General features: G+C 53.6%; 5 protein-coding genes, 3 long non-coding RNA genes and 3 other non-coding genes across 33 annotated transcripts; 5 read left to right on the forward strand and 6 right to left on the reverse strand.

Moving 5' to 3' along the window:
* The first annotated feature begins 28,594 nt into the window (after positions 1 to 28,594).
* Positions 28,595 to 114,438, forward strand: GDPD5 (glycerophosphodiester phosphodiesterase domain containing 5). 11 transcript variants are annotated; one of them, XM_023645700.2, is made up of 19 exons: positions 28,600 to 29,442; positions 62,459 to 62,548; positions 73,194 to 73,370; positions 88,633 to 88,736; positions 91,799 to 91,892; positions 92,545 to 92,604; positions 99,053 to 99,151; positions 99,458 to 99,551; positions 99,956 to 100,101; positions 102,128 to 102,253; positions 103,141 to 103,223; positions 104,355 to 104,505; positions 105,061 to 105,279; positions 105,956 to 106,113; positions 106,414 to 106,561; positions 107,793 to 107,875; positions 108,402 to 108,416; positions 110,637 to 110,749; positions 113,438 to 114,438. In XM_023645700.2, exons 3-19 carry the CDS (start codon positions 73,254 to 73,256, stop codon positions 113,584 to 113,586), a joined length of 1,959 nt encoding a protein of 652 aa, XP_023501468.1. In that variant the 5' UTR covers positions 28,600 to 29,442; positions 62,459 to 62,548; positions 73,194 to 73,253; the 3' UTR covers positions 113,587 to 114,438. The 11 variants fall into 11 exon arrangements, with proteins under 11 accessions (XP_023501476.1, XP_023501468.1, XP_023501472.1 ...); XM_023645704.2 differs by lacking the exon at positions 108,402 to 108,416; XM_023645707.2 differs by lacking the exon at positions 102,128 to 102,253.
* LOC138925035 (uncharacterized) lies at positions 102,036 to 103,367 on the reverse strand. Its single transcript, XR_011440684.1, has 3 exons — positions 103,251 to 103,367; positions 102,610 to 102,663; positions 102,036 to 102,165 (listed from the first exon to the last, which is right to left on the reverse strand). It is a non-coding gene; the product is annotated as an uncharacterized lncRNA (long non-coding RNA).
* Positions 103,536 to 120,973, reverse strand: LOC138925034 (uncharacterized). Its single transcript, XR_011440683.1, has 3 exons — positions 120,834 to 120,973; positions 109,627 to 109,674; positions 103,536 to 104,556 (listed from the first exon to the last, which is right to left on the reverse strand). It is a non-coding gene; the product is annotated as an uncharacterized lncRNA (long non-coding RNA).
* KLHL35 (kelch like family member 35) lies at positions 120,593 to 128,815 on the forward strand. Of its 2 annotated transcripts, XM_070273285.1 has the most exons (7): positions 120,593 to 121,621; positions 122,813 to 122,997; positions 124,787 to 124,905; positions 125,557 to 125,745; positions 127,127 to 127,315; positions 128,265 to 128,449; positions 128,571 to 128,815. In XM_070273285.1, exons 1-7 carry the CDS (start codon positions 120,732 to 120,734, stop codon positions 128,677 to 128,679), a joined length of 1,866 nt encoding a protein of 621 aa, XP_070129386.1. In that variant the 5' UTR covers positions 120,593 to 120,731; the 3' UTR covers positions 128,680 to 128,815. The 2 variants fall into 2 exon arrangements, with proteins under 2 accessions (XP_070129386.1, XP_023501478.1); XM_023645710.2 differs by having other exon boundaries at positions 120,598 to 121,621; positions 128,265 to 128,593.
* A 9,850-nt stretch (positions 128,816 to 138,665) lies between these two features.
* On the reverse strand, positions 138,666 to 144,196 carry RPS3 (ribosomal protein S3). The gene is made up of 7 exons (XM_001494844.7): positions 144,096 to 144,196; positions 142,772 to 142,902; positions 142,421 to 142,514; positions 141,885 to 141,979; positions 139,919 to 140,106; positions 139,262 to 139,458; positions 138,666 to 138,740 (listed from the first exon to the last, which is right to left on the reverse strand). The coding sequence occupies exons 1-6, from the start codon at positions 144,123 to 144,125 to the stop codon at positions 139,265 to 139,267; spliced, it is 732 nt and encodes a 243-aa protein (XP_001494894.3). The 5' UTR covers positions 144,126 to 144,196; the 3' UTR covers positions 138,666 to 138,740; positions 139,262 to 139,264.
* Positions 139,572 to 139,716, reverse strand: LOC111774508 (small nucleolar RNA SNORD15). Its single transcript, XR_002809506.1, has one exon. It is a non-coding gene; the product is annotated as a small nucleolar RNA SNORD15 (small nucleolar RNA).
* On the reverse strand, positions 143,063 to 143,212 carry LOC111774509 (small nucleolar RNA SNORD15). Its single transcript, XR_002809507.1, has one exon. It is a non-coding gene; the product is annotated as a small nucleolar RNA SNORD15 (small nucleolar RNA).
* A 38,848-nt stretch (positions 144,197 to 183,044) lies between the features above and the next one.
* Positions 183,045 to 259,362, forward strand: ARRB1 (arrestin beta 1). Of its 12 annotated transcripts, none has more exons than XM_023645714.2 (16): positions 183,045 to 183,241; positions 232,036 to 232,066; positions 233,913 to 233,973; positions 237,067 to 237,111; positions 237,924 to 238,120; positions 239,391 to 239,450; positions 240,320 to 240,387; positions 242,465 to 242,600; positions 243,318 to 243,402; positions 243,851 to 243,923; positions 245,770 to 245,907; positions 247,091 to 247,174; positions 248,401 to 248,424; positions 250,928 to 250,998; positions 251,765 to 251,816; positions 251,968 to 259,362. In XM_023645714.2, exons 1-16 carry the CDS (start codon positions 183,222 to 183,224, stop codon positions 251,987 to 251,989), a joined length of 1,167 nt encoding a protein of 388 aa, XP_023501482.1. In that variant the 5' UTR covers positions 183,045 to 183,221; the 3' UTR covers positions 251,990 to 259,362. The 12 variants fall into 12 exon arrangements, with proteins under 12 accessions (XP_023501482.1, XP_070129388.1, XP_023501479.1 ...); XM_023645711.2 differs by having other exon boundaries at positions 183,058 to 183,241; positions 253,068 to 259,362; XM_014741798.3 differs by lacking the exon at positions 183,045 to 183,241 and adding an exon at positions 218,610 to 218,784 and having other exon boundaries at positions 253,068 to 259,362.
* Positions 194,291 to 196,508, forward strand: LOC138925036 (uncharacterized). The gene is made up of 2 exons (XR_011440685.1): positions 194,291 to 194,681; positions 195,136 to 196,508. It is a non-coding gene; the product is annotated as an uncharacterized lncRNA (long non-coding RNA).
* MIR326 (microRNA mir-326) lies at positions 198,001 to 198,095 on the forward strand. Its single transcript, NR_032869.1, has one exon. It is a non-coding gene; the product is annotated as a microRNA mir-326 (primary transcript).
* Positions 259,363 to 269,737: 10,375 nt separating the features above from the next.
* On the reverse strand, positions 269,738 to 272,750 carry TPBGL (trophoblast glycoprotein like). The gene has a single exon (XM_070273294.1). It carries the CDS (start codon positions 272,476 to 272,478, stop codon positions 271,306 to 271,308), a length of 1,173 nt encoding a protein of 390 aa, XP_070129395.1. The 5' UTR covers positions 272,479 to 272,750; the 3' UTR covers positions 269,738 to 271,305.
* Positions 272,751 to 279,912: the final 7,162 nt, after the last annotated feature.

Genomic DNA, 279,912 nt, shown 5'->3' on the forward strand with positions numbered 1-279,912 from the left:
GAAGCAAGAAGGCAACGGCTCCTTTAAATCTCCGAGATCAGCAAAAAATGTTAAGAGCCTTTGCCACTTTATTCTTAGCTCTGAGCCCAGCCTGGCCCTGCTGACCAAGGCCCTTCCCCCCAACTCCCTGGCTGTACTTCCTGAAAAAAGCACTCCTGAGAGGGGAAAGAGTCTGAAATGCAGAGAAACTCCCCAGCATTTCGGGTCCCCATTCCGCCAATGCCTTTGGCTTCTTGCAGGAGCTGTTCCTGCCCCCCACCCAGCCTCCCAAGGGGGCTCAGCTGGAAATCACTAGGTCCCAAGAGGTGTGGGCAGCAGGAAAATCATGGAGTTAGGGGCCAGCCCGGTGGAGCAGCGCTTACGTGCACACGTTCTGCTTCGGTGGCCCAGGGTTCACTGGTTCAGATTCCAGGTGCGGACATGGCACCACTTGGCAAGCCATGCTGTGGTAGGCATCCCACATATAAAGCAGAGGAAGATGAGCACGGATGTGGGCTCAGGGCCAGTCTTCCTCAGCAAAAAAGGGAAGGATTGGCAGCAGATGTTAGCTCAGGGCTAATCTTCCTCAAAAAAAAAAAAAAAAAAAAGAAGCAAAAAAACAAAAACAAAAACAAAAGAATATCATATAGTCCAGCTGCACCCATACTCTACAGAGAAGAAAACTGAGGCCCAGAGAGGGGCAGGAATTTGCCCAGGGTCACACAGCAAGTCAAAGGTGAAGCTAGGCCAGAGCCCACACCCTGGACCCCTAGCCCTCTCTCCCCTAAACCATCTTCTAACCGATGCAGCCAGGTAGCAGGCCCGGGTCTGCCCGGCATTGCAGAAACAGCTTTCTTTGGCCTCAGTGGCTAGACTCATTCAGTCCTCGCCCTGTTGACTCCTAGGACAAAAACTCACATGTTATTTAAGTGCCCACCACATTCATATTATCATATTTAATACTTTCAGGTTAAGTAAGAATGTCCCCATTATAAGCATGAGGAAAGGGAGGCTCAGGGCGGCTAGGTGGCGTGCTCAAGGGCACACACAGCAAGCTGCCATCAGAACTGGGATTTGAATTAGGTCTGTTCGTCCCTGAGAAGGGGAGTGAGGAGAGGGAAGTGACATTTAGGGGACACTCTGCTGTGGCCAGGCCCTGTGCTGGGTGCCCTGAACAGTGTCTCACTTTTAGTTACAGGCGTTAATTGGAAGGAAGTGCAGTCCTTTTCCCCTTTTTACACAGGGGGGTAAAACTGGGGCCCAGGAAGGCTCAGATAACTGGTTCGTGGCTGGCCCTCTCCCCCGCGAGCCAGGGCCACCACAGGCCGGTCTTCCTTGAGATACTGTCCAGGAGCCAAGAATGTGCTCGCAGCCTGAAGCATGAGTCAGGGAAACGCAATTTCTGCAATCTCCGATTCTCTCTCTTGGAGTGTGGAGCTTGGCCTTCTGACGGAAAGGGCTGTCCTGCCAACTGCCACGTCGTTGTCATCGTCCTCGTTGTCATTGTCCGGAGGGTGGGCCAGAGGGTGGGTGGGCTCCCGACTCCTCCCCTTCTCCTCCCAGTGCAGGCCCGCCCCACCCCACCCCCTGCAGTCCTGCTGGTGCCGAGGGAAGTCACTCAGGAACTCCAGTGCCCTCGCCCACACGCGTGTCCCAGTGCCCGGGAGACACACGACACTGCGGACACACGTGTCCACACGCCCTCGGCTACCCCTTCGTGCAAGCCACGTCCACACATGTCTGTGTAACTCTCTAGCAACACACCACATGTGCCCCACACATGGCACGCATGCGTGATGGGTACCTGTACGCAGGCACAGCCCGGAAGTCGGGTATTCCACCCTCATCTCTTCACCCCTTACTAGCTACGAAGCCTTGAGGAAGTCACTTCCATGTCTGGGCTTCAGTTTCATGTGTAAAATGAGAGGCTGTGACTTCTCCTTGCCACCCCCTCCCTGCCCAGTTGACATTCCGCCCATCTTCACCTCCAAACCTGCAGGCTTTTCTTGAGCGTCTACCTCAGGTAGGGGGCCACAAACTGCACAAGGCAAAGATATAGTTCCCACTGGGAAATGAAGTGAGCCAGGTGCAGAACACAGGGACAGGGGCCCTGACCCCAGCCCCGGGCTTGTTGATTGCACCAGCTCAAGACCCTCCTGTGGCTCCCAGAGAGGAAGTCCAAGCCCTTTCGTTGCCCTCATCGCCTTGCATGGGGCAGGCCAGTTTGTCAGTGCAGGTCCTTGGTGTCCCGGGGCGGAGACTGTCTGCCTTCTGAGGGCCCGAACAAGGGAGGATGCTCTTAAGAAAGTTCAGCTTCTTGGAGTGGGGCGCACAATTTTTAGGGGTGGACTGGGAGCTCCCTTTCTTCTCCCAGCCTCCCCCTCCCAACTTTCTCTTGGCAGCCCGTGGAAATGGCTCCAGCGACCTGCAAGGCCAGGCCTGGAGGGCTGCTGAGGGTAGGATGGTTGTTAAATACTGCCTTGCCCTTCCTCTTGTGCCACTGCCTCTCCTCCCACCCCTCACCCAGCGCCCAGCTCTTCTCTCCCCCAGGTGACACCGACAGCTGTAATAATAGTGAGGCCCTTCCTGTCTCAGTGTCTCTGACACTCAGAAAAGGGACCCCTGAGCTCTGACCCCCCACCACCCCTCCAGCCCTAATCTGCTTCAGCCCAGTGCAGCCTCCCCAGGGTTATAAAGTGCAAGAAGCCCTGGTCTGGGGGTCAGGAGCCCTGGGATGCTGTCCTGGCTCTCTCCCGTTTTAGCTTCGTGCCCAGGATGTAGCTCCCCCCTCTGTAAATATGAATGATATCTCGAGGATGATGAGAAGCACAGACGAGACACGGAATTGGAGAGCACTTTGAGCACTCTAAATGATATTAGGATCTCTGCCCCGCTCTGCTCATCTCTTCATCACCTGGGCAAACCCCACCCAACCTTAAGAAGCCACCTCTGACCATCCTGCTGTGTCCTCTGAGCACCGTCCTGTCGGTCCCACTCACACCTGGCCGCGCACATACACATGAGGACAGCAAAGGGCTGTGACTGGAGTGGGGACTTCCCTGGGGAGGCACAGGCAGAGGATGGCAGCCTGGCAAAGCGGGACGAACCCAGCCTGGGAGTCAGGAAGCCTGGGCACAGCCACTCATTGAGTGACCTTGGAAAGTCACTGCCCCTCTCTGTGCCTCAGTTTCCTCATCTGTAACGTGGGGATATGAGCAGGATCAGGAAGGATCTGAGGGATTTCATTTTAAACAGGAAGAAGTGTTTGTCCACACTGCTGGCAGGAGGAGAAATGGGCACACCCTTTCTAGAAGGCCGTTTGCCCGGCAGCTTTAAAGATATGTTACTGAATAGGTCCCGGAAACATTGTTTGTAATAGCAAAAATTGGAAACAAAGTGTCCATCGTTGGTGGGGGGGAATGCCAAGAAGCTGGGAAACACACAAAGTGAGGAAATTCTTTCTGTCCTGATTTTGACTGGCTCTTAGAGAGGAAGAACAGTGAAGGGGCGTGTGGACAGCGTGCCGCCCTTGCTCGTACAGGCACAGACCATCCCTGGAGCCCGGGTGTCAAGGTCGGGGAGAAGCAGGAGAAGAACTGGTTGGGAGGGAGAGGAGGAGGAGTGAGACATCTTCCATCCCTCATGACCTTTTGGACTGTATGAATCCATCACCTATTCACAAATGTCTTAAATTTTAAAATTTTTGTGTTCTTTTTGGAAAAAATCCAGTTTTAGGAATTTAGCCTAAGAAATTGATTTTTGAAAATACGAGCATAGATACATGTACAAGGATGTTCATTACAGCCTTGTTTGCAAGGGCCAAAGATTGCAAACAAGGTCAGGAAGGGACGGACCACTGGCAGCATCATAAAGGGGGGATGCCGTTTTCATCCTCAGGCAGAGAGAGAGAGTTCAATGGGTTGGTGGATAAAAGATAAAATGTAAAACAGCATGTTTATGAAAACTCTCTATGCAGAGGCACAGGTACGTGGAAGAATGTTCACATTTCACCAAAAAGTCAATGCTTGCTATTAGGTGATTTCCACTTAATTTTTAAAATATTTCTGCTGTTTGGAGGTTGTTGTTTTTTTTAAATCAATGAATGTGTATTCATAAAAAAATATAGATAGATAGATATAATATTCATAGAAAAAGGCTACAAGGAAATACTCTCAAATGGATTAATACTGTTGATCTTTAGAGATGGAAATACAAGTTACTCTGTTGTCTCCTCTCTGCTTCTCTGAAATTTTTCAATAGCATACATTACCTTTATAATCAGTTTCAAGAAAATCAATAAAGTGAATAGGAAAGAGACAGCAGCTGTGGGGAGGCTGGGAAGCTAGGCTGGAGCCCCTCTAGCCTGGCAGGGTATTTCCCACCACCACAGGCCTGCAGGCTTCAGGCCTCAGGCTAAATTGCGCTGGATCCTGAGGACTTCCTGGGGAGCGGCCAGGGCAGGGCAGGGCAGGGAAGAGTGCTGACAAAGGTCACCATGCGAGGGGGCAGGAGTGCGTGTGGGTAAATCTGCAGAAGAGGGGTCTCGAAGGAGCTGGGGGCCTGGGCAGCTTGGAGCTTCCTCCTGGAGGCAGTTTAGCTTGGAGGCGACAAGGCCACAAGGCCACGTTGATGTTTTTAAAGTTCTCAGACAGGGGAATGTCACAATAACCCAGAGCAAGATGCTGGTGCCTGGCCCGGGGCAGGAGCTGTAGGGCCGAGAGGGCCGGGCAAGGGACTGAGCACAGAGGCCCCGGGAGGAGAAGGAAGGAAGACCTGGGCGTCCGGCCTAAGTGAACAGGTGGCAAATGGCCCCCTTCCTGGGATGGAGACTCCGGGAAGATGGTAAGCTCTGTTGTCTGTAGACTGGAGACATCCAGGAGGCTGTTGCATCTGTGAGTCTGGCACTCAGGAGAGAAGGCCAGGCTGGAGGGGACGGTTTGGGAGTCATGGCACAAGAGAGTAGTGGACAGCACGGGATGGAAGGTGTGGGCGAGAGCAGGTCCAGAGCACGGAAAGAACAGAGGCTGGGGAGAAACAGACCTTGTCAGGCAGAGGAGGGACCTCTGCCCCATCCAGGAAGGAGAATTGAGGTGGAGCTGGCAGGGCCACTGGTGGGGCCAGGGGCAGAGGGAGGAAGGCCATGTGAGATGCAATGGAACAACGGAGCCCAGTGCCCCTCCTCCCTCGCTGAGAATGCTGAGGGAGGACCGGCTGCGCTGCGGCGTGGTGGTTCCGTGTAGGGTGGGGTGGGCCAGAGCCGGGATCTGTACACTCGGCCAGGCCCCATTGGCTGGCGGGTGGGAGCCGGCGCACAGACAGGCTGAGCTGATGCAACGTGGGCCTATCCTGACAGGCCCTGCTGAGGGGATGCAGCTGTGCTGGCCACTGCCCAGATGTTCCAGCAGGGAGGGGGGGACCGGCTCTCAGGGCAGGCTGGAGCTCTGGGACTGCAGCCCAGCCAGGCCCCAAAGCTATCTATTCTGGGTCTGTTGTGACTCAGGAGGGAAGCACGCCTTTCATGGAAGCGCCCAGAGCCCTCAGCACTGTGTGCGTGTGCATGTGCGCATGGGGGAGGGGCCCACAGCTGATGCTGCACGCACAGCTGTCCCTCTCAGGCTCAGCATTCCCAAGCCCAGATGGGGAAACTGGAGGGGAGGAGCTGGGCACCTGCAGAGCCCAGGCTGAGTCAGGTCCTGGTGGCAGTCTGTGCTCAGCCTCTGACTCTGTATGTGACTTTCGGCAAGTCCCTGGTCCCTCTGAGCCTCAGTTTCCCCATCTCTTCAGCTGGGACAGAGAGTTGTGAAAAAGAACTCAGAGATTGGGGGCTAGAGCAGTAAGGGGGTCACCAAGGGCATGGCTGATCAATCTGGGCACCAAACCAGGCACAGGAGAAAGGGAACCAGCATTTATTGATGCCCACTGGGTGCCAGGAGCTCTCACCCTCTCTGTGAACTCCCTGCTGCGAGGTAGGCATTGGAATTCTCAATTTGTAGACGAGCACCCTGCTTGGGGTCCAGGGTTCTGTCCACTGCAGCCAGCTGGCCATACCTGAGGGCGTTGGGAGGCCCACGCTGGCTCCCCGATGCCCAGGACTCAGAGTTCCCCAAATCTTGAGCACTGTCTACAAGTCAATTCTTTGTTAACCCTGCCCAGGCCCCCGTGTTAGGGCGATGAAGAGAGGAAGCCAGGTCTTACAGAGTCGCAGGATACAGTTGGGGATCTAAAGGGATCAGCATAAGCTGAGGCTCAAGGATCCATGGGCAGCCTCCCTGACACAAAATCCCAGCCCTGGAAGATGGGCAAGGGTGGGGCTGAGGGCCAGAAAGGGTCTCAGATGCAAACCTAGACACAAAGGCCTGGTCCCAGGAGGCCTGGCTATTGGAGCCAAACTGTGAGTCCCTGAGACCAGGAGCACGCAGCAGGGGGCGTGGCCCAGACAGAGAGCACAGCATGGTTAGTGCAGTTAGCGGCTCAGCAACAGGCCATGGGCAGGGGCAGAACAGCCCGGAGATGAGGCTGCCTTGATATCAGAGTCCCGACAGTGTGCCTACTCTGCCTCCATCCATGTCCAGAGCACCGGCCCTTGCCGCATCCTGCCAGAGGTCTCCCCCGCCACTTGGAGTGGGGCTGGGTCTGACATGGTGTCCCAGGGGCGGGGTGGGGGACAAGCAGATGCCCACAGAGCTGCCTCCGCTGCCACTGGACATTTTCAGAGATGGACTCTTGCTAACGGGTTACCCCGTAGAGGTTTTACCAAGGACCTCCTGGAGACAGAAGGACTTGACCGGAAGGCATCGTGTTGACGCAGAATTCCAAACACTGGTGGGCCACTCCATTTTCACTCAAAACCAACTTTTCCTGAACAGCTATGTCAAGTCAGGCCCGGTGCTGGGAACACGGAAACAAACCACATCCGCTCCCAGTCCTTAAGTGACAGGGCTCACACAGGTTGCTCCGGGGGATGACAAAAGGGAGAAGGCAGAGGGCTAGAAAGCGCCTGAGCCACACAGGGATGGGGCAGGGAAGACCTGGAGGAGGCTGCCTGGGGCTGGGAAGAAGCTTGCCGGGCAGAGAAGGGGGAGGGGCAGGAAGTGAGGCGCTCTCCTGGGGCGCACAACTCGTGGGAGCACCAAAGCCACAGCAATCAAGAGTGGCAATATTTTCATATAATCTTTAAAAACCAAAATCCATGCAAAAAAATCCAGGATGAACACAATATCAAAATGTTAAATGAAGACGGGATCAGGGCGACTTCACGGGTGAACGACCTGCGCAGCCTCCCAGGGCCCCACACGTAGTCAAATGTGCTGCTGTCACCATTTGAAATTCTGAATGATTTGTGAAGAAGGGGCCCCACACGTCATATATTTAGACCCAGACAAGATCAATAACACAGTACTGGGTCAAGCCGTATTGCAGCCTGAGCCAAAAGAGAAAAAAAGGGCTCATTTAAAATGTTGAGGGGCCGGCCCAGTGCAGCGGTTAAGTGCGCACGTTCCACTTCGCTGGCCTGGGGTTTGGATCCCACGTGCGGACATGGCCCCACTTGGCAAAAGTCATGCTGTGGTAGGCGTCCCACATATAAAGTAGAGGAAGATGGGCACGGATGTTACCTTAGGGCCAGTCTTCCTCAGCAAAAAGAGGAGGATTGGCGGCAGATGTTAGCTCAGGGCTAATCTCCCTGAAAAAAAGAAAAATGTTGATATTTTATCAAGGATTTTTTTTGCATTAGCTTTGATTTTTAAAAAGATTGCATGAAAATGTTATTTCTCTTGATGACTGACGTTTTGGTGCCCCTTTTAATTTGCACGCGGGCTGGATGCCTCACTTGCCTCACCCTCGTCCCGGCGAGGTTTCAGGTGACTCCCAGATCCCCCTGTGTCCTTGCCTGTCACCTGGATGGCCCCCCACTCTCAAGTCACCCTCCAGAGCCTCAGTGCCCTGTCTGCAAAGTGAGAGCTGTGGTTCCTTTCAACAGCCTGTCTTCCAGGTTGTTCTGAGGGACAAAAGGAAAAAAAACGGTGCTGAGTTTGAAAATGGAAAGTCCTGTAAACTGGAAAGTGCAGGCCCAAGTTGTGTGTTAGATGCCCCCCAGCTCCCACGGGCATGCACACGATTGTCTCCCCGACCCCTCCAGGCCTCCCTGGCCAGCCAAACCCCTCCCTTCCCTTGCCCTCAGGGTGCACGTGAGAGAGATCATATGAGGTCCTTCGTTTATTCCTTCATTCTTTCTTTATGCAACAAATATTTGTTGAGAACCCGCTATATGCCAGGCACTGTTCTAGATGTCGGAACATAAGAGGGGGCAAGACAAGGCCTTCGATCTCCAGGAGCCTCACATGTGGGCTAGGGGAGACGGGCCATAAAGAAGAAATAGATACGATAATGTCCGATAATGATAAAGGCCACGAAGAAAGGAAAACAGGTGGTGGAGAAGGGGGGACAACCACTTCACGCAGCCTGGCCTGAGCCTGAGTGATAAGAAGCTGCCCTTGTTTCTCATCACTGCCGGAACAAATGGCTGTCAACTTAGTGGATTAAAACAATATAAGTTGGGGCTGGCCCCGTGGCCGAGTGGTTAAGTTTGCGCGCTCCGCTGCAGGCGGCCCAGTGCTTCGTTAGTCCGAATCCTGGGCGCGGACATGGCACTGCTCATCAGGCCACGCTGAGGCAGCGTCCCACATGCCACAACTAGAAGGACCCACAACGAAGAATACACAACTATGTACCGGGGGGCTTTGGGGAGAAAAAGGAAAAAATAAAATCTTTAAAAAAAACAAAAAACGAAAAAAAAACAATATAAGTTTACTCTTACAGTTCTGACGTCAGAAAACTAAGGGGGTGGGCAGGGCTGCGCTCCTTCCAGAGGCTCCAGGGGCGATCTGCTTCTTCCTCCTCTTCAGTTTCCAGAGGCCGCCTGCACTCCCTGACTCGTGGCCCCTTCCTCCATCTTCAAAACCAGCTGCGTAGCATCTTCAAATCTCCCCCTCTCTCTAACCTCCGCTTCTGTTACCGTATCTCTTTCTCCGACTCTGAACCCCACTCCTGCCTCCCTCTTATAAGGACCCTGGTAATTACACTGGGCCACCAGGTAATTTCCGTGTCTCAAGATCCATAATTTAGTCACATCTGCAAAGTCCCCTCTACCATGTAAGTTGACGTATCCAGGAATTAGGACGTCGACATTCCTTGGGGGGCCATCATTCTGTCTACAACAGAAGCCAACCCTGCGAAGGCCTTGGAGTGGAGGAGAGCATCCAAGCAGAGGGAACGACATGTGCAAAGGCCCCAAGGCTAGAATGCACCAGGCGAGTTCTCAGATGCGATGTGCTCCAGGAACCCTGAGCATCCAGGACAACCCCTACAGCATTGGCGCTCAAGGTCATCTCCTCCATCCCCCTGCTTCTAGCTGGCCGACCCTTCACACACTTAGAAGGGGAGCTCTGGTATTTGAAGAAGGTGCCTGCCTGGCGCTCACCTGGAGCTGGGGGCCAGACTGACTCTGGTCGAGGAGTGGACGCAGCCCCTGGTACCTGCATAGCATCGTGCTCTTTCTTCCCTGTTGAAGGCCAGGATTGTGTGGCCGAGGGAGAGTGGGGGCAGGAAAGGCTGGGCCTTGTGCAGTGGCAGCAGCCTTCAATGGCCATATTGTCAGTTCTGGGCTGCGGTGGGGAGGGCGCCAGGGTCTGGCTGAATGAGGCGTCTGTGCTCGCTGGGTCAGGATGCCCAGGTCAGGGGCTCTCCTGGGAGATGCCTCCCACCCCCACCTCTGCCCATACCCTGTCATTTGGCTTCCTTATCATCTCTTGTCCTGGTCCCTTAGGGACCACAGCCATCACTGGCTGATTCACTGTGCCATTGGCTGTTGGATGGTGGCCTTTCCCGTTGGAATGTAAGGTGTACAAGAAGGCCAGGAACTGACTGTCTTGATCACCACCAAGTCCCAGAATCCAGCCCAGGCTTGGCTAGGAGAAGTTGTTTCATGAATGTGTGCAATGAATGGATGAGTGGATGAGTGGATGAATGAGAGATTGCTGCCACCCTTGCTTTGTCTGGTCACCTCGTCTCTCGAACATTGCCCCAGCCTCCTCACTAGCTTCCCCGCCTCTGGTCTCTCCTCCTCATGCCGTTGCTGGGGGATCAATCTAACACACCATCCAGTTAAAACCCACCTGGGGCTCCCTGAGACCCTCAGATCCAGCCACGCCCCTGTCAGCCCCAGCAGGTACTCATGCTGCCCAAGTCCTTGAGCACACCTGACACTTCCCAGCCTGTGTGCCCTGCACCTGTGGGTTCCAGTGGTCAGAATGCCCTCCCTGCTCTTCTCCCCATCTGGGTGCCTCCTCCTGGTGGTTCAGGTGACGCACTCCTCCGGGAAGCCTGCCTGACTACCCCCACCCTCCTCTGGGCTCCTACAGCCTCACCACCCCATCCCACTCCGTGTTTCCCTCTGCCTCAGCACCAACTGTAATTGCCAGTTAACACTTCCGTCTCCCTCTCCAGACTCTGAGCTTCTCAAGGGCAGGTAATGAGCCTGACCCATGTTTTTGTCGTGGCCAGGGCCGGGGACACTGTCAGGCACAGAGCAATGCTGAGTAAAAGTATAAGATGTTCCAAGACTGTGGGCGGGACCTCGGGCCTGACTAGTGGTCGCTTCTGCCCTCTGGTGGCCATGTTGGGTCACTGCATGTGTCTGTGTCTCACTGACCGGCTTCACCAGGGTAATGAACCCCTTGGACTGTGGGTGCCAGAATGTGGCCCCGGGACGAACAGCATCAGCATCACCATGGAACGTGTGAGAACTGAAAATTCTTGGGCTCCACCCAAGACCTGTGAATCAGAAACTCTGAGGCTGGGGCCCAGCAATCTGTGTCTTAACAAGCCCTGCAGGTGCTTCTGATGTGGGCTGAAGTTTGAGAAGCCTTCTCCCAGGAGCCCCAGGTCACGGAGGAGACTGCAGGACCCACCTGGGAGGGTCACCAGCTAAAATACAGGACTCCCGGTTAAAGTTGAGTTTCAGATAAACATCAAAATACTTTTATTGCAAATATTGCACCAGACACATTTCTACTAAAAAATTATTCGTTGTTTACCTGAAGTTCAACTTTAACTGAGTGTCCAATTTTTTTTTCCTTCTACATCTGGTAGCCCCAAGCAAAGAACTCTGCTCTTGGTTTAATGCTCTGGTGTCACCATCTTGAAATTCTTAATGAGTTTTGGACACGGAGCCCTGCATTTTCATCTGACACAGATAGTTGGTCCTAGGAAGGACCCTTACAAAGCTTCATCCGGAACACTCAGGACCCCGAGCTCAAAGGCGGGAGGGGCCGGGCCTCCAGCAGCTGAGCTGTGCCTCTTTTCCCAGATTCCCCGTCTTCGGCATCCCCCATTGCTCCCTTCCCAGATGGGTCAAAGCTTCATCCGTTCTCCCCAGGTTTTGGTACCTGTCTCCTCACCGTCCTGCTGCCTCTGTTCTCACCCCTTCTGTTCCCCCTTCCACACAGGGAAGTCCCCAAAATGTCTGCTCATGTCACCCTCCTGCTCAAAACTTTTCTCTGGGTGTCTCTTCACCACTGCTTTTATTGTAACGGCCATCTGCCATTGCAGAGCACTGAGCTGGGCACTTGACCTCATCATCTCCTGTGTTCTGTGCAGTAATCCTGCCTCTGGCAGATGCCCGGGGTGGGCGTGCTGTGGGCAGGACCTGGGTGGAGAGCTGGGTGTCAGCTCCAGCTGATGCCCAACAGGGCAAGAGCTGCCGGCTGGGATGGCAGCGGAGGAGGAGGTGGGGGAGAGGCCCCAGAAGGATTAACTAGCACCTACTGTGCGCCCGGCACTGGGCTGAGTGAGGACACAATGATGGGAGAAGCAGGTATGGACGCCTCCTTCAGTGGAACGACTCAGCGGGCCTTTCCTGCTTTGATCTCAGGTTTACGCCCTAAACTTAGTGCCCTAATCAAACAGAGCCTGCTGGCTTTTTATCTTTAATTTTTCAGAGGCAAGCAAGAAGCTGGTCTGTTCTTTCTCAGATTTGATTCAAAAATTACATGGAGGGAGTGGGTGGGGGCACAGATGAAACAAGACTGGCGTGACCTGATTGTTGTTGAAGGTAAACAACAGGCAGGTATGTGGGGTTCTTCATACTAGTCTCTAACATCGTGTATGTTGGAAATCGCCCACACATTCAGTTTTTAAAAACACCGTTCAAAGTTAATATTAAAACTCCCAAATCTCTCCACTCTAGAATGAGACACCTTCTTTGAGGCTGGGCTTGCCCTCAGAAACAGGAAACCTGGAGCGAGCGCTGACGACCTCCTTGCTCTCCCTCCCTCACCATCTCTGGCTGCTGCTTGTGGCCCCTCTGGGGTGGCGTGCAGAGTGGGGGAGAGAGCAGGGAAAGCCCTCCTTGCCTGACACAGGAGTGACCTGGCCCAGGGACCCTCTGGCCATGGTAGATGTCCAGGGTTGACTCCTTAGCTCGTGGGGTGCTCCTGAGCTGTTTCAGGGAACCCCTCCTTCGGGGATTGCTTGCCTCGGTTTCCGCTGACAGAAGTGGGGCTTCCTCTGGTTTGCAACTTCTTCATGCATTTGCAGTAGATTCCCCTCTGCTGGGGTGTCCTCATCTCCCCCCAAGTGGCCCTCAGAACACCGGTGTAGGCAGGCAGGCCCCCATCTGGTCTACCGGCAGCAAGCCATTCCCAGTGGAGCCCTGGCCCTCCCCATTCTGCCCCGACTCGCAGCCCCTCACTGTTAGACTCTGCAACGTGTGAGAACAATTATGGTGCCCATGTCCCCAAAGTCTAGGCACACACGTCCAGCTCTCTGAACAGTTGTCTTGAAGCTGTCCTCACCTGGCTTAAAGGAGGGAGGGGAAGCAGAGCAGAATGACGACTTTCTCCAAAAAACCCCTTCTGACCCTGGTGGGCAATGGGCAGACTGGCGGGACTGGAGGGGTCTGGGAGCATGCCCTCTGCTGGTCCTGCAGTGTGGTCTGACACTCCATTTAGGATGTGGGATGCTTGGATCCTCTTGTCTGCAGTTTCTGGAACCCTTGCTGACATGCCAGGCAGCAGGAGGAACCTCTTTCCCACCCCACCCCCATCACATGACTTGAGAACCCTAGACTTAGAGAGTTGCAAGAGGCTCCCTCATCCCCTGGATCTGCCTGGCAAAAATCCGCTCCTCTGCCAGCCTTCATTCAAGCGCTGCCTCCTCCAGGATGACCTCCCTAATTGCCCCATGGAGCATATTAAAATGCTCCTCCCCATTGGTGCTCCCACCACACCTTGTTCACTCCTCCACCAGAACAATCATTTTATTTTAAAAATTGTCTTGTGTCACATTTCCCCATTAGACTGTGAGTTCCTTAAGGAGTCCCTGGTTGGCTTCTGGTTTATCACTATCCCTGGCTCCCTGGTATCCACCACAAGGGCTGCCTGGCATAGAGGAGTGACAGTATAGTAGCAGAAACAAGGACAACCTTTACTGAGTGTTCACTGTGTGCCAGGCCCTGGGCCAAGCCTCACAGTGCATGATCTCACTAATCTCTCCTATAGCCTTGGGAGGTAATTATTACTGTCCTTGTTTTACAGATGAGAAAACTGAGGCTCAAAAGGCGAAATCTCCTGGCTGAGGTCACACGGGTAGCGGGAGGAGAGCCAGGATTTGACCCAAGCCCTTCTGGGTGAAGAGTCCCTCATGCTATATATATATGGAGTTGGGGCTCAGCCACACTCGATGGGGGCCTGGATGGAGGCAGGGATGGGGGGGCACCCTCAGGTCAGCCCAACTGCCTCAGCCCCCAGCAGACTGGGACTCTGTGCTTTGCTGGGGGTCACAGGACGGGCAGAGGCAGGGGAGAAGGAGGAGTCAAGACGAGACGGGTGTGGGGGCTGCTGTCTTCTGAGGCCAGCGCAAGGTCAAGTCAAGATGTAATTTGGGCTGTTCCTTCTTGCCAGCACTGACCCCTGCCCCGGCCCCCAAGCAGACCCCAGAGGCCCACAGCCGAGGCCCCAGCTCTGGAGGCTGCCAGGGCTCCGGGCACGGGGAGGGAATGAATGCCTGGATGTTGGCAGGTTGTGGTGGCTCAGGGTCTGGGCGCCCACGGGGCAGAGATGGGTCCTGGCTGGACTGCAGCTCTAGCGTGACCACCTGTCCAGGTTTGCTCAGGACTGAGGCATGTGGCACTTCCGGAGCAAACCGGGGCAGTTGTCACCCCGCAACAGACCTGCAGTGGTTCCTCCTGCTCAGATGCTTCTGGGCCCTAGATGAGGCCTCCCGGGAAGATGAGCCGGTGTTAGTCACTCCAGGCCCATGTGCACAGGCAGGTCAGCCTGGGTGTGGCCCCAAGGGCAGGTGGAAAGAAGCAGGCCCAGGAGGTGGAGTGACCCAGGCTTGAGCCCACTTCACTTGCACAGCCTCCTTTCCTCTGCTCTGAAATGAGGTGAGTGGCATCCACTGGACAGGGCTGCCGTGAGGATGCAAATGAGATAACTCAGGAAGAGAGTGGCATCATCATAGGATTAGGTCTAACTGTGAGTAACAGAACCTCAGAATTGTTCTGGCTTAAAGGAGAGAGCTTGTTTCTCTCCAAGGTCGAAGTCTGGAACTAGACGGTCCAGGGTGGAGTGCAACTCTGCTTTGAGTCTTCAGGCTCCTTCCAGCTCACGGCTCCTCCATCCCTAGGGTCTAACCCTTGTCTTCAAAGACCAAGGCGGCAGCTAGAGCCCCAGCCATCACATCCAAATTCCAGGCAGCAGATAGAAGAAGGACCAAACAAGTACATGCACCTCCATTTAGGGGCGCTTCCCCGAAGTCGTACACAGCAATTCTGCTTACATTCCACTGGTTGTAACTTCAGTCCCAGGGCCCAGATAGCTGCGAGAGAGTCTGTGAAATGTAATTTTCATTCCAAGGGGCCATGAGCCCAGGTAAAAGTAAGGAGTGCTACTATATGAAAGAAGGAGGGCACAGATCATGGGGAACTAGCAGAGGGGCTGGCCACCTGTGCCGAGCACAGCACCTGCCGTACATCAGAAGAGTTTGCACATGGGAGCTCCTTCTGCCCAGCCTGTGGAAGGCGATGGTTCCGGCCCTGGAGCCAGCACAGGGCCTCCTGGTGCTTTGCTGGGACCTGGGGGTGGGAAGAGAAGGGAGCTGGGGCTGGCTGGGAAGGAAGCAGAGGGACATCCCTGGACAGGCCTGGCCAGCTGGTCATAACACCCCAAGGCTCAGCATGTGCCACCCCAAATCTGAAGACCAGTACCCCAGGAACTCAGCAATGGGGCTCTGGGGGCCAAGGAGTCCTCAGGAGCCAGGCCAGGAGCGGGAGGCAGGAAAGGATCCAGTGCCCTGGGGTCAGAGTGGGAGACACCAGGCAGGGCCCCTGACAGCCAGCCTTTACCGACGACTGACACAGAGAAAAAGAAAACACCAGAGTCGAACGTGTCTGGTTTCATCTTAGAAGCAAGCGAACAGATGTTAAGTAATCTAGGAAAAGCAGCTTCTGCCGAAACACGGCCATAAAAGTACAAGGATGATGAAACAGACCGGGCAGCCCGACACAGCTCTTGTCGGGGAGACGGGGTTCCGGTTCCTGATGACATGATGGCTGCAGCATCTGCCTGATGGTCACATTAGGGTCCCGGGCATAGGGGTATTGTAAGACCACCCCAAAGGGGTGCTGCTAAGCGCCCCCTCCACACCCACACTGTTTGAAAACGGACCAGGGAGGGGGTGGCTTTGCCTCAACGTGTACATCCAGTCCTGGAAGTTTGGCCTCCCTAGGCTGGTCCTTCTCCCAGACCCCGGTCTGCAGCGTGTGTACTGAGTCTCGGAGTTGCCCATCCACATGGCCTTGCCTGGCCCGCTAACCTGAATGGAAGAAACCGTGCTCCGGGGAAGGGCCTGCGGGGGTGACCCTCCAGGCTGCCTGTGGCTTGATCCGCGTCCTCCATCCCCAGGTGCCTGCAGTTTTCTGCGCAGCCGTGTCAGATCCCCCGTCCTGCCCTCCTAGGCAACTGTGCACGGCTTCTCCTCTGCCCTCTCGTCTCCAAGACCCCCTCCCCACCCTCGTCCCAGCTGATGGTCTTGCCTCCTGATTCAACGAAAATAGAAGATGGAAAAGATCCCCGCCGGCTCCCACCTCAGCATCACCGACCCGCCTGCGCCTGCACACCAGTGGTCAGCCTCCTCTCCTGCTCCCGTGGGTCAAACTGTCCTTGCTCCCAGCTCGCGCCAGCCCTCCTCCTGCGTGCTAGACCCCACCCTCACCTGCTCAGGATGGTGCTCGGCAGCGGCCCCGCCTGCTCCTTCAGTTCTCTCGCATCTCCATTGTTCCCGTCAGCATGCACACATTCTACCCTCTGTTTTTCTCTGCCTCCCTTTTCTGTCCTTTCTTTTACCTGGAAACTCCTCAGAAAGGGTCTGTGTATCCAGTTCCTTCCTGCTACTCTGTCTTGTACCTGCTCTAACCAGTGTTTCGCCTCCATCACTCTGCCGCGTCTGTTCTTTCCAAGGTCGCCGCGACCTCCCTGGTGCTAACCCCAGGGGTTGATTCCAGCCCCCTTCACTTGCCCAGCAGCAAGCCACTCCTCCTTGGGGGGCACTTTCCTCCCTTGACTTCCAGGACCCCACACCCCCTGGGGCTCCTCCTGCCTCCCCGGACGCTCCTTCTCTGCCTCTGCTGCTCTTCCCACTCTTCCTTGGATGCAGGAGCCCCCGAGCTCAGTCTGTGCTCTGCTCTTCTCCAGCAGCCACCATTTCCTCGTCAATCTCATTGAGTCGGAAGGCTTTCAACGCCTCCTCCGGGCCCGCAGCTCCCAGGGCTCTGGACCTCTCCCAGACTCCAGACTAGTACACCAACTGTGTGCCTGACAGCTCTGCCTGGATGTCTAAGAGACACCGCAAGATTAGCACGTCCAAACCCGAATTCTGATCTGCCCCCAAACCTACTCCTCCTGTCATCTCCCTGGTGTCAGATCCTGGTAACGCCATCCTTCTAGGTGCTCAGGCCAAAAACTTGGGGTCGTCCTTGCCTCCCCTCTTTCTCTTACAATCTCCATTCAGTTCATCTGAGAATGCTGGGGCTCTACCTCCCAAAGGCATCCCAGAATCTGATTCCTTCTCCACCACCCCTGCTGTAGCCCCGAGCTGCGCCACCCTCACCTCCTGTCTGACTGCTGCTTTCTGCTCTCCCTGCTTCTCCCCATCCCCCCCGGCCTATTTAACTCATAAGGCAAATGATGATTCCCCCCTCTGCTTAGAACTCTGCAGCGCCTTCCCATTTTGATGGGAGTAAAAGTCTAATTCTTGGCTGTGGGCTCTAGGCCCTCCATGATCTGATGTCTGTGACCTTGTAGACCAGCTTTTACCTCCTCCCATCCCATTACTGCCTCCATTCCAGCCACGGTGGCCTCCTGGCTTAAACATGCCAGGTACACCCACCTCAGGGCCCTTGCACCTGTCATCTGCTTCAGGTTTTTACTCAAATGCCACCTTCCTTGACTACGCTATTTAAAATGATGACTCCCTTGTTGACACTCCCCACTCTCCTCTGTCTAAGCTGCTCTTTCTTTTCTTCATAGCATGGATCTCATCTAATATACATTCTTTTATTTGTTTGTTTATTGTCTACCTCCCTCTACTAGAGAGCAAATTTCATGAAGGCAGGGATTTTCCCTGCTGCATCCCCAGCATCAGAACAATGCTGAGCACAGAGTCATCACTCGATATACATTTATTTAAGGAATGAAGAAAGGAAGGAACCAATGAATGAGTGAAGAATGCTCTCCCTGCCCAGGAGGGTTGGGCTGCCCAGAGAGGGCAGTAGAACAGGGAGCAACAATGCCCACTGTCATGTGTACCATGATGTAGCAGGCCCTGGGCCCGGTGCTGGGGTGTGGCCTGGTGGGAGTAGACACATGAGCTGACGGCTGGTAAGGGTGTGGGCAGAGGGAAGCGCAGGGGCCTGTGGGAGCCCGGCTGCGAGCTGAGCATCCGGCCTGAAGTCACGTCTCCCCACTCTGCCTACCATCCTCTGTCTGGCGGAGACTTTGAAGTGGCAGTGAGATGAAGGGCACAGATGTGGGGTCAGAACGACCTGGGTTTGCACACTGGTCCACCAGCTGGGTGACTTTGGGCAAATCACTTCCCCTCACCAAGTCTCCGTTTTCTCCTATGAAAAAGGTGCCAGTTGCTGGCCTAGAGCTTCTCTCCAAGTCCTTCCCCCTTTAGGCCTCGATCAGGCCCTGGAGGCCTGTGGCTCAGATCTCCTTTCGAGAGGGAGCTCGCAGCCAGGAGTGTGCTTAGCAACAGCCTTCAGCTGCAGCCCCTTTGGGAACAAGGTCACGTCCCCCCTGGCAGGTCTAGTCAGTGACAGCACAGTGGGAGAACGAGGGTTGGGCCATTTCTTCCCTGTAGTGATCCTCTAAGAGGCAGTCTGTGCCCTCGGGTGCCCCCTGTGCTGGCGAGACCCGCAGAGCCGCACCACGGTCTGACGATCTTCCCACCTAATTCCTCCTTCCCTCTCTCCTTTCACGGGTGGCAGACCTCCCTCAGAGAATGAGGGAGTCTCTCTAGAGGAGGAGAAACTGGAGCTGGGTGGTCCAGGCTGGCCGAGGAAAGAGGCATCTCCATAGAGGGTCCAGCATGTGCTGCTGGGGGCCCAGAAATGAGGAGCCGCTGAAGAGTTGTCCTCAAGGGGCTGGTGTGGTCAGCTCTGAGTTAGAAGGAGGGGGAGGTGGGCTGGAGGGGGCAAGAGAAGAAGTAGGGGGAGTGGTGAGGAGGCTGAGATGATGGGGCCCAGCCTGGGGAGGTGATTACGGGAGCTGCAGGGTAGGGGAGAGGTCGGAAAGACGTTTAGATGTTTGAGAGACAGAAACTCCAGTGTTGGAAGCACGGGAATCCCAGGAGTTCTCGAATTCCCGGCTCTGAGTCTCCATGACTGACTGGCTTTGGAGAGTGACATCTAGGATGACCGCAGGCTCTGGCCTGGGTGACCAGGTGGACGTTAGGGCTTGTCGCAGAGATGGAGAATGCAGGAGGAGGAGGGGCTTTGGGGAGGAAGCAGTGAGTTCAGTTTTGGACATGGTAAGTTTGAGAGGCCTGTGGACCATCCAGAAGGAAGCTGGAAACGTGGGTCTGGAGTCAGGAGGGAGGAAGAGTCAAGTCATAGCAGTGGAGGACAGCACCCATGAGACCAAATGACCATCCACGAATTTTGATGTTTACGGTTGAAGATAGTGTCGTAGGCTATACCATTTGCTCTCGATTCTTCCTTCTACCATTGCCATGGTCCACTGAGGGCAGAGTGTACTGCCTTTCTCTATTGAGATTGGGCTTGGTCTTGTGACACACTTTGGCTAGTGGAACGTGGGCAGAAGAGACTGTGTGACTGCTCGGAGCCGAGGCCTTAAGAAGGACCATGTGTTTCCACTCGCCCCCCTTGAGTTCCTTCCACCCACCATGAGAAAGCATGCCCTGGGTAGCCACTGGTTTCAGAATGAGACACATCTGGAGCAGACCTGAGCCGTGAAAACACAGACTGAAGCAGAGCCTTCTCTGCCACTCCAGCCCACCTGCAGACCCTGAGCACAAAGAAGAAATATTGTTTATAAGCCACCAAGATTTTGAGTTGCTCATTACGCAGCATTATTATGCAATAGCTGACCAATGCACCAAGGGAAGAGAAGCGATCACAAAAGGTCACATGAGTCCATAACTGTGTGAACCTTGCCGTTGCTATACATGTGAAATCATGTTTAGTGAAACAAGTAAAGTCCACAATGTCACAAACAAACCTCATTATGACCATACAAAAGACGTGTTTGTGCACTGATTAGTCCAGAGACACTGAGCAGATTGTCCACCAAGCACCTTTATTCCAAGAATTGCTTCTATCCCCTCCATCCATGTTTGCAAACGCAGGTACCACATTCCTTCACTCTTAACCTCCATGAGGAGGAGTGAGGACCAGAGGCAATCTGGGCCAACCATCTTCTCTCCAAGCATTTCAGAACTAGGACAGGCACAGAAAACTAAGTTCCTCTGGGTGGGTGGACCATGATAATATTAATCTCGGGCCTGTTTGAGGGCTCCTTTTTTCCTCTTCCTGAGGTCTGACTGTACCCGTCCTTAGAGCTGCAGGTACTCCCCCTAATCCCTTCACTGAATTCCCCTTTATGCTGAAACTAGTTCACTCAGGTTTCTATTTACAGAAGCAGAATCAGAAGAGAACTCTGTGGGAAGCGGTAGATGGCATTTTGAGTTCATGAAATACCCTTTGGTGAGGTTACCATGATGTGGCACATCCGGGTCCCCCCACTAACTGAACACTCTCCTCAAGGGCAGAGGATGGGGTCTGGTTGCATTTTGCATCTCTAGTTGCATTTCGCATCTCTAGTGCCAGCCTCAGGTCTGGTGTGGACCGGGTGTTCAGCAAAGATGCCCTGAATTATTATAGGCAGCCACGGTTGCTATCACCTTGCCTGTGGTGAGGGCTGGTTGGAGAACTTCTTTTTTTTTTTTTTTTTGAGGAAGATTATCCCTGAGCTAACTACTGCCAATCCTCCTCTTTTCACTCAGGAAGACTGGCCCTGACCTAACATCCATGCCCATCTTCCTCTCCTTTATATGTGGGACACCTACCACAGCATGGCTTGTCAAGTGGTGCCATGTCTGCACCCAGGATCCGAACCGGTGAACCCTGGGCCGCCAAAGGGGAATGTGCGCACTTAACCACTGTGCCAGTGGGCTGGCCCCCGGAGTATTTCTAATTTTCTGCCCTGAAGAACAGTGCTGTGAGTGCCTCTTAAGCACATGACATTAGAGACAAGATGTCTCTCCTCAACTCTCCTCTTCCTTTCCCTTCCCCTGCTGCTCCTGGAATTAAAGGATGCCCCCCTGTTCTTGGGGAAAATGGCATAGTGAAAAAGAACGCCAGATATCTGAGTCCCGGATCGACCACTTCCTAGCTGTGTGACTTTGGGCAAACAGCTTAAGCTCTGTGCCTGTTTCCGTGTCTATAAGTGGGAATAATAATGGTGCTGACTTCACAGGGCCGTGATGAGGTTTAACAGTAAAATGCTTGTCAACAAGGACAACAAAAACCGAACGACCTGATTCAAAAATGGGCAAAGAACTTGAATCGACGTTTCTTCAAAGAAGATATACAGATGACCAATAAGCACATGAAAAGATGCTCACCATCACTAATCATTAGAGAAATGCAAATCAAACCACAATGAGTTTCCCATCCATTAAAACGGCAGTTATCAAAAAACATAAGATAACAAGTGTTGGTGAGGGTGTGGAGAAATTGGAACGCTTCTGCATTGTGGGTGGGAATGTAAAATGGTGCAGCTGCTGTGGAAAACAGTATGGTGATCCCTCAAAAGATTAAAAATAGAACTACCGTATGATCCAGCAATTCCACTTCCGGGTATATATCCAAAACAATTAAAAGCAAGGATTCAAATAGATACTTTTACGCCCAAGTTCACAGCAGCATCATTCACTATAGTCAAGGGATGGAAGCAACTCAAGTGGCCATGAACAGATGAGTGGATAAACAAAATGTGGTATATTCATGCAATGGAACATTATTAAGCCTTAAAAAGGAAGGAAATTCTGACACATGCTACAACATGGATGAACCTTGAGGACATTACGTTAAGTGAGATAAGCCTGTATGGTCCCACCCATATGAGGTGCCTAGAGCAGTCAAATTCATACAGACAGAAAGTAGAGTGGTGGCTGCCGGGGGCTGGGGGAGGAGGGCATGGAGAATTATTGTCTAATGGGCACAGAATTTCAGTTTTACAAGATGAAAAAAGTTCTGGAGAGGGATGGTGGTGATGGTTGCACAACAATGTGAAAGTACTGAATGCCACTGAACTGTACACTTAAAAATGGTGAGAATGTCAATTTTATGTTATGTACATTTTGCCACACATTATTTTAAAAGGAGTGAAATGCTTGGACCAGTGCCTAGGACACAATACACGCTCCAGGGCAGACAGCAGACCCTTTCAGGGAGTCTGCAAGGTCCAAACTCCTTTCACCACAATACTAAGGCGACAGTGGCCTTTTCCACTGGAGTGACGTTTCATAGATGGTGCAAAAGCAAAGGTGGTACAACTTCTGGTGCCTCACCATGAACCAGAGCAGCGGCCCCAGATTGTACTAGAAGTCACTGTATTTTTTGCTGCCATGCCTTCACAATAAAACACTGCCAATATCTCTCAAGAAAGTCTTTGATGAAGCAATAAAAATTATTCAGTTCATTATATATTGACCCTCGAATGCACATCTTTTAATATTCTGTGTGACAGTAGGAAGTATCATAAAGCATGCCAGCTGTGGACCAAAGCACGACCCTTGTCTCCAGGAAAAATATTTGTGCAATTGGTTGAATTGTGAGCTGAACTAGCCACTTTTTTCACGGAACACCATTTTTACTTGAAAGCAATATTTACAGATAAATTACGGTTACACAGACTTGAGTATCTGGCTGGCAGTTCCTCAAAAATGAATAAAAAAGTGAGTCTGTCATTTCAAGGTAAACTGACGGCATTTGTGGCTAATGATAAAATTCAAGCTTTCAAGTGAAAATTAGAATTTTAGGAAATTTGTGTTCACCACTGTGAGCTTGACAGCCTCCCAATACTTACAGACTTTTCTGATGAGATTGGTGGTGATATTAATGAATTTGATTTTTCTATATTATATACTGAAATTTATTGATATTTGAAAGATCTGCATAAGTTGGTAAGCCATTTTTTTCCCAAATGGCAAATACATGCTGCTACAAAACCATGCATGGGTAAAAGATACGTGCAAAGTGCAAAAGCCACTAATGGGTTTTAATGCAACTGAGTACGAAAATTTCACTGATATGGTTTCAGACTCTAATAGCAATTAACCTTCAAGAAATTTGTCAAGTTCAGATTAGTGTTAAAGAAGAATAGCCACAATTACGTGAAAAGGCTATTAGAACACCCCTCCCCTTTCTAACTAAACATCAGTGTTAGCCCTCATTTTCTTGGTAAACTTCAACCAAAACAACACATTGCATCTGATTGAATGCAGAAGCAGACAGGAGAATCCAGCTGTTTTTTTTATTAAGCCAATCATTAAAAAAGTTTGTAAACATATAAAACAATGCCACGGGGCCGCCCCATGGCCTAGTGGTTAAGTTCACACGCTCTGCTTCCGTGGCCCAGGGTTTGACCGGTCTGGATCCTGGGCGTGGACAGGGCACCACTCATCAGGCGGTGTCCCACATGCCACAACTAGAAGGACCCACAACTAAAAATACACAACTATGTACTGGGGGGGTTTGGGGAGAAAAAGCAGGAAAAAAAAAAAGAAGATTGGCAACAGTTGTTAGCTCAGGTGCCAATATTTAAAAAAGAAAACAACCATGCCACTCTTCTCACTAATTTTTTGTTTTGGAACATATATTTTTCATAAAAATATGTTAATATTTAATTTAGTAAGATTGTTACTATTTTAGCTATTTAAATGTTTTTAAATGCCTCCGTTTTAATTTCTAATACTGTAAATACCGGTAAAAACCACATAAACAGAAGTTCTTTGGGATCCTCAATAATTTTTAGGTGTGGAAAAGGGTCCTGAGTCCAAAAAGGTTGAGAACCAGCGCTCTCGCGTTAGTGCTGTCATCATTCTGCACCGACCAGTACTAGGCAGCAGGGGGCAGCAGAGGCAGTCAAATGACCTGGTTTATCCGCGCCACCTTTGAGGGGCCACTATTTTCATCTCCATTTTACTCAGCAGGCAGCTGAGGCATAAAGAGGGGAGACGACTGGGCCAAGATGTGCATCCGGCTCCGAAGCCCACAGCATCACGCCCACAGTGTCCTACATCCAACTTTGCCTCCAGTCTGGACAAGTGACTGCCCCACCCCCACCCCGCCTCGCCATTCTCCTATCCATTCCTCACTCAACGCATTCTTATCCGGTCTCGCCATCCTTTAAGCTCAGCCAGGGTTTGGATGTTCACCCTGCCCTGGTGCCTTGGACCCCTCGGGGTCTGCCCGTGACCTCCTTTGATAATAAATTGGGCCATAAAGTTTCCCCGGGTGTGCCGGGGTGGATGGAGCCCCAGCCCCCACAGTTCCACATACGTCAATCGTCAATCGAGGTCACAGGGCCACCGGCGGCACCGGAAGGCCAGGGACGGGGGAGAGGCAGGCAGGGCTGTGAGCGAGCAGGAGGCCCTCTGGATGGTGGTGAGTGGGGAGGAGCGAGGCTGGATCCAAGCCCAGCCCCCTCCCCCTCTTCACCCCTCCCCCTCGTTAAGGCTGCGAGCCCTCCAGATAAAGTCCAAACTCAAAGCCCCACCTGATACGGCCTCCACCTGCCTGCCCCTCGAGCTCCATCTTGTTTATCAGACACTCACATAGCAGCTTACCATGTCCCAACACTACCCTAAGCTCTTACAAAAATTAACTCACTTCATCCTTAGAAACACCCTGTGAGGCAGGTACTAGGATCATCCTCACTTTACAGTTGAGGAGACTGAGGCACAGAGCAGTGACAGAGCCAGGATTTCAACCCAGGCCGTGTGGGTCCAGAGTCTATGCTCTAACTGCTCCCATGTGCGCGCTCAATTTCTCCCTTCCCACATCGTTCTTGTTCTCCCAGACACACCAAACTTCTCAACTGTCACCTGCTGTTCCCACTGTCGTCACTTTTGCTCAATGTCCCCCTCCCCTGCCCAGAATAGAAGAGTCTTCCCTCCTTATCCTGACAAGCTGTGCTCATCCTTAGAGGGCCAGCCGACTGTCACCTTCCCTGTGAGGTGGCCTTTGAGCTGCCCTGCCCTCCTTTGCAACAGGCAGCCTCCTGTGTTGACAGTTCCACTGCAGACAGCCCTGGCACGGGGGGCTCCTGGTGATCAGGGAGGGCGGCTCCTCCCTGACTGTCCCATCCCTGGGTGCACAATGTCTGGTCTGGGACTTTGTCCAGCTCAGGAAGTGCTGGTGAGTGCCGATGAGCGGGGGGCATAGAGAGAGACCAGACTCCATCCCTTGCCCTCTAGTGGGAAAACTGACCCACAAACAGCCCAAGATCCAAGGGGATCAGAGTCCCAAGAGAGACACAAAGAGCCTGCAGTGTCACAGGCTCCAGTGGATGATGCCCTGCTTCCCACTGGTGGAGTCAGGCTTCTCAGAGGGCTAAGCTTGTGCACTGGGCCTTGAAGGATGGAGAAAATGCCAGTGGCCGGGTGGGGCTGGGAAAGGATTCCAGGCTGGTGGAGGAGGCTGAGGCAGGGAGGCAGGATGTGCTGTGAGGGCCAATGAGTCCAGCTGAGCTCTCGACCCCGCCAGACAGCGGCTGCAGGAGCGCAGGGTCACCTCTGCTCGATGCTCCGTGGTGTGCCCTCCAGCACCTAGCACAGTGCCTGACATGGTGGGTGTGCTATAAAGATTTGCTGGAAGCAGATGTCGTGGGCTGTGAAGTCATACAATTCGGGGGCCCTATTTAAGAAAAAGAACGTGAAATTCTTAATATGGGTGTAGGTGCAACAGCGACCGTGTATCAGCAACGAGAGCGGGAAGGAGCCGGACGACAGAGCTGAAGCTGCAGCAACCTTGCTGTTAATCCTCGTCTGGTGGAAGAATCCAGGAGGGTGGAAGGTTCCTGGAGCAGGGGCACAGGCTGACAAGGCTAGCCTTTTCTGTCAGCCCAAGCGAGGCCCAGGTTCAGAACCGGCCTCCGAGCCCTCAGTCACCCTCCCAGACAAGCTCCTGTGACCAGGCCTCTGTCACGCTTCCTGGGCCTCTCCGCCACAAAAAGGCCCGATTCTCCCAGGTCAGGAGACTTCCTCCCCTGGGAGGGTGGCCTGGGGGAGAATGTGGGCGTCTGAGTACCGTTTGTTGGTCACCTCCTGGTGACCTTGGGCATTCCCCTCCTGGGCCCCGGGGGTCAGGAGGGTCTGTTCTGAAAGCCGCTTTTTCATCCTGGCATTCTGCCCTGCGGGCCTGCCTCACTGCAGGGGCGGCCGGAGAGGGCTCTCTGAGGGCCTCATTCATCTCCCAATGCTGAGGTCTTCCGAGGGCGGCCTGGTGCTGTGCTGGGTGGCGGTAGGTGGGGGGGTGCATGGCCACGGAGGTGCCCCTGGCCCAGCGGGCCAACTAGACAGGAAGTACATAACTACAGAGCCTTCCAGCCAAGAGGTCCCAGGCCAAAGGCAGACTCCCTGGGGGAGTCCAGGCAGGCTTCTCAGAGGAGGAGACACCTGATTTGAGAGATGGAGCATTCATTCAATGATGATGTGCCAAGCACCTACTCTGTGCAGGCTCTGAGGGTACAGCGGCAAAAAGGACAGATGGGCGTTTGCCCCAAAGTTCCTTCCCTTCCATCCAGCAGGGAAGTAGGAATTAACTCAGGAAAGAAGGGGAACATGGCCCCCCAGACAAGGGGACCAGCAGGAGCAGCCACATGGAGGAGAGAGACTGCATCCAGCTTGTGGATGGAGCCGAGAGGTTTGGTGTGAGGGGAGAGGGAAGTGGTTGGGAGATGATGCTGGTGGGGTTGGCAGAGAACAATAATGGAGGGGCTGGAACACCAGGCTAGGGTCTTAAGACTTGATCATGCTGGCAACTGGGAGCTACGGAAGGTTCTGAGCAGAGGGAGAAGTCACAAGGTTTCTTAGCACCATTACCATGCTCGACACATAAAGCAAAATAACCTCCCACCAGCCCTCCAGCCACAGGCACCCAGAGCCAACTTCTCACCCCTAACCCCTGGGCCTGGCTAAGAGAGCCCCCTCCCCGACGTGGACTTGAGCCTGCAGCTCTCCCTCCTTCTTGTTGTTCCAACCAGACTAAGCTGGTGCACTCTAAGGAGGGGATGAAGCAGAGCCTCTGGGTCCAGGCCTCCAACCCTTCACTGTGAACGCCCCACACCATTTGCCTCTTGTGGGCTTTAAATGTTTTCATGCTATCCAGTTCCCTACAAAGCTCCGTCTTTCCCATACCGATGCTTGGCTTCGAAACCTCCCGGGCGCCCCTCTGACAACCCGTGAGTCCAGACTCTGAGTCTTCAAGGCTGGGGCCTCAGCATAACCCTGCTGAGTTCAAGATCATGAGCAAGACCCCAACAGAGTTCTCAGCCCTTAAAGTCTGGACTCCCTCCTGTCTGGTCCCCCCTGCCTCTCCACACTTTTCTCTTCCCACTGGTTCCGCTGTCCTTTCCCTGGGAACTCCAGCCACCCCAAACTTATCTGGGTTCTTCAACAAAGCAACGCTCTCCCTCGCCTCCAGGGCTTTGCCCAGGCCGGCCTCTCTGCCCAGAGCACCGTCCATTCCCCGAGGTGCCCCCTAACCTAGCTAACCCCTACTTCTAGCCCGAGGCTGCCTGTCACTCAGCCTCAGGGAAGACTCTCCTAATCGCCCCAGAATAGGCCAGGGGTCTTCAGAAGTGTTCTTTCAGACTCCATGCCTTTGCACATGCTGTTTCCTCTGCCAGGAATACCCTTCCCTCCACCCTCGGAAGCCCTGCACCTGCCCAGTCCCTGCCAAGTAGCAGCATCTTTATCTCCCTTTTACTGATAAGGAACCAGAGGCTCAGAGAGGTCACATCTGTTCAAAGCCACACAGCTTTGCCCTAGGATGCTACAGTGATGAGTGAATAGAATCCTGTAACAGCCACATGGTCTTGGGACATCACCTGGCCTCTCTGTGCTTTGGTGAAATGGGGTACCTACTGCCTGCATAAGGTTGGTGTGAGGTTCACAGAAAAGCTGTACTGTGTGGCCTCCATTCCTTCACCCCCCAGGCCAATTAGTGGCTTTCACATGACCCCTGCAGCACATTCAACACTCGGTTCATTCATACATCAGAACCCTCCGCCGCCTGCTCTGTGCCCTGCCCTGTGCGGGGTGCTGGGGACTCGAGATAAATCTGGCACAGCTCCCCGCCCCCAGGCGCTGGGGGAGGGGGGGCGGGAGCCTAAGGGAGGGACCTCACGACTCGAGGTGTGTGTGCGCTGTCCTCACATACCTCTGCTCCCGACTTCGTATTTGTAAAAGTGACAACGACGCACCTCCCCGCAATGGGCGCTGGAACAGGGGAAATGTCGAAGAAAATCCGCTCTTTATTTTCAAAAACTTATTTTCACCGCGTCCTGAAATCTGAATATCTGACAGCAACCACCGCTCATCTCGTGCTGAGCTCTAGAAGCTGGGGAGTGGGGGGCGCACTGCGAGGGCGGTGCCCCACCACTCCTGAAGGCTCCGCCACCCCGATAACTCACCTCCACCCTGCTGCCTTCCCTACCCAGACCCCTGTTCCTACCCCATGACACCCCCTCGCCCCCGACAAACCAGTCCTCCTCACCTCTCCCTCCCTCGGGGTCCCCGGGTAACCCGGCCCCCCGCCGCTCTTTAAAAGCCCCCACCCCTCCATTGTCCTCGCTCCCCGCAGCTCTGCACGGCCGGCCCCGCCCCTCCGAGGTGGAGTACCCGTCCCGCCGGGCCCCGCCCTATTCCCGCTCTCCGATTGGCTCCCGCTGCCCGACGGCGGGGGCCGGGGGCGGGGACCTGGGCAGGCCCCACCCCTCGCCTTCAGCCCGGGCGGGGGCGGGGCCTCGGGCTGACTCCGCCCCGCTCGGGCGGGGCCGCGCTGGCCGGCGCTCGGGCGCTGGGCGGCGCTGCCTCGGCTCGGCTCGGCTCGGCTCGGGCTGCGGCTCCTGTGGGGGTGGGCGGCTGGGATGACAGCGGCGGCGTCCGCGGCTGTGGCGCGGGGCTGAGCGGGCGGCGAGCGAGCGGGGAGAAGAGGAGGAAGTGGAGCCGCGGTCGCGAGCGCCGGAGTCAGCCGGCGCGCCAAGGGCCGCCCAGTTTTGCAGAGCGAGCAGAGTCCGGACCCGGGAAGACTTCACGTCGGGCGCCGGCCGCCGCGGCTCCGCGCCCCGCCTGCCCAGCCTGCCCCAGGCCGGCTCCGCGTCGGGACGCTCCCCGCCCCGCGGTCCGGGGCGTCGTGGCCGGGACGCCGCGAGCCCCAAGCCTGAACCGTGCACCGGCGCGGGACGCTCCTGGGCCCCACGGGGCCATGGCTGCGGGCTCGTTCCCAGCCTCTCGGTAGTGTGCGTTGGAGCGCCCAGCACTCCGCCAGGGGTTAACTCAGGGCGCCCCCAGCCTCCCGACTGAGTGCGGAGGAGCCGGCGCGCCCCCAGCCTCCGGTTCCCGAGACCCGAGCCTTCCGCTGCCTCCGACCCCGTGCTTCGGACTTGGGACCGTGCGAGCGCCCAGGAAGCCCCGGTCCGGGTCCAGCGCCCCGCGAGGGGTCCCCGGCGGGCTGGACAGTCGTACTGAACCGGTCTGGGCTGGTGCTGCGAGCCGAAGCGGCCACCTTCCTGCCGCCCCAGGCGAGGGGCTGGGCGCTCGCTCCGCGGAGAACACAGGTGGCCCCTCTGCCCCTGCAGAGACCGAGAGCTGCAGGTGAGGGCGGCGCGGATGCCGGGCAGGGGCGGCCTGGACCCACCCCACGCGGCGCCGGGCCGGCTGCTGGCGCGTGCGGGGCGCTAACTGAGGCCGGAACTGGCTGGGAGGGGGCGCGGGGAAGGGAGAACATCAGCACTTCTTGAGCGCCCATTGTGTGTGGGGCCGCGCCCCGCCCTTGCGCAAATGGTCCCTCATTTAAGGCTCGCTACTATTCCGTGAGATAAAAGGTGTTGTGTATCGTTATGGGCGCTTACAGATAGGGAAACTGAGGCTCCACGGGGTTGATTGACCCTACTCTTTTCACTCTGAGGATGAGACTGGGGAAGAAGGTTAGGGTGGAGAGGGAAAGAAGCAGAGAATGAAGAGAAAAAGAAAGGAAGTGGATAGCTGCCTGGCAGGAGAGGGTAGTGGGGAACTGGTCAATGTGGGGCCGCTGGAGCATTCAAAAGCTGATCTGAGGCTGGGGAGGTGGCTTCTCCTGGCCTCCTTCTCCCACTCCGTGGCCATGTCACCTCCCAGGAAAGGTGACCCAGAGTTGAGAGCAGAGGTGGGAAGCTTCCTATTTCCCCAGCTGTTCTCTCCATGGGCCCAGGACCGGAGAGCAGTGGCACCTGGCACCTGCGTGCCACACTCCAGAGTCTCTAAGACACCCTGGAGGTCCTGAGTCACCGCTTATCTGTTGGGGAAACTCCGTGTAGACGTTCCCAAGTCAGAGCCCATGAGAACTGAAGGAGATGGGGTCCCTCAGCACTCAGCCAGCTCACATCTTTCAGATTACTAACAGGGACACTGAGGCTTGGGGGCCGTGGGGGAGGAGGGGTGAGGCTGAGCCAGAAGCACACAGAAAACCTTCTGAAACACCCTTCAAGGTATCCCCTCTCCCACCCCAGTTAGCATCTTCTGGGTGGATGGCTGGGGTTTTCCTCACACCTGATGTGAGGTCAAGATGACCACCTGTGAGGCTCTAGTGAGAGCCTGTGTGGTTAGCGCTGGGGTCTGAGACATGCGGGCGGCCATAACCTTTGGCTCAGAGCCTCTCCTGGACCCAGGAACTTGCAAGACACCTCTGGTCCAGGAGGGGAGGGGCTTGCTCGAAGTCTCAAGGCTGGGGCTGCCAGGGCGGGGGCATAGTCCCAGGTGTCTGGATTCCTAGGCAAGGCCTCGGGCTGCTGCCCCTGGGGCTGTGCAGGGAGAGGGGTGTCGTGAAAGAGTCTTTGGCATGAACTCTGGGCTCTTGTTCTGGGGGGCGTGGGGGCGGGGGGTTGTGGTGGACATGGCCTTGGTCTGAGCCCTGTGGTTGCCTGGGACTAGTTAACCCGTGCTGTGCCTAGCTTCCTGGAGTCAATAGGAAACCACTTTGGAAAGCCCCGGGGAGGTGGAGGAGGCTGGAGAGTTCAGCTGAAGGCTGGAAGCTCAGTCGCTAGGCGGGGAGGGGTTGGGACAACTGGAAGGGAAGGTGACTGAGGGGCTTGGGGTTCTCCCCCATCTGTGGGATTTCAAATTCTCCTAATACTCCATGATCTAAACAAAGCTCCTCTCCGATGAGATCATTTCACACCTGTGATCTCATGTCATGGTATGGTGGAAAGAACCTGGAGTGAGGTAGAATAGAGTTGGGGAGCCACCTGGGACCTCTCGGGTGCATCGATGGCTCCAAGCCTCACATGTAAAATGGGGCCAAGGCAGGCTGTGCGTTACCTGCTCAGATAATGGGGCCATCACATCCAGTGAAGTGTCAAGTGCTAAAGAGTTTTTTGTGTTTGCCAAGACTGGGCTTGAAACTAATGGCACCTTGTGTGGAAAACTGAGGCTCAGGGAGGTGGAACCACTTGCCCAGGCCCTTTGGGTTAGCTGCGGAAACTGAGTGCTGACTGCCTACCAGGTGCCCTGGGAGTTACCCTGGTGGAAAAGGAGTGGACTGACTAGCTCACAATTGGGTGAGCTAAGCGGCAGGCTAAAATGAACGCACAGACAGCAGTAAGTCAGACAGAGCGGGCGGGCGTGAATCTGCTCTGCCTCCCACTGGCCAGATGGTACTGGGCAAATAAATCGCTTTCACTCCTCAGAGCCCCAGCTTCTCTGTAAATTAGGATTCCTCCTTTACAAGGTTGTTGTGAGGATTAATGAGATATAAATATACAGTGCTTGGCCAAATATCTCTTTCCTTTCCTATAAGGAAAACAGGCTTGAATTTGGACCAGGAAATCTTGGAAAATTCTCAGACTTGCCTTGGATGAAAATGCGGAGTACTGTTGCATGCTTATAGTCCTAGGTGTGCTCAGCTGGGGCTCCTGTATGGGTCGGGCTCCCCTGTGCCTCCTCTCTGGTCCCACAGCCCTCTAGAATCTGCTTGGGGACCCTGGGCAAGAGGCTCTGGATTCTGACCCCCTACCCCAGGACTGTTGGCTTCCTCTGGTTGTGGGGGAGCTGGTGTGCATTCCCTCTGGCCCATTGTCTGGCCTCCCTAGGCACAGAGGTGCAGTGAATAATTTATGACTCCCCTCGCCCTATGAGGCGGGCTCAGGGAAATTGCTCTGGGCTCCACTGAGCTTCTGAACCCTGCTAGAGGAAGTGAGTGGTTCCAGTCAGTGCTTTTAAGTCTTGGGTATGGGGAGGAGGGAGGGCAGGACAAGATGAAAGTGGTCTATGATCAGACCTGGCTCTCTCCTCTTTGGGGGCAAGGTGGACCCACAGGACACAATGGAAACCAAGCTAGATAGCTAGGATCAAGCCATGGACCTCTGATTCCAAGTGAGTGGTGAGGGGTAGCAGCAAGGGGCCCTTGAGGACTGGAGTGCCTTGGAAGGCTTCATCAAGGAGGGTGACTGGGCTGGAGCTGGAGGCACCTAGCTGTAGAGAGTGGGGCTCCTGACATCGGTTCAAGGTGGAAAACTAGTTATGCCACATACTCACCCTGAGACAGTGGGCAAGACACCTGACCCTGCCAGGCCTCTGTTTGCTCCTCTGTAAAACAGGGTAGTTATGGGTGACCCTGAGGTCACATATGTAAAGTACATGATATGATAGGTACCTAGAGAAAGGCTGCTTCACTGTGAACATGAACCATGGGTGGGCTAACCTTGGAGGAAGCGGGACAGTGTAGTAAGCAGAGAGGTGGGGAGACTCTGGGGTGGTGATGCTGGGGTTTATGGGGTCAGTGAGTGGTGTGGAGAAGAGGAGTGAGTGACCAGATGGTAGACGGCCTTGAGTGTCAGACAGAATTCACATTTCAGAAAGCATCATGGAGTCCCCATTCAGAACCCTCTGTGGCTCCTTGCTGCCTGTAGGATGAAGACCAGCCCCCTTTGTTGTGCGTTCAAGGCCTTGCCCACCATAGCCACTGCCTGGATGCCTGGCTCATGGCTCGTCACGGTCTCCTGAACACACCATTTGTGGCCCCGTTGCTGCGCCTTTGCTTGTGGGGTTTCTGCTGTCAGAACCGTCGTCCCTGCCTCTTCTCTGCTCACCTCTCCATCTGTTGAGGCCCAACTCAGGTTATAAATTCACCTAGAAATGTTCCTGGATTACCCAACCCTCTGATCACACCCCCTCTGAATCTTAACACTTCACAGTAATAGTAATAAATAATACCTACCATTATATCACATTTTACAGTTTGTAGAGTACATCCACATAGTCATTAATAATATCATGATGTGGGGCCGGCCCTGTAGCTGAGTGGTTAAGTTTGTGTGCTCCGCTTCAGCGCTCCAGGGTTTCGTTGGTTCGGATCCTGGGCGCGGACATGGCACCGCTCATCAAGCCACACTGTGGCGGCGGCCCACATGCCACAACTAGACCTACAGCTAAAAAAAATACACAACTGTGTACCAGGGGGCTTTGGGGAGAGAAAGGAAAAATTAAAAAATCTTAAAAAGAAAATATCATGATGTGATATTAACAGTAGCTAAAGCTTTGTGTTCTTATTATGCTAAGCGCTTTATAGACACTCTCATTCACAACTCTGGGTGATAACTACTGTTATTCTCCAGAAACTGGGGCTCAGAGAACTGCATTGTCTTGCTCAAGGTCACACAGCTAGACAATGGGGAGTGAGGAGTCAAGCCTGTGCTTCTATCTGCGACTGAACAGACAGCTCGACAGCTTTTAGAAGATGTCCTGTCTCTTCAGCTCCTCCCGAGTACCTCGAGAGCATCCTTCGCATGTAAAAAGCCTGGAAATGAGCCTTCTTCTCAAGGCTGAGGAAGGGCAGTGCTGAGGAGCATGGGACCCAGGAAGGACCCCTTGGCCAGGCATCTAAGGCCCTGGGCCCTGCGCTGGCTGGCTGTGTGGCTCGGGGTGAATCAGCCCCTCTCTGTGGTCCTGTTTTCCCGTGTCTATGGTGAGTGGGATGGTGTTCGAGCTCCCGCTTTCTGCAGTGTCCTTCGTGACCCTGGAAGGTGGAGGAGACCACAGCGTCAGGGCCAGAGGATGTGGTGTGGCGGGCGGTTGTGATTTTTGGCCTGGCTGCTGTCTGGGCCAGCAGGCTCTGTAGTTAGCTGCTGCCTCCCCCGAAGGAGGGTGGTGGCCTGGGCTGCTGGCAGCCTGGTCATTAGCTGGGCAGAGAAGACCCTATGATTGGGAGCCGGCTGGGCCAGGCCAGGTTGGCAGGGCTGGAGGCAGACTGGCTCCGCCACAGTGGGGTCATTGGCAGGGCAGCTGGCAGGGCAGCCGCTTCTCCTCCCTTTGCAGCCTCCAGGGCGGTGGCAAGCACCCCCAGCAGCAGAGCTCTGTCGGCCGTGGCTTGCCCTTCCTCCCGCTGTGGTGGTGGTGGAAGGGGAGCAGCAGGGATCCTAGCCAGGCCTGAGGTGCCTCCGGCTAGGAGCTCCCAGACTCCCCCAAGCAGGTGGATTGCTGCCTTCCTCCTGTGCAGATCCACAGCCCTTGCTCCCTCACTGTGGTCTGTGGAGTCGGGTTCCATGGCTCTGCTTCCCTTGCCAGCCCGTCAGAACTAGATTCTCTTCACCCCAGTCCTCCGCTTCTTACAGAGTGCCTGGCACAAGGTGGCAGCCACCCCCGGCAGGGGAGACAGTGCGAGCAGCCCCTTGGGCATGTCGCTCAACCTTTGTACCTCTGTTTCCTTCCCTGTAAAATAGGGCTGACAATAACAGTTGAGGAGGTTAAGTGAGATGACAGGAGTGAGGTGCCTGGCCAGGCCTGGCATGCAGGCGGGTGCTTCTTCAGCCTGAGTCCACTTGCCCGTCCCCTTGGCAGCCTCATGACCGAGTGGCTCAGTAGGAAGCTGATTGATTAGTTAAGCCCATGCTGCCAGGAGGGAGGGTGTGCCTGGTGGCAGGGAGGGCTCCCTAGGGGAGGACACTTTGCTGCCTGGGGGGCGCTCTGTGTCAGAGGGGACTTGTGGAGCTGCGAGTCCCACTGCCTTCCCGGTGAGCAGGCAGCTGTTGGCCGTGGAGGCCCCCAGCTAAGCTCAGGGCAGGGAGCAGGACTGGGGTGTCCAGGGGCCGGTTCTTCTCAGGCCGTGGCAGCAGGAACGGCCCAGTTGGGAGGAGCCGTTGGGGTTCCAGGGAGCTGATGTGGGGCAGAGAGTGTCCTTCCTGAAAGAGAAGCAGCGTTGGTCTCCCTCTCACACACGCCTTCAGAACGTAACAGGATTAGAGATTTTGGTCTGTGGGGGCAACACATTCAACAGGTAGGCACGTAGATACAAAACTTTCAGGGGCCAGCCTGGTGGCGCAGCGGTTAAGCACGCACGTTCCGCTTCGGTGGCCTGGGATTTGCCGGTTCGGATCCCAGGTGTGGACATGGCACGGCTTGACACGGCATGCTGTGGTAGGCATCCCACGTATAAAGTGGAGGAAGATGGGCACGGATGTTAGCTCTCAGGGCCAGTCTTCCTCAGCAAAAAGAGGAGGATTGGCAGCAGTTAGCTCAGGGCTGATGTTCCTCAAAAAAAAAAAAAAAAAAAAGATACAAAACTTCCAGATTGTGGACAGTGAGCTCCTGCGGCGGGGGCTGGTCCCCTCCTGGTCTGTGGATGGTGGTATAGGGTGATGCTCAGGTCCCAGCCATGTGCACACGCTCACTAGCCGTGTGACTTGGGCAAGTGATTGAACCTCTCTGGGCCTCAGTTTCCCCATCTGTAAAATGGGGACAATTATAGCACCTGCTTCACAAGGTTGTAGTGAGGATTAAATGAATTGTACATGTAAAGCACTCAGAAAAATGCCCAGCACGTAATAAGCCCTCAGTGCAGGTTAGCTGTTATTAGCTGTGTCTCCAGCGCCTAGCAGAGCGTCTGAAAGAGGACAGGTGGTCGGGAATGGAGTATGGAATGAATCCCAAGCAAAGGGCAGCTGCCCTGTGCCATCAGTGAATGAACGGGCTGGCCTCCTAGGGAGGGGAGGATGCAGAAGCAATGATGAGACGGAATGTGACAGAATGTAGCAGAGAAGGCCAGGGGTTGGTGTTGTCCAGTGCTGGGTGGGGAGGAAGTCAGGAAAGGCTTCCAGGAGGTGGTGTTCCCAGAGCTGAGTTTGAAGGTGTCATTTAACGCACACGCACACATGTGTACATGCACACGCGCCAGCACACTGCTGTGAGGTCAGCACCAGGAATGAGTTCAGAAGGGAGTGGCTCCTGTCCCAGGGCAGCTGGCCAGGGGTAGAGCTTGGGCAGACCCCGGGTCTGCTGGACTCCACACACCTCCCTCTTCCCACCGCCCCTCGCCGCTGTCTTGCCTTCTATGACATTCTGCTTTGAAGGCACAAGGAAGGCGAGAAGGCAGGTGGGGAGGAAGTATGGGCCGAGGTCTGAGAATCCCAGCTCTCCCCAGGGCTGGGACCAAATCTCCTGTGAGAAGAATAAACAGGCCTCGCTAGGAGTTCTTTTATCTTCTTGCTCCCAAGGCACACCCACTGGAGAGGTGGTGTTCCAGCGCTAATCCTGCAGCTGTTAGCTTTTGAATGAATGGACTCTAGAAAAAAATACCATGAAGAATTCCTCCTACCCTCCCACCCAGGAGGCTCAAAGGGAAAGTTTTCTTCCGCTGACAAGGGAGCCAGGACCCCCCAAGTGTCTTAAAGGAGTTCACCGCACAGGCACCCTGAAGTCATGGTCCCTTCCGCTGCCTGCACTGGTGGCTGGCTGTGGGGCCATGTTGAGGACATGACCTCGTCCCTTATATTTTGCCCATTTTTTACCCCTCTTGTAAAATGGCGTCAGAGTAACAAAGCCCTTCTCTCCCTCCAGAGATGGAGGGTGGGGAGCTTGCAAGGTGGGTGAGGCGTTAGTGGGCGTCTGGGCCCATGGCTCTCAAACTTTGCTGCACACATTAGAACCATTTAGGAGGCTTAAAAGTCCTGCCTGGGCCCCACCCCACAAGCTGGGGCTGAACCAGGCATCAGTAGTTTTTAAAGCTCCCTAGGTGATGTCAATGTGTGGCCAAGATCCAGGACTACCTGGCCGCCCCCTGCAGTGTGCCCCTGCCAGCAACCCCAGGACGAAACCTGCACATCCCTGTGACGAGGAGTCATTGCTTCCAGGCTGCTCCCTCTGTGCTCCTGCTCTGCCTGGGACCACCCTGCCTGGAGAAACCGGGCAGTGGAAAGACTTTGCAATCCGATAAACCTGGATTCCAGCACTCCTCTGCTCCCTGCTTGTGTGTCTTCTCTGAGCCTTGGTATCTTCACCTGAAAATAGGAATAAGAATAATCTCTCTGAAGGGGCTGTAGAGACCAAACGAGGCCATGCATGGAAAGCATCAGCCGGTGCCTGCCACGTCAGCAGTCAACAGAGTGGCAGAGCCAGGCTGCACTCAGACCCTGGACTCCCCCATAGTGCTCTTCCTGCTGCCCCAGCCACCTGAGGCTGGGTCTCTGAAATGGGGGCTGGTGGGGGAGGGATCAACACCCAGTCTTGGGGCCCTTCCCTGTCCCCCTTGTCTCTGACAGATAAGACGAGGCGGCAAGCATTTTGTTTTGCTTGGTTTTGTTTGGATGACCACAGCATCAGGCTCTCCTTAACAATGAAGCCTTGTCTGAATCTGCTTGTTTTTCCAACCCGGACACCCAACTGCACCGCCTGCTCGGGGCCCCGTCCCACCTGGGAGGACTGAAGAATGTCAGCGGTGTTTTTTTCATTTAGGGGAGTGTCCTGGGGAGGCATTGGAGGCCTCCATCTGGCCCTCACCAACGATTGACCCCACTTAAGTCACTTGCTTCTACTGGAAGCCAGTGCAATAAAATTATTTCAAGGTAGCTGTCAGGATGGGTTTTGGAGGCAGAAAAACTTGCATTTGAGTCCTGGCTTTGTCACTTACAGGCAGTACGGCCCTGGGGAGTCATTTCAGCTCTTCGAGCACCAGTATTCTGAAAGATGCATAAGTGGGATGTGCTTCCTTGGGTTGTTCTGAGAAGCACATAAAGAGCTGGGTGTGTGGAGCTCAGTGCCGACCATATCCTGAGCACTCGGAAACTGTCCGGGGTTGTCCTCTGCCCCAGCTTGCTCCGTGTGCCGGGCCAGCCCAGGCTGAGACATGGAGGCCTGCATACTTAGTAACGAAAGAAGGCAAACTGCTCTTCTGTAATCATTTGTTCCAAGGCTTTGGGGAGTCTCTGAGGGCTGCTCAGGGGAAGACTGAAAAAAGGAGGTCACTGGTGGCAGTGCTCGGTCTCCTCTGCTCTGGCCCAGCCAGAGAGGGTGTATTGGCCCGGGTGGACTGCCCAGACAATAGGGGTGTGGCACCCCAACAAAGCAGAGTGCAGCATCGGGGCTGGCAGCCCCTGGGAGCAGCGACCGCCCGGGGCTGAAGTTGCAAGGGGAGAAAGTGGTCAGCTATATGAATGGGCTGCGGCCTGTGTAGTCAACCCAGGAGACCTGGGAGTCCTTCCTCCATCTCCGCTGGGGCTTTCCACTGGGTGAACCTCCCCAGAAGCCAGCAGCACGAAGCCCAATGCAGCCCAGTGAGATCAGCCTCCTGGGCCCCACGCAGGGTGGAGAGGGGGCCTGGAGAGGCACATGGACGGCGTTCCTCACCCCATCGGTTGAAAGCTGTGGAGTCCACTGGACTCACTCTCCTTGGGATGCGGTTTAAGGATCCTTTGTTGTTATTTGAGGATACCCCTTAGGAAGGGGGTCTCAGCCCCCACCCCAAAGACGAACCAAAGCTTCCCAGCTGCCACTCAGGCGGAGGTGTTCCAGGGGTGCCCGTCTGTCTATGTCTGCCTCACCAGAGGTGCCTTAGCACCTGTTTGAGATTGGTGCCCAGGCCCCTGCCCACCATGCCCACCACTTTGTCCAGCTCCACCCCACTTCTCCTCAGAGGACCTGGCTCTGAGTTTTCTCCAGCCTGATCACCTGAGCAACCTTCAATGTGCCTTTGTCCCTCTTTGTCAGGCAGTGTGGAGCAGTGGTTGGAACACAGGCTCTGAAGCCAGCCTTTCTCCTGAAATCCTGACTCCACCTTAGCATGGCTGGGGGACTCAACAGCGTGCCTCTTAATCTCTCTGTGCTGTGGTTCTGCGTCTTTGAAATGGGGTAACAGAGTGTCCCTGAGAGGGTTGTTGTGAAGACAGAATCATTGTGTAGTGCTCAGGACGGTGCCTGGTGGGCAGGAAGTGCCCAGTAAATGACAGCCTCTACCATCATCATCCCAAATAATACGGCGTGGCCCGACCATTAGTGCAAGGACAGGCAGTGTCACCGCCCTCAGTCTAGACTCTGCCCCGCTGACGAGGCGATGACAGTCTCCCGCAGCCTGGCCACATTGTGGACGTTCACCTATCAGCTATCCGCCCCCCTCCCCCAGCCCTCTCTTCTGAGAATTGGCTTCTCATTCCATCAAGCCTCAGTTTCCCCCTCTGTGAAGGAAAGCAGTTGACTAGATGTCCCCAAGTTCTGGCCCTGGAGAAGGCGCCGGGAGCTGGAGGAAGAGGACTCGGGTTGTCCCCGCCCTGGAGGAGCCCTCGAGGCTGGGGTGGACAGGCGCAGTCCAGTTCTGCTCCTTGCGGGGCGGCGGTGAGCAGGGACCAGTGAGAACAGGAACCCAGAGGAGGATGAGAGGAATCAAGGAGCCTCCGTGGAGAAGGGGCATTTGAAATGAGTCTAGAAGGTGGGCTAGGACCTCAGCTGGTCCACCCTGGAGGGGAAAGGTGTCCTCAGAAGGGGGGAGGGTAAGCATCAGGTGAGGAGGCGTGGCCCTGGGGCTGCAGCAGGCGTGGGCGTGCAGCGAGCAGAGCAGAGCGCAGCGGGGCCTCACAGGTGGAGGGACATGTAGGGAGAACATTCGGATTCTGGGATCAGGCAGACGCGGGTTTCAATACTGGCCCAGTTTCTTGTTGGTTCTTTGTGGGCAAGTGGCTTGGCTTCTCTGACCCTGTCTCCCCATCTGTGGAATGGGGGCAAGCCCTTCCAGGGCTGGGCAGTGATGTGCAGTGCTGAGTGTGGCTGAGGAGCCAGGCTGCCCCTTGACCCTGTGGCTGCAGAGAAATCAGGGATCCAAGGGGCCTGCCTGGGTCCATGCCTCCTCCCCCAAATCAGGCTACAGGTGGCTTCCAGGGGCCTTGCTAGGGACAACCTTATCTCCGGAGTGGGGCAAAGGTCACAGGTAGGCTGGTGTCAGGTGAGCTCAGGTGCACCAAGCAGTGGCCCCAGCCCAGAGATAGCCCTGGTGCAGCCACCTGACCAGCTCTCATTAGAGCTGACAGCCATCGGTGGCTCCAGGAGGTAGCTCTGGGCCCCCATCAGCCTCTGACCCGCAGAAGGGGCCCTGCTTCCCTAAGCCCAAGTGGCCCCCTGGAACCTGTGAAGACCGGGTAAGGGGAGTGTGGGGCCGGGCAGGCCTGGGATAGGCTGTGCAGGGGTACTGGCCAACGCTACAGGGCCTGTGCTGGAGTGCCTGGGTGTGGGATATGGGGAGAGCATGGGGTTCCTGCCAGGCAGGGAGCCAGAGGTACGGTCAGACGGAAGGTGTGTTGGGGTACATTGCCTGGAAGGCACCTGTGAGGCCCCCAGGGCATGGTGGCTTGGGGGCAGCTGGGCAGGCCTAGAATGCAGTGCCCTTTCCTTTTTTTTTTGAGGAACATTAGCCTGAGCTAACTGCTGCCAATCCTCCTTTTTTTGCTGAGGAAGACTGGCCGTGAGCTAACATCCATGCCCATCTTCCTCTACTTTATATATAGGACGCCTACCGCAGCATGGCTTGACAAGCGGTGCCATGTCTGCACCTGGGATCTGAACCAGCGAACCCTGGGCTGCCGAGAAGCAGAACATGCAAACTTAACCGCTGCACAACTAGGCCGGCCCTTGCAGGGCCCTTTCCTTATAGCCGGCCACCACGGAGCACCTCCTCTCCTCCCTGATGGGAGTGCTTGTGGCATCTCCAGCACTTGCCCATTGGCGGCTGAGGAGGAGCCTGGAGATGCCCCTGGGGGTGTGGTAGTGCCTGCTCCTCACAGGCCTTCCTGAGAAGGGAGGTACCCCGGCTTCTGAGTCAGTCCTGACTTTGAAGCTCAGTGCTACCTCTTTGAGCAAAGCTTTAAAGACATTGGGCAAGTCACTTAACCTCTCTGAGCCTCAGTCATTCACCTATAACATGAAGGTGGTGACCCTACCTTCCAGGTCTGTTTTGAAGCTAAAATGACGTGGTGGATGAGATAGCATCTTGTATCTGAGAGGAGACTCCATCATGACCACCCTCATCCCGCTCCCTTTCTCTGCATGCTGTCCATTTTTAATGCTGCCTCAGGAGGTTCCTTCCTCTGTCTGACTTAAATCCATTCTGCTGCAACTGGACCCTCCTTTGTCTTGTTGAGGGCTCTGCAGAGGCAGACTGAGCCCCTCCTCTACACAAGTGTGCCCCGTCAGTACCTGCAGTGAGCAAGGCAGCCAATGGAGCAACTGGGTGCTGGCTTTCACCTTGCGGCTTGGGGGCCCAGCTGTCAATGGCCTGCGCCTCCTGACCAGCGTGGAATGCGGGCGGGTGCGTCATCATGACTGTTCACACTGTGCTTGATCCATGCTCCAAAAGGGACAATTCTGAGGCAGTGGAGAAAGCCTTAGCCTGGGCTTAGAAGGCCCGGATTCTGGCACCCACTTGACCCCTGTCTTGCTGTGTGGCTTCCAGCCAGTTAGCAACCTCTCTGGGTCACAGTAGGCCTGGAAGATGGCCGTGCGCTAGGCCCAGGTGTCTCCAGTGACGATATAGATGATTCTGCCTGAAGATTCTTTTCCTACGTCTCCCCACCTGGGCCCCAGGCACCCTGGGAGGTCTGCAGAGTAGGGTGCTGCCGGTGGCTGGTGGTGGAAGGAGCTGACTCTCATCTCTCAGACCAGGGCTCCCAAGGGTAGGCCGTGAGTTCAAGGTCAGCTGGGGGATTCCTGGTGGGTGGGGTAGCGCCTTCCTCCTCAGAGCAGGGATTTTGAGAGCCCGGATCTCCTCTTACCCCCTCAGCTGAACTCATCCATCCAAAGGTCATGACGTTTGAGTCTCTCCTTGGAGTAGATCCTTTCCCACGGGAGGGCTGCTATAATCCCTCGTCCTGTGGGTGGGAACCTGCAGCTCAGAGAGATGAAGCACTGGCCTCAGGACCCACAGCCTGTCAGCGGGGCGTGGCGAGGGACCTGGAGCCCTGGATTCCGCACAGCCACATGGCACCCGGGCCGGGCCTGGCCCTCTAGGTCCTCAGCACGGGACTAGGGGTGGAGCACAGGAGAGCCAGGTGGTTTGTGGTGTGGGAAGGGCCCCATGGGCTTGCGGGGGGGTGCTCCTGGAACTGCTGCGTCCCTTTCCCTGGGAGGAAGTTGGCCAAGGAACGCAGTGGGTGGAGGGGTCGGGGACCCAGGAGTTCGGGGCTGCGGCTGGTTCTCAGTGCCCCTGTGGACTTCACTGTTTGGTTTCGTGGAGGAATCGGGACATGTCTTGTTGGCTTTGGACGCATTGTAGTTTACCTTTACAGAGCGCTGTGGTATCTGTGATGTCACCGGGTCCTCACTGCGGTCGTGTGTGGCTCGCTCTGGAGGGCAGGACAGGGCGAGCTCTGGAATCAGGAGACTGGCTTTCTATTCCGGTCCCCCCACCTCGTTCTCCCCAGCACTCGAGTACCAGCTGAGCGTCAGTGTACCCCCTCTGCGAAAGGGCCCCTCGTTCCCCCAGCAAGGAACTGGCGCCTGGCTGGCTGGCTGCGCACATTCGGCAAGACGGGGTCTGGACCCCTGGGCCAGTGCCTGCTGCCATGCAGTAGTTTTCGTGGTTTGTATCATCCGGCCCACTTTCTGGACGGGAAGATGGAGGCTCAGCGAGGGAAGGTGACTTGCCTGAGGTTGTGTGGTGATTGGCTTGGTCCTCTGGACATCCTGTCGGTGGCTTTTTTCTCTAACACTTCCCTCTCTGTCCTCAAGAGACCTGATACTTCCTTTATCCACACTCCTCAGTGTGGGACGCTGTCTGATGAGGCCTGTGTACCCCGCCCCTGCAGTGCCTAACAGCACCTGCCTGGCACACAGTGAGCACTTTAAATGTTTGCCCTATGTGTGACTGTCTTGACGAGTTAGTATAAAATGTGTGTTTCCAGGCCACTAAGGTCTGTGTTCCTGACGCTTCCTTCTGCTCCTGTCCCATTTGAAAACAGCCCTTTCATAGGTTGGGTTGGAAACCTGGGTGAAAAGGGTTGATCCCTTCCTCCAAGCACAGGGCCCACAGGAATGACCTCTGCGGGGCGGGCCCCGCCTTGCTGGGTGTGGAGACCGCTGGCCGGCCCGGTGCCCTGCACTGGTGCACCAGCACGGGCTTCTGCCTTTGCGGGTTTCAGGCTCCTCTCTTCCTGACCTTTCCGCTGCCCGCAGACCTCCCTCCAGCAGCCCTGCCCTTCTTCTCCCCTTTTGCTTCTGTGTGTGCATGTGCATGCATGTGTGTGTGTGTCCTTCCTAATTTGCTTCTGCTTGTTGGGGACTGAGAAATGGGGCAGCTGAGCTTGTTAGAATCAGTTCATTCATATCCATTCAACTAGCCATTCTTGACCCTGGGCCTTGCTGGGGATTCCTTCCATCCATCCATCCATCCTGATTGAGGATTTCTGCAGTGGCGTGTGATCATTCGAGATGTGACCACACCTTCCTGGCAGGGCACGCGGGGGAATGAGGATCTCCATGGCAGATGCCGGTACAGGAGTACAGTGCTAACCCGTCTCTGCTTGCGTTACCCACTGCAGCTTCACATAAGCCCTGAGAACAGCGTTATCCCGGTTTTGCAGACGACAAAAGTAAAGCTCAGCAGGATGCGGTCCCCTGCCCAGTGGCCAGCAGCGAGCACAGAATTGCGCTTGGAACTCAGGTCTCCAGCCGGGCCCGTTGCCTGTTCCCTCTTCTGTGCTCCATTTGCAGGCTGTATGATGCCCGTGCAGTTTTTGCTTCTGTCATAAATTATTGTTGTTGGTGGCTTAGGTCAGCCTTGGGTAAAATAGTCAGCACCAGAAAGTGTGGCCTTGGCTGGGGGCCAGCCGCAAGCGCACGTACCTCATCCTGCAGTGGGCCTGAGCCCTCATTCACACTTCCCAAAATGTGCTCTGCGGAGCCCTGGTTCCCTGCGATGGTAACGGATCCCTGGAGGCCTGGGCCTACAAAATCAGGAAATGCTGGGTCGCGTAAGTCAGAACAGGACTTCTCAGGACCTTTAGTGTGTTGATGTGAATAAAGGATCCCCCACAGGTGGCATGGGTGCAGCCAGCCTTTACAGGCTTGTTTCAACATGCAAGTCCTTTGTCACTGAGCAGGGTCTGGGGCTGAGTCTGGAGAAAGCACTTTGGGAAGAGCTGGTTGGCAAACCCTCACTTGCGCGTTTTGCACGTGAAAGCCTTTAGCTAGAGCTTGTTTCTTGCCCTGGGCTGTTTTCCTCTTGAGAGAGGATCACAGGGAGCGTTTTTTTTTAGCCCGAGGAAAGAATTGGTAATAATGGTGGCGTTTCAGGCATCAGGGGAAGTGGAAGGTGGAGATGTTTTTCTTCTTTCATCCACCGAGCGAAGCATCTCAGACATGGACTGTGTGCCAGGCGCTGAGCCAGCTTTTGGAAATGCCAAGACGTGTCTCACTAAGAAGCTTCCATTTCATTTCCCGTGCCCACTAAAGGTTTTTAAAGAAAGGCAAGTACAAGCCTTAAAAGGAAGAAGTGATTTGTAAATTGTTCTGGGTCTTCGTGGTGGGTGGGTGTGTGACACATTTAGTCAATTCAGGCGAGCCTGAGTCCCCCGTCCTGAGGGATGTGAATGAGCCTGTCCAGCAACAGTCACCTGGGCAGAGTGCAGATGCCATAAGGGAGGTCGGGAGTGTGGGGAAGCCCAGGGGAGGGAGCCTGGGCTGGAGGCGGGGGAACTTGAGGAGGCTCTGAGGATGAGCAGAGGTTACTATGGGGACGGGCAGGCTCTGGCCAGCTGGGGAGGGCTTTCTTGGAAGTGCAACAACAGCAGCAAAGGTGTAGGGGTGGCAACAGGTGGGTTCCCTCTAAGGAGCCCGGGGTGAGGGGGGCAGAGGGAGGAAAGAGAGGAGGGGGTGTCGTTGGGGATGGGGCTGGAGGAGCTGGCTGGGGCAGTCACCAGGGTCCCGACACCAGCTGAGTGGGTGCCCACCTGACTGGGAGACCTTGAGGGCCAGACCATAACACATTCATCCCAGTATCCCAGCACCTGGCTGGTGCCCCGGAGGTTTGTGGACTGACCAGACTCTTCCACCGCGAGACCTTGGACAAGTCCTTTCCCTCCCTGGACCTCGAGTTGCTCATGCTGATGGTCAGGCAAGGTCACCTGGCACGTCCCTTCTAGCTCGAAAGGGCTCTCAGGAGTTCTTGGCAGACATGCAGGGAAAGAGGCTCCCTGGGTGGGGGGCAGCCCATCCACTGGGGTGGAGGCGGGGCTGGCTCTGCTGATGGAGTTCGCTCCTTGTTCTCTCTTCCCTCAGCAGCTGGCTGCTGAGCTCAGAAGTACCCTGGTGTCTAAAGTTACTAAACCTCTGGGCCTCAATATCCTCATCTGTAAAATGGGAACAGTAGTTACTCCCACCATGGACCTTTGTGAAGATTCAATGAGGTCAAGTTTGTGAAAGCGTATAGTAAACTGACTTACTCCACAGACATGTAATCCGTTCTTGTTGTTAATAACGTTTATTTGTCCAGTTTCCATAATCCCCCAGGCCTCTGGCCCGCTCACCTCTTCCAGGAAGTGCTCCCTGGTGGCCGCTCCCCATTCTCAGGGCAGGCTTCTCCTCTGGGTACACTTTATCCAGGCCGAAGCTGTAGGAGCCCATGAATTATGTACAGGTTGCACACGCAGGCTGGGCCCGTCCTGTCTGCTGGGACCTGGGACCAGATGCTGCCTGCTCCCCAGCTGCATCCCGGAGGCCTGCAGAGTGTTGGGGCCTGGCCTCTGGCAAGGGTGGGAAGCACATGTCAGGAGCTCCCCCTCCCCAGCTTATCAGTCCGGCTCCCAGGCTGCGCCCAACAGGGCCTGCCCACCTACAGGGGACTCCAGCCTGTGTCCCTGGGAAGCTGTGGGGATTAGGGCTGCTGGGCAGAACAAGACAGTCACCCCTCCAGCCCCTCCACTTCCCAGCTGGTGCCAGGAGGTGTCAGTCTGGGAAACTCAGATCTCTGGTGTGGATGTGCTTTATTTCAGCAGGACCTGGGGCATCTGCTCTGGCGGTCCCACAGCCTGTCCCACAGAGTGCTTGGTCAAAGCCACCCTGCCCAGGTTCGGGGGTACGGAGACAGGGCTGCGCTATGGCCAGCATCCCTTCCTGCAGAGTTCTGAGGGTTCCTCTCAATGCCCTTGTTCCTGAGTGGCACCCAGATGGCATCCTGGCCTGGACAGGGCTGGGGTCGGGGCATACAGCTGGGCTCAGCTGGCACCCAGAGGCATCACAGATGCTCCCTCTGCTTAGGCTGGCGTGGGGGCAGGGTGGGGGGAGAAGGATATAGTGGAGCAGGAACATAAACATAAGCAGTTTATTGAAAAAAGAGCTGGTAAATATAAACATCCATTCTCCCCTGTCTTAAAAAGGCCTGACACACTTGGCTTCCTGTCCCGGCTCTACCCCAGGCCTGTGCAACCTGGGATTTGTGACTTGGCCTCATCTGTAAAATGCTAATAAAAAGGCCAGCTTCACAAAGCTAGTGTGAGGTGAAATCAAACCAGCAGGTGGGACGCCCAGTAGGTTGCCAGGCACATGGTAGGCCACCAATTTGCAGAGAGGATCTTGTTCCAGCCCAGAGCAAAGAAAGTGGGATTTTAGGTACTTGATCCTCTCTAAGCAGGAAAGACACAATTTCCGTTCAGCTGCTTGAGATGGTCAGTGCAGCCCAGACATGGTCTCACACCTGTCACCCAGCAGAGGAGCCTCTGAGTCACCTGGGTTTGGGGCACTTCCCTCCAGGACCAGGCAAGACCAGGCAGCCCTGGGTGTGAGGCCTGACTGCACATCTGCCAGTGGCCTAGGCTGAGTCCCCAGTCTCTCTGTCCCTGTGAAAGGAGGTCATGGATACCCAACTCTCAGGGCATGAGATTCAGATGAGCCATTGTCTGCGAAACTCTCCTGGAAAGAAGGAATCACAACTGATACATAGTGGGCACTTGAGGGGGTCTGGGGGAGGGTGGCCCGGGGTGCAGCCCAGTGGCTCAGGAAGGCGAGGCTGGGTTCTCCGTTCTGGTCACCAGCAGGCTGTGATGGCCAGCCGAGTGGAGCCTCATTTGCTTTCCCTAACAAGACAGCTGGTTCATTACTCCTGATGGGTGCCCCTGTGAACACCCCAACTCGAGTCAGGGCCAGCCTTCTTTAGATCACATGTGTGCTCAGCTGGCCAGCCTTGGGTGTGAGGCTGTGACCCACTGCCCCATCCTCTGACTCTCGGCTCATTCCTCTGGTGACCCCGTGGAGCAGCTACTGTGCGGGGACAGAGGGAGCGGGAGGCAGCCCTGCCCCAGGAGCTGTGGTTCCAGATGGGCAGAAAGGAGGAATTCAAGAAGGATCAATGGGGGGACCTAGCCAGGGGCTGGGGGCAGTCAGTGCCCCCCAGCCTGGGAACAGTTCTGCCTGGCTCTGCCACCAATCCCCGGTCACCTTGAGCACCTGACCTTTCTCTCTCTGGGCCTCAGTTTTCCATCTCAGAGAGGACGTTGGGAGAGGTGGTCCCAGGAAGCTGTGACCTAAAGCAAAGCAGTGTGAGGCAAGGGATGATCCCTGAAGCCAGCCAGGCCTGGGCTTCTCACCCCGGCTTCTCCTTGTCCCAGCCATGACCTTGGGCAGGTCGCCAGCCTCTCCAAGCCTGTCTGACAGGGATATGCTGGCCCTGCTGGCACAGACCAGACACTGACTGTGGGCACCCTGACCAGCAGTGGCTGGTGTTGGTGGGCCTCAGGGCAGCCTCGGCCTGTGCCCATTCGTTCCCTATTTTTCCTGCAGTGCCCACAAGTTCCCTAGGAGCTCTGGTCCCCAGGAGATCTGGGCCCGGGGGAGTATTGCTGACCTCAGGGGTGAGTCCTACCACTCGTACCAGGGACCCCAGGGTCAGGATGGAGCTGGCCATCCTCTGCCCCTTAAGGGAAGGGGAGGGACACACACTAGACCGCAGCCTTGGGTCCTTGTCGGCATCTTGGAACCTTGATCCTCTAGAACCATGGAATCTTTCTATTCCCAAATCTTGGAAGCATTGGATCATGGAACCTTAGAATCTTGGTCTATGAAATCAAGGCTTTGGGAACCAGACTGGACTTGGAAATGACCTTAGGGGGTCATCTGATCCAGACCTCCATTCAGCCCACACAGCCCCTCTGCAGACCGTGTGGCACTCCAGTGTCTGGGGGCTCACTCTGCAGCCCCTTCATCTGGGCCTCATGCTTTGGTCAGGTCACAAGGCCACCCACCCCATCCTTGTGGGGCTGGTTGTGCTGATGGGCATCTGGGGAGGAACCTGGCCCCCGCTCAGCTAAGAATAGAAGGCTTTGTGCGATTTAAGTAGCAGCCTAATCGTATCAGGCCTCCCAGCCAGGCCCCAGGGAGCTTATTAAGCAGGATCTGGGGCTGCTGTGGGTCCTCCTGGATGGAGGGAGAGGCGGGTGGAAGGTGATGGGGCAGCCTCGGGCTTCCTCTTGTTTCCAGGCAGTGTTGATTTTACTTGTTCCATCAACTTGGGCTCACCTTCCCCTCCCTGCTCCGCCCTGGGGCTGGCTGGGGAGCATCAGCCAGTGTTCCTGGGGGAAATCTCTGGGAATAGTTCAAACAAACAAGCGAGAGGAACAAACAGATCAATGCAAATGGCTTTGTCTTCAAGGGGAGAGCTGATGATGGTGGCCATTTATTGAGTGCCTACTGTATGCCAGACCCTGGGCTCAACATTCTGTGCCCTTGCCTCATCTAATCCTCACTAGGGCGCTGTGTGGAGGTGTCCTTATCCCTACCATGCAGACGAGGATGCTGAGGCCCAGCTAGTACTTGGCAGAGCTGGGACTGGGACAAGGACTGTCTCACCACGTTCCTTCTGGGGGGCAGAGGATCCTGAGTTAGGGGAGAGGTGAGAGTCAGAATTCTTGGGGAGAGCTCTGGGTGTAAAGGACTTTCTCGCTCAGTATGACAGATCATGCTTTGCCTTGGGTAGAGTCTGTCCCCTTTTGGCAGCCTGGAGACGGAGAAACAGTCCTGAGCTGGGAGGAGTTACGATCCCAGATACAGGCACCTGTGTGTTGAGTGTCAGGAAGCCAAGCCCCCTTGGGTCTCAGATCCCCCGTCTGGCAGTTGGGCAGAGGCTGCCTGGGGCAGGACCACGAGACCGCAGCTCCAGGTCCCTGGTCTTTTCACTAGGGAGTGTCCTGGTCCCCTTCTCTGCAGGTCCCTGATCCTGCCACCTCCCCTGCCCCTCAGAGATTATTCCCAGTGTGAGATCTGGAAGGAATCCTGGGTCACCCTCTGTTTATACAGATGGGAAGACTGAGCCCAGGAAGGACAGGGACTGGCCGGAGGTCACAGTAAGTAGGCCTGGGGGCACCTAGTAGGTGGTCAAGAAATCCCTTCTTCCTTCCTTCCTTCTGCCTCCCTCTGGGCACTGCTTTTGTGTGAAGACCTGCAGGGCCCGGGTGGGTGGGGGCGTGGAGTCAGCTGGGTCCCAGGAGGGAGGGAGGCAGGCAGGCAGGGCCAAGGCCGGAGCCACTCTCTAGTGCTCCAGACTCATCTATACTCGCCCAAATTCTGCCCCACTCAGATGCCCCCTCTTCTGTGAAGCCTTCCTGGACTTCCCTCACTATCCCCCCAATCCCCCTCTCTACCCCAGGCATCGGAATTGTTTTTCACTGTGGTAAAAAACATACAACCTAGATTTGCCATCTTAATCATTTTTAAGTGTACAGTTCAGTAGTTTTAACTATGTTCACGTAACTGTATATTAACTGTATAACTATGTTGCACAACAGATTCCAGAACTTTTTCATCTTGCAAAACCGAAATTCTATACCCTTTGAACAACAACTTCCCATCCCCCCACCTCCCCGCCCCAGCTCCTGGCAACCACCCTTCGACTTTCTGTTTCTGTGAATTCGACTACTTTAGATATCTTACATACGTGAAATCACGCAGTCTTTGTCTTTCTGTGACTGGCTTATTTCATTTAGCACCATGTCCTCCGGGTTCATCCATGTTGTAGCGTGTGGCAAGATTTCCTTCTTTTTTTAAGGTTGAGTAATACTCCATTGTATGTGTAGACCACATTTTATTTATCCATTTGTTTGTCCATGGATACTTGAGTTGCTTTATATCTGCTCTTGTAAAGAAAGTGGGGTTTTGAATGGGCCTGGGTTGGATCCTGGCTTGCAGCATCACTTAAGCTCCAAGTCTGAGTCCTTTGTCACTTGCTCCTGTGCCCAATGGAGTTGCTGCAGGGATTAGAAATTGTTCGTGTAAAAACGCCTGGTGCACTGGGGCTGGGCTCGGTGGTGTAGTGGTTAAGTTCGCACGCTCTGATTCAGTGGCCCGGGGTTCACCAGTTCGGATCCCGGGCACAGACCTACACACCAGTTATTGAGCCACGCTGTGGCAGGCGTCCCACATATAAAGTAGAGGAAGATGGGCACGGATGTTAGCTTGGGGCCCGTCTTCCTGAAAAATAAAAATAAAAATGCCTGGCACATAGCAAGCTCCCAGTGAGTAGGAGGTGGGATTCATTCTCATTTTCCACATCCTTCTAGGGGCAGATCCCTTTTGGGGTTTATAGGACTGAGGATTATGGGATCCACATACCCAAGCTCACCTCCACCCTGTCCACGAGGCCAGCTCAGCATCTGGTGAGTCTCAGAACAGTGGAGCTGGAGAGCACCTGGGCCCAGAGAGGGGCGGGGATTGGCCCAAGTTCACACAGCCAGTCAATGGCCAGGATTAAACCCAGGTCTCCAGCCTGGGGACCTTCCTGCTGCAGTCCCCAGGATCCACAGGGCTTGTCTTTAGAAGGGACTGGCTTTCCAGGGGCCTGGGTACAACCCTGCAGCATGCGGGGCTGGAGGAGGCAGGAGCAGGGAGAGGAGCATCTCAGAAGAATCCCTGTGCAGGGCAGAGGCAGGCAGCGTCTGCCAGGCTCTCTGATCACCTTCTCCTCCCGGGGCTGTGGACAGTGGAGCCGCCCCAGCAACCAGGGGCCCGTGTCAGGCTCGTTTGCAGGTGCAGGCTTGCCTGAGGTCCTTGCCCGGCACCCGGGCTCACTCTCTGCTTTCACTCACTCTCATTCAGCTCTTCATTTGCTTATTCCTCCCCTCAGTCATTTATTCAGCAGTCGCTCCCTACGGCCTGCTGAGGGCCTGGAGACCAATGAGACCTTAGAGGCAGTTAGCATTGCACAGTGAATAGTATGGATTCTGGGGCTAAACTGCTTGGGTTCAAATCCCGGCTGTGCCAGTTACTAGCCCTGTGACCCTGGACAAGTTGCTTAACCTCTCTGTGCCTGAGTTTCCTCTTCTCTAAAGGGGGGATAATGATGTTCCAGTTACTATTATTACATAACAAATCACCCTGAAACTAAGTGACTTTATATAAGTGACTTTATTATTTTGGTTTCTATAGGTCAGGAATTTAAGATAGGCTTGGCTGATTGGTTCTGGTTCAGGATCTTTCAGCCTGTGGTCACTGTCAGGTGGTGCTAGAAGGGCGAGGAGCTGGAGCCGCTGGAGGCTGGCCGGGCCTCCTGTAGTCTCAGGGCTTTGTGTCTCTCTGTGGGCTCGGCGGGCTCCCCCACCACTGCAGCCTCAGAGCAGTCAGATTGTCTACGTGGTGGCCCAGTGCTCCAGCAGGGGTGTTCCAGCCGAGGCAGAAGCTGCATCACATTTGATGACCCGGCCTTGGAAGTCTTGTAGTTTCACTTCAGCCATTAGTCCCAAGTCCTCCCAGATTCCAGTGGGGGTGACATAGACCCTACCTTTCCTTGGAAGAGGATCAGAGTTACATTGTAAGAACAGCACGTGGGATGAAAGATACTGCTGCAGATGTCTTTGAGGTACAGTCTGCCACAGTTGGGAGGGTTAGATGAGTCAGAACATGGCAACTGTCTAGAACAGTGCCTAGGCATTATATATAAGTGGCAGCTATATATAGTCAAGGGTGGTTTTGACCATATGCACTTTACTCCTGCTGTGCTGACTTTGGGACCTGACTCTCACTACAGAAGCCAATTCACTGAACAGCAGCATTTCTCATTTGGGTACGGAGGGATCTATAGGAGTTCACCAAGCAAGGGCAAGTGGGCAGGCATCCCATGCAGAGGGAACCAGCTCTGTAAAGGTATGGAGCTGGAGAGTGCAGCCCTGGGGCAGGACTTCTGGGACCCCCCCTGAGGGGAGGAGGGGGAGGCCAGGAAGGTGAATTGAGGCCAGGTGAGAAAAGCTTTGTGTATGGGGTTTGTATGCTCCTGTAGGTCCCAAGGAGTCCTCGGCTGTTTCTCAGGCAGAGATATTAGGGGCTGGCGTGCCCTGATGGGGAGCCATTTCTGAGGTGGAATCAGCAGGACTTGCGGGGTCTGGGGCGAGGTCCAGGTCTGGGATGATGGGGCTCACACACAGGCGTTTGCTGGTGCATTTGCATCAGTTTTGCATGTGATGTGCATACCCACCCTGGCCCGCTTCCCTCCCCTCCCTGTGTAGTGGGTACCTGAGATTTTTCTCTGCTCAGATTGGCTCTACTGCAGGGGAAGGTAGAAGTGGGGAGAGGGAGGTGCCTGCCATGGCAGAGGGGTCTAGAGGAGCCTGGCAGCCAACCCTGGGGCAGCTGGCAGGACCGGAGAACACCCAGTGGCCTCCTCCACTGCCTCTAGCCTGTCTGCGGCCCCCGCACCCCTCATGGTCTCCCCGTGCAAAACCGCCCCCCACTCTGATTATAGCCTCATAGGGTCCAAATGGAACAGGGTTGTGCACCCAGCCCCCCTCACGTCATAGATGGGGAAACTGAGGCCCAGTGACTTGTTCCAAATCCCACGGCGAGTCAGTAAAGGAGCGAGCCAGGGCCCTTCACGTGGCTGCAGCCAGGTGCAGTAGCTGTCAGGGCTGCCTCCTCCAACTGGTACTCTTCAGGTGCAGAGCTCCTCTCTGCCGGACCCTCCACCCACCCTCTGAAGCCCCTGTTCCTCCTGAGGGAGCTCGTGGCTGGGAACATGATTTTAAGGGAAGGAAAGAAGGGCTTAGCAGCTGTGTGGCCCTGGGAAAGTCACCTGGTCTCTCTGAGCCTGATTTTCTCCTCTGCAGAAGGAGTGTGAGAACACCAAGCCCTGCATTGTCCTGAGCGTGAGATGAACTCACCAGGGCCGAGTTCTTATCGCTGCTGCTGCTGCTGCATCTGGGAAAGGGAACCGCCAAGGATTACTGGAAGGGACATTTGAGCCATGATTTGGAGGCAGGGCAGGCCTAGGGCCAGGGCAGGGGAGGATCTTGATCCTTAAGGCTCTGAGCTGTGACTGGGCTGGTGCAGCCCTCCCTCGCATGTGAGAAGGGACCGACAGGAAAGATTGCGGTGGGGTCCAGGCAGGATCCCCTCTGCGTGCAGCCTTCTCCCCCAGCACTGAGAGGGAGGGTGTGATGAGGGAGGGCTTCCTGGAGGAAGGATTTGTAGCAACTGAGAGAGAAGGAAGGGCTGGGGCAGGCAAGGGTCCTCCAGGGCCTGGCATTCCCTGAGGGCCTGCGCTGTAGCCATGAGAGTTGGCCCTGAGCCCTGGCCAAGCTGACCTTGACTCCTGGAGCCCATGACGCCCAGGGAGGCTCGTGCCCCAAGGGAGCAGTGGCCCAAGTCCATGCTGCTTCCAGGATGCTCTGTCCCCATGGGTCTGTCTGCAGATCTGCGTGTACCTCTGTGGTCTTGGACCGTGTGCCCATGTGTGTTTGCTGGGTCTGTCTGTATTTTTGTATGTCTGCGCATATGCATTTGCAGGCCCTGTGTCCATATCTCCTTGTAAATGGCAGACGGGTTAGAATGTCTCTAAACGGGAACTAAGTGCTCATGTGTTGTAAGCCCTAACAAGGGCATAGCAGAAACAGCCCTTGCCCTGGGAACTTGTGGGTGGGGGGAGATCCAGACCTCACCCCTAGGGCAAATTCAGCAGAAAGAGGAGTTCCCAGATTTGGGAAAACTCTCTGGGGCCCCCATGCACTGAGCTCGGGCTGGGTCAGATCAGACCTGGCCCTTCTCTTCTGGAGCCTGCACTTCTGAGCAGTGAGATGCGCAGCTGGACCCCAGCATGGCTGCTGAGCTGAGGGCTGCACTGGGCCCCTGAAAACAGGAACGGCATGCCTGAGTCTGCTGGGAGAGTCAAGGAAGGCTTCCTGCAAGAGGCGTTCGAGCAGAGGGAGACTTAAGGGATGTTTGGTGGGAGCTGAGGGGAGGGGGTGGAGAACAGAGCAGGGCTGGTGCTAGATGGGATTTGGGGGTCCGAGGAAGGGGAAGGTAGGGAAAGGGATTCTCAGGCCTGGAAGACTGCGAGAACAAGGTGCCTTGAGATGGGAAGAATGGGAAGGAGCAGGTTCAGGGGAATGTGATGAATTCCCATTTGGCCACTGTGGGTGTGAGGTTCCTGTGGGATGTCCAGGGCGGAATGATCAGGGGGTCATTGCATACTCGGGCCTTGAGCTTGGTCCAGGCAGAGACAGACAGGGGTGGTGGGGTGGTGGATGATGTTGACCAAGGAGAGTGTGAAGGGCAAGGGAGGAAAAAGGGCTTAGGATCAAGGGCAGCAGCCTGTGGCCTGGGCAGAGAGAAGAGCCAGCCGGAGCTGGGGCGCGGGCCCAAGAGGGAGGAGGGAAACCGGAGCAGTTGGTGTCCTGGAAGCCAGGGAGGGAGGATGTTTCCAGAGTGAGGGCGAGGTCCACAGTGTCAGGGAGGACTGAAGACTGTCCAGGGGGCTTACTCACGTGGAGGTCAGGGTTGAACTTGGTGGCAACAGAGGGCCGTGGTTCAGCAGCGGGTGGGAGGGAGGAAGTAGAGACGTGAGTGTAGACAACTCTTTCAGGAGTTTGGGTGAGAAGGAAGGAAAGAAAGGGCATGCCAGCTGGAAAGGGGCGGAGGGGGACAAACTGGGTGAGACTCAGGCCTGTTGATTTCCTCCCGGAAGGAGCCTGCCAAGAGGAGACACGGGGCGGAGGAGCCAGACGCTCATCTGTGAACACCTGCTGTAGTCCTCCACTGCGACTGCCCGGGGAGGGCCCTGAGGGGATGGGTGTGGAGAGCGGGGGCAGAGGAGGTAGCATGGGGGCAGCCCTCAGTCCTGCCCTGAGCTCTGCCAGGCTCCAGGGCCTCCGTCCATGCTGGGTGTGGGGAGGATCGGGGGCCCTCGCCTGCGGAGACTTTTGACCTCCTAGGAGGCAGAAGCCCCACAAACTCCGAGCATCCTCATAAACCAGGTTCTGGGTCAGTGGTTGAAGCTCAGGGCTGGGTGGGGGTGGCTTCATAGACGCATCAAACAAGAAAGGCCTGGGAAGGTCAGGATGTGGATTCACTGCTTCCAAGGAGGCCCCGCCCAACCCCATCCTTGGGTCCAGCTCCCAGTTGGTGGGAAGTTCTTTCTCTGGGTCTAGCCTGAGTCTTTCCTGCTGTATGTTCCCTTCTGGTGAACTCGTTGTACCCCGCTTTGTGGAGGCAAGCCGATCAGCCGGCCACTTTGAGTGGCGGCCAATGTTTTTACAACTTGTTTTCATGAAGTTGGTTTGAAGTCTCCCTGCCTTCCTGGAATGTTAGACCCACCCTGATTCACAAGGATTGACCGAAACAGGGTCTGAGCCAACGAGAGGAATCCAAGGACTTAGTCATGCCCCTTGGATCCTCCACAGCTTCTCCTGCTTTCCTTCCAGTAAATGAAAAGAAAGAAAGAACGTTCGCCGATGGCTGGGAGGAGACAGCGTCCGGGGATGTGAGCAGGCTCTGATGAGCTGGTGGGGACAGAGGGGTCAGTGCGCAGGCTTGGCATCAGGCCGATCTTGGTTCGAGTCCCTGCTCCGCTGCCTGCCGCGTGGGGGTCGGCAACAACTCTAAGGCTCTGAGCCTCAGTTTCCTTCTCTCTGAAATGGGAAATGAATGACACCACCTCGTAGGTTGGGTATCTAGAAGCAGACCCTGAGACAGAGATTCCTGTCAGAGGAAGTTCTCCAGAAAAAAATCTAAGGGAATAGGGCAAGTAGAACCAGAAGCAGAAGGAGGAGGGCGACTTGAAGCCAAGCCCCTTGGTCTGCAGAGGCGCTCTGGGGACGCGGGGCTGGAGCGGACTGTGGGGGCAGGGCTGCTGGAGAGGTTACACCTCTGCCCAGCAGGTCGCTGGCAGAGGGGTCCTGGGGGACGGCTGTGCCCACAGGCAAAGGGATTTGGCAGCCTGAGGGTACTCGCCCCGCACCTGCACAGGTGTTGGCTGGGACCACACAACCCTGTATGCCCCGGAATGGGAAGGGTCCAGAGGATGTGGGTGGAGCACGACAGAGGCCTGGTCCTGAGGATTAGCGTGCAGATTAGAGGGTAAAGCGCACACGTGCAGATTATGCAGAGCCTGTGCAGGGAGCACCGATAAGTGACAGCTCTTCTCCCTGTTAGAAAGGGAGGTGCAGAATGGGTGCCCTTGGATGGTGTGGTCAGCAAGAGGCAGGACCTTCTGGGAGCTGTCCTGTGCCCCCAGCCCAGGTGCTGGCTCACTCTCAGCCCCCGGAGGCAGCATCCTGAAGAGCTCCCCAGCCCCCAGGCTTCTCCCACACCTCTTGGCTTCTGGAAACCTCTCCAACCCCTGTATCAGCTCTGCTCTGGCCCCCAGCCCCCGCTGATTCGGAACCTGAACTAACCTCCCAGTGGGCAGGATGAACTGAGCCGGGTACCAGAGTCGTCAGTCACTGCCATTTAGTCATTAGCTCAGCTGGCAACCATTATTAAGCACCTACTGTGTAAGGGGCTCTGAGCTTAGACCGGCAGGGTCCTGCTCTCACTGGGCTTCATGCCTGGTGCACTGCAAGGCCACACCCCATCCCGAGCCCTGGGGAACCCGCAGACTCATGGGTGAAGGTAGACATAGGGTGGTGGCCCCAGAGGGGAAAATGGTCTGAAATGTATAGGGCCTGCCCTGCCCAGGAGCAGGTGGGGAGCTGCCACCCTGGGGGGTGGGTGCAGGGAAACAAACTTGCTCGCTCCCAGGTGTTGCTGCCTGCGGTGGGTCCGGCACTGGGCTAGGCTGGGAGACGGCTTTGATCCACAAACAAGGCCCTCCCTCGGCTCCTGCCTCCTTTGTTCACATGCACTGGTGGTGTCTGTCTACACCCTTAGACCATGGGCTCTTCCAGCAGGAGCCCCATCTGTCTGCCGGGGCCTTGGGACCTCTCCTGGCACACAGGAGAGCTCAGAAAATGTGTGTTGGTAACTGGATTTATGAGTGTCTAGACTGGCTTGGGAGTCAGATGAGTATGAATCCTGGTTCTGCCATTTTGGCTAGCTGTGCCCTTGAGCAAGGGACCCAAACCCCCTTGAGCCTCTGTTCTGCCATCTGTAGAATGTACTGCAGTGGTAGCTAAAGGAGTGAGTGGAAGAACAGACAGAGAATGTTGGCTTCATATGGGGCTATGGCCAGCCCTCGGGAAATGGTGGGCAGCACCATAGTGGATGGACTCGGCATGCACCAGGTGGAGTAGGAAACACAAGAGAGGTAGGGTTAGGCCCCCCTCACATCATTCAGCACTTTACAGTTTACAAAGCCCTGTCATGTCCTGCTCACTGGATTCTCCCAGTCATCCCACGAGGCAGTCTGAGCTGGTTGCAGTGTCCCCATCTGGCACCTGAGGACGCTGACTTGCCTTTTAAGCCAGGGCCGGGACTCGATCTCCTGGCCCTCGGTCTCGTGCTCTCCTCGACGCTCCTGTGCTCTGGCAGCTCTGTGAAAGATGCTAGGAAGGGCGGTGGGCAGGGAATGTGAGGATTGGTCACATGTCTGGTGGCCTTAGCCCAAAGGGGGTCACTGTGACCAGCAGGCTCAGAGTGAGGGGGCAGGGGGCATGGGTAGAGGTGGACTGAGTAGGGGTGCAGAGGAGGAGGAAACCAGTTGTAGGAGCCACAGGTCATTAGGTCCATTCACTCAGCCTAATGGCTGGGGGCTGCCAGCCTCCTGGGTCAGAGGCTGCTGGGCCCTCCCATCCAGGTCCCCTCAGAGATGCTGCTGGGGTACAAGGGACTCCAAGAGCACCGGGTCTGTGGGGGTCTGTGGGAGTCAAGTCGTGGTCACTGCCCTTGAGGGCATTCAAGCCGGCTCTGGAAATCAGGCCCACAGCTAAGCTTCAGTGTAGAACACTTTCTAAAAGGCAGCCTCTGGGGAAGCCAGAGGGCCTGGCAGCCCTGCTGATGCTCAGTGAGGTGAAGTGACCAGCACAGGTGGCCGGCGCCCCACAAAAGTGAGAGCTGGTGGGCAGGGAGTGGACAGGCAGGCCCCGCCTCAAATTTGCAGGGCCCAGGACAGAAATACAAATAGAGGCCTTTTATCTTTGTCAGATATCTGAAGATTATAACACAAACACAGAAACTATTAAGTAAAATGGTTTGCTTTTCCCATCTTGACAAATGTATCTTTATAATGTAAATTGAAATATACATGTAAAGTTACGGTTTTATATGAATGAAAGTGACAAGATATCAAGGAAGACAATTTAATTATTATGACACATCTGTTTTCTTGGTGTTTTCTTCTTGGGCTGGTGATGTTCAGATGAGTAGTAAGACTTATTCATACATTATTGTTTATTTTATAAAATATTTTATTGTCTTCATTTCAGCAAGATCATTATAATTATATTGTTATAGTCAAGATTTCCACATCATCTGAAAATTGTGTATTGATGGTAATAATCTAAAGGATCAAACTAAGATGCCATTGTATTTAAAGTGCATAGAATTTGAATATATTTCCATCAAAATTGTAAATTAAATGTGTGGAAAAGAAAATTTATATTTTCAAAAATTGTTTTTATTCCTTGAAATTATCTGTGGGAGTTGAAACTATACACATCATAATTAATGAATATCAGATTTTTAAAATAAAATTATTTCAATAGAGATGAAATATTCAAATTTTTGGAGACTGTATAAAAATGAAACTATTCACAGTTCCAGTATTTAATGTACATCCAGCTCCAGTATCAAGAATTAATATCACACTTCATGCTACATTAGTTTGAATAATGTGAATTATTAAATACTGTAGGATGTTCCTGAGCCGCCGTGTGCATTTATTGTGAATACCACGCTAATTCATGAGGAGTACTTTTAGAACCACAGATTGGAACAGGGAGAAAAGCCAAGAAAAAGAGGATGCTCAGCATTACTGGGAAGCGGATACTTGGTTATGCAAGAAGCTGTTGCGTGTTGCACTCTGAAAGGATTTGATGAGTTTAATTTGTCTGCCCCCTCCCCCCGCAAACGTTCTCGCCCACCGCCCCTCCCCCCCCAGTAGCGTCGCCCCCCCCCCCCCCCCCCCCCCCCCCCCCCCCCCCCGCCTCCCCAACTCCGGACAGAATCACCTTTTGTTCTTCAAGCCCAAGAAATGGAGAAGAGTTTCGCTGGGGCCTGAGTGGTGTTAGGGGAGCAGCATTAGGCTTGCAGGTCCCCTGGATGTCGTGGGACAGGGGCTCCTGTAGGTTCTCTGATAGGTGTATTGTGAGCGTGTGTTGTGATGTGTGGGGCTCAGAGCAGGGGCGCTGCTTCCCTGCACCTAAGGGTGATTCAGGGGTGGGTCTTCTTGCCAATGAGATCTCTGTCGTACCGCTAACAACAGATGGATGATGGAGCTTCTGCTGTGGCTGGAGTTTAAATCTGGGATCTGCATTCACTCATTCACTCCATTCGTATGTACATTTGTTCATTTATTTAGAACCTGTATTCACTTCCTCCAGTCCCTCATTTTATTGTAGAATGTGCGGCCATAGCAGTCTTGTAGTGCAGCCCCATGATCTTACAGATGAGAGAGTTGAGGCTCAGAGAAGGGCACTCATGTGCCTGAGATCACACAGCAGAGAAACCCGCTGGCCGGTTCACAGTGCAGAGGATGGGTGTCATGACTGAGTTTCAGGTAAAATCTGAAGAGGTGTTGCTGTGTCCCAATCAGCTTCCCTTCCTTCCTCAGACTCTGCTGCCCCAGGCACCTGCCATAGGGCTCTGGGGAGATCCTGCAGGGGTTTCTGCTCGAACAGCCACTTCCTGTTTGGGGCCAAGCACTTCCTTCAAGTGACTCACAGGCTCCCACTGGCCGCGTGCTGGGAAGCCAAGGTGGGGGTTGAGACGGGCCTGGGCCCTGTCACCTTCTGCCTGCGACCCCAGCTGGGTGACCTTGAGACGGAGCAGTGCCACAGACTGGAGGTAGGAGAGGGAGATGGAAGGAGGATGCTGGACTGTCCTCACCCAGCCTGATGGGCGGGGCTCTGCGAGAGCTGGGACCCCGGCCAGGTGGCCACGGGGGCCTCCACATCCAGCCATTCCCACATCCGCTTTCCAGGGTGGCTGCTGCCGAGATGGGGCCGACAGCAGAGCTGGGACCCCTCAGGGAGAATTTGTGATACTTTCTTTTCCTTAGAGAAGGACAGTGAGGTGTGATGGAAAGAGCATTAGGCTGGGAGTCATGAACTTGGATTTCTGACACCAACTTTCTCATGAACTGGTCAGCTCTCCACCCCTTTCTGGGCCTCAATATTCGTGCCCAGAGCAGGGCTTTCTGGCTGTGACATTTTGGGGCAGCTTTGGGATCGAAGGATTTACATTAGGAGATTTGGGTTTAAGTCCTGGCTCTACCATCTTGCTGGATGTGTCCACCTCTCAGAGCCTCCATTTTTAAATTTGAAATAGTAATAATGGGCGGCCGACCCCGTGGCTGAGTGGTTAATTCTCGCACCCCGCTTCAGTGGCCCAGGGTTTTGCCGGTTTGGATCCTGGGCGCAGACATGGCACTGCTCATCGTGTCACAACTAGAAGGACCCACAACTAAAAGCTTATACAACTATGTGCCTGGGGGCTTTGGGGAGAAAAAGAAAAAATTAAATCTTTAGGAAAAAAAGGTTAAAAAAAAGATATAATAATAATCACTTCAAGCGTTTTACATAATGTAATCTTCACATCAACCATGTAGGGCAGGTTGTATTATTATTATTATTATTATTTTATATATAAAGAGCTTGAGGCACAGAGAGGTTAAGTAACTTGTCCAAGGTCACACAGTAAGAGCCAAGATTCTAACTTGGGCACTTTGACTCCAGCACCCATGCTGTTAACAGCTATGTTTTTGCTGCTCAAATTGTGGTCCTTAGACCTGCAGCATCAGCATCAACTGAGAGCTTGTCAGAAACAGAGGATCTCAGGCCCTAGCCTAGACCTACCGAGTGAGACTGCACTTTAACCAGACCTCCAGTTGATTGGTTTGCACACTGAAGCTGGAGAAGCCCTGCTCTGTTTATCTTCCCTCTCTCACTGAGGCCCCAGGATCACTGTGGGAGGTGAAAGAAGTAAGGTTTTTTGTAAGCTGTAAAGTGCAGTGTATTCAGGGCGCTATGAGAAACCCGGGGACTGCAGGTGGAGGGAGGCAGGGCTTGGGGTGCCCTAGGGATCCATCGCTCAGTAACGGGATGTCATTTCCAAGCTGTCTCTGAGCCCAGCCCCGTCCGCCTCCAGTGAGGCTGAGTCTTGGCTCTGTGTTTCTGGCTGGTGTGTGGCTCCAGGGCCCACTGGGTTGGAGAGAGTTCTCGTGTTGGCATGGGCTTGGGCTGGGCACCAGGGCTGAGCCACTGCTGCCCTGGGTCTGCAGGGTACCAGGGGGCCTGGGTCCCAGCCCTGGCTCTGCCTCTAACTCTCTGGCCCCTGACCCCGCCAGCCTCAGTGTCCCCTAGAAGGCAATGTGGCAGCATCCTCTGAAGCCTGCAGTGCTGACCCAGAGCCCCTCCCCTCCTCCCCTCTCCCCGTGGCCTGTGGTGCCATCTCTCCCCCCAGTTCCAGGGCAGGAGGGCTGCCCTGCTGGCTATAGGAGCTGGTGATGGGGGAGGCGGTGCATGAGTCAGAAGTCAGCCATATAATTGCGGTGCCCCAGATCCCGCCTCCAGCCCACCGGCCCTCCCTCTGCGGCTGCTTTGGAAGAACAGCTGGTTTGGCGGCTACCTCCAGAGAAGCAGGTCCCTGGACAGCACGAAGGGGCCTCTGCCCCCCAGGAGCCAGGCGCAGCCCCAGGTTTCACCCCAGGGGGGCTAGGCCTTGGGTCACGTTTCTGTGGGTCCTGGAGGGGACAAGAATGGTTCAGGGAGCAGGTCATACTGGTTTGGGATGGGGCTGTTTGTGGGCAGCGTATGTGGAGGTGGGATTGCGTGTGCGGGGTCTCATGGCCCACCGCTGGATCACCTGTGTCGGCTTGGCTTGCCCGCCAGCTTGGTAGCTTCTCCAGGGCTGAGACTAGGTGTGAGCCAGCCCTGGGCCCACACCCAGCACGGGGTGGGCACTCACTAAGGGTCAGGTGGGAGGTGAGAAGGCAGGTGAACTGATGAGTGATCTGACTGGGTTTGTCCCCTTCTCCCCTCAGCTGGCCCAGTGAAGTGACATCACCACCTCCGTGGACCCCTGGGAGCCCAGCTCACAGCCACTGGTACCTTCTTCCAGATAAAGAAAAAAGGTAGGAAGTCGGGGGAGAAAGAAGTTAGAGACAAGCTACAGAGAGCAGCCCACTGGGTTCTAAAACAGTGTCTGCCTCTCCCATGGGGGCAGCACTCCACAGTTTACCAAGAAAGGCGGGAGGAACAGGGATTATTGGCCCATTTTATAGGCAAGAACAAACTGAGGCTCTGCGTGGGGGGTCTCTGGCTTATTCCAGTGCACCTGACACCTGTCCGAGCCCTTGGCACGTATTCACTCACATAATCCTCACGACATGAGCTCAGGGCCGTCACCACTCACTTTATAGATCAGGCCACTAAGGTCTAGAGGCGTTGAGGAACCTGCTCGGTTAGTAGGTGGTTAACCTGCTCAGTTAGTAGGTGGTTGATCTGGGTTCCAAACCCGGGCAGTCTGGCTCTCATTGCCCATTCTCATCCCTCTGATTTACTGCCTCTTAGAGCCAAGTATTAAACTAAGTTTCCTTGACTTCCAATTGGGGGTTCAATAGGCCCCCATTTCCAGGGGAGATGGGTATTTTAAAAGAGAATCCTAGAGAAAGTGATGCTTTAGCCAAAGGAATGAACAGCAAAGAGTGGAATGGGAGGCCTTGAAGCACGGAATTGGCATGAACCTTCAAGATGTGCTGGGCCAGCCAACTCCTGGGACTTCCTTCCTCAGCATTCCAGCAAGGCTGGTTTTCTTTGGTTACCAAAGGGAAACCTGGAAATTTGGAAGAGGGGAAGAAGAGCTCTGGCCCCGGGCTCTCAGCCTTGCCTGGAAGGAGAGCGGCTGGCTGCCTGGAACACTGTGGTGAAGGGAGCTGTAACTGATGGAGGAAATCAGCATTCTGTGCTAGATCTGAGGTCGTCTGCGGCTAGACCTGGAACAGAAGGGTGCAAAGATATCAGAGGTTTAAGAAAAAATTGTGGGAGAAAATACTTCATTGAGACTTTTTTCAGTAGCTTAATTTTTCCCGTAAATAGGGAAAAAGCTCATTATTATTCAGAGGCAGAACTGGGACCAGGCTGTGAAGTGACTCTCCAGTCGTGTGGTTTCCGAGGCTCTGATCGGTTCCTTCTTGCCTTCCTTTGTACACTTAACCAGCTTTTCTGAGTGACAGATAAATGGGCCTCTCCTTGGTGCTGGCCCGGGGCAGGGACGCAGGTCCCTTGCACGGTGACTCCTCTAGTGGGACGGGGCCAGGGGTGTCTCGTGTCCCCCTCACCCAGTGCAGGGCCCCGGACGCTGGCTCTTCAGCAAAGCTTGGCAGAATGGATCAGACGTCTCCGCCTGGGGAAGCGCTCAGCCTGGTGGCAAGACAGCCGCGGAAGCGGGTAATTACCGTGCACAGAGGCCTATGATCATGCCTCGAGAGCTCCGCCAGATGCTGTGAGCACAAAGGGAGGAGGCAGTGGGCTTCTGTAGGGGTCAGAACGAGCTTCGCACAGGGTCCATTTGTTCAGACGGATGGGGTTTGGATGGGGGTGGGGTGGGGCTTCCCTGGCAGAGGGCCCGGCAGGGGCAAAGGCGTTGAGGGGGGACGTGTGTGGAGCACAGCAGTGTAAGGAGGGGCAGGGGGAGGCGAGGCCAGGCAGGTAGGTCTGAGTGGAGGGGAGCAAGAGAAACATTCCCTAAATGGTAGGACTTGCTCTCTTCCCACCCTCGGGGCCTGCTTGGGAAGACTGTTTGTATAATAACTCCGCTATTTTACATAAATAAATAAAATAAATCATTGCTTCCATTCCCTCAGGGGGCAGAAACTGGGCAGAGACAAGTTTGCTCAATGCAAGTCTCTGCCAGACTCGGCTTCCTCCTTCTCCTCCTCCCGTTCAGGCGGCCCCCCTTCCCTGGAACGCAGGCAGAGGCATTGGAAAAAGCCAGCTTGGTCCCTGGGACTGAATCACTGGGCTCCTGGGAGGAGCTGGGGCGTCACCCGAGGGTGAGAAGATGGTGAAAGTGCCCCCCTCGCCAGGCCCCAGGGCTGGTGCTTGAGGCCCAGCCAGAGGCCCCTGGGGACATTTGCTCACTCTGCCTGCTCCAGGGAGAACCTGTCCGTTCCAGTCGGGGAGAGGGTGGCAGAGGAAAGGCCACTCCTTTCAGGAGGGCCCTCCTACAGTCCTGGCTTAAAGAGGGAACCACTTGGCTTTCCAGGGAAGGAGGGGCCCGTCACAGGGAGTATGCAAGCCTATGCAGGCTGCTCTGCTGAGGAACCACCACTAGGAGCTGTGCAGGAAGGGAGGCCGGATGGAATGGCTTCAGGTCTTTCCTGGTGCTGACAGTTGATGACTGGGGATAGTTGTAAGATCCAGGGGTAGTTCTAAGGTCCCTGCTGGATGGCGTCAGGATTCCACGATTGTATGCGTCTTGGGTGAGGTGCTTGGGGAGGGTGAACCAAGCTCTGGTTCAGTGTGCAGCTGGAGGTCTTGAGTTTTGAGATGCTCTGCTCTCTGGACAAGGCCAGGGCACGCCTGGTGACTCCTCTGCCCAAGCTCGTAGCCCTGACTTGGGGAAGAGAGGTCCTTTCTGTGTCAAGAGAACCCAGGGCTCCTGGGCAGAGTCCTAAGCCTGGCTCCTGTCCAGTCTTTAGCCCCAAACTCGTCCAAACAGGCGAGTCTGTCCCCTGAGACCCTTAACCAAGCATGCGCCTTTGCAGACCTATCCTGACCACCGCCGGCCTCGCCCCCCTGTCCGTCCATGAAATGGGGCTCTGCTGCTCACCTGCGGAGCTGGCCAGACGCCCCAGTGAGCCGACGTGGGGAGGGTCCTGTACACTGCAAAGCACCGTGTGTGTTATCATTGTAATTGTAGCTGCTGTGGCTGTGATAAAGTTGTCTCCTTGAAAGCAAAGACCGTGTCTGATTCTCTGTGGCTCTCTCGGCTCCCAGCAGTGCCTGGCACATAGTGGAGCCTTCGTGAACATTTACCGAAAGAGCTCAAGGGCCTATGCTATGGGACAGATGGCACCAGAGGCCACAGTGTGGAGGAAGCCTCCCTTCCCTGGGGAGAAGCAGGGAGCACTTCCTACGGGAGGGCAGCGGGGAGGGGCAGAACTGGTGGAGCGAGCCCGCGGGCGATGTGGCCTGCTCCCCAGAGGAAGGGCAATCAGAGGTCTCTCGGGACAGAAGTGTTGGGTAAACAGGAGGCCCCGGCATCACCATGGAAAGAGATTAATGACCCTGATTATGGCATGATTGATTCTTTGAGGGCTCCTGCTGAGCCCCAGCCTCAGCCATGAATGATTCTGTTCCCCAAAGAATGAGCAGGCACGACAGGGGGATGGCGGAGGCTGGCCACTTTGTCTTTTTACCTCCAAGCCCTCCCTCCTGGCATCTTCTCCCCCAGCCTCTCCCCGCTGGCAGCTGCCTCAGTGACAGACTTCCTTCCTGTCCTGCGTCTGCCTACCTATGCTCATTGCATTCGAATCTAGGGTTTTCTCTGAGGCCCAGAGAAGTGGAGTGACTGGCTCAGGGTCACACAGTGGGATGATGGGGGCCCAGATCTCTCAGTTCAAGCCATCTGATGAGGCCCGTGCCTCAGGAAATGTGGTAAATCCGAGCATCCTCAACAGCTAAGTGCAGGAGGCTGTGCTGGAGGGCGGCGGGGCGGGCCTTGGGATTAGGTAGTCCTGGGAGTGGGAAGTCCCGTTATCAGCCCTGTGGTGTGTCCGTCTGTGTGTCCTCCCCCCAGGTTGGCTTTTTGGGGAAACAGCTCAGCCCTGGGAGAGGCCCTGCTCACGCCTCCGGCCACCAGGCTTTCCCTGTGCTGTCCCCTCCCCTAGAACCCCCTTGTTTCTGCCTGGTGTGCTACAAATCCTCCCTTATTTCAGAGTGCCGCTCAGATCCCGCCCTGTCTGAAAGCTGCCACGCAGTCATCAGTGCTGGGACCCCAGGAAGCACAGGAGCTGTGGGACCTGGAGGAGACCGTGGCCCGGGCAGGGAGGGCTTGCTGGAGGAGGGGCTGCTGCAAGGAGGTGGGGGGGGTGGGGGGAGGGGTTTCCAGGCTCAAGCAGGGGCAGAGGCCCGAGGGGCACGGGCGCACCCACACTGGGAGCAGGGGATGGCAAGGCCGTGAGGAAGGACCACAGGGCGGCCCTGGTCTCACTCCAAGGCCGTGTTCTCCGAGCACTGTGGGGAGGCGTCCTTGTGGCCCTCTGCCTTTGACGCTTTGGGGTTTGTTCTGAGTCTGGAATCATCACTGTGAGTTATCCAGGCCGTGACTCCCAGTACCTTGGTCCCTGTCAAAGATGGTGGAGGCTGCTGGGTAGGGACAGAGCCCTGGCCCAGGGCTCAGGTGACCAGGCCTCTAACCTTGTCCAGGCCTTCCGGCAGCTTTCGTCCTGGTTCTGCTGCTCCAGCCAGCAGCAGGCTCGGGGCTCCTGGCCATTAGTCCTGGGAATGGAGGGGCTGTTCCCCTGAGACCAGGCAAGACTCTAGGATCTGTCCTTCTGTCCTCCCTGAGCAGCGCCCTCTCTGCTTTCCTGCTCAGATGAGGAGGGAGCAGGTGGTTAAAGGGTTTTAGAAGCTGAGTGCTAGAAAGGCCCTTGGAGATCCTACAGTGGTGTTCAGACCCTCCCACCATACGGACAGGAATGCCAGGACCAGAGGCTGTGGCTGTCCCCTCGCCTGCTGGGGGCTGGGCTGGGCTGGGCTGGAGGCCCAGAGAGGGCAGCCATGGCAAAGGAGAAGGGGAGCCGTTCCTCCTCCACATGGTGCCCTGTCTCCTTCCCAGGGGCCCTGGCAGGTCAGGTCCCCGCCCCCCAGCCCTGCACCCATTGGGCTTTCCCTTTTCCTCCTGGGTTCCTGGCTCCACTAACTGCCCATGCACCTCTAGTGCCAACCAAAATATTGAGCTTGGCCCTTTGAGGAGCAGTTTGCAGTGACACAGATGCTGTGGCTGGCATAGACAGGGAAGGCGGCTCTCCCTCTGGGGCTGGTCCCTCACAAAGGCCGGGCATTAGGTTCACAGCCCTGGGTTCAAATCCTCCCTCTTCCACTATTAGCTCTTTGGCCTTGGGCGAATCACTTATCTAACCGTGTACCTATCTATCCATCAATATAGATATTTAAATACATGTATTTAATTCATAGACTTTATGTTTTTTTGGAATAGTTTTAGGTTTACAGCAAAATTGATGAGAAAGTACAGCATTCCTACATCCTCTCCCTCCCCGACCCCATATTGCCTACCATTAACGTCTTACATTAGGGCTGTACACTTGATACAGTTGATGAGCTAACCTTGATACGACATTATTAACTTAAGTCCATAGTTTAATTGGGGTTTACTCTTTGTGTTGGGTAGTCTGTGGGTTTAGGCAAATATATAATGACATGTGTCCGTCATTACAGTGTCATGCAGAATGGTTTCACTGCCCTAGAAATCGCCCGTGCTCCCCCGCAACCCTGGCAACTACTGATCTTACTGCGTCCAGGGTTTTGCCTTTCCCCGAATGTCGTGTGGCTGGAATCATGCAGTACGCTGCCTTTTCAGAGTGGCTTCTGTCACGTAGCAGTACACTTCCAAGGTTCCTCCACATCATTTTGTGGCTTGATAGCTCATTTCTTTTTATCGCTGAGTAATTTTCCGTTGTCTGGATGGACCATGGTTTGTTCATCTGTTCACCTGGGGCCCATATTCTACACTGTAAAAGAAGCCCGTGGAGCTCTCCTTTGGAAGGCTGTCATGAGGAGATGACACAGATGCATTGCTCCACATGGTGCCTGGCAGGCCCCCATACCACCGTCTATAACTGGCTTCTTTCACTTAGCATAGAGTTTTCAAGACTCATTCATGTTGTAGCATGTTTCAATGTCTTATTCCTTTTTATTGCAGACTTGGGCCCTTTTATGAGTCACCTCATCTAGTCCCCATTTCTCAGATGGATAAAAGTAAGGCTCAGAGAGAGCTATTGACCTGTCCAAGGTCACACAGCAAGTCAGGCTGAAACCTAGGCACTGACACCTGTCGGAAACTCCTACTCTCAGTAAAGAGAGTGGGCTAGGGGTCAGAGGCAGTGGGGTCTGGGGACAGTGAGAGCCTGGCAGTCATGAGAGGGAGGAGGAGCAGACAGGTGGGCCAGGCATGTTCCCAGGATGTCGGGATAGGAGCAGATCCTGGAGGTGAGGGCTCACCCATCATCCTGCTCCTGCTCCCTAGTGGACCCTTGCTCCATCCCAGGCCTGCCTCCTGGAAGGCCCTTCCCTGTGCCAACAGGAGGCTGTGGACGTTCAGGGCAGGGACCACGGATTCAGATGGAAAATGGGACTTTGGGCTCAGGGGCACCCTCGAGCATCAGGCTCAGAGGCGAGGGCTTTCTCTTGTCCCAGGGCCAGCAGTGGCTCTGGGCAGGGGATTTCTTGGGAACTTGGCTGATATCAGCAGCCCTGGGAGGTGGCTGGGAGGAACCTATAGGTCCTAAGTAATGCCGTTAGCCCTGGCAGGAAGGAGGGGTGGGCGGGGAGGGCGGGGGCGTCTGGTCTCTGGGAGCTTGTCTGACAGCTTGGTGTCTGAGCAGCACATCTCTGTTAGCAGGACGTCCAGGCCTCCTCAGAAGTATAGTCCAGGGAGCCCCTGGGGGCTGCCTCCTCTTGCTGTGCTGTGCTGGCCACTGGGGACATGGGAATAACTCAGGTCATCCCATGGGGGAGATGGGCATGTCAACGGTGCTCACACTGGGTGCCCAGGAAGAATCAGGGATGCTCAGGGATCTGGGAAGCTGGGGAGCCCTCTAACAAACCTGGGGCTCCTTGGAGGAAGTAACATCTGAACTGAGACTCCAAGGATCAGGAGGTGTTAACAGGATGAAGGGACTGCAAGTTCTGGAAGGTGAGGCTGGAGGAGCCGGAGACCGGATCCTGATCATTTACCTGTTAGGAAGCTCACTCTGGCTGCAGGTGAGAGCTTGGATTGCTGGGTGTAGCCCACATAGGGAGGCCAGAATATTGCCCATCCAGGGGAGAGATGAGACCTGGGCCAGGGCGGTGGCCAAGGGGATGGTGAGAAATGGGCTTTGAGGGGTGTTAGAAGCAGGCTGGGGGTGGTGAAGAGGTCAGTGTGGCCGTGCCAGGTCTGTAGGGCCTGGGCGACAACCCCCAGGGACAGCCAGGAGCTGCTGGCTATCTCAGTTGAGAGGCAGAGACTGGGGGGGCCTCGGCTGCGCCTGGTGACCGAAGCCGTGGGGGTGGTGGATGAGGTGGCCCCAGGAGAACACACAGAGGAAAGAGAAGAGCTTTCCTCCCGGAGATGCTCCTGCAGTTATAAAGTATGTGAAAACTCACCTGGGAGAGGTGAATCCCAGGCCATGATCCGCTGAGCCTGGGCTGACGCCTGGTGCAGGTAGTTCCACTTCCTTGTTTCCAGATTTGAAGTGGAAATGCCATTCCTTGGTGGCTGTAATGCTCAGTTGTGGCAGGGTGGGGGTGTGGGGGCACGAGGGAAGGCAGAGGACATGTGAGAATCAGTCCAGGGTCGGGGGGTCCTGGGAAAGGAATGTGAGGGAGGGCAGGGAACCTGGGTGTGGGCTCCTGCTCGCAGAATGTCCACCTGCTGTACCTCAGTCATAGCATCCATGTGCCCTCCTGGCCCCCCATCATCTGGTCTCATATAGAAGTCAAGGCAAAAGCTGTTACCCCATTTTACAGATTCAGAAACCAAGGCTCAGGTGGGGACAGAGCCTGGCAGTCATGGGAGAAGCCCCAGTCACAGAGCAAGTCAGTGACCGAGGTAAAATGATGCCAGGCCTCTTTCTACATATCAGCGGCCTCCTGCCTTCCTGCGGAAGTGGAGGCAGATGTGATCATCGACCTGACAGTAGAGTCCCTAATCTCAGGGTGCCCAGGATGAGAGCTGGCTCCCTGGCTGTGGCCTCTGGCCTTTACCTCTCTGGAAGGCTGTGCATGTGGGAGCACATCGGTGAGCACACACTTCTTCCGGAGTGGAGTGGAGTGAAGCTGAGAGCATCCCCCACCCGCCCCCCAGCCTTCCCCAACCCCATGGGAACTAAGCCGACTGCGGCAGCATCCCCGGTGCTGTCCCCTGAGCCTGGGCTCAGCTCAGCTCAGAGAACCCCCAGCAGCTGCACCGTGTTCCCCATGCCTCTCTAGGGAGCCACAGACACAAAGACTGCACCAGACAATTCCCAGCAATTGGGAGGCTCCCGGTCAGTTGATATTCCCAGAAGCCCCTAATGCATGTCTGCCCCCTCAGCCTGGAGGCTGTAATCCCTGTGCTGAGGTTAGAATTTGCTGGGGGAGGCAGGTGGCATAGCTGGGTAGGCAGAGGCTCTGAATGAGGCCCAGAGGTGGAAGTCGTGGGTGGGCCTGAAGCCCAGCGTGCCCCTGTGGCACAGGCCCTGGGGTGGGCATTTAGATAGTGGCGTCTGAGGAGCTCGTCTCCCAGGCCTCCAGGAAGCGGCCATGACCCCCCTGCACCGTGTTAAGTGCCCACAGCCTCCTTTGTCTCCACTGTACGCTGCATTTGTCATACCGGCTCCTGAGCCGTTATAGCCGGTGGTTGCAGAGTCAGCCAGCTTTCCCTGCATGGTCCAGGCAGTAAGTATTTTAGGCTTTGTGGGCCATACGTCCCTGTTGTAACTACTCAGCTCTGCACTTACAGTGAAAGCAGCCATAAACAACACGTAAATGAATGAGCATGGCTGTGTCCAATAAAACTTTATTTATGGACACTGAAATTTACTCCCATATTATTTTCATGTGTCACAAAATATTCTTGTTTTGATTATTTGAAAATGGAAAAACCGTTCTTAGCTAAACAAACATAGGTGGCTGGTCAGATTTTGCCTGTGAGTTACCGTTTGCCAACCCCTGGGTTAGAGCAAGTCCCCTGAAGCCTGACCGCCTGGCTCTGCTGTGTGACCTTCGGCAACTGGCTAAACATTTCTGTGCTTCAGATTTCTGATCTGTAAAATGGGGATGATATCGTTAATACTTTGTGAATGTAAAATGGTGCAGCCACGTTGGAAATTATGTTAAGGGAAAGAAGCTAGACACAAAAGGCCATGTATCATATGATTCCATTTATATGAAATGTCCAGATCTATAGAGACAGAAAGTAGATTAGTGGTTGCCAGGGGCTGGGGTGGGCTGGGGCGAACCAGGGAGTGACTGCTGATGGGTGTGGGGTTTTTGTTGGGATGATGAAAATGCTTTGGAACTAGATAGTGGTGATGGTTGCACACTTTGTGACTATACTAAAAACTGAATATGCTAAAGACTGAATCATACACTTTCAGAGGGTGGATTTTATGGTGTGTGAACTCTATCTGGATAAAAACATACTGATAACACTCAGCTCAGTGTTGCTGTTAGAGTTCGTGCATGCCAGCACTTGGAACGGGGCCTGGTGCATAGTAAGTGCCAGGTTGTGCCCCTCGCTGGTCCTGTGAGGGCCCGAGGGGTCACGGTGTCTGTCCTGTTCACACTGTCTCAGGGCCTAGGACCCTGCCTGGTACAGAACATATGGTTTTGAGTTTCTGGAGTCCCACAGACCAGAGAGTGAGTCTTGACTCTTTCGGCAAGTCGTTTTGCTGCTCTGAGCCCCCGGCTCCTCATCTGTAAAATGGGACAATAATAACAGTGGCATTGAAAATCAAATGATGCCTGAAATCAGGGTGTGGGAGGTGCCCAAGCCAATGGCCATCTGGCCACACTTGGCCAACACTGGCCCCAAGACACTGAGCCCTCAGCAGGTACCTCCAGGGCACCAAGCAGGGCTGGGGCAGTTGCTCCTGGTGGCAGCAGCTCAACCCACAAGATGCCTCCCGTTGTGCCAGCAGCGGCCCGCAGGCCCCACCGGGCTGGGCTCCCTGAGCCTGAAGGAATGAACACCGGGGCACCAGAGCAGATTCCCTGATTGACCACAGCCAGCCATGTGACCGCAGGCCAGGCACTGCCTCTTTCTCTCTCTGAGCCTCAGTTTGTTCAACTGTCTAATGGATTTAGGACACAGTACCTACCACTTCGGGTGGTTGTGACAATGAGCTGGGACAATGAATGCAGAGTGTTCACACAGTGCCTGGTGTACTTTAACTGCTCGATACATGTCAGCTTTTATGATGGTTTATTTCAAAAAAGTTATTTTGAAAGTCTTTGTGCTAGGCACTCTTCTAGTTTCTGGGGCTACAGCAGAGAATAAAACAGACAAAATCCTTGCCTTACATTATCCATAACTTACATTATGGTGGTGTAGGCAGACAAGAAACAAAATAAATAAATTAGATTTGAGAAGATGATCGAGAAAACAAGCTAAGAATGACCGAGGGAATGTGGGAAGGGGTTGCAGTTTTACAGAAGGTGACCTGGGAAAGTCTGCTTGTGAAAAGGACATTTGAGCAAAGACCTGAGGAGAGGAGGGGAAGGAGGGAGCCACTCAGGGTTCTAGGGGAAGAGCATTCCAGGCAAAGGAAGCAGCAGCAGTGTGCTGGGCAAGTGTGGCTGGAGGCGGGGGGTGATTAGCTCAGGGGTGGGTGGCAGGGGACTGTCCTGGGGACTTGCACGTGGGGGCCTCTGACTCTGAGTGACACTGGGACCCACTGCAGGGCTCTGTGCAGAGGCTGACCAGCCCTGACCTAGGCTGCAATGACTTTGCTGTGTCTGGGACCGACTCCTCGCCCCTCCCCTGCCTCACAGCTCTGTTTCCTCCCACAGGACCAGCTGGTGGCCTCCATGGGCGCCTGAGGGCCTGGCGCCAGGACCCGGGGCACGAGCATGGTGAGACACCAGCCCCTGCAGTATTATGAGCCACAGCTGTGCCTGTCCTGCCTCACGGGCATCTACGGCTGCCGCTGGAAACGCTACCAGCGCTCCCACGATGACACGACACCGGTGAGCTATGCTGGGGTGGGGGCAGAAGCCCCCAGGGAGCCCCAGGGTTGGGGGGAGGGGCTCAATTCTGTCACTGTGCTGTGTGGCTCTGGACAGGCCAGGGCCCCTTCTGGGTTTCAGTTTCTCCCTCTGTAAGATGGGCCCCTGGTAATTCCTGCGTCCACCCAGCTAGGCGGGCAAGGAAGTAGCTGTCCTGTTGTGGATGTAGCCAGCTGTTAACTCTCCTCCGACAGCGTGGGGGCTGGGCTGCTCCCACGGTCTGGGCAGGGAGAGATGCTCGAGGAAGGGGTTGCCCCAAGGTGAGCAGAAGATCTCAGCTTCCTGGAGATCCAGATGGACAGGCAAGCAAGTGGGTGGCTGGTAGGGAGGGTGAGGAGGTGGGCCAGGCCATCCTGGAGCCTGGGAGCTGGCAGGGCCATGGCCTGGTACCAGGGCCCAGTCACCTGAGCCACAGGCCTGCCAAAGCTGGCAGCAGGTGCTCAGCCGGATGAAGAAAGCCTCCTTCAGTGTCCAGCTCCCCAGGCCAGACCCCGAGCCGCGCTTCCGTCCCTGGGGCGCTATCAGCAGGTGGATCCAGTTTCTTCTCTGAAGGAACTCAATTCCTTCAGGAGAGAATGGAGAGAGAGATAAATGGTGTTTATCTAAAAGCTTTGCTGCCTGGAAAACAACTTTTCTCCTCCCTCCTCCTTGTCTGAACAAAGAAGCCAGCCTCCAAATTCAGCCAGCCCCAGAACAGGCTAGCGTGGCCGAGGGCGGGGCGGAACCAAGGTCAGAGGCCCAGCATCTCCGGGCTACCTGGATGGGGAGGTTGGGGAAACTTGTCTGCCTCTCTGTGCTCCTTCTCTGCCTGTGCTGGTGAGGGACAGAGCGCTAGACTGAGTCAGGAGCCTAGGTTCAGGACATCCAAATGGTGAGAAGCAGGTCCTGCCTGATGGGCACCTGTCCTGATTCGTTGCCACGGCCCCGTTCCCAACACAGAGGAGGAAGGCAAGAGAGGGAAGGGGCTGCCCGAGGCCACCGAGCAGGTCCCTGCGGGGCTGGGACAGCAGCCCCAGTCTCTCTACCCCAGCCCTGCCTGGGACAGCCTTTCCCTCTCACATGGCCGTAGGATCTGCCCCACAGTGCTGCAGGCCCTGAAGGGGGAGTCAGGCAGACCTCAAGTTCAAATTGTGCTGCTTCTATTTGTACCTACTTGACATTGAACTTTCTCACCTGTGAAATAACACACACTCCTCTCAAGGAGCTGCTGGGCGGATGCATAACGATGAGAAGTGACCAGCACAGTGCTAGCTATGACCAGGCAGTAAGACAAGTCATTTCCCACTCCGTGGTCTCTCCATCTCTGAAATGGACGAGAGGTTGGGTTAAGACACCAGAATTCCTTGGCCACTCTGCTGTGCTCCGAGCTCCATTCTCCCCAGCGACTGGGGGTCGGCAGCCGGGCCACCCTGTGCTGGGAAAGTCAGAGGCACTGCAGTCAGCTGGCACCCCGCCTGTCTGGGCCAGGCGCTGTGCTGAGCACTCACACAGCCACTGTGCTTCTCCCAACAAGCCCGGGAGCTAGATGTCCTTGCCACTGTTTCACCTGGAGAAAGAAGCCAGCATGGCAGTGACTGGGCCTCTGTCACACAGCCAGTGAGGAGCAGAGCTCCAATCTGGCCTTGGGCAGTGTGGGTGGGGGTGGGAGGATGGCTGAGGCTGAGGCAGGGAGGGGAGGGGTGCTGACTCCCAAGCAGAAAGCCCCTTGCCTGTCGGGGTTGACACACTGGAGGAAGGCGGGTCTCCCAGGTCATCTCGCACCGCTTGGTGCGCTGTGGAGCCAGGAAGTGGTGGGTCTTGGCTGTGGGCAACGCAGGGCCCGGGGTGGAGGAAGTGGTGAGCTGAGGCCAGCTTCAAGCTCCCTGGGAGCCCTCGTGGCGCAGGCTCTGCAAATGCCAGGTCTGGGGGGCCTGGTCGGGGGGGCCAGGAGGCCCCATGCCAGCTTGGCTGGGGGAGGGGACAGGGTTTGTGGCAGCTCTGGTGGAGGGCCTCTGCAGACAGTGCTGAGTTCACCTCGGGCGACCCTGAGACTCCCAGCCGAGGACGAGGACGAGCCAGCATCCTCCCCCTTCCCTGTCACTCATCTCACTCCCCCTCCCAATTCCTGGGTCCCAGCCTCAGCCTGCTCACCCTGTCTCTCACTCCCTCTCCTCTCTTCTCCTTTCTCTCCCTGGTCCCTCCCCAGACAGCTGGGCAGGGACCATGATGGGGGCTGGGCTCTCTGGCCTGACACAGCGAAAGGGGCAGTGACCTGGTGTCTCAGAGTCAGGGCTGGCGCAGAGAAGGTGCTCTGTCAGTGGAGTGAGCCCTGCAAGCACAGGTTGGGAGGGAAAGGAGAGCCTCTCAGCTCAGGCCTGGGGGTGGAGGAGAGGCCTCAGCAAGGGGACGCGGGGCCACTTTGGGCCTGAGCCTCTCCTCGTCACGCCTTCCCCTCCTCTTTTGGGGACTTCCTGCCCTTCCCCCCGCCCAGGCACAGCCTCCCCTCAGGTCCTCCTGAGGGAGGCCCCCTGCACCTACCAACTCAGAGAAGCCTGGGGTCAGGTAACCTCTCTGGGCCTCACCTGTGAAATGGGGTGACAGGCAGGTGTGAGCCACAGACCATTTCACTCTTGACCTTGGCTGGGAAGTGAAGTGTAAGAGTCGATAATTATTGAGTACCTACTGTATTCAGGGAGCAAGTGTTTACATGCATTGGCCTGTTAATTGTTTCATTGTTATGGGTTGGGAAATCCAGGCTTGGGGCAACGTCACACCTAGAGTCTGGGAGGCCGGAGTCGGGAGGACGCGTGTGTTTTAAATGAGAGTTTGCAGGAAGAAGAAAAGAGGGGCGGGGAGGAGGACTTGGGGAGTTGCCTGATGGAGGAGAAAGAGCGCTGGAACAGGAACATTTGGGACAGGATAGGGAGTGGCTTGACTGCGCAACTGGGAACCCTCTGTGTTCCAGACCCTGCGGTGCTGGAGGATCCTGGGGGGCAGGAGAGTGGGCCCAGAAGTGGGGAAGAGGCCCCTCCTCTCCAGAGGCCCCTCATCCACATCCCAGCTGGCCTCCTGCCTTCTTGCCCACCAGCCAACACATTCCTACCACCTCCAAGGGCAGGCTGTCCCCTCCCCCCAGGACACACACTTGACAAATAAGGAAACAGGAAACTGAGGACCCAGAGGTGAAACGACCTATTCTCCTGCCCCCAGTGCAGAGGGAGTGGGGGAGCCTGGCAGCAGGAGGCCGGCTCACTCTACAGCCAGTGAAGTGGATGGGAAGTGAAGCTTTTTATAACTGGAGATAATTAATTGGTTGTTGTCTGTGACTCATTACTCTAATACTGCCAATTAAGGACTTGGTAGGACAGAAGACAGTTCTCAGGCCGTCCCCACAGGCCCCCTGAAGACTGCATCTCTGGGAGGCAGCACAGTCTCAAAACCAGCTTCTCTATAGCAAGAGGGATGTAAGTCAGACGCCTGGAGGAACTTCCCAGCCCGAGACACTGAAGGAGACCAACAGTGAAAGTCAACTCTCCTGCACTTCTATAGTATGCTTGCCTTTTGAAGGCTGTTTTGAGCTTGTTTGATCCCTCCATCTTATGAGTGGGGCTCCAGGAAGAGTAAGTGATTTATCTGAGCCGAAGAGTTGAAGGCACAGCCTCCAGTGTCCTGCTTGCACCCCCAGTCCTGTGCTCTCTCCCCTGTTCCACACCGAACAGTCTTGTCTGGGGTGCACTGGTTGCTTATTCAGTCAACAAACTTGTCCTGGTACCTGCTCTGGGCCTGGGGGTCACGAGTGCATCAGACCTGCTTCCCCCCTCTCTTGACGGGCTCCTAAGGTGGGTAGGGGAGCAGACAAGAGCTGACACACCCAGAACCCCCAGGGTGATCAGTGGCCCAGGGGAAGCCCAGGCAGGAAAGCTTGCCTGAGCTGGTGTCTGAGAGAGTCAGCCCCATCACACCAGTGTGGGGAAATGTGCAAGGTAGGGGAGCTGCGTGCACAAGAGCATCTTGTGTTTGGGAACTGAAAGCAGTTCGGCCCAGTGTGGCTCCCATGTGAGGATGGGAAGAGTGTTGCCAAGGGGCCTGAGCCTGAGGCTGTGCTGGGGAGCGATCACGCTGGTCAAATCACAGAGAATGCGCTGAGGGGCCTTGGCAGGGAGCCGGATGAGAAAGGCAGAGGGGGATGTGGGATGTAGCAAAGGGAGGAATTCTAGAGACACCAGGAGGGTGCAGTCAACACACTGGCTGTAGAAGAGATTTTTAAAAAAATTTTTATATATGAATATTTTTAATTGAGATTCATAATAGTTTACATCATTGTGAAATTTCAGTTGTACGTTATTCTTGTCTGTCACCACATGGTGCTCCCCTTCACCCCCTGTGCCCATCCTCTACCTCCCTTCCCCTGGTACCCACTGAACTGTTATCTTTGTCCATGTGTTTGTTTATATTTATGGAAGAGATTTTTGATGATGCTTCCCCACCTCCCGTCATCCCACGGTTTCCAGGCTAGCTGGATGGGGCCATTCCTGGAGATGGGAAACCATGCAGTGCCAGGGGGTGAGTGGTCTGAGTAGAGCCCAGAAATAGCATGAGGCGGGGGCGGGGGGGGGGGGCAGGGGTGGAACGCGGACAAAATAAATCTCCCCATCCCCGATTACTCGCCTCCTGTGATGGGAGCCCCTCCTGCCACAGCAGGAAGACACCTGGGGGGGGAACACATGAGCAACCCACCCCCCATCTCCACTGCAGCCTGCCCAGGATAACCTCACCCTTTCACCCGCCCTGCCTTCCTCAGGCGGCCCCCTGCCTGGAAGGCCCTTTCTCTCTTGTCTCTGCCTCTCAAGGCTCCTGGCAAGTGCCCTTCCTTCAAACAAAGAGTCAGGCCTTCTCTGCTGCCTCCCTCTGTCCCGGGGCTCCCGCAGCACCTCCCTCGGCCTGGGCTGCCCACGTGGGTTGTGACTTGTGTTTCTCCCCTGGTCTCTGAGTGTTTTGAGGGCAGGAGAGGCTCAGGCAAGGGGCTCGGGCAAGGGCTGGCAGGACGACTGAGCAGGTGAGGAAGCCTGTTAGGGAAGGCGCCTGCCTGTGCTGATGGCGTGTGGAGAGGCAGGATCCCTGTGGGCTATCCATGTTGGGTGGTCTGGAGAGGGCACCTGCATGCTGCATTCCCAAGCCCCTGGCTGTGGCTGCTTGGGGAGGCTGCTGACTCAGCCGTGGGACCTCCCGGGCCACCCTTGGAGCTGGGGTTGGGCTCTGCCAGTGGGCAGGATGAGGGGGTGGGTTTCCCAGCTGGCTCCCCACCTCTCTGTCCTGTCAACACCATGTGGGCCTGCAACAGGGCTGTGGGGCAGGAAGGTGTGTCTCTTGCCTGAATCAAGGCAGGTTCCCTGGATGCAGCAGCCTTTGGGGTGGGCTCCAGGGTGTGATTGGAGTTAGCCAGAAGCACCCGGTCATTCCTGGCCGAGGGAGCTGCCCCTGAGCTCACCCTGCCTCCCGCAGCGACTGAGCGTGTGAGCTTAGGCAAGGCCAGGTCATCTCTGGGCCTCAGCTGGCTTGTGGGCTAGAGGGAGGTACAAAACCGTGTCCAAGGGTCCAGTTAGTCGATGGATACGAGTGTGCCTCGTGTCCTGTGCGGGAGAGAGCACTGTTCCAGCCGTGGGGAAAATATGTCGTCCCTCCAGACTCTCAAAGGGATGGCTTCCCTTCCCCGATGCTTGGGGGCAATAGGGCCCAGCAGGCCAGAGAGGAGCCCTCGGAGCTTCAGTTTTCCCATTTCTAAGATGGGGGTGACAAGACCCCATTTTGTCCTTTAAACCTTGCGAGGTTGCCATGAGGACAAGAACATGGGCGATGATACTGTTGCATCCACGAGAGAGAGAGGAGAGGCAGGCAGAGCCCTGGTCGTTGCAGCACAGGCAGCTGAGGATTTATTGCTGCAATAAAGCTGTGCTGTCTCTGGCCTTCGGGAACCCCCACATGACACCTAGCTCCTCTCTGAACGTTGCTGAGAGTGCCTGGCGTGGCCATGCCATGCTCCATGGGAAGCAGCTAAGCTCTTGTTCATGACACTCCGTGACCACCTCAGGCATCTGCTTAGGGAGCGGGGAGTGGGCAGGAGATGACGGGGCATCAGCAGGGGTCTGTGGCCACCCACTGCCCTGTGGCCTTGGTAGGGCCCTCTGAGGGGCTCTGGGTAACCCCTCCGGAGGGCCTCAGCTCTTCTGTTTGTGTCAACCCATCGGATGGGCGGGGAGAGCCCAGGGTTCCAGGCTGGGCCTGGTTTCCTTCTGCCTAATGAGCCACTCTGAGTGACCCCGGCAGAAGCAAGGGCAGACAGAGGCCTAATTGCCCAGCTCTCTGTAGTCCAGAAAAATAAATCTAGCCTCTTAGGCTGTCAGGAGCTGGCTCGGGGTGAGGATTCTAATCCCTTCCCTGCTTGGCCCTGATGCTGCAATATATTTTAACCTTCCCCAGGCGGCCCCCTCCCCCAAATCTCCTGGGTCAGGGCCGGAGTAATCCTCCCAGGACCTGCCTGTCTCTCCCTTCCCAGAGCTCCCCACACCCTTCCCAGCTGACATTTCCCAAGCTTCCCTTTGCATCAGTCCCCCCATTTGGAACTTGGCGAGGCTGAAACAGGCTGATGATTGGAGGAGCTGGCGCCCGCGTGAGCTCTTGCCTGCAGGTGGGCAGGTCAGTGGGTAGGCACCCTCCGTCCCTCTCCAGCCTCTGCAGGGCTGTGTGGTACTGAGGGCACAGCTGGACTCTGGGACCTCAAAGCAGAGCTGGGACCACAGGGGTGGCACAGGGAGCAGAGCTCAGCCATGCGGAGGGAGCCGTGTCAGGCAGAGCCAGCACTGGGGCCAAGGCTGCCTCGGGACAAACTGGAGAACCTAGAAACAGTGCAGGCGCGTCTGAGAATGTGCTGTGTGGCGGAGGAACGTGGCTGTGATTGCAAGTACCACACGTGGTAGAGGACAGCTGGAGTGTCCGCTGGGTGAAAGTGAAATCAGATCCCCGCCTCTCACCTCAAACCAAAATAAATTCCAGATGGATTAAAATGGGTTTTTTTTTCTATTTTTAAACTCCCTTTTTCTATTTAGGAAGTGCACATTTGTTGAGAAAATTCAAACAACTTGGAAAGATGTAAAGTAAAAGGAATTCTAATCTTAATGCTTTAGAGGAAAGGCTTTCCAAGCTCTCTCCATACGCGTGACATCCGCCTGGAGCTGTGGATAGATGGGTGAATCACAGATTAAATGTAAATAAGGAAGCTGAGAAATTATCTGTATAAAATAGGAGGTAAATATATCATCTTGGGCTACCTTCCTTAACCCCGGCACCAAAGACAAAACCTATAAAGGAAAAGTGGGATAGATTTGACTGCTTAAAAATTTAAATTTTTATACAAAAATCATGAAAACAAATTTAAAGTCAAATGATAAAATAAGAAAAAAATAGGCAAAAAAAATACTCTTACATAAAGAAAGCTTTTATAAGCCCATAGGAAAAGAAGCCAGTCCCCCAAACAAAACCTGCTGTGCTCTGTGCCTTTGCACCCTCCCTGCCCTCCCTCTGCCTGAATCCCTAACCTTGTCATCCTGACAAGTCCCTTCCTTCCAGCTGTACTGCAGACATCCCCTCCTCCAGGAAGCCCTCCAGACCACCCCCACCCCTCCCATAACTGACAGTGTGTTCTTAAGCAGCCCAGGCTTGCCCAGTTCACCCCACTCATTCCTAGGATGAGAGCTACCCACTGGCTGCTCAATCACCTGTGCTAGTTGCTCAGAGTGGAGTCCAGGCCTGATTTATCTCCCGGGGTCCAGGGCTCAGCATGTGTGTGTAGAATGACTGGAAGAGGGTGGTGGTGAGGAAATGGAAGGGAGATGGTGGAATTTAGTTTAGTATGGGGTGTGAGGTAGGAGTCTAATTGTATTTTTTACCCAATGGCTGTCCAGATGTCCCCACACCATCTGTTGAATTCGCCATCCTTTCTGCGCTAATTTACCATTTATCAACCCTGTGCCCATGCTTCCAGGCCATTCCCCTTCTTTGGGTCTCAGTTTCTCCATTTCTTAACTGGACCTGCAGAGGATGAGACGAGAGGATCTCTGAAATCTTCTCTGACTCTGAGATGCCAGGGTCCCGCCCTGGCACTGCCTGTGTGACCTTGGGCAAGGCCTTGCCCCTCTGAGCCAATTTCCTCCTTGGTCAGACAAGGATAATCGCGTGTCTTGCTTCTTGTTGCTTTGGGACACTTGGGGTGCTGCAGGCATCAGACCTGGGTGTGAATTCTGGCTCCGCCATGACAAAGGGCAAACCCTTTGTGGCCTTGGGCAAGTCACCTCCCCTCTCTGGGCCCGGGTTTCCTCTGACTCTACCGCCTGCTTGCAGAGCTGTGGAGAGGAGAAGATGAGATGAAGAAGTAGAGGACTCTTAGGAGTCCCTCCGCCTCAACTCTGCGAGGGGCTCAGGGCTCTGTCCTCTGGAGCCGGCGATGCGGGGGCTGTGAGGCGGGATGGGGTGGCCGCTGTGCCAGGGTCGTCGTCCTCCATCTGTGCCAGCCCCTGGACTGCAGCCTGCAGAGCTGGGCCTGACCTCGGCGTCCCGCTGACCAGGGCACCCACCCTGGGCTAGGGTCGGGCGATCCACTGGCTGTCCTCAGCAGCCGGATAAACTTGGTGCAGAGCAGAGGGCGGGGGAAGACTTGATCACTGTCTTCACATAATTAAAGGGCTGTCGACGCAAAATGATAATTATAGGAACGGTGGTGGGTTTGGCGACTTAGAGCTTACATCTGTAATCGCAGTGGGGCCTGGCAGCCGCCCCGTGAGATAGAGGTGATGTCATCCCGTGAGCAGAGGGAGAAGCTGAGGCTCGAGGTCCTGAGTGATTGGCCCACAGTCGTGTAGCTCGTGGGTCCAAGGGCCGGGAATTCAAATCCAGCTCCTGATTATATTCCCCACTCCTGGTCATTTGACCCCAATTTTTCTTGCCCTTTTGCTGGACTTGTTCTGGGTGGTATCACAGAACCAGCTGCAGGCTGGCGGTCCAGGAGGGAGATTCCAGCTGCCGCTCATGGAGGGACCGAAGGAAGGGAAATAACTCTGACCGCCCTCCTGTTACCACCCTGCACATCCTCCTGATCTGTGCAGCATGCCGACACTGCTGTCCCCATTTTACAGAGCAGGGGTCTGGCACTCAGGGAGGATAAATAAATGTCTTCACCAACGTCCCCCATTCAGCAGGTGGCCAGTCTTGGATTCAGACTCAGTGTTTCTGGACTCTCAAATGCTGTCTTAGAAGGAAGAACTTTGGGTCCAGACGAGGACCAGGCAGCATCCAGCAGGAGGGTGTCCATCCTGGAAGTACGGGAGCAGAGCAGGGTGAGCTCCTGTCCTGTAGGTGCAGAGGCAGTCTCTGCCCCGGGGGTGACAGGTAGGGATCGACGGTCCAGCAAAATAGCTCTGGCCTGGCGACTCTGTGACTCTGGAGTCTGTGATGGGGTCAATGCCGTGGAGTTGACTCCTGCTTATGTGCTGTCCCAATGCAGAGTTCAGGTTCCAGGTCCTATTTGGGGACCCAGGAGAGGTCCTCCAGACCCTGCAGGGTCCCCAGCAGTGAGAGCAGTGTCTGTGTGCATGTCGGCCTGGGGCCGAGGTCCAGGGCCACAAACAGCAGCGGCAGGGCCGGCGCCCACACTTACTGTGTAGGGCTGGGGTTTGTGGCTGCAACCCATCCTCTGTGACTGACTGTGTGAGCCCCAGCCACTAATAAGCTCGTTCTGCATGTGTTTTCTCTGGATGCAGAGGCTCTGGGGTGGGCGGTGAGGAGGAGACGTGCCAGTCAGCAGGAGACATTGAGGAGGAGCAGCGGCTTCAGGGAAGTTGGCAGTGTTGCTCCAGTGGATACAGGGTCTCATCTTCCTGGAGGGTGGGGACAAGGATGGGAGGAGATAAGGCAGGGAGCGAGGGGCTGAATATCTGTAGCCTCTGTGCTAAGGCCTCTGGGATTCTCATCACAGACACCCCTGGGAGCAGGGATGGAACATCTTCCCCCTCCATAGCCGGGCCCATCCCCTCCCCCAGCTGCTCTCAGCCGTCTCCTTGTCCCAGCTGCTGCGGCCGGCCAGCTCAGGAGCTCTCTGACCTTTGTCCTGCTCCCAGGCAGCTGCACGGCTCTGAGAGCAAGGAGGCTGGGGTGCCACAGGAGCTCCTTCACTTGGTTCCCTGAGGCCCCTGGGATAAGGATCAGTCTGGGGTGGATGACAGCCTTATTCTGGTGGCCCTGACACCTCCCTGTGTGACAGTCACGTTCACACCTTCTATTCCTCACACCATATCTGAACACCACCTTGTGCCCTGCAGGACGTGGGCCCAGGGCACACACAGATTTCTTGAGCATGCCTGTCCTGAAGGAGTCCACAGTCCCAGTGAACTATCCTTTATTATGCACCTACTGTGTGCCACCTGATATATATCACCTCATTTAACATCAGCCCGCCCGGGTAGGGGCTATTATTCCCTTTTTACAGGTGAGAAAACCAAGGCTCCAAGGGGTTAAATAACTTGCCCAAGCGGCAGAGCCCGGGCTGCCCACCTCTTGAGTCTGGGCTCTTTCTGTGTCCACAGTTCAGAATGTGACTGAGGGTCAAGCGGTTGGTGGGTACCAAGAGTCCGTGCGGAAGCGGTCAGGGAAGGAGGCCTTGAGGGGCGGGAGGGGTGGGAAGGCTCCCTGAAGAACGAGGTTTGGCCTGGAGGTGACCCCAGAGAGAGGAGAGAGGAATCCTAGAGGGCCAAGCTGGGCCTGGGATGGCCGTACTGGTCGTAGGAGGCAAGGCGGGTTCTGGGGAGAGCTGTTGGGGGCTGGCTCCCGAGGGGGCCTGCAGGGGCCTCCTGTCAGGCCACCTGGTCCAGTCCCCCCTCCACTCCTTCCCCACTCCGTGACCTTAGGTACACTGCTCAACCTGTAACTCACCTCCACTCACCCATATTGGGCCTTTGTGCAAATTAGCAAGAGGCACCCCTTCCCCAGGACCCTTGACCAGCATCTGCTGGCAAATTGGTGTGACACATCTGCACATGGATAGTGACCACTGTGAGCAGCACCTGCTCAGCCGGATTTGGTGGCCCTGCTCTGAGGCTCAGTGTCTTCATTTGCTCTCGGATGGGGATAAATACGCACGAGTGAATAACCCCAGGCATCGTGCAGACTGAGAGGTGACAGTGCCAGTGGACCCACTGTCCTGCCCAGCGTGGCAGCGGCCTTGCAACCTGCATCTCCTGGGAGCAGGGCCAGGCTAGCTTGTTAAGGGGTGAAACAGGCTCTCTTCTGTAAGGCCCCCGACAAGGACAATTAGTGCCATTTGGAGCCTCTGTCAGTGAGCTGCTCCCCACCACTTCCTCCCACTATTCCTGGCCTTCCGCTCCCCTTTCTTCCAGCCCGTGCCCTTCAGGTTTTTCCTCTGATTGTTCTGAGCGCCGTTTCCCTCCCCGCTGCAGTGGGGCCTCTTCACCCCCGTCTACAGGTCCCCGTGGCCCTGGGGCCCCTGGCTGCCCGCTCCCAGGACTTTCATCCCTGGGTGGCCCCCATCCAAGCTCCTGCCCAGTTCTGATAATGGGGTTCCTAGGTCCTTGTTGCTTAGGCCCTGCCCCCATCCCTGCTGCGCCCTGGCTGGCTCACCCACCTGCCGGCTCTTATCTTGTCACCCTGGCTGGTTTGCAGGGTGGGGCTGGACAGCCCTTATCCTTGCCCTGTCCTCCCTGCTCCACTGTCAGGATCTGGCCAAGTGAGGACAATATACGAGACCCCTGGGTGCCGTGGGCTGTCCTGATCCCTGCTGTCTTCCTGGCCACCTGTCAGCATTGCCCTTGGGTCCTGTATCTCAGCTCGCCACAGGACATCTCCTCAGCATCTTTGTCATTGTCCCTGCAGCTAGCTCCTGGTCCCACCACCTATCGACCTCCAGGCTGCTTGCCTGCAACAGGGCACACCGTAGGCTGAGGCTCCCCCGTCGCTGGGCCTGTCTCAGAACCTGTCTGCTGGTCAGAGGTGCAGTGGCCTCACGCCTGCTGAGGTAGAGCCATCTCTGTGGACAGATGGCCACTCACCACCACCAGCTCGGGGTCCACAGAAGACTAAAGGCTCCTCTGTCAGGGTGGGGTAGGAAGCCCCCAGTGAACTCCATCTTGGGTGGGTCCACTCATGTCGGAGTAGAGAAGGGTGTTTCCTCACCTACTATTTCTTTCTTTCCTTTTTTTTTTTTTTTTTGAGGAAGATTAGCCCTGAGCTAACATCTGCTGCCAATCCTCTTTGTGCTGAGGAAGACTGGCCCTGAGCTAACATCCGTGCCTATCTTCCTCTACTTTATACATGGGACACCTGCCACAGCATGGGTTGACAAGCGGTGTGTAGGTCCGCACCCAGAATCTGAACTGGCAAACCCCAGGCTGCCAAAGCAGAACATATGCACTTAACCGCTACACCACTGGGCCAGCCCCTCCTCACCTGCCATTTCACTGTTAAATCTCTTAAGTTCCTACCCCACCTGGCAATACGAAGACCACCCAGATCTTCAAGGCGCTCACAGTATAATAGGGGAGACCAACACACAGAGAGACAGTTGTGGAACTGTGGGCTCTGTGCTGTGTAACAGACACCCGGGCAAGGGTTGTGGGAGCTCTGAGAAGACCGGAGGCTCCCTGCTGGGACAGGAAAGGCCCCGGAGGGGGAGGAGTTGCCCCCTGGACTAGGTTGCTTTCTAGATGGAGGGTCTGGCTTGTGCAAAGGCACTGGGCCTGAGAGAGCCTGTTTGAGGAAGTGTGGGTGATTTCCTGCATGGCATGTAAAGCGCATGTGTGGGGCAGAGGCGGGGACTGGGGACACAGAGCTTGGAGAGTGACATGACCGCAGGGGCATCAGTGCTGGGAGACCCAGATGTTTTAGCTGGCCTGGGACCCAGCAGCTGCTCTCTGCAGGAGATGGGGCAAATAAATTCTTATTCGTGAGCAAGTAAGAATTGGAGGCAGCAAGGGGGACCCTTAGAAGGACTGGGGGGGTGGGGGATGCTGGGGGTGCTGGCTCAGATGTGGCAGTGTGGGCCAGCCGCTCTGGGGCCCAGGACCCAGCCACAGGAAGCAGCACTGAACTGTGGCCCTTCTCTGCTCTTCCAGACAGTCCCAGCTGTTCTTTGGCCAGTGGCTACCCGGGTTCCATTGCTCCTGGAGGGCAATGGCTCGCCCCGCTCCCAACCGGGGTTTCCCGGTTCCTGTGTGAGGTTGAGCCCCGCCGGGCCTGGAGCTGGGGCTGCGCCACCCGTGTCTGAGTGGGGCCTGCCCTCGGAGAAGCCACCCTTCCGCCTGCTGCAAAGCGGCTTCAGGGACCCCCCACATCTCTGCACAAAGTGGGGCCGGGCAGCCTGGCTCTGCACATGACAGTGTGTGGTGGGGCTGCTTTGGCTGTCACCCAGGCTCGAGCCCTCCTGCCTGGCAAGGCCCGCAGCGGGTGCCCGATGGCGCGGTTGTGGCTTGGGCCTGAGGACCTGTCCCCGTGCTGCAGACAGGAAGGCGCACATGCGCTGACCGAGCACTGCTGCCTGCCAGCCGTGGTCCCCGCACTCGACTTGTGTTATCTCATTTAATTCTCACATCAATCCCGTGGTGTAAGTGCTGTTATCGTCCTCGTTTCACAGAGGAGGAAACTGAGGCACAGAACGGTTCCGTCAGCTTTTGGTGTCCGAGGTCATGTAGCATCTAAGTGAAGGGCAGGGAGTCCTCTGGCTGCAGACACTATGCGGGACCACTCCACTGCAGGTCTCTTGGGGGCCCAGGGTGGAGGTACCCTGGGCAGCAAGGGAACATTCCCTCCTCTTCTGACAGTCATAACCACCAAGGGAGTGGAGGCAGGCCCCGTCCCTGTCCTTGCAGAACCCCCGGGGACACAGTTGTCTTCTGGGAGACACAGTCACATGAGCAGGTCACCGTGCACAGAGTACAAGTTTAAGGGCAGGGACACTGATGGTGGGCCCCCCCCCCCCCAGGAGGGAGCATGGTGGCAGGGGCGGAGTCCAGGGAGGCTTCACAGAGGAGGTGATAATTTGAGCTGATTGGAAAGGCGAATGTGAATGTTTGGTGCGCAAGCCCAGGGGACAGTGGCCCTTCCATGGTGAGGGAACTGGTCGGGGGATGGAGCTAGAGAGGTCCAGGGGACACGCCCAGAGGGGCCTCCCTGCTTGGCTTAGCAGTGAGGAGCCATCAAGAGGTAAGCTGGGGTTAGAGCCACCCCTGGGGCTGGCTGTCCTGTGCCGGGGTGAGCTGCAGGGAGCCTGGCCCGGGGCCTGGGCAGTGCCAGGCGGGAGCTGCCCCGACTCCTCCAGCCCTCCAGCCCTCCAGGGGCGAGTGGTCTTGGTTCTCTCCTGCACTGTCTTCCCCTCAATGGCTGTGGCTTTGTTCTGATGACCTCAGCAGTTTCCAGAGGGCAGGATGTTCTGAGCTTGTTGTGCTTCTGAGATAAGGGGATGGATGAAAGCAGGGATAGACCTGGGCGCCTGGCCGGAAGCGCCTGTGGACCTCTGAGCCAGCCGCTGGGAAGCAGCAGGGGCGGTCAGCAGCCCCCACCACCCCACCCCCATCCCTGCAGCAGACAGAGGGGCGGCCTCCCCAGTCCGGAGGGGCCAGCGCCTGGGGGAGGCGGCTGAACACTTCCTCAAGTCCGGAGGGGAGGGGGCAGCTGGTCTTTAACCCTCTGCTAACTTGCTCTGTGACTTGGGCAAGTTGCTTTGCCTGTCTGGGCCTCAGTGTTTTTATGGGTAGCATAGGGCAGAGGTGCGGAAGAACAGCACCTGTTTTGTAGGCCTATGTGAGGAGGGAAGGAGGTGAGGGATGTGACCACCAGGCCAGTGCAAAAGCTTAGGGCCCACACTGCCTTTGCTTCCGGGGGCCATCGCCAGAATAGGGTAACCTCACACGCTGGAAAGGCCTCGGGCTACAGCAAAACGGGCCCAGCTCTGGGGTGGACCCCTGATCCTGTTCCTAGCTCCCCACTATTTTGCAACTTCTGGTTCTGTGATGTTGGACAGGTCACTTCCCTTCTCTGAGCCTAAGGTCCCCACCAGTGTGAAGAGGGTAGTAATTCCTACCTGGCAGGTTTGGCTACTAAGGGGGAAGAGGAGGGAGCATTTGGTGGGAGGCGGCTTGCAGGGCCAGCCCTGACCCCACTTGACCCCTTTCCTCGGCTGCTCTTCCAGTGGGAGCGCCTGTGGTTCCTGCTCCTCACCTTCACCTTCGGCCTCACACTCATCTGGCTCTACTTCTGGTGGGAAGCGCACAATGACTACGACGAATTCAACTGGTGAGTGGGTGGGAGGGACGAGGGCCTGGGCCTCCGGGGGCTGGGACGGGGCTGGTGGTGGGGCTTGGGTTTGAGCCTCTCCCAGGCTGGTCCTCAGAGTTCTGCCACCAGCTCTGTGTGGCCTTGGGGGCAGGGTCCTCTGGGAAGAACAAAGGCTTAGCGGGAGCCAAGACCAGCTGGGGAGAACAGGGAACTCCTTCCTTGCGCTGCCATCATGGAAAATAGGAATGTAAGGCTGCGGCGGGGCTCAGTGCTGGGCTGGGGCCCTGGGCCCCTTTGTAGACAAGAACTCCAAGGCCTGGAGAGACCCAGGCCTCAGCAGAGGAGGTGGCCCCAGCCCCTAGGCCTCGGAACTCCCTGAGCAGGGCCTTGGGCAGCAGGCAGGCAGATGGTTTGGTTCTGAGACAGCTCAGCTTCTTTGTGAGCACCAGCCTCAGGTCCAAGGGCAAGGCTGAGGCTGCTGCCTGGGTACAGGAGGGCACCTGTTTCTTCCTCGCTCCTGCCTCTATTTCCTGCCTTTGTCAATTGGTGAAAGGCCGTGGGAGGAGGGGAAGGAACCCTGGGTTCTAGTGGGAACTCCTCCATTGACAGGTGTGGAAACTGAGGCCCAACGTCACACAGCCAGGTGGGGGCAAGCTGATGCTTGGAAGCCAGCCCTGCTCACTCCCCTTCCTGTGTTGTCAGAAGTTCAGCTCAGTGTGACTGTGAGCAAGTCTTTGGTCCTCTCTGAGCCTCAGTGTCCTCTTCTGTAAAATGGGGACCTCATCAGGCCTTTCTGAGGATGAAATGAGATAGTGAACTTGACAGGGCTCAAAGCTCCACCTAAACCTGAGGGCTGCTCCCTGGGAAGCTGAATCTGCAGCTGGAAGGTGGTCATGGTGTTAGGATTTGGGATTTCTAGGACTCTGGGCTTGTGGTGGGCCGTGGTTCTAGGAGTCTGTGATGATCCTAAGATTCCGTTCCTAGGGTCTGAGCATCCACTCTCCTCTGCACGGCGCTAGGCTGTGTCTCTGTTATTAATGAGCCCAATAAAGGACGCGCTGCTGTCCCGCTGCAGCCTGGTGAGATGAGCCGGAGCCCCAGCTGAGCCCCAGGGGTGGCCTCTGGCCTTTATTAAATACCATAAATCAATTATTCATCCTCGCAAGTATCCGAAGCACAGCACTGTTGCGGATAAATGGGACCTTCCCTGGTGGCCCTCGACTGCAGACTGGGCAGTTCTGCTGACCCGGCGGTCTGCTGCCTGGGAGATCATTGGGTCCGCCCCTCTCATGTACAGATGGAGAAACTAAGGCCCAGAGAGGGGCAGGACTCACCCACGGCCACATAACCAGTTACTGCCAGAAACACATATTGAGGACAGTCTGAGGAGACTGAGGCTCAGAGAAGTTAAGTAGCCTTTCCAAAGTCACACAGCGAGATGCAGACAGATCTGGGACGGGGACTTGAGCCTGACTGACTGTATCATGCTGTCTATGGAGCTACGCCACTCTGCTCAGAGGGTGAGCTCCCTGTCACTGGGCGGCTCAAGCGGAGGATGGGTGCCCGCCCTCTCTGGGAGGCTGCACACGGAAGGCCTAACCTGGGACTTAGGGATGGCCTGAAACCTGCAGCGCCCTCAGCCTGTCACCTCCAGTGCTGGGAGTCGCTGCTGGGGTTCAGGAGACCCTGACGCTCATGGTCCCCAGAGGCTCTGGGATCGTTCCTGCAGGGAGAGCAAGACCTGTGAGTAAGACCTGGCGGGTCAGCGCTGCCCGAGGAGAGCAGGGAGGGCCGTCCGGGCTGCTGTGGAGGGCTGTCTGCCAAAAGTGAGAGACAAGTGGAACCAAACATCTTTCAGGAGTGGCTGCCAGGAGCAGGGCCACCCCTCTTTGGGCCTCAGTTTCCCCAACTGCACAGTAAGAAGAGTGTGCTCAGTGATCTTCCAGGCAGTAGGTTTCCCCCGGAATCTGAGGCTGAGAGCCAGGGAAGGGTGCAGGGGCTGGCAGATGCCTGCACCGTCCTCTTGGTGTCCCCTCCCAGCCCGCTGCCAAGGCCCAAGACGGCAGCAGGCCTGAAACTGCCTGGCGCCGGCTCACATTCTCTGACCACCCTGAACAAGTTGCTGCCTTCTCTGAGCCTCAGTTTCCCCGGTTGTACAGGGAGGATGTGGGTGGTTCAGCCTTTCTGGAGAGCAGCTAAGCAGTATCCATCAGGAGCCTTAAAAAGTTCATTCCCTTTGGCCCTATCTATAATTGTATTCATAGAAGTTTATCCTAAAGAAATACTTACTAATACAGAAAGATACATGCAAAATTTTCATTTTTGTGTTACTTTGTAACAGTGAATAATTGGAAGCTATTAATGGCCACTGGGAGGAGGTTGGCTACATAGGGTACATTAATTCAATAGAAGACCACATGGCTATTGAAAAATCCCATTTCTCTGGATTTATACCGATGTCAGTAAATGCTGAGTTAATAAGGAGATAGTTGGCTGAGCACTCACCCCGCGGCTCGCCTCACGTCCTCCTCAGGAGGCCCAGGAAGTGCATTACTTATCCCGACATCCTTACAGGAGGAAACTAAGGCTAGAGAAGTCAGGTGCTACAGTTTGTCAGTTCTGAGACCCCGTATTTTCACAATTCAACATTGAAATTGAGATGAATGTCACAAATGATGGCATCTTAGAATCAGCGAGGCTTGTCACCTCCACAGGGTCCTACAAGCCAGTAAGAGGCGGAGTGGGGATTTTAACCCACACGTGCCTCCCTCCAAAGCCCACACCCTGGCCGCTGTGCTGTGTGCAGTGGGGCCCGGCCTGGCTGGTGTCAACAAACCCTTGGTAATGGTTCCTTCTGGGCAGTAGAACTACGAGGAATTGTTTTCTTCTTTATGCTTTGTGGCATGCCCAGGTGTCCGCTGTGAGCCCTTGACAGGCCTGATGATGGTCAGGGAGTGATGCCATCGTTACTGAATGGGCAGGGCCTGGCACTGAGCCCAGCTGCACAAGAGTCGGCCGGCCCACGGGAGCATCCTTGTTCCCTGGTGGAGGCCTGACCCCTGCCCCTCTCCGCCTGGCAGGTACCTCTACAACCGCATGGGCTACTGGAGCGACTGGTCAGTGCCCATCCTCATGACCACAGCTGCCGCCTTCACTTACATCGCAGGCCTCCTGGTATGTGGGGCCATCTCAGAGGGCAGGTGGCCCTGCTCCTGGGGGAAGGGAGACTTAGCCAGTGCTGAGCTGTTGGAGGGACCTGCCCTGGTCTAAAGAGGGCAACTGGCTTTTCCCTGGGCCTCTTGGGCTGCTGCAGCTCTGGGGCTTGGTTCCCTCGAGGTGGGAGGTCATCTTGGTCTTGCCCTTTCCTGGAGTGTGTCCCCTAGACTCGGTGACAGCCATCCCACTCTGTGGGCCCACTGCAGACTCCCTCTTACAGGAACTTCTGCTTTGGTTCCTGCTCCCAGTTCGCCACTCGCTCAGACTCAGGTCATTCCCCAGGCTGCACTCGGGGCTCCTTGGGGACAAGACTCAGGTCTGCCTCAGAATCCTGGAACTCCTGAAATGTTGACTGGGCAGTCCCACTGCAGCAGGGCCCAGGGACCTCTTGAGGGAGAAATCCTAGAGGAGGAGGAGCCTGGAGGCCTGGAATAATCTGGGGGGAGGCCAGGCTCGGGCTGGGCTGCGCTGGGCATTCCCGCTGCCTGCGGGGAGGGTTTGCTGACTGCTTGGAGCAGCAGTGGGAGACGGGCGCCTGGGGACCTGGAGAAGGAGGAAGCCTTCAAGTCACGCCTGGTGCCTGACCGCCGCCCTGTGGGTCCCCCCTCAGGTCCTGGCGCTATGTCACATCGCTGTGGGGCAGCAGATGAACCTGCACTGGCTGCACAAGGTAAGGGCTGCCTCCACGGGCTGGGAGAGGGGAGGGGAGGCTAGAGGCCGTCGCAGCAGAGGCAGAGCTGGACACGTCATCCCTCCCTGGACCATGACTGTACTTGTTCTAGTAGCCAACACCGAGTGCTCCCCGTGTGCCCAGCACTGTCCTCACGGCCCGGCCTATGCTAACTCACTTAACCCTCTCCCCAGCCTGTGATGTAGGTGCTGTTATCATCCCAGTTCGCAGTTGGGAGAACTGAGGTACAAAGAGGTTAAGTGACATGCCCAAGGTCTCCCACTTAGTAAGTGCGATTTGCCAGGCCAGGTCCCGGCTCCGCCCTCTGGCTGCCTCTGCCTCAGGCTCACCCTCTCCTCTTCATCCTTCAGCGAGCTCATTTTACCTCTGATCCCGTGACGTAATTCCTCAACTTAAAGCCCTTTCCGCCACTCCCCTTGCTCCCGGGATGATCCAACCCCCAACCCTCTGCCCCCCACCCCCGCCTCTAGCATTAAGGCCCTTAGATGGCTCCCAGCTGCTGTCACGGGACAGTCACCCTCAGCCTCTGCCGCATGAGACATCTCAGTCCTCCCAGCGTGTCTGGCCCTTCCCTGCTTTACCTCTCCACTCTTGCCTCCCTTCTCCCTCTTCTGGACCCTTCTTGGCCCTCCTCCCCCACCTACACAGGCGCTTGGCTCCCCCAGCCCGGGCAGGCTCCTCTGCCACAGTCTGAGCATCTGTGTCGTCCATCTCTGTCTGCCTCTCTGACCCTAACCCTCCCCAGTCTGGGAGCTCCTTGCAGGCCAGAATTAGCTTCACCCATCTCCATGTCCCCAGTGCCCCACTCAGGGCGGGGCCCAGAGCAGGGAGAGGTCATCCATCCCCAGCCTCAACTCTCTCATCACCATTCATTGCATGCATGGTGCTGAATGTGTGTGGCTGATGCCTGCTTTTCTTGGGGCCCCAGTGGGCACAGGGGTGGCACAGAGATGACCAAGAGAGAGCCCCTGTGCTTTGGAGGGAGGGCTGGGCCATCTCTCCTTTCCCAGTGCCTGGCTCAGAGGGGCACACCATTTAGGAAGGGGCAGAAATGTCCAGAAGTAACCATGAGTCCATGAGGTGGGTCAAGTGACTGTGAGGGGAGGGGCTCACTTCCAGCCTGGAGGACATGGAGCAGGGAGCAGAAGGAGGACGTGGTGAGCTCCAGTTGGGCTGTGTGGAGTGGGAGGTGCCTGTGGGCATCTGGGGGCCCTCCATGCTCTGGAGCTGGGCGGTCAGAACCAGGTGACTACAGTCCTGGACGGGCGAAGAGCAGGCAGCAGCCCCAGGTCCCCTCCCACCTTCCTCCGCTTGTCACTCTATCCCGAGGTCTCCTCTGGGCTTCTCAAGTCTGCTCTGTGAGGCGCTGTCTTCTCCCGGCTGCAAAGCTGACACTTGAAGGAACTGCAGCAGCTGGCAGCCCGGGTGGGGCTGTTCACCCTGCGGTCCCCTCCTCTGCCAGGCCTGGCTCTCAGCAGGCCTGCTCACACCTGCTTGATCCTGCTGGAGGGGCCCCTGGAGGCACGAGCCAGCCAGAGTGGCAGATCAGTGCAGGGAATCTTCTCCTGGGGGCAGGAGGATCAGATCCCTTTATCTGCACTGGGGCCAGCTCCCGGGGTGCCAGCCCGCCTTCCTCTCCCCTCTGCCCACTCCCACGAGATCTCAGCACGAGGAAGGGCCTTCCGGGCTGAGCTGGTCCATAGCTGGACCCACTGCCCCAGGAGGGAGGGCTCAGAGTATTCAAGTAGAGGCTGGAAATTCTATTGTTTCCAAGATTCTATCGTTTGATTCTAAGATTCTAAGGAATCCGTATTCTTTTTCTTTGTTTTAAACAATTTTTGATTATCTAATACATTGACATGGGTCGGAATTTAAAAGGTACAAAAAAGTACACTGTGTAAATGCCCCTACTATCTTTCCAGGGATATTTTAAGAACATACAAATAGACAAATACATTTCCTTTCTCCTTTTTCTGTAAACACAAGTCGTAGCTCACTATCCCTTCTCTTCTGCACCTTAACAAAATCTTTGGAGCACCTTCCCCTTCGGTACATTAAGAGCATTCCCATTGGTGTCCATCCTTTGCTCCTGTCCCACCGTCTAATCCCGAGTTCCCTGGCCAGTCCCCTGTTGACGGGCCTGATGGCCATCCCAGTTGCTTTCAGTTCATTGCCAGGACGATGTGGCAGTGACCTGGGTGGGGAATTGCTGGGTAAAGAGTGTGCACTTCTGTCATTGTGAGAATTGTCGCCGAATTGCCTCCTTGCCAGATACCACCAATTCATGCTCCTCAGCCCCGTATGACTGTGCCTAGGAAAACCCCTTTGCCCAGAACTGTGCGCACATTTCTTGACCTTTGCCTATCCGATGGGTGAAAATGGAACCTCAGTGTAGTTTTCCTTTGCATCTCCCTTATGTTGAGTTAGAATTGGCAACTTTCATCTGCTGGAGTCATTTGCATTTCCTTTTCTGTATGTCTCCTCATATCTTTTGCTCTTTATGCTGTGAGATTTGCTTTTTGCTTATTAATTTGCGGAGCTCTTTATAAATTCCTAAAATTAGCCCTTTGGCTGATGAACTACAAATAATTCTTCCTAGTTTGTCATCCATCTTTTGACTTGCTTTTTGTAATTCTGCCGTAGGTATTTTTTATTCTTAAGAATCTGTCATCTCTTTGATGGCTCCTGGGTTTTGTGTCAGACTTAGAAAAGTCTTTCCAACTCAAAGATTATACAAAAGTTCTTTGTGGTATCATTTGGTAATTATATGTTTCTCCTTTTTCTCAACATTTAAATTTTTTTATCTTGTTGGAAGTTATTTTGGGGTACAGGGTGATCATACTTTGTTCTTTCCAGATGGCTCCCCAGTGTCCGTGACCCTCTTGACTTATCCATCTTTCTACTAATTCGAGATGCCACTTTCTATCATATGCTAAATTTTTTTAATGTATTTAGGTTGTTTCTGAGCTTTTTACTTACTTTCATTTATCTCTCTGGTCTTAGACCAGTATCATACTGCTTTAAATACTACAGTTTTATATTGTTTCGATCATGACCTTTATTTTGAGAGTCTCTGGTCCCCTCTGAGTCCCAAGTAGGGGGAGGGCCGGAGCACAGAGGTGCCCAAGATGGCGTGGGGAGGGAGCCATTTGGGGCAGGCTGGGGGCTGTGAGGGGATCCGAGTGTCCACGTGGGGACCTTCCCCTCCTCCCCAGTCCTCCCATAGCTCCTGTTTCCCAGAAGCTGCTCCCAGGTGAGCCTCCAGGAGAAGTCCAGGGCCAGGAGGTGAGGAAGAAGCTGAAGTGGGCTGGGGGCTTCACAGGAAACAGGAGGCCTTTTCCCTGAGATGCCCCCCTTCTCCCAACCCCTTACCCCAGAATGAGCTCAGATGCCACTGCCATGAGGGGCTTTTATCACAGCCCCCACCTAACCATGCTGTCCCCTGTCCTAGCACTGGTCATTCCATGCTGCTCCTGTCCGTGTCCTCACCTGACTTCCCTCCGTAGGGGCAGCAGCCCCCAGCCCAGGCCCCATCAGCACCTCTGCTTGCATCTCTCCACATTCTCTTCATCAGCATCCCTCCAAACAACCGGCCCAGGCTCCACAGTTCTTGGTGTCTAGCCTGTGTCCCTCCAGCTGCGGTGTGGGAAGGCACATTCTTGGAGAGCATGTCCTGCATGTCTGGCTCTCTGCTCGTCATAACAGCCATGGCCATCATTTACTGGGCACTTACTCTACGTGTCAGGCGCTTTCCACACAGTATATCACTTACCCTTGTAATAATCCTGTTCACTTGATATTATGCCCACTTTTTAAAATTATACCGCTGGGGCTGGCCCTGTGATATAGCAGCTAAGTTCACGTGCTCTGCTTCGGTAGCCCGGGGTTCACGAGTTTGGATCCCAGGCACAGACCTAGCACTGCTTGTGAAGCCATGCTGTGGTGGCATCCCACATAAAATAGAGGAAGACTGGCACAAATGTTAACTGAGCAACAATCTTGCTCAAGCAAAAAGAGGAAGATTGGCAACAGATGTTAGCTCAGGGCCAATCTTCCTCACAAAAAAATAAAAACTAAAATTATACGCCTAACATTTAGTAAGCATTTCCTGTTTTGGTGCCAGGCACTCCCCTTGCATTTTCTCATTTCTCGTCCCAAACACCTTTTAGGTGGGCACTCACTCTCCCTATTGCACAGCCCAGGGAACACACTTTGAGAGGTTAGCGTCTCCCATTAGGCAGACTCACCGAGGGATGTGACTCAAGTGTGGCCCTGTACCCTGTGCCAGCCATCTGCCATTTGGACCACAGAACCCAGGTTCCACCTGCCCCCAGGAGGTCAACCTGCCACACCTCTGCATGGCTGGGCTCCAGCTCCTCACATCCCGGCACCCCGGCGAGGCTCCCTGAAGGAACGGATGTCCCTCCTGTCTCCTCCACCCCTCCCCCTGTCATCACGAGCCACAGTCCCACCACATAGAAAACCAAGGACCGATTTCTCAGTGGAGAACACTGGACTGTCGCTGGGCCTCCGGGGCGGGACTGATCCTTTCCAGTAGGTTTAAGGAATGGTGGCACATTGTTGGGAGTCAGTGCTGGTCCTGTGGCTTAAGGACACAGTGTGTGGGGGGAATCCCACAGACACTGAACATTTTAATAATGCTGCTGAGCATAATGGTTGCCACTGCAAAACTCAGAGAGAATAAATTCCTTAATTGCGTTAGGATTATGGGGAATCAGTTTTATTGCCAGTATTTCCACTAGTGGTTAGTAACATATTGTAATAAGATGCTCTCAGAAGCCAGCCTTCCCAGAGGCGCGCTGGGCCCTGGGCCGGCCTGGAGGGAGCAGCAGGGGGCAGGGAGCCTGCATGTTGAGGGGGAGTTCTCAGGGATGGTTAGGACACTCCTTGGGCTCCAGTGTCACTGCCGCATGACGTCCCAGGAGGAGTGTGACCTCTGAGACAGGCGGAATGGGGTTTGGTTCTGGATCCGCCCCCTGAAAGCTGCGTGGCAGGCAGACTCTTGTGCTGTCCAAGCCCCGTTGTCCTCTGTGTGAAACAAACATGGTAACACCTCACCTGGGACAGGACGGGAATAAACATGAGGAAGTTGGGCCAGGCACACTTGGGCCCTCATGCCCCTGCATTCCTCCCCTCCCCGTGTTCCCCGGGCTGGCCCGTCACAGTCCATAAAGGCCCCAACCCATCTGAGCCTTATTACTGTTTCTTATTGGAACATTCATTTCCAGGCTGATGGGCTGGGATGACAAACCTCCCAAGGAAAACTCAATCCTAGGCAAGAATGAACCTTCCCTGTCTGGCAGGGAACCAGATAGATCAGCCGCTGTCTCTGCCTTCACCACCTAGAAACTCAATTTAGAGCTGGGGCAGTCGTTGGCGGTTTCTCAGAATGGGGCTGCCTCTAGGAAAGGTGGTGCGGGCAGAGGAGGGCGCGGGCCCTGCCGGCAGGGAGATGCGCTGGAGGCGGTGGTGGGCAGGCTGTGGGGGCCTGGGTGGCCTGTTATGGAGCGTGGGGGCCATGAACAAAGGCCTTGGGGTAGAGGTGGGACCTGGGCTTAGGAGGCAGGCCCTGTAATGCAGGGAAGGTGGGTACAGTGAGAGCCAGGACTCAAGGGGTAACATGGGGGCTGAGCAGCCAGAAACCAGGCTTTACTTAGTTTCAGGGACCATCTTGCAGTGCATGAGGTGTTTCAGATCCCACCCGTCCCGAGATCCCTGTCCTGTCAAGGTTCCATCTCGCCCTCCATCAGCTGTGCTCCTTGCTTCTCTTGGTGAGAGGGCAGCCCCATAACACATTCAAAGCTGGAAGCTCAGAGGCTGGGGCAGGACCTGCCTCACCACTCGCCCCAGCCTGAAGTGCGGCTGAGCCCAGCCAGGGGCGCGAGGATGGGTCCAGGCATCAGGCTCCTGCCCCGAGACCAGGGCCAGTCATGGTTCTCAGTGGGGCCTCAGTTTCCTCATCTGTCATGCTGAATGAAAGGTTGTTGGGGGGACTGGGTGAGGCTGTGGACGACCTTCTGGGCCCAGGGGAGGCCCCCCATTTGCAGAGAGTCTTCCCTCCTCACCAGCAGTGAAGCCGATTCCCGGAGCTGCCTCTCCGTCACCCTACCCCAGCTCTGTCCCACCTGTCTCCTCTCCATCCTCCTCTAGTTCTCGCTCAGTCCCTCCTCCTTCGCTGGGTCTGCCTGTGTCTCACCGTCATCTCTGTCTGGCTGTCTCTGGCTTTCTTTCAGTCCATGCCTGTCTCTTTCCTGCTTTCCCTCTTCCCTGCCAGGCCTTCTTGCTCTGTCCATTTCTCCTGTCTGTCTCTCAGTCTCTCCCTCTCTCAGATACACTGGGGACCTTCGGGCTGTCCAGGCTCTGACCCTGCTCTGATCCTCTGTCTGGTGGCTCTTCCCCCTTCCAGATAGGGCTGGTGGTCATCCTGGTGTCCACAGTGGTGGCCATGTCGGCCGTGGCCCAGCTGTGGGAGGACGAGTGGGAGGTGCTGCTCATCTCCCTGCAGGTGAGTGGGGTGGGGGGTAGGGCGGCTGCTTCCCCACGACCCTCAAACCTGGCAGCACCTTTTTCTCATTCCTGTTTCTCCAGACCAAGGCCCAGAGGGGCCTGGGAGGGGTCCAGGTCACATAGCAAGTCAGAGGCAGGGAGGGTGCTACACCCCAGGGTCCCTGGATCCCCATTTCCTCCATTGGAAAATGGAGACAGAGTTGCCTGCCCCATGGATCAAGAGAGGCCGTCAGGAAATTGGTGACCAGAGGGTCTGGGCATGGCTGGGAACCAATGGTCCCTCTTGCTCCCTCCCACACACAAGGGCACAGCACCATTCCTGCATGTGGGGGCCCTGGCTGCCATCACTGCGCTCTCCTGGATCGTGGCAGGACAGTTTGCCCGCGCAGAGCGGTCCTGTAAGTACAGCTGGGCAGGACCTGACCACCCCCCCCCCGTGCCCTCCAAGTACCAAGGCCAGCTTTCCTGCCCTCACCTGGGTGATGTGGGGTCCTCACCCTCAGCATGGGGGGTTCTGGTTGAGTGGCCCAAGGTTCCGCGGAGGGTTGCAGCCTCAGTCGGCTTGTGTTTCCTCCTCTGCGTCTCTCTGTCTGTGTGTCTGTGTATGAATTGAGAGGCCAGGTTCACCCTCCCAGCAAGAATGGGGGCTGCCCTTGGTGCAGGGTCCCCTCAGAGCACCTGGGGCCTGATAGCTGGAGGGAGGAGGGGCCCAGCATCCCTACCCCAACCTGCCCAGGCTCATGATTGGGCCTGGCGGGAGCCCGGCAGCCCCCGAGGCGGCGCTCACGCCCCATGTCTGCAGCCTCCCAGATGGCCATTCTCTGTACCTTCTTCGCGGTGGTGTTCGCCCTCTACCTGGCCCCTCTCTCCATCTCCTCTCCCTGCATCATGGAGAAAAAGGACCTGGGCCCCAAGCCCGCCCTCATCGGCCACCGCGGGGCCCCCATGGTGAGTGCCCTCTGAGGGTCCTAACAGACCAGGGTGTGGGGGGTAGCTGCCATTCTAGGGGAGATGGGCAAAGACCCCAGGGGGTAGACCTTGAGGAAATGGATGTAACACATGTAATAGCAGAAACAACTTTTACCCCTTTTGAGGGGTGTATGGGAAGCATCCGTGAAAAGGCCGGTGAGCTTGGACAGACCAAATCCTGAACAGTCCTGAACACACCTTGCCAAACCGACTGGACTTTTACCCCGAGAGCCCGGGAAAGACGCAGGCGGGTGCTAGGCCTGGCAGACCCCGGCGTTATGCGTTAGGACGGCCCAGGAGAGAGATGCCGGGTGTGGGGTGGAGGCGGGGCCGACGGCCGGCCCAGGCTGGCCCGGGTGAGGCAGTGGGAGAAGCTGCTGGGGTGTGGGGGCAGGGAAGCTGGGTGCAGCTCGGGGGCCACCGCTGCGGCGGCCGGACAGGGGAACCGGGTTGAATTGGAGAGAGGAGGAGTCAGAGTCAGCACCGGCCACTCCACTGACGCCGCAACCCCACACAGACCCTCCCTTGAGAGGGGGCCCCAGGGCCAGGCTTCCCCAGCCCCTGGGCTGCTGTGGGAGCCCGGACTAATTCCCATCTCCTCTGTGCCTGGTGTCATGCTGTGCCCTGGGATAGCGAGAGGGCCTGCACCGGGGCCGGGAAGCAGGAGTTCGCCCGTTGAAGGGCCAGCCGTGAGCCTGGCGCGCAGAGCAAGAGGCAGCCGCTCCTGTTACCTTGGCAGGCCCCCCTCCTCTGGACAAATGTTTCCTCTCCCACTGCCCCACCTCCGCCCTTGGTTCTCAGCTGCGGCAGTACCACTCCCCACCCCCCAGGGGGCGCTTGGGGACTCCGTGGGAGCTGTCCTCGGTGGTCTCAAGGACTGGGAGTTCCACGGTGCCCTTGAATTTCAGGGTAGTCAAGGGCGTCCCTCCAAGTAACTGCTCGAAAAGGAGGAGTTGAGTCTGCTGGGGCTGCGAATCACCCTGAAGCCCACCTTCCCCACCCCCCGCCCCCCGCGTGTGGTGGGCCTTGTTGTGCCCACTTTCCACATAAGGCTCAGAGGCCCCTGCCCCTGAGCTGGCCCCGGGGCCCTCCCACCACACCCCATGCTGGTCCCGGGGCCTCCTGGAGGCAGCCAGCTGGAACGGCCATGGCTTTGGATTCGGAGGGACTGGATTTGGGGTCTAGGTCCGCCACATGCTTCCTGTGTTTCTGGGGGTTGCTGGTCCCCTCTGAGCCTCACGCTGCTGGTGTATGTGAGGATGAATTAGAAGCGCAGCCTTCCCACTGGCGGGGCCCCAGATTGTAGCTCCTCTTCCCTGCACCAGCCTGATTACCCACCTGCCTGCTCTAGAGGCCAGGGGAGAGAGGGTGTGCTGACCTGAGGCGGGGGGAGGGGTGAGGGGGAGGAGCAAGGTGGCCCCAGTATGGATTGTTTTGTTAGTAGAAAATATTTAATTTCTAATTATTATCTGATATTGAATTCATGTTCCATTTTCCTTTCTCATCTCAAAAATATCTTTTTACAGTTGAGTTGTTAAAAATTAAGATCCACATAGGGCCGGGTTTCCACGCCTCTTTCCCAGGAGGCCAGCACCAAACCCGGGGAGACCTGAGCTGAGACAGACTCTGCCCCCTACGGTCTCCGCAGCGCCTGCTGCGTACGCTCCTTCTGTCTGCCCACAGTGCACCTGCTGCGCCCCCACCGCGAGGGAGGGAGCACCAGTAGCTCTTGAGTGGTCACTCATGGGAGGCCTGGCCACAGGACATTTACAGTGAAGGTGGGCGGGACTCCACCACTGGACTGGGAGACAGGAGGTCCCCCAAGGCTGCTGTGTCCCAGGGAAAGGGGAAGAAAGGAGCTCACCTTAGAGACTGCTGGGGTCTGTTAGCTCACCTACGACTTGACAGCATTAGCCCATTTTATAGCCAAAGAGCCTGAGGTTCCCAAAGGAGAGGTGATGGCTCAGGGCAGTGATGGGAAGTGGAGCCGCTCCTTCTCTGTCAGCTCCAAAGCCCTTGCCATCGCCGGCTCTCCGGACCAGCCTGCCTCCCAGAGGAAGAAGTGTGTTACACGCTGGGGAACAGCATGGCCAGAGGGAGAGAGAATGGGCACGGGCAAGTCTTGATGGGGGTGAGCCCGGCCCTGCGGACCCTTTCTACCCCACCCCTTCTGCCCTTTCTTCTGTCCCGGCACTGCACCTGGGCCCAGCCCAATCCTTGGTGTGGTGCTGACCCCCAGTGGCAGCGACGGGTATGACAGGGTCCTCAGACCAGACATAACTAGGGGAAGGAGACTCTGCCAACTGGAAGGACGCTCAGAGAACGTGAATATATGTCCTGAAGGGGCAAGTGGGGAAACTGAGGTCCATAGGAGAAAGAGAGGTACCCGAGGTCACAAAGCTAGTTAATGGCAGAGTCAGGGCTAGAACCAGGATCGTTTGATGTATGTGCTGTAGGGTTAACAATTGTCATTTATTAAGCACTTACTGTATACCAGGCAACTGCTAGGGGCATTTAATCCATAACAGTCCAGGCGATGGTCTGTAAAGATGAAGTAACTGGTCACCCCCACTGAAACTCTGCCACGCTATCTACTCTCCTCTCCCCCTGGGCTCTCCACCTGGACTCGGGGAGGAAACCTGGCATTCAGCCCCAGCCCAAGACTGCCGTAGGCGGAGGACTGGTACAAAAGCCCTCCCACCCCAGTGTCTAGCTCAGTGCCTGGCATACAACAACGATAATGTAGCGATCATGGCTACTGCTTAAGTGCTCGGTATATGTCAAGCATTTATATAGATCAGCTCTAACTGCCCCTGCCTTCCCCTCCTCTCGAGAAACCCTGCGAGGCAGCGAGACTTAACAGGTGAGGAAACTGAGCCTCAGAGCAGCTGCGGGTGCCCAGAGTCACACAGCTACTGCTTGGAAGGGTCCACCCCAGCCTCCCGACATGGAAGATTTTCCGCTGGCTGGGGAGGGGCACCGCAGCTAAATCTCCTCCCTCCCCCATTTCCTCCCCAGCTGGCCCCGGAGCACACGCTCATGTCCTTCCGGAAGGCCCTGGAGCAGAAGCTGTATGGACTCCAGGCTGACGTCACCATCAGGTAGGGGGTGGGGTCAAAGGATGGCACCTCCTCTGTCCCACCGCATCCACATCAAGGTCTCTGCCGGAGGAGCCGTGGAGGGGGAGTGGGGAGGCTGGGATTATCCACTGCAGGGCAGGCCCCCATTCATGCAAATAAATCTTGTGCTAAACCCTAGGATATAATAGAGAGAAAAGAACAGACGCTCTTGGGTCAAGCAGGGGTGGAGCCTGGGGACCTGGAGTCCTGCCACAGATCCACTTGAAGAAAGACTAGATCTACATGGCTCAGCAAGATGGAGCTCAAGCACTCTAAGAAATAAGCAGACTGCAGTGCGATACATTCACTGTGATGTCAGTTATGTTTTAAAAGGCCACACAAAAGTGACTTATACGTTTTCTACATATAGATATATGAGTATGTATTAGTATAAAGGGCAAGAAGAACCCACACCAATCTCATAACAGATTGTCTCCAAGAAGGGGAGAGGGGCAGGGTTGCCACATATAGTTGCGCAGGTTTTGTACTGAACGAGGGCACCACATATATGAGGATAGTGTTTCCAGTGTAGACATCATAGAATTGTGTATTTATCAAAACTTTCTAGCAGATGGTGATAAAATGCCTTGAGGAAGGGGGACCCAGATACCTTTTACCATTTCACACCATATGGGCTATTGGCAGCCTGGGTGGGGGAAACCAGGATGGTGTGGGGTGGAATTTGTCAAAGGGGCCTGCATTTGCACTGTTCTCATTATGCATCACATGGACAGAGTTCTAAGTCAGGTTCCACCACTTACTGGCTTGTGGGCCTTGAGCTAGGTACTGCCCTCTCCCAGCTTCAGTTTCCCTTAGCAAACGCGGTAGCGCCTATATTGCAAGGTTGCCAAGAGAATAGGCCCAGCCCTCCTTCCTCGGCAGTCCCCATGCCCATCTGACCCTCAGAGAGAGTCAGAGGGTCGCTTACCAGCCCACTGTCCTCCCTGTGCACTTGGGGAACCTGAGGCCCAGACAGGGGCAGAGCCTGCGCGGATCCCACAGTGGGTTGGTGTAGGTAGGTGGGGAGGGATGTGTGTGGGGCGGAGCCTGATCATCGGTGGGCGGGCGAGGGACCTGGGTGGGCAGTGACTTGGTGGCTCCACCCTCCCGCAGCCTGGACGGCGTGCCCTTCCTCATGCATGACGCCACCCTGCGGCGCACCACCAACGTGGAGGAGTTGTTCCCGGAGCTCGCCCGCAGGCCTGCCGCCATGCTCAACTGGACTGTCCTGCAGAGGCTCAATGCCGGCCAGTGGTTCCTGAAGGTCTGGCTGCGCTTCTCCCAGTCCTAGGCGCGGAAGGCACAGGCGGGGACCCTACGGAGCGAGGGGGCAGGGACGGCTATCAGCTCAGGTGACCCCCACTCCCGAGCCCCCCCGACTCACAGTCAGGCTGGTTAGCGACCGCCTGGGCTTCTGCCACTGCAGCCCGGATGTCATGGTTGTCACTGCCTCATCAGAAGCTTCTGTTTCCCCCAGCAGAGAAGGTTGATGGTGATGATAATGGTTAATAGTTAAAATTGTTTACTCTCAAACTCTAGAGGGAGGCTGGTTGTCTGGTCTGAAATGCTGGTAAAGGAAAAATGTGCTGGGGTAATTTGTGATCAATTACCAAGTGATTCTTTGGTAAACAGGGCGGGAAAGAGAGGTTAGGACTGGGGACTCCTAGAGGCCCCACAGGGCCACAGCCATCAATTTGCCTGACATGCACACACCAGCAAACACTGGCGGCTCAGGGGTCTCCGCTCTCGGTTGCCAGGAAGGCACGTGGGTGCCCCAAGGCGCTGGTGACGCAGCCATGTGTGTCCCTGTCTCTGCCAGACGGACCCCTTCTGGACTGCCAGCTCCCTGTCGCCCTCCGACCACAGGGAGGCCCAGAACCAGTCCATCTGCAGCCTAGCTGAGCTCCTGGAGCTGGTCAAGGGCAATGCCACGCTGTTGCTCAACCTGCGTGACCCGCCGCGGGAGCACCCCTACCGCGGCACCTTCCTCAACTTCACGCTGGAGGCTCTGCTGCGCTCAGGCATCCCCCAGCACCAGGCGAGGCCCGGCGTCCCAGCTCCGCCTCCGCACCCCCCAAGAAGCTCCGCCCTTCCCAGCCCCCTGGAGGAGCCCCACCCCCTGGAGGAGACCCGTACTGCCCCACCCTCGCGGAGACCTGGCATGGCTGGAGTCCTCCTCCAGCGTAAACTCCCTATGACCCTTCTCCAGACGTCAAGTTCCACATTTGTAAAATGGGGGTAGCATGCCCCTTGCCTCCCTGACAGGGTGCTCATGGGGACAAGAGGGGAACAAGAAAGTCCTTTAAAATGTAGAAAGCGCAGGAGTGGGTCCAGGTTCTCCGGAACACTGTTACTTCATCGAAGCCTTGCCCACATTCTTGTGGTGTAATATTTGGGGCTCAGAGGAATCCGACCCCAGCTTATAACAGCAGAGCAGACGCTGGTGGCCACGTGCAGAGTAATTGACATTTGAGTTATCAGTCTCGTGGTGACAACGATCCAGAGGGGAAACTGCCTGAGTTCTTGTCAGAGCAATTTTCAGCCTTGCTGGGCCCCTCATGACGATGTGGTCCCTGATGATGATGATGATTACACGTGAGCTTTCACTATGTGCCAGTCTGTCGTTTTTAACCCTTCCAGGGGCTCTAGGAGGGGTAGACACCCTAACCACATTTTACAGGACAGCAGTCTGAGCCCACCCCTCCTGCCTGCAGGTCATGTGGCTGCCTAACAGGCAGAGGCCCCTGGTGCGGAAGGTGGCTCCTGGCTTCCAGCAGACATCGGGCTCCAAGGAGGCGGCTGCCAGCCTGCGGAGAGGCCACATCCAGTGGCTGAACCTGCGCTACACGCAGGTGTCCCACCAGGAGCTCAGGTGCCAGCCCCAGGCTCACCCAGGGGAGGGGGAGACAGTCTGCCCTACTCCTGTCACCCTCACACATCTGGGCACAGGGCTGGATGCACAGGGGCTCCTGCTTCAGAGCAGAGAGGTTGTGAGCATCGGGCAGACCTGGGTTGGTACCTGAGCCTGGCCCTCTGGAGCAGAGGTCCTTCCTCCAGGGACAGTTGTGGGGATGGCATGAGGTTGTGAAGGGGACAGGCTTTACAGACTCCCCATGCTGGGCCCCGAGGCCCAGATCCGAGGGCCGACCAGCCTGTGTCCCCTGGCCTGCAGGGACTATGCGTCCTGGAACCTGAGCGTAAACCTCTACACGGTCAACGCGCCGTGGCTCTTCTCGCTGCTCTGGTGCGCGGGGGTCCCGTCTGTAACCTCTGACAACTCCCACACCCTGTCCCAGGTGTCTTCCCCCCTCTGGATCATGGTGAGTTGGGGGATTGTTGGGGGCAGAGAGCTGCTGTGGCCTGTCCCAGCCACACCACAAGCACCACGCTCGGTCAGGTCTCAGGCGGGGGGAGCGCAGGGTGGGGGTACAGGCTTCAGCATCCAGAGAGTTTGCACGGCCTCTGGGGGCTGCACGAAGGTGCTGGTTGGTGGGGCGAACCTGGGCCTGACCCACAGGGAGGAAAACATCACTTATGGGCCCTGGAGAAGTTAACAGCTACTTGGGTCCTTTGGATTGGGGTTGTTTCTTATGTCTTGTCGTAAAGGAAGGGAAGTCTGTGGAAACAGGGTAACAGGACAAGAATGGGGAACGTGAAAATCTGCTCAGAGAATACAGGAATACAACCATTTTGCATTGGTTTACTGAGCCACTGCGGGGCTTGGGGAGCCCTTAACCTCCCTCCTGTGCTGCCACTGTCACCTCCCTGTTGTGACATGGCAGATGGAGGCTCTCATTATGGCTAGGACAGTGCCAGGGTCAGTGAATCGGATGTAGGCTATGGATGTTTATGCCATCCACCTGCCCATTGTCCTTAAAAACCTCCGAAGGCTCAGCTCAGAAGGAGATGAAATAACTGACCGACTGTGGCAGCCATAGCTACGAGCACACTCGAATTTTCAGGCCCCAAGACAAGAGTTGACCAGCAGTAAGAAGTCGGCCCCCCCACCCCCACCCCACGGTTAACCTGAGATCCAGGAGGGTCGGGGCCTGGCTGCACTGGAGGCCTTGCCCTCCCTGGTCCTCCTGTGGTACCTGGAGGGGAAGCCCCCATGCTCTACTCCCTGCAGTGACACATGGACTCTTACACCGACAGGGGTGCCACATGCCTCTTCAGACACACACCTGCACACCTGCCAGTCATGCCACAACCTCGAAGTCATCTATTTGTCTTTGATTATTCGGCCCCTGCTTTGAGCCTCCTGAAGCACACAAACCCTCCAGGCTTAACACACACCACTTCTACCCTGAACACCGTGCAGATCTCTTTATCCTGTGTACACACACACACACACACACACACTCCAGGTCCCAGGCCCACAGTGCCAGATCCCACTCCTGCAAATTATCATCTCAAGCCCAAGCCCCTCCAGATCCTCCCTTGCCCCTCCCTGATGGTGACGTGGGGTCCCCCTGCCCATGGACCCTCAGTCTGGAGCCCCCGTGCAGACCAGCCGTGACTGGAAGCTGGCCGCCGGCCGTCTGTCCACAGCCCCCGGACGAGTACTGTCTCATGTGGGTCACCGCCGACCTGGTCTCCTTCACCCTCATCGTGGGCATCTTCGTGCTCCAGAAGTGAGTAGGCTGTGACCACCTTCCGGGGTCTTCCCTGCCCTGCCACAGGCCCAGCCCCTGCCCCAGCCGGGGGAAACTCCTTCTTAGACGGCAGCCAGGAGAAGGCCTGGCCAAGCGGCCCTGTTCAGGGGAGAGGGAAGACTCACAGTGGCCCCCCGCCCATGCCCCTCAGCCAGAGCTGGGTGGCTTCTACCATGGGCACCTAGCCTGGATCCAGAGCCAAGCTCTGCTGAGATTTGCTTTGTGGACTGTGGCGAATTTCGGTGCCTCTCCAGCTTGTCTCCTCACCCATGGGTTCCCGCTGGCGCTGGGTTGTGCCGTGCTGGAGACCTGCCCCACCTCTGGAGCACAGCTGGGACGGTGGTTGCAGTGGGGAGGTGCGGTTGGTCCAGGGGAGGGCTTCGGGCCAGGCTGGGCCCCAGTTTATTCTTGACCAACATTCTCTCTGCCCCACACTGCTCTGATCTGGCGCATGTCCCTCCTCTCTCTCCCTCCCCTCTCTCTGCTGCACTCTGGCATCTCACAGCTATCACTTGATCAGGTAATTCTGGTGTGGTCTTCCTCCTCCTGTTCCTCTTTCTGCCCCCTCCTTGCCACCCCCTTTTCCAGTTCCCTCTGAAGACCTGCCGCGCACCAAGCCCAGTGCCCGGGTCAGGGTCCCACCGGTCACCCTCCTGGACACCCCTCCTCGCCTGAAGCCTGCCCCTCCCCTGCTCTCCTCCTCTCCCCTAGTCCTCCCTTCTCTCTTCCCATCTTGCCGTGTGTGTCCCCCTGCTCTCTGTTCCTGCTGCTGTTTCTGCAGATGGGGAACCAGCTCTTCCTTGCAGGTTGCTCACCTGGCATCTCCCTCTGGCCAGGGGGCTCTTCCTGAACCCCTCCCTGTCTGCCTCTCCCATCGCTCACTCTGTCTCTTTACCTGTCACTGTGTCTCCCTCTTATCTTTCCATCTCTTTTTTACTTCCTGTCTCTCACTCCCGCCCCACCCCTCTTCCCCCATCCACACAGCTTTCCTCTGTCCTCACCCTCCCCGCTTTCCCCTGGGGAGGACCCCACGGTGGTTGAGCCTCCTGTCCTAGGTGTGCTGGCTGCAGAGATCTTGGCCTGACACTTTCCTTCTGGGTTTCATGTTCATTTCCAAGATGACACATAGGTCTTGGGGATCCAGGTCCTCCTCAGGGCAGCGCCTTGGGCCCTCCTGGGTCAGGCAGCTTCACTGACCAGCTTCTAGGAGGAGAAACTGTGCTCGCTGGCTGTGGGACCGAGCCCAGCAAAGGCACATTTACCTAATCCTTCCTCGATTCTCTCGGTCAGCAGACATCCACACGTGCTGGCTGGTGCCAGGGTTGGGCCTGCAGCAAGGAGCCAGGCCTTTGGGCTCGGAGCCCCCAGTGCGCTGGGGAGGCTGGGCCGTGATGGTCCAGGGGCTGGGATGGACACACTGGGCCTGCTCGACATACAGTCAGAGTGGTATCATGGTCTTCCTGGGGGTCCGGAGAGGCCTTATGGAGGAGGGGACCCTGGGGGAAAAGATTATTTCCCTGTGGGCCTCATTCTGCCATTCATTCACTCAACAAATACTTATGGGCACTTGCCACACAGCAGGCATTACGGTTGGTGCTGGGGACACAGCAATAAATAAGAGACCCAGTTGCTGCCCTCAAGGACGTGTGGGGTGGCCAGCCCAGCCAGAGCACAGGCTGCCTCCCCCTCTGCCTTGCGCTTTCCCCTTGTCTGTCTACTCCTTCACTTACCCGTCTGCCTGTCCATCTGTCTGTCCATTTCTGCCGCGCTGACCCCATCTGGAAATAAATGATTTCTTGTGGAGTCTGGGCTCCCTCCCCCCCAGACCAGCAGGGCTCAGTGCCCTGGGCAGTTGGGTCCTTGTTTCCAAGCTGACCCCAGCTCCTCTTGGTGGGAGTGGGGGTGGGGGGGTCAGGGAATCCTTCCGTCTGGGTCTCAGGAAGAGTCTAAGTTCTGAGGCCAGGGGTTTGGGGCTAGTTTGGAGGAACCACAACAGCAAAAGCGTGCCCTGGGTGGGGCGCAGGGACCCAAGTCCTCCTGGCTCTGCCTGGCCCCTGCACGTCCTGTGCAGCCGCCTCCCAGTCCACCCGCTCCTGCCTCAGCCATCAGAGGGATTAACACTCCAGCCTGTCCTTTCCCCTCAGAGAATGGACAGCCCACTCTTCAGGATTGTTGGAACAGAACAGCAGCGGCCCCGCCCCGAGTCACTCTAACACCCTTGCCTGTGAAGACAAGCCCCCTTCCCCACCGTCTCCCTCACTCCCCTGCTTTCCTTCACCTCCCCTCTGGGGTTTCTCCACTGGCTCCACTCAGTCTGGTCCTTATAGTGGAGCTGTAGGAGACATCAGCTGGGACTCCCCAAGATTGGTGTGTACCCCAGGGTGGGTCATCAGTTAAGGTCCCCCTCCCCCCCATTTGTCCCATCCAAAGAGAGCCAGGTGTATGACTGGGGGCACCTGAGACAGAACTAACCAACCTCCACCCGTCTTCCTGTTCAAGGGGAGCTGACCTGGGTTCTCGAGGTAAGAGGGAGGCAGGAGTGCCCTGGCTGAGAGTCAGCAGACCCTGATTCAAGCCCCAGCTCTGCCCATCTCTGGGCCTCAGTTTCCCCATCTGTACAGTCAGACAAGAGTCCTGCTGGTCTCTGAGGCCAAATGCAGAGAGGCTCTGGAAGTGGGCAGGATCCCTGCTCCAAGGCGGGCGGGGGAAGGACCTGATGCCCACGGGGCCATCTCTGCAGGTGGCGCCTGGGTGGCATACGGAGCTACAACCCCGAGCAGATCATGCTGAGTGCCGCGGTGCGCCGGACCAGCCGGGACGTCAGCATCATGAAGGAGAAGCTCATCTTCTCAGGTGTGTGGCCCCGCAGACAGGCTCAGACGGGCACTGGCTCCGTCCTCGGCATCCCACATGTGCACTCAGGTGTGCGTGCACACACACTCACATGCAGCACATAGGGGTAGGGACACGGCCTGGACACACGTACACCCACGCAGCTTCACGCCCACATGCAAGTGGAGGCCCATGTACACATAGAGAAACACACACCCATCCACATGCAATGACCAACGCCAGGTCCTGTGGCTCAGTTTCACCCACATGGGTGGTGGGCAAGGGTGACATGCAGGGGTGGAGGTGGGAGGAGTCTGCTTTGAAGGCCCATCCCCCTTCGCCTGGATCATACACGGACCCCACAAATACTGATTTCACCCCTGCTTGCTGCCAACCCCTGCTGACATTCCCAGTCTGGTGGAGAGGCAGCTGTATAAACACACACGTGGAAAATTGGGTTTCATTAGCTCTCTAACAGATGGGGTACTGAGGCACAGTGGGGTGCCCAGGAGGAGAGAGCGGTCAGAGCTCCCTGGGGCAGGGAGGAAGGTTTGGGGGCCCACTCTGCAAGAAGGTGACCCAGCTGAAATGGGAGGGGTGGGTAGGAGGGCCTGGGTGATGGGTGTGAGGAGAGGGCCAGGTGAGCAGTGGGAAGGAAGGCCATTCCAGGCGCAGGAACAGCTTGCGTTCAGAGGCAGTGAGGGAGCTCTGCGTGCCGGGGCACCAAGAACTAAGTCTGACTCCGTGTGGCTCGAGGGAGGGGCCTCTGGCTGGCTCAGCCCGCGATGGGCCTGGGAAGGCATGCGGTCCTCGAGTGTGCCAGCGGGAGCTCGGGCTTCATTCTGAAAGCAGGGGAGGGTCGTGGGTGGATTTGCATTTGTTACGATGGGGCTGTGACAAAGCACCACAAGGCGGGTGGCTTACACGACGGAAATGTGTCGTCTCACAGTGCTGGAGGCTGGAAGGCCAGGATGGAAGCGTGGGCAGGCTCGGTGCGCTCTGAGGGCCGTGCGGGAGGATCCAGTCGAGGCCTCCCTCCTGGCCTTGTAGACGGTCACCTTCGTATTCACACGGCGTTCTCCCAGTACAATCTCTGTGTCTAAATTTCCCCTCTTGTTAGGACACCAGCCGTGTTGGATTCAGGCCCACCTTAACGACCTCATCTTAACCAATTACATCTGCAACGACCTTATTTTCAAATAAGGTCACATGCTGAGGTGCTGGGGGTTAGGCCTTCAACATATGAATTTTGGGGGACACAATTCAACCCATAACGAGTGTGGAGGGTGGATTAGAGGGGGAAGCTGGAGGCAAGGAGACCAAGAATTCAGGCAAGAGATGTGGGCATGGGAACAGAGGGAGGGCATGAGAGAGTGAGTTAGGAGCCAGATGGACCTGGATTCAAATCCCAGCTCTACCCCAGCTAGCTGTGTGAACCGGGCACATAGGTCTGCCTCCCTCAGCGTCAGCCGCCTCGTCTGTTAAGTGGGCTAGCGCCTGCTCCCACACCTGGCCCGAGGGGTGCACGGTCAACACTGCTTGAATGAACAGGAGCCCCGTGGGGGTGACCGTGGGTTTAGGGCTGGCTCCAAGGCTCGTGTGCACACCCACTCATTTATTCCCTTCTTTTTTATTCATTCCTTCAACAGATGAATGCCAGGCCCTGTTTTAGGAGAGTCTATGCCTATGTACTTACAGGGACTGTCAGTACAGTCCTCCTAACTTCTCTCAAAAAGCCTCCTTCTCCTAGGAGCCTTCGCTGAGCACTGAGGCTGAGTTAGATCGCCTCCCCTGGGGTCCCACAGCCCTCTGGCCACACTGGGAAGCTCTTGGAAGGAAGGGCCAGTCCAGGGCACCTGGCGTCCCCAGGCTCCTGCACTGTGCCTGCAAGAGAAGTCAGAAGGGGCAGGCAGAATGCATGGAAGGCAGGAGGCCAGCCCCTAGGCCTGGCAGGTTCTGCCTCTCCAGACCCTCTCCCTCCTGTGGTGTCAAAGGCCTTTCACAGAGCACCTCCTGAGCAAGGAGGGGGCCAGAGCCCTCACCCCCTGCCCACTCCAGGTTGAGAGGTCCTCGCCAGAGACCCTCAGCCCCACCAAGGTACCCTGAGTCCCCTCGGGGTGGGCTCATCTCCACTCAGCAGACCCTTCCTGAGCCCCTGCTGTGTGTCCAGTGCTGTGCTAGGCACTGGGGACACAGATGCCCAGACTTCACTTGTCCTTGAAGCACTCCAGTCAGTGGGGGCCACAGACATGACAGTACAGCGGAAGCAGGGGCTAGAGTGGCCATGAGGAGACCCCAGCCCAACCTGGGGGGCTCAGGGGAGAATCTCAGGGGGTTGCAATGACAGAGATGAGAAGAATTGGGCCAGATTTTGAGAAAAGGAGGAGTTGATGGAGAGGTCACTCCCAGGAGAGGGGCCAGTGTGTGCAAAGGAGAGTAAGCACATGGGTGCCAAGCTCAGGAGGGTACAGATGGTTTTCTGTGGCTGAAAGGCAGAGTTCCAGGGAGAGTAGCCTGAGGGTGTTTGCAGAGTTTAAGGGGGGCCTTGAATGCCAAGCTCAATACCAAACCTGAACCCAGTGGTTTCACCAGCCTCCTGGTGCCTGACCAGGAGTTGGTACAGGCCGTCCTTCCCACCGCATCTGCCAGCCATCCTTGTCGATCCTTCCCCTCCCCCCACTCACATGCTGCCTCCCTCTGGCCCAACAGAGATCAGCGATGGCATGGAGGTCTCCGATGAGCTCTCTGTATGTTCAGACAACAGTTATGACACATACGCCAACAGCACCACCACCCCTGTGGACCCCCGAGGGAGTGGCAGCCGCGCCAAGACCTTCACAGATAGGGGTGGGCGTTAGCTGAAGACCTGTCTGTCCCCGCCTGTACCAAACGTGAGACGGGGGAACCCAGGAGAGCTGGCAGGAGCGGATCTGGACCTGGAGTGCTCTGGGAGCTGGCTCCACGGCCTCCTCGTTGGCTCCAGCCCTTTGTCAGCCATGGCCTTTCTTGGAGGGGGCACCTCTCTCCCCTGAGGCCCAGCTGGGCCAGGACTCCAGCCTCTCAGATGCCCCTGCAGGCCTGGGGCTCCTTCTGGGAAGTTTGGGGCCTGGGGCCTGGTCCTCCCTGAGGCCCCCCCTTGCATCGTGACCTGGAAGCTTTGATGGGTCACTGGGCTGTGCCATGCCCCACTGTGGATGGAAGATGTAGATGCCCATGTGTGTCCATCCTCCTGTCCATGCTGTGAGGCAACCCACTTCTCCATGTTTCTCCTGCCTCGAGGGCCTAGGCTGGGCCTCTGCCGCCAGCAGCTCTCCTCCTCATGTGCGCCCATCCGTCTCAAAGCACAAGGAGGGTCAGCCCATGGGGAGAGCCTGCCACAGCGGTGCAGACACTCCTCCTCCGAGCCTCCCTCTGGGCTGGCCCTGCCCGGGAGAGGGCCTGAGCCATGCCCCCGGGAGCAGCTGGAGACGCCAAAGGGCAGGCTCAGAGCTGCTGTCCTGTGCCCAAGAGCCCATTAGGCCTCTGGGGCAGAGTGGCCCGGAGGCCCAGGAGATCCACAGACTGACACGACCTCACATCAGTGGCCACAGGGCAGGGGCCATCTGGGAAGAGTGTTCTGGGCATGGTCAAGGGTGGGCATGTGGCCAAGGAGGCCTGCAGTGGAGGGAGCCAGAGGGCTCTGGCCAAGATGATTAAAGCTGCCGTCTTGACATGTGTCCTCTCTGATTTATCCATGGGAGGGTGGGGACAGAGCTTGCTGGGTTTGGGATTCAGTTTGGGCCCCATGACTTGAGGAGGAACCATTCTCAGAAATGAATGGGAGAGTGGTGGGGTGGTTGAGCCCTACCCTGCATCACTGGCACCAGGGGTTCCTCACCAGCCCTGGGGTTGGGGACCAGTATCCCCATATTGTGGCGGGGGAGATGGCCTTAGAGAGGTAAAGAGACCATTGTGGGCCACACAACTTAGAACGGGCACAGGACCAGCCCCAGTGGCCTGGTGGTTAAGTTCAGCACACTTCGTTTCAGTGGCCTGGGTTTGGTTCCCAGGCATGGACCTATCACGCTCGTCTGTCAGTGGCCATGCTGTGGTGGCGGCCCAGATACAAAAAGAGGAAGATTGGCAACAGATGTTAGCTCAGGGCAAATCTTCCTCAGCAAAACAAAAACAACAAAAACAGGCAGAGCCAGAATCCCACCCAGGCCCTGGCCCCAGAGTGTACACGTGCCTTCTGCAACCAGCGGGAACGGTGCAGCAGGTGGGGAAGTTTCCTGGGTCCGATGCAGGGCTGGGCAGTGGGACTAGCAGGTTGCCTCCTGGCCACATGGAGGCCTTCTGAGCCCCTGGCCTATGGAGGGACAGGCCCTCTACCAGCAGATGCCTCTCCCCCATGGTGGAGGTTTGGCTTTGACTTCTCAGGGCTTTGGACCTGACCGAAGAGGGCCCACCCCCATTCCTGGCACAGTGGGGCACCTGGGCTGAAAGCTAAAACACGGCCCTGAGACCACAGATGTCCCTTCCTGTCTTTCAGTCCTTGGACCTCTGCCCTCCGTCCCCTGTGGGAAGGGGTCCGCGGTGGAGTCAGGGCGGGTCTGTAACTCCCATCTTTGTCCTGAGAGTCTGTGTGGTCTTCTGTGTGTCCTAAGGGGGAGAGAGGCTGGACCCCAGCTCCAGCCTGCATAAGGTGCCTCCTGAGAGCAAAGGGATGTGTCTCTTCTCCAAACAGGGGTTTTCTGGAAAGAATTCTTGGGGTCTGAGTGATTCTGACACCTTGGAGGAAAGGAAAAGAAATCCCTTCCAAATGTTGGAACCCACCCTGCCCCCCGCCCCATTAACCTCTAGGACTGCCCCTCCTTTCCCCTACTGAACATCTGGCAAGTGCTTCCCTTCCTGGGGCAGAGGTCAGCTCCTGCCCCATCCTGGGCACAGGGAGTATGAGTGAAATCCAGAATGGCTGCATCAGGAGTGGGCTACACTGCCCTACCCGAAATGCCCCAACAACTTCCTCTTCACCCTCTGGCAGGCCCACCTAGGAAAGAGGATTTGAGCTTTCATGCCGGCCCCTCCCTGCCCAGTCAGTGCCCCTGGCCAGGATGTCCCAGGCTCCTGGCCACACTTGGGCAACTTGAGACATCCTGGAATCTTCAAGGGGGGGGGGGGGGGTGCTGGGAGTTCTGAGTGAAACAGCTAGTCAGCATCCCACTCTCCCCAGGGCCCTACACGGTGCCCCCCCCCCCAACTCCCCAGTGCAGCTGCCTCCCCTCACCCCGAACAATGGGGAGAGGAGGGAGGCCAGCCCCCAGCTGGGCAGATGGCCGGGTCTTCTGCAACCTCAGCTGAGCCCACAGCCTGTGATCAACCCTGGCTCCTGTCCCTTGACCTGCAGGGATACTGAGAACCCCACCTTGCTGATGCCCACCCCGCCCCGCCGTGTCCTCCCCAGCCTGACTGCCCATTCACAGGGAAACGGGTCCCCTCCCCTCTGCCACCCGCAGACCCACTCCTTCCTTCCTCCCCCAGGCTGAGCCGGCCCTCCACCTCCTCCAGGGCTCTCTGAACCCACAGCCCCTCCTTCCTGAGTGCAGATACAAAGGTGCCCGACTCTCTCACATCCTTTAACAAACAGCAACACATACCATTCTTTCTCAGGGAGAAGCGGGGCATGCCGCTCCCTGGAGCAGGGGCCGTGGGGCAGACTGTCCTGCCAGGCCTCAGGACACACTTGGCCAGCATCACAGTGACCCCTCCCATCAGGCTCCGTCCACGAACTCTCCTGCCTGAGCCTGGCCAGGGGGCCCCTGCAGCACCCGGGCCTCACTGACTCCACATGGCACGCGGCTTTCACTCACAAACCCTCTCTAAGTGTCACAGCAACCCAATACAATGGCAGAGCCGGAATCACGATTATCCCTCCTGACAAGATGGGCGAGGGCCAAGGGGCGGGCAGTGGTCTGCCAAGGGCTGCATGGCACCTGAGCACCAGGACCAGGCCCCAGGTGCCCGGGCCCATCCAGATTCTCAAGGCAACCTCCTCCCAAATCACTGTCCTCTTCCAAGAAGCCAACCCCTCACCCACCCCATGGACACCAGGCCCTGCGGTCCTTTGTAGAGACAGCAAAGGATCCAGCACCAGCCTATGGAGTCGCTTCCCCCTGGCTCCAGGAGGCCAAGCTGGCCCAGAGCTGCCTGGCTCTCTCCTCCACCCCAAGAGGCCTTCCCAGTTCCACCACGCCCTGCCCCACCCGGCCCCCTCCAAGGCAGGTGCGTTGTTGAGTGAAAACCACCTTGACTCATGCCATACCACAGACAGAGGACCACACACTGTCCATACAGATCACATAGTCCACGGGGACGCAGACCCCGTCACACACAGACATGAACAATCACGTAGACACAGAGAGATGGGACATCAAGGCCCACAGTGACATGTCTGCTGTTGAGCAGGAACACAGACACGGCACGGATAGCACAGAGGCAGGAGGGAAACCGAGACCCCTAAGCAGTGTGGTGACATTCTCACACACCCACCCCAATGCTCCGCAGTCACCGCGTCCCACACACTCCCACATGCCACACAGGTACCTGGAACGCCTGCACACTCACAACTACCAGATTACACCCCATCTCCCTGGGCTCCCACACACACGCCACCCTCACACCTGTGCATCATTCAAGCACACGGCCAGCCCAGGTCACCCTCAATCCAGGCCCACGGATCCCGGAGCTGCACACAGTTGATTCCATGCTTACTCCTGCGTCCTCCCTCTTTCCCTCCCTCCCAGGGCTGGTCCAAGAGTGGAACAAAAGCCCAGCGTCCCCTCCTCCCCTTCCCCGCTGCTCTCCCTCCCCTCCCCCCTGGCGTCCAGCCCCTTTGTCCTCCTGCAGCTGAGCCTGAGCGCGAGTCCAGGCAGAGCGGCAGGGACACTGGAGCTGTGGCTGCCAGGGGTACAGGCTGCAGGAGACACAGGAGTGGTCCCGGTGAGAGCAGCAGCTGCGGGGCACCAGGGAGAGGGCGCCACCAGGTAAGTGCCAGGAACATCCGGGGCGGGACTTAGGCCACAGGGCAGCCCCGGCTGTGTGGTGTCTACATGTCTGAGCATGTGTTGGTGTGAGTGGGTGTAGGTGTGAAAAAGAGACAGGGTGGCACGTGAACTTCTAGGGGCTGGGTCCCTCAGTGTGTGTCAGGACCCAAGGCTTGGGGCGCCCAGACTCTTAGCTGGGATGGGAGAATGCTGAACGGAGCCCTGCCTAGGAATCGCCACCTTCCCTGTTCCAACTGGGCATCCTCCAGCCCCCGGACTGGGAATCCCAGGGTGGAAACAGGGTCCGATCTCCCTGTGTGTCCACAGTGCCCAGAGCAGTAGACGGCAGTGGAATGAATGAAAAAGTGCTTGTGCATTTCCCAGGCGGGGACTCCCTCTCCCTGGACAGCCCCTCGGGGGTCATCTCTGCAGGGAGAAGCCCCTCCTGGTGCTGAGTCCTGCCTCTGGGATCTCAGTTCAGAGTGCAGCTGCTTCCTTGGCCAGGGGAGAAGAGAAGGGGGCCCTCGTGCTTGGTGACCTCTCTCACCTCCCTTCCCTGGTCCTGGGCTGCTCCTTGGGACATGCCCCCACACTAGCAAGTGTGACTGAGCTGCCAGGCATGCAGGGTCTGGAGCCAGGTGGGTTCAGGGCCCAGCCCTTCTACTTGGGCAAAAGTTAACTTCCCGGGACCTTGCCCACCAGGGAGCTCACGTCCTGTGATTCTGAGGCATGAGATCCACAACCCAGGACTACCCAGGCATGATCAGTGAAAGCCAGGCTGACACTGGGCAAGATCTGACCTCCTGGGCAGAGCGGTCTCAGCGGAGGCAGAGCAGCTCGCATCAGGCGCATGGAGGGAGAGGCAAGGGGCAGGGGCCAGAGCTGTGTGCCCCACACCCTGGGAGTAAGGTGCCACATAAAGGAGTGAGCCCCCTGTCCCTGGAGGTGTGCGAGCAGAGGCTGTCTGTTCACAGTGGTCAGATCACAACCAGCAGGGTAGAGCCCTTGGTTCTGTCGCGTGCTTTCACACACACCCCTCCTTCGATCCTCACAGCACCTCCGAAGGGCAGATTCTCTGCGTGCTTGTTTCCTCACGACAAACTTAAAACAGAAGGGCGATGGGCTCTAAAGACACTTCTCAGGGTTGTAGGGATCCAATGAAACCGTGCACGAAACAGCACCTGGCACACGTGGCAGGCTCCCTTCCTGTCAGTGAAAGCAACGTCAGACACATTTGTTGAGTTTGTAGTATGTGCCCAGCACTTTTCCTACATTCCACTGAACAGTCATGGCAGCCCCGTGAGGTAGGCGTTAGGAGCCCATTTCAGGTCAGGAACTGAAGGGGAGTGCCTTGTGTGGCTCACATGGCAAGTCAGTGGTAGAGGTGGATTGGAACCCGGATCTGTCCTTAGAGCCAGCTCTCTCCCCTTCCCCACAGTGCTTCCTTGAGAACACAGAACTCACTAGAGGGCCAACTGCCCTCTCAGCCTGGGATATAACCTCATGCCCTCCTTGCCTCTGGGCCTTTGCACAGGCTGTTCTCTTAGCTGCAGACTTCCTCTCTCCACTCCCTTCCCTTCACCTGGCTAGTCCTTCTCAGTCTGAAGGCCCTCTCGACAGGGACACCTTCCCTGGCTCCCCTCCCACTGGATTTAATGCCTCTCCTATGAGCTCTCCTAATACTCTGTCTGGGGGTCCAGTGGTTAAGATTCGGCACTCTCACCACCATGATCCAGCTTTGTTTCCCAGTCAGGGAACCACACCACCTGTCTGTGCGTTGTCACACTGTGGTGGCTGTGTGTTGCTGTGATGCTGAAAGCTACGCCACCAGTATTTCAAATACCAGCAGGGTCACCCATGGTGGACAGGTTTCAGCAGAGCTTCCAGACTAGACAGACCAGGAAAAAAGACCTGGCCACCCACTCCGAAAAAACTGGCCATGAAAATTCTATGAATAGCAGTGGAGCACTGTCTGAGACGGCACTGAAAGATGAGAGGACGGCGCCAAAAAACCGGGCAGGGTTCCACTCTGCTGCCCACAGGGTCGCTAGGAGTCGTATTCCAGGCCACAGCACCACCACCAATACTCTGTACTTCCCCACGGGACCCCCGCCAGGCTGTAAGCTGCATGAGGGGAGCGACCCCGACTGTCTTGCTCACTGCCTGGCACAGAAAAAGCTCTCAATAAATACTGTTTAATATATTCGCCCGACCTTGAACAGGTCTTGAGCACCTGTGATGAGCCAGATCCTGCGCTGCTGGGGGAGAGGCGGCTATTACACAGAATGATCAGGGTTAGGTCAATCGGGCAGCCCCTCCAGGAGACCCGCAGGAGGCGCCCGGGTGAGGCGAGTGAGGCAGAGCCACACGCCCCCACGCACCGGATCTCCGGGGGGTAGCCTGAATATCTTGACCAAAGGCTACAGCTCCCGTCAGGGGCCTCCCTCTACAGCTATTTTGAGCAGGTCCCAGTAACCCCCCAGCCTCCGCCTTTCAGGCCTCGGAGAGGTAAAATCTCCCTGCTGTGGGTTAGGCACGTGGCACTGCTCTATCCCTTGGGGGAGTCCCCAAACACTGTCTACGCTTTTGTAAATCGTTCCTTTATTAGACTCTCCTCAAATTACCCCATTTGAGAGCGTGCCATCTGTCTCCTGCTGACACTGATAGGAAAAAGCTGAGCGAGTCCGAAGAACAGCAAAGGCAATATGGCTGAGCGGGGAAGCGAGGGAGGTGGCGGCACAGCTCAGGCAGGGCCTCGCCCTTCAGGTAGGCAGGGACTAGATGCCTGCAGCGTCAGGAGCCCGGGTGGGTGCAGGGGAGGAAGAGCAGCTGATGAATGAAAGCACCCTCGCTGCGTTCATGCATGCCTGCACGAGGCAACCGGGGAACCAGCGGGGAAGGCGTGCACGCGGGCGCCTGCCCTCCTCTCCGGCCCCAGCCGCCGGGAGCTCCGACGCTGTTTCTGTTCTCTCCCCAGCAGGATGCGGGAGGGCCCCGGGCCGGAGGAGTCGGAGCCGGGCTCCGAGGCGCCGTGCGCGGGCTCCTGCCACGCGCAGCGCGTCCTGCAGACCCTCAACGCTTACCGGCGGAGCGGCACCCTCACCGACGTGGTGCTGCGCGCCGGCGGCCGCGACTTCCCGTGCCACCGCGCCGCGCTCAGCGCGGGCAGCGCCTACTTCCGCAGCCTGTTCGCGGCCGGCCGGCCAGAGCGCGGCCCGGCCCTGGGGCCCGCGGTGCCCGTCGTGCCGGTGGCGCCCGATGCGCCCGGCGCGGGCCCGGCCGCGGCGGCGGCGGCGCTGGCCGTGGTGCTCGACTACGTGTACGGCGCGGGCGTGCGGCTGCGCGCCGAGGACGAGGCGGCCGCCGTGCTGGCGCTGGCCGAGCGGCTGGGCGTGGCGGGCCTGCGCGAGGCCTGCGCGCGCTTCCTCGAGGGCCGCCTGCGCGCCACCAACAGCCTGGCGCTGCGCCGCGTGGCCGCCGCCTTCTCGCTCACGTCGCTGGCCGAGCGCTGCGGCCGCGTGCTGCGCCAGGCCTTCGCCGAGGTGGCGCGCCACGCGGACTTCCTGGAGCTGGGGCCCGACGAGGTGGCGGCGCTGCTGGCCGACCCGGCGCTGGGCGTGGCGCGCGAGGAGGCCGTGTTCGAGGCGGCCATGCGCTGGGTGCGCCACGACGCGCCGGGCCGCCGCGGTCAGCTGCGGCGCCTGCTGGAGCACGTGCGCCTGCCGCTGCTGGCGCCCGCCTACTTCCTGGAGAAGGTGGAGGCGGACGAGCTGCTGCAGGCCTGCGGCGAGTGCCGCCCGCTGCTGCTCGAGGCCCGCGCCTGCTTCATCCTGGGCCGCGAGGCCGGCGCGCTGCGGGCCCGGCCGCGGAGGTACGGCCCCCGCCCCCTTGCCTCCTGCCCTCCGTTGTTGCGGCGTTCTTCAACCGCTCACTCATTCCACCGTCATCCTTTGATTCGGTCACTGATGGTGTCTGTTAAATGAGATTCATTTATTCATTCGGCAAACATTTCATAGATATGGTGCTGGGAATTCTGCCCTTGAAGAGTTAACAGCCCAGTGAGGGAGATGCAGAGATCTCATCCCTTGCGCACATTCTTTCTCTTGCCCATCTATCCATTATTCTGAATGCTCCCTCTGTGCAGGTCTTTTGCTGGGTGCCTGGGACTCGGGAGTGATTTGGAAACACCCTTTATGCTCTGGGAGCTCAGACTAGTAAGGGATGTAAATAAGCAGGGCCTGGAAAAAAGAAAAATGACAGAGGATTACTCCCCCTAGAACGTCATGCCGGCAGACTTTGGGTGGAGTAGTCTAAGATGGTCTGTCACCCTCCCAGGCATAGAAGACAGGGATGCCTCTGTCTCACTCACCACTGTATCTCCAACACTAAGCTCAGGGGCTCGTACAAAGAAGGTGCTCAATATTTATCAAAGGAATTAGGTAGGAAACCACGGGCTAAAGGATTTGGAAAATCTAGTGGGGTCAAAAGACTGAAAGGTCCGTGGGAGGGGAGAATGCTTTGCTGAAAGGGTGTGTAGCCTGGTTCGATGGAATTAGTGATTAGAGTATGGGTTTAGGAGATGGTTATAGGGGGAGAAAGGCTTTGGAATTAGTGTAGTCGGAGATGGAAGTCAGAAAAGAGTGAAGAGAATAGGCTAGTGTCAAAGCTAGGGTTGAATTCCAGCTCCGTCACTTAGTGGCTACATTACTCTGGGCAAGCCAAAGTCTGTGAGCCTCTTTCCTCCTCTGTAAGAGTAATAGTCACCGCCTAAGAGAACTGTCATTAAGATAAACCAGGTGATTTTTCTAGGGAAGGGTAAGGACTCTGTAAAGATTCTTTTCCTGTAACTTGGAGGTCAGCAGAATGGGGGAAGGATTAGTGACTCTTCCCATCAATAGCCAGAGGGGAGGCTGGAAGTGGCAAGAGTCCAGCATGGGTGGGGGAGGCAGGCGCCAAAGGGCATGGAAGGGCAGCAGGACCGCACAGACTGATCAGCGAGAGGGTGAGAGAGGGCTACTACCTAGGTGCGGGTCAACGGGCATTGGGCTTATCCCCACGCCAGATTCATGGACCTTGCTGAGGTGATCGTGGTCATCGGCGGTTGCGACCGCAAGGGGCTCCTGAAGCTGCCCTTCGCCGACGCCTACCACCCAGAAAGCAGGCGCTGGACCCCACTGCCCAGCCTGCCCGGCTACACGCGCTCGGAGTTCGCCGCCTGTGCTCTCCGCAATGACGTCTATGTCTCCGGTGAGGGCGGGGCCGCAATGGGAGCCCCACGGGATTGGCTCATCGAATCCAGGGGACCGCCCCCTCTTTTTTCCCGGGGGGGGGGGTTGCGCTGGGGGGGCGTGGTTTTTCATGATACCCTACAGTTATTGGCTGAAATGGGGAGCCTGCAGAGCCAATCACTGGTGCGACTCAGCCCTTATTCAGCAATATCCGCTTCAATTCGTGTTAGTATTGATCACTTCTCTTTATCGAGCCTACTATGTGCTTGGCATTATGCTAAGCAGCTTACATTAGTTATCATTTAATTCCCCCCAAACCCCATTTTACAAAAGAGAAAACAGGCTCAGAGAGGTTAAGAATTTCCCCATTGTGATAAAAATCGCAAAAGCTAGGAGGAACACAGATCTGTTTGATACTAAGGGACTGTGCTCTCCTTGAGATTCAGGCCCTAGAGCCTGAGAGAGTAAACACAGTCCCTGCTCCCCTGGAGGGCCCTGGAGAGCGGGAGACAGACTTCACTTCACCGCTAGGCAGAATTTGATGGGAACTCTCAGAGTCTCCCGATGGTCCGGAATCCCACTCAGGGAATCTGGCCCAAGTTCATGCAAGGGATGAGTGTTCAGCTGGACCTTGAAAGCCGGAGGCAGCAGCATAGACCAAAGCATGGAGGCAGGAATGTGCAGAGAAACCCGGGGTACTCGGGCTTTGAAGTGCAGGTTGAGTGTATCTGGGAGAGTAGGGGAAGCTACTGGAGATGAGGCACGAAAGGGAGTCTGGAACCAGACCCGGGAGGCTTTTCTCCAGGCCAGTGTAGACTGCACTTGAAGCCGTAGGGAGCTGTGGGTGCCTGGGAAGGATAAGGGGCCAAAGAATGAGCCAGGAAGGCCTTAGAGACTATCCAGGCCACATTTTATTACTGGACAACTTATCCAAGCCCACTGATGGCCTCTGAGCAACAGGTGGGGCCTCTGCTGGGAATACACTGAGGCGAGGGCTACAAAACAGGGATGTGACTTGGGTCACAGGCTCAGGCTGAGGGCTGCAGTCGGGGTTGTCCCTGGGGAGGCTACTCCTGAGAGGTGAGTCCCTTGTCAGGAAGCCCAGGGCTGCCAGGCATGGGGAGGGAGAGTCACAGCCTGCGTCCCCAGTGCCTGGCCCCACAGGACATCCCAGTGTTGAGCTTGGGGCACTGGAAGCTCTGGTTCTGGTCATCGCTCTGGCTGTGAAAGGCCTTGTGGCCTTCAGCACGTCATTCCTGGTCTCTAAGCCTCGTCTGAGTTTCCCATCTGTAAACTGGGTACCATAATCCCAGCACCTCAAGGGGGATGAGAAGAGACGTGAAATCATGGTGGTGAAGGCAGCAGTGAGCAGGCCCATTGGGTCACCTCTCCCTGTCCCCCGCCCAGTGCAGGGCTCTGCTTTCCCTCGGCCCCAGCATGTTCCTGATGCTTGTCTTGGGCACCCTTTGCACTCCTACCTTCGATGGAGTCCTAAGTGCCCCCCTCTTTGCTTCCCTGAGCACAGAGCCTGGGGCACCACCACAAGGCACCCAGTAAAGACGAGTTCCTTCTGCCCGAATCTCTCAGGGCTCTCCCTGCCTGTTGTCCCACCTCAGGCCTTCCCACCACTCATTCAAAGCACACTGTCTGGGTCACACGCCCAGAGTCTCACACCAGCCCAGGGGAAAGTCCTTCCTGCTGTCGGCCCTGAACCCTGCCTTTGGACCTGGGGCCCTTGTTTCTAGCTCTTTGGGGGTGCTGGGGATAGCAAGAGGGCCTGGGGGCAACAGCTGCTTCTCTCTCCCCAGGAGGCCACATCAACAGCCGTGATGTGTGGATGTTTAGCTCCCATCTACACACCTGGATCAAGGTGGCCTCGCTGCACAAGGGCAGGTGGAGGCACAAGATGGCAGTCCTGCAGGGCCAGGTAGGGACAAGCAGCAGCCACCGCCCTCGGGCCCAAGGTACAGATTTACCAACGTCTTGGAGGAAGGCCCTCTGAGACCCTCTCTTTGTAACAAGAGATCTGAGGCCCCAAAAAGTAAAAGGACTTGCCCAAGGTCACATAATAATGCTAGTGCTAATAATAACAGTAATTACTGTAGTAGTGTAGCCTAGTGGTCAAGGGTGTGGGCTTTGGGGCCAAACAGCCTAGGACTGAATCTTGAGTCTACTGCTTAAGACCAAAAAAAATCTCCCAGTTATCTTTATAAGCTATATCTCGAATTCAGAAATACAAATAAAAGTGCTTCTTAGAATCATTTAAGGGAGGCGGCAAACCCTTAATAAATTACTAGCCATTATTATTATGCATCAGCTTGGTGCAGGTATTTTACAGATCTAATTCGCATTCAGTACCCATCGTTGAGACCCATCTCATTATCCCCGGGTGATAGAGGAAACCTGCTGAGGGATGCTCAGTAACCGGGTGGACGCCCCCCGCCAGGCCATGGCAGCGCGGGTCGGCCTGGTCCTTAGGCTGGGGAGGGATAGTCTCCCGCACACAAGCCAGAGGCGGTGGGGCGGAGACGCAGACAGCCCTGGACTGCGCGGCCCCAGCCCTTGTCCTCACCCGCAGCTGTTCGCGTTGGGCGGCTTCGACGGCCTGCGGCGCCTGCGCAGCGTGGAGCGCTACGACCCGTTCTCCAACACCTGGGCGGCCGCGGCGCCCCTCCCGGAGGCCGTGAGCTCGGCCGCGGTGGCGCCCTGCGCCGGCCAGCTCTACGTGATCGGGGGCGCGGGGCAGGACGGCGTCAGCACGGACAAGGTGGGCGCGGAGAGGGCGTCGGAGGCCTGCTGTGTGCCAGGCGCAGAGCTGGCGCCTTCCTGTCCTCCTCCATTTTCTCACTTAATCCCATCAACAGCCCTGAAGAGTCACCTCGTGTTTCAGGCAAGGCAGTGAGTTCAGAGAGGTGACCCCAAGGTCACCCAGCTGGTCAGCGGCACAGCTGGACCCAAATGTTTGGGCTGGTGCCATATGGTTTCATAGATTTTAAAAATTAAGTGAGGGCAAGGGTGGAATTAATTAAAATGCTCTTCATTCATTCAAAAAATACACTCATTATTGAAAATTTAGAAAACACAGAAATAGAAAAAAAAATCACCCATAATCCCACCATCTAAGGGTAACTACTATTAATATTAATATTTTGGTGCAGTGCCTTCCAGGCTTCCTCTGAACTGACTTCTGCTTTTCTGATTCAGTTTTGTGTTCTTATTATCAGTAAAATTTTGCCTTCTGCTGTCCATTCTTCTAAGTAGAAGCAGTTTCCACATGCTTAGCAACACTTCACAACCAGCATTTCAGTGTCTGTGTAACAGGCCACTGTGTGGATGAACCATAGTCTACTGATCTAATTTTCTGTTGTTGGACATTCAGACTTTTTGCGGATAAAAATGGATCTTCATCGTGACAGCTGCCTCCCTCTCCTGATGGCCTCATAGGCCTGTGGCCCTGGGATCTGACTCTCCCAAACCGGGATCCCTCACCCCTCCTTATTCCCTGATCCCATTCCCCCAGCACACCTTCCTGAGGGAACTGCCTCAGTTAGCACCCTCTCCTGCAACACTGATTTGTTGTAGGCCATTCTGGAGGTCCCCAAGGAAAGAACTGAAACAGGGACTAATGGTGGGCAGGCAGGTATGGGTATGAGCCCTCAGAAGTTGTGAAAGGCATCATAAACACCCGTGGGCCTGGGAGGCCTATGGCGGGCTGTAGGAATGGGAGCTGCAGGACAGCCCAACTGCAATCTTGCCATGACCTCAGAGCACCAGGAAGAAGGGAAGGGGCTAACAATGGATGCAGCCAGGAATGCATCTCCATGGGGGACCTGCTGAGGACCCTCTAGCACTAATGCAGATGGTACTTCCATCTCCTGGGACGCAGACCTCTCCCTGGACCTTGAAGGATGAGACTTCTGACAAAGGGAGTCCAGGGGTGGGAGCTAGAGCAGGGAACCAGGCCGAGTACACTTGAGGGCAGGGACGACAGGTCTCTCTATCCTCCTAGACGCTAGCTCAGGGCAGGGGGACATAGGCAAATGTTGTTGTGTGGAATGAGTCCCCCTCGACAGAGAGAGGTGGCAGGGCGCGGGCAGCAGGGCATTTGGGGGTGGGGCTTCACCACTGCTGCTCCTCCCACCCCTCAGGTGCAGTGCTTTGACCCCAAGGAGGACCGGTGGAGCCTGCGGGCCCCAGCGCCCTTCTCGCAGCGGTGTCTTGAGGCTGTCTCCCTCGAGGACACCATCTATGTGGTGGGGGGCCTCATGAGCAGGATCTTCACCTATGACCCTAGCACAGACGTCTGGGGGGAGGCAGCTGTCCTCCCCAGCCCCGTGGTAAGTGGGTGCTCCTGGGCATGGGCCCTGGCACTGGTTCCATTCAGGACAGTGGAGACCCGCTTCTTAGGATCTGGATCCTGGAGGTAGTGAGTCTTGTGTCTGACTCCCAGCTAGGCCGTTTTACATAGTTTCCCAGCTTTGTTCTCAATGATCATCAGCCTTGTGTTTCGCAGATGAGGGGACTGGCCTTAGAGAGGTTGAGGCCCCAGCCCAAGGCCACCAGTTAGGCCACGTTAAAGCAGAGCCTGGAATCCCAGTGCCAAGTGCTGTAGCACTGAATGGGAGCTTGGTCTAAATGGTCTTGCAGTCTCTACTGCCGTGAAGGCCACCAGCTGGTAGCTGACTGTGGGGAGATGGGGGTGAACGGACTGCCCGGTTGCCCTGTTGCAGTGATGTCAAAGGGAGGCCCAGGCCCTGGATGCTCTGGCCCCTGCATTCCTTGCCTCCCCCACCCGTAGTCTCCCCCCGGAAACTCCAGATAGGCTATAAGGGGTGTGGTCGGCCTGGTAGTCCCTGCCAGTTCTGACCTTCCGTGATCCTAAGAGCCTGAGATTTCTGGTTCTCTGAGCCTGAGATCCTCAGTGGTGGGGTGGGAATTACTGTTATCGTTACTGAGGTGCTTACTATATTCCAGGCACTATGTAAAATGCTTTATATGCTTAACCCCATTCACTGTTAAGGGAACCTTATGAAGAAGGTACTGCTGTTCTCACTTTGCAGATAAGGAGACTGAGGCCCAGAGAGGTTAAGTGACTAAGGCTCTTCATTTAGTAAGGGTCAAGTCAGAGCCTGAACTCAGGCCCTCCGATTTTCTGCCTCTCTGCCATCCAGACTGCCTGCTCATCTTCTATGGGTCAAAGTTTTGTTGTCTGGCCTGGCCAGCTAGGGACAGAGGGAGCCCCAGGCTGGACCCAGGAGCTGACCGTCTTTCTGTTTGTCCACCCAGGAGAGCTGTGGCGTGACTGTGTGTGACGGGAAGGTCCACGTCGTTGGCGGGAGGGATGACCACGGGGAAAGCACCGACAGGGTCTTCACCTTCGACCCCAGCAGTGGGCAGGTGGAGGCCCAGCCGTCCCTGCAGCGCTGCACCAGCTCCCATGGCTGCGTCACCATTGTCCAGAGCCTGGGCAGGTGACTCAGACGTGGCCGGCCTGAGCCAGGGGGCGGAGAGGGAAGGGAGAAAGGCTCGCGACCGTGCTCCCCTCCTGGCCTCCATGTAAATAGCTTAACTTATTGCCCCCTTTTCTTGTAGAAATAAAACCTCATTCAAATGTTGCGTCTGTGTTCCGGCTCGAGCCTGCTTTGCCTGGAGAAGCAATGCCCATATCTTCTCCCCGCTTCCCCATTTACCTTGCAAATAGCAGTGTGGACTTTTTAAATTATGAAATATTCCATGCTTAAAAGAATATATATATATATATATTTTGTACAGTTTAAGAGTAATAATAAAATAAATACTTACGTTCTCACCACCTAACTTAAGAAATAGGTGGTTACAAATGCCTTTGTAGGACTGTGTCTAGTTCCAAACCCACCGGTTCCCACACTCGTCCCATAGGTAATCGCTGTCCTTCAATTTCAGATTATGAGCATCTTTTTTTATTTTTAGGCAGCTGGTTATTGTTACCAGTATTTTACAGAGAAGGAACTGCCTTAAAATGATGAGAAATCGCCCAAGGCCACACACTTAGCATGTGGCAGAGCCTGTGCCTCCTAAGGTTTCATGAAGCTCCAGAATCAGTGAGGCCCTCCTGGTCAGGAGGGTTCTCTCTAAGCCACCCTCTGCAATTCAGACACCCAGGCATGACAGAGAAAACGCAAAGCCGGAGGCAGAGCTTGTAGGGAGCAAACATGTCCGAGGACCAGAAACAGAACTGCAGAACTGTGAGGAAGGCAGATGCTTGCGCCCTGGGGTTCAGACCCTAGGATGAAGGCCTTGGAAAGGGGATTCCAAACCGGCCCACTGCTGGAAGCCAGGGCCGAGGTGGGGCTCCCCGCACATGAAGGAAGCTGAAACAAAACACACAAACCTAAGCAGCCTTGGGGTGGAGGCTCGCAGCAAACTGCAGGCCCAGGGTGGCGGGGGCCGGAGCCACGAGCCTGAGAACCCAGCCAGCCCGGCTCTGCACCTGGACCTGCGAGGTCCCCGATCAACACGGGGCACAAACCCCTGATGCCATTAGAAGCACCCAGGTTGGCCTCTGGCTCTAGGGACAGAATCTAACTGCTGGGTTAGGAGAGGGGAGCTCAGAGGAGAGAGAGGGAACAAGACGCCAGACAGAGACAGAGTCTGCGAGGCAGAGGCCCAGCGGTTCAGGTTCTGTGCCTGTGTGTCAGAGGCCTGAGGAGCTGGCCAGACCCCATCTGGGCTCCCCCTCATTTGTACTCAGATTGCCTTTTGAAGAGCTATCATCCACGCCAGGCATCCCCTCCAGCACAGGGCCAGCCCCAGCCCCTGCCATCTTCCAAAGCCCCAGGGCCCTGGGTACAGGGTCTCTCCAGCTGGGGCTGGCCTACCACAGCCCAGCACAAAGGCCGGGGTCCCAGCTGAGCTCCTACCCTCCGATTATCCCAGATTAGGGAGCCTGTGACCATCTGGACACAGCTGATAATGGCAGAAGGGGGAGGGGTGGAGGGTGGAGGCCTAGCCCCTCAGAGCCTGTCTGCCCCCCGCCCCCACGGATAACACCCAGGACAAAGCCTGGAAGGTGCCATATTGCTTGTTTACCCTGGCAAGAGCCTGAGTAGAAAAGCAGGGGCGAATCCAGGGCAAGCTCCCCTAAGGACATGGCTGCCTCACCTGGGCTGGGCACTTCCTGTGTGCCAAGCAGACTGCCCCATTTCCCTCATGATGATCATTTGTGCCCTCAATGCTCTTTCATGCAGTGCCGATGCCCTTCCCTCACCTGCCCGAGGCCAGCCTGACAGCCTCCACCCCAGAGCTGACCACTCTCCTGTGACCCTTCCTTATCTGCCGCTCTTCCATCGCCTGACATATGGCCAGGCCTTCACACGTGATGTCTCTGGTCTCTCCTGACACACCCACAGGATGTCCTTTGAGGCAGGAAAGGTGTCAGCGTCATCTCCGTGTCCCCCAGTGCCTACAATAAGGCCTCCCACAGAACATGCTAAATCAAAGTTTCCTGGATTTCTATCTCATAATACCTGCGAGGTAGGTATTATTTCCCCCCTCCCCCCCCATAAATGAGCAGAGACTCAGAGTTGTGAAGTGACTTGCTTACTAAGGTCACCGGGCTGTTGAGTGATGGCAGAGCCAGGATTCCAAAGTGGGTCCAGCAATCTCCAAAGCTGCCCTCCCCACGTGGCCTCGCCCAGGCTCTGCTAATCTGAGAAGAGCATTGCGTGCAGCCCAGCTGTTGCTCAGAGGTAGGAGATGTATCATTTCCACCACGGGAAATCCAGCCCAGTGGGATACTGTCCCTGCCCTTCGGGGTCTCCACCTGGAAGAGTGGAGACATGGTTCATGTCCCTGGTGTGTGAGGCTCACAGGAACACAAGCAAAAGGTGGCACCCCAAGTGTCCTGATTTCCTAGGACTACTGGTTAGATGGAGAGACCATACATATATGGAGGGTCTCCCTGGCTCCTAGTCTTCTGCTCTCCCCCCCCGCCCCACCTCACCCCTAGGCTGCCTGCTGAATGGGAGGGACTGTTACCGTTCAGTGAGAGACCAGACCCCAAGTCCTGAGCACTAAGCCCTTAGCCACACAGGTTTGCCATCCTCTCTCCAGCTGAGAACAGAGACTTAAGTCTTGGTATACCATCACAAGCCACTGGACTCAAATTTAGTTTCTGAGTTTCTTTGAGGAGGTCTAATTATTTGTAAGGACTGTTATTCTTTCTAGTGGGCTTCAAGAACAATGAGAAAATTGACTTATTTTTTAAAAAATAGAATGAAACATTCTGTCTTGCAATCACCATATGGACTTTATAAACCCAAAATACATTATGAGATCTTGATGAACTTATTTTTCCTATATCTTGAAAAACTTTGCTGTTTTAGCCTAAAAATTATTTCACAGTACTCATCAATTATTCCCAACTATACCAAACAAGACTAAGATGGTAAGAAAATGGAAGAATGATGGTATTGCCTAGAAGGAAGACGCAACAGTGAAAAGAACCACTACTATTTACATCATCCTTCAGTTTCCATATTGCACTTCCCAAAGTACTGTATATCATCTTTCAAAAAGGTATGAGAGAAGTCTATAGAGACATTGGTTGAGAATTAAGGGGTTTTTCTTTCTCCGCTCGTAATGACAGAAGAGAAGACACCTGACAGACGTCTCACACTTCTTAGACAAATAGGAAAATGAATGCAGACACAGCAGCACTCTAGTCTCTAAAGATGATGGGGAAACTGGTCACACAAGCAGTCTTTCCTAGATGAATTTTCTCAAACTCAAGAGTGGGCGAGTGAACGATATTCTTTCTTTTTTTTTTAAAGATTGACACCTGAGCTAACATCTGTTGCCAAACTTTTTTCCCCCACCTTCTTTTCCCCAAAGTCCCCCAGTACATAGTTGTATATTCTAGTTGTAGGTCCTTCTGGCTGTGCTACGTGGGAACCTCAGCGTGGCCTGATGAGCAGTGCCAAGTCCGCACCAAGGATCCGAACTGGCAAAACCCTGGACTGCCAAAGTGGAGCATGGGAATTTAACCACCAGACCACAGGGCTGGCCTGTGAACGATATATTTCTAAAAGCAAAAAGGAAATATGGTATTTTAAGTCATTATTCAGTTAAGTCATTCAACAGGAAGGATTTCATCACACTATATATATATATTCTTTTCTTTTTTTTTATCAGATTCCTTTTTTTGGTGAGGAAGATTGGCCCTGAGCTAACATCTGTGCCAATCTTCTATTTTGTATGTGGGACACCACCACAGCATGGCATGATGAGCAGTGTGTAGGTCCATGCTGGCGATCCAAACTCATGAATCCCAGGCCGCTGAGGCGAAGCATGCGAACTTAACCGCTATGCCACTGGGCTGCCCTGTCACACAATATTTTAAGACAAAAACCTGGACTATCCTACCTGGAGGGAATTATGCTAAGTGAAATAAGCCAGACTGAGAAAGACAAACACCAGATGATTTCACTCATATGTGGAATATAAACAAACACATGGACAAAGAAAACAGTTCAGTGGTTACCAGGGGAAGGGGGGTGGGGGGTGGGCACAGGGGGTGAAGGGAGCACTTATGTGGTGACAGGCAAGAAATAACGTACAACTGAAGTCTCACATTGATGTAAACTATTATGAACTCCAAAAAAAAAACCAGTTCAAGGAAAAACAAAAAAATGCCAAGAAACCTGGACCATCCTGTTTTGCTAAAAGGTGATGTGACGATATTTATCTTTTATGATTCCTATGCCCCAAAATTTACTTGATAGTTTGTTACAGCTCATTAAGTGGAAACATGCTGAAGGCACTTGTGTACAGAGGTGATTGGAGGGAAATAGATACTGCAGAAACTTTTAAAAAGTCATTGATTTGGTCATTTGAATTGATCTTTACAAATCTAAAGATGAAAATGTTTTAAAATTATGGAGCAAAGTGCCTGTACTCTCTCCAACAAAACTATGAGCCATCAAAAAATTTAAAAAATACTGCTGTTGACAATGCAAGTGCAAAAGAAAACAAACAAAAATCCCAGAAGCAATGATAAGCTAGAGCCTATCAGAGACGTATTTGAAATGCAGAATCAGTAGTTACAATGAATACGTTTCAGCTTCATACACGGCAGTTGAAGAGCATCATTGCATTCAAGGGACATCGCTCATTTTGGCTATATATACCTTCAAGGAAAATATGAAATTGATTGCTTTAATTCACATATGTGTGTGTGTAGATATCCACATATACATGTATTTTTGAAGAGTACAACTCAATGGTTTTTAGTATATTATGTTGTGCTGTTAGTATGTGTTAAAGTTTATAAAACTGTTTTTCACTCTCCCTTTCTTACTTCTGTGAATTATTTGTAATATGACCTAAAATATAAAAGGTGAGGTATCTATTGGACCCAGACAGTAAATGGTGATGACTGTTTTTCCTGGTATATTGAGGGTAATTCTCTCTGGTCCACCTGCCCGGGGAGGAAAGCGGCCCTCTTGCTGTGCCTATGCTCTCCCTCCCCCTCCCTCTAAAAGCAAAAATATATTTTTTTTCTTTTGAGTAAGATTAGCCCTGAGCTAACTGCTGCCAATCCTCCTCTTTTTGATGAGGAAGGCTGGCCCTGAGCTAACATCCACGCCCATCTTCCTCTACTTTACATGTGGGACGCCTACCACAGCATGGCTTGCCAAGCGGTGCCATGTCCGCACCCGGGATCCGAACTGGCGAACCCTGGACCACCAAAGCAGAACGTGCAAACTTAACCGCTGCACCACCGGGCTGGCCCCACAAAAATACTCTTGAAGCCAGTGGAACCCTGCCCTCTCTAAGGCAATGTAAGATTCAAGGACTCCAGCTCCTCTGGCTCACTGCATAAAGGGCTGCCCAGCACAGGCTGGTCGTGGGGGCAGGTGGCCCACTAGTGAGGGCGAGAAGAATCCATCACAGCAGCACTCCCGCTCGGTGGACAAAGGCCCAGGTGCACCCGGCCAGCTGAGCTGTTAGTACAATACAGGACTGAGCAGCAGAGGAATGGTTTCATTTGAATTTCAGAACTGCTGGGGCTCCATGTTATTTGTAAAAATGAGGATTTGGGATCAGATAAGTTCTTCCCAACCTAGGGTCTCATGTTACTTGTTCTCAAATCAGAAGTGGGGATCTCAAGATATTCTAAATATTGTCCAAAGCCTAAGAGAAATCACATATTCTCCTAAGATGTATTGTTTGGGTTGATTAAAACTGCTGTAAAATTAGTTCAGTAGTGTAATGGAATCTGCCCATTACAGGCATGTGGAAAATTACATGAGATGTTCACAGCAGGCTAGGGGCATGTAACAATTACCTTCCAACTGCAGTCATGCTGCTTATCCAGTTACAAATATAGCTTTGATTAATGACAAATAGGGAAATGGTTTGTTTCATAGATAAACTATCAAAATCTCACCTCCTCGAGGAAGAAAACAGTAAGAAAAACTATCTTTTGAGGTTGAAAATGTTGACTCTCAATGATACCTAAATGTTTTCCTGATGTGGGCAGAACTATGACATACCACAGCTGCATTTATACATAGCAACACTGGAGCTCAGAAACAATCGCTTGGATGGAGCATGGCACAGAAAAAGGCCAAATTCACCCCCTGGAAAATGGGGCTAACGATACCTGCCCTGCTATGCCCACTTCCCAGCACAAGCAGAAAGCAGGGCCCCTTTAGGGCCCTTACAGTGAGGAGGGGGAGACTCCATTACCATGAAGTTAAGTTCTCAGTGACTTACTTCCAAGAGGATATGCTGAAGGTAGTAATAGCTGGCCTTTACGGAGCACTTGCTATGGGTCAGGCGCTGTGCAAAGAACTCCTCATGCAGATGTGCAAACGGAGGCAGGGAGGTGTAATTGACGTGCCCATGCTCACACTGCTATATTGTGGACTTGATTCTGAATCCAGTCTGGCTTGAAGGGCTGGGCTCTTTAACTGTTATGTCTCCTAATATACTAAATAATAAAAACTAAAGAAATGTATTGATATTTAGATTTCCGTTAACTCCCACAATAGCCCTGTGAGACAACTAAGGATGAGAAAGGTCCCAAGTCACCCTGGACGCATCAGTGGTGGTGTCAGGATTTGAACTCAGGAGTCTAACTGCAAAGCTCAGCTTCTCCCCAACCACCTCCTCTTTGAAAAGTGCTCCGCAGAGAAGGGTATCTACGCTCCCACAGGGCGTGCGTCCTCAGAGCCTTTGCCTCATTGCCCAGCCAGCAGTGGGGAGGATCGCCTGGCTGGAGGCAGGGAGCAGGCTCCATGGATGACCACTTTGAGTGGGCTCCAGCAGCTTCTGCAAGAGTGGTTTGCAAGCCCAGATTCTGCCTGGTGGCAGAACCCCCTCAAAATAACCTTTACCCATTGTCCTGACCCCACCAGTTTGTTTCTCCTGGCTCTCCAGACTAACAGTGATGTCCTCTTGCCCCCAACCCCTCCTTGCCTTCTGGGCCTATTCCCAAGTTCTCACACTCCAGCAGGGGCTCTTTCCTTGCCTGGTGGGTGGGCTGGTCAGTCAGCTCCCAGCTCCTGTTTGAGGTCCGTCACTGGCTGCTAAGAATGCTAACCATCAGAACCTAACTTTTCAGAGCCTAACAGCCTTTTGGTGTAAAGTCCATGAAAGGCCATGGCACTTGCTTCCATGTTGCCAATAGCCTTATTTCCAGGGTTCCAAGGGCCATTTCACAAGCTTTGGTTATCCAGCATCACCACCTTGCCTTGAGGGAAAGGGGGCATTGTGAATCTGTACATGAGGCTGGGCCCCACCTCCACTGTGGAAGCCAAAAGGGCTAGCTATCTTTCTCCCTACCTCCAGACACTGGGCTTGGCCAGTCAGATGTTCACACCTGGAATCTTGAACCTTAGGCAGAGTGACAAAGGACAGCTGAGGGGGCCAGCCCCGTGGCCAAGTGGTTCAAGTTCCGCATGCTCTGCTTCAGCGGCCCGGGTTCACAGGTTCAGATCCTGGGTACGGACCTACTCCACTCATCAGCCATGCTGTGGAGGCATCCCACATAAAAGCAGAGGAAGATTGGCACAGATGTTAGCTCAGGGCTAATCTTCCTCACAAAAAAAGGACAGCTGAGATACCATTCACTGGGAGAGTCTGGGGGGGGTGGTGATGGCTTCCTCTAGGGTTCTTGCATTTCTCGATGGGCTGTGGTTCAAGTGCTCACTGACGATCTACATTTATCTTATGTGGTTTTCAGAAGTAAAAAGATTTTTAAAAATCCCACCCTTGGGGGCCAGCCCCATGGAAGAGTGTTTAAGTTCACACGCTCTGCTTTGGCGGCCCAGGGTTTTGCCAGTTCGAATCCTAGGTGCGGACATGGCACTGCTCATCAAGCCATGCTGAGGCGGCACCCCACATGCCACAACTATGTACCGGGGAGCTTTGGGAGAAAAAGGAAAAATAAAATCTTAAAAAAAAAAAAAAATCCCACTATCTCCCTTTCTTTATCTGAATAATGGCTATACAAAGATGTTCATTTATAATTCAAGCTGTATACTTGTACACTAATAACTGGTACTTTTCCGTGTCCTACTTCCATGAGTTGCTTTTTCCTGCCCAAGCTGCTGCTTTGCTGCACAGCTGCTGTTACAGCACCACCTCGTGGGCAGTTAACAGCACTACTGAATCCCACAGACAGGACTTCCAGATTTAAGTGGACCAAGGTTGGTAGACAACTCATTAGGAAGGTAAGGAATTCAAAAGATCGCCTAATTAAACACAGCACTGTTACTGGCTATGGCAGTACTAGATGCTAAGATTCTAGATGACCAGGACTGTCTTCACCTGTTTCCAGCACCCAGTACTCTGGATGCTCAAGTTAGTTGTAGTTTCACTACCAATCTCCTCACAAGTGAACTACATCATGAGTCCAGGAATAAAGCAGTTGAGCTCAGTTTCAACACTAACTTTCAGTAAAACTGCAAACTGCCAAGAATTTTACCCACAAGGGATAAATAAAACCCTATCAATTTGCCGGGGCTGGCCTGGTGGCACAGTGGTTAAGTGCACACATTCTGCTTCGGTGGCCCAGGGTTCGCTGGTTTGGATCCTGGGTGTGGACATGGCACCACGTAGCAAGCCATGCTGTGGTAGGCGTCCCACATACAAAGCAGAGGATGATGGGCACGGATGTTAGCTCAGGGCCAGTCTTCCTCAGCAAAAAGAGGAGGATTGGCAGCAGATGTTAGCTCAGGGCTAATCTTCCTCAAAGAAAACAAAAAACCTTATCAATTTGCCCAGTTCCCATGGCAGCCAAATAGCACAAGAGCTGCCTATATAAAATTAGATTTGGGGGGTGGGCACACATTTATTCAAAGGAACCTCAATCTCACTTTACCCACGTGCATTGTTACTGAAGAGACCCAATACCAGCCAGTCTGCTCAAAACCACCTCTCAACCCTTCCTAGCAAACTTCCCTTGGCTTAAGAGCTCATTCCTGGAAATGCGGCAGACCAGAGTGAAGGGAAGCATGGGCAAATGAAACCTTTTTGTATTCAGGATCTGGTTCTTGGCCATGAGATAATACAAATACACGAACCCACTCCCTGGAACACAGTAAATGGTCATTAACACATTAGCAATGCCAGTGGTTACAGAATAATCTAGAGACTATCTCTACTAATGAGACTGTCACTGACAAAAACAGTGAGAAGTTACTGTCTAGGCAGTACAGCCATGGGTCGCTTAACGACAGGGACATGTTCTGAGAAATGCGCTGTTAGGTGATTTTGTCACTGTGTGAACATCAGTGTACTCACACAAACCTAGATGGTACAGCCTACCACACACCCAGACTATATGAATACTTATCTTATGGGACCACTACGGTATACGTGTACAGCGTTGACTGAAACATTGTGATGCATGACTACAGACATCAAAGTTTCTATTAAAAAGAGGCACACACACAGAGATACATTTGTCAGTGTGCTCCCAACATAATTCATTAATTCACTCTAATTAGTCTTGTAGGATTTTGTAGCCTGCCCCTCACTAGTTTCACCTGAATAAACTAAGAGCACCCAATCTCTTAAAAGACATGAGTAGAAAACACTTCAAATTGACAGATGAAACTGTAGACAATTAAACATTCTTTATACTTTTCTAGAGTATAACGACTAAGAGAACAGGACATGGAAATGTGAATTCTAACCACAGCTCTACACTGCTTAGGGAAATTGACTTCTGAGCTTCAGGTTCTTCACCAACGGCACAAATTCGCTTTATGCTTTAGAGACATTGAGGGTTAAATGAGAAAGCATTTAAAGCACGCCACCTAGAGCACAGTATGACCCAAAATGTAACAGCTATTGTATTTATTTTCTATGTGCAATACAGAAAATCATTTTAAGTATATAATACCTCTTCCACACCTGTAACCCTGAAGCACAGGTGAGCTAATCAAGGTGCCTTCTGTTAGCAATCCGCCTTCTCCATCACCAGATTTACTCCCCCCAACAGGATACTTCCCTGGTTAACTCTGCTTGGGTCCTCCTGTCTTGGCCCTTGCCTCACAAGTTCAGCTGAAACGGAGGATTTCTGGGAAAGCACAGACATCGTGAGCCAGGCAGCCCTAAGAATCAATGAAGTAATGCTCCCATGTGGCGACAAGACCCTCAGTCTGAACACCGGACGTACAGTCTGGTCAGGCCATGTATCTTTTAAAAACATTTTATTAAAGGTCTTTATAGAGCAACATCCAGACTCCAGATCCAGCTGCCAAGGAGACCCTGAAACCAAATAAAGCACAACAGTAAGAAGAGAAACTCCATCTGAGTATCAGGTTCTTTCAATTACCGAATGGGGATACATTCCCACTTACGGTTTGCATGAAGATTAATAAACACACAGAAAAGACCCAGAAACAGAAAAGCAGAGCTGCCTGGCCTAGGAGAGGCCTGATGTTACGGTTCTCCGGGGGGGAGGCGGGGGGAGGTTCTGAAACAGACAGCTAACTAATAGCAAGAGGGCCTTAAAATTTTTGAGCAACGGTGGACGATAAAGGGAAACTCTTATTTCAAACAGTGGTACATGCAGGAACTTCGTAAATAAGGAGACCAAAGGCAAACATCCCTCCCAAGAGAATCCCAGGTTAAATGGGCTCAGCTCCAACCTGTGTTCTCCCATGTAGGGCACAAGCGTAATCCAATTTTTATACACCAAGTGCTTACCACAGTGTAGGATCCAAGTATTAACAGGGAGACAAATGAATAGGGTTCTATCCCACCCCAAGGGGCCCCTACAGACATACCTGTTATGCCGTGGGTACTGGCTGGGGCATGGCAGGCGGCTCTGGCTTCCCACCCTTCTGTTCTGAGATGGGGGTGGTGGGCAGTATCTCATCTTTGGGTTCCACAATGCTCACGTGGTCAGGCAGCGGCTTCTTAGGGCCAATCTTACCACTTGGGTCCCAAGGCAGCATGATCTTCACTTTGATGCCCAGCACACCTAGAGGACACCATAGTTAGGACCTAACTGTGGTTTGACCAGTTCCCACTACACAACAGAATAGGGCAGAGGGAAGAGAAGAGTAAGTTACTCAAGCACCCTTGGGTCTGGTCCCTTCTCAGACAAATGCCTCTAATCAATCAATGAACAGGACACTTTTGCCAAAGGAACCCATGCACAGCACCACAGAACGTGGCACTGACAAGGACCAAGAGCAGGATGTGACCTTTCTGACTCGTCATCGTGTCATCACTGAAGGGTACACAGGTGGCTGAGATAAGGAGAAACCAACTCTCAGATCTGACCGATCTCAGCAATTCACCGCAGCTGATCAACAAACCCAGGGAGTATAAACACGCTCCACTACTCCCAGGGTGAATTCCCCAAACGCTGAGGTGTGCGTGGAAGACCACATCCATCCGCTAAGGACCTTTACCCGCAAGCACTCCCAGGCGCTTACCCTGTCTGAGCAGCACATGGCGCACAGCAGTGTCCACATAGTAGTTGACAGGGTCCCCACTGTGGATCATCAGGCCGTCCACAAACTTCATGGATTTAGCCCTCTGTCCTCGGAGTTTCCCAGACACCACGACCTCGCAGCCCTTGGCCCCGCTCTCCATGATGAAGCGCAGCACGCCATAGCAGGCCCTTTGGGGAGTAAGAGACAGACAGGCCGTCACGTTGTCCCAAAGACAGGACTGCTCAACCCTACGCAGCCCCACGGTGTCATAAAACAAAGCAGTAAGACTCATTAATCTGCACTTCTTCAACGTTCCTTTCTCTTCCACTCCCATCACACCTAACTTTAGGCTAATTCCTGGGGAATGCACGCCAAGTTCTTTCTAACCAAGTGCTTTCCAACCTAGGCTGCTCGTTAGAGTCAACTCAAGAAAGTTAAAATTAAAAAACACAAAACAAAAAAACTCCAGAAGCCTAGGCCAAGCCAATTAAGTTAGCAAGGAAATGGTGGGGGTGGTAAAGGTTAGGCATACATATTTAAAAATACTCCCCAGGAGATTCTAATGTGCAACCAAGGCTGACCACTGCACTCTTAAACTCACAATCATCAAGGGCCCCCTCCGCCCCCCCGGCTCCATTCTGGAGCAGGCCGTTCCAGTCTAGTCCATCTTCGCAAACTCAGGATTTCTGAACAAGGCAAGTTATCAGTAGGAGCCCAGAAGTATCCCTGACACCGAGTGGCCCCTTTATGGATTACTGAACCATTCTTCACCCTCCAAACTCATGTTCATTAAGGAACCCTAACTACTAACTTAGGCTCCTTGACTAGAGTGCTGGGCGAAAACACTACTAGGTCTATAAAACGGCCAAACCTTAAAATACCCCGCTCCCCAACTCATTCATCAGTTCACACCCTGGGAGCTACTAACTGGAGAGTTGGCTGCACTTTCAACAGGGAAAGGAAGGACTAAATCCCACCACCATGCCCCAGGCCCTTTCCTAGCTCCTCATTTAACCCCCACAAGAAGGAGGTGGTATGCTGATCCCCATTTAGAGAGGAGATCCAAGGGTCAGAGAAGTGCAGTAACTTGCTCAGGTCTCAGAACTTCAGAGTCAAACTTCAGTGTGTGCAAAAGCCACCTGGAGGACTCGTTAAGACAGACGGCTGGCTACACCCTCACTGTTTCAGTGGGTCCGGGGCGGAGATTTAGAATTTCTATTTCTCACAAGTCCTCAGATGATGGCAGTCACGCTGGCCCAGGGCCCAACCTTTCGAGAATCACCGTTCAAAGTGGTATTGCTGCCATTTAAACCAGGTGAGCAGTCTTTCCCACACGGCCTTGCCCACAGCACAGCTGTCATTTCCTTCCTCTGCTGAAAACGCTCCCAGGGCTCTGCATGAAGCACTGACTAAATTCCACAGGCCCGGCAAGGCATTCCAATTACTTCGAATAGTCAAGCTGCACCAAGAACTGCCTGCTGAACCCTTTTCCAGCAGGCCCAGCTCCAGGGCCAATCTAACCACCTCACATCCTTTATAGTCCATGGCTCCTCCCTACACAAAGCCTACAGAAATAAGTGACTGATTTTAAGCTCTCTCTCATCAGGACTACGTATTATCTCTTTATAGTTCCCAGAGGAGTTAACATAATGGATCTGAATGACTCCAACGGGGGGCCTAACCTACCCTACCTAGAGAACTCTATTTCTGTTCTGCTCCCAAAGCACCCAGAACTTCTTTATTGTAGCACAGACCACTCTTTAAAAACTTGCTTTTTTACTAGTCTTCCTTGCTGGACTGTCAGTTCAGCAAGAACACGGACTGGCAAAATCTTACTGTTAAAAACCTCAGAGACTAGCAGAACCTGCCATGTAGAAACAGTTCATTTGCTGAATTAACAAAATGTCAGACACACCGCATTCTGATCCATGAAAAGGGCACGACCATTAAGTCTCAGGACACTTACCTCCGCACAGCAAGGCCTCCCAGGAGTTTGTAGCGCAGAGACTCTGCCTGGGCAATGGCACACAGACCCCTCGTGGCCACCTTTTCAGCATACAGCTTTCAGAAGGAAACAAGGCACATCCTGAAACCTGTTACCATCACCACTGTACGCATCACTCACATCTCAAGGACTAAAGCGCCTCTACCAGCCACACCTAGCACATCCCCAGTGACTGAGGCTGCACCATTCCTCACTGCCCTCCATGCCTACCTCTTCCTATAGCCACACCAGACACCGAGGGGGTGGCCAAACCTTTATGTGTCTCATTACTATACCCAAGTTGAATGCACAATCCCTGAACCAAGAAGTGAGCAGAACAGTCCTGTAACATTACGCCCACTGCTTATCAAGAAAACTTCAACAAGATACCAACCCATTCACGACACTCATTAATCATGAATAAACAAGGCCTTCAGAGTAAGGGTTTCTAGAAGTACCACCCTAAAGAACCATTTCCAGGTCCACAGTTATCTCTGACATAAGCCAGGACCACTCACCTCTACACTGCCCTCAGGGAAGCCAAATCTCTTCTGAACCACAGCGGTCAACTCCCGGATCCGCCGGCCCTTCTCACCAAGAACATTCTGCGTCCTGGAGAAAATAAACAGTGACAACTCACAGCTCTCACAAAATTCCAGACGTCCCTTTAAATCTTGCATATATTCGGTAGTAAACTCACAATCATCTGACAAGTATAAACTTTGGATGACCAGAACTGGAGTGAGATAAAAAATGCAGTTTTAAAAAACCCACATTCGCTAAGGCCAAATTCCTTAGCTGTCCCCTTAAGTTTACAGAATAAACTATCTTAATATAGACAACACCCAGCCAGGAAAATGAGCGTCTACCTGGTGGCCAAGATGATGATTTCCGTCCTGGTGGGTGTAACCCGGACCTCAACTCCAGAGTAGCCATCTTCAGCCAGCTCCCGAGTGAGGAACTCATTCAGTTCAGCTTTGAAGATGCCATCAGCGACAAACTAAGGAAAAAGGAAAATCCAAAATTAGGACAGGGGTGCAGGCTCACTTTCTCCTGCCTGGTCTTTCAGCCACCGCAACCCTCATCAAAATGCAACACTTCCAACAAACGATCCATCACCATCCATCCTATTACCCTCGTTCCAACAGTAAGGTAGCAACCCTTCTCAGACAAATGCCTCTAGGTCATCTTTTGGAAGTTACTTTGACCCAGGACCCTTACACCTGCGCCACAGAACGCAGCACAGAGCAGGGGCCTCCTGGACAAAGATGACACCTCCAGTCAGACTCGTCATCATCTCTTCACTGAAGGGTTTTTAAGACTGGCACTTAGATGTACACAGGTTAAACAAAAAGCTGCTCTAAAATGGTACATTTACAACTGATTCCTTCGGCACCGCAGGGATACTACGCTTGAGACTAGAGAAAAGGACAGACGGTAACTGAAGGCAAGCAGTGTCCCTTGTAGACGCAACCTGGACCATCCGAAGAACCGCAGCCACGTTACCCCGCCTCACTTCACGTACCCGTGTCTGAGCTGGCAAACCCTAACTCACAAAAGCGTGTGGATTTAATCTCAACAGCCATATGCGTACACCCCAAATGGCAAACCGCGCGTTTCTAAAGCAAACGGACTCTGCACATTTCTTCCCCACGCGAAGGCGCAAAGTTACACTTGAGAAAGTGTCCTCCCCAGGTCCCCTCCCTCAGTTCGCCCACGCCTTTTCCTCGGGTCCCAGATGGAGGGAGAAATTGTCAGCAGCCTTGCAATCGCGGTCTTTGGGGTCAGAAGGCCGCACCCAGACACGACTAGTAAGAAGGCAGGAATGGGGTCACTGCTACCGGCCTTCCCAAAGCCACGGCGCCCTCGGAATACAACCCCTTTACTAATTTTACTTGTTGACCAGTAAATGCTCACAAACGCCTTCTCCGGGGCAGTGGGGGCGCCGGGTGCACATCCCTGCTCTCCGCCCGGAACCGGCAGAAATCTCTCTCCCCTTCCCCCGCCACACTGTGCTCGCCCGGCTCAGGCCCTGCGCTCAATCCACCACCATCCGCGGCCCTCGGGAACCCCACGCGGGCCAAGCCGCTTGCCAGGGCAGGGCACGGAGCTGCGGATCTCGCGGCGGCACCTCGAAAACCCCATAAAGCGCACAGGGCTGCAATCCCATGGACCTGGGCCCCAGCATCTCACCTTCCTCTTCTTCGAAATTTGCACCGCCATCTTGCCGCCGCGCGCCGCCGAAAGGAAAGGAAGTAGCTCGGGGGCGGAAGTAGGTATAAAGGACGCTGAGCGACGACAAAGAACTGCGCGACGTCGACTCCTGTGGGCGCTCATGGGAAATGTAGTTTTTACATTAGGAAGGCGTTAAAGGAAAGAGAAGAAAGGTAATGGAGACACCTATAGCGGAAACAGGAAAGGTAGCAGATCAATGAGAACTTTGGAACAGCCAGGGAGCTTAGAATCCAAAACTAATTAGTGTAAAAATGAGCAACGTGAGGCGCAGAGATGGAAATTACAGGCATTTACAGGCATAAGCTCACAGAGCAACAGTTTATCAACCGTGGAACCCTGGTCCCTACACTGTACACTGTAATGAAAATTCACCGAAAGCCCTCGATGAAATTCATTGAGATGCCCAGCTCTTCCAATCTGTGTCCATTTCCTTCGTTCCAAATGATAATATCCAATATTTATTAATATTCTAGGGACTGTTCCACGCCCTTTATATTATTAACTCGTTTACCCCACCCCACTTTCATAAAGTCCGTTACAACTTGTAAAGAAGTCACAAAGTAGTGGCTCATGGGCTCACAATTCTTTTTCAATTAAAAAAATTTTTCCCCACTTTTTATTATGAAGCTTGTCAAGCGTACAGAAAAGTTGAAAGAACTGTGCAGTGCACAGCCATCTTGCACATCACCGAGTTGCTACAATGAACATTTCTGCTATTTGCTTTGTTACATGCCTATCCATCCCTCCACCCAACCACCAGTGCATCTTTTGATGTATTTCAAAGTCGTCAGAACACTGCACTAAACACTTCAACAACAATTTTACTTTGAATAGTTTGCTTGCATTTAAAAATAAGGAAATTTCTCTATAAAACTATTTTAGTTTTTTTTTTTTTTTTTAAAGATTGGCACCTGGGCTAACAACTCTTGCCAATCTTTTTTTTTTTCTTTCTGCTTTATCTCCCCAACCCCCCAGTTGTATATCTTAGTTGCAGGTCCTTCTAGTTGTCGGACGTGGGATGCCGCCTCAACATGGCCTGACGAGCAGATGCCATGTCCGCGCCCAGGATCTGAACCCTGGGCTGCGGCAGCGGAGTGCACGAACTTAACCACTCCGCCACGGAGCCGGCCCCCTAGATTATTCTTAAAATATAGAAATCTCTAGCAAAACATCAGGCCCACATTTCCTCATGACACTGCTCTCCTTCCCTGGTAAATGGAAAAGGCCTTTTCAATGTGCCACGGTCTCTGGCAGCTTCACCCATTTGTTGTCTGGTCCTAGAAGCCGTTTGAGCTTTTCCCCAGCAATAAAATAACTCTGATGCAAAGATCTGCCCTATAATCACGGACAGAGTTCTGGGGGGAGCTGAGCAGAGGGACCAGGGAAGAAGTGGATGAACCAAAGAGATGGATAAGCTGTGGACCCGATGTATCCCGATGATGGATTGAGGTTGAGGGGGAACTTGGGAGCGATGCTCCAGTTTCTGACTCCTGTGGTAGCGGCTTGGTGACAGTTCTCACTGCGATGAGGAACCCATGAACAGACTTTTTCTCCCTGTGTCATCTCCTTCTGCTCTTCACTCCCCTCCTCATCGAGATCTACGGTCTGTTAATTCAGTGGTGCCAGGCTGCTAAAATCTTACCCCTGATGTATCTGCCTGCCTGACCTCTCTATGCCCTCACTCTGGAGGCAGGTGCTGTGAGAGGGCATCCAGGATACATGCTCGGGCCAGAATACTTCCTGATTCAGAGATGCCCTTCATTCTCCCACAGTGCTTATTATAATCTTTGTCAAATCAGAGCCTCCCCCTCACTCTCAGTAGTCAACCTCCCTCCTAACCTCTTGCCCCCCAAGTAGATTGTACAGACAAGAACTGCCTCTCATTTAGCCTCTAATTGTATGTATCCTTGATCATCCTTCCCTTCTCCCTCCCTGCTCAGCAGGGAGACCCTCTTCTTGCCCATAGTCAACCTCTCCTGGGTGTTCAGGTTCAACTTTAGTTCTGCTCCTTTGAGACTTGCTCCAGCAATCGTACCCTCCCTTTCCTGTGATATTCTTCCTCACTGGCTCTTTCCTTCCCCACCCTCATGTTAAATATGTAACTTTCTCCAGGGTTGAGCCTCTCTTAGTTGCTCCCCCATAACACTCATTTCATTGGGTTGAAACAGCTTGTTTATGTATTTCTCCCACTGGAGGACCATAAGCTCCGTGAGAGCCAAGACCAAGCCGGTTTTGTTCATTAGATCCTGAGCCAAAGATATGATCTGGCTCAGGCTCTGTGTCAATACAAGTTTGATAAACAAATGGCTGCATGGATTCTGGTTTTAGATCAGTTCTTGGTAGCATGGTTCATACAATTTGCTTGCAAAGGCCATAGCTTACCTGGGATGCTCACGAAACCAAAGCTGAGGAAACTCAAAGCTGAGGATCAGATGATGGCAGGTTCTCTGAGGCAACCCCACCCCTGGAGGCTCCCTGGCAGCTCATCTGCTGTCCCTCTCCAGGGACCCCGGGAGGCCGCCTGCCTGGATATTGTCCTCTGGTCGCAGGAGGAAGCCCACGAAGGAAGCCTTTGTCTTTATCATAACGCCTTTCATTTTATCTAAGACCATTATAAGAAGAAGACATTATATTGCTCAAAATAATGCTGTAAAAAGCGTGGTTGCAATACACTGAATTCTAATTAAGAGCGGGGACTGTGAGAGCCTTACCCTCTGCCTGGGGATCCAAAATGTAAACAAGGTCTAATCTGTTTAGCCCACCTGCCACCGAAGTGTCCCTGGAACTCTGACGAGATGGTCAAGTCTCTGAGAACATGTATGGTCTTGTGGCGCCCCCTCCCCGGGACATGCCTGGGCCCTATGAGTGTCACACAGGTCCTGTCCTAGAATTCCTAAAAATTGAAGGTGTGACTTGCCCTAGTTGAACGAATATAGACCACAGTTTTGGAGAATAGCTTAGTCACTTTGAGATTAGTGCAGTAGAATCTCATAGAAAGCATCTAACTTGCCTGGATGCAACTAGAGGAGCTCAGACAAAAAGAAGACAGAATTTAAACAGTGTGAGTGAGGGTGGCTGCGCCTGCCTCCCGCCCTAGGAGCGCACGGCTCAGAGTGAGCTGGGAAGATGGAGGGGCCCTCTGCTCTCCCAGGCAGGCTGGGTCTCCCTTCCCTGAGGACCTTCTCCAAGCATCTAGCTGGGCTGAGTGTTCAAAGATTTATGTTCTTTCTTACAAGACCCCCCATATAAGCTAACAACTTATCTACTGTCCAACCAAAGAACCGGGGGGCTGTGCCAGTGCAGAGGGAAACTAGGTTCACAGAGAGAGAGAGTCCATCCCTCTCCACCAGGGTGCCTCTTAAGGGATAATATCCACGATATTTGGTTGTCACTTACTTTAGATAATGACATCTCCAGTGAGACATGATGATGTCATCATAGTCTCATTGATTTGATTAAAATTGATTAATGACTCACTCTGGGCCTGGAATTGAGTCTCTGGATATGAATAGAAGAATAACATAGAATAAATTTCAAAATAATTTTTTTTATTGCTTTTGTATCATTGCTAAGAGACTCATGTTTCTGATACCACTACTTACAATAAAAATAAGATCCAGGGGCCGGCCTGGTGGCACAGTGGTTAAGTGCGCACATCCCACTTTGGTGGCCCAGGATTTGCCAGTTGGGATCTCGGGTGTGGACATGGTACCACTTGGCACACCACGCTGTGGTAGGCGTCCCACATATAAAGTAGAGGAAGATGGGCACAATGTTAGCTCAGGGCCAGCCTTCCTCAGCAAAAAGAGGAGGATTGGCAGTAGTTAACTCAGGGCTAATCTTCCTCAAAAAGATAAAATAAAAATAAAATAAGATCCAGTGCATGGAAGGGTGTGAGAAAATGAGCATCCTCATACTGTAGGTGGGGTGTGAACTGGGCTTCCTTTTTGGGTGCAACTGGACAGTACCTATTATAATTTAAGATGTAGATTCCCTTTGGCCCAGAAAATACACTCCTTTTTATCTACTCCAGAAAAACACTCACACATATATAAATGGAAGTGGGTGCAAGAAGTAAATTAAAAACAACCCAAAAGCCCTCAGTAGGGAATATGATGTAGTGATTAAAAAGACTGAGGTGGATCTGTGTATGCACATGAAAAGAGCACCAAGAAATATTGCTACAACACCAAGCTGCAGAACAACATGGACTGTATAATATTTATGTACAACAAAATAAAATATATATGCATATAAATGCCTAGAAGGATCTAGACTCAGCTGATGGATAAGCTTACTTCTGGGAATGGAGCAGTATTGGGGTGGTTAATAGGCAATTTATTTTATTGCTTGACTTTTCTTATAATAAAAATACAATCACATATTACTTGTGAAATTAAAAACAAAAATAGAAAAATGCAGGGGGCACATCCTCTATGGATTTCTGATCATGTGGCCATTTGTGAAGCGTGTGAATGTTCCAGCCCCCAACACCAAATCCTGTAATCCTTTCTTCTGAAAGCTCAGGGTAAAGAAAAGTTTATTCTCTTTATCAGGCTGTAAAGTCACACTCTCCCCTATGGTGGCCACTGGCCTCCTGGGGCTATTGGGCACTTGAAATGTGGCTGGTCTGGAAAAGTGCTATAAGTGTAAAATACACACCAAATTTTGAAGAATAAAAAAAGAACATCTCTGGGCCAGCCCTGATGGCCTGGTGGTTAAAGTTTGGCACACTTCACTTTGGCAGCCTGGGTTCAGTTCCCAGGCACCAACCCACACCACTCGTCTGTCAGCAGCCATGCTGTGGTCGTGGCTCACGTGGAAGAACCAGAATGACTTATGGCTAGAATATACAAGTATGTACTGGGGCTTTGGGGAGGGAAAAAAAAGAGAGAGCAAATTGGCAACAGATGTTAGCTCAGAGCAAACCTTTCCCAGCGAAAGAAAGAAAGGAAGGAAGGAAGAAAGAGAACATCTCATTAATAGTTTCGCCTGTTTCTTTTGCCTTTTCTTTTCATGTGGCTATTAGAAAATTTAGAATTACATATGGCGGCTCCCATATTTCTGTTGGACAGCGCTGCTGTTGCCCTTTCAACCACAGACATCAGTGATGTCTCATGTCTCTGTTTCCATGCGGTTGGGTACAGTGATTGGCAGAGAGTGGGCACCTAGTAAATGTCACAGGTTTCAGGGAGAAGAGGAAGCATGTGGAGTATTACACACCAATCTTGTTTCCCTGTTTGCCTGGGGCCCTAGGAAACGCAGAGCTAAATTTCACGCTCAGTTGAGTTCCTGGGACACCACCCTGGCCCAGATCAGCTCTAGACAGTGAAGGAGACTGATCAAGCAGAATTCAGGATTGTTCCTGGAGCCAGGAAAGTGAGACCACACAGCCCCCTCTTCCACAAATATGCTCTTTCTCTCTATAAACTGAGACCCAAGTGGTCCACGAATGAGTAGAGGTGAACTCAGTGAGAGCAGCCCTTTAACCTTATTCAGGTTTTTCTGAGCAAACTGCTCATGTGGCCGCTGGGTGCACACAGTGGGCTGGGGCGTGGATTTAAATCTCTGCGTAGGGCCGGCCACAACATCTTTCAGACTGAATGATACTTTGGGGAAACTCTCACTTTTTTCATTCAGCAAAGCTTTGCCAAGCATCTGTTCAGTGTGGTATAGTGTTTAAGGTCACAGACTTGAGCCACACAGCCTGGGTTCACATTCCGGGTCTGGTTGTTTACTAGCTACGTTATCTCAGTTGAGTTATCTCTGCATAAGTTTCCTCATCTGTAAAATAGAATGAAGATAAGAAACCCACCCCATGGGATGGTTGTGAGATTAAATGAATTAATATAAGCAGAGTGCTTAGCACAGAGTAAAGCACGTGAACACAGTAAGTGCTCAATTAGCATCTGTTATCATTGCTTGGATCCACTGCCTGTGCCAGGTCCTGGGGACACTGATGAATCTGACTCAGCTCTGGCCCTGCAGCTCAGAGCTGGGACTGGGGATACAGATAAAGAAATCAGTGTGGTAAGCATCATAAGTATTTTTCAGACCAATGGGCACATCAAGCAGAATGAATGGGAGCAAAAGAAGGACTTCCCCCCCGTTATGAAATAGTTTTCTGATTCACAAAATAAAATACAAGCGCAACCAGAAGGACCTACAACTAGAATATACAACTATGTACTGGGGTGGGGGTTTTGGGAAGAAGAAGAAGAAGAAGAAGAAGAAAAGGAAGATTGGCAACAGATATTAGCTCAGGTGCTGATGTTTAAGAAAAAGATTTAAAAAAAAATACATTCTAGGGGCCGGCCCAGTGGTGCATCAGTTAAGTGTGCACGTTCCGCTTTGGCGGCCTGGAGTTCGCCAGTTCGGATCCCGGGTGCAGATATGGCACTGCTTGGCAAGCCATGCTGTGGTAGGCATCCCACATATAAAGTAGGGGAAGATGGGCATGGATGTTAGCTCAGGGCCAGTCTTCCTCAGCAAAAAGAGAAGAATTCGCAGCAGATGTTAGCTCAGGGCTGATCTTCCTCAAAAAAAAAAAATTCTAAGTTGGGTACCTGAGGGTTACTGTAAATATTCAATAAGATTACCTTTCGACCTTATTCCCAACACATAGAGGAAAAGAAAGTTAATCTTGTCAATTTGCTGTTTTCTTATTTAACCTAAGGGGAGACTCAAGGGTCCTGAGGATTTCTGAGCTTGTTTTGCAGAAGAATGAGAATGCCTTCAAGGATCACCAGATAACCAGCCCCCAGCTGCCACTGACACCCAGAAGCCAGACTGCCCAGGGGCTTATCAGGTGTGAAAGAAACAGAGGTCACCCCTCTGTTTCTCTGAAACTCCTGCCAAGCCCCTTAGCTCTGTAAAATTCTCTTTCTTCTCTTGTTAAGGTGGATTTGAGAGAACCTATCCTCCCGCCTCCTCATTTTGGCCAATTCAAATAAACCTTTCTCCATCTCCAAGGACCAATGTCTTAGGGATTGGCTTCCTGCTCCTCAGTACACAAACTTGAGATTAAGAGATTCGATCACATTCATAAAAAATGTTGAAAAAGATAAAGAAATAAATAAAAACGACACTGTTCTGGTTAAGCAGTGTAAACATTTTGGGACACATTTCCAGATCTCTCTCTAGGCTGCAAGATACACAGCAACAAATAGATATATAAATGGGGTCACCACCATCACGGGTGCCATGAAGGATGCTGGTGCCATGCCAGGAGGGACCTGAGGGAGGGGACAGCTTGGCAGAGGCAGGGAAGTGGGGGAATAATGTTTCATCTGTTTCATATCCCAGTGCTGCCACTTACAAGCTCTGTGATCTCGGGCAAGTCACATAACCTTTCTGAGTCTCCAATTACTTCCTCTGGAAAGTGGAGAAATGATCATCAACCTCATAGGATTTCTATGGTTGAATTAAACGGTATCTTTAAAGCACTTGGTATAGTGCCCAGCACGTGGAAAGTGTTCATTAAATGGGACAAATTATCATTGCTTTTAGTGAAAATAAACAACTGGTCATTTAGGTTAGTCATCAATGTTTTTGGTTAGAGCAAGTCACTTTGCCAGGTACCACCCAACACTAACACGGGCTCACATGTCTGCTCGTTGCAGATGGCCATGACACACCAGTACTTTCATTCCCCCCAAGACCAGGCACTATTAGACTACAGGTGAAGGGTCATACCACTATAATATATAGGGCAGAGAAATCTCCTTAAGGGAAAGATATGGGAAAAATTGGGCCAGAGATCAGATCACTGAAGCAGAAAGACATGGTCAAGGGAGAGAAAAAGGCCAAGGAGGTCCCAACCATCAGGCTTCTCCCAAGGGTTTGGGATCAGCATCTGGTCTGGAGAGGTGAGACGGCTGTAACAGGGGCGTGTCCAGGGCCAGTGAGGGCTAGGAGTGGGAGGGCAGGGGTGTGGGGGCAGGAAGGTAAGAAAGACTAGCTGGAGCCTTCCTGAGGGGGTGTTCCCGACCCAGATGGAGGAGGGTAACGCAGCTGGAGTACCCAGACACAGTTTGTTTGCCCAGTCTAGTTTTAGAACGCGGAGATTCCGTCTTTCCTAAACTGGCTCTCCCAATGCTCTATATACTTCGCCCTCTGGCGGCCACAACCGGCAACTACAGAACCTTGGTCACGCGCCCAGGGCTGGTGAGTTGCTGTTCTCCCCCAAGCTCCTTACTCCTTCAACTGGTCAGCCAGCCAAGCGGGCTCCTTGGGAATTCCTTTCAAGAGGGTGAGAATGTGGGACGGTACAGGGTTACATTGGTGAGTGTGCTTCGCAGAAACAAGAGGCAGGAGGCTGGCTTCCCAGGATTTGACTAGTGAAGCCCACTCATAGGGGACTGAGTTCACTGTGACGCCACTGAGATCACCTGAGGACAGGAACAAGATGGTCACAAGCCAGTGCTCCCAATAGCCCAGCTTCCTCCCCAGAGCAAGGCCGTGTGAACAGGCAGCTGGTTAGCTCAGAGACAAAGGGAGAGGGCAAGAGCCAAGGGCTGGCATGCAGCCAGTGCTGCCCAGGGACAGAAGCCAGGCCAGGGGGGATGACGGCCAGCAGCGAGCAGACAGGGCTCTTTCTTAGAGATGAGTGCTTTGGGCTTTTGAGAGAGAAGCCATTAGAACCATCTAATGGAGTTCTCCAGACCCTGATTCCAGTGGCTCCAAAGGCCTGGAGTTCTGGCTCCAAGTAACCTCTGCTTAGCCTTGCACTTCCCCAGAGAGACAATGGAAACGTCTGCCCCGTGACTGTCGCAGACCTCTCCACAGTCATCCCGTGTTGGGGAGGGTTCCAGGCAACGGAACTCGCCTCCACTGCTGGGCCGATGTAAATTAGCACAGCTGCTTTGGGAAGTTTGGCATCCTTGAGGAATGTTGGTTGTGTGTCCCCACAACCCAGCAATTCCGCTCCTGGGTATACAGCCTGGGGCCTGGTCTTCAAAATTTTGTGCTCACATTCTCCCTACAAGAACATGAAGGATGCGGTTTTCCTTTGTGTGTTCTAAGTTATGTAGAAGTTTAACACAGGTAGAACTTTTCACCGTAAGTTTAAATAAACTTGCAAAGACTATAATTTCCAGCACTATCGTAATGTCAACACTAAAAAACTAGTCACTCTTTAAATGTATCCGTAGGAATATAAACGCCACAGTGATTTGATACCCACAGTTATCCACTTTAAAAATACAAAACCAAGTCTTTCTCGAACAGTTGCACATTTTGTATTGTTTCATCTTTTCCTTGAACTTATATTTCCATTCTGCACAATGCTGGGAATGTCTTCATGCATCCTGGAAAATCCAGAATTCCCATGGAGTGAGTCCATGACCTCTTCTTTGTCCACTCTCCTTGCCCTGGTTGGCTGAGGTAACTTGGGTTTGGTTTGGTTGGTGATTTTCCAGGCAGATCCTGAACCAGTTGGGTGTTTTCCCAGCTCGGTGACCCGCTGAAATTTAGTTCCTTGCCATTATCCTCTGTTTGCTCATCAAGAAGGGTCCTAGCATGCAGGGGCACGAGTGTCTCTACCCACAACACTCTTAAAAGATCACTGCTTATGTAAACAACAAGGAATTTCACATCCTAATAGCCACATATATTGAGACTCATAAGGCACCAGGCACTGCGGTCAGGACCTTGTACACATCATTGCCTCGTAACCCTCACCATGCTGTTTGACCTATTTACCATCCTATTAACCCATTTTACCCATAAAAGGAAACTCCCTTCTAAGACCCAAAATCCAGCCCCTAAATAAAATTACTTACTAACATCCAAGAATTTAAAGGGTTAGGCAGTATCGTTTTCCAGATGTGACTGATAATTTTCCACCCACCCGGAGCCACCGTTGGGGAGGAGATCCCTGAGACATCTTCAGGGTATGGAGACCTGCTGAGAAGATAGTAACTAGGGACCAGGACGATTCTTTAAATTCTTTCTGTAAAGCGACTTTGAGTTAACTAAATCAACATAAATGTTTGGAAACACGAAGTATTTCAGGATACCCGTCCAGTTGGGTCCCATCGCGAAGATTCGACGCCTCTGAAGAGCCAGACCGCTTGGAGAAGGAGCCGCCAGAGGGCGGCAGAGCACGGCGGACCCGGCCGGGGCTGGGAATCCAGGCCGAGGGCCTGTGGTCCGGAGAACCAGGGGAAGAGCCCGGCGGAGACCACGTCTGCCGGCCAGCTCCGCACCGAGCCCACGGCTTCTCGCCACGGGGGCGGGAGGCGCGTGCCTGGAGGAAGGTTATGGGCCTGCGCTGTCTAATAGAAAGATAATGTGAGCCACATACATAATTTCCAGTTTTCTAGTAGCCACCTAAAAAAAAGAACAGGTGACATCAATTTTACTATTTTTCAATTACTCCCATATATCTAAAGTCATTATCATTTCAACTTATAATGAATATAAAAATTACTGTGCCAGCCTTGTGGCCTAGTGGTTAAGTTCAGCGTGCTCTGTTTAGGCAGCCCAGGTTCAGTTCCCTGGTGCAGACCCACACCACTGGTTGCAGCCATGCTGTAGGGGTGACCCACATACAAAATAGTGGAAGATTGGCACAGATGCTAGCTCAAGGCTAATCTTCCTCAGCAAAAAGAGGAAGATTGGCAACAGACGTTAGCTCAGGGCCAATCTTCCTCAACAACAACAACAACAACAAAAATATATATATATATATATAAATTATTGAAATATCTTACTTTTTTAAAAGTCTTTGAAATCCCATGTGTATTTTCTTTTTACAGCCCTTCTTAATTTGCACCAGCCGCATTTCAAGGGTTCAATAGGCACTTGCGACTATAGACATGTAATTTCCATCAAGTGGGGCCGGCCCAGTGGTGCAGTGGTTAAGTTTGAGTGCTTCACCAGCATGGGGTTCGCCAGTTTGTATCCCAGGTGCAGACCTGCACACCACTCATCAAGCTGTGCTGTGGCAGCATCCCACATATAAAAAAAAAATAGAGGAAGATGGGCATAGGTGTTAGCTCAGGGCCAATCTTCCTCAGCAATAAAAAGAGGAGGATTGGCAGTGGATATTAGCTCAGGGCTAATCTTCCTTAAAAAAAAAAAAATTTCCATCAGGTAAGTACCTCCTGCCGGACAAGGGCCTTATGAGGATTCCAGTAGCTTCCCAGGGAGAAGGTCAGGCCAAGGACCTCTGCTGGCCCTGCCTCCAGCCTTGACCCACCGACCCCTCACCCCGCCTCAGCCCCAACACCTCCTGCAGGTATCTCTGCCAGGGCACTGCTCTCCCCCTTCCGCCACACCACAGCTGCTTTCCAAAATGCAGCTCAGCCTGTCAGGCCCCAGATTGGGACCCTTTCGTGGCTCCCCCGTCCCCTCTGTTCCCCTCTGGTCTGAGACTGGAGGAGTCTGGTCTGCTCAGGCTAGAGGAGGTTCTAGAGTTTCGATGGCTCCACCTCAGAAGAGCACAGTGACTGGGAAGACAACAACCACTTGGTTCTAGGTCCCGTTTCCCACCGAGAGAGGCGGGTCCTCAAGGGGGTGAGAGCAGGCGCTGGTCTAACCCAGCCTGGTGTGGATCCCGGCCGCGGTGGCCTGGGCCAGATGGCCTGAAGCTCTCTCAGTGCCTCAGTTTCCTCATGTGTAAAATGTGGATAATAATAGTACTTATCCAATAGGCTTGTTGTGTGGATTAAATGAGATAATTATAAAAGTATTTGACACACAGTAAGAACTAAATAAACGCTAACTCTTAAAATTCTCTATTTGCGAAACTGCATTTCAACACGTTTGCACAATTATTATTTGGCAAAATATATAAACTGCTGAGAACTGTTTCGGCTGCTGTGCCGCCAGATGGGCCTGGCGCTGCTCTGACCACACCCTTGTCTGTGGTCCCTGGATCGGGCTGTTATGACATCACCTCCCGCCACCTTCAGCCAAATGGATCCTGTCATGACTAGTCTGCCAACTAATATTTTCAAGCAATATAAAGAAAAAGTTTACCAATTAAAAGACCTTTAAAAACAATTTCGTTATTCACTGATAAACGGCTAATGCTTACTGGATGCTTGCAAAGTGTAGGTGATTTTTTTATTTTGAACGTGCTTTAATGCACTTAATTTCCACACCAACTTTATGAGTTAGATTCTCTATTTTACAGATGAGGAGACAGGTCACACAGCTAGGGAGTGGCAGAAGGAAGGTTCAAATCCAGACTGTCCGGCTGCAGAGTCCCAGCCCAGCCCACCCTCTTCTCCTTTTCACTAGCAAAATCTATTCCTTCAACCCTTAGGCCTCACCCTAAAAGCTCTCCTTTCAGTGACGCCCTTTCAGCCATCCTGGCCCCACGCTCACCCGCCGTGTGCTCCCGGGCCTGCATTCCCAGGCACTTGGTTCAGGCCTCCTGTCACCTGTCACGTGATGTCGCTGTGAGTTATGCTGGAATCCGGTTCCTCATACCAGGGTGTCAGCCTCCTGCCTGGTGACAAGCCCCAGGCCCGAGCCCAGGGCAGGGAGCCGCACAGGCCGAGGGTAGATTTTCGCCTCTTCCACCTCTGTCGGGGGCCCCTTAAACAAAGGCTTATTCGCTGTACCTCCAAGGTGTGATGAGTGCTTTGGGCAGGATGTGCAAAGTTCCTGACACGTAGTAGATGTTTTATAAATCATGGTTTCTTATCAGCAAAGGCAACGACTGCTATATTTTTCTCTGAATTAAAAAATAAGATAGTTTATTTACTCTCATGAAATGACAGTCAGTAAATTGATGTGGAAGGCAATTTGGTTATAGCCTAAAACGCTTTACACAGCCTTGCTCTTTGACCCAGCTATTCCACTTCTAGGGAATTACCTACAAATACATTCCCGTATGTAGAAGTTATATGTGCACAAGGTGTTCTTTGTAGCAAAAGATTGGAAGCCACCAAAATGCCCGGCGCTGGGAACTGTTTAAACAAATTGTAACAGACGGGATACAGTGAAAGCCTGAGCCATGTGCCTCCATGCACAGCGGGGTGAACCACTTTCTAAGGTTTGTAAAAAAAGAGCAAAGCACAGAAGAGAGTGGAAAATGTTATGAATTGTGTAAAAACTAAAAAGAAAGGCTATATGTGTAAGTGCTTGTATGCGCATTGAATATCTCCGGAAGGAAATGCCAGAAACTCTTCTGGACGTGGTCTCTGGAAGGGGGCTGACTTTTCACTGACTACCCTTTTTGAATGTTGTATGGTGTGCATGTATATCAACTTTTTAATTCATTAAAAATAAAAAATGAACACCTGGAGATACTCGTCTTAGTCATAACATTTTTCCAAAGATGATATACAAATGGCCAACAGATATATGAAAAGATGCTCAATGTCTCTTATCAAAACTATAATGCAAATCAAAACCACAATGAGATGTCACTTCACCCCTGTCAGAATGGCTATCATCAAAAAGGCGAGAGATAACCAGTGTTCGTGAGGACGGGGAGAAAGGGAACCCTTGTGCCCTGTTGATAGGAATGCAAACTGGTGCAGCCACTATGGAAAACAGTATGGAGATTCCTCAAAAAACTAAAAAATAGAAATACTATACGATCCAGAAACTCCACTTCTGGGTATTTATCTGAAGGAAATGAAAACACTACCTTGAAGAGATATCTGTACCCTCATGTTCACTGCAGCATTATTCACAATAGCCAAGACATGGAAGCAACCTAAGGGTCCATTGATAGATAATGAATAAAGAAAACGTGGTGTAGGGCCAGCCCTGTGGCTGAGTGGTTAAGTTTGCACACTCTGCGTCGGGAGCCAGTGGTTCGTTGGTTGGGATCCTGGGCACCGACCTACACACCGCTCACCTAGCCATGCTGTGGTGGCGTCCCACATAGTAGACCTAGAATGACCTACAAGTAGGATATATAACTATGTACTGGGGCTTTGGGGAGGAAAAAAACAAAGTGGAAGATTGGCAACAGATGTTAGCTCAGGGCCAATTTTCCTCAAAGAAAGAAAGAAAGAAAGAAAGAAAAGACAATGTGGTGTGGAATGGAATATTATTCAGCCATAAAAAAGAAGGAAATTCTGCCATTTGGAAAAAACATGAATGAACTTTGAGGGCATTATGGTAAGTGACATAAGTTAGACAGAGAAAGACCAATATTGTGTGATCTTATTTATATGTGCAATCTAAAATAAAACCCTGAACTCATAGAAACGGAGAGTAGATTGATGGTTGCCAAAGGCTGAGGGGTGGGGGGGATGAGAGACGGTGGTCAAAGGGTACAGACTTCCAGTTGGCTATGAGGTGAATAAGTCCTGGGAATGTAACGTGCAGCGTGGGGACCACAGTTAACAATTCTGTATTGTATTCTTGCAAGTTGCTAAGAGAGCGGATCTTAAAAGTTCTCCCCACATACTCACAAATGTAGCGATGTGAAGTGATGATGTGTTAACTAATCTTACTGTGGCAACCACTTTACAGTCTATGCATATACCAAGTCGTCACGTTGAATACCTCAAACTCATACAATGTTCTGTTTCACTTATATCCCCAAAAGCTGGAAGTCTAAGTCTCCCCAAGAAGCACCCGTGGAGTCTGGGAGAGCTTTGAGGGCTGGCTCCCGGGGCCTCCCCAACTCGGGGCTCGGGGAGGTGGGGCCAGGGGTGGGGGGCCCACTGGGCTGGCAGGGGTCTCTGGGAGAGGGGAGCAGATTCAGAAGCTGGAGGCAGCGGATGAGACTGTCCAGTCGTTTGGTAAAGTTTCCTTACGGAGCTCTCACTGGGTGCCAGGCGCTGTGCTAGGTGCTGGGGAGGCATCAGCCATGAGGCGGGGCTGGTTCCATACCTGCTCAGGGGGGCAGGGGTGGAAGGTGCAGGCAGGGAGCGTGGTCAGCGCATCTGGGAGAGGGCATGCAGAGGACCAGCCTGACTGGCCTGGGGGCAGAGGGTGATCAGCGGGCGGTGAGTCCAGCTCTGGACCTATGAGGAGTCCAAGGTGCCTGAGACATTCAGGGCAGATGGCCAGGGGGCAGAAGGACTGTGGGTCTGGGTTCGGGAGAGAAATGTGGGCAGGAGCCCTGGAGGAGGGCAGGAGGGTGAGAGTTGGTGAGAGAGAGAGAAGAGGGCGAGAACAGAGCCTGGGAGCCCCCGTGTTTAGGGACAGTGAGGGACACTTAGAAGCAATGGTCAGAGAGGCAGGTAGGGGTTGCCGTTGGGAGGGCCAGTGGAGAAGAGCGTTCCCGGGAGGAGGCGGTGGGCAGCAACCAGCACTGCTGAGAGGCGGGCAGGCTGGAGAGGGCACTGGAAGGCATTGAGGACCCCAGCCAGCGCAGTTCTGGGCATCACTCTTTAGGACGAACATTCACGGGCAGAGAAGATCCAGGGGAGGACCAGGTGTCATTTGGGGAAATGTTTGAAAGAACTGGGGATGCCAGAATGAGAAGGGAGTCTCCCAGGGCCATGAGGCCCCCATAGCTGCAGCCCCTAAGACTTAGAGTGCCTGGGGTGGAACACCTTCTGCTCCCGCCCCACTCTGCTCCAACCCAGCTGGAGTCCTTGCTGTCCCTTGGACGGCCAGGGGCTCCCACCTCAGGGCCTTTGCACCTGCTGTTCCCTCTGCCTGGAACACTCCTCCAGTACATCCTCACCTCCTTCAGGTCTTTCCTCAAATGTTATCTTCTCCCTTAGGCCTTCCCTGAAAATCAATTTAAAATAGCAACACCCCCTCCCAGTATTACCCAGTCCCCTCCCTTACTTTATTTTTCTCCATAACACATTTATCATCATCTAATAAAACCTATATTAAGTTTAAAAATTTTTTTGTTTTGATTTGAATGGATCGTATGTTCACATGGTTCAAGATTCCAGGTTGTGTGTTTGCTGTTACAAATAGTGCTGCAGTCAATAACCTGAGCCTCCATCCTTTCTCACTGTGCCGATGAAGCCCTAGGCAAAGGTCCAGCCATCCCAGAAGTGGGGGTGCTGGGTCAAGGGGGAAATGCATTTATAATCTCATCTTGTTAATTTTTTCCCTGCTCTGCTGACTAGAATGTAAGCTCCATGACAGGGCAGGAATTTTTAAACTTTTATTCATAGCTGTATCCTTAGTGTTTCAAACAAGGGGACACAGTAGGTGATCAATAAGTACATGCTGAACGAATGAATGAATGAATGAAGCCGTTCCTGGAAGCCTGAAGATGTGCTCCTGATGGCCATCCCAAAGTCGGCCTCCTTCCCAGCCTCAGGGCTCTGGATCCCTAGAGATGCTTGAACGCAGCACGTGGTCTCCGCCGGCCCCACAGTCCCTTGGGAGACGGAAAGCCTTTCTCTCAGCAGACACAGGGGTGTTGTTCTAAGGCTAGAGTTCTCTCCCTTTGCTTCCCTTACTTTCCCCAGGAAAGCATTTAAAGAAATTTGTCTGCTGGGGCCGGCCTGGTGGCACAGCGGTTAAGTGCGCATGTTCTGCTTTGGCGGCCCAGGGTTCCCTGGTTTGGATCCCAGGTGCGGACATGGCACCGCTTGGCATGCCATGCTGTGGTAGATGTCCCACATATAAAGTAGAGGAAGATGGGCACGGTTGTTAGCTCAGGGCCAGTCTTCCCCAGCAAAAAGAGGAGGATTGGCAGCAGATGTTAGCTCAGGGCTAATCTTCCTCAAAAAAAAAAAATTTGTCTGCTAAGCAGCACGGGTCATTTCACCTCTAAATTCCCTTCCCTGACTACAGTTTTCTCTTTTCTAATAATTTACAAAATCACTAAATAATTGAAGAACTATCGGGTGGCAGAGAGAGGGGACTAATTTTCAAGATGGAAATTCATTCACGGACTGTTTCCTTTGTGCCTCGCCTTGTGCTGGCAAGGAGAACAGATGATGAAACACGATGAAAATCGTCCTGCCATCAGGGGTTCGTCACTCACAGGGAGAGAGCGCCCAGCAAGTTTCCTTAAGGGCAGGGACTCAGGGTCTGGCATATTCAATATATCCCTCCCTCCCCACCCCAAAATTAGCTGGTAAAGGTTTGAGTCCCCCAGGCCTCTAAGGCAACAGTGAAGGGGTTGACTTGACTAGTTCTCTGATTTTCCCTCACCTGTCAAAAGGACCATTTCTGTTGGTTGGTTGGTAGACTTTTGGTTTCATGTTTCTGGGAGTGTCTGTTGATATTTGTCTGAGTCAACTGTTTAACTGCAGGAAACTTGGCTGTTCTGATTCCCGTTGGGGCCCTCGGGGAACACCCAGGTCACATTAGGACTTCTCCCTTGGCTCCCAGCTCCCATGGGAGTAGGGAGGAAGAGAAGGGAGGAACATATGGAGCCAGACTGCCCTGAGTTCAAACTCTGGCCTGACGACTTGTTGGCTGCCAGGTCTTGGGCAGCTAAGATCAAAGCTCCCTCCATCTTGTGTTTCAGCCCCGCCTGTCCTATAACCAGCCACTAGATAAAGAGGGGGGAAGGGGTAATAAAGTCCAGAACCAATGACCCAGGGCGGGGCCAGAGGAAGAAAACTCCATGATGGCGATTGGTGCGCCCCAGGCCAGGCCGCCTCGTTCATCTTCACCGTCAGGGTCAGGTGGGCTCTTTATAACAAAACCCCGGGATCCATGGCTGCAGAGCCTTCCTGAGGGTCTTTTGTGGCTGCAGCTCCAAACACCTTTTAGCTCCTAAGCTAAACTTTCTGGATTTTCTGAGAAGTTCACATATAAATCACAGCCTTGTCTGGATGTCTTTAATTCCATCTGGCTCTCAAGGATCCACAGCTTGTGTAACCAGGGGCGCTCTTTTATTATTTTTCAGTTTCTTTTTTTTGAGTTCATAATAGTTTATATCATTGTGAAATTTCACTTATGCATTGTTTCTTGTCTGTCACCACATAAGTGCTCCCTTCACCCCCTGTGCCCACCCCCCACCCCACTTCCCCTGGTAGCCACTGAACTGTTTTCTTTGTCTATGTGTTTGTTTATATTCCACATATGAGTGAAATCATCTGGTGTTTGTCTTTCTCAGTCTGGCTTATTTCGCTTAGCATAATTCCCTCCAGGTCCGTTCATGTTGTTGCAAATGGGATGATTTTGTCTTTTTTATGGCTGAGTAGTATTCCTTTGTGTGTGTATATATATATATATGTGGTGTATATATATATATATATATATATATATACACCACATCTTCTTTATCCAATCATCGGTCCATGTTTCCATCAATCAGTTGGATTGTTTCCATGTCGTGGCCATTGTGAACAGTGCTGCAATGACCATAGGGGTACACATGCTACTTTGGATTGTTGATTTCAGGGTTTTTGGGTAGATACCCAGTAGTGGGATAGCTGGGTCATATGGTAGTTCTACTTTTAGTGGTTTTTTTTTTTTGAGGAAGATTAACTCTGAGCTAACAGCTGCTGCCAATCTTCCTCTTTTTGCTAAGGAAGACTGGCCCTGAGCTAACATCCACACCCACCTTCCTCTACTTTATATGTGGGACATCTACCACAGCATGGCGTGCCAAGCGGTGCCGTGTCCAGACGCAGGATCCAAACCGAGGAACCCCAGGCCGCCGAAGCGGAACGTGCGCACTTAACCGCTGCGCCACCGGGCCGGCCCCCTATTTTTAGTTGTGTGGTTTTTTTTTTGAGGAATCTCCATACTGTTTTCCATAGTGGCTGCACCAGTTTGCATTCCCACCAGCAGTGTCTGAGGGTTCCCTTCTCTGCACACCCTCTCCAACATATGTTATTTTTAGTCTTAGTGATCATAGCCATTTTAACAGGTGTAAAGTGGTGTCTTAGTGTAGTTTTGATTTGCATTTCCCTGATGATTAGTGCTGTTGAACATCTTTTCTTGTGTTTATTGGCCATCTGTATATCTTCTTTGGAAAAATGTCTGTTCATATCCTCTGCCTGTTTTTTGATCGGGCTGTTTTGTTATTTTGTTGTTCAGTTGTGTGAGTTCCTTATATACTATGGAGATTAACCCTTTATTGGATAAATCGTTTGCAAATATTTTCTCCCAATTGGTGGGTTGTCTTTTTGTGTTGATCCTAGTTTCTTTTGCCTTGCAGAAGTTCATTAGTCTGATGAACTCTCACTTGTTTATTTTTTCTTTTGTTTCCTTGTCTGAGAAGACATGGTATTCAAAAAGATCCTTTTAAGTTTGATGTCAAAGAACGTACTACCTATAGTATCTTCCAGGAGTGTTATGGTTTCAGGACTTCAAGTCTTTGATCTATTTTGAGTTTATTTTTGTGTATGGCATAAGATAACGGTCTATGTTCATTCTTTTGCAAGAGGCTGTCCAGATTTCATAACACCATCTATTGAAGAGACTATCTTTTCTCTCTTGTATGTCCTTGGCACCTTTGTTGAAGATTGGTTGTCTGTAGATGTGCGGTTTTATTTCTGGGCTATCAGTTCTGTTTCATTGATGTGTGTGTCTGTTTTTGTACCAATACCATGCTGTTTTAATCACTGTGGCTTTGTAGTACATTTTGAAGTCAGGGATTGTGATGCCTCCAGCTTTGTTCTTTTTTCTCAGGATTGCTTTAGCAATTTGGGGTCTTTGCCCCAAATGAATTTTAGCATTCTTTGTTCTATTTCTGTGAAGAATTTCCTTGGGATTCTGATAGGGATTGCATTGAATCTGCAGATTGCTTTGGGTAGTATGGACATTTTAACTGTGTTTATTCTTCTGATCCATGTGCATGGAATCTCTTTCCATCTCTTTATGTCATTATCTATTCAGGGGCGCTCTTAAACTTTGGTAAACAGAAAAGTTCAGAAGATTTCTGGACATTGGACACCTGCTTCAGCGTTTATGCTCGAATGAGCGACTCCGAATTTCTATATAGACTGGACCATCAAGAAAAGGTCCTTTAAGACCAAAAGACGTTGGAGATTCTTTTTTTCTTTTTTTAAGATTGGCACCTCAGCTAACAACTGTTGCCAATCTTCTTCTTCTGCTTTTTTTTTCCTGCTTTTTCTCCCGAAATCCTCCAAGTACATAGTTGTATATTTTAGTTGCGGGTCCTTCTAGTTGTGGCACGTGGGACGCTGCCTCAACGTGGCCTAATGAGCAGTGCCATGTCTGCACCCAGGATACAAACCAGTGAAACCCTGGGCCCCCGAAGCAGAGCGCCCGAACTTAACCACTTGGCCACGGGGCCGGCCCCATTCTTATAACTCTAAAGAAACTGAAGATTTGGGAGAGCTTGAAGAACACTGAACTCGAAGACTGCCCAGTGGTTATTTCAGGGGACAATAGTGATTAAGACAAGGGATTCGGCCTTAAAGCAGGAACAAAACAATCTCTCAAGATTTTAGAGGGTGACTGGATCAGCAGAGAAAGAAAGGTCGTTATAAGTTGCTAAAAGGCTCCTCTGTAGCCTGGGGGAGGCTTAGGAGACACAGCAACTAGATGCAGTCTGTGCACCTTGTCTGGATCCGGGTTCAAACAAACCGACTGTGAAAAGGGAAAAAAAACACGAGACATTTAGGAAAACTTGAAAACTGACTAGAGATTTGAGATTGAGCAGATCTTGATAACCATCGAAGCTGAGTGATGGGTACATGGGGCTCATTTTGCTGTTCTTCCTTCCTCTGCAAATGTTTAATTTTTCCATAATAAAAATAGAATATTTCTCATGTTAAGATTAAATACTTCTCGGGGCCGGCCCAGTGGCACAGTGGTTAAATTTGCACGTTCCTCTTCTCGGCGGCCCAGGGTTCCCTGGTTTGGATCCCGGGTACAGACATGGCACCTGCTTGGCACGCCATGCTGTGGCAGGCGTCCCACGTATAAAGTAGAGGAAGATGGTTACGGATGTTAGCTCAGGGCCAGTCTTCCTCAGCAAAAAGAGGAGGATTGGCAGCAGATGTTAGCTCAGGCCTAATCGTCCTCAAAAAAAAAATTAAAAAAAAGATTAAATACTTCTCTTTCCTTAGATGTCATCAATTACTTAAAATCGTGCCACATTTTAGTTTACTTTATATTTGAATCACAATTTTCTGGTACAGTTTTGCATTTTTCCTGAAGTTTCTTGGCACTTTTTCTTTTCCTTCCTGAGAGAAGAAACATATGCCTTCTTTACCATATGACTAAGAGCTTCTAGCTTAATTGTTCTATCTATTGCCTGGAATCCACTTTATTCTTGAAGACATTTTTAAGACATTGCTATCAGATCCTTCTGTTTTCCTGTTCTAATTTGAACCAAATACTTCTAGGCAAAGCGTTAGCACCTGGGATTTCTTTTCAATATGTGTCTGGCTTAGTTCTATTGTTTCTTGGACACTATGTGTCTTAGGTCTGGCTCCCCAGAAGCAGAGCCTGAGACAAAGATTCTGGTGACTTGAGACCACTCCCTCAGTTAATCTCTGTCACCAGGATAGAGCAGGGGAAGAAAGCTAAGCGAAGAGGTCTTCTTGGCTGGAGACTAACTTCAGCCTCGTCCCACGGAGACTCTGGAGTTTGTCCCCACCTGGGACAGGAGGGCATTTTGTGCAGCAGCTCACAGCTGCAGGGTGATGGCTACACCAGACTGGCGAAGGGGACTTGGGAGCACCATCCACGGCCCCAATTAATTCTCAAACTTGTTAAAACACAGATCACTGGGCCTCATCCCCAGAGTTTCTGATTTAATAGGTTAGGGATGGGGCCTGAGCATTTGCATTTCTAACACATTGCCAGATGCTACTACTGGAACTATGCTTTGAGAGTCAAAGCACTACATTATAAAAGAATAACCAACATTAGAGGGGATGTAGAGCTAAGAGAACCCTCATACACTGCTGGGGGGAATGCAAACTGGTGCAGCCACTATGGAAAACAGTATGGAGATTTCTCAAAAAATTAAAAATAAAAATACCATACGATCCAGCTACCCCACTACTGGGTATTTATCCAAAGAACATGAAATCAACAATTCAGAGACTTCTGCACCCCTATGTTCATTACAGCACTATTCACAATAGCCAGGATGAGGAAGCACCCAAGTGCCCATTGACTGATGATTGGATAAAGAACATATGGTGTATATATATATATATACACAACGGAATACTACTCAGCCACAAAAAAGACAAAATCGTCCTATTTGCAACAACATGGATGGACCTTGAAGGTATTATGTTAAGCAAAATAAGCCAGACAGAGAAAGACAAACACTGCATGATTTCACTCACATGTGGAAGATAAATAAGTACGCAGATAAACAGAACAGATTAGTGGTTACAGGGGTGGGGAGTGAAAGAGGTAAAGGGGCACATATATGCGGTGATGGATAAAAATTGGAAGATTGGTGGTGAGCACGACGCAGTCTATACAGAAACTGATAAATAATAATGTACACCTGAAATTACACAATGTTGTAAACCATTATGACCTCAATAAAATAATTGGAAAAAAAAAGAAAGAAATGAAAACAAACTATATACAATAAAAGCATAACATAAAAGCCTGATTTTGTGGTGTTTATTGATGAAGTGAAATTTTTTCTGAATTAGCCAATTTTAATGTTACCAAGAATGTCTCACATGACTTAGATGAAAGTAATTTGCACTCAGAAGTATGTATACAGGGCCCACCCAGTGGCACAGTGGTTACATTTGCACACTCTGGGTCGGCAGCCTGGGTTTGCCAGTTCTGATCCCGGGCATGGACCTATATACCGCTTATCAAGCCACACTGCGGTAGACATCCCACACATAAAGTAGAGGAAGATGGGCACAGATGGTAGCTCAGGGCTAATCTTCCCTGGAAAAAAAAAGGGAAGTATGTATACAAACAATAAAACAATTTTTAAAAAGCACCCCATTATATCTTTCCTTTTGTGTTTTCCTGGAGCAGAAGCTCAAGTAATTCTTTTCAGCAAGAGTGCATGGGAACTGAACTTTATTCATCCTCACAAGTCGACTTTGCCCCTACACTTGTTTTTGAGTTTGGCTGCTTCAAGAACATTTTCCTTCAGAACTTTGCAGGCCCTTATTTCATAGTTTCTATCTTCAGAGAAGCCCTATGCTAATTTGATCTTTATTCCCTTATTGATAATCTGTTTATTTGCTTTCAGTTTCCAGAAGCTTTAGGCTTTCTGAAACCTCACGAGGCCCGAGGCAGGCACGTTCTTTTCTTTGATTCTGCCCAGCATTCAATGGGCACTTTTAATCCAAAGACTCATCTCTTTTTTTTTGGGTTGCTGTTCAGAAATATTTTTCTATTTCTTCTCCGATTATTTTCTTGCCTCTCTTTTCCCTCTTCTCTCCGGAATTCTCATCACACAGATAACAGGCCTCTTGAATTGATCCTTTATGACTCAACTTTTGTCCCATTCATTTAAATAAATTCTTTTTTGTCTCTGTATTCTTGGAGAATTCCATGACTTTTGCTTCTAGACATTTTTTAAGTAAATTTTTTATTTTGAATAATTTTAGATTTATAGAGAAGTTGCAAAGATACTGCAGACAGTTCCCATATGCCCTTCACCCAGTTTCCTCTCACATTAGCATCCTACGTAACCATAGTACCTCCCAATGAAGAAACGAACATTCATATATTACCGTTACCGAAACTTCAGATTTGATCAGAATTTCAACAGTTTTTCCACTAACATCTTTTTTCTGTTCCAGGACCCAATCCAGTGTACCACATTGTACTTAGTCATAATATCTCCTGTGTCTACAATGTGACAGTTTCTCATTCTTTCCTTGTTTTTTGTCTTTTTTTTTTTTTTTTTAAATCATTGTCAGTTTTGAAGAGTACTACTCAAGTATTTTGTAGAACATCCCTCAGTTTGGATTTTTTCTCATGATTAGACTGGGATGAGGTGTTTTGGGGGAGAACACCATAAAAGTGAAGTGCCCCTCTCATCGCATGACATCAGCTGGTGACAGTGCCCTTGATCACTGATCACAGCCTTTGTCTGATTGTTCCACTGTAAAGTTGCTATTTTTTCCCTTTCCATTCTCTATTCTTTAGACGTGAGTCACCGAGTCCAGCACACGTTCACGGGGGGAGAGCCAAGTAAGCTCCATCTGGAGGGCAGAGTAGCTACATATGTTATCTCGAATTCTCTGTAAGGAAGATTTGTTCCTTCTCGCAGTGTATTTATTTATTCAGTCGTTTATTTAGATTGGCATGGACTCATGTATATTTATCTTATACTTTGGGTTTATACTTCAGTACTCCACTATTTATTTTGTTGCTCAAATTGTCCCAGCTTTGGCTCCTGAGAGCTCTTTCAGGCAGGTTCTTGTGTCCCTTTGACATACCCCATCCTGATTTATCTAAGCGCTTCCTTACTTTCTAGCATTAGCTTCCAGACTTTCACATGATATTTTTTTATTTCGGCAATCGTATTTTTCATTTCCCAGAACTCTTTCATGTTTTCTGATTAATTCTATTTTATTAGGAGCCCTTTTTTGTTTTGTGGACCCAATAGAATCTCAAGTTAGAATTTATTTCTAATCATAATGTTGTAAATTTATTGGATTTACATGCTCAGAATTACTTTCTAGATTCAGCACCAAAGACTTAATTACAGGTACAGAACATTTGTAAATGTGATAACTCTTGGCACCGTAAAAGTAGTAGTGTAAGTGTCAGAGTGGGCAGGCTGGGGTGGGGGAGGGGTGAACTGGGGCACGGGCGCTGAGCTCTTCATCTTACGTAGTAGAAACCATGAGAAGAGCTAAAGCGGACGCACTGGAAACAAGGGCTTTAAATGGTTATTGAGCTTGAAGGAGCAACCAATAGAAGAATAAACTAACACAAAGTGGAAGAAATTGGAAGATGAGCAGCAGTGTAAGTGAGCAGATTTCTTCATTTTTTCATGAGGGGAGTCAAGAAATATTAATCCAGTTGCTAAACCAGGAAATGGAAGTATATGCATGTTAGTCAGATTTGGGGTGAAAGCCACCACTTCTCAAAGCAGAAAAGGTGACTGGTTTCCTTTAGAGAGGGGATGTAGGGCCGGGTGGGCTGGGCTGGGCTGGAGCAAGTCTGAGTTTTCCCTTAGTAATGTTCTGTATCGAGCGTTTCAAAAAACCAAAGTATTACTTTTATAAAAGTTGCATTTTAGGGGCTGGCCCGGTGGCGCAGCGGTTAAGTTCGCACGTTCTGCTTCTTGGTGGCCCGGGGTTCGCTGGTTCGGATCCCGGGTGCGGCCATGGCACTGCTTGGCAGCCATGCTGTGGTAGGCGTCCCACGTATAAACTAGAGGAAGATGGGCACGGATGTTAGCTCAGAGCCAGGCTTCCTCAGCAAAAAGAGGAGGACTGGCAGTAGTTAGCTCAGGGCTAATCTTCCTCAAAAAAAAAAAAAAAAAAGTTGCATTTTATAGAAATAATTTAAATGTATGTAAATGTCGAATACAGAAACATGATGGTTGGTGGTTGATAGAAGGTGCGGGGTGGGAGGGAACATGACGGGCCTGGATGAGGTGCGTGTGTGCAGGGTTGTGGCTGCAGAAAACGGCCCACCTCGGGCGTAGGGGTGTTCCCAGAGGCCCGGCCGCTTTGCTCCTTCAGCACGTTCATTCATCCAGCAATTTGCCTTGCACTTGCTGAGCTCCAGACCCTGTTTTGGGGCTGAGGATGTGGATATCTATTTGCCTATCCTTACACCAGTCCCATTCTGTCTTCATGATTGTAGATTGATATTAACTTTTGAAATCACGTAGTATGGGTCTTCCAACTTGTCTTTTTTTTTCCCTCCCAAGATTGATTTAGCTATTTCCATATAAATTTTTCATATAAATGTCTGCTAAGAAGAAAAGCTTATTGGGATTTTGATTGGGATTGTATTGAATTTATAGATTGATTTTGGGAAAATAACAGCCCAGTATTGAGTCTTTCACACCCTGAACTTGGTATATTTCTTCATTTATTTGGATCTCCTTTGATTTCTCTCAACAATGTTTTATAATTTTCAGTGTAAAGGTCTCGCGTGTCTTGTTAAATTTATTCTTAAGTATTTTATGTTTTTTGATGCTCTTGTAAATAGAATTCTTAATTTCATTTTCAGTTCTTTCCTGCTAGTATATAGAAACACAACTGATTTTTTATATGTTGACTTCACTTATTAATGCTAGTAGTTGTTTGTACATTCCTTAGTATTTTCCATGTTAACACTCATGTCATCTGCAAATATAGACAGTTCTACTTATTTCTTTCCAATCTTTGTGCATTTTATTTCTTTTTATTCCTTATTGCAATGACTAGGATCTCTGGGATCATGTTAAATAGAAGTGGTGAGAACTGAGGTCCTTTCCTTATTCCTGATCTTAAGGGGAAAGTGTTCAATATTTCAGCTTTAAGTATCACGTTAGTTGTAGGCTTTTCGTAGTTTCCCCTTGTTAAGCTCAGGAAGCGTCCTTTTATTGCTAACTTGCTGAGTGAGAGTTTTTCTTATCATGAATGAGTATTGAATTTTGACAAATGCTTTTTTCTGCATCTATTGGCAAAGTCATCTGGCTCTTCTCCTTTAATCTATTAAGGCAGTAAATTACACTGATTTTAGAATGGGAAGACAACCTTATATCCCGAGATAAATCCCACTTGGTCATAACATATTGTGTCTTTCATCTATGGCTGGATTCAATTTGCTGATACTTCGTTTCGGATTTTTTTTACATCTAGGTTCAAGTGGAATACTATTTATTTATAGTTTTTGTTTTTTTCTTGTAATGTCTTTTGGAGGTGTTGGCATCAGGATTATTCTGGCCATAGAAAACAAGTTGGGAAGTGTCCCTTCCTTTATTTTCTGAGCACGTTTGTGTAAGATTGGTATTACTTCTTCCTTAAATCTTTTTTATAATTCAGCTTTGAAATCCTTTAGACGTGGAGTTTCTTTGTGACGAGGTTTTTGATAATGAAATCAGATTTGATTATGAATTCAGATTTTCTATTCTTTTTGTATCCATTTTGGTAATTTGTGTCTTTCAAGGAATTTACTATTTCATCTAAGTTGTTGAATTTATTGGCATAAAGTTGTTCATAATTTCCCTTATCATCCATATTATGTCTGTAGAATCTGCATGATAATCTCATTTTCATTCTTGATGTTAGTAACTTGTACTTACTTAAAAAAATCAGATTTATAGGGATTTAATAATCTTATTATTTTGTTTTTTACAGTACTGCTTTTTGGCTTTGTTGATGTTCTCTATCTTTTTATTTCATTGACTTATAGTTTATCTTATTTCCTTTCTTCCACTTTCTTTGGATTTAATCTGCTCTTTGTTGTCTTGATTCTGAAGGTAGAAATTTAGATGATTGATCTAAACCTTCTGTCCTTTCTACTATAAACATAGAAAATGCACATTTCCCACAAAGCACTGCTTCACTACATCTCACAAATGTTTATATGTTGCATTTTCGTTTTTTTTTAAAGAAACAAAGGAACTTATTTTATTTATTTGTTTATCTTTGTGAAGAAGGCTCCCCCCGAGCTAATATCTGTGCCGGTCTTGCTCTGTGTTGTATGTGGGATGCCTCCACAGCGTGGCCAATGAGTGTAGCAGGTCCACGCCTGGAATCCGAACCAGCAAACCCGGGCCGCCAGAGCCGAGCGAGCAGAGCTTTAACCACTGGGCCACAGGGCCGGGTGGCCCCCTATTGTTGCATTTTCTTTACCATTCATTTAAAAATAATTTCTAATTTTCCTTATGATTCCTTCTCTGACCAATAGGCAATTTATAAGTCTGCTTTTAAATTTCTAAATATGTAAAGTCCTAGATCTCTTAATTTTAATGATTTCTAACTGAATTATGCTGTATTCAGAGAATGTACTCTGTAAGAATTCTCTCTTTTGACATTTATTTCGTTTTTTTTTAACGGCTCAGCATTCAATTCATCTTGGTGCATATTCTATGTGTACTTTAAAAGCATGTGTATTCTGCAATTGTTGGTTGTATAATTCTATGATTGTCAGTTGGGTGAAGATGGTTGACAGTATTGTTCAAATCTTTTGGAATTTTATTTATGCTTATCTAAATGTTCTTTTTTTTTTTTATGATTTTATTTTTCCTTTTTCTCCCAAAGCCCCCTGGTACATAGTTGTACATCTTTAGTTTGGGTCCTTCTAGTTCTGCTATGTGGGACGTCGCCTCAGCGTGGCCTGACGAGCAGGGCCATGTCCGCACGCAGGATCCAAACTGGCGAAACCCTGGGCCACCGAACCCAAGGGCACGAACTTAACCACTCAGCCCTGGGGCCAGCTCCTAAATGTTCTGATTTACTGAAAGAGGGATGAATCTCCAACATAACTGTGAGTTTGCCTATTTCTCTGTTTAGTTCTGTCAGTTGTTCCTTCACGTATTTTGCAGCTCTTTTATTAAGTGCATACCCATTTAGGGTTGTTATATCTTCCAGATCAATTGATCCTTTTATCATTATGGAATGACCTTCTTTATTCAGATAATAATCTTATCTTGAAGTGTACTTTCTCTGACGTTAATATAACTAAATTAGCTTTCTTATGCTCACAGTTTTCATCGTATATCTTTTCTGAGCCCTCTATTTTCTATACATCTGTGTTTTTATATTTAAAGTGTATCTCTTGAAGGCAGCGTATAGTTGGATCTTACTTTTTTATTCTTTTAATTGGAATGTTTATTCCATTTATATTTTATTTATTTATTCATTTATTTTTAGGAAGATCAGCCCTGAGCTAACATCCACCACTAATCCTCCTCTTTTTTGCTGAGGAAGACTGGCCCTGAGCTAACATCCATGCCCATCTTCCTCTACTTTATATGTGGGACGCCTGCCATAGCATGGCTTGACAAGCGCCGTGTACGTCCAGACCCGGGATCTGAACCTGCGAACCCCGAGCCACCAAAGCAGAACATACAAACTTAACCGCTGAGTCACCTAGCTGACCCCCTTTATATTTAATATAATTTTTTTATATGTCAGGATTTAGGTCTACCATTTTGCTATTTGTTTTCTTCTTTTGTCCCATCTCTTTTTTGTTCTTCTGTTTCTCCTTTCCTGTCTTCTTTTGGGTTAATCAAATATTTTTAATACTTCATTTTAATTTATTTACTTTTTTTTCTCAGTGAGTGTTTATTGACTGAATAAACACAACCACAGCCAGATCTAGATGTAGGATGTGTCCCCAACCCCAGAAGGATTTCTTGGGCCCCTTGCAGTCAATATCGCCCCCCAAGGAATTACTTTGCTTCTGCCCTATCCCCGTGGTTTCTGCCTGCTTTTGAACTGTGTGTACAAGAGCCATACTGTGTGCACTCCATGGGGGGAGTCTGTTGGTCCTCCAAGAAGCAGATGCTGATACTGAGTTAGAACTGTAAAAGGTGTCTTGGGGGTGACGACAGAAGGATCAAAGTGGAGGGACGGGATGGGCAGGGAAAGCATCCAGAACATAATGAACTACCACAGCCTATTTATCACGGCACAAGGGGCCCCCTTCAAAACGAGTGTCCAATCGGGGGAGGCGGAAGTAGTGGCTGAAGTCTCAGAGGCCCCAGGGCTAATTGATTTCCTTTCAATTTGTAAGTGGTTGCCCTAGGGATTCCAATATGCATCCTTATTACAGTCTACTTAGAATACAGTATACGCACCCTGAGACAACAGAATTTCATTACCCCCGTCCTCTGTGTCCTACTGTTGTTCTATCGTTGTCACAGATTTCACTTCTACATGCATTAAAACCCTGTAAGAAAATGCTGTTATGTTTGTGTTTAACAGCCAGTTAAAAGGAAAGAATGCATTCTGTTTGTCCATATATTTACCATTTCCCGTGGTCTTCATTCTTTTCTCAAGATCTAACTTTCCACTGGTGTCATTTTCTGTCAGCATGAAGAACTTTAGCATTTCTTGTACTGCAGCTCTGCTGGTGATGAATACTCTCTGCTTTCATTTATTTATTTATTTATTTTTTGAGGAAGATTAACCCTGAACTAACATCTGCTGCCAATCCTCCTCTTTTTGCTGAGGAAGACTGGCCCTGAGCTAACATCCATGCCCATCTTCCTCTACTTTATATGTGGGATGCCTACCACAGCATGGCTTGATGAGCGGTGCCATGTCCGTACCCGGGATCCAAACCAGTGAACCCCGGGTCCCTGAAGTGGAATGTGCGCACTTAACCGCTACGCCACCAGGCCAGCCTCATCTGCTTGCATTTACCTGAAAACATCTTTATTTCATTTTCATTTTTTGAACGATATTTTTGCCAGATATAGAATTCTGGGTTGACTGTCTGTTTGTTTTTCCCTTTCAGCACTTTAAAGATGTTATTCCATTGTCTTCTGGCCTCTGTTATTTTAGATAAATCAACTCTCATTTGTTCTGCTTCTCTGCATATAGTCCTGTTTGTAACGTGTCTTTTGTTCTCTGGCCTCTTTCAAGATTTCTCTTCGTCTTTAGTTTTCTGCAGTTTGACTATGATGCACTTAGATGTTGTTTCTTTGTGTTTATCCTCCTTGGATTTTGATGAGCTCTTTGGATCTATAAGTTGATGTTTTTCATCAAATTTGTGAAATTCTCAGTCATTATTTACTCAAATTTTTTCTGCTCCATTCTCACTTCTTCGAAAAAAATTGTTTTTAACATTTTATTAGAGCAATTTTAGGTTCACAGCAAAATTGAAAGGAAGGCACAGACATTTCCTTTTAGCCCCTACCCCTACACACGCGTGGCCTCCCCTACTATCAATATCCCCCACCAGAGGAGTATATTTGTTACAATTGATGAACATACATTGCCATATCATAATCACCCACAGTCTATACATACAGAGTATTTTCACTGCTCTAAAAATCATCTGTGCTCACCTATCCATCCTCCCCGGGCCCTCAATGCTTAGCAACCACCAGTCTTTTTACTGTCTCCATTGTTTTGCCTTTTCCAGAATGCCATATAGTATGGAATTATATGTATGTAGCCTTTTCAGATTTGCTTCTTTCGCTTTGTAATATGCATTTAAGGTTCCTCCATGTCTTTTCCTGTCTTAGTAGCTTATTTGTTTTTAACACTGAATAATATTCCACTGTCTGGATGTACCACAGCTTATTTATCCATTCGTGTACTGCAAGACATCTTGGTTATTTCCAAGTTTTGGCAATTATGAATAAAGTTGCTATAAACCTTTGGGTGCAGGTTCTTGCATGGATTTAAGTTTTCAAAACATTTGGGTGAATACCAAGAAGCACAATTGCTGGATCATCTGGTAAAAGTATGTTTAGTTTTGTAAGAAATCATCAAACTGTCTTCCAAATGGCTATACGATTTTCCATTCTTACCGGTTATGAATAAGAGTCCCTGTTTCTCCACATCCTCATCAGCATTTGGTGTCGTCAGTGTTTCAGATTTTGTCCCTTTTAATAGATGTGCAGTAGTATCTCATTGCTGCTGTAATTGGCATTTCCCTGATGACAAACGCTGTGAAGTATATTTTCATATACTTACTTGCCATCTGTATATCGTCTTTGGTGACGTGTCACTTCTTTTTCTGGGACTGAAACTACATGATTTTGTCCACGAGTGAATGAGGCAATCTTTTTTTCTCTTTATTCTTCAAATTGGATGATTTACACCTATCTTCAAGGTCATTCACTCTTTCTTTCCCTACCACCAATCATAAGTAAGCCCAATCAGTGGATTTTTTGTTTCAAATATTGTAGTTTGAGCTCTAAATTTTCCAGTTGGTTCTTTTTTATTTTTTCCCTTTTCTGTGCTGAAATTTACCCATCTGTTCACTCATTAGGAACATATTTTCCTTTAAGCCCTTGAACATATTTATAATAGCTGGCTTAAAATTCTTGTTTGATAATTCCAACATCTGGGTTATCTTGGATTCTGTTTCTCTTCACTGCTTTTTTCCTTGACTATGGGTTATATTTTTCTGTTTTGTTTTTTGTTTTTTCTTCACGTCTGGTAATTTTTATTTTTATACTCGATGTTATAGATGACATGCTGTGAAGACTCTAGACTTTGCCATCTTCATATGGAGGGTATTGATTTTTGTTCTAGAAGATAGTTAAGTTACTGGCTGATTGACTTGAACTGTGGAAGCTTGATTTTATGCTTTGTTAAGGCAGATCTGTTTCACTTTTTATTAATTTTTTATCATTAATAGTTTAGAAAAGTTTCTTTGACCTTTAACATCTGTTACTGGTAATGTCACATAACATTTCAAGGTTGTTGTCAAATTTGGTACAAAAATTTAATGTTTCTTTCATATATGAGCTATAAGAAGATTTCAGACCTTTTTAAAAAATATTTTTTTTATATGGTGACTAATCAAATACTCTTTTATTCTTTAATTAGGTTGTCATTGAGGACCTCTCTGTAATGTCCTGTCATGAGTTTTATGTTATCTTCATCAATGTCAGTATTTTATGTCCAATCAGGAAAATATTTTAAAAAGTTTCAATGTGTTAGCTTGATAATTCAAACTACTCATTAATTTAATTCCTCCTATTCATTAGGAATAATTGAATAACTCCTATTCATTGATTGAACTGTTGAGAAATCTAAGAGAACATACATCACTTCTATTTGAAATTTATCTCTTCCTCTTAATTAACTACCCTTTTGGGGATGATCTGAAAAAAAAAAGTTACAATTCATGGTTTGATGTTTAAATAGTTACTGTTGATTTTATCACTTAGTTTTAAAAAATATACCTTTATTGAGGTATCTTTTACATATAGGCATATCATATAATTCATAATTTCAAGTGTACAATTCAATGATTCTTTTTAACAAATTTACCAAGTTTTAGAACATTTCCTTCACTCCAATAAGATCTCTCGTGACCATTTACTCTCAATCTCCATTTCTTCCCTTCTCATCCCTGTCCCAGGCAGCTATTAATCTACTTTCTATCTCTATATATTTACCTTTTCTGGACATTTCCCATAAATGGAATCATACGAAATATGGTCTCTTGTGCTTGGCTTTTTTCACATAGCATGTTTTTGAAGATCATCATGTCATAACATGTACCAGTTTTAGTAACCATTTAGTTTCTTTTAATTGTTGAATGGCTGTCCTCTGTTTGGATATACTGCATTTTGTCTACCATATTTAGATTGTTTCCATTGTTGGCTATTTTGTCTATTTTACCTTTAATCTTGGGCCCAAATCCTTAGTCTTGGGATACAGTCTTTATTGTTAAGGTATGGCACTTCTGAGATTTCAGTGGAAAGCCCGAGGTGTCTGCTAAGTCACTATGACTTGGGGAGACCTAAACTTACCTCTCTTGTGGTGGAAAACATCTGAAATCTCTGCTTAGTTCTTTTGGCTTTCTGACTACTGCTTTCCACCGGGAGTCAGCCCTGTGTAAGTACAGTCAGGGGCCAGCCAAGGACCCAAGGACAGGCTATATGCAGATTTAAAGTCTTAACCCCTCTATGGCTCCCTCCTTCCCAGGATCCCTCCTTCAATTTCTAGCCATTCTAGCAGCCCCCAAATACCTTCTCCTAATACCTCAAGCAGCTTTCTTCTCCCTCAAGGTTTACGCTTGAGTTCCAGCTTCCCTACACTGCCCAGACTGAGGAGGGCCCTTAGGGGAAAAGCATATAAAAGTAGATTTCATCCAGTGTGGTTCCCATCTTTTGAGAGTGAAATCCCGTCCAGTTTTGAACTCTTTTTGTTTGCTCTCAAGTGCCTTCAAATCCCTGTTTTTATATTTTGTCCAAAGTTTATATTGCTATCTGCAGGAGGGTTAGTCCGATACAAAATATTTCACCATTACTAGAATCAGAACCACTGTCTCTCTTTTCTAGAAAGCTAACCATACTAAGACAACCTGGCAAAGGCCTCTGTTAGTAAGGGTATCTGTCCCTTCCCATCATCCCCTGGCTCTGAGCGGTTACTGTAACTCAGCTGCATTTCACAGTAAAGTAGATATTTGTATTTTTTGGCTACTCAGCCTATAACTCCCTTCTTAGTTTGGGAAATCCTCCACCCTATGAGTCTTGAAGTCGGTTAAAGCCTGCCTCCCAGTATGGAAGTCACAAACACCAACAACACAGTTTCTCAGTGTCCTTGCAGCAAGGGAAGGTCACATGACACGGGCAAGGGCACATGACTAGGCTCAGAGAATCAGATGCATAGATTCAAAGATGTTGGGTCAGCAAAGAATCCATTCTGGTGACAGAGGTGGCAGTGGCCATATCCAGTGTCTGGGGCAGCAACAGGGCTGGGTTTGGTGCCAGCAATGGTAGGTATATGAGTTGTGATGGTCGTTATTCAGCAGTAGCAGCTACCTGAATATCCTGCCAATCAATTCTTTGTATGTTATTCTAAGTCAATCAGAATTGGTTACCTGATTACAATGAGAACCTTGAATTGTCCACCTAGTGAGAGTTGAACACCAATAATGCCACCATAGGGGTCGACCCGGTGGTGCAGTGGTTAAGTACACACATTCCACTTTGGTGGCCTGGGGTTTGCCAGTTCGGATCCTGGGTGCGGACATGGCACGGCTTGTCAAGCCATGCTGTGGTAGGCGTCCCACATATAAAGTGGAGGAAGACAGGTATGGATGTGAGCTCAGGGCCAGTCTTCCTTGGCAAAAAGAGGAGGATTGGCAGCAGATGTTAGCTCAGGGCTAATCTTCCTCAAAAAAAAAAAAAATTAAATCCCACCATAATGAAATCTTGTTAGGCAAACTGGAGACCTTGTTAGACAAACCTAAAACAGCTCCTGCCATCCTGGGGGGCTGACCCATCTGTAAGCCTGCTTCCTCAGGATATGGTCTCCATCCGTCTTTCTAGCCCTCCCCTGCCCGCTCTGTGCTTTGGCCACAGATCCAACTGAATTCTTCCAAAGTGTCGTGCCCTTTCCGTCCTCCCTGGCTGTGCAGCTGTTGAATGTCCTCTTCCTGGAATGCAATTATCATCCCTCGCCTAAACTGCCACACTGCCTCCTAATTGGCCGCCCCTCTTCACCCCTCAGGCCCATGTCCAGTCCATTCTTCACACAACAGCCAGAGCCATTGTCTCGAAATGCATGTGTGAGCGTGTCACTGCTCTGCTTAAAATCTCTTAAAGCTTCTTCATGGATCTTTGGATAAAGACCAAATTCGTTAACATGACCCTCCAGGCTCAGCATGGTCTGGCTCCTGCCTACCTCTCCAGCTTTACTGGGAGACACTTAGGAAGTAGATGTTTTGGACTGGCTTGATTTGGATTGAGGGGGACGAAGGAGGAGGCAAGGACTACCCCCAGATTTCTGGTTGGGGCCCAGGCAGGGAAGCTCCTTAGTCTGTTATCCCTTAACATCTCAAAGGCAGGCATCAGTCAGCCTCACATCCTTTGTTGAACAGGGAGCTGAAGACTCATCGCCCCCACCCACCAGCCACCCACTGCCTCGCGCTTCAGTCTGACATGCAGCTACCCCACCAGCGAGGGGAGACTTCAGGTTTGAGCTGCAGCTGTACGTTTGATTTGCTGTGTCCTTGGCTTAGCTGCTTTCCCTCTTAGAGCCTTTGTTTTCTCATCTATAAAGCAAGAATAATACTTTCTTTCTCTCTCTCCCTTTTTTGATAAGGAATTATTATTGTGAGCGGTACATTTCCAGCATGGGACTGGCCTCAGCTGGGCCATAGTTGGGGATAACCATCTCCTACGAGCCTCCCTAGTAGAATCGATTTGCTTTTTAGAAGAATCACTCTGGTTTGCAGGTGGAGGATGTATTACAAGTGGTTCGAGACAGGAAGGAGGGAGCCTCCTGTCCTCTCATCCATCAGTGCCCTTGGAGAAATGCGTGGGGAGGTGGCCTGCCTGGAGGGTGCCCCAAACCTCAGAGTAACCCTAGATCCTTCACTGCCCACAGTCTGTCCCTCAGCAGGTGCTGTTGGCTCTTTCTTATATATCTACGGACCCCCTTACTTCTCATTTCATGCCACCACCCTAGTCCAAACCACCATCTGCTCTCTTGCCTGCCGCGACAATGGGATGCTCTGCCTCTAATCTCGTCCCGTTCCAAGACATCTCCATCCAACAGCCAGCGTGACCTTTAAAAATGGAAAGCAGGTACGGCTACTCATCTCCTAAATCCTCCAGGGCCTCCCGAAACTCCTCAGCCCTGACCACAAGCCCTGCATTATCTGCACCATGCCTTCCCTGTTCACGCAAACCCAGGCACCCTGTCCTCGTTCCTGGGCTTCAGAAAGGCCCAGCTTCTGCCCTCGCTGCTCCCTCCACCTGGGCAGCTCTGCCCACACACCAACATCGTTGGGTCCTCACCTGCAGGTCTCAGCCCCGAGGTCATCTCCTCGAAGAGCCTTTTTCTGAGTATACTTGCCCCATTATTCTTTGCTTCATCACTGTTTTATTTCCCTCATAACGATTATTACTGCCTGCAATTAGATTGTTTATATTATAAAAGTCTCCTCAACATGACTACTTTTACATTTTTATTAATTTTTTTTTGCTGAGGAAGATTAGCCCTGAGCTAACATTTGTTCCCAATCTTCCTCTTTTTTTTTTTGCTTGAAGAAGATTAGCCCTGAGCTAACATCTGTGCCAATCTTCCTCTACTTTATAGGTGGGTTGCCACCACAGCATGGCCAACAAGTGGCCTAGGTCTGTGCCTGGAATCGGAACCCATGAACCCAGGCTGCCAAAGTGGAGCAAGCCAAACTTAACCACTACACCACAGGGCTGGCCTCCATTTTTATTAATTTTAATTATACTAGCACTACATAACTATGTTGTCTGAAGAGCCTGACAAGTAAAGCAAAAATATCCCCTTACCTCCTCTTCCCCCATCCTAGGTCCCTCACTGGAATGACAGTTCTGCTTGTCCTATTGATCACTTATATTGGTAAGTTCCTGGCACCATGTATTGGGACATTCAATAAAACAGTTATTGAATGGAGAGTGAATCAATGGCCAAGTCCTGGCTCTACTACGTATTAGCTTCCCTTTGGGGAGGGCCTGAGGAGGGGCGGGCAGAGGCCAGGGTCCAGAGGAGGGAGTGAATTTGGGCACACTACTTAGCTTCTCTGACTATAAGTTTGCTCATTTATAAAAAAGGGAAAAGAGCGTTTATCTCACAGAATTGTGAGCGTCAAGCAGTGCCGGCACACCACACACCCCTTGTGAAGTTTATAGGCCAGTGGGACATACTTGACATCCTGCGTGTTGACTCCACAGCCTGCCAACCTGCTCAGTGTCTCTAGAATGTCAGGGCCCTGCTCTCCACGCTGGGCTGGGAAGAGCCGTGTGGGGCCAGCGGTGACCTGAAGCCATCTGATGCATCTTGCTAGACTGCTTGTGTCACTTGGAAGTCATTTAAAACATTCTATTTTATAGTAAACTAACCACAGATACTTATTGAATCAAATGATGACTTTGCCTGAAGTTTTAAATCCATGTGGTTTGGGCATCATGAGGAGAGCCCCTGGAGATCGTGTGGTTGGGTTGAACCCATGTCTGGTGCAGAAAGCGGTGGGACCTGGCCTCTCCACCCTGGTTAGGGTCCTCCCCGGTTCACACAGTGAGCCTCCTGTCAACATGCAGGACTCTGGTGTGCTCCTCCCAAGATCCCTGACCTCAGCAGAAACAGCAGGTGGCTTCTTCTTCCCCTGTGGGAATGAGGGTGAAGCCGAGAGGCCAAGGCCAGGAGGAAGGTTCTGGTTCCTAATCCACATTCTCCTAATTCCCAACATTGCCCAGACCCTGGACTACCCCGCCTGCCAATCAGCACCTCTCCTCCTCCACTACCCGCCCATCTGGACATAATTAGGTAATTATACTGGGACATCATTACCCAACTACATATAACCAGCATAGGTAACTGCTTCTGAGCATAATTACAGGAGATGTTTACAGACCCACAATCACATCAGAGTAAATGATAGCTTCCTTTCCTCCCATTAATACACCAATATTAGGGACCTATCAGGGCCAATTAACCAAATCCCAGCAGTGAGGGGGCGGAAAGACCTCACGCTCTCCCACTACCGGCAGGGCAGGAAGGGACCTCAGACAAAGCGGAGTTCCAGCCAGGATTTTGAGGACACCAAGAAGCCTGCAGAGGCATGGGCTAACATCTACTGGGCCCCCGCCATGTGTCAGGCACTCAGGGGAGGCCAGCAAACACATAGAAACAATTCTGCAAGTTGGTGTTAGTATCGCACTTTGCATGTGGAGATTGATTCCGAGAGGGCTGGTGTCCAGGGTCACCCACAGCGGGCGGTGGAGCTGGGTGCGCACGCCTTCCGTTATGCTACCCTGCCAGGCCACACTCCCAGGCCGCAGGAGGCCAGCTCTATGCCCCCTTCCTTATCTCTTCTCACTGCTTCCTCTTCCCGGCAGCCACCGCTGCCGCTGCTGCCTCCGGTCCGCCTCCCACCCCCATCGCTCCCCAGCGTTGGAGCTGCCTTCTCCTGCCCCCTCCGCCCCTTCTTCCTGTCCCTGTTGGGTTGTTGGGTGTTTTCTCTCCAGAAGGGCGATGAGGGGGGTGGGGGAAGGTGGCTAATAGGGCGAAGGCCATGCCAGACACCCGCCGTCTCCCACCGACCCCTACCCCCACGCCACCAAGGGCGCCACCAGGAGCTCGGCCTTGGGTGGGCAGACCGCGGGCTTCCGCCCTCCCTCACACACAAAGGAGCACGCTTGCACACACGCCCAACTGCACAAAGACGTGCACACCGCTCATCCACACAAATACACTTTTTAATTGGATCGCACACACCCGTGTACATGCACCCGCATCGGCACACTCTCGCGTGCAAACACGAGCACGTTCACCTTCCCCAGCGTGCGCCCTCACGTACACCACACACACACACACACACACACACACACACACAGCTGGGCACGCACGCGTGTGGACCCCCAAACGCCGGCCTCCAGGCCCTGACGCGCCCCGCCGTCCTGCCCTCGCGGCTCGCTGGGCGGCGCGCACCCAGACTCGCGCGCACACGGACTCGCGCGCACAGACACGCGCACACTCCCCGCCCGGCTCCACGCCCCTGGCCGCGGCCTGGGTGCTGTGCGGCGCGGCGGGCGGGGACGCGGCGGGGGCGGGGGCGGCGGCGGCCGGTCGCGCGGAGGAGGCGGAGCAGGGAGCCAGGAGCCGACGGCCCGCGCTCCTCCTGCCGGCCGGGGATTTTCCAGCCGGGGAGCTGACGCCGCGCACCTCCCTGCGGCCGCCGCGGACCATGGGCGACAAAGGGACACGGTGAGTGCGGGCGGCGGCCGGGCCCGCTGCGTGGGGGCGACCTGGGCGAGGGCGCGGGCGGGGATTCGAGGCTACGTCCTGGCTCTGCGATCGCTGTCCCCCAGGACCGCCGACGCCTGGCGCCCCGGCACTCAGCTCTCCTGTCCCCGAGGTCTCCACTGTGGTCGCTGGCGGGGCCGTGGTGGGGGTTCCGAGAGGAGAGGACCGGGCCACCCCATCTGGCTTGCGGCTCGTGGCTGCTGCCGAGACACACTCACACACGCACGCTGACACCCAGCACTGGCCAGCGGGCGCGGAGACACACGGAGGCAGGTTGACAGATACACTCGCTCATGTGGACACACGGGCACACTCATTCATAGCAACGCTCATGCTGGCACATACCCTGTTATACACTGCCACACGTTCGTCACATACAGTGACACACGGTTGCACACTCACTAGTACACCCATTCTTGCTGACAGTCATGTTGGCATATGCAGGTCACACTCCAACAGACACCAACTCTAACACACCTTCACGCCAGCACACACATATTGGCCTACACTGACACACACGTACGCTGTCACTTGCACTCCCTGTAACAAACACTGATACTGGCACACACACGTTGTTGCCCTTACTGTCATGAACGCTTGTGCTAGCACATACCTCACCAACACAGTGTCCACAAGACCGTACCAACGCGGACCCCCCAGACACACATCAGGCTAATGCCCATGCAGCCTGGCACCCCATGGTCAGGAGCTAACAGACCCTGGGGCTGTTGACACACTGACTGCAGTTCCCACATAGTGAGAAGTGGAAACACACACACACATCACACAGGGTGGGAGGTCCCCCCTGGAGCCTGGGAAAAATGCATCCCATCCACTCTGTTTCCTTTTCCTCTGACCTCCAAGGCCTGGGGGGGGGGGGGGGGTGGTGGTGAGGGGTGGCCAGGATCTCTTTGGAGCTGGGGGTGGAGAGAGGGGCTCCAGTCTTCTTAGGGGTCTGCCCTGCCTCAGAGAGGGAGAGGCTGTGCCTCTGAAATGGGAAACTGGGACAAAAGGGGGAGGGGGCTGGGGCCCAAGACAAGCCCTGGCCAGGCGCTCAGCCTGGTCACCTGGTTCTGCCCCTCTTCTCTGCCCACTTCCTGAGTTCTGATAGAAGCGTGTCCCTCAGTCTCCTCCTCTTACTCTTTCTGCAACCCCGCTTTTTCATCTTTTTCTTCCTTGACCCTCTTCTCTCATTGTGCGCCACTCCTCCTCTCTTCCCTCTCTCCACCCTTCCTCTCTCTCTCCTTGCTTCCAATAACTATTTATTGAGCACCTGCTGTGTACTAGGCATAGTGTGGAGATCAAGAATGTGCAAGACCCGCTCCCTCCCTGGTGGAGCTAACAGCCCTGTGGTCATCACGTTTCAGGACCACTGACAAAGCGATTTCACACCCACTGCCATCTGACACTCTCTCTCAACAGCAGGAGAAAGGTCCTTCAGAGATTATTTCCATTTTCCAGAAGAAGAAATTGAGGCTCAGAGATAACTTGAGCTTCTAAGGTTTAGAAACTGTTTCCCAGCCATCCTCCTGACAGTTCTTCAAGGAGGTGAATTTTCCTCTTCCCGTTTTCCGGAAGAGGAACCAGAGCTCAGAGAGGTTACCCGACTTGCTGAAGGTCAAGAGGGGTCAGAGGCAGGGGAGAGGTTGGAGCCCACCCGGGCCGTTTCTCCATGGCTCACCCTCAGGCGCTGCCTCCCTGCCCTGTGCGTGGAGGCCCAGGCAGGTGGGGGAGGCTGCGGAAGATCACGAGGCGTCTGCATTCACCTTGATGGCTAGTCCCCATTGCAGCCGGCTGGGCAGCACCGTGACCCAGGTCTGTGTCCTCAGCAGGAGGAGGTGTGACTCTCTCCTCCACCATGTCCGTGTGCCCCAAAGCCAAGATCCTCCTGCCCAGTGAGGTTGGACTTTTCTCCCTGCAGGGAGTCGAGAGTCTTTGTCCTTCTCCTTCCTTCTCCTGTGCTGCTTCGCCATCAGGGTGACTCAGCTCCTCTTGGGCCTTGGTTTGCCTCCCCGTGACTTGGGGAGGAGTGTCACTGCTCCCCTGCTGGAATCAGCCGTCAGCAGGTTGGGGACACCATGAGCAGCCAGGCACCTGTTGGAGACCCTGTGTTTGGGACCAGGGCCTTTTCCGTTACTCCGCCTGGTCTGCCTCTAACTCACCGGGGGAACTTCGGGACCTTGGGCATTGTCTTCACCTTTCTGGACCTTAGTTTTCCCACCTGTATATTGGAGCTATCAACACTACTTAAAATTTTCAGGGCTCTCCTTGTGTTTACTGGATTCATTGGGCAGGGCGGGAGGTGCTGGCTGAAGCCTGGAGCCCAGGCCTGGCTCAGCTCCACCCAATGGTGGCCCTACTCTCCCTCTCAATCTCCCTTGTAGCCCCAAGAGGCCTCCCTCTCCCTTCCAGACAGGTTTCCTGAGTAATTTGGAATCGAAGGGCAAGATCAATAATGGGCTGTACCTTGCGTTGTTCCATCAGCCGTGGGGTTCTACTTTGTCTCTGACTTAGAGGAGGAGACCGCACATCGCGATACTCTGAGGATCCGGAGTCATCGCAAACATCCCTGGGCCTGGACTTGCACCGCCCCTATCAAAGTGACAGTGAGAATGTCAGAAACTGGCACTGCCCTGTAGGAGCTCCCAGAGTCAAGAGGGTAGAGGGGATGAGACAAAGCCCCCGATAGGCCTAGTTACATGGCACGGAGCATGATGAGTGCTCCCACGAGGTGCTCTGGGAGCAGCCCCAAATTCAGTCAACAAATGCAGCCTGAGCGCCAGGGGATGGGGCTCAGAGATGAATGGCTTTACTCTGTCCCCAGAGGATTTGGAACAGAGCAGATGACTATAATGCAGGGTAACATGTGCTGTGGGAGGCCTAAGGAGGAGTCCTCAACCCAGTCCCAGCGGGGGGCATGGTGAGGGAAGCTTTCCTGGGAAAGAGGTGGCATTGGAGCGGCTGCACTTCATCTAGAAGGATGAAGAAGCCAAGGGGGTGGGATTGGGGACGTCATCCCTGGCTGAGGGGGCAGAACGTCCAAAGGCTTGGAGGCATGAAGCAACACGTGCAGCCTGCGGCTTGGGATGGGGCCGAGGGGTGAAACTTAGAGGGTGAACCCGGGCCAGTCATCAGACAGCCTGGAATGTCAAGCTCAGGAGAGGATTCTGTCCTGAAGCGATGGTGATTCAGAGAGCAGTGTGGGGAGGGGAGGGATGGAGCCGATTTTCGTTTCAGAGGGAGCCTTTGGCAGTGGCAAGGAGGGTGGATGGGACGAGCCAGCTTGGAAGCAGGGAGACCAGCGAGGAGGCTGAGGAGGAGCCCGAGAGAAGGCGAGATCTGAACTAAGGCTGTGGAGAAGATGGAGCTGAGAAACAGGAATACGGAGGTGGAGTCCGGCAGCCTGACTGGCTGGGCATCTGGAATGTGTCGGAGGTTTACGTGCGCGATCTCACTTGGTTTTCCCAATGATCCTGTTAAGGGAGGGTGTGTTGTTCCCATTTTACAGATGGGAAAGCAGACTAGGAGAGATTCAGTAATTTGTCCATTGCCATTCAGCCCATGAGCTTCTGAACCCAAGCCTGTCCGCCCACAAAGCCCTTCTGCTGCTCCACACTTTCCCCCGGAAGGCGGGGACTTGTCTGCCTCACAGTTGGCCTCCCCAACATCCCTGGTGGCCCCATTCTCAAGTTGTACATCCCTTCTGGTTCTTGCTGTTCCCTCTAACTTAATTGGCAACAGGAAGGATCAGAGTTAGACGACAGGAGGGACTTCCTGAGAGGCAGTGGGATGGAATGGAATTTCCTTTCCTACAGCTGTTTATGAACTCTTCTTTTTGGCAGGGAGGAGTGGGTGTGTGATGGGGACACGTAATCACCAGCTCTCTGTGAACCTTGGCTGTTGTCTTTCTTGGTGGTTAAGCTCTGTATGACCCATCTTGGCTGGAACATGGGGAAGTCGTGTGGCTTTGGCCAGGGCTGCTTGTGGGGCTGCTGGGAGCGGAAGTGTTGAGCCTGACCCACCATCTCTTATCTTTGATTCTAGGGTGGCCTCTGAGCTTCAGACTTCTTTGCAGCTCTTTTCCTTCCAAGTCTGGGCCCCCTTTCCTGAGGCTGAAGCCTCCTATTGACATGGGTTCATGGGTTCTGAGTGGTGGGCTTGCCACACCTTGGGGCTGCTGCAATGGAAGAACAACAGGCCAGGAGTCAGCATGCCCTGCATGGCCTCCTGGCCTCTGCCAGGCCATCCTCCACTGCTGCCAGAGTGACCACGCTGACCATCTCACCGAGGCCTGCAGGGGGGCGCAGCTTGGCAGGGAGCCAGACTAGTGGTTAAGGAAAATGTAGGGAGGCTGCTGCATAGATGGGTCTGGATCTTGGGGCGGGGATGGAGATGGTGGGTGTGGATTTCGGGGTAGGGATGGAGGTGGGGCGTCTGCATCTCAGGGTAGGGAGGGAGGAGGGAGGCAGGGATTTGAAAGCCTTTGGTTTAGAGATAGTAGTTGACTTGGGGAATGTGGATAACATGGTGCAGGGAGAAGGTATGGCTGTGGAGAGAGGATGGTTAGGGACAGCTGGGGTCTTGGAAAGCACCAATGCCTGAGGGTAGAGACAGGAGGGAGGAAACAGGGGAGGCTGTGTCCTGGGGGCCAAAGAAGCAGGGAAGGACCAACAGAGGACGAGCTTGGGAAAGATCCCTGGGATTTCGCCAGAAGGCAGTGGCTGGTGACCCAGTGAGAGGGGTTTTAGTGGAGTGATCAGGGCAAAGCAGGAGGACCTGCTTTTCTCCATGTCTGGAGCTGGGGTGAGCCTCTGGGAGGATGGGTGTGAGGCCCTGGGCTGGGGCTGGTGGGGGCTGTGGGTTCGGGAACCTGGTGGGTCAGGCTCAGCTGGGGGGTAGGAAGGACATGGTGGAAATGTGACCTGGTCACAGGGGAGGCATGTGTGTGTTGGCACCTGCAAGAGGGGCATCTGACTCAGGCTGGGTCTTGGGGAAGGCTTCCTGGATGAGGTGCCCCTGAGCTGGGTCTGGGGGCATGAGGAAGGCTTAGGTGTTCTAGACGGAAGGAAGACCCTGTGCCAAGGTGCAGATGGTAGGTACAGGTGCGGGAGAGTGAGGGGTTGAGGCTGCAGAGGAAGATGGCGCCGTGGCGAGCAGGCCTTGGGTGCTGGGGTGGGTGGGCTTCATGGTACTGTCTCCCTCATTTACTCATGCTCCAGGTGCCTTTGTTCCCAGATGGGTGAGCTCCCAGTGGTTTGGGGCTATTTCTGTTTCCTGTTTGCTGGCCCGCTCTCCACCTCTGGGTCTGGTTCATGGGAGTTGCCCGGCAGGGATTTATCGACTGGACTGAGCTGCTTCCTCCTTTCTTGCCTCTGCTCTCAGCTCAGGGGCTCCCTCCATGCTGAAACTAGGTCTTTCCCATCAGGGAATTCTAAGGATGGGAGCCACGTTTCCCCTGTTAGACTCCGTGCTGTGGTCTCCTCCATCAGGTCGGGAAGCGCTGCGGGAGGGGGATGGACCACCCCTATCAGAAGGGCGTTCACGCAGACGAAGCCTGCTTCTCCCCCAGCAGATGGGCTCCTGCAGGTGAGAGCCATGTCCTACATCAGCCTGGGGGCGTCCGAGGCGAGGATGGCTCCCCTGTTCTCTTGTCTCCAGTACGAACCCTGGGACTAGAACAGGTGTCCTCTCTACTGGTTCCTGGGCAGCCTCCCTCCCTCCTGTGTCCAGGATGGGTCCTGCCCCAGGGGTGGCCTGAGTCCTAGTAGAGGGTGTAGAAGAGAGGAGGTGGGGCAGGATGGGGTGGCTACTTTTGAGAGAGGAACAAAGGACTCTTGTCCCAGCCCCCTCTCTCCCTCCCCAAGGGGCCCTGGCAGGGTCGTCTCTCTGGAGACACGCCTCCTCCTTCCTGGGACTGGCCCCATCTTTAGTCCTGCTTCAGAAGAACTGCTTGTTCCTTCCCAGGAGACCTTGTGGCAGATGAGGCCCCCAGGAGGCCAGGCCCCAGGGACCGGACCAGACAAGTCCCTGGAGTTCTGTGTGACTGAAGTCACCACAGCCACTGTGCAACTTTCCCTCTGCCTGGGGCTGGGCTGGCCCAGCCAAGACCACAGCTGGCCTGGTGGGCCCTCCTGTACCTGGAGAGGGATCTCTCTGTTGGTCTAAAGAGTCTGGAGCAAGGCCAGGTGCTGTGGCCGATGTCAGGCCAGCAGGAGGCAGGACTCCTCCCTCAAGGTCTGAGTCTGTCTCTCCAGGGTGCACCCAGAGCCCAGAAAGAGAGCAAGTGTGAGCCAGGATGAGCAGGAGCTGCCTCCCACACTGGCCCCACAACTCATCCTCCTGGTCCTTTTGCAGCTTCATCCCCTTCCCCTGGCCTATGCGGTCAATAGGTGTGGATGCGTTTTGACAGAGGGCCAGGGGAGGGAGTGAGGCATGGACTGCTGGGATGTGCCATCTCAGGAGGGTCTCAGAGACGTGCTCTCTGCTTACTCATTGCTGTGTGACCTCCGGCACGACAGTCACCCTCTCTCGATCTTGGTGTCCCCGTGGAAGTCAAATCAGCCAGCATGTGAAAGGCCCTTCTCCCTGAGCCCCCTCTTTCCTGTATTCTGCTAGCAGGTTTGGGGCTGACCTTTCTTCTGGGGGGGCAAGAAGTGGGGGATTGGGCAGCTCAGGCCTCTGCCACAGACCAGTGGGACTGAGACTGCTGGGGAGCTGGGCCTGGCGGGTGTGGGTTGCGCCCACAGGCTCTGATCCTCGCTCCAGCAGCCTCCCACCTCACAAAGCACCTGCAGTCCCCAGCAGGTCCTGTGAGGGTTCATTCTCTCTGCCCCGGCTGTTCCCTCCTCCTGGACACCCTCCTCTTAAGGCCCACAGTCTCCTCTGTGGTCTGATCCGCATAGACTAGATGCTGATGAACATGTGAGTAGGTTCTAGGAAGAACCAGATTTCCTGGTTTCAAATGCCAGCTCTGCCACTTCCCAGCTGGGTGACCTCCCCACAATTATTTAACCCCTTCTACGCTGCAGCTCCCTCGTCTGTGAAATGGGGTAGTAGCAGTGTCTGCACCACAGGTTGTTGTGAGGATTAAATGAGTTAAAATAGATACAGCTTGGAGACTGGCACAGGGCACTGGTATGTGAAGTCGCTCTTAGGTGACCTCTTACTGGGTCTGCCCCCTCACCAGGCTGTGAGCTACCCCAGGAGGGGACCCTATTTGACTCACTTGTGAGGCCCCAAAGGACTCAGCACAAGCTTGTTTTATCGTTGGCCCTTAGTACACAGGTGGCAGGCTGACCTACAAATGCCCTTCCTGTCCTTCAAGGACCAGATCACACGTGGCCTCCTCCTCCAGGAAGCCCTCACCGACCTCCAAGTGCCTTGTGACCTTTTTCTGCCATCTTCTCTCTCTCTTTTTTTCTCTCTCTCTGCATTCATCCCTCCCTCTCTACGTGGGTCCTGGTTATTTGCACATTTATGATGTCTTGTGTGAGGCCAAGGGCACCTGGCCTGGGTCTGTTGTCCTTAGCACCTGTGCAGACCTGGCATGGTACTGAGCTCCATAAATATTTGTTCAGCAAAGGAAGCTGAATGTAGGTGTTTCACTGTGAAAAGATATACTTGGGGAGTGAGCAAAGTGGTTGGTGAGGACAGTAGGAATCATTGCTGATTTTGAAGTATCTAAAAGTGGCCCAGAGCCACAGGCGTAAGATTATTCTTTGTGACCCAAAGGGCAGAGGTCACTGGATGATCGCTTTAGCTTGCTGTAAACCAGAGCTGCCTGGCAAGGGGACTGGTGGCTCATTCTAGTGTCTAGGCCTTTGCTTCTGCTGCTCCCCCATCTAGAGTGCCATCCTCACTTGTCCAAATCCTACTTTGCAAATAAGTGTCCCAGCCCTGGAGCCATCCCTTCCTGGCCCCTAGAAGGTCGCTTGCATTCATCATCCTCAGACATTTACTGAGCCTTTCCTGGGTCTGGGCAGTGGCCTGGGAGAGTAGGGAGCCCCCCTTTAGGGTGGACATCTGGACCTGGCTACAGCATATCCAGTGTGGTTTGACCTGGCCTGAGGAGAGGACCATGGCTTCCGATGACCCACCCGTGATCAAGGAGCTCTTTATGCAGCTGGAGAGCCCTCCCTCGGCCGGATGGCAGAACACAGAACTCCCCATCAGTTTCCCGTTGGGCAAGTACTCAGAACCCACCTAATTAGTGGGGACAGGGTTCTGGGCACTGGATCCAGCAGGCTGCGGTCATAAGCAGCTAATTAAACCACCCAAGAATTACTCCTTGGCTCAGAGGAGTGGAGGGAAGGGGGTGGTGAGGCCGAGAAGAGATGTGAGGAGGAGAGATGCTATCCAGGGAGGGTTCAGACCTTGGGCCCACTGAAAAAGGGAGCAGGAAGTGGGGAAAGAGGGTAAGGGAGAAGAGAGAGACACGGGCAGGCAGACAGATGAGAGAGGGTGCTATCTGGGGACAGCACCCAAGTGAGATGAATCCAGGGCAGGGCCTCTGGTCTGGGAGATAGGGACCCCACTTGTTCACTGTCCCTGTGATAGCATGGACGAGCTGTCTTTCTCTTTGGGCCTCAGTTTCTCCATGTGTCAAGCAGGAAGTAGGAGAGGCATTGGCCTATAAGGTCTCTAGAACACTTCCCTTCCCGCTTCTACAGCTGGAAGGGGAGAGGGCGAACACAGCAGGCTGTGTTCTCTGCCCGATAGTTTGGCCTCGCAGCCCTGTCTTCGGGCAGCGGCAGGTGTGTGCGGGTCTGATCCAGCTGCAGATTGAGTTGCTGGAGGTGAATCAGAAGGGAAGGCAGTTGGAGGCAGCAGGTGAGCCCTCGGCCTCTGTCCTGCTTTATCCCTGCCCTGTCCTCATGACTGTCCCCTGGGTCCCAAACTAGTGTCCTCGGCGAGTGACCATTTAAGGCTGAGCAGTGTCTTTTCCATCAGTCTAGGAATTTCCCAAGTGGCACCCGGAGGTGAGGCTCTTGGAGGGTAGAGTCACGAAGTTTGGAGTGTGGATTTCAGAGTCAGATAGACTAGGCTTTGCCATCCAGCAATGTTGCTCACTATGTCCCTGACCTTGGGCGAGGGTCTTTGGGCGTCAGTTTTCTCGTTTGTGAAATAGGTATAATAATGTCACTACTGCATGAGGTTGCAGTGGGCAGAGAGGGTAAGGACTTGATAAAAAGTCATTGTTACTGTTCAAGACCCAATGTGGATCCCAGCTTTTCTGTCTGCCTCTGCCCACATTCCCTTCCTCCTCCCGGCCTGTCCAGGACTGTGCGCACAGCTGGGTGTATGGGGTGCATAGTGGGCCCGAGGAGAAGCTCAGATGATGGCAGGAAAAGGAAGTGAGATTGCCCAGGCCAGGGAGGGGTGGAGCAGTGTGGTGTTGGGGCACCCCGGGCCCCTTCCCTTTTGGCCCCTCACCCATGGCAGATTCTCTAGGAGGAAGTGGGAAGAACTTGGGGGACAGGAAGCTGGGGGTGGGGACGGGCTTTGAGGAGGGCCCCTGGCCTCTCTCCCTTAGCCCCCACCCCCAGGTGCCGGGTGCAGAGCCCAGAGCCTGGTTTTCGGCCAGAGAAGCGAGCAGGCCACTATTTCACGCACTCGGACAGCAACAGCCCTTCCTGGTTCCCAGCCCCTAGTGGGAGGTGCCTGCTTGGAGCTGGGGCACTTGGAAAGCAGTGCTCGCCATGGAGGTCTCCGAGGTCTGGAGGACAGGCAGCGAAGGAGAAGAGAGCCCCCTCCCCTCCCCAGCCTCTCCCTGCAGCGCCGGGCTGAGACATGCCAGGGCCTCTGACTCCAAGGAAGCTGGTTACATAACTCAGCACAACTCCCTGCTTCCTTCTTCCATTCCTCCTGGAGGGGCAGAGGAGGAGACGCCGCTTGGCTCAAGATTCCTGGGCCCCAGAGGTCATTGTGACCATTCCCTCCCTGGGTAGTGGTACATACTGCCCATGCCATTCTGGGAGGAGAGCTGCGTGTGCTGCCTTACTGCAGGCCACTGGTGTTGGCTCTGCGCACTGCCCCCTTCCCACACTCCTGGGAGCAGAGCTACAAAGCGGAGAATTCTCATTAGGCGAAACAGGCCATGTCCTGAGATACTTTGTCTGCAAAGTGCCCCCAGAGCGGAGCTGGCCTCTCTGCAGCCAGAGAAACAAACAGCCAGCATTTTTCAGCTTATTCCACTCAATTTCACAAACATGTCTTGTGCACTTCCTGGGTGCCAGGCCCAGACCTCCCTTCAAGCCACGTCCCCTGAAGCTGTTTGGCCCAACCCAGTGGCCTGTCTCTCCACTAGTGGGAAGCTGCTTTAAGGAGTGGCTCGGTTCCTGTCTCCCACCTAAGACCATGCCATTGCTGGGGCCTGGCCCTCCTGGGTTCTGGGGTGGCAGGGGACATTATGACGAGGATGCCACCCCCTGGGGGCCTCTGGACTAGGCATTTCCAGGGTTGGCTTATACTCTTTCTGTTCGGCCACCCCTGTGCTTCTGAGGAGGTTCCCGTGAACGAATACTTCTGTGAGTATCTGCCACGTTGTAGGCCCTGTGCTGGGTGCCTGAGGATGAAGAGGAAGCGGACAAGTCTTGGCCCTGTGCTGCTCATGTCTTTTAGGGGAGAGGGGATAGATCCTCACACCATGCTCTCAGACGTGGTAATGGCGATTGTTTACACTGGGGGCAGAGCAAGCCCAGCGGTTAGGGGTCAGAGGCAGCTCCTTAGAAGGGGGAACATGTGGGGCCAGCCCCGTGGCCAAGTGGTTAAGTTCGTGCGCTCCACTTCCGCGGCCCAGGGTTTCGCCGGTTCAGATCCCGGGCGCGGACATGGCACCGCTCATCAGGTCATCTGAGGCGGCGTCCCACATAGCAGAGCTAGAAGGATCTGCAACTAGAATATACAACTATGTACTGGGGAGCTTTGGGGAGAAGAAGAAGAAGAAGAAGAAGGAAAAAAGAGATTGGCAACAGATGTTAACTCAGCTGCCAATCTTTTTTTTTTTTAAAGGGGGGGCCATGGAGCAGCCTTTGGAAGGGGAGTTTGAGGTGAGCCAGAGGTGATGCTCGTCTTGGCGGTCTCTGTGACAGACATTTTCAGCTGGGACTGACTGCCTTCATCCGAGACTTGAGAACTCACCGTGTGCCAGGCACAGTCTCAGGCCTTCACTTCACCTGCAGTCAGTAAGGGGCGCCCTGGGACTGTAGAGTGAGAACAAAAAACTCTAGGGGGACAAGTGGAAGTTCTGCCCTGAGGCATCACAGGGAGTGTTTGGGGGCCCAGACAGAGGAAACCAGCAAGTATGTGAGGAGACACGGGGCTCAGCAAACAGACCCTGGGAAACCAGGGTCTCCTGCACCCAGAGCAAAGGCTTCCCTCAGGCCCAGAAGACCCTACAGAGGTAGGACAACTGTTCCATTTCAATGGACGTGGAATAGTTGGGAAACTATGTCTTAGGAGAAAGGCTCTCGGCTTTGGGGCTGTGCGGGGTTTCCGGGGGGCATGTGGGCTGTCTCTGCAGCTCTGAGGGCCGGGAGTGGGATGGGGCCCTCACCTCACCTCTACTGGTAGCTTTGTGTCTCTGGGCAAGTTTTTCAGCCTCTGGGCATAACGTTTCCATCCTCTCTCTGTGGTATCTGTGCTAATGAAAACAGCCAGCACAGCGAATGGGTGATTTTCTTATGGGTCTGCATGGCCCCAAGGCAGTGGAAGAAGCCTGGAAGCCTCTTTCAACTCAGTAAGGAGAACTTTTTTTTTGCAACGGATTTTTTTTCAATACCCTAAAAATGACAAAGATGATCATATGGCATAATCGAGTGGTTAATATGCACATATTCATTTCTCCTATTATTTAGAGTGCTGACTTCAGCAGCAGCAACGCAGGATGCATACTTGAAACAATCCAGCCATCTCTGATGTTCACCGTTTTGCAGAGTCAACTTTGGGGGAAAAAAAAAAAGATTAAAGTTTTTTAGTAGGAAGAACTTTGAAACAAAGAACTGTGACCCAGTCCCAGACGGAGCCCTGAGTCAGCCCTGGCTCCTTCGAGTGTAGAGCGGGGGTCAGGGTGCACTGAGCTCCATGGAGAAGAGAACCCTAACCCTCCGGGCACCCAGCCTGGTGGTGGTGGATGCATGTCCCCGTCACCAAAGTGCTTTTCTTCTTCCCCTTCCACTGCCACCAGCTCAGTCCAAGCCCCACTTCTGGCCTGGACTGTTGCAGTAGTCTTCTGGCTGCTGTTCCTCTGCTCAGTCTAACCCCCCCCAAACCCTCCTCTTGCTCTGAAATTCACATCTGACCCTGTCCTTACAGCTTAAAAACCCATCAGTTGCTCCTCGTTTCCTAACGGGCAGTCCACATTCTTCACTGGAGGCCCTTTGTGGTCTGGCCAAACTTCCTCCCCACGCGTCTTTCCTAACTCTCCCCACTACAAAGCCAATACTCTGGCTTCGATGACTTTTTTGGATGTTCCTCCTTTGTACTTCCACACTTCTGTGCGTTTGTTCAAGCCGGTCTCTTTGTCTGGAACGCCTTCCTCCTCTGACTGGTGAAAGCTTCCTTGTATTTTAAGGTTGAAACTAACCTTAATGCAGTTCAATGGAATACGTTGCACTGGGCACCTGCTGCGTGCTTGGGCGTGAAGCCTCTGTGCTCTCTGCCCAGACAATCAGTGCCCTCCTCCATGCTGCCTTAGCACCTTGCAGGCTTCCAGGACAGCACGTTGTATCGTAGTTGGCTGCTGACCAGTCAGTTTCCTGTGCTAGAGGGCTGACGTGTGTCTGGTTATCTCTCGGACCTCCAGTTCCCGATAGGGGCTGGCACAGCTGGGCGAGGTCCAGGTTTGCAGAAGTGCATTGAAGCTGCAATACAAGCACCACACACACACAGGCCTGTTAGGCTCCAAATGCCAGAATTGGGTGGGCAATGAGTCAGGGAAGATTTCCTGGAGGAAGTGAGGCCTGAGCTGCTGGCCCAAAGGAGAAGCACTCTTTCCCTCTTCTCACTTCCTTCCTGGCCCTGCTGCTGAAAGAAAACAGCTGAAACTGACTTTGAAAAGGGAAATGTATGCATTTTAGATCAGGGGTCAGGATCTTCTATCCTGGAGATCATTAAAGCATGGCCCTCCCTCCCTCCCTCCCTTCCTTCCTTCCACACACATTTTCTGAACCTCTAGGATATGCCAGATGTTGGTGCTACAAAAATGAATTAAATAAAACATGTCTTTATATTTTTGTATCTTCTTAATGTTCATGCTGGAACCTGCTCTTTCCTTTTTCTGGGTTTCATTGGATGTGAGTTCAGGTCTTGGCATGTCACTTAGAGCTCTGTGACTCTGGGAAGGTCATGTCACCTTTCTGAGCCTTAGTTTTCTTATGTGCCCCACGCAGGTAATAATACCCTCCTCGTAGGTTGCGGTTGATGATGTGTGTGAGGTGCCAAGCCGGTGCTTTGACAGTGGTTCCTCATTAAGCGGGAGCCATTCTCAGACTGGAAGCTTCCTGAGGGTAGTGGCCCTGTCCACTGTGTCCTCAGTGCCCAGCGCAGGCCAGGCACACAGTGTGTTGGGGTGATCAATCATTCCCGTTTTCCTGGGACTATCTCAGTATCTTGGGAGACCCCTCAGTCCTGAGTGAATGGGGACGGTTGGTCACCCTAGGCTGCGTTCTCCATAAGGATTTGCAGAATGGATATATGAATGAATGAATCATGAGGAAGGACAGAGGTGGTTCTTGGACAAGCAAGAGCAAGTGCTGGGCGCCTGGCTTATGGGGTGAGAAGTGGTCTTCTGAAGGGCCTGGAAGGCCCAGCAGGTGGAAGGTGGGAGGTGGATATGGGACCCTCAGCAGGGTGTGGGAAGATATAAGGCCCTGAGTCTGTAAGGCTATTGCCTTCAAGCAGATTTCAGACTTCCAGGGTCCATGCGTGCTTCCTCTGACGCATCCAGGGAGAATGAAGTCATTGATTTCCACTTTTTCCAGGAAGGCCTATAATGAGCCCCGAGCTGCTCCTCTGCCTCGGAAGCTGGAGAGAGGCCTATTGCTTCTCGACCCGCTCTGTTCCAGTGTGTCTGCCCACTGCCTTCTGAGCTGTCCACTCCACACTGAGACAAGACTGGGCAGAGGCCTGGACTGGGAGGTGGAAGAGCAGGGCTGCAGCCCAATTCTCAGGTCCAGGCCCAGAGACTGAATGGAGCCTCAGTTTCTCTACCTGTTCCAAGGGGATACAGCCCTTCCTGCCAGGGTGTCTGTTACTTGTGGAAGGCCCCTTGGCATGCCTAATTCATAGTAGGTGCACACTGAGTGTCATTTGTTGTTCCCTTCTGTAACTGGGGACAATAAAACTGACTCTGCATACCTCCCAGGGCTGTTGTGTGGGCCAAATGGGATGTGGGATGTGGGAACTGTGTCATACCCTTCAAATATTTGGGGACGGGATTCTCAGTAAGACCCCTGCTGCCGGCCCAGGGTTCCAGGCACAGGTCGGGACTGACCCTGCAGGCCCAGACGTGGAAGGATCCTCCTGGGAATGCGCTCCAGCATCATAAAGAAACCCAGCGGTCCTGTGCATGTGAGCACACGTACACTGCAGGCATGTCCTGCGCTCAGATGAGCTCTGCTTCTCCTGAAATGATGGCACGAGAGAGACAGACTTGGACCAACTGCAGGGAGGGCTTCGTAGCTGCAGGACGTGTGACAAGAAGAAGGAATGTTCTCCGGAGCCTCGTCTGTCTGTTGGGCTGGAGGCAGGGCCTTTGTGAAGGCGAGTTGTGCTGGGATCGCCTCTGGGCCCTTCCTCCAGCCCAGAGGCGGATTCATCATGAGGCTGGTGCAGCTTCCGCTCCAGGCCCTTCACGCTCCAGGGCCCTTTCCACGCACTCAGGGATTTTGTGAGCTGTGCAAAAGGAAGATATTTTTGTACTCTCTCTCTTTTTTTAAAGAGGGCTTCCAAACTCTATGAGCTTCAGGCTGGTTCAAGCCTTTAAGGCCGAGTGGTCCTTAATGCTGGGATATTGGTGCCATGTGGGCTGCGTGTCCTCAGGGAGGTCTCATCCCACCCTGTGGACGTGGTCATTAGTTAGAGCCCTCCCTGCTGATGCAGGATCTAAAAGGCATCTGGGGGAGCCACTTCTGGGCCAGGCCAACCCTGCAGCTCCTTCTTGCTGTGTAAGTAAGAGACTGGAAAGGCCTCTCTGCCCTCAAGCTTACTCGTCTGCAAAAGGGACATAACACTTACCTGAAAAGGTTGTAGAAAGGTTTAAATAATGCACCATAGATGAAGCTGCCTGGCACAGCCCTAGGCTTGTCATGGGAGCTCAGTAAATGTTGGTGGAAGCTGGATGGAGATGGCTCGGGGAAGCCCACCCCTTCCATTGAGATGGAGCCAGGTCTGCTGTCTGTCAAATTCACCTGCACTGTGCTGTGCCTGGTGCCGGGCGCTGGGGATGCAGGCTGCTTGGTGTCGGGGTGGGGGTCAGGTGAGCTAGGAGGGTGAAAGTGTTTATAAGCTGTGGAGTACAGCTCCCTGGGAGGGGGTGTTGTAAACTGAGTGGCCCTTATGTGGGGAAGGGGCTGGGTGGAAGTCTGCACTGAACTTTCTTGCTCCTGGAGGGGGATGGAGGGTGGGGGAGTGAGGAGCCTGACCGGTTTTGTGTCTGAGAGAAGCTGCCCGGGCAGGCTGTGCTGACCTTTCCTGCTCAGGAAGGAAGCCAGGCCGGCCAGCAGGGTGTGCTGCCTCCCGCTGCAGAGATGGGGAAGGGTAGCTTAGTGGTGGTTGCCTCCTATCTCTTCTAGCTTCTGTGCCTCCTTCAGGGAGGGGAGGGAAGAGGAGACTGGGCGGGCTATGAGGAAAGAGCATGAGCTTTGGTGTTAGGCCAGGTTTCAAATCCCACCCCAACTACTTGTTCAGTCTATGACCTTGAGATAGTTACGTAATCTTTCTGAACCTCAGTTTTCTCATCTTTAAAATGGGAATGATGATATCCCCCCCTCCCCCCAGGGTTATGGTAAGGCTTAAACAAGATAATGTAGGGCTTAGCACAGTGTCTGGCACATGGTGGGTGCTCAATAAATGCTGATTGTCCCTCTCTTCTGCCCCATGACCCTCATTAGCTTGTGTTGCACTCTCCCCATTTACCCATTTGTCTGCACCCCCAGTTGGACTGTGGGCTCCCTGGGACCCACAGGGGCTGTGTTTTGTTTGTCTATCATTACATCCCAGGCCTGGCACAGTACCTTTGAGACACCTTGAATTGGGGCCAAGAAGCTACACAGGCCCAAATAAAAGAGCCTTAAGTTTTAGCCAGAAACTCACTGTGAACCTACCATGTGCTCCTGCTGGAGGCCGGCTCTGTGCTCTCTGCCCTGCAGAGCACAAACGGCCACTTGTGACTTATTGTGACTCTCTGAACCCCCGACTTTGTTTTCTTTTCTTCCGAGCGCTGGGCACCCCTGTAATCAAATCGTTATCTAGTCGGCATTTAAGATCTGCCTCTCCCCACTGGAATGCAAGGGCCACAAGAGCTGTGTCCCTGGATCCCCGTGCCTGGCACAGAGGGCATGTGTACATTTTTGTTGAATGAATGGCTGTTCTTTTTTCCCTCCTCTGAAGTCAGGCCTGGTGCCCCTCCCCCCGGCCCAGCTGCTTTCTAGGTGGGGCAAGTCGCCCTGCCTCTTTCAGCTTCAGTTTCCTCCTTAATATGGGGGGAATGGCCATCCCAGATAAGTCAAGTGCTCAGCTCTGCCTGGAACAAGGTAAGCGCCCAGTAATGTCAGCTGCTAGTTTTCAAAGGATCTCCAAGCGTCCTCCCAGTTCTGATCTTCGGTGACCTCTGGCCTCTGGCTGGGAGGAGACTGGGGAGAACATTCCATTCCTCGCAGACCCCCTCCCCTGGCCTCACAATGGATTCGGAGCTCAGTGCACACTGTTTATGTTTCCACGCAGAGTTTATTACCCAGCCCGGCCTTCTGCAATTAATTACCAGCAGAGCAAATAGCTTGTCCCTGGGAGGCTGGGCTTGGCATAAACATTTACATCCAGCCAGGGGCCGGCCCAGGGGCTGGGCTCTTCCCTCTAGCCTTTGGAACACAGAGGGATTAGAGGGTTAGGGCTGGGAGAGTTGGGGTGGGGTAGGGTGCCGAAGAGAAACAGTTTTCCTGGACTCCGCCTCAGCCCTGGAGGTGCCGGGCATGTGCTTTCTCTTTGACCTTCCTAATTACCCCAGAAGTAGAGGCCGTGTGTGCAGATGATGAAATCGAGGCTCCGCTGAATTAAGCAGTTTGCACAAGGCCACACAGCTTGCAGGGGCGGCAGCATTTAAAGGTTCGTGTGGCAGCTGCAGAGAAAATAGACTAGATAAAGAGAGGCTGGAAGTTGGGAAATCACTGAGGGATTGTTGGTTCATTCATTCATCCCGGATCTGTGGGGCCCCTGTGTGAAGTGGGCCTGAGGAGGCAGTGGTGACTTGGTGACTGGGCTGTTTGCCCCCACACTGAATGCCAGAAACTCCTCCGGGATGGTCCCGATAACAGGCTGATGAGTGGCAGAGGGTGGCATCTCGGAGGGCCAGGAAGGGGGTGGCCTCCGTGGTCTCCAGTAGGCATAGCCTCGCCATCTTACACAGAGATGTGGCCTCGGAGGATCTTCAACAGGAAGGGCCCTGAGGTCAACCCACTGCTCCCAGCCTAGCGTCTGGGTGTCTAGATCCTCAAGCTCCTTCTCTGGGCAGAGACGTCCCAGAGTCTCAGAGAAGGCTTGACTCAAGGTTACCCAGCAGGAAGGCACAGCGGAGGCTCCTGCCAAGGGCTTTTCTGGTGCATTTATGTCTGAGCGGTGAAATGACTGATTGGCGGGGCTCATCACTGGCTGTCCCAATCCCGTGCCTCCTCCCCACTCCAGGGCCGTCACCGCTGTGTTTTCTGAAGACCCTTTCAGCTCAGAGATCCTCCTCCCCTCGACAGTCTTGCTGTGCAGATCTCTGGAGCCTCCTGCTGGAGGCCATTGTCCCTCTTTGCAGGGAGTCAGACTGAGAGCAGGGAGGACAAGGAGCAGGGCACTCCTGCCTCTGGACTCGTTTTGGACATGGTGTGCTGCCTGGATCCTGGAAGCCCTGGGCTGGGCAGGAGCCCATCCCTGCAGGTTCAGGCCATGGTGGAGACGGGCACTCAGCCTGAGCCGTCCACTCTGTGTCACCGGCACCCGGCCCAGAGCCTGGCACGTGGTAACTGATGCCCAGGAAAGGTGCGACTTGCAGGGTGAGTGAATGGCTGGCGGAAGATGAGGCCGTAGGGAAGGACACTCTAGTTTGGGAGACAGGGCCTTCAGTCCAAGTCTCTACCACCAATGAACCTCAATGTCACCTTCTGGGAGATGAGACAGAATAACAGTCCTCACTCACAGGGCCGTGGTGAGGGTCAGAAGGCCACAGTGACTATTCGCAATAGCCAAAAAGTGGGAACAAATGGCCCGAATGTCCATCAGTGGATGAATGGACAAACAAATTGTGCTCTATCCATACTGTAGATATTATTCAGCCTTAAAAAGGAATGAAATAGTGATATATGTTATGACACGGATGGACTTTGAAAACGTCATGCTAGGTGAAAGAAGCCAGACGCAAAGACCACATCTTGTATGATCCCATTTATATGAAATGTCCAGAATAGATGCATCCATAGACACAGCCGACGTTGCTGGTTGCCAGGGGCTAGGGGTTGGGGTGGGTAGGAGAAGAAACTACTTATGGGGGAGGGATTTTACTGCGGAGTGATGGAAATGTTTTGGAACTAGACAGAGCTGGTGGTTTTGCACAACATTGCGAACATAATGCCTCTAATTGTTTAACTTTAAAATGGTAAATTTTACGTTATGTGAATTTCACCTCAATAAATTATTTTTAAAAGTTGCTAATCAAAAAAAAGTAAGGCAGGGGCTGGCCTGGTGGTGTAGTGGTTGAATTCGTGCACTCTGCTTTGGTGGCCCGGGATCCACAGGTTTGGATCCTGGGTGCAAACCTAGCACCACTCGTCAAGCCACGCTGTGGCAGCGTCCCACATAAAATAGAGGAAGATGGGCACAGATGTTAGCTCAGTGACAGTCTTCCTCAAGCAAAAAGAGGAAGATTGGCAATAGATGTTAGCACAGGGCCAATCTTCTTCACCAAAACAAAAGAGGGGGTGCAGCATCTGTTACAGGAAATACTGGACATGGACATGGGTGTTGGGGTGAGGCTACTGCAGAAAAGATGGTGAGGGAGTGAGCAGCCGTGACAGGGTAAAGGTGTCAAGTGGAGGCCCTTTGGCAGGCTGGTTAAGGCCTGGGGTTCTGGAACAAGCCTGCCTGGGTTCAAAGTTATATGGCCTTGGGCAAGTTAATTAGGCCCTGTTTGTTTCAGTTTCCCCATCTATAAAATGGGAATAATAAAGTTTTTACTATGGGAATCTTCATCATTTATTATGGAATTCTTAAGGTGTGCATGAGGATTAAGTGGGTTAATATTTGTGAAGTGTTTAGTGCTTGGCACAAAGTAGGAACCGTATAAGTATTGGCTATCGGCATTATCACTCATTCACGTTTTTATTTATCTATTCACTTGCTGAGACCCCCGCTGGGCCAGGCCCTGGGCTGCCTGGTGGGGACATCGCTGTGCATGACTCCAGCCTGTGCTCAGGGGCTCCCGCACAGCCTGGTGAGGAGTCAGGCCCGCGGCGCCCTCCTCCGCGTGGCAGCTTCCGATCTTAGTGAACAGTGTTTGTCACCTCCTGCTTCTCCAGTGCCGCCTGAGCAGGCACCGTCTCCCCGGGCCTCGTGGCCTCCTTCATGGTGTTTGAATCCGCTCTGGGCCTTGGGGCCTGTGCCTTGGGCTTGTGGGGACCTTAGCAAGTCCCCGGGCCTTAGTTTCCCTGCCTGTCACGGGAGAGGTCAGGCTGCTGCGCTCTGGGGTTCTTCTCAGCGTTCTCTGACCCCCAGACCTCTGAGCCGCATGGTTCACTTGCCTGTGTTTGGGATGGGCCTGAGGTGTCACGTCGTGGGATTTAATTTATAGAAACGTGGACAGTCTTTCTTGGGCTGGCATTCTAGGCAGCCAGCATAGGGGTAGGGGTGAGGGTCAGGGGGTCTTGCCTGAGCTCCAGCCTTCTGCCTCCCTTTGGCTGAGGCCAGTCTCTGCTGGCCTCCCCCACCCCTCCACGGTCATTCAGCCTCAGAGTCTGACCGCAGTCCTCCTGGACTGAAACAATCTGATTCCGGCTGCTCCCCTCCCTGCTCTGCTCTGTCAGCCCCTCCATGCTGGCACCTCTCCCACTGCCATTCTCAATCTGTCAGCCCAGCAAGGTCATAGACCACCCCCTCCTCATGTGACAGCTAACACACTGTCACCTAGCCACTTTCATCCCCATTCCCTCTCAGCTCTTGTACCCCCTCCCCCCCAGCGCTGTCCTCTCTGACACCTGCACCCCCACCTCACACACCAACGGCCTGCCCTCCCCGCGTCCCCCAAGAGTCCGTGTCCACCTGCTGGCTTCCCTCCCACATGTTTGTCCCAGGGCAGAGGGGGTTATTCAGCCCTTCATTCATCCACCGGCCTTTGCTTGGTGCCAGGCCCTGTGCTGAAGCCTGGGGACAAAGAATGGAGCCAGGCCTCATCCCTGCCTGAGGGCTGATGGGAGAGGCTGCTGTGACTCAGATGGATGAAGTACACTCTGTATGAGAGCCACGCACTCATTCATGCATTTGCTCGTTCAGTGAATGCCCCCTGAGTGCCGACTATGAGCCAGGCTCCGTTCTACCATCAGGGCACCAGCTGTGCACAAAACAGAATCCTTACTCTCACAGGGCTAACGTTCTGGTGTGTGTTATCCTAGAAACAGGAGTGACCGAGTGCTGAGTGACATTTAAAAGAACTAACATGTATCTTTCCATAATTATTTTTTAAAAACACAAAAACCTTCACATTTGGACAAGGAGAAGATAGCAATCATCCGTAACCTCATCACTTAGAAGGAACATTAAAGAATTTTTTGGTGTTTGCGTTCCTTGCTGTGTACGTCTGTGTACGTGTGTGCGTGCGCGTGCCTGTGTACTCAAACAGTTGTGCTTCAAGCATCTATGACGTTTGGGTTACTGCTTTTTTTCCCTCAGCATTTCCCATGCCATCAACTCACATTTGTTAATGACACATGAGCGTTCCTCCTGTGAATGCTCCACAGTTGATTGAACCATCCCCTCATTTGGTATTTACATTATTTCCAGTTTGATGCTATTGTAAATAATGCTGAAACGATTAGCTCTGAGGCCATCTGATTGCTTCCTGAGGGCAGAATCCTGGTAGTTGCAGAGGCCCCAAGCTCGGTGGCCGCCCCCCCCCACCCCCCCCACCCCCCCCCCCCACCCCCCGCCTCTCCGCCCTGCACACCTTTCTTGCTCCGGGTGCAGCTTCCTGCCTGTGGGGGGAGAGGAGGATCCCTCCAGGGAAATCTCAATAGGAGTTGTTCCATTTATCTTTTTCTGCATGACTGATCTCTCACTAACTTAGTAGCTCAAAACGACCTTCATCGCCTTATCTCGTCTGGTTTCTGTGGGTCAGGAATGTGGGAAGAGCTCCACTGGGCAGCTCTGGCTTGGGGTCTCTCCTGCAGCTGCCGCCGGCGTGGGGGCTGGAGCAGCTGGGGGCTTGCACCAGGACTGGTGATGCTTTCCCTGGAATCTGGCCACGTCCTGTGCCCTTGCTCTCACTGCTGCCTCTCTAAGCTGGGCCACCTTCGTTTCCCACCTGGATGAATCGTATCAGCTAAACACACGGCACTCTCTGTGGGCCAGGTGTTGTTGTCCCAAGTTCTTTACGTACATGAAGTTGCTCATTTAATCCTCACCACAACCCAAGGAGGCAAGTGCTGTTGTGGTCTCTATTCCAGTCAATCAATGGCAGATGCTGGGTTTGAACCCAGAGCAGCCTTGTTGTTCATCCTGCCCGCTAACTGGTCTCCTTGTGTCCGCTCCAGCCTCTCTGCCCTTCCATTCTCCACCCAGCGACCCAAGGGAGCCTCGTAAAGTATAACTACCTCGTGTCCGTTCCCTGCTGAAACCCTGCTGTCATCTCGTCTTGGTGACAGTAAAATCCTGACTCCTGCCCGAGGCTGCCTGCTGACAGGCCCCGCTGCCCTGCCTGCCAGCCTCGCCTGCCATCTTCCTCCTTCCTCCAGTGAGTCTCGCTGGTTCGCTGAGAGCCTTCCCACTGCAGAATGTGTTTCGTTTGGCCTCAGAGCCGCATCCCCATCCCCTGCCCCTTTCAGGGTTACTCCTGCTTCTTCTTCAGCTCCTAGCTCAGACGCCACTCCCTGGGAAGATTTCTCGGGTTCTCCAGCGGGTCAGCCACCCATCCTGTGCTCTTTGAGCCCCTCACTCAACACCACTCACCCTAAGAGTCACACATACTGCTTATTTGATGTCTGTCTTGCAGACCATTGTGTTGCACCCTTGCAGGGGGCGCCGTTGGCATTGTGGTGTGTGCTGTGGCGCCCTCTAGAGTTGTGCAGTGCGGGGCCCTGCTGTCCTTCCTTCCAGGAAGGAAGTTTTGTGTAACAGCATCCATTGCGTGAAGCTGCCCCCTTCGCCATATGTCCCTGATGGTCGACAGCGTCTGACACCCAAAAGGTGCTCCATAAATATTTGTTGAGTATTGTTAATAATAATAAGAGCTAACGTGTATTACTAGGTGCCGGGCACTACTCTCATTTAATCCTTAAAACGACCCTGTGTGGTAGGCCCCATGTCGTCCTCCCTTTTTAGATGAGGAAACAGGCTGAGGGAGGGGGAGTCACGTGACTGATGTGCCCTAGCAAACAGCGGTTTCAACCAAGGCAGACTGGTTCACTATGATAAAAAAGGGAACGACAGAAAGAGCCCTAAATTCCAGCAGTTTAGAGCCAGTCAGATGAGGAAAAGCCCAGACTCAAGTCATCGCAATAAAGCCTCTCAAATGGCAGTGAGGACGGTGTGGGGAGGGTAGTTTTCTACCACTGGGCGGAGAAAAGGTCCCTGGACAGGGAGTGGATTTACTTTGGGGCCACTCTCCTCCTTGGTTGCCAGGCCTGGCTGCCTGCTCTCCTGACCACAGCCTCCATCTCCCAGGCTCGCTGGACCGCAAGGGAAGCCTGAGGGAAGAGGGTCCCGGCCGGGGCAGGGATGGTGTGCAAGTGGGAGTAGGGGTAGGATTCTCTCCCAGGTGCTGAAGTCATCCCAGAGCTTTCAGTTCTTGCCTCCTTGGAGGCCTGTCCTTCATCTTGTGCCTCCCCTGAGAGGAAGGGGAGACAGGAGAGCCCCCATTGCACAGGTGAGGGAATGGAGAGAGCTGGAGAGGTCAAGGGCTTTGTCCAGGTTCCAGAGCCAGGACTAGGATGCAGGTCCCTGGAAGCCCCTCAGCCCCCAGCACTGAGTGTGTGTGTGTGTGTGTGTGTGTGTGTATGTAGCGGGGGTGGCGGCCAAGGATGATGCCTCCCTCTGCCTCAGTCCCACGGTTCCTCCTGGCTCCTTATCCCAGCAGTGTGTCCTTCCAGAGGAAAGGGCCTCCACTGAGGCTGTGTGGACCGGCCCGAAGTGCCTGCCAGTCCCTGATTGTCGGGGAGTTCAGAGCCGCCTTGGTGCCTGTGCTCCCTCCTTTCAGTTCCCTGGGTTTCCCCCCAGACTGTGGGCTTTCTAAGGTCCAGGCCTCGGCTCCCCCATCGGATCAGTTTCACTGCACAGTATTTTCTGAGTTTGTGCTAACTCCTATGCTGGAGCCCAGCCCAGCCCAGAGGTTGGGTCTGGGGGCTTTGGGGAAAGTTGGTACCTGAGTGGGTCTTGAAGGAGCAGTAGGAGCGACCAGGTCCACGTCTCCTTCCTCCCTGAGCCTCGGCCCCTGTGGGTAAGGCTGGGTGGGCTCTGATGACTGACGGGGCCTCCCCACACCCCCCCATCCCTGGTAGTGCTGGTCAGCCCCTGAAGCTTCCAGAGGCTCCAGCCCTGGGTGCCTTCCCAGCCACCCCCTCCTCTGAGGCCCAGCTTCTTTCCCAGTCTCCTTCCTTGCAGGTCTCAGTCTGCTGGGGATTCTGTTTTGGTTGGAAAGAGGAGGCGGAGGTGTTTGCGTGTCTGGCTCTTTCCTCCTTTTTCATTCCTCCTCCCTTCCTCCCCCTTGCCTCTCAAGATGTTTCCTCTGCCAGCCTGGCTCCACTCCAGCCTCTCTCCTCCTTGGCCTGGCCCTGGGGCTTCTGTGGGCTGTGGCTTTCCAGAGTGCGCCCTTAAACCCTTCTGCCCCAGAGGAGGGGTCCCCAGGGCCCTCCTTCAGAGTGGGAGCACATTGCCTCCTCCTTCCTCCGCTGTTTAAAACCCACATCTCCTGGGAGAGGAGGCTGCCAGCCCACTCCAGGGCTGTCTCCTGCTCTGGGTGGGGGGGACTTTGGGCTTATCCCTTTCCCACTCCGGGCCTCAGTTTCCTGGGGAGCCCACGGCCAGCATGGCCCTTGGCACTGAGGTGCATAGCTTGCCTCGTGTTCATTTGGTAACGCTTGTGCGCTGCTTCACCAAGGATCGTTACTCCAGGTGTGGGGCGTGGGAGCTGTTCCCCACAACTTGGCAGTGACCTGGAATGTAGAATTTGTACTACTTCTCTCTCCCGCCCCCCTGCTTTTTCAAATCTCCAGCTGAGGTCCCATCACTCCCTGGGGACCCTCCCCAGCCCCCTTTCTGGCAGAGGTTCACAGGGGAAAGCAGACTCATACCCTGGCCTGACGGAGCTCAGTCTGGGCCTCACATCCTCAGCACTGTGCCTGGAGCAGGGCAGATGTTCACCACGTATTTGTAGAATGGATGGTTGGAGGAGCAACCAGGGAAGCAGAGTGGCATGATGGAGTGGAGAGGATGGACAGGTGCCAAGGGAGCACTTCCCAGAGGAGGTAGAGCTCACCTGGGGTTTTGAAGGATGGGTAAGAGTTGGACAGAGAGGTACAATGCGAAGGGCATTCCAGGCAGAAGGAACAGAAGGAACAGCCAGTGCAAACTCTAAAACAGATGGTGTGTGATCTGGGGCTTAGGGTATGTGTGAGAAAGTGGCCAGAGGGGAGGCTGGAGAGAAGAACCTGGATGTAGGAGGAACTTCCAATCTGGGGGTGGGCACCCTGGCCTGCTGGCATTGGCCCCTCCCATCAGCTGGGTCCCAGGTCTTTGTGCCACAGGCCTGGGCTTGGAGGGTAGGCAGGAGGGGGAGGGGGAGGACCCTGGGGGCTTGCCAGGGCCTGGGACCGTTGAATCCAACCCACGGCTACTGGCTCTGCTCCCCTGTGCTGAGCACGTCGTGGGATTAGACCCCGTCAGGGCCAGCTGGTTGAAGCAGCCTTTGTTGACAACACGTAAAACAGAACCAGGTTCGGTTGTGGTTTCCATAATTTCCTGGCTGTGACCCCGGGCTAATGATTGACTTCTGCTGCAGTTTCCTCTACAACAAAAATAATGGGAGCTACTGCTCAAGACTGTTACAAAAGTTAAACAAAGTAACTTGTGTAAAGTTTTCCTTTTTCCTCCCCTCTTCTCCCCTTCCTGCCCCCCACTCTTCCCCTTCTTAGCAGGGCTGGCCCTTTGGACTGAGGCCTGAGTACGATTTGAAGGACACTGGACATCCTCACCCCTGATAGCTCTCTCCTTCCATGAGGCCCTGGACTCAGAATGGCCCTGCTAAATAAGCCTTCCTTAGGGCGGGGGTTCTCAGTGCCTCAGAGCCCCAGCATCAGCATCTCCTTTAGAAAAGCAAATCCCCAGGCCCACCTCACACCTACCTGATGGGAACTCTGGGGGCGGGGCCACCAGCCTCAAAGCGGATTCTGACCTGTACACAAGTGTGAGAACCACTGCCTTAGCGGACCCATGCCCAAGGGCCTCCGTAGGTGGAGCTTGGCTTTGGCCCTGGAGTCAGATCACGTGGGTGCCCAGGGGTCCAGCTTCAGGAGCGTGGGACCTGTGCTGTCACACAAGGCCCAGAGCTCAGAAGGACCTCTCTATTGGTTTAATGCTGGTCTGTCTTGGTCTTGAAGTCTGAACAAGGGGCCCTGCATTTTCACTTTGCACTGGGCCCAAAAGCTATGTAGCTGGTCCTGGGGGCTGGTCCCAGCCGTGTTCCAGGTTAGCTGGGGATCCTTGGGGAGGTCACTTCCTCTCTCCGAGTCCCACTGTCCTCATCTGTCCAGGGGTGATGCTCCCCACCTCCTAGAGTAACCGTGAGGGTTAAAGTGATGCTGGGTTCAGCAGTTGGCACGGTGCCTGGCCCAGGCAAGTGCAGAGTGCCTTCCTGAGGCCGCGTGCCAGTGCTGGGCACACCTCTGGGGATACTACAGCAGCAAACAGACATCCTTGGCTTAATGGGCCCTCTGGTCTGGAGCAGGAGACAGAGTACAGGAGTGCACAATGCGAGAAGCGCTCTAAGTGCCTAATGGGGGGATCTGACCTGGTTGGGGGTCACTGAAGGTTTTTTGAGGAAGTGCCAAGTGAGCAAGAATCTGAGATGAAGCGGATGTGAACTTGGCGTGGGGGTGGACAGCACTGTCCGGATGGAGGCAGCAGCATTACGAGGTGTTATTTTCATAGTTATTACTAAGATTTCTGGAGGAGAGGTGAGACGGCTGGAGGGAGGGTACCGGCCACAGGGTCCGCAGGCGGGTCAGGAGGCTGCCCGGGGGCCTCATCACCCCGGCTGGGTTCCTTCCCTTCAAATAGGCCCTAAACCGCAATGCCTTAGAATGGGAACAGGCCCTTGCCCGTAGGCCTCCCGGAGCAGTGTAGGCATGTGGCTGTGCTAGCTGGTGCTGCAGACGAGTTATTTACTCCCCGGAAACCTCAGCTTCCTCGTCAGCGAAATGGGCCTCCCCGTCGCCTCTCGGTGGGCTGGGGCGAGGTCTGGGAGAAAGTATGTGCAGGAGCCCCGGCACAGCGCCACCTGCAGGACGTGCTCGGTCCTCGCGGATTCCTCTTTCCCTCCGTCAGGGTGGAAGTCAGGGGGAGCCAGGTTTTGATCAGGAGCGCCTCAAGTCCAGGCCTCCTCGCTTGGGGGAGTCCTTTCTTTCACTGTAAGGAGAATGAGGCTGATAAACCCTTTCCTAGACACAATAAGCTGAGATTAAAGATGAACCAGCTTTGGGGGCCCAGAAGCAGTGGCTTTGGAGATGCTGAGTGCCCAGCTCTCTGGGTGTCCTCCCCCTCCGGGTCCGTTCTGGGGATTAAATTAAGCCCACCAGCTATATCACGGGGAAGAGATGAGCCCCCTGAATGCGGCGTCCCGAGTCCAGGCCCTGCTCTCTCGGCGGTGAGGCTGGCTTTCGTTTGTCGCCGGCTTCACGGCACCAGGTGCTCCCATGAATTCACCAAGAAAGGCACTATTACTGTTCCCATTTCAGAGGTAAGGACCAGAGAGATTCGGTCCTTGCCCACGGTCACCCAGCTAGTGAGTGGCAGACCTCACAGCCTTAACCACTTCCCCAAACTGAGCCCCACAGTGACACACTGTGGGTCCCGGGCAAGTCCTGTCCTTCTCCTGGCCTCACTGTCACCATGTGTGCCCTAAGGAGTGGAACTGAAAGTTCTCTGAGGCCCCCTCGGCTCCAGTGTCCTGGGGTCTGTGTTTCTGGAGGGTCTGTCCCCCCAGGGAGTTCTGCCACCACACCCTGTCCCACAGCCAGGCTGCTGTTGCCTTTACTGCGTACAAGATGACCAGCTTACTCGGGGCCTCTCAGCTCCAACCTCCCAGGCCTCTGGCCCTCTGGGGCTGACCCCTGGCCCTGCTCCCTCTCCCTTACCCACAGGGAGGAGCAGGAAGGCCAGGACCCTTGGTCCATCCACCGTGAATGCGTGTGGCCCCGGGCTGGGGAAGCTGAGCCCTGTGGGAGATCACACAGCGGGGAAAGAGTTTGGTGGCTCTGGGGAACTGACCAAGGTCAGTGTGGCTGGAGGGTATGGGGGACAGGAGAGTGTGCTGGGAGGGGAGGGTGGAGGTGTGGGCAGGGGCCAGATCCTGAAGGGCTTGTGACAGCAGTTAAGGGGTTTGAGGCAGAGGAGGGAGGCATCTAGAATAGCTGAGAAGATGCCAGTGACCGCGCAGCGTCAGACTCGCTTGTGCAGGAGCCGTTCATGGCTGTGGTGCTTCTTGTCATGAACACCCAGACTGCACCTCTCACTGGCCGTGAGAGCTTGGGCCAGTCACTTTCCCCTGGACCTCATTTTCCTCACCAGTAGTGCACGAAGAAGGATAAGGAGCCCTCCTCCCAGGGATTTTGTCGGCATCGAAGAGAGAGAATGGGGCATTTCATCTAATCTCGGATAACCCTGCAAACACTTGCCCCACCCCCCCACCCGAAGCGCAGCTGTATAGCCAGGGCCCTCCTCTATGTCACGGGCCTCCTCGCTCCATCTGGGGCAGGGTGGGACTCAGTCACAGGCTCCCAAAGGCCCCAGCCATAATTCATCCCCTTGTAGGCAGAGCTTTACCTTCTCCCGATCCCTTCTCTGTCCTCCCCTCGTCCCTGCAGCTGGAGACCCCTGCCTCCTCCTCAGATGCTCCCCCAGCCTTGAAGCCCTGGCCGAGGAGCTCCCAGCCTTAAGAGCCCAGTACTGGGAATCTTAAGAGATTCCCAGTAAGCCAGCCTGGTGTGGAGGGGAGCCTGCAGGACCTGAGGATGTCATGTCCCTTCTCAGAGCCTCAGTTTCCTCATCTGCAAAATGGGAATGGAAATGCCTACTTTATTAGCCTCCTCTTGCTCCTGTGACAAGTTACCACACATTTAGTGGCCTGAAACAACGCACATTTATTCACTTACAGTTCTGGAGGCCGGAAGTCCTAAAATAGGTTGGCAAGGCTGTGTTCCTTCTGGAGGCTGTAGGGGAGAAGCCATCCTTTTCCTTTTCTAGCTTGTGGAATCTGCCTGCATCCCATGGCTCCTGGCCCCATCCTCCATTTTAAAGCCAGGAGTGTAGCCTTTTCCAATCTCTCTCTCAATGCTTCTGTCATCACCACCTTGCCCTTTCTCTCTCTGACCCTCCTGGCTCCCTCTTATAAGGACCTTTGTGATTACACTGGATCCACCCAGATAAATCATGATAATCTCCCCACCTCCAGATCCTTAACTAAATCACCTCCATGAAGTCTCTTTTACCCTGTAGGGTCACATATTCATTTCCAAGCATTAGGATGCGGGCGTCTTAGGGGGCCAGTATTCAGCCTACCATACATACCTTGCAGGGCAGTTGTGAGGGTTCAGTGAGACAAGAAATGTGAAAGATGCGAACGGTGCCTGGGACCTGGCAGTCAGCCCCGGATATGCTTCCTTTCCCTCCTCTCTCTGAGCCTCTGTCTCCCCATCTGTTAAAAGAGGGCCCCTCCAGCTCCAGCGGGCAGATCTCACCTTATTTAGAACATGTAGTATGGACAGGCAGACTGTGCCCTTAGCCCAGCCTGGGATCTCTAGGCAGCAGCAGAATTGAGCCCTGCCCCCAGGACGCCCTGAGGAAAAGCCCCCCTCTCCTGCTCCCTCTCTGGGGCAAGCCTCCTCTCCATTCCTGGCCTGAGGCACATTTCCCATCATTCCCAGGGTTGGCTGATGGGAAAGGCTGAGCTCACAGCTCCCCGGGGAGGGCGAGGGGTGGAGGGAGGAGAGGGAGAGGCTGGCGGCAGCTGCTCCGAGACAGAGCGAGAGCGAAGGGGAGAGGAGAGGCCAGGAGAGGAGATTTATAGGGGAGAGGTCGAAGTTATCGGTGCTCAGGACCAGTGGGGTCGGGGGGCAGGGCCTTCAAGCTGGGCCTTAGAGAATGGCCAGCTCTTCCTCAACCTCCTGGGCCCAGCCCTGGCCACACTGCTCTGTCCCTCTGCCAGCACCCCTTCTGAGATGCCCCGGGGTCTGGAGGAGTGTGTTTGTCTGTTGGGGATGGAAGGAGGGTGTCACAGACCAGCAGGGGCTGGAAATGAGGGATTGCTGCCTGACAGCAGTACCCCCGCCCTTCATGAGAAGAGGTCCATCTCGGCCAGCATGCACACCTCACCCCTTTCCTCTGCCCAGAAATCAGTCATCATTTGCCCTTGGGCTCATCATCTGCCTTCCTTGGACCTCACTTTTCTTATTTGCATGTGCGTGTGTGTTTAGGGGGAGGGAGGAGTCAGGAAATAACAGCATTATGGGATTTGAGAGAATCAAATGAGATAGTGATTTTGAAATGTACACTCTGCTGTATAAGGATGGGTAATTCCATGCATACGCGCGTCACTTTAATGTTCTCTCTTGGGCACCTTGAGGACCTGGCGAACTCTTAACTGTCCTTCAGTCCCACCTCAGATGGTACCTGCTCTCTGTACCTTCCTCAGCAGTCCCCTGTCTGTCCAGGGAGGAATCAAGCCACTCTTTCCCCAGAATTGCTGTCACCCTCTTTATGACCCTCTCTCCTGGGGTCTTTTGCAGGATAGTTATTGGGTTGTGCAGCTGTCTCCCCTACCGTGTGTGGGCAGTGCGTTCACCACAGGCCCCTCTGCTTCCCAAGGCCACTGTAGTTGTGACGTAACAGAGACAGTATGGTGAAGGCGTTGGGGGCTGGCCTCCTGGGCTCTGGCCTGGGCAAGGCCCCCATGTGGCGGTCCAGCCCTAAGAATTGAGCAGGCCTCCAGGATTGGCTCAATCAGACTCACAGAAACCCAACTAATAGCAGGTGGCCAAGTCATCCATGGGCAAGGGCCCTTTACTTTCCACCATGTGAATGCTCCTGCCTGCTGCCCAGGACCTCCTGTTGATAATCAGGATGCCGAGGGGGCCTTGTTGGTCAGTCGTGAGGTTTCCTGGTGAGGGGGAAACCTGGCCCAATGCAGGGAGAGCATGTCTCAGGAGAGGCTGTCTAGGCCTTAAGGACTGTGTTCCACAGGCCAATTCAGTGTACTCCAAGTGCCCCCAGGAGACCCATGTCCCAGTCCCTAGGGCCAACTAGACACACACGGAGTGCCAGATAAATGTTGGAAGATGTGGATGGTGGTCAAAAGCTCCCCCACCTCCTGGTTATGTTTTCTTCTGTGTGATTATTTAAATCTCTTTCTGGGCCAGCCCGGTGGCGCAGCGGTGAAATTCGCACGTTTCACTTCTCGGCAGCCTGGGGTTCGCTGGTTCGGATCCCGGTGCGGACATGGCACCGCTTGGCAAAAGCCGTGCTGTTGCAGGCGTCCCACATATAAAGTCGAGGAAGATGGGCATGGATGTTAGCTCAGGGCCAGTCTTCCTCAGCAGAAAGAGGAGGATTGGCAGTAGTTAGCTCAGGGCTAATCTTCCTACAAAAAAAATAAAATTAAAAATTAAAAAAATCTTTTTCCCTGCTAGCATTTAAGCCCCACAAAGGGAGGGCCCTGGAGAGCCTCGTTCATCTTGGCACTTCTGGTGCCTCTCAGTGCCCTAATCCTACCATATATGGCACTTGGGTTATGCGCCAGGCTTGGCAGACATCTTTTCCACGTCCATCACCGTGTGTGTGGCCTCCCTGGGGTTCAGAGAAAGATGGCCTGAGCATCTAGGTTGGGGCAGGTGGAGCTGGTTCTGAAGTTGTCACTCCAGACAGGTTGGTGGCTAAGGAAGGGGCCAGCACTGTTCCTCCTGGCAGGCTTCTTCCCTTGCCCACTCCCCTCCCCCAGGACAGAGGAAGGGAACTGGTGTGAGGAGCAGGTGGAGGGTGTGGGGTGGGTGTGGGCGTGTTTATTACCGAGTCCCAGGGTGTGGTTTGGAGATGCCCCAGCAGGCTGCTCCCTCTCACTGCCTCACTGAGGACAGCTGCTCCATGCTGGCTTCGCTCTGTCCACCTCATCTGCAAGCCTGTGTTCTTGGAAGTAATGGAAATGCATTTCTTAAAGATGCTTGATAATTCAGCCTTGTCCTAATAACAGCCCTGTCTCTGCTCAGCACTCTGGCCTCCCAGGAACTCCTCAGACCCATTATCTCCTCTCAGCTGCCCAGGCCCCTAGGAGGTAACGTGACCCCCACTGAGAGCCTGTGAACCAGCTGGAGCCACGCTGGACAGGGACCTGCCCCAGGACACCTGGCGAATCTATTGTTATGGCAGTGGTGGTGGTGGGTAGTATCTTCACCGCCTATAGAGTTCCTTTTTTAAATATTTTATATTTCCTTTTTCTTCCCAAAGCCCCCCGGCACACAGTTGTATATTCTTAGTTATGGGTCCCTCTAGTTGTGGCATGTGGGACGCTGCCTCCACATGGCTTGATGAGCGGTGCCATGTCCGCGCCCAGGATCCGAACCGGCGAAACCCTGGGCCGCCCGAGCAGAGCGTGCGAACTTAACCAGCCGGCCACAGGGTTGACCCCGCCTATAGAGCTCTAATGAGGGGCCGCGTTTAACACTCCAGACAGCCACGGCCTGCCTCATCCCAAGCCCGCGGCTCCTTTCTCATGCACCTTCTCTGTGCCCAACACAGTCCCTGCCCTGGACCAGCTCCCATCCTGGGGGGCAGACACCCCCAAACACCTGGCAGGGGTGCAAACACCAAGGGGCCCTCAGCCTGGAGGTGCAGTGAAGTCCCCTCAAGGAAATAATGCCCCCCAAGTTGTTCTCAAGATTCAGCATGATAAATATGTAAAGTACCTAGAACAGGACAAATAAATGACAAATCTTGAAATAATTGTTATTGTGGGGTTTTTTTGGTTTTCTAAATTTTAATAAAACTGTTCAGTTAACAGTTTCAGAAGAAGCATAACTATTTTTTGAGATGACGGATAAACACGTTTCATATTTGTAAGACTTCTTTCTGATCGAGCCTCTGACATCCTAACTATACCACAGGCTGTCCCATAATGAATGTCTTTGGTTTGGAACACACTTAGGATAAATTGTATGTTTCAAAAGTATCTGATTCTTTCAAAATTTAGGGTCATGGTTATTATAGTTTTAACTTCTTAATTTCTCAAGCAGATGGTTTGAGCTGTTTACGTTTCTTATTTTCTGCTCTGTGACTTTGTGCACGTTACCTAACCTCTCTGTGTCTAAGTTTCCTCATATGTAGAGTGGGGATAATAAGAGTAACTACCGTATAGGGTTCTTGTGAGGATTAAATGAGTTAATATAGTGTTTAGTATAGGGCCTGGCTTGTATTACACACTTAAGAAGCATCAGTTTACCGCTAATTATTATTATTATTTCTTAATGAGAAAATTCACCCAGATTAAGTTACCAAATCCAGTCAGGTTGCTTTTCAGCGAACACGCATTCGGCTAACATTTACTGGGTGCTGGCCCTGGGCTTGTCTGGGCCTTGGTCTTGGGACTCAGCTGCTTCCTCGCTCTGCCCAGTGCCCTGGGCTCCCACTCAGTTTCTGCCTCTTGCTCCGTCCCCCAGGGCCCCGGGTGAGGCTGAGCTCGTAAAATGTGTCGCAAAGCACTTTGTGGATCGATGCTAACTAATAGCAGCTCCCTGGAGCTGGTGCACATAGAGGAGAGGATGGGGGGGGGCGGGGTTGGCTTGGGCCAGGCTCAGCGACGGCAGTGGGGAAGGCCAGTGGTGTCCTCAAGGAGGGCCCCGCAAAGGGCCCTGCTGTTTCTCCTCCCTGCTGCCGCCTCCTGCCACGTAAGCAGAGTTTGGAGATGTGGCAGAGTGGGGGTCCACGTGGCTATAGGGGGAAGAGGTTTGCCCAGTTGGGGGCAGAGCCGGGAGCAGAGACGCATGCAGCCCACACATCTGTCACATCAGGCCAGAGCTGAGTGTGCCGCCTGTCTTGGGCATCCTCTTGTCAGGGATCTCCCAGTTGCCCCTTCCTGGCTGGGGCAGATGGCCACTGGGTATCTTAAGTGTGGCAGGGCATCTTCAGTTCAGTTGACAGCATGAATGGGAAGTGGGCCTGGGACCCTGTGCAAGGGACAATTGATCTAGACTCCCCCCAGTTCTGCCCTCTGGGGAGGCCCTTCTCTGTGTCTTAGACTGAGCTGAAGTCTGTTCTGGGGACTGGTGTCGGGGCAGCAGATGGAGAACATGACCTCTGGGAGCTCCTAGTCTGATGGAGGAGGCATGGTCCTGTCCTCCAGGAGAAAGACTCCTGTCTGATGGGGGGAACATGGCTCCTGTTCCCTGGGACTCCCTATCTGATGGAGGGGACATAGCCTTCTTGTCCTCTGGCAGCTCCTTGTCTGAGGAAGGAGGCATGACCTTTGTCCTGCAGGAGCCTCCCATGATGGAGGAGTCACAGTCATTTTCCTCAGGGAAATCCTTATCTGCTGGAAGAGATCTGCTGTCTGCCCTCAGGACGGCCCCCTGTCTGATGGGGGAGGCTCACCTTGTCCTCTCACTCGAAAAGCCCCATTTGATGGCGTCTGCCTTGGCCTCCTTCCTCCCTGCCTCTTGCTACCTGCCTGATTCAGGGGGAGCCCAGGTCTACAGGCAATAGCCACAGAAACCTGGGCAGAGGAATGGGCTTGGCCACTGTGGGGCAGGGAGGAGGGGAAGCAGCGGGACTATAGGGGGACCCCGAAGTGTGTAAGGGTGACATGGAAGGCTTCCCAGTGGAGGTGCCTTTGTGGGGCACTCGGCGGGACAGGAGCCGCCTGGCTGTGATGGGTATCCACTGGGGATAAGGGTGGAGGCCGGAAAGGGAAGGGAAGGGAAACTTGAGGGGTCACTCCAGGGAGCCCCTGTCTCCATGCAGGTGTCGGGCAAGACCCTTCTAAGTTCTTCTGTCTGATCTAAGAATCAAATTGATGCAAGACAGAGTAAGAGGGGAAAATCAAATTTAATTTCATGTGTATGGGAACCCCAAAGATGTGAGGTTCCCTGACAGTCAGGCAGTTGAGGTTTATATGCCATCCCGAGCTAAGCAGAAGTGGGCACGGGTCTGGGATTTCAAAGGGAAGGAGGGCAGTTCACAGGAAGATTGGAGAGAGTAAATGTTTGGTAAACAATGGGAATGTCCAGAAATAGCAGGACAGAGTCTTTCCTCAAACAGGCCTGGCTGAGTCCCCCAGTCTACCACCCCTGGCTCATATTCTCTGTAGACACCTCTGGTGATAGCGCTTCTTCCTAAACGGCTTTTATCTGAATGCTTTCAGGCAGTTGAGGGAGAGGTAAAAACCAAAACTTCCCGGTGCCAAAGAGACATTTTTGGGTGGCAGATTTTGCTCCTCTGTCCAGGCCAGCCTACTGGGCTGCAAAGGGCCACAGGAGACCCTCAGCCTCCGCCTGTCTGTGCACAGGTCGAATGTTGCCAGCCCAGAGACATCCGCTCTCCAAGGCCTGAGCAGCCCAGAGGAGGAGAGGAAACAGGACACGTATCAGGAACGCCTTTTCCTTTTCTTTGTAACTAACCCCTCACTTGGGGCTGGGGAGAGCCAAGCCTACAGGGCCTGCCCTGGGCTGGCAGCTGCTCTGGGTCTCACACGGCTTCCCTCCACCCCACGCAGCCCCCTGCCACAGCTGCTGCTCCTGCGCCGGTCCCTTAACTTCACCGAAACTCAGGGCTGTCATCTGTAAAATGGGGTAAGACTTCCTATCTGCCTTAGAAGGAAGTTTGTTTTTTCCTCTCTTTCTAGGATTTACAGAATTTATTCCTTCATCCATGGGATGGGCTCTGAGCACTTCCTGTGTGCCAACCTCTGGGTGGGCAAGGACAGAGAGCATAGGCCAGGAACAGGTGTGGGCAGACAGGAAGTCTGTTTGGGACTTGTCTGAGGAGTCTGGGGACATCGAGTAGAGACGTCCCAGGGCTGGTAGGTGTGAGGTCAGAGAGAGTCTGGCTGGAGATGGGGGTTTGGACTTTCCAGCATCTGGCTGCAGCCAAGTGGCCAGGCAGGTGGAGTCACCCAGGGAGCTGCTTGTCATGGGCTCTGGGAAGGGTGGAGGCCAGACCCTGGAGGCTACGGCCAGCAGAGAGCTGCGCACAGAGGAGGGATGGGGGACCACTTGGCCAGGGCCACAGTGGCCAAGAGGAATGGGCACTGAGATGGGGTCACTGGATGGTGCTCCTGGAGGGTGTCAAGACCTTCACCTTAACAGGCTGGGTGTGGGGTGTGTGGGAAAGGGGGGGCCGCAGAGGATGGGGAGGGAGAAAGGTAAAGGTGCTGACATCTGAGAATGTGGTCAGCCAGGCTGGTATTCTTTTACTGTTCTCATTATTGAAGTTAGTCCTCTGCAGGCTAGAGGGTGCTTTCCTGTGTGTTTATGTGCTGTGTGTATGGTGTGTGTGTGGGGTTGTATGTGAGCTGTGTGTTGGGGGGTGTGATGCAGGTGTGTATGTGGGGTGTGCTTATATCTGTGTGTATGGTGTGTATAAGTGTGTGTGTGTGGTGTACATGTGGTGTGACGTGTGAAGCATATATGGTATGTGTGTGGTGTAGATGTATGTGGCAAGTGTGCACAATGTGTGTGTGCTGTGTGTGGTATGTGGTGTGTTTCTGTGTGTGGTCTCTGTAGGTATGTGTGAGTGGTGTGTGTGCGTGTGCATATGTGTATCGTGGGTATGGTGTGCATGGTGCATAGAGTTTGTGGCCACATTCAGATCCTTGTTCCATACTGCATACCGTCGGCTGGTGCTAGCCATCTGCCTGGGCTGGAAACTTGGAAGCATCCACCAGCCTCGTGAACTTCCCTTCTCTACTTCGGGTTACACCCAATGGAGCACTGGTAACAAGTGGCTGCCCCGAGAATAAGGGAGTGGGGTTGTCGCATTTGCTAATTTCTGTCGTGTAAATTCTCCAGCCACGGGTTTCACACTACTGACGTGATGTCATTGAACACGGAGTTGGGAAGAGATGCACAGTAGGATGCCATCATATAGCATTCCCACCTTCCACATCTAGGAGACAAAAATACCCTCAAGAGCATTATAGTGAAATTTAGTGAGACAATACTAAGTGATTGTTTTTGAGTATATATTCCCTTTGTTCTTAATATAATTTATTTAAATATCAGTTTATGTCAGGATTTCTCACCATCAGCACTGTGAACATTTGGGCTCAAGAGTCTTTACTGGGGGCGGGGTGGGGAGGGGCTGACCTGTCATTATGCAGGTGGCATGCCTGACCTTTACCCTCTAGACGCCAGTAGCATCCCTCGCTTAAGTTGTGACCACCCAAAATGTCCCCAGATGTTGCCAGTGTCCCCTGGGGCATAAAGTCACCCCCAGTAGACAGCCATTGGCAATGGCTGTGTTTAACAACCAGCTCACAAAATTCCTACAGATGTGACAGTCGGCTCTCATAAGCCTGTATGAGCTAGCGCCAGCACGTCATGGGCACCGCCTCTGGCTGCATATAAGGAATGGCTTCTTCTCCCCAAAATTCTTTCTCAGGAAAGTGCTGCCTTAGGCCCTAGGTTTCAGTGCAGACAGAGCCCCTGACCACAGAGGGCTCTCAGCCCCTGACTGACGCCCAGAGTGGTTGACACCGAGTTGGAGATGTGCCACCAAACTGATCTGTTCTGATGTTTCATGAAATATGAGATGGGGAAAAAAGTAATGTTTCTGAATTAATATCTCATTTTAATCTAATATGTTATTCCATTTCCCTAAATGTTTGTATGTTCAAATTGGCAAAAACAAACAAACAAAACCACCCCAAACAAATAAAACTTTAAATAAAGGCTTCCTGCTGGGACAGTCATGGACTGCTGTGTGTCTGGGGCCGCCCTGTGTGTAACAGGCTCCTGCTGAGGCCGCACACGCCCTGTCTCATCCTGGTGGCCAGGCTGCCCGCCTCTGATTCACCAGCACTTGGCCCGGGCCCTGTTTTTCCCCGGTTTGAGCTAAGAGTTTGGCTCTCGTTTATTCATTCATTGAAAATGTGTATTAAACACCAACTGTGTACCCAGGAAAATGAATGAGGGAAGGAAGACGTGGTTCCTGCTCTCTGGTTTGTCAGGTGTCAGTTTCATGGCCGTGAGTAGAGATGTGCAGGCCCTGTGTGGACACGCTGGACACATCGTACGTCGTCTCATTCTGCCCTCCAGCTGTGCTTGGGGTGGGGGGCGTTGTTTATTCATGGAACATCTGTCTCCTGCTCCAGAGTGTAGGTGTCCTGGGAACAGGCACAGGGGCCTGTTTCTCCTGGAAGTAAGAACAGTGCCAGGCCCAGAGATTGCAGACATAAAGGCAAGAAAAGAAAGGAGAGAAGTAGGAAAGATGGATGGAGAGGGGAAAGAAGGGAAGGAAGGAGGGAGGAGGAGGCAGAGAACCCCCACCGGAGATCAGAGGGTCGGGGCACTTTAAGCTGAAGCAGTCAGGGAGGGCTTCTAGGAGGAAGTGACACTGGAAAGGATGGGAAGGATTGCAGTTGGGAGAACTGATGGAAAGACTAGTACAGAAGGAGGGAATAGCCGGGCATGTCCCTGGAGATTTCTGGAATGTGAGGGTGTAAACTGGGAAGAGAATATCATAAACTGTTATTTTCCATCCAAGACTGGGAAGGAGATAGACAACTAAAAAATCCTCCGTGTCTCCAGCTAGGGTAACATAACCATCTCATCCCACCCCAAAGGCCTTCTCACCTGAGGGACATTTGGCAAGATCTCTCCCTGGGCACTGAGGGGAGGGCAGAGTGTTGGCCAGGGGAATGATGGTAATAAAAATAATAATTATAGTACCAACGGTGTCAGCTCCCCTTTATCATTCCCTGCTGGGTGCCAAGGCTTTATGTATACCTTTCCCTAGGGGGTAGATATCACGCCCATTTTCCAGAGCGGGGAGAGTATGGCTCAGAGAGGATATGAAACCCGCCCGAGGTCACACAGGACTCTTGTTTTCAGCGTGTGCACTGCTTCCTCTGCTGGCACCCTTCCCTTCCCGCCTCCTGACCCCCGGGAAGGCTGGGGAGTGTTCAGCTGTGGTCTGTGGGCTCTTTGGAAGCCAGCTGCCAGCCTGCTGGGTGAAATTTTTATTTCATTTTAAAATCAAAATTATTTGATTTTCAGATCTCCAGTTTCATGGGTTACCAGAAAATGGGCCATGCGCCTTTAAGAAACTCTCCCCTCTGTCCATGGCCACCTGGTGTCTCCCCTTCTTCCTCACTCTGTGTGTCCCGTCTTGTCCACCCCCTCCCGTCCCCCGCCTCGGAAATCTTCACAAACATGGATGCTGGCCAGAAAAGTGAACACGTGAACTCCTGGCAGGAGGCTGGAGGAATTGCTGGCTGCCTAGAAACCAGACCCCTCATCCACCACCCCGGCCCCTCAGGCCTGCTGGACGCCACCCCGTGCCCAGCGAGCCTTGCGGAGGCCCAAGGGAGCCACGCCGGGTCTTGAGCAGGGATGCGACAGGGGCACCAGAAGCCTGGGGCTCTCCTCCCCGGCCGACGCTGGGCACACGAGCGTGTGTCTCTGGGCCTGTGTTTCCCGGCCCTGGGCAAGACTCTTCTCTCCCCTGGCCTGTGATTTCTCCCTCTGGAAGTAAAGCAAGCTGCACTGTGACCCCTCAGGCTCCCCAGATCTGTGAAACAGGGGTGGCGCTTCCTGTCTTCTTGCCTCCTCCATGCTCCCGAGCTGACCTGAGAGGCAGGTGCGCTGATGCTGGGTAAACAGGCAGGCGGCATCTGACACAGGCAGCACTGTGCAGTTCTGGCAGCGCAGACAAGCCTGGACACAAATAACTCTGCTACCCGGCAGTGTGACAAGGGCCCTAGAAACCTCTTTGCTGCCACCGCCACCTGCTCCTCACGCCTCCCTGCTCCCTGATGGCTGTTCTCACGCCCAGGAAAGTGGGTCAGAATGTAGGGCGGCTGTGCCGAGAGTGACTGCCCCCTTGTCTGGTCCCCACCCTGCCCAGCTGAGCCATGACTGCTGTCAGGGCAGGGGTGGGGGAAAATTACAAGGTTACGGGCATCTCTGTGTCCAAAATACAGCCCTGGCCGGTCATTCTCCTTCCCTCTAAGAGTGCATGGCTCCCATTGTCTTCTGGATCCAGTCTGACTTCCCCAGCCTGGGCTCCAAGACCCTTCAGACCCGGCCCAGGTCTTCACGTGGAGGTGCTCGGTGACTGTTGGGGCAGTGAGCGGACCCTTCTCTGGTGCCTCCGTTCCCTGGTGCTCCTCCCAGGCACTCGGGACACACTCCAGCCACCCCAGGCTGCCCACTATTTCCCAAGCACCCAGTGGACTCAGTCGCCTTCTCCAGGCCTCCATCTACAGTGCTGTCACCTTTTCTGTGTCTCAGTGTGTTCTTCAAGATCCCCTATCGCTACCTCTTCCCTTGAAGCCTTTCCTGACTCCCCAGACGGAACCACACAATCCCACCTATAAGGTAGAATTGTGAGTAGTTAGAAGTGTGATCTCTGGAGCCACACTGCCTGGGCTCCAGACTCTAGCTCTGCCCCTTGCTAGCTGTGTGACCTTGGGCAAATTACTTAGACTCTCTGTGCTTCGGTATCCTCATCCGTAAAGTGGGGGTGATAGTAGTACCTCTGTTTATGTTGTCGGAGGAGCAAATGAGTTGATATTTATGACACACTTAGAGCAGTGACTGGCACCTGGTTCCTCTCCTGGATGAGTTTTCTGATGTGACTGAGATAGACATCTGAAGAACTTCCCACCTTCACTGTATTCACAGCATTTTTTTGTAATGTGAATTTTCTGATGCACACGAAGTAATGGTTACCAGCGCTCTCTCAGTTCACTGGTAGTGACTCCGCTGTCATGGATACTGTCTCTGGCATGAGTTTTCTGTTGTTGGGTATGACGTGTTTTGTCTAAATGATTTCCCATAGGTGGTCCATTTGTGGAGTTTCTCTCCTGTATGAGTTTTCTGATACTGGCTTTGTGACTTTGGGTAAGTTATTCAGGGTCTCTGAGTCTCAGGTTCCTCCTCTGAAGAATGGGAATATTTAGATGGAATAGAATGTGTGTGAAGCGCTGGGCACCTGGCTCGAAGGGAGAGCTCAATGCACGGCGGCCGTTGTGCTGGGTGGGTTTCTCTAACGCAGCTGTACCACAGTCTTTGGTCAGCAGGGACCATGAGTTCATCTTAGCGCCCCCAGAGCCTGGCGGTGGTGGGGCTGAGACTGTATAGTGGGTGAGGGAAGGATGAATGGGAGGGTTGTTGGTCAGAGCTGAGCTTTGGATGTATCAGTTGTCTTCCTGGCTCGACCTGATGGTGCCTGGGACCCTGTCCCTCTGAAGTATTTTCCAGCCCATTGCCCATGGATCCTGACAGCCAAAGAGAAGTCTGTCTGGAAGAAGTCCCTGGAGTCCACTCTCCCAGAGAAAGGGATCGTCACCACCATGTTTTTAAACTTCATCCATCCTCACTCTTGACTAATTGTCTCTCAGGGCGTCATTCAACCACATTCCACCTGTATTTATTTATTGAGCACCTGCTATGGCCCAGGCACCAGGCTTTGCCCAGGGATCCGGTGTCCAGAACACAAACAACATCTCCACTCTCATTTAAGTTACATAAGTGAAGCAGAGGTTGAGTAAACAGGCGATCACAAAGTGCGCTAAATGCTGTGACTGGGGACACGCTGGGTGTGGGAGTTGGAGGGCATCTAATCCAGACTTAGGGGGAGTCAGGGAGGGCTCCCTGGAGGAGGAGATAGCTGAGCAGAAGACGCAGCACAGCAGCTCTAGCAGCTGACACGGCAGGCCTGGGGAGGGATCTGGGGAATCTCAGAGCCGTGGGCTCCGGATTGTAAATCGCACACCCAGAGACTCTAATGTCAAAGGATCCAGAGTCATAGGGTCTATATTTTCTATGCTTCACTTACAATATTTTTTCCAGACCCTCTTTTCCTATGTCTTGTTAGGGAAGCCCTGACATCTTTATAAAGTAATTTGTGCTCATTGTACAAAGTGGAAAGATAAGAGCTCTAAAGAAGTGAGTGGGTGGGTGGATGGAGTCTCCCTCAACCCCTGTTAACATTTGGGCGCACTTCATTCCTTCATTTTTTTCGGTTTGTTTTTAGTTTATTTTTAAAAATTGAGATATAATTTACATACCATAATGTTCACAGTTTTAGTGTAAAATTCAGTGGTTTTTAGCCTATTCACACGGTTGTATAACCATCACCACTACCTAATTCCAGAATGTTTTCATCACCCAAAAAAGAACCCCCTACCCATCATCAATCACTTCCTATTTCCACCTCCCACCAGGCCCCGATGACCACTGAGTGACTTTCTGTCTCTATGGATTTGCCTGTTCTGGACGTTTCACATAAATGGAATCAAACAACGTATGGTCTTTTGTGTCTGGCTTCTTTGACTTCGCATAATGTTTTCAAGGTTCATCCATGTCGTAGCATGAGTCAGTACTTCATCCCTTTTTACAGCTGAATGATATTCCATTGTGTGTATATGCCACATTTGAAAAAACATTCGTCAGTTGATGGACATTTGGTTTTTTTCACTTTTTATGACTGTTATGAGTAATGCTGCCATAGACAGTTCTGTAAAGTTTTTGTGTGGATGTCGTTTTCAGTTCTCTATATACACCTGGGAATGGAATTGCTGGGTCATACGTGAACTCTGTGTTTTGGAGGAACTGTCAAACTGTTTCCCAGAGTGCACTGCTTTCCATTCCCACGGGCAGTCTGTGAGAGTTCCTGTTTCTCCACATCCTCGGCAACACTTGTCATTGGTTTTTTTGATTATAGCCATCCCAGTGGGTATGAAGTATTTCATTGTGGCTTTATTTTGCATTTCCCCAGTGACTAATGATGGTGAACATTTTTTCTTATGCTTATTGGCCACTTGTATATCTTCCTTGGAGAAATGTCTATTCAAATCCATTGCCCATTTTTAATTGAATTATTTACCTGTTTATTGTTGAATCATAATAGAGTCTTTATATATCCTGGATACTAGACCCTTATCAGATACAGGATTTGAAAATATTTTCTGCATTCCATGGGTTGTTTTTTTCAGTTTCTTTATAGAGACCTTTGAAGCTCCAAAGTTTTTAATTTTGATGAAGTCTAATCTACTTTTTTCTTTAGTTGCTTCTGCTTTTGGTGTCATATCTAAGAAACCATTGCCTTATCCAAGGTCATGTCAATTTATACTTAGATTTTCTTCTAAGAGTTTTATAGTTGTAGCTCTTACATTTAGATCTTTCATCCATTTTGAGGTAATTTTTGTGTATGGTGTGAGGTAGGGTGTCCAGCTTCATTCTTTTGCATGTGGGTATGCAGTTATCCAAGCATCATTTGTTGAAAAGACAGTTTTATCCCCATTGACTTGTCTTGGCTCCCTTGTCAAAAAATCAATTGACCATAAATATATTAGCTTATTTCTGGACTCTCACTTCTGTTCCATTGGTCTATATGTCTGTCTTTATGCCAGTATCACATGCCAGTCTTATTACTGTTTCTTTGTAGTAAGTTTTGAATTCAGAAAGTCTGAGTCCTCCAACTTTGTTCTATTTTTTTTAAAGATTGTTTTGGCTATTCTGGGTCCTTTGTGTTTCCATATGAATTATGGCCTCAGCCTGTCAATTTCTGCAAAAATTCAGGTGGGATTTTGATGGGAATTTCATTCAATCTGTAGATCAATTTGAGGAGCATTGCCATCTTAACCTTAAGTCTTCTCATTCTTTCTTTTGAGTATATATTGAGTAAAGTTGAGTCCATGCCAAATATACCTTTTTTCCTTTTTCATTTTTTTTTCCCTTGGTGAGGAAGATTGGCCCTGAGCTAATATCTATTGCCAATCTTCCTCTTTTTGCTTGAGGAAGATTGTCCCTGAGCTAACATCCATGCCAGTCTTCCTCTATTTTGTATGTGGGATGCTGCCACAGCATGGCTTGATGAAAGATGTGTAGGTCCATGCCTGGGACCCAAACCCACAAACCCTGGGCTCCACCAAAGTGGAGCACACGAACTTAACCACTATGCCACTGGGCTGGCCCCCTCAAATATACTTTTTTGATTCCTGAGTTATTCTGCTTAATATTCTATCATAGGTATTTCCCTGTGTTATAAAAGATACAAGCATAATTTCAATGCTATGTAATATTCCATTGTTTGGATGTACTATACAGAATTAGAAACTCTTGGTTGTTGGGTAATCTGTCTTGGAAGGTACTTTGTTCTGGGTCCCTCATGGTGCAGACCTCTCTCTACAGGCACAGATGGACACTGGGAGGACTGACTGGTGGCTCACAGAAGAGCAGCAAAATATTAACATCACAGTTGACCAACAGGTAGCCCATGCTGCAGGTGGGAGGGCTCACTGGAGAAGCCAACATTCTGGTTCATAGAGAGCTGACTTGCCTGCCCACCTGGCAGCACCCCACTGATGGAATGGAATCAGAAAACAGGATCCAACATGCTGCATAGACACTGATACAGCATGTTTGTTTCAGGCATGTTTCTCTAGAATGGTGGGTTTTAAAGACTTAAAAGTTTGCAGCTTCTCACTCATTTTACATTGTAACTCACTTCATCTGAAATGAAAGTTTCACTAAGTAATTCTTAACTGTATCAGGCAGGAGAAGCTGGTCTGCTACAGGAAGTAACAACTCCCAGATCTTGGTGGCTCACGGGCTTTCTTTCTCTCTCACGCTCCGTGGCTGTCATCTAGCAGGAGAGCCCTGGGATTTAGGTCGGTGGAGGCTTCCCCATCCAGATCTTTGCTGGTGTCAGTGGCAGAGAAAAGAGGGTGTGGAGGGCAGAAGAATGGCCCCCCAAAGACGTCTACATCCTAATCCTTGGAAACTTTGAATATGTTGTATTACATGGCAAAAGGGAGTTACAGTTGCAGATGGAATCAAAGTTGCTAATCCGTTGATCTTACAGTAGGGAGCTGAATATCCGTAGGGCTCCTTAACAGTGGAAGAGAGAGGCAGAAGAGGAGGTCGGAGTGATGCAATGTGATAAGAACTCAACCTGCTGTTGCTGGCTTTGAAGACAGAGGGAGAGGCCGTGAGACACGGAATGTGGGTGGCCTCTAGAAGCTGGAAAAGGCATGGAAACAGATTTGCCCCAGAGCCTCCAGACAGGAGTGTAGCCCTTCCAGCACCTTGATTTTAACCTGGTGAGGTGCATTTTGAACTTCTGAACTATGAAACTGCAAGATAATAAGTTTATGCTGCTTTAAGCCACTAAGTTTATGATCCTTTGTTATAGCCTCCATAGAAAACTAACACAAAGGGCATAGGGAAATCATGGACCAGCCCTTAAATGCCTCTGCCTGGAAGTGACATGTGGCACTCTACTCATATTTTATTGGCCAGAGCAAGCCACATGGGTGTGTCTAACTTCATAGGACTGGAGAAATTTGATCCACCCTTACGTCGAGCCCTAGAGGGGAATGGAGTATTGGTAAATATAGTAATATTTACTGTACCCTTGCTATCTGCACCTCATGCTTTTATCTTCTATTCTATTGCACTTAAAACAACAACCAAGTGCCAGTGGCAATTCTTGAAGTTGACTTCATTATCAGCTAATGGGTTGTGACCCCTGGTTTGAAAAACACTGCTCTACAGACCCTCTCATGCCTCATGAACCCCATGACACACGCTAGGCGCAGCTGATTGGCCCAGGTGTGGGACACCTGACTAAAGCTGACCAATCAAATTCCTCTCCTGGGATTTGGAATTGGGCCATTCAGCCAGTTAACAGTGGGGAGCTGAGCGGGAGGCAGAGTAGAAACAAGGTCGGAGTGAGAGCCACATGCAAGCCAAAATGATGGAGCAGCAGAAAAGCCCTGAGTAAGCAGAAGAAGTTGGTCCTCAGATACCATGGAGCAGCCGCACAGAGAGCAGTGCAGCCGGGAAGATGCTTGGCCCCAGAGGGAGAAGTGGCGAGAGAGAGCAACCACCTGAGAGGCTGATGGCTTCCCCGTTCCTGGCTCCAGCCCCCATGCGTCCTGCCTGCGCGTCCTTCCCGTGAGATTTTTGCCTCCTTGTCGTACCCACTCCTCCTTTTCTTGAGCTAACCCCGGTTGGTTTCTGTTCCTTGTCTCTGTTGAGCCGTAATCAGCTGGAACACCACCGGTCTTTCCCTTATGGGACCCACCTTGGTCTCTGAGGATCAGGCTGGTGGGCATAGATGGGACTCTGGGGTGAACCAAACCCAGCCATCCCACAATCTGGACGTTGGCTTTGACCACAGTCTTGCGTGTTTGTGCTTGCTCTTCCTAGTGGACAGGCAGAAGCCGTCTGTGCGGTGCTGCACGTGTAGGGGGCCCCGTGAACTGGAAGCACCCCCCGCCCCCCATGGCCTTTTTTATGACAGTGTTGAGGTCAGGAAGCCAGTAGAGTTTCTTTAGGGAGGGCTTGGCTGTGCGACAGAGTGGGAAGGACGTGGGCTCTGGAGTCAGGCAGCCACAGTTTGCTTCTCCGAGTCTCAATTTCCTCATCTCTGGAATGGGGCTTCGAAGGATCAGCAGTGTTCTGGGAAAAACACTTAGAGACATGACTAGGGCGGAACATGCTCTCAGTACAGGGCAGCTGCTGTTGTTGTGGGAGGAAACCATCAGTGTCCCAGCTTCCTGAGGAGGTAGCCTGGGGGCTGGCCGAGTTAGCGACAGGACACTCCCCACTGCTGGCCACGCTTCCTGCCCCATCACCCTCCTCTCCTTCTCACCCCTTACTCGCCGTTTCATTTCTTCCTCTTCCCCTCCCCTCTCTTGTCCTCATTTCCCCTCTTTTCTGTTATTCCAGATGTTGATAAAAACACCTGCTTTGGGAAAGCAGCAGGATCTGATATAAAGCACTCGGCCTCTAGAGGCAGGCAGAGATAATTGGATCTGAATCCTGACTTAGCCTCTGCTTGCTGTGTGTTCCTGGGCAAATTATTACATCTCTCTGAAGCTCAAGTTAGGTATCTATAAAGTAGGGGTTATAATGCCCATTTCACAGGCTGTTATGAGACGTCATTAGTTAGGCACTCAGCAAGCGCTAGTTCCTTCTCACCCCTCACCCTGCCTCCTTTATTATCACTCCTCCCAGCCTGGCCCTGCCCCCTCCTGTGTCCCTCTCAGGGGTCACTGGAATGGTTTTCCCTGACTCAGTTATTTGTGGCCTCAGGCATTTGTGCCCTCTCTTCCTTAGACCCGGGGCTCTTGAGGGGTAGACTGAGGCTTCTGGAGGCAGGCAGGGTCCCTGTGGTCTGTGCCACTTCTCTGGTCTCCTCTGCAGGGCCAGCCCCAGCTAGAGAGCTGCTGGTGCAAACCGTGTGATCTGTATTTTTTCTCACTTTAGCAATGATTACACCCTAGTCGACTGTGGCATCTTCACACTGCAAATACTGATAAATATTTATGAGGAGGAGAAAAGCCCAGAACTGCTAGGGGAGGTGGGGGAGGGAAGTGCCAGGCCCTTCTTTGCCAGCCAAGCTCAGACCCATCAGTGGTCCATTGGGCCCCAGAAGTAAGGGGGTAGGTGAGGGGCCATGGAGACAGCACAGAGCCACCACCGACTCCCCTTCTTGGAGGAGCGACTGTCTCCGTGATGCTGTGGGCCTCCCCGTGCCTTGCCCTGGACGCCTGCTGGACCTCCTGCTCCCAGGAAGGATTTGGGCAGTGTGCTTTCCTCTCAGCTGCGTGTGAGCCTGCTCCATCGCTCTGCATCTGCTCCATCACTCTCGCCCTCTCTGTTTTTTGTTCATTTGTCTTTTCATCTCTCATTCCATCTTTTGTTGTCACACCTCCGCGGCCTGCATCTCTGTCCTCTCCCTCCCCTCCCTCCTCTAACACCTTCTCTTATCCTCTGGGTCTCTGTGTCTGTCTGTCACTTTTCTTCTCTCCCTCCCAACATTTCTCTGAGTGATTCGGGGGCTAGATGATGGGGGATAGCTGAGGGGGTCTCAGGCTCCCAGCTGGGGGAGACAGCAGGGGAGCTGGAGGAGACGGCAGTGTGCCCTGGAAGGCGGGGAGCCCTTTGTGGGAGTGGGGACCGCACCTCTGCCTGACCCGGTGTCCAGTGCTCTGCTGTGGCCGTGGGCAATCCCTGCCCTTTCCTGAGCCTCAGTTTCTCCATTGATTCCTTAACTCATTCATTCGTTCACTCACTCAACTGATGTTTGGGGAATGCTTGTCCCTGCCATTCATTAACACATATTTGCCAAACCTCTACTAGGTGCACCTGCTAGGGCTTAAGACACAGCAGTGAATGCAAGAGACAAGGATCCCCACCCCCAGAGCGGACACTCTAGCAGAGTGGACAGGCGTCACTGTGGCCAGCAAGTCCCTTAAGTAGTAGGTTAGACAGTGGGAGTGCTGTGGAAAAAGGAAAACTAGAGTGAGGGCACACATGGGGGTGCGGGGTGGGCACACGGGTCGGGGGCTGGCGAGCAGATCTGTGCCGGGGGGACTGCTCCAGCAAGGCCCCTGAGGCAGGAACCGCCCTGGTGTGTTGGAGGAAGGGCAGGCGGCCCCGTGGCTGGAGGAGTGAGGGAGAATAGCGGGAGGGGGTGCGGGAGGGAAAGGAGGCAGGGCGACTGCGCAGACCTTACGGGCACCCCAGGCTTTTCCTCTGCATTCCTCTGCATGAGCCGGGAGGACTTTGAGTGGCACAGTCTGACTGACATCCTGACACATCCCTGCACCTGCGGTGGGAACAGCGCACTGAGGGACCGTGGCCGGAACCCGGGACAGCTGTAAGGGCGGCAGTGTGGCTTGGGTCGGGGCAGCGCTGGAGATGCTGAGATCTGATTATGCTGGCGCTGTTGCTGCTCTCAACACTTGGTCGGCGCCTGAAAGTCACTCTGGGCCCTTGTCCTCGGTCCTGCTGAGGGGTGCCCTGCCCGAGCCTTCCCCTGGGCGGGATGTGCTAACCCAGCCTCCATTTTTCTCTCCGCAGGGTGTTCAAGAAGGCGAGCCCCAATGGAAAGGTGAGTTTCTAGCAGCCGCACCCCAGCTCCTCCTTGACCCCAGACTCTTGTCCTTTCTTGGGCGTCTCTCCTGACCTTGCAGGACCCCGCACAGCCCCATCTGCAGGGAGACCCAGCTCTTGACCACAGGGGAGGGGCCTCTCAGGAAACTTTCTGTCTGAGGGGGGTGGTACGACTCCCCTGGACTTTAGGGAGCCCCTGCTCTGGTGTGGGGAGATGCGGCCTCTCATGCAGAGACTTCAGTGTGAGGACTATAATTAGAGTAAGTGCCAGGGCCCTCAGGGGACCAATTCCCTGGTGGGAGAGACCCCTGCAGCCTCTAGTGAAGCCTGGCAGCACCTGGTTATCCAGGGCAGCTCCCAGGGCCTGTGCTGCTTGCTTTCTTTCCACAGGCCCCAGGCTCCATCCTGCTTCCTTTCAGCTTAGCAAATAGATATTACTGACATCATTCCATGTCAGGTCCGGGTGGAGCTGCTGGTGACTGCGATGCGGTGTACTGAGATGAATAAGGCACGGCCCGTGCCGCTCACAGCTGAGGGCGAGGCAGATGCAGAACTGGGTCATTTCAACGTAAAGGGGCAGGTGTGAGATAAACGGATGCCCAGGGCTGCGGGACCCAGCCTGGGTGGTCAGGGATGGCTTCCCCTAGGAGGGATGCATTTCCAGGCAAGGCAGGGTGAAAGGGGCATTCTAGGCATGAACATAAATCACAGGGAGTGTGGGGGAATGGCAGCAGTTGCATCTGAGTGCCAAGAGGGAGGCAGAGGGGGTAGGGGCTGAGGGAGGAGGTTGCAGGGCTCGGTCCTGTGGTGTCTCGTGTCCAGGCATAGGAGCTTGGACTCCTGGCCTGGGCTGGCACATAGCACCACGTGTGCTCCCACGTCTCCCTTCTGCACCCACAGCAGACATCACCAATCACAGTACATGCTTTCCTGCTGAGCCAGGACCCATCCTAGATTCCTTCTCAGCCCGGAGCCCCAGGCAGCACCTACCAATTGATCAGCGTTGGCATTTGGAATGAAACCCATTTGTCATCTTACCTCTGGGCACCGAGGAACCATTAAAGGGTTTTCAGACCAGAGCAGCATCATTAGATTTGCATTTTAGGATGACCAGTGTGGCTAAGGAGGGGAGAAAGGCAGGGAGGGCGTGAGGCTGCAGACAGCAGATCGTGGGGTGCTGGTGTGCAGTCCAGGCGAGAGTGGCTGTGGGGAAGGAGAGGAGGGGGTGGATTGAGGACTATGAGGGAGGGAGATCATCCAGATTTAGGAATTGTGGAGGAGCAGGAAGCATCTTGGGCGACACTGGATTCTGGCTCAGGGTTCTTCCCTGAATACTGGCTATTGAGTGGGGCGCTGGCTCCCAGTTCCTCACTGCCTCAGAAAACAGCTCCTGTTCTGAGTGGGTCCCTGCCAGCCTGCACAGGGACGAGGAGCATCAGAGAGACAGAGCTCCGTGCCCAGAGCACCATGACCCTTGGCGCCTCTGGCCCTGCTCTGGGTTTCTCCTGGAGATGCACCCAGGCTTTCCTGCTGCTGCTCCACCCTCAGTGGTGCGCTCTCTCCAGGCCTCGGTGTCCTCATCTGTAAAATGGGAACAATAACAACTTCTTCATAGGGGTTTGGGATGAACAGGTGCTTTCAAAATTGTGCAGGGTTTGTTATTCTTACTATTAAGGCTGGGGCTCGGGTCCAAGTCCTGTTACGATTTCGATGAGGGTTGGGGATGGGTCTAGGAGTTCAGGGACAGCTCCCAGGGTGTCCTCCAGGCCAGGGGCCTGCACCTTTTCAGGGATGTGTCCTCCAGGCCCACAGCTGCTAATGTCCCCCGTGCCTCTCCTCCCCAGCTCACCGTCTATCTGGGAAAGCGGGACTTTGTGGACCACATCGACCTCGTGGACCCTGTGGGTGAGTCCCTGAGGCCAGGGAGGAAGGCCAGCGGGGAGGCAGGCTGGCCAGGCCTGATCCAGAGAAGGGGGTGTTGAAGCTCCCAGGAACGGTCGTCAGGTCTCCAGAGGAGCCTGGTGCCAAGAATGGGGCATGAGTGTCTTCCTGCTTTGGTCAGCAAACTCTTCCCGAGCAGCTGTTCTCCCCTTCACCTGAGGGCCTGTGAGAGGGGACTGTGGGAAGGAGGGAGGTGAGCAGCGGGGAAGGTGTCCTGGTGTGAATAAGGAGGATGAGGACGACGACGACGACGACGACGACGACGACGACGACAGCAGCCACCACTTCCTGTAAGGCTGATTAGGTACCAGGCACCGCTACTATTATTATCTCTGCTTTGCAGATGAGACAAAGGAGGCCCAGAGAGCCTAAGTAACTTGCTCCAGGTCACAAAGCTAGTAGGCCGAGGAGCCTGGATTCAAATCTGGGAATCCTGGCCACAGAACCTTTGTCCTGCTGCCTCTTGGCAAAGGGTGGGGGGTGGAAGGAAAACCTTAGGACTTGTGAAACGGAGGCTGTCCTCACTGATGTGGGGCTCTTGCCAAAGGCTGGGCTGTGGCTGAGGCACCTGCCAAGGTCTTATTCTAGTTCAGGGTTCTCAGCCTCAGCTCTCGTGACACTTTGGGTTGGATAGTCCTTTGTTGGTGGGGGCTGTCCTGTGCGTTGTAGGATGTTTAACAGCATCCTTGGCCTCTGTCCGTTAGATCCCAGGAGCACCCCCCCTCTCAATATGACAATCAGAAATGTTTTCAGATTGTGCCCCCTGGGGGACATAGCCACCCTTGGTTAGGAGTCTAAGAACCAGAGCTCCACTAGAAGAGCCTCAATCCACTGCCTCTTCCCACAGCTGTGGGGGGAGAGAGGCCCAGCATCACCCCTATTTTACGTGCGGGGACAGTGAGACCCAGAGAGGTCAAATGATCTTTTAAAGAGGGACATGGACAAAGAAGGTGACAGGTTGGGAGGATGGGCACTGGAAACTGCATGAGGCCAGTCCAGGTGAAGGAGTCAGGATGGGTCGCTTGGGAAGAATCATGGGAAAAGTGGCCCCTGCCTTCACACCACTGGGGCTGGCCCAGGAGGGCAGGAGTGACGTGTGGCTCCAGAACCCCAGCATGAGCAGAGAGAGCACAGTGGCGGGTTTCAGCTTGCTGGGAGGAAGACCTTTGCAACGTTGGGGCAGGAGACCTGGGGAGTCCCTACGGTTCCTGTGGGGTGGGGAGTCCCTGTGGTCCCTGTGTGGGTGGGTGGGGCAAGAGCAGCCTGGAGGCTGCAGAGAGGCCAGCGCCCCGCCAGGCCCCTCCCTTCCTGCCCCAGAGCAGGACGACCCTACTCTTCCTCCCCTGCCCTGTCTGGGACACTGCTTGCTGTTCTCTGAGCTCAGTGTCCCTTCTGCCATTTGCGTCTCCTCCCCGAGCTGTCCCCTTGGAGGTGGTGAGCAAGCATCCCGGGGTTCGCCTGTGGTCTACTTTGTGGTGCAGTTTCCAGTGGGCCGTCTGAGGCCAGGGTGGTCCAAACCTATTAAGGACGGCAGAGGTGGCACAGAGGCTGGGGGAGGGGCGGGAGCAGGAGGGAGCCGGCTCCCCAGCCTCACGCAGGCACCCTGAGAGCTGTACAGCGAGGGTTTACCAAGCACCTGCTTCGTACTGGGCCCTGTGGATCCCAGAGAGCTCTGGGGCACGGTCCGGAGTTAATCAAATGACTCACAGTGAGAAATACATTTCCATCACGACACTGAGTAGATTATATCTTCTCAATGCTTAACTATGCCCCATGGTTCCGCTTCAAACTCAGGGGCAAGTCCAAGCCCCCTGGCCTCACAGACTGGACACTTAAGGTCTGGCCTGGCTCTCCTTCCTCCACTGGCCTCTGGGATCTGCTCCCCCAAGCCTCAGAGCCTTGCTTCTCCCACTGCTGCCTAGCGCTGCCCCTTGGTCATGTAATTGGTGACCTGTACTTGCCCTTTAAGACCTGGCTTCAGCTTCGCTTCCCTGGGGAGCCCTGCCTGATACCCCTGGTTGGGAGAGGGCTCTCTGGGGCACCCCCACTGATATTCCACAGAGCCCTGGTGTCTGGCACAGTGGAAACACCCACAGTAAAAGGAGGGACGATGCATGGCAGGCTCTGGTGACAGGTGGGCACTCCCCTGACCAGCTGTCCCCTGGACCTGCCCAGGACTGAGATGGACCAGGTGTCCCCTGGGCACTCACCTCCAGACGTGGCCTCTCAGATTCCCTGAGGGGTCGGCTCTGGGGGGCAGTGTGGAGTGGGGGTGGCAGTGGGTTAGACGGTGATGTCAGCAAGGAGGTGAGCCCTGAGTCAGTTTCTAGCCTCTTAGGTTCTGGGTCCTTTGTGTCCGACTGGACTCCGCACTCCCAAGGCCAGGCCTTGGGACGTCCTCCGTGGTGTTGCACGTCCAGGCACCGTCTAAGGCTTTACACCCATTAACTCATTGAGTCCTCACAGGGCCTGTGAGGGAGGTACTACAGGGTCACAACCCCTGATCTGCAAATCTCAAATCCAAAAGGGTCTGAAAGCCTAAAATTGTCCTCAGTGTGACTCGGAATTTATTTAGTAGCAAAACCTGAGCTGAACCCAAAGGAGGCTCATTCTGCCTTATTTGGCCTCTTGGTGAGAATGTTCGCATTTTCCCACAGAGGCGTTAATGGGTCTCATCCTGGGGTGTGGCCCCGATCCTGCAGAGGGTGGTACAGGTTATGTGGAAGATGTACCATATGGCCTTTCTACATTTCAAAACTTCTAAATTCCAAAGTCTACCTGATCGTAGGGGTTTTGGATCCATGTTATTATTTTTACTAACAGATGAAGAAACAGAGAAGTTAAGTAACCTCCCCAAAGTCACCAGCTGGGTCGGCAAGGCCAAACTGGGGGAGGTGGTGGGGCAGGGCGGTGTCATCTCCTGGGTGCTGACTGTCCCCTTTCTCGCGATGCTTTTGGACAGATAGATGGCTTGCTTTGGGTTTGGCTTGGTGTTTGGGCCCCAGGAGTTTGAGAGTCAGGTTGGGATGGTCTGCTCACTCTCTGTCCTTCCTCCAGATGGCGTGGTCCTGCTGGATCCTGAGTATCTCAAGGAGAGGAGAGGTGAGGCTGTGGCCCCACCGGCAGCTAGTTAAGGGGCCTCCTCTTCCCTCCCCGACCTCCAGCCCAGGGCCTCCCTGACTCCCAGGCAGGACATCGGCTAATCTTATTGCCTCTCCCTGCCCATGCCCACCAGTTCTCCCCTTGACAGCTCCCAGGAACATCAGAGCAGGCGCCCTGGCCTACCCTGGCCTGGGGCAGCCCTGCCCTTGCCCCCTTTGGGAGAACCTGGCAATGCCCTGAGCACTTTCACAACACTGTACCATGACTAGGCCAAGGCTGGGGATGTGAATGGGGCAGGAGTTAGGGTCTCGTTTTACAGGAGAGGAAATTGATTTCCAGGGAGGTAAAGGATTGCCCAAGGTCCGCACGATGACAGGAGGTGGGGGTTGGGCTGGGAGAAGACCCCATGCCTTCTGGACACCACGCAGCACTTGTTCCCCCTCCCTCTGCTCCCTCTGCAACTGTGCTCCTTCCCCAGGCCCCACCCTCAGTCCTGCCAGCCTATTCAGCCCCACCAACCTCTCAGACCGTCGTCTGTGCCCCTCCCTCCACCCACCTCCTGGGCTGGGGTGGGGGGTGGAGAAGGACAGAACTGACCCCGCTGTCAGCCCTCCCCTTCTCCCAGGGACCAGGTGTGGGTGGCTCTTCCAGGTACCCAATGCCACCATCCCAAGGGCAGGGCCTCCCTCCCCTCAGGAGCTTTGGGACAGACCCATGGCCTCCGGTTGGTCTGGTCCCAGGGCTGCAGCTGGCACTCTGGGGGGCTCGATGTGCCCTCCCAGGCCCCTTCTCAGTGCGCCCTGCCCCCACAGTCTACGTGACACTGACCTGCGCCTTCCGCTATGGCCGGGAGGACCTGGACGTCCTGGGCCTGACCTTTCGCAAGGACCTATTTGTGGCCAACGTGCAGTCGTTCCCGCCAGCCCCCGAGGACAAGAAGCCCCTGACGCGGCTGCAGGAGCGCCTCATCAAGAAGCTGGGCGAGCACGCCTACCCCTTCACCTTTGAGGTCAGGGACCGCCAGCCCCTGGGGCCCCATTCCAGAGCGCCACCTCTAGGAGGCCCCGGGCGGGCGCATGGGGGCAGCTGGGGCAGCAGCTCCCCATCACCCCATTTCCCAGGGCACCTTGGGACGGGGGCACTGTCCCTTAGGCCACCTGGTAAGTGTCTCTTCTCTGGCCACTGCTGGGGCGTCACCCTTCCTTACCTCTGGGCTACTCGGCCATCCTGAGTCGAGGTCATTGGTGGGAGACAGGGGCCTTGGGGGGCGATGTCCCTATGCTGCCACCTTTCCATTCCCAGACTCCAAGATTCTGGATTTAAATGTTTCCCGTTTTCAGACTCTGATTCTGTGATTGAGTGAAATCCCCTTGCTGTGGGCTCAGGTTAGAGGACCGAGGAGCCAGAGGCGTCCTCTCCACTGTGGACGTGTCGGTTTCCCGCAGCCGCTGTAACAAACCCCCACCAACCTGATGGTTGTGAAACTGGCCCATTAAAACACAGATTGATTATCTTAAATTTCTGGAGGTCAGGAGTCAAACACCGGTCTCACTGGGCTAAAATGAAGATCTTGGCAGGGCTGCGTTCCTTCTGGACACTCTGGGAGAGAATCTGTTCCTTGCCTTTTCCAGCTCCTAGAGACCACTCGCATGCCTTGGCACCTAGCAAACCCCCCAACCACTCCCCCCCCCCCCCCCCCCCCCGGCCCCATCTTCAAAGCCAGCATGGCCAGTGGAGTCTCTCTCCCATCCCCTCACTCTGACCTGACTCTTCTGCTTCCTGCTTCCACTGTTAAGGACCCTTGTGATTACATCGGGCCCACTGGGATAACCCGGCATAATGCCCCCACCTCAGGATCCTTAATCACACCTGTAAAGTCCCTTTTGCCATGTAAGGTAACAGTGGCAGGTGTTGAGGATTAGGATGTGGACATCTTTGGGGGGCCGTTCTTCTTCCTACCACAGTAGACGTCATGGAAAGACCTTTTTCAACTTTTGTTCTGTGAGGACTGGGCTGGGCTAAACTCTTGAGATAAAGAAAACCACTTAAATCCTTGTCTTTACTGGAGGGGCCTTTGGCCCAGCGTGGGGCATGACTTGGCATGGTCTGATGGGGGAGACATGTCTGTACTCTGGAGCCCCTGGTCTGGTGGAAGAGACATGGCCTGTCCTTGGGGGCCCCTGGTCCCATGAATGAATGTGTAGGGGGTGGCAGGGGTGGGAGACACGGGGAGGTCAGTGGTGAATGTGACAGGTGGCTCATTCTGTCTGTCCTGACAGATCCCTCCGAACCTCCCATGCTCTGTGACGTTGCAGCCAGGTCCTGAAGACACCGGGAAGGTGGGTCACCCCCAAGGGAGCATCTCTCTGGGTCCAGGACACTTGTGTCCCCAGGTCCCTGGCTTTCTCTCTGGGAGGTGCTGGAGCCCTCCCCATGAAAGCCCCCTGTGTCCAGGCCAGGCTGATCCTGCCTCAGAGAAGAAGTCTCTTTTCAGATAGGGAAACAGATATGGTCCCTTAGCCCCGCATTCAGTTCTGTGCTCAGAGGCTGTCCTGAGTCACCCTTCCTGGCCTTGGTGTGGGCTGCCACAGGACCAAAATGTTCTCTGGACCACCACCGGGCTTCACAACCTCATATGGGGGTGCAGTCATTGCCATTTCACAGGTGAGGAAACTGAGGCTTGGAAGGAAGTGACACCACTAGTGTCTCAGGCCCCAGGTCTCTGAGCCCCAGCTTCCTCATGTGCAAAATGGGGATAATAGCATGTGCATCCTGTTGCTGAGAGAGAGGGTCGAGTGGGAAGCAGAAACACCACACCCCGGTGCCAGGTCTGTCCCCAGGAGGTGCTCCCCAAACAGGGCTGCCCAGGCGCCTGCTGTTTCCAGGCGGCTGCCTGGATGAGGAGGGCCACCCAGACAAGGCATGAGTCCAGGGAGTGGAGCCCAGTTAGGGTGGTCTGGGACGTCCAGGGGTGGGGGAGCTGGGGAGCAGCTGTGGGAAGGTCGGATGGGGGAGGCAGCCGCAGAGGGAGGCGGCACAGTGCTGGGCTGAGCACAGGGCTTCGGGGTCAGCCCGAGGGGCGGTCGGGCTGTGGCAGCTTGGGGTCCCCATCCAATATCCTCTTTTGTAAAATGAGAGGGTGGGCTGGGTGTGCTCTCGGGACCCTGCCCTCTCCAGGGGCCTGTGGTCAGCGACCCCTTCCCCACAGGCCTGTGGTGTGGACTATGAAGTCAAAGCCTTCTGCGCAGAGAACTTGGAGGAGAAGATCCACAAGCGGTGAGAAGGGGGCAGCTTCTGGCCTGGCTGTGGGCTGCCTGCTGGCACGGGGAGGGAGACGGGCTGTGCAAAGTCCGAAGAAGAGATAAGTAACAATACCTGGAAGTGCGCGAGGAGGGGCCGCACATTCCAGCCTTGGGAGCTCTGAGAAGGGCACTCTGGCAGGCTGGCAGGTCATGGAGGGCTTCCTGGAGGAGTGGCTCAATGGCCCTGACTCAGGCCTCAGCATGTTTTCTTTGCACCACCATACCCACTTCCTTCATCTCCCTGCCTCCAGTCTCCTCCTCCAGACTGCATGTCTTTTTAATTTTGTTTTGGAAAAAACCATGAAATTCAGATTGTCTTAAACAGTGAGCGAGATGATTCCTGGCCAGCCTGGACCCCCCATTTCTCAGTTCTCCTGGAAGGCAGGCCATCAGCAGGAGGTGGGTGGGGGAGGGTGTCACTGGAGGGTTCTAAGCAAGGGAGGGGAGTGGAGAAAGTGGAACCCACCCAGGTGAGAGGGAGGAGGAGGTGAGCCCCTGGCTCAACGAGGGGCCGCATTCTCCTGAAGAGGCGCAGCCCTGGGCAGACAGAGCCCAAGCTGGCAGCTGGAAGCAGCTGGCCCTGACTTCTGGGGTGGGCTGCCCAGCCCCACTCTCTTGCCTGCCCCTCCTGGGGTCAGATCCTGCCCTGCCTCCTGGTGAGGCTGGCCTCCGCCCCCACCGCTGGAGCACCTGCCTCCTGAGGCACGTTCCTGCATTGCAGCTGCTGAGGGAATGGGCTGAGTTTGCCACCTGGTGGCCACAAGATGTATTGCAGGCATCTCCAACTCCAGCCTGGGCACCTCCTGCATGGGGAGATGGGACCCTTCTCTCTGTCCTCCCTGTCCCTCTCTTCTTCTTAAGACCTGAGACCAGGGGAAAACAAGGGGGTTGTGGGTTGTGGGAGAGGCCTGAGCAAGGAAGAGGAGGCACTATTAACAGTCACCACCCTCACCCCACCAATGGCACATGGGAGTCCACGCCGCAGTTACTACTAATGATACAGTAACTGTCATTTATCGAGGGCTCATTAGGTGCACACTCTGCTCAAAGTGATGGATACGTATGAACTAATCCAATCCCCACAGCAGCCCTAAGGGGCAGGTCCTGCCATTACCATTTTACAGATGAGGGAACTGAGGCACAGAGGTTCATTTACTCAAGGTCATATAGTTAATAAGGAGAGGGCTAGGACTTTAACCCTGACTTCTGGGTTCCAGGGAGTGGAGGCGGCTTATCTGAGAAATGGGGGTGCTGGCATCCCAGCTGCCTCACTGAGGCCCCCTCCCCTCACCGCAGCCTTGTGTCCTCTTTCCTCCTGAGTGAGCCTGTCGCCTTCATTGAGCCCATCTCATCTCTGGGCCTCCGTCCCCTCTCTCAGCCCCCATTTCTTCATGATGCCCCGTCCCCCTCTGCATATTTTTATTTAATACATATTTAGCATGCATTTATTATATGGCAGGAACTGTCACAGGAGCTGAGAATACAGCAGTGAACAATTTAGACAAACATTTCTGTCCTGAAGGAGCTTGCTCTACTAGGGGACATAAGGGATGAAGGAAGTGAAGACGTAGTCCCTTTCTTACCATCCTGCTGGGGACCAACACACAGACCCACTTGAAGTGCTGTCACGGGGTGGTCCGGCCTCTGATGTTGTGGGAGGTCAGAGCAGAAGATCAGAGTGGGTGGATCCAGGAGGGTTTCCTGGAAGAGGAGGCGTTTGGATGGGCCTTGAAGAAGCAAGCAAATGAGGGCAGAATCGGGAAGAGGGTGTAACAGGCAGGGGGCCCAGTGCAGGCGAAGCTTCAGAGATAGGACTGGAGAGGCCATCAAGGATGACAGTGAGGAAGTGGAGGTGGCTGGGGACAGAATGAGAGAGGATGGAATGGGGCCAGATGGTGACAAGGCGCCTATGCCAGCCTCTGCAGTTTGGACTGGCTTCTAAGGCCATGGGGAGCCGTGGCAGTCTCTGGTGCAGGAGATGTGAGAATTGCGGGGAAAGGGGATGGAGGCTGGTGACTCTGGTCAGCTTTCGCTCTGCCCGTCTCCACTAGGAATTCTGTGCGCCTGGTCATCAGGAAGGTTCAATATGCCCCGGAGAGGCCCGGCCCCCAGCCCACAGCGGAGACCACCAGGCAGTTCCTCATGTCGGACAAGCCCTTGCACCTAGAGGCCTCCCTGGATAAGGAGGTAGGAGGCTCAGACGCGGCTTTCCCCGGGCTGGGACCTCCGACCCCAGCTCTCTCACCCTCCAGGACTCCTCGGGGAGGAGCTTCTGCCCCAAGCCTGGGACCAACCAGCTTGGCAGAGGGGTGTGAACCCACTGCTCTACCCCTGCCCGACCTGAGCTATAAGACCACACACCCACTGGAGGAAGGCGCCGGGGTCTTCTGCCAGCCCCCGTCTTCAGGCTGGCCCCCCCTCGAGGGGTGGGCACCCTGCTCCCTCTCGGGGGCAGCTGAAGGCGAGTGCTTAGGCAAGATGAGAGTAGGGCCCCTCGGTGAGGATTCAGAGCCAGGGCCCTGGCGGAGCGGGGCAGCCCTTCCCCACCTTCCTCCTGCTTCCAGACCCTCCTGTGTCTAAAATTCCAGGCAACCAGAGCCGGCAGGGACTTGAGAGACCATCTAGTCTAACCCCTCCATTGTGCAGAGGGGGAAACTGAGGCTTAGATCACCTGTCCAAGGTCACACTGCCAACAATTCAGTTATCTTTCAAGGTCCCGCAAAGGAACTGAAGTCTAACATGCCCGGTGGTTTAGCATCAGTGGGAAGTGGCTGACGAACTTGGGGCCAGAGTGGCCACGGTCTGGGGAGCCCAGGAGAAGCGTGTGGGGCCTCTTCTTCCTCCCCCTTACCTGGAGCTTTGGGACTCGTCAGTCCAACCCTTCTCCCTTCTTACGCCTCCCAGATCTATTACCACGGAGAACCCATTAGTGTCAACGTCCACGTCACCAACAACACCAACAAGACAGTGAAGAAGATCAAGATCTCAGGTATCGTGGGCAGAGGGCCAGCCCAGGGGGTGGGCAAGAGGCAGTCCTCCCAAGGGTTGGGGTAGCTGCAGGCTCTCCTCTTGTCAACAGCCTTGTAAATAACTAGTGGCCCACGGGGAAACCCAGGGCCTGCTCCAAGCCGAAGGATAAGGCTTTCGAGGCTGGTAACACAGGCGGCTTATTGGCCAGGTAATGAGTTTACTGTTTAAGCTGCCTCTTCTCTTAGGTCCCCTTGTTTCCGGGCAGAGCTGTCCTTGAGGGGAAGATTTTTGGCTATGAGAGGGAATGGGTGTGCTTGGGACTGCCCTTTGGGTGGAGGATGCGGGCATCTCCTGCAGAAGCCCCTGTGGACTCTGGCCATTGCCTGGGGCCAAATGTCCCCAACTCTGGGGATGCCTGGGAGCTGCACCCCTGGCTCACACCACCTTGGTTGCCTCTTCTCCCCCAGTGCGCCAGTATGCGGACATCTGCCTTTTCAACACAGCCCAGTACAAGTGCCCTGTGGCCATGGAGGAGGCTGAGTAAGTGAGCACATGCCCGGCCTTGGATGCATGGGATGGGGTGGGGAAAAGAGAAGCCTGGGTCCAGCTCCAGGCCCAGATGGTTCTTCTCCACCTGGCGAGGGCTGGACCTCAGACTTCCTTGCCACTCAGAGTATATGATCCCAACCAACCTTTTAGAAGCCATCCACTTGATTTAGCTACAAAGAAATGCATGCTACAGTCAGGGAAAAGACCCACTACAACTAGAATGACAAAATAAGAGCTAAGGAATCTGAGGGAACTAGAGTCATGGAGAGAAAAGAATAATTAGACTGTACCAGAAACCTAGATTGAAGGGACATACTTTACTCTGAGCTTCCTGGCAGCCAAGGCAAAGAGGGCAAGACACTAGATACACAGCATTTCTTATCTGATAAAGGAATAAGCCAACTCACTGGGTAGAAGGGGGGTGTGAGGGAGAGTCGATAATAATTATACACACACAAAAAATCTGGGTTTGAGAAGAGCTACTATGGTTGAGCATGGAAAATTGTCTCAAGCTTGTTAGCAGCTAAAGCAAGAGGAGCGATCTCAAGTGAAACATGTTTTCTCCCCTAAAGGAAATAGATGCTCCCACTAGAAGATACACCTGTTTTCTCTCTTGGGCCTGCAAATAACTTTTTTTTTCCTGCTTTATCTCCCCAACCTCCCCCCCACCCCATACACAGTTGTATATCTTAGTTGCAGGTCCTTCTAGTTATGGGGGCCTGCAAATAATTTTGAGGGGCAATTGCATTTCATGTAATTTTTCATGTATGTGTGTGTTAATTGACATATGATAGCCATCAGTATTTTTGCAACTTAAAAACATTTTTAAAATGTTACCATGTGGTCTTTGAGATCGTTTTTAATGCCTATAGGTGAACACGCTATGACTGGATCAAACGTTTCACTGTTGTTGGATATCCATTCTTGGTTTAAAAAAATCAAAGCCACGAGGCACAGATTCCTGGCAAGGGGTAGGGGACAATATGAAGTGACTCTAGAGCCAGAGGAACACATAGTCTCCAAAGAGCGGGAAATCCCAAAGTCCGCAGATGGCCCCAGCTCGTAACAAATGTCCGCCTGGGTGATCGGGGAGGCATTCACACTCAGGGTCCTGCTTGGTCCTCACGAAGCCCTGTGGGGTGGGGGTTGCCGCCGCCTCCAGTATGGACCCCAGAGGAGGACGTGGGGCCAGAGAGGTGGGACTTGCTCAGTCTCACAGAGCCAGCAAGGGTCAGAGCTGGGGCTGGAACCCAAGCCGGCTGAGTGCAAGGTTGCCGGTGTCGGCTGCATGCCAGCCCTCTCATTGTTGAACAGGGTGCTAGGGACAGAACAAAAGCAGGTAAAAACGGAGCAGTTGGAACACCCGATGCGTGAAGGATGGATCTGAGATCAAGGGAGTAGGGCTTTCATGGTGGAATCTAGGTGGTGGCTGTAAGGGTGTTCACTGCACAATTCTTTCAGCTTTTCTGGATGTTTAAAATTTTTTCATAATAAAATGTTAGAGAAACATAAAGTCCGTGCCCTCTCCACTAAAACATTATCCTAGTCAAGCAGCACATTGAACTGTTTAAAACTTGCAGCTGCTGACGCACCATGAATGAAGTTGTTGGATCATCCCAGAGTCTCTGCTGTTTGCGTGTGGAGCAGAGATGTGCCTCTGTTGGGTGGCAGTGGTCTCTCTGCCAGAGCTGGGTCTGGCCCAGAGGCCCCTGCAATGGGTGGGAGGCTGGGAGCAGGGCCAGGCTGGATGACCTGGCTTGGCTGGGGGTGAGGGCTGGGGTTGGCTCGGGGGCAGGGTGGGGGGGTTGCATGTCCACACCTGCCTTCTTCTTCCTAGTGACACAGTGGCACCCAGCTCGACGTTCTGCAAGGTCTACACACTGACCCCCTTCCTGGCCAACAACCGAGAGAAGCGGGGCCTTGCCCTGGACGGGAAGCTCAAGCACGAAGACACGAACCTGGCCTCCAGCACCCTGTGAGGACCCGCCCTCCCTGGTTCCAGGCTTTTGGATGCCCCCCCATGCCAAGGGGTCCACGCCCACCTTGGTCCCAGCAGTGCCAGTACAGGCTCGGGCCACCCTCCCCCCGTGTTGTCCAGGGCCCATCATCAGGAGCTTGAACTGCCAGGGAAGCTGTCCCCTACTGCCTCCCTATCCAGGGGTGACCCAGAGAACAAGAGGGACCCTGAGGCCCTGCTCCCTTGGTCAGTGCCGGGCTCTGCTGGCTTGCCTCGGGGAGGGCAACCTGGAGAGACTTCCTGCAAGAGGCAGTAGCTCCTGACCTGGTGTCTTCAGTCAGACAGGCTGCGTCCCTGAGGCAGAGCAAGACTGGAAGGACGGGAGTGGCTCCTGGAAGGGTCCCAGCAGGAGAGGATGAATCGGGGGGCTTGGGGAGTCTGCAGAGATGAGGGAAGTGAGCTGGGCTGGACCAGATGTGGGGGTACCCCTCAAAGGCAGGGATTCCAAGGCCATGTCTTCACTCCTGCCCCATGGTCGCCACTGATTCTCTGAGGCCACCCCACTCCAGCAGAACCCTGGGTGTGTGGAGAACCCGTCTTGCCCTACCTGCTGAAGTCTGGCCCTTCCACGGGCCTTTGGCCTCCTCAGCAGCATCCCTGCCTCCACTCCCAGCACAGACCCTGTGCTCCAGCCCACACGCTCTTCCACCAGCCCCTGCACAGGCTGCCTGCTCACCTTGGGCATTTGTCCTCTTCCTCCACCCTGGCTCAAGGCCACCCTGCCTTCCAGACCTAGTTATGGAGGCTCCACTTGCTCCAGGGTCTTCCCTGAGACCCCTCATCTTTGCCCACCGCCTGGCCCTCTCTGACCTCCCAGGCCAGCCCCTTGTGACCTGCAGGGTGCTGAGCGGAGAGAGAAGCCGAGTCAGAGAAATTGAGAGCAGGAAGGGCCTGATGCCTGTCTGAACTGCTGGGACGCAGACCCGGGGAGGAAAGGGGCCTGGGGGCTCACAGCCTCTACGGAACTGCTCAGGGTCCCACTCCCTGAGGGCAGAGTTCACCTTTCTCACACACGGGGCTTTGCTTGCACGTGGTGGTCGAGTGGCCCAGGAGCAGGACAGATGGCTGCTGCTCCCCACTGCACCCCACTCCCGCCGTGTCTCCTCCACCCCTGAACTGGCTTCCCTATGTCGCTGTGCAGGTTGAGGGAAGGAGCCAACAGAGAGATCCTGGGCATCATTGTTTCCTACAAAGTGAAAGTGAAGCTGGTGGTGTCGCGGGGCGGGTGAGTGCTCTAGCCCCACCCAAGACCCCTGAGTGCAGAGGGGCATGTCCCTGACGATGCACAGCCCCGCCACCCTGCCGCCTTGCAGCTGGCTGCCCCATTCTGCCTGGTTGCCCAACCTTTTCGCTGCATCCACCTTGAGGGTGAACCGGGCTTGAGGACTTCCTGTCCTTCGCTTCCTCCCCTCCACCCCTTTCCCTCTCCCCTTCAGGGACCTCCAGCCCCTCCTTTGTCCCTCCCATCCTTCTCCCCTCCCACTCCTCCTCTTCCCTATCCCTCGTGGCGGTGAGGGGTGGGGGGACACGGACGACAGGTCTGTGCTATGGGCTATCCAGGGGGTGCTGTGCCCCTCCTCATGGCTCCGGCACAGCACCCACCCAGCTCATGCCCAGGCTGGTCTGCTGGAGAAGTGGCTAAAGGGGCTCGGAGTCCCAGAGCTGGGGTGGGGATGTTCTGACTCCCCCATCTGACAGATGGGGAGACACAGGTCCAAACAGTTCCCCAAACATTTCCTGAACTCTCCTCCCCTAATCTCAGGTCGCAGGCTGGGTGTTAATGTCCCAGCAGTGGGCCGGACGCTCTCCCTGCCTGCTGCAGAGTCTGCTGGAGGCTCAGAAAGAACTCTCACACTTCCCCATATATTGGGTCTACATGTTGCTACAAACCTAAAATTAGGATTGCTAGTTTGTCTAATTCATAAATTTGTATGAGGATACTGAAAAGCTCAACAGCATTAGACAGATTCCCCTTTATTATTAGAATAATGCTTTGTGCAGGTGGCAGCGGGTAGGACTGAGCACGTGTTACAGGATTGCATTCCTGTGACTCTTGTGGGACCCACAGGCTGCCTCCAGCGCCTTCTCTGGGGCGTCCTCGAGGAATGCAAACTGCTTCCTTCTGCCGTGGGAGAGTCAGGGCTTCCCTGGCGACCGGCACAGGGCCTAGCGTCTGTGTCTCCTTCACAGATGAGGATCCTGGGGCTCAGCATGGCCTTGCCGGGGGTTTGGCCACACTGGCCTGGATCTCAGTCCCCCGGGCAGGGCTAATGCCATGTCGGTATCCCTGAGTGAGGGTCACAGCTGTGCAGGGGTTGGGTAGGAGTGCGTCCCAGTGTCTTCTCTACCCCAGTGGGCAGCCAGCCAAGGCGGTGAATGAACGTGCTTTCTGTTTTCTTCCTCTCTGAACTCTCTCCTGACCACCTCTCCCGCCTCCTCTGACCCACCCAGCCTGTTGGGAGATCTTGCGTCCAGGTAAAGTCCCTCCCTTTGGCCTGATCCACCCACCTTCCTAGAGGGCCCAGAGACCATTGGTCTGACTTCCAGAGCCACAGGGCCCCGGGCTGGAAGGATTCTTGGTGGTCACTTGATTGCCAGGCTCAGGCGTGTGCTCAGACCAGAACCCTCTCCAGAGGGACTGAGGAGAGGCAGTTTCTCCTTTAAAAACCTTGCCCTGGGGCCTTCTGGTGGCTCAGCAGGTTAAGTGCACACATTCTGCTTCAGCGGCCCAGGGTTCGCCAGTTTGGATCCTGGGTGCGGACATGGCACTGCTTGGCACACCATGCTGTGGCAGGCGTCCCACATATAAAGTAGAGGAAGATGGGCACGGATGTTAGCTCAGGGCCAATCTTCCTCAGCAAAAAGAGGAGGATTGGTGGCAAATGTTAGCTCAGGGCTAATCTTCCTAAAAACAAAACAAAACAAAACAAAAACAAAAAAACGTTGCCCTGCTCTTCCATCCCCCCCAAATGACAAGGACCTTTGCAGACAGCAAACCCCGGCTTCATTGATCAGGGAGTGGCCCCCAATCAGTCTGAATTACGGGGTGTTTTAGAGAAATGCAGGCTTCCTGGCTTTCAAACTTCTACATTAATGAGGATTAACTGCCGGCTGAGTGTTGCTAAGGAGAGGTCCTGAGGAGATACGCTTTTGTAGACAAGATTCCTTGGACAAGAAGAAACTTGTAGACAAAAAGCCAGCTGGCTCCATGTACATTCCAAAAATGCACGCGCCCCAAATGTGGTGGTTTTGCTTCCTCCTGTCACAAGATGGCACTATTGCTCACCCAAAGAAATCTTAGTCCATTTGGAGAGGTGAAATTAATTCAATGCAGTTCAGTTCAATATAATTCAGTAAAGATCTTCTGAACTCGACTCATGCTCAGCCTTGTGCTGGGTGTCTAGGTCCCAGAGAGGAATTAGACATGCCCCCTGCCCTTGATCGCTCATGGCCTGGTAGACCGTTTTAAGGTCCAGATTCTTCCATCCATATCCTATATGGCTTTAGTGAAGGTGGGCAAACTCAGTCTTCCACTAGCTTCCATTCTGATGGCTCACTCTTCCAAGTGAACCTGGAGAAGCAATCCCCTTTGGAAGCAAAAATAAAGCCAAATTGTTTCAACAGCCTTATAAAGCCCCCACGTTCCTATTGAGGGGAAGTAATGATTCCGGCAGGCACTGTGTCACAGTTTAACCCAGGCTTTTTCCTACCGCATCTCCTGGAAGTGGTTCTTGAAGGTGGGTGGTGTTCTCCCCATTTTCCAGATGAGCTCAGTGAGACCTGAGGGTGTAAACCCCCCAGTGAACGATGGGGCTGGTGGAACAGACCTTTCTGGCTGCACAGCTTGTGCCTCCGACTGCTCCGTTCCCCTGTCCTTTCCTCCCCTGAGCGGGCCCTGGGCAGCAAGATCAGTAAGACGAGGCTGTTCCTGGAGTCACTCACAGTTGGCAGGGCCTCCTAGGTGATGCCCCCCCGCCACCCCACGCTGAGAGGGGGAGCTCTCAGGGCTGCTTTCGTCTGAGTGGAGAGGAGAGGGTGGGTGGGAATCACCATCCCAGTTCTGAGCTGTTCTGACACAGTGGCTAAGGGTGTGAATTATGAAGTCAGAATCCTGTCTTTCACTTCCCAATAATAGCTGTGTGGCCTTGGGCAAGATACTTCTTCTCCTTGTGCCTGTTTCCCAATCTGTGCATTGGGTATTAATAATAGGGTGTTATGAAGATTAAGTAAGTTACTCTAGAATAGTCTTTGGCACAGAGTCAGCATTATGTAAGTGTCTGCTCTTGTTATTATTCTGTCCATCAGGTCCAAGGGGAGAGAAGGCCCAGGCAGGAGCACTGGCTGGTGGCAGCACCTCCCCTGTACGCCACAGCCCCCACCCTCCATCCCCGCATGGCCTCAAGGCTCTATGCACAGTGTAGACAGCCCTGTGGCCTGGGGCCCATCCAACTCAAATTTGATTAAACTGACCTCAGCAGTGTGTCATCCAGATGGCAGGAGGCTAAGGCCACCTGAGCACTCTTACAGGAGGCTCCTGGAGATGCTGGGAAATGGGATGGACTGAGGGTGAGGGAGTTCCAACCAGGGAGTGGGAAGGGCAGTCTCAGAGAAGGCTGGGCTGGCTGTGGCGTTGTGAGGTCGGCAGGGTCCCAGGGCACCTCTGGGGCCACCAGTGACCAAGGTGCACACTGTCCTGGGCAATGCTTTTCCCACCCCTGTGCTTCCTCCCAGCTCGTGGGAATCCAGGGATGCTTCTCAGGAGAGGGGAGGTTTCCATTTCTTTTTGGAGCCAGGAGAAGGGATCTCCTAGTTCAACTGCTAGAGAGACTGAGGCTCAGAGAATGGCGGAGCTGGGGCTTGAGGCCCAGAGCCACCTCCTCTGACCATAAAAGCCTCTCAGTCCTCAGACCGACAGGGCAGTGTGTCTCAGAGCCTGATTCGCTCAAGGCTCACTGGGTCTGGGCCTCTGTTTCTGCAGTGACGTGGCCGTGGAACTGCCATTCACCCTAATGCACCCCAAGCCCAAAGAGGAACCCCCACATCGGGAAGGTGAGCAGGGTCTGTGGGTCACTGGGGTGGGGGTTTCCAGACAGCTGACCCCCTTCTCTGCCAGCTGCCATGTTTCCCCATCACCCACCTCCCTCTGGGTCAGCCTGAGCCCAGGGTCACCCCTCTTCCCCAGCCCCGCAGGATCTTTTGTGATTTGCATCTGACCCCCCAGGAGACAGAGGGTCTGCCTCCGTCCTCCATGGGGTGGGGAGGCTGGGAGTGGAGGTGGGGGCACTGGCCATGCTTGGAGCCCTTGTCTTGCATCCAGGTGTGGAGGAAGGGGTTGCATAGATAAGATGGACCCTGGACACACCATTCCCATCATTTTTCTAAGTGATACCAGATGGGTCATACTTCCTTAAATCTAGGACTGTTTCATTTGGAAGAGGCAACATCGTAGTATGAGCCACAAGAAAAGAAATATGTTCCCTCAGTTAAACTGAAATGCCATTGATTGTAAAAGAGACCCCAAGTTCAGAGATGTGGAAATGTGAAAAATGGTTGTCTTAGAGTTAGCGAAAATCATGCAGGCAGGAAATTAATCTAAATCATGTTGGCGACATGCCCGAAGGAGCAGGGTCCTAAAGTCTAGCTGTCCTCCTGGGGCTGCAGTGCGTCTCCCGGGTCCTCCCTGGACCCTTCTCCCTGCCTTTAGGATGATTTGGGGTTCTTCCAGACCAGGGATCAGCCCTCCCTCCCCACTCCCCGTCCTCCTTTGCCCTCCCCATCTTACTAACCTGTGGGCGCCTGCCCGCCCTATGTTTAGTTCCAGAGAACGAGGCGCCTGTGGACACCAATCTCATAGAACTGGACACAAAGTAAGCCACACCCTGCCTGCCGAGTTCTGGGGGGGGGCGGGCCTCGGGCGGTGGGCGGGGCGACGGGGTCATTTGCATATATGCTTATTAACCCTGAGGAGTCGCAGGTCTAACCCCGCCTGCTGAGAGCCGCCTCTGCTCGCCTCTTCAGCAGCCCGCTTGCCTGCATGTGACTTGAAGGACCCTCCGTGCCTGTTCCTCTTCCTCCTGCCTTGGTGGGGTCTGTCTTCCTCCCTCGTCCTTGCACGTCCGTCCGTCAGTCCGTTCGTCCATCCACAGCGCCTGCTCGGCTCACACAGGGCTGGTTCGGGGCCCTGGCCTGGGGCTGTCCTGACCCGCCAGCGCCCAACCAGTGGAATCAGGCTGTGGGGTGGGGATGGCTCTGGGGATCTTGTTGCTTCTGACTCCCCAGGACCGTTGCGAATCTCCCTGCAGTCAAAGGCCATTATGTCACTGGACAGTGGCCAGAGGGGGAGGACCTGGGCCAGCTCACTAATCACTTCCAGGGCCAAGCAGCTTTCTCACTCCAGCTTCAGATGCACACTTCCCTTGTCCCAGGGGGGAGATATTCGGGATTAGGGTCTCAGATCACCCCATGAGGACACCCCATGCAGCTGGCTGAATTCTGTGGGGCAGGGGACTCGGTGGGCCTGAGTGGACATGTTTTATGGTAGAAGGGAACTCCTTGTTCTTAGAAGCAGTCTTTCATTCTGAAACCCGGCTCCACACCCCCTTCCCCGCCCACCCTTCCTCTGCCCCTCTACTTAGATTAGCTGCCCCGCCCCATCACAGATCCCTGAGTGGGGAATGTGAGCTGACACTTCCTCACAGAAGAAGGCTTCAAGGTTTTCTTTTCCAGTAAGCTGAGCCCACTCCTTCCTGTGCAGAAACAGGAACGCCTTCTGAGGGTAGTTCTGTGGGTGGGGTTTCTTGGGCTTGTTCTTGGGGGATTCAGAATATGCTGTGAAACTACTGGTGGCCTGGCCTCTCAGTGGGAGTATGTTCTTCCTCTGGCCCCAGCCACACTGCCCCCCAAATACCCCCCTCAACCCCTCAAGAACTGGGTCACTTTCCAGCCCTTAGGAGTCCAGATGTGGCCAGTCCCAGTGCCACTGGTGGGCATCCAGATGTGCCAGCCTGGCAGGCCTTTCTGCCCAAGGCCGGCCCCAGAGGCCAGCCTCTGACCCCTCTGGACAAGCCTATTCTCCCCGCCCTGCAAACGTGCCCTGTTTTCCTTGTGTCTCCTACCAGCGATGACGACATTGTGTTTGAGGACTTTGCCCGCCAAAGACTGAAGGGCATGAAGGATGACAAGGAGGAGGAGGAGGATGGTACCGGCTCTCCACAGCTCAACGACAGATAGACGGGGCCAGCCCCCTGTGGGCAGCCCAGGTCCACTCTCACGCACTAGGATGCTTACTTGTCTTCTTCCTGTTCCTGTTCCCCCTCCCCTTTGTTCTTCCAGTTTCTACCAGGGGGCCCCAGAGGTCTTCCAGGTCACCGTGGGGAACCTCTGGCCTCAGGATTGGCCCCACATCACCATGCCGACAGGGCCACATGCACCCCTTTCACCCCCTCACTGCAGTCTCCATCCCCCCTCTTTTCCTGCTGACCCCCCGGAAAGGCCACCACGGCTCTGGCCTTGGAATTTGTCTTGGGATGGGGAGGATGGGGCATGAGGGCTTGGAGGGGTGGGGATGAGGGCTCAGGACACGTGAGAGGATGTCCACAGTCGCAGGTGGATAACACAGTTCTGGCAGCTAAAAGATGACCACGTTGAAGGTCACCCTCTTCTGGCTGGGCAGGGCAGACCTGCGGACAGATTCTCAATGCCTTTTTGCAGTTCGGACCCACCAAACACCTCTACCCTCCCACCCCCGTCCCCGCCCCATGTCCCTCTGTGTCTGACAGTGACACTGGTCTGTAGACCCCAGGAGTGCAGAAAAGCAACTGGACTGACTTTCTTACCAGCAGTTACCTAGTCGAAGACAAGCAGTGTGAACTAGCTCAAGTCTGTTTCAGCATCGCCAGGATGTAACATCCTAGCTACCTTGTATCTTATGCGTGTGTCCTGTCTATAATATGCAGAGAGAGAGAGAGAAGGGAGGGGCCTTCAGAATGCACGGACCTGGACCCGGCAGAGGGAGCTGAAGCTCCTGAGGAGGTTTCCTAAAGGGTGGCTCTGAGGGATGGGGGCAGGGGCGGAAAGATGAGCATCTGCCCTGTTCGCTTCCTTTGTAGACTTAAGAGCAATCAGCCATCCCACGGGCCAGGGTCACTGGCGTCCTCTCTCCCCTCCTTGCAGTTCTCCAGGGTGGGGCTGGCCCTGCAGGCTGAGAGAGCACCTGAGGCCACCGCGCCCACAGTCAAAGGGGTCCTTTCTCAGAAGGCAGTAGGGTCCATCAGGATACCCTGACCCAAAAGGAAGGGGACTGCTGGATAGCAAGGAGCCTTTTGTTTCCTTGGGGAGGTGATGACCTTCCAGTAATTCCCAGTGTCATGGGTACCCAGTGATCTCTGGGCTGGTATTGGTGTGACTGGGCCCTGGGCATTTCCAGGGCAACAGGGCAGGCAGAGGGTGAGGTAGAAAGTGTTAAAAGGTATCTGTTCTTGTCTGGCCTTTTGATGCTCACTTACTGTGTGACCTTGGGCAAGTTTCTTTCCCTCTCTGGGCCTCAGTTCTTCACCTAGAAAACCAATGGGATTGACCAGATGATCATAAAAGGCCCTCCCGATCTCTAAGAATTTGTGAATATTAGAGCTTCTGGCCTGGTGAGCAGAGCCAGGGCTGCTGACTGTTACATCTGCCTCCAGAGGGGATTCACTGGACCCCGGAGGTGGCAAGGCCTTGGAGAGCTCCTAGCCCACTGCCCCTGCCCTACCCCCTCCAGGGAAGGGCCCTTCTTGGGCCTCTGGGGGGTTGCCTGTGGCCAGAGCTAGCAGGACTCTCGGCCCTGGGGCCCGAGTGTTAGAGAAGGACAGAGCTTGTATCAGCTAAGGCTTGGGGGTGGGGGTGGGGGGTTGTGATAGGGCCTCCAGTACCTCACAGCCCCCTGTGGATGCAGACTCCCTGAGGTTCACCTGATACCCAAGCAACTATGAGGATCTGTCCTCAATACCTGCTCCCTTCTATCTCTATCCCACACTTGCCTGAAAAGGGAGACCACGAATGTCATCATACAGGTGGGGGTCTCAGCCCTTTTCAGCCCAGCCCCACCTGGGGTGGACTCTATAGCCATTTCCTGTGGTGATATTACCCTGCCCGGGCCTGACACTGCACCCAGCCGTCCCTTCTGAATCTCACGAAGACTCAGCCCTGGGGACCTCTACCCCAGGTCAGAAGCAAGTCAGCTCGGGCAGCCACACTCCCCGGGCCAGTCCTGCAGTCGTAGCCCCTGTGAGAGCTTGCGGGGCAGTTTGCACCTCCTTTGGGCTGCTGTAGAGTTGAGGAAATGCTGGAACAACACGTGGCAAGCATATGCTCTCCACCGTTGTCCCCTGGAACCTTTGGGGCTGGTACAAGATCCTTTAGGATTTGGGGCGGCCACTCCCCTCAAACCTCTTTTGCCATCCCTAACCCACGCACACAAAAGATTGTCAGGCTGGTTTCTTGCACTTCCTCCATCTCAACATCTCACTCACCCTTTTGGGTTTATCCCAGTGTTGACTTGAAGCGTCCACTTGCAGGAAGCATCGTAGCCCCATGCAGCCTTTCAGTCTCGGGGCGCAGGAGTACAGAAGGGCAGTGGTCACGTTCATTTGAATATGGCTTAACCATCCCTTGGCTGACAGCTTCTCTGCTCAGTGACAAGCACTGGAGACACAGAGATGACCAGTCCCAGCCCCTGTCCTCAGGAAGCTTATGGTCAGAGGAAAGTTACGGGGGGAGTAACAGGGGGCCATGGCATTCAGGGCTCCATGGCTGCTGCTCGTCCTTATAGTGCCTTGACGTGATGTAGAAACGGTGCCCCTTCCAGGTGGATTCTGCTCGTGTTAGAAATTACAGCTTTGTGAATGGCGCTCAGGCTGGAGGTTAGCCCCACTTGCCCCTGGGCCGGGCACCCTCCTGCACAGCTGGGCGATGCAGCCCAGTGGGTGGGGCACTCAGGCCAGAGCGTTTTCTTTGGCCTCTTCCTGAGAGAAAGGCCCAGATCATCTTTCCAAGCTTCTGGTTGGCTCCAGACCCCACTCCCGCTGCAGCCCCCTACAGAGTCCTTCTCTGTAGGCCCCTCTCCAGCTGGACTCAGCCCGTCTGCAGTCAGGTGAGGCCTTGGAGTGAAACTGAGGGTAGGGAGCCCCACAGGGCCCCAGGCACCAGCCCACAGTCTTGGCTCTTTCTGTGCACACATTTGGGGCCTGTGCTGGCCATGCAGCTCCACCCTGGGACTTTCCGGCTGGCCGTGGGGGTGGCATGTAGGTGGCAGTCTGGGCAGCAAGGAAGAGCACGGCTCTGGTGAAAACCCCCAGGCAGAGGGCCAGCTGGACTTCCTCAGCATTCCCATCACGAGAAGAGTTCAGTCCCTGTGAAGCTGAGGACTGGGTTATTTGGCGGGACTCCACGGGCCTCCTTAGTCTCAAAGCCCAGACACGCGAGAGTGGGATCCCTAGGGGTGTTGGCTCAGCTGGGGAGTTGCTGACAAGCTGCTTCTCACGTAGTGCAGTGAAGAGCGTGCTGGCCTGCAGGTGCCCAGTGCCCCTCAGTCCTGGCTGTCACCAACCAGCTATGTAGCCTAGAGAAGGCACTCAACCTATTGGGCTTGAGCTCCCTAACTATAAAATGGGACAGTAATCTCTTTCCCACCTGACTCAAGGAATTGTGAGGCCCGGGTGAGCTGAAAGTCAGTGGAGATGAAGGTTGGCTCTGTTAAGTTGCAAATGGCCACACAGGCCACGGCACTGCCACTGCAGGGGAGTCGCCCAGGGTCACACAGGAAGTTTGCTGTGGGCTGAACCCTCCTCCCACCCATCCTCATCTCTTGCCCCCTTCCCACGTAGGCGGATGTCAGCCAGAATGAGAAGCAGCCAGTTAGGCTTTGGTGGCCCAGCCGAGAGGGAAATTCACACTATTCAGGAAAGTTGTGCCCACGGAGAGTGGTCCCAGCAACCAGGACAGAGAGACAAGTGGATATTGTCAGTGATTGGGACAGGGCATCTTGGACCCTCCTAGGCCCGATGTCACCCACATCTCCCATCTCTCAGACCCCACAGGAAGCCTTGGCTCTGATCCTAAGTGAAGGAGAGCCACCAGCCCCCCAGCCCAGAGAGGGCTGAACCACTGCTCCATCAAAGAACCCAAAAGGTGAGGTGGAATAGAAATTGCCTGACCTTTCCCTTCAAAGTCTAAGGCCCCCTCCAGGATCAACCAGAACCTACAATTCTTCCTGGTAACACTTGGGAGGGATTCTGGCCACGGAGAACCCAGGCCTCGTCCCCTGAGAGCTGAGCCCCAGCTGACCCGTTCCCCAGTGGACTCAGCAGCCCACAAAGGCAGCTTCTCTCCTGCCAGGGACTGGGGACTGGACATTCCCCACCCATCCCACAGGAAGGCATTAGGCCCCAATATTGAACTCTTACAGGGTCTCATGGATGTAGGCCCATACCTGTTCTGATGTTTTTCCTTTTAAAGTCAACAAGGACCAAAACAGACTCCCCCTTGTTCCTAAGCCTGCATCGGGCCAGGCATTTTGCCATCCTGGGCCACGCAGCTCCATCACTTTTGTCGTCCCTCTAGGACTGAAATGGCCTACCCGTGGGGCAGGATCCCCAGCTCTACCACTCCCCTGCAGGGTCACTGCACAGTGGCTTCAAAGAGAGGCCCGTTGAAGGGGGAGCACCCTCCCCCCATCACTGTCTCCCAACTCCTCACCCCGAAAGGGAAGTCAAAGCACAGGTCCCCAGGACCCATGATCTGTAGACACTCTGACACACTGGTTTTCAAACCAAGTGCTGTGGCACCTCTGGTGTTCCACAGAGCTCTGTCAGGGGCTGCTAAGGTGGGAAGGTGGGGGTGGAGGCAAAGGCTAGGTCTCCAGCCCTACCCCCACTCCCACTTCCACCGGAACAACTCTGCTTTTATCTGTCTTGCCTGTTGAGGTTTCTCCTTCAAACTTTCTTTTGAAGAAAACCTTCAAACCACCATTCTGAGGTTTGATCTTAAGACCAGCAAGCACAGGTTCTATTCTTGCTTTTCATGTAGGAATGGCTCCAGCATCCCAATACAAAGTATCTTTGTATTGGAACTTGGGTTACAGACCCAGGCCCAAGCATTTGCTTATTCACACGCACACACGCCCTCGTGTACACATTTGATGGCTTTGTGGCCCACTGACCCTGAAGCTCTGGCCTGGGTTGATTCGGGCAGGGGCCTGGTGCTCAGTGAGGATGGGTCTTGACCCTGATATGGGCCCATGTCTCGTGGGGGACATGAAGCAAGGAAACAGCCCCAGCCCCACCCCAGGACTTGTGTCTGCACCCCAGGATGACACCTCACTTCCCTGGCCCAGACCCACGGGATGACAGAAGGAGCAGTGTGATGGACAAGGAGAAACTAGAGTCAGGGTCTTCCTTACATACAGCCACATGGATGGAAGTCCGGGGTTCCATCAAAGACACATTGAGGGAGGACCTTGTGACAGAAGTCCCTCCTGTGAGGGCACGATCTCCCCAGAGACCTTTCAGGCAGACAGTTTCCCTCGAGTGGTTCTAATAGGCTTCCACTCCCACATCTGTGAACAACCAGGTGTGGGGGCAACAGGATGGTACCTGAAGAGAGGTTGGTCCCTTACCTGCAGTTCCCCGAATTTTCTCCCTGCTTGCCTGCCCCTCTGCCCAGACCCCTCACCGGGGATGACTAATGGGGTGGGCACTTTGGGAGACCGGGACAGCCCTTGGTTAAGAATCTTACCTGGGACCCCCACCCAGGGTATTCTAGGTGGAATGTGAGGCTCAGGGCACAGCAAGCCACGTGGCATGGGAGAAAGAGTGCCAACTGGTGTTCTCCGTTCAGTCTGAGTGTGCCCTTGAGAACCTGATCTCAGTTTCCCCTTGCATAATTTAGGGGTAGTGCCAGGCTCTGCCCACCTCTCAGATATTACTGCAAGGGAGGGTCATAGGAGGGGTGGGGAGCCTCACCACTCGGGGTGCAGTCCTGGCCTGCACTGCAGAACGTGAGTCCTCAGGGGAATGACTGTAGGATGCACTGTCTTCCCTGGGCATCTCTGCTCAGTGTTAGGGTCCAGCCACAGAGGCTGTGAGGGGCCTGCCTCTTCCTACCCATGGGAACTGGTGCTCAGCCAGGCACAGTGACTGTGTGTGGATCCCGGGCACAAGGAGTGACAGGTGGCTGGGACAGGTCTCCAGGTCTATGGCCCTTCTGTTAAGTGATTATTTTGTGACACCCTCATGCCTGGGCCACCTGCCAGGTGTATCTGTTGTACATGTGGCATTCCTTATTATGTCAGATAAGTTATTACAGTTTATTCAACTCTAACAGGACAAATGAACTAAAGAACCATAAATAGGAGGCCATTAAAGGTCTTTTGTGACAGATGCTGCCTCTGCTTTTATTTCTGTCTCATAAGCCCATGGCAGGACATAGACCAGCAAATGCTGTCCTGCTGCCCTGGACTGGCGGATGGGGTCCGTGGCTGGGTCAGGCATTTTCTTCCCTTGTCTGTAGCCCCAAGCCCAACCTGGTTCTTGCACCCCCTTCTGGAGACTGCCAAGAAGCTTTGTCCTCCCCTCTTTGCTATTTACCTTATGGCCTTGAGGATTTTGCCAAGCCTCTGATCCCTCTCAGACACCACTGGGTCCTACGACCCCTGGTTTGCTCCTGGGGTGAAGCCATCCCATCTTCTGTTTGACACTACTGACCACTTCAGCTGGAGTCCTGCCTCAGTCCCAGCCCTGGTTCTCATTCACTTCTCGAATCCTGCTCTGCTGGGTCTCTCCGAAGTCACTTCAGTTTTCTCTGGCTTACCTACTCCCCGTTCCAAAAGAACATGTGGGAGAGTGAGGATACAGGTGAGGAAAATGCAGAGTTATAAGTGATAATGTACTGTATTAACACAAAAGTAGCATGCCCGTGAATGTAAGACTTCCCTAGAAAATTAATTATATATGAAAAACTTTTTTTTTTTTTTACATCCCTGTAAAATAATGGGCAACGTAGACCAAAGCATTGCCCTCCTGGTTGACCAGAAGGTGTGCTGTTTCCTCTGATCCTCTCTTCCAGCCAGAGAAGGGTAGTGGGAAGACACTGACGTTTGAATCAGGAGACTTGAATGAGAGCTTTTGTTCTGCCCTCCCACGTGGACTGTATCTGTCCGAATCCAGATAAACAGAGGCCATGCCGGTATTTCAGTAGCAGGAACTTAAGAGAAGAAACCAGTTCTCAAAATGTTGCAACAGGGGGCCGGCCCTGTGGCGCAGTGGTTAAGTTCGCACATTCTGCTTCGGTGGCCTGGGGTTCACCGGTTTGGATCCTGGGTGCGGACGTGGCACTGCTTGGCACACCATGCTGTGGTCGGTGTCCCACATATAAAGTAGAGGAAGATGGGCACGGATGATAGCTCAGGGCCAGTCTTTCTCAGCAAAAAGAGGAGGATTGGCAGTAGTTAGCTCAGGGCTGATCTTCCTCAAAAAATGTTGCAAGAGTTGAAAGGGCAAATGGGATGTGAGGCAACCCAGAGATCAGGTAGAAGAGGAAACCACTACCACCTGGAGGGGGAAGGACAGGGGTGGAGGAGGTGTTACGGAGCTGAGGAACCAGGGCAGAGCAGCAGGGACATTGAGGGAGAGGGTATCTGAGGACTCCAGACCACAGAAGCAAGACAGCTGTTGCTGGGGATGCTGCCCAAAGTAGAGAGAGTGGGAGAAACAGTCTGGTTTCTCCTTTCCTCCTGCCCTCCAGTTTCATGCCTGTGCCTCCTGTTGGCAGAATCTAATTAAAAGCTAATTTTCGAGGAATCTTGGGGAATGTAGTTGGCAATGGTCGGTGCTCTGAAATACAGAGAAGGAGGCTAGGGGATTAGATCGGAGACCAAACAGGCAAATCACCAGCTCTTCCTTAACCTTCTTATCCAAAAAATGGAAGTAATCATATTGGCCCGGATACTTGCAATGTAGAAGGAGTGCCCTGACATCTAAACAGGGTTATAAACATGGGTCTTTGTTGTTGCCTCTCAAGCTTTGGGCTTTTCTCCTGCTGTCACCGTCTTCGTGGTGCTTTGAGACTTCATTTCTCTTAGCTTTTTTAAACTCCAGTAAATCAAAATAAACTGGAGAGCAGTTTCAAATTTTGGCCAAGACAGAGTAAGTTCACTTCAGCCTCTTTCCTGCCGATTACATAAAAACTTTAGACAAAAATACAAAACATAACAACGACTCTGAAAACTAAACAAAAGCAGGCAGATGGTGTGGGGGAGTCAAAATTTGGAGCAGTAATCTGCATGGGGTGAATTGCCCTTTTCCCCCCTCTTTTCTCTTGCGGATTTGTGCCAAGATTAGTACCATCACCACCAAGCCAGAGTCTACACAAAATAACATTCACAACGTCCAGGATACAATCTGAAATTCCTCAACATACGAAAAACCAAACAAAAAAAACCCCAACAATGAAAAGATACATTGTTAGACTGGATTAAAGAAACAAGATCCAACCATATGCTGTCTGCAAGAAACTCACTTTAAATATAAAGACAAAGATGAGTTAGAAGTGAAAAGATGGAAGAGGTAACTATGCAAACAATAATAAAAAGAAAGCTGAGGAGGTTATATTAATATTAGACAAAGCAGACTTCAGAACAAGGAATGTTACCAGGAATAAAGAAGGACATAATACAGAAAATAAAAGCGTCAATTTACCAAGAAGACATAACAATCCTAAATGTATATGTATCTAATAATGGTGTTTTCAAATACATGAAGCAAAACCTGATGGAACTGAAACGAGAAATAAACAAATCCGCAACACTCCTCTCTCAGTGATCAACAGAGCGAGAAGACAGAAAATTAGTAAGGATAGAGAAGACTTGAGCAGCACTATCAACTAACTCGACCGAGTTAACATCAATAGAACATTTCACCTCAAAACTATAAAAGAGGCATTTTTTTTTCAAGTGCACGTGGAATATTCACCAAGAAAGACCATTTTCTGGGCCTAAAAAAAATCTTAATAAATTTAAAATAATTTAAATCATAAAAAATATGTTTTCTGACCATAACAGAATTAAACTAGAAATTAATAACAGAAAAGTATCTGGAAAATTCACAAATACTTGGAAGTTAAGCAACACATTGCTAAATGAGGCAAAGAAAAAAACCACAAGGGAAATTAGAAAATATTGTGAATTAATAAAAATGAAAACACAAATAACTAAATTTATGGGATGCAGCTAAATTATTTCAATAGATGAAGAAATGGAATTTTGCAAAATTCAACATCCAATCATGATGAAACAAAAAAACTAACTCTCAGTAAACTTCCTTAATTTGATAAAGGGAATCTACAAAAAGCCTATAGCTAACACTGTATTTAGTGGTGACTGAATGTTTTTCCTCTAAAATTGGGAACAAGGCAAGGATCACAGCTCTCACCACTCCTATTTAACATCCTACTGAAGACCCTGGCCAGTGCAATAAGGCAAGAAAAAGATATAAAAGGTCTGCCAACTATAAAGGAAGAGATAAAACAGTCTCTATTCACAGACAACATAATTATTTACATAGAAAATCCCAAGAAATCTACAAAAAAGCTAATAGAACTAATAAATGAGTTAACATAGGTTGCAGGATACATGATCAATATAGAAAAATCAATTGTATTTCTGTATAATTAACATCAAACAGTTGGAAATTGAATTTAAAAAGGCAATGCCAAATAAAAAGATGATACCATTTATGATAGCATCAAAATGAAATTACTTGGTATAAATATAATAAAATATGTGAATATTCCCTATGCACATCTCTAAAGCGCAAAATATTGATGAAAGAAATCAAAGAAGACCTAAACAAGTCAAGACATGTACTATGTTCATGGATTGGAAGGTTCAATATTGTTAAGATATCAGTTCTCTCCAAACTGACTATAGATTCAGTGCAGTCTAAGTCAAGATCTCTGCAGGATTTTTAAAATGTAGATAGACAAGCTGATTCTAAAATTTATATGGTAAGATAAAGGAACTATAATAGCCAAGCGATTTTTAAAAGGAAGAACAAAGTTGGAGTTCTCCACTACCTGAACTCAAGACTTGCTAGAAGCTACAACAATCAAGACAGTGTGGTAGCGGTGAAACAGGCGCCTACGTAGGTGGAATGGAATCCAGAATCCAGAAGTAGACCTGCAAGGATACTGTCAATTGATTTTCCAAAAAGGTGCAAAGGCAATCCAATTGTTGCCTTTTCAATAAACAGTGCTGGTGAGGACGTGGAGGAACTGGAACCCTCATACAGTGCCACTGGGAATGCAAAATGGTACAGACACTTTGGAAAACAGGTTGGCAGTTTCTTATAAATTTAAACATACTATAAGACTTTGCAGTTCCATTTCCAAAAGAAATGAAGAGTAAACCCGTACATGAACTTTAATAATGGCTGTATTTATAATTCTTAAAAACTGGGAACAACCCAAATGTTCTTCGACTGGTATGAATGGATAAACTATCATACAGCCATACAGCAGAATACTACTCAGCAATAAAATGAACAAACCAGCCATACCTGCGCCAGCATGGATGAATCTTAAATGCATTAGGTTAAGTGAAATAAGCCAGACTTAAAAGGACAAATATGGATAATCCTATTCATATGACATTCTGGAAAAGGCAAAACTATGGGGACAGAAAACAGATCACTAGTTGCCAGTGGCTGTGTTTGAGGGTGAGCTGGGTACAAAGGGGCAGCAGAATGGATTTTGGGAGTGGTGGAACTGCTCCATATCTTGATTGTCAAAATCAACTGTACACCAAAAAGAGTGTTATTCAATGCAAATATCTATCTCAATAAAAAAGCAAAAAAAAAAAAAAAAATCTAAGCAATTGAAAGCTCACCAACAGCAAATAATATTTACTGGGCAGGTACCCTTTGCCGAGGAGTATGCTGGGCCCGGCAGACACAGATAAGATGATCTCTTCCCTGAAGGAGATTTCAGATTCATAGGAGGATAAGGTGTGACAACAAAGGCTTGGGATGGCAGTTGATGGATGTTGGAGGTGGGGGCTGACGTGTACTCATGCCATGAAACCACTAAGGAGGGGCCATCGTGCTCAGCTGGGGCGGGTGAGAAGGAGAGTAAGGCAGGCTTCCCAGAGGAGGAGTTGCTTCAACTGAGTTTTGAAGGATGAGAAGGAAGTAGGGAGGTGAGGAGAGGCTAGGGACATTCTAGGAAGAAGGGATGGCACGTGGGAAGCCTCAGGGGGTGACAACCTGGTACCTTCAGGGAACTGTAAGGACTTTGGTGTGTCTAGGATGAAGGGAACCGGAAGAGCTGGCAGGAGGTGGAAGCAGACCATGCCCTGGGGAGGGAGGTTACAGGATAATCGGTCAGAAGAGCTTGGTTTTTATCCAGAAGACAGTGGGACAGGTTTTAAGCAGGGCAGCCTCAGGATCAGATTCATGCATTTTTAGGATTGCTCTGGCTGCATTGTGGAGGATGAACCAGAGGGGGAGGTTGGAGGCAGGGATCCAGCTGAGAGACGTGGAGGCTGGGACCACGAGGGGAAGCAAAAGAAGGACGGATTGGAGAGGTGTTCAGGGGTAGAATAGCCAGAGCTGGCCTCCATCCGATAAAATACTGTCTCTGCACCTTTGCACTCACTGTTTCTGCCTAGAGTGACCTTTCTAGGCTCTTTACAGGGCTCATTCCTTCTTGTTCTTCAGAGTAAGCCATCTTCTCAGAGGGGTCTGCCCAACGACCCCACTCAAAGGACACTCTTCCCCATTGCTCTCACATCGCTCTGTTTCTTTCTCTCATAAGAAGTATCTTGCTTGTTTATTTACTTGTTTATGGTCTAAGCACATGAGCTTTGGGTTCTAAGCCCAAACTGGCCCTTTATTAGCAGTGTGACCTTGACCAAATTATTCATCTTTATGTGCCTTAGTTTCTTCATTCGTAAAGTAGGAATAATAATAATATCTACTTCATAGAATTGTCATCAGGCTAAAATGGGTTAATATATGTAAAGTGCCTGGAATAATCCCCAGCTTCTTCCTAGCACAGTGCTTGGCACATACTAGGCGCTTTATAAAATACTTGTACTTGTGACTAAATAAAAGAAGGAACTTTCCCACGTTCACCAGCAGATGGCGCACGCAGGCAAAGAAAAGTTACAGCAGGTTCTGCTCTGACACACATTGGCCACCAGATGTCGCTGCAGTTCCCTAGGTCAAGGAACCAAGGCCCGCGACAGGTGGAGCTGGTGGCCGACGTCGCCCAGATAGGACGCTGGACAAGTATTCCAAATGGAGGGCCAGAAAGGTCTAACTGTATTAAAAACTCAAAGTTGAGAAGCTAAGGAAAATTATGTTTTACATGATTACATGTTCTAAAGCCGCACTTTCTGTTTTCTCACTTTATTGAACAGTAACGAGGAGCCGGCCATGCACGCGTCTTGCATAACGGCCTCCCCATTTCCATGAGGTGGGAGTTGTGGGAGTCAAAGGGAGTGGGCATCTCACGTGCAGCAGAGGGAGGCCACCGGCCCTGCGTGAGGCCCCTTCCCCTGTGCTTTGGATGTGTGTGGGGCAGGGCCAGTGCGCACAAGTCTGTGCACCAGGACTGGGGACCCAAAGGGATCTGGGCTAGCCCTTGTGGGGAGCTTCTGGTGTGGTGGGCACAATGGGCCAGAAAAACAATCAGGACAAGTAAAGGTCTGAGGGTCCAGCGACAGGAGGAAGAGAGGAGTCAGGAAAGCAGAGGGCATGAGCTGAGCAGCCTGACGCTCTCTGTGTGGAGAGGGCGTCCCAGGCAGAGGGCGTGTGTCAGCAAAGGTACCCCCACCTGGAATAGCGAGGCTCAGTGACTAGGATCTGAGTAGCTTGGTGTGGCTGGAGAATAGGGTTCAAGGAGTTGTTCAGGGGGCTGGAGGACAGGGTCAAGGACAGGGGTGTGTTAATCATCTAGTGCTGGCAGATGAGCTGGCCTAGCAGTCTAGCACTTTTTCTCTTCCCCTCCAAGTCTTGTCAAAAGTCGCTGGAGTCCAGGGCCCATAAGCCAAGCTTATACTTGTCCTGATATAATTATTAATAGTGGCCCCTTTCTCGCTCCAAATTTTCCTAGTTTGGGTGGTTACCTTAGTTAGGGCCCCCTGGACTTCCATTATCACAGTGACCCCAGCTTTACTGAGGAGAGAGCAGGACTGGCCCATCTCAGCAGGTGCTCAGCGGAGCACAGAAACTCAGGAGGAATGACTTTCGTGTGTGGGAACCTCAGAGCCTGGGCTTCCAGAACAAACCCTTTCTCCTCTCAGCGATGCCTCTCCCTCAAGAAGGATCCCCCAGCAGGGCTTCTGCCTGCAGGAGGCTGGAGCAGGTTCCTGAGGCCTGTTGAAGCTGCCCACGGAAGCTGAAGAGTCCTCGCACTCCCTCCTTGTTCACCTTCCCATCTCCAGGCCACCACAGGCCCAGGTCTGGTTGCAGGAGGCAATGGCCACAGGGGTGCAGATGCAGAGTTAAGAGGTAGGGCAGCCTAGCCAGATACTCAGACCCAGAGCAGGGCAGGGACGGCCCCAGGGGGCATCCTGGCTCTGGATCTGCTCTGCTCCTGACACCTGTGTGACCTGGACAGACTCCTGCACTCTCTGGGCCTCAGTTTCCCCACTAGTACAATGAAGGGTTAGTTGAGGTGGTCTGCATGGGACTGGCCAGCGCCAGGGTAAAGTGCCCTGAGGCAGCACTCAGGGAGGGGAGGCAGCGAGGGAGGGGGGAGGGGTGGAGATGGGGACTCCAAAGGCAGCCGAACGCATTACCATAGGAATATTAACTGCCCCTGTCACTTCTCCCCGTCCAGGAAAGGCCATACCCGTAAATTAGGGCCAAGAGTCTGCAAGGCAGAAACCTAATGAAGAAGAAGGGCTTCAGTGAGAGCAGGCAGTGCCTCTGGAGGTCACAGGTCCAGCCCCAGCCTGGACGGAAGGAACCTGGAGCCAGGGAGCGGCAGGGGTGCTCAAGGTCAGCGTCAACTGGGCCAGGAAGGCAGGAGCCAGCTGTGCTGTGGTCACTGCTGGATCCCCAGCATCCAGCACACAGTTGGGTCTCAACCAGAATTTCTGACTAAGGACCAACTGACATGGCAAGTCTGCTGAGCTCAGACTGAAACCTAGACTTCTGGACTCTAGCTGGGCCCTCACCACTTCCCGCCCCAGACCTGAGGGGCGTGGGTGGGAAAGGGGTCGTGGAAAGAAAAGGCTCCTCAAGGAGACGGTGATCATGGCTCCCCTCTGTTCTTGAGAGGAAATCTCACAGCTTTTACCCCAGGAAGTCTGACATGTTCTCAAAGTGTGTCGCTGGTTTCGTGTCTATCACATTTCTGACATCTCTCCTCTCTCCCTCTCCTGCTCTCTAGTGTACCTGCTCTTTAAGGGGACATCTTGGCCGAGTTTTCCCCCTGGCTCTGGGCCCCCGCAGTCCCCTGCCCACCTCAGACTTCCAGCGGCCTTCACAGCATACGATCAGAAGAGGAGGCTGGCCATTCGGTGGGGCCTTGGCACTCTTGAGGGAGGGTCTGGAGTGGGTGGGTCACATCAGAGTGTCAGGGCAGGGCCAGCCAGACCCCTCTAGCTCACCTTTTCCTGCAAGGTCTCTTCTGGACTCCTCCAGTGGTCCCTTCCCTTATCCCCCTGCCCATCTGGCCTCCTGTGGGCACAGCTTGGGTCTGATTCCTCTCTGCCTCCGGTGCCCAGACTGAGGCACAAAAAGGACGGGCAAAAGGAAGGAACAGGTAAGAGGCTCCGCACAGCTCTCCTACCCTGCATGTCACTCTCCACTTCCCTGACCTCGCCTCCGAAGGTGGAGGTCCCTCTAGTGCCCCCCAGTGGAGACTCTGGGGAACACAGATCTGTCTTACCCACACACATCCTCCAATCTACTCCCAGCATTAACGGTCTTCTTCAGTTCTCAGACTAACAATATCTTCCTGCCGCCAGGTGTTTGCACAAGCTGATGCTTCTGATCTTTTCTGTTCTGCAAACTCCTAGTAATCCTTCAAGACCCGTTCAAATGTGACTTCCTCTAAGAAGTCTCCCTAGGCTGGGTCAGGGGCCCTTACCCCGAGCTCTCACAGTTTCCTGGGACTTCTTTTCTCTAGACCTCCAGTAAATGTTTCTTCCCCTGGGTCATTAGCTTCTCTAGGACTGGCAACACTGCATTCAGCAGAGGCTGAATGAATGGCTGGATTTGTGGAGGAGGCTAGGCTGGGGGTCCTGGGGACCTGTTGATACTCCCTTAAGGCCAAAGGCCACTGACAGGCCGCAAGAAGAGTGGCAGCCCAGAGAAGACATTTAATGGGAATCGGTGAATGACACTAAAGTTAAATATCAACTGGCATACATTAGACGCTGAATTAGTTAACAGCTATTGATTTGATACTTAGCTTAGCAGCAGCTCTCATATAAAACCCTCAAAGACGTTTGCTGACAATGAACCCACAGCTAATAGCATGTTTTATTTGCCAGGACTTACTGCAGTCTTAGGCAACATTACCAGAGGACATGTCTTTGGAACCCGGGAGGTGACCTGTTAGAGACACAGTGCTCTGTGTTAGAGAGATCATCACTATTTTATCCTGGAGGACTGGCAGAGCACCCTTCAGAGGTCACTGACAGATGGGAATGCTCCAAGAGACTTTAACCCCTTCCCATGAGGAATGGCTAGGAGAAGGGGGAGGGAACTTGCTGGGAGAAGAGAAGGAGACCCATGCGCTGTCTCCAACTCTGTGAAGGGCTGTCCTGGGCTGAGGTGCGCTCCTGGCCCTACGGCAAAGCTGGGACCGTCATTGATTCCCAGGCCGATCCCTCTGGCCCTGAAAGGGATGCTCCCAGGAAGGGAGGGAGGAAGCTGCTCATCGAGGGAGGGTGCTCCTTGTTGGGGCGGCTTAGAGGCTTCCCACATTACCTCTGAGCTGCTTGCCAATGTTTAGAAGGCACACATTCCAGTGGCCCGAAAATTCGAAAATGCCAGAATTCTAGACTTCCGCCACATGGTTCCAGGACTCTGAGACCCTAAATACAAAATAATCCAGCCCGGGGACCTTGAGGCAGGAGATAAGCCTCTTACCCCAGCCCCGCCAGCCCAGAACCCACCTGTCTCCTGCTCCACACATCTCAAGGGGTCAGCTACCCCCACTCTAGGCTGCCTCTCCTCTCAGCCTCCCGCATACTCAAGGTGCAGCTCTTACTCCTCTGGCTGGGAGAGCGTGGAGTGACAAGAGACAGGAGGGAGTGTCAGGTAATTCATCACAGGGGATGATGCCAAAGCAGCAAATAATGACCCCTCCTCTGTCCTGTCTGAAAACCGCCTCTGATTCTCTGTAGCTGGATCTCCTCCCTGACGCCAGTGTTGGTCAGTCTAACAACATCTCCCCCACAACCACGCCCACTGCAGTGATGGAGAGTGGAAGGGTAAGAGGACAGCGAGGAAGCAGAGGGTCCCATCCTGGCTGTGGACAACCCCATCACAAAGGATCAAAGGCAGACTGGTTTGGAGAGCAATGCCGTCCCAATGGGAAGTCCCTCCTTGTGTCTAGCCCCAATCCTGCTGCGTGCAGTCAGAGCCCATTTCTTCTCCCATAGTCCAGGGGAAGATACCAAGGGTCACCCCTCACCTCAGGGAGGTCCAAAATGCCCTCCCAAGTGTCCCCTCCCACCCTCCCTTCAATGCCCCAAGGTCAGCAGGAATGACACGGCATCACTTACAAGAGGAGAGTATCCGAGATTATTGCAGACTTTATAGAAAACTGCCCAAGGGAGTTCCAGATTTCTTGGGTAGGCATGGGAAGGCAGGCCTCAAGCCAGAACGTTGAAGGAGGGTGGCTTCCTGTGTGCAGAGCAGCACAGGCCAGCCTTTCTGCCTGACCTAGGGGGTGGGAGTCAGGGAGAGGCAGCCCCCTCCCCACTCACCAATTGTGCTTTGGGATCATGCAGAAGGCAGGGCTCTGTGGCTCTGACCCTGATCAGGAGGGCTTGTGTCTGAGACAGGAGGCAAGGCCCCCTTCCTCTTCTAGAAGGCATATGGGAAAGGGGGGTGCACAGCAGCAAGGAATCCCCAGGGAGAAGAGTCATGTGAGTGGGAAAGAGCATGTGGGCAGCAGCTCCCAGACCTTCAGAGCTCCTTCCCCGACCCCTCTCTGAGGCTACGATGGACGGATGACCCTGGTTCTGAGGCCCGGCCATCTACTCTGCACCCCTAGGACTCTCTCCTTCCCCATGGGGATCTGCTAGGATGGTTGGGGGTGCACCTGCACCTGTCTTGCAGGGTTGGAGAGCTCATCCTAGGCGGACAGGGGGATGGGCACATCCCAAGGATGGAGTCCTCCCTGGTCCCTGACCCAGTGAGTGGCAGGGGACGGTACTGAGAGCAAGTGATGGGTGTTGGGGAACCGAGAGCCTAAGACTCAGGCAGGGGGATGAAACTCAGATCGGGGTGAAGAGCTGAGAGTCTGAGGCTGGGGACAAGCACTGAGTATTGGGGGGGTCAAAGCCTCGATGGGAAAGGCTGAGGATCGGCTCCACACTAAGGCTATCACAGGGTGTGCCGGTCCCTGGGATGGGAGAGACAGATGGGAGCTGAGCCCCAAGCCTGGGCCAAGGAAGGGAGGGGCTGGAGCCGCAGCCGGAGTAGGGGGTGGTATGAGATACATCCTCAGTTTAGGGGTGGGTGCCCAACCCTCAGAGCAGGGGGGATGTGGGGCTCTACCCAGGATGGAGAGCTCAGAGCTTCGGAATGAGAAAAAAGGCTCAAAGGCCACAAAACCCTTCTGGCGGGCGTGCTCTGCTTCTGAGACCAGGATGGGATGTGAGGGCCCCTGATTCCCGGGAAGAGAGCTGAGGGCTCCAAGCGGGAGATGGCGGTCAGCGAAGTCTAGAGCGATGTTTCCCGCTGACAGGGCTGGGCTCGAAGCACAGGTGGCGGAGGTAGTCTCGGGGCTTTCGGGTTGAAGGGCAGGGTCTCTGGGTGAGTCTTGAAAGCGGGCGTGGGGGCTTTTGATGGTTCAGGAAGGATGTGTCAGAGCCTGGGATGGGCTGCTAGGGTTTCCGGAATCAGAAGGGGGTGTCTCTAGGCCTTTGATGATGAGAGCTCTCAGAGGCTGCGGAGAGCGGGTACAGCTTGGGGCCTCCGGGGAGGGGGGTGCCGTAATCCAAAGGTCTCAGGCCGGTCAGGGGCAGGTCTCAAAGCCCCAAGCTCGCGGGTGTCTCAGACCCACGGCTTCAGGCTAGGAAGCCCTGATAAGGTGATCCGCTGGCAGGGGCAGCTCCCAACCCCGAACAGGCGAAGCTCAGAGGCCCGAGCCCGGGGAGGTGGCGCTGGAGCCGGCGGGGACGGCCGGGGCGGGCGCGCGGCGCGGGTCGGCGTCCTGCTCATAGCGGTAGTGGTAGCCCTCCATCTGGTCCCGGCAGGCCTCGCGCAAGTTGCGCATCCAGCGCTGGATGCCGCGGCGGTTTAGGTAGAGCACCATTAGGAAGATGAGGCCGATGAGCGCCAGCACGAGCCCGAAGAAGACGTAGGAGGCTTCCAGCTCCGGGCCGGCGACTTCCACTTCTTCCCCGCGACCCTCGGCGTCGCCGTCGGCGCAACGCAGCCGCGCCTCGTCCAGGTCCAGGAGCGGCCGGTCGTGCAGGGCCCGCGGGCCGGCGCAGCGCAGGCGCCGCGCGTCGGGCACGCGCTCCGTGGCGTTGCGCAGCCAGGCCAGCAGGGGGCGCGCGGCACAGCCGCAGCGCAGAGGGTTGTCGGCGAGCAGCAGGCGCGGCGCGGGGAGGCCGCCATCGCGCTCGAGCGCGCGCAGCTCGTCGGGGCCCAGGCCGGCCAGCGCGTTGAGGCGCGCGTCCAGCTGCTCGAGGCGCGGCCGGCGCAGCGCAGCGGGCGGCAGGCGGCTCAGCGCGTTGCCCGCCAGGCCCAGGAAGCGCAGCTCGTCCAGCGGGGCGAGCGCGGCGTCCAGCGCGGCCAGCAGCGCGGGGCCGCCCCGCGCCAGCGCGTGGTTGAGCTGCAGCGAGCGCAGCGCGGGCAGCCCGCGGAAGGCGCCGCCGCCCAGGGCGCGCAGCGGGTTGTGGCTCAGGTCGAGCGCCGCCAGGCTGGGCAGCCCGTCGAAGGCGCCGTCCTCCACCACCTCGATGTTGTTGTGCGTGAGGCGCAGCGCGCTCAGGAGCGGCAGGCGCACGCCGCCCGCCGCCGCTGCCTCCTCCCCGTCCGCGTCCCCGCCGGCGAAGGCGGCCGCGCGCAGCACCGTCAGGTTGGCGCCCACGATGGTGAGGTTGCGCGCGTCGGGCGGCACATCCCGCGGCGGCTGCCGGAGCTCGGCGCCCGACGCGCAGCGCAACAGCAGCTTGGGGCCGCCGAAGCAGTAGCACTGGAAGGGACAGGGCGCGGCGGGCCGGCTCAGCGCCGCCGCCACGAGCAGCAGCGCCGGCAGCAGCGGCCCCCTCTGCTCCGGCCGTCCCGCGCGCGGGGCCATCGCGGCTGCCCCCGCATCCAGCGCCCGGGCCGCCGCGCTCACCAGTGAGTTCGGAGCGCCTTGGGGGCGGGGAGGGGGCGGGTGGGGCGAGTCCTTGGCTCGGAGCGGCTGGCAGTCGCTGTCGGCGCGTCCGCTGGCTCTGAAGTCCGAGGAGCCTTCACTTTGCTGGCTGGGGCGAGAGGGGTCAGGCGGGGAGCTGAGCCCCCCGCCCCCGGTGCCCTCCTCGCCCTGCGCGCCGGCCTCCGACTTCCGCGGCCGTTCCGGGCTCGGAGCCGAGTGGGCAGGGTTTGCCTCCCCCCTCCCCGCCTCCCGGCCTCCTCCTCCGCCCCCAGCGGAGTCTCCGAGCCCTCCTTGCCGAGAGGCGGGGTGGGAGGCTCCCGAGGATCAGGGCTTTCGGCTGCTGCGATTTCTCTTCCCCCCTCTCCGGCTTCGGGGCTGCTGAGAAGTTTGGCTCTCCGAGGTTCTGACTCGCTTCCCCCTCATCTCCCCCCATCCCCCACGTTTAAGCTGCTTCCTGCCTCCTCCCTCTCTGGCACGTGTGGGGCGGGGCCGGGCCGGGAGAGCAGGCAGGTGGGTCAGCACCACGGAGCGAGAATTTGGGGAGAGGACTTGAGAGTTCCCCCTGCAAGCGCGGACAGGGGTGAGAGGTGGGCTGAGAAAGTTACTTCTTTTTCAAGCTCTTCTAATCTCTATGATCAAGGAGAGACTGGAAAATCCCCAGCCTCGGCCCCCTCCTCTGCGATCCCAGTTAGTTAGGCCTGGCTGGGTCACCACCCTTGCAAGTCCTGTGGGATCAGCGTTTTCGCGACCCCATCCCAATCTCCCCATCCACCCCGGGGAAGTCAACGACACCCCCTCCTCCTTTCCCAACGCTCCTCCCCCTCCTCCCCCCAACTCAAGGCAGAGGAGTTCTTCCATCTGGTTTCTTCTGCCACGCTAGACTCCTCCCCCAACCACCCTCCCAGGCCCTGGGACCCGGTGGGTGTGGTGATTCAGCTCTTTGCTGTCTTCCTGCCCCAGCCCCTGGGCACCCCACTGGACTGTTCTGCTGGGTCTCAGGACCCTGGGGTTGATGGACACCATCAACTGCGCCTCTTGCCCTCCAGGGTTCCCCACCTGTGAATGGTGAAGGGAGGGCTTTGGGTTCTAGAAGTTGGGAGAACAGGAGCAGATTTTGTAGTATGGAGTGGGGGGCGTCTCAGAGGGGGCCAGGGCTGAGCTGCGTATAGGTTTGTTTTGTTCTGGATTTTTTTTTTTTTTTTTTTTTTGCAGAACTGGGAAGCTTCAGACCTGATTTAAAGAGACAGGCTCCTGAGAAGGGAGCACTCCTGGCCTTGGCATGAATTATTCAGGCTGGAGAGTCTGACACTTGATCTGCAGGCCATTCTGGTATCAGCAGAGCTGGTTGGGATAGAGGGCCCTCCCCCCCCACCGCCCCCAAGAATCAGTTAGCCTCTTTCTCCTGAATTAGGGACAGTTGTGGGGTTGACTCCTTCCCTGAGGTTATATTTAACAGATCGACCAACAGATCAATATCACTTAAGGAGGAGAGGCAGACCCTGCAGTGGCCTGGGTCTCGGGCAAGGACCAATGTTAAAAACCTGGGTGGTTGATGCTGAGGGAGCACTGGCCCTCCCCTCCTGCTTCCCCCCTCCCCTGTCCCCATCCTCACTCCCAGGTATTGGCAGATGAGAACAGTAACTTGCACATGCAGGATTGGGCGTGTCTGGACAGATGTGCATGTGAGGTTGTACGTGTGCGTGCACTTGTACATGCAGAGTCAAGCTTGACACAAATAGACCTAGGTGTGTCCACTTGTGAGCACAGACTCATGCTCACTTGGGTGTGCATATACACACAGGGGGAAGCTTGCAGAAGCTTGTGCACAGTTCCAGGCAGGCTTGGGTGTACGCCGTGCGTGTATACGCAGGCTCATTCATACATGCGCACATGTGAACATAGATTTGAGTCCATCCTCAGTATGCGTCCGTAGATTCACAAGCACATACATACGTGAACATTCATGCTCTGGGCCCATGCAGGTTCCTGGGTGCGTTCTCAGATGGGCCGGCTTACAGACCCGTGCGTGCAAGCATGTGCGTCCAGGATTGGCTGCCACACTGAGCACCCCCGTCCTCCACCATGCCGGTGGTCTGTAGAGGTAACCGGCTGTGGTGTCTTTTCTCGTATGGGCACAAGTACTCAAACAGATGCCATGGGGGCTGGGCCCTCGGCTATGGCGCTCGCCCTAGCCCTGGCCCACGTCAGTGCCAGGCCCCACGTCTGACGTCTCCCCCAGTGGAGGCGCTGGCTCTTCCCTGTGTTTCCAGTACACGGACTAGCACAAGAGTGTGTGCAGTACATGTTTGTGGGTGAATGAATGAATGGCAAGTTCTCTAATTCCAGAGTAACTCCAGCCTCTGAGGATCCAGAGCCCCCTCCCCAGGCTCCCATGGTGGCTGGTTCCTGGTTGGCTGATGGCCCCCTTCGGAAAGGGCTGCAGGGCAGTAGGCAGCCTAGACTGGGGGGTGCTAGACACCTCAATTGGGGAAAGGAGGCCCCGAGAGAGCCTAGAACTGTCAGGTACCAGAGAATAAGGCAATGGCCATGTTTTTAAAAATGGGCAAACTGAGGCAGAGGGCCGGGGACTTGCCCCCAAGACAGTGGTTGTTGGGACTTTGGAAACCTGGCCCCAGGGCCCTTGCCCATGGCTTTGTCCAAGGTATGGCTGTGGCTGACAGGGCCCAGGCCAAGGGCAATCTCATTCTGACCCCAGGAGGCTGAGGCCAGGAACAGACGCTGGCAAGGGTCTGGTGTGACTCTGGACCTCTCTCCCCTCTGGGCTGTCAGCTTCTACTTCTGGAAAGTAGGTGGGCTTCTGAATTGCTCTCCTTCCTAGTCCTCTCAGAGCTGTTGTGATAAAGGGAGTGGCAAGTGCTTCGAAACAAGAAAAGCCCTGTCACCTAGGGGCCGGGGGCCTGGCCCGCATCTGCTGCACGTTCGCCCTGTGACTCTGGAAGAGGCATTGCCGTTTCCTGGGACTAATTAGCTCCCATGTCATTTCTCTCTGTTCCATCTTCCTCTCTACCCTGACAGCAAATTCCGGGTTGGTAGTGAAAGGAGTGAGTCCACTTGCTGTCCCTGTGTCTGCCCCGCCCAGCCGCCTCCCGCCCTCCCTCTCTGTGCTGGTGTTCCCCTTCTTTGTCCAAGTTTCCCTGGAACCAAGTCTGCAAGCCTTTGGGGTCTCTGTTCTCTGGAGAAAACCCTCTCCATCTTGGGGTTGTCGGTGTTCGGCATGCAGTAGATGTTCAATAAATGTACATCTGATTGCATCTGAGGCTGTGTGTTTATTCCCTGATATATCTGGTGGAAGTATCTTTGCTCAGACTGTTTGCCCTGCCTGGTGTGCTCTCTCCCCTCGACTCTGTCTCTCCAGGCCAGCCCACTGTCCCTCAGGGCTCAGCCTGAGTTCTGCCCCCTCCAGGAAGTCTTCCTGGCTTCCTTCTCTCTCCTTTGAACTTCACTTAGGGATCAGAGGGCTAAAGCTCCCCTGAGCCCCGTGACGGTCCGTAGCTGGAGTTCAGGACTGCACTGATTTCCTGTGTGGTCAGCACACAGCTCAGAGCTCAGCAGGGAGAAGGCACTGGGGTACATTTATTGAATGAAATAATGATTTAAAAATCTCTGGCTCCATCCTCCCATCCCTGTGAGGCAGGCGAGGTGAGAATCCTCCATCTACACTTTACACCAGGAGACAGCCACCCAGAAAGGTTAAGTGCTTTCCCCAAGGTTGCACAGCTGCCTGGGACGGAGTCTGACAGGAGCTCAGGTTTCCTGCTCATCTCCTTTGCCGCAGCCCTCCCCGTCCTAGGCTCGTTCTCTGGGGAGTATGACTGGGTCAGATCCCAGGGGAGCCTGTGGGCAGAGAGCTCCAGCCCTCAGGATTTCCTTAGGACTCGGCAAGTGAGTCACCCCAGCCCCACCCAAGCAGAGTGATCGCCTGCCCTGTGCTGGGTTGAGAATGCCCATGTCAGGCACACTGGGCCCCAGTTCTTGAATTTATTGTCCCACTAGGCCTCAGAGCCCCTCTCTGAGTCTTCCAAGGCACTGTCCCCTCCCTGAAACTCCAGCTCCTTCGCTGGGCTCCTTTGCTCTCCCAGAGGCCCTGCCCTCTGTAAGCTCCACTGAGCCTTGGTGGGGAGGCTGGAGATGTTTGGCGACTTCCCTGAGGTCACCCAGCAGGTGGCCCCTTCCCTGTCACCTCCAGCTCCAAAATTTGTCCATCAGAGGTGTCTCCGTGTTGCTGAAGTCGTTGGGCAAGTCTCCCTTTCCAGATCTCAGTTTCCCTGTCTGCAAAGGTGTGTGTGCAGATGGGTGATCTTGGGGGCTTTTGCGTCCTGTGCCCTTGGCCTTTTAGGGATGAGGGTCTTGGGGGGAAGGTAACACTGTGATTTTCACAAGTTGGTGCCCCCACCTTCTCAATGTGTGACCTTGAACTTGACCCCCCCAACTTTCACGTGGCCGTAGGATGGTCTGCAGGGTTGTCCTAAGTCGGGTCTGTGGCGGCCTGCCATCCAGGGTCCCTTTATCCTGGCACCCTCCCTTTCCCTCTGCTCCCCCTTCCTCTGATGCAAGTGGGAGAGCAGCGGGCCACGGCTGACAGGGAGGCTCAATCATTAGGTGGTGGCGGAGGCCCTGGGTTCTCTCTTCTGTGTGGCTTCTGCACCAGCGGGCTGGGAGGGGAAAATGCCACTGCAGGCCTTGCCTCTCCCATTTCTCACTCTCTCCTTCCCCCATCGCCATGAACCACAGGAAAATCCATAGGCCCAGACTCATTTTCTCCATTGAGTCAGCAGAGGCCATGCTCTGCTTCTGAGGGGCGGGTGAGTGGCTTTTAAATAACTCTCCGATATTTAATACCCTCCTCCTCCACTCTGTGGCCTGGGCCTCTGGGGAAAGGCTAAAATAAATGAGCTGGATGAGTCCTCTGAAAGTGTAAGTGCTTCCTCAATGCATCCTCCCCCACCCAGACTCCGAGGCCCTCAGGAAAACCCTGATTCCTTCTTTACTGCCTTTGCACCGCACTTGACAGTTTCTAAGTGGTGCCCCAGGCTGGATTTGTTATCCCCAGTTTAGAATTTGAAACTGAAGTTTTGAAAAAGAGAATGACCCCATCTGGCTTTTGGTCTTGGTCTACTGCTGGCTGGCTGTGTGACTGTGAGTGGATCCCTGTCTCTCTCTGGGCTTATAGTTGCTCACTTGTGCTACACGGTGGTTCAGCCAGTGGGTTGTCTTTGGTCCCCCTAGCTGCCTTGGTCTAGGTCCCCTCTCATGGGGTACTTTTTGCCTCCACACTCCTCCTCCAGGAGAAGCAACATGGCACAGCAGACTGAGGCTCAAAGCCGGGAAGGGTCTGGCCCAGGATTTCAGTGTTAACTCAATGGAGTCAGAGGCAAGAGTGGGTGCAGGAGAGGGGAAGGAGCAGAGTTGGACTCCTTCCCTCTCCTCCCCTCCCCTCCTTCCTTTCTTTTGCTGGTAGAGGTCAGCACAGACCAAGGGTAATAACTGATTTTAAACCTCGGTTTCCTTAAAACTCAGGGTCTCAGCAGCTGTAGATGCAGTTTGAGGAGGTGGGAGCAAAACCCTCTTCCTCAGCTGCGCCAGGGTCAGGCATCTGATAAGGGAGGTCAGTGGGCCCAATTCTCCTGGCTTCACCACTGTTCTGCGTCATTTGGAAGATGAGGATTGCCGTTTTAGTCCATTGTCTGAGAACACTGGGAGGTTAAGAGCTGTTCTCGGGGTCACCCAGATTAATGATGGAACAGGGCCTAGAATCTAGGTTTTCTGATCCCGACTTGGTGCTCATGCCACTGTCCTGCTCCAGACAGAAAGTTGGGGGCAGAGGGATGGGAACAGGAGAGGCAGGTGGGTTCCTGCTTAGATCGAGGAGTGACCTTAGTTTGCTTGACTTCCTTAGTATCCTCTTGGGTCCTCATGATCCTGCTCAGCAGTACCAAGCCTTCTACTTCTAGAATTATAGGATCTTAGAATCAAAACATTGAATCCTAAGAACAGCAGACTCAGAGAGCCGTAGAACCATGGTATGTATGAATCAGAAGGTAAAACTCTTATGGTGTTGGTGGTGTGAATGGTGATGACTGAAACACTTAGAGCCTGCAGTGGGTTGTTGTATTAATGTTCTTCAATGACTCCTGCCCATCTGTATCCAAGCTTTTATGCTGTCCCTTCCCATGCTGGCTTTGGTTTGGCCGTGTAAATTCCCTTGGCTATTGAGACATCAGCAAATGTGATGCAAGCAGAGGATTACAAAGTGCTTGTGCATTGGGGCTCCCCTCTTCTTGCCCCACTGAGATCTCCATGTGTAGCAACCCAAGCAAGCCTCTTAGTAGAAGAGACCAGAAATGAGCCATCCCAGCTGAAGCCCTCTGGATCAAGCAGCTCCCAGATGATCTTCCGGCTGGCTCCCGCTGCCTGAGTGACCCCACAGAAGCCCAGGAGAACTACCCAGCTGACCCAAGCCCAAATTGCTGACTCACAGAATTGTGAACAAGTAAAATGGTTGCTGTCTTAAACCATTAAGTTGGGGGAGGGGTTTGTTACACAACAGTAGATAACTGATTCAGAGCTTTAGAATTAGAATTGGAGAATCTTAGTCATAGATTCCACATGCCCTGACAATCACAGTATCATAGATTCCTGGGACCAGAAACTGGAATCTTTGATGTAGAATCTGAGGAACAGAAGAGTCCTTAGAACTCACTTCCTTAACTCCCACCCAGTGCTAGACTCTCCTTTAATTCACAGACTGATTGACCCTGTCACCCTTTTCCAACGTGAGCCCTCCCGCCACCCACAGGGTCCCTTATTCTTCGGCATTCTGTCACACAGTCCTCATTTGACCCCTCAGTGGCTTTTCAAGCCTTCCTTCTGCTTTAGGCAGCCTTCCCGTGTCGGTCAGCTTGCTCTGGTCTGGGGAGTTGAGGGTCGACTTGGTGGAAATTTGTCATGGTATTTATCCCTGCTACTGGCACAGTGCGTGGCACAGAGTAGGGGTTAGTGAACGTATCTTGAAGAAAACCGCTACCGCCGCCACCACCGCCACCAGCACCGCCATCGCTGAACTCTTCCCCTTTTCCTGCAAGGCGCCTCGCTGCGCCGTTCCTTGATCTGTCCATGGTGCTGAACGTCCTAATCTTTCTTGCCTCTGTCTGCCTCATAATGGCTACTTCCCAAGGGTAGGAATCATTCCCATGTCCTGGAATTCAATCCCTCAATCAACCTCTCTCTCCCCTCCCCCATCCCATCCCCCCTAAATCTCTCATATACGGATCCTTGGCCTGGATTTTTTAATGCAAACTAATATGTGGTGATGTATACTAATTAGCATTAGGTGCAGCTGTACGCATTAGAGTG

Source organism: Equus caballus, chromosome 7, assembly GCF_041296265.1.
Source record: "Equus caballus isolate H_3958 breed thoroughbred chromosome 7, TB-T2T, whole genome shotgun sequence".
Lineage (NCBI taxonomy): Eukaryota > Metazoa > Chordata > Mammalia > Perissodactyla > Equidae > Equus > Equus caballus.

What these genes read in the sequence shown, in the direction of transcription:
- ARRB1 (XM_005612035.4), top strand. Translation starts at nt 229,010, where the DNA reads ATGCTTGGCCCCAGAGGGAGAAGTGGCGAGAGAGAGCAACCACCTGAG. An exon ending in GTCCTGAAGACACCGGGAAG is followed by an intron (nt 239,451 to 240,319) that starts GTGGGTCACCCC and finishes CCTTCCCCACAG; the next exon opens with GCCTGTGGTGTGGACTATGA. An exon ending in CTGGTGGTGTCGCGGGGCGG is followed by an intron (nt 247,175 to 248,400) that starts GTGAGTGCTCTA and finishes TGACCCACCCAG; the next exon opens with CCTGTTGGGAGATCTTGCGT.
- RPS3 (XM_001494844.7), bottom strand. Translation starts at nt 144,125, where the DNA reads ATGGCGGTGCAAATTTCGAAGAAGAGGAAG. An exon ending in GGAGGCCTTGCTGTGCGGAG is followed by an intron (nt 140,107 to 141,884) that starts GTAAGTGTCCTG and finishes TACTCCCCAAAG; the next exon opens with GGCCTGCTATGGCGTGCTGC. An exon ending in CCATGTGCTGCTCAGACAGG is followed by an intron (nt 139,459 to 139,918) that starts GTAAGCGCCTGG and finishes GGTGTCCTCTAG; the next exon opens with GTGTGCTGGGCATCAAAGTG.
- TPBGL (XM_070273294.1), bottom strand. Translation starts at nt 272,478, where the DNA reads ATGGCCCCGCGCGCGGGACGGCCGGAGCAGAGGGGGCCGCTGCTGCCG.
- KLHL35 (XM_070273285.1), top strand. Translation starts at nt 120,732, where the DNA reads ATGCGGGAGGGCCCCGGGCCGGAGGAGTCGGAGCCGGGCTCCGAGGCG. An exon ending in CAATGACGTCTATGTCTCCG is followed by an intron (nt 122,998 to 124,786) that starts GTGAGGGCGGGG and finishes CTCTCTCCCCAG; the next exon opens with GAGGCCACATCAACAGCCGT. An exon ending in CTGTCCTCCCCAGCCCCGTG is followed by an intron (nt 127,316 to 128,264) that starts GTAAGTGGGTGC and finishes TTGTCCACCCAG; the next exon opens with GAGAGCTGTGGCGTGACTGT.
- GDPD5 (XM_023645700.2), top strand. Translation starts at nt 73,254, where the DNA reads ATGGTGAGACACCAGCCCCTGCAGTATTATGAGCCACAGCTGTGCCTG. An exon ending in CCGGCCAGTGGTTCCTGAAG is followed by an intron (nt 104,506 to 105,060) that starts GTCTGGCTGCGC and finishes TGTCTCTGCCAG; the next exon opens with ACGGACCCCTTCTGGACTGC. An exon ending in GTGTCCCACCAGGAGCTCAG is followed by an intron (nt 106,114 to 106,413) that starts GTGCCAGCCCCA and finishes CCTGGCCTGCAG; the next exon opens with GGACTATGCGTCCTGGAACC.